The sequence below is a fragment of the Phallusia mammillata genome, chromosome 5 (assembly GCF_965637545.1).
Source record: "Phallusia mammillata chromosome 5, kaPhaMamm4.hap1.1, whole genome shotgun sequence".
Classification (NCBI taxonomy): Eukaryota; Metazoa; Chordata; class Ascidiacea; order Phlebobranchia; family Ascidiidae; genus Phallusia; species Phallusia mammillata.
This window is the reverse complement of record NC_137256.1, coordinates 1-207,517: the sequence shown is the minus strand read 5'-3', so window position 1 is coordinate 207,517 and position 207,517 is coordinate 1. Positions and strand designations below refer to the sequence as shown.

Genomic DNA, 207,517 nt, shown 5'->3' with positions numbered 1-207,517 from the left:
CTCTTCGATATCCAAAATACTGAAAAACAGTGACTGATCATTTTTTAGTGATTTATTTTTTTTAAATGTTAAATGTGCTCAAAAAAAGCATCGTCAGTTTGTGTACCCCTCACATCCATGGAGATCATAACAAAAAGTATATCAGCTTATGTCAATAGACATACTATAACTATTCAAATATCATCAGTAGTGGCTGAAAATGAATGAAATCTTGTAACGTCAGCTGCTGTAATCATGTCTCATGAGTGTAAATTGTCTGCTCCACACTAATTATAACAGTGGAATTATAAATGTAAACCAAATTCAGAAAAGTCTTTGTGATTTAATTTATTTGGTCAAATTCTTGTTTTGTTTTTGTCACTGATTTAAATCACTGGGGCACAAAACCCTGTTTACATGTAATAATAGTTTCTTCCTTATGGTGTTTTTGGAGACTCTTCCTGATTGTGCTGAGTCAGCTGTTTTGTTTCGGTTTCAAATGACGGCAGAGTCAGGATTTGGAAAATCGATGACCAAACATGTGTACGAACCTTATATATTGTGGCTGTTTGTAGGATATATGTATTGGACGATCAATAAGAACATTATATATTGTGGCTGTTTGTAGGATATATGTATTGAACGAGCAATAAGTTAGTTATTAAATATTTGTAGGTTCTGAAACACACAATTCTATTGGAACGTATAAAGAAACACTCCACGGACACTAAAACATCGGTTGAAGCACGTTGCATTTCTGTTCATAATGACGGCAAACACATGCGGTTGGCGACAGGAGTGGGAGTATCCAGCAGTATGTATTCAACATACTTCCTAATTCAATTTGTAGTCATCTTTATGTCTGGGCACATTGGGGAATTCTGCACACAATTTAACACTCTTTATCATAAATATGCATCAGTAATTTCATCGCTGGTTTCTAGGCTGCACCTATTTTAGCTTGTTTTTCCAAGCCACAGTAAATTTGGAATTTGGTTTTAAGTTGTTATTTTTGATTTGTTTTTTTGTAATCCTCACTGCTGTGAAGTTTGCGAACTGAGATTATGAGGTAAACTGTCATGTAGGGAAGTTGAAACTAGTATAAGTAGGTATTTTAGAATAGTTGTTTCGATTCTAGAATATCTAATTCCAGTCTTATATAATTTTTTATTGTGATCTGGACAACAATGTTTCCCGAGGTAAACTGTCACTGGTGTGGCTAATTCGGCCCAGTTGACACAAAATGTAAATTCAATGCACTAAGTATCATTTACACGAACTACAATAAACTGCATTAAAACGCTGAAATTTGAATGATACAAGTTAACAAGGGTAAATTTAGCAAATGCAACACGCACGTTTAAGTGATTTGCCTTTGTTTGAACCAAATGTGTAACATTTAAAAATCTGACTTTTGTACATTGCTTTTTACTTTGCCTAAGCTTTTTTAATTATATATATATATATATATATCAGTCACAGTGAAAGTGTCCAGTTTTCAGCTGCATTTGTTTTTGTACCACTTTTGTGATTTTTGTGTTTTAGTCTCATTATGTTCTTTAACAGAGAGCATAGTTGTTTAATCTTGATGCTGACAATTCTTGGTCTAAATTAGATTTATAATTACAGTTTCGACTAATGAGCTGTGGAACAGACAAGTCTCTCTACTACTACAACTGACATCAGTTGAGAACAACATTACATTGAGAAACACTCGATGGCTGACATGGACATTGTTGAGTAAGCAAATCCACAAAATTTTAAACCCAGCCATTCTAACTGTGGATTTTATTCATCGATGATTCAGTGCTAGTTGCATGCAGCTGCAATTTAACCGAATATGACATCTTTGGTGCAAAAGCTTGTTGCAACCTCGTGTGTTGATAAAAACATCTATGTCCTCCCGTACACCACAGGTCAGTGTTGGTTTGCATTTGATGAGAAAATTGAAAAGCAATTTGCAGTTATGCAGTATTAATAAGTATTTCCACTTAATTCAATCAAACATGTTTTATTCATGTCAAATGACTAAATGTGTGTCTAGCAAATTTACTCAGGGTAGGAATTTCACAATACTGGCCTTTTACAAGTTTGCATTTTTTCTGCATCAGTTTTTCAATTGCTTTAATGTATTTGCAACTGTTTTTCCAATTAACATTTTTAACAAGAATCTTTTGTTTGTCTCGCAGGAGATTGTGTTTGCATGATCAGCCGGCATTCAGAGGTAGCGGTTGGTCTCACTTTCGACCACAACTCTCACTTAATCTCCGCATCTGCCGACAGTTGCATATTTGGGCGGACATTTAGCCATCGGGTGACAGAAGAGCTCAAACAAACCCAGAAAGGTGCCACCTCCATGCCTGGAAGATTTGAATAAAACCTCGTATTTTGCTACAAACGACTAGTTTACAGTAGAAATAATCGATGATTCGACGCATCCTAGTAATGTTGACATCCCGTTCAGTGATGAGTTTGACGACCCTTCAACTTTGACATTTCACAACAATCCAGGTAATGTCCCTTGCTGCGATTTCCAAATGATTTGTCCGTTAGTTGAGGTGTTTGCAGAGTTGCTTTGGTAATGATCCCAGAAAATATCCTGCATTAGGAAAGACATTATTTATGTTTTCCGAAATAATTTTATTTTATCACATATTTAAACTTATAATCTTTTTTTGTATCTTGATTTTTGTTCCTTGATTTAAACAGAATGACCACTGTTTTGGCTGGTTTGATATGTTACTATTATCATATTTATTGACATTCAGAATACACTTTTTTATTTTATTATGATTCCTTTATTGTTTTTCTTATTACACACATCAGCACAAACTTCATTATGCAAATTTAATTTGTAAAGAAGTGTCAACATTTTTATGCATTTTGCTGGTTTGTATTTATTTTGTTTGGCTTTTTAAGAACTTACAATTGCTTTTTCAGATGCTGAGCAACAAAATACTGATGAGTCATTGTTGTCAAAGTGAGTGACTAAGCAGTTGTCCAACGATGAGTCAGGGTTATTAAGCAACAAACCTTTACCTGAACTAGGGAAATGGGAGATAAATTACACAAAGAAAAGGTGGGATGTTGGGATTTAACTTTGCAAATATGTGACAGACTAAAAACTTTGACAAGTCTGAAGTCGTCCACTGTTTTATTTAGACATATATATTTCACCTAAGTAATAGGCAGTGTTAGTTTCTAAAAACAACTAAGTCACATTGCTAAGCTGTTTATGTTTGGCCTGGAAGCCAATTTTCTTAGGCAAGTGTAGGCTGACCCTTGGGGCTAAATATTTTTGACCAGTATATGCTTGGCAAAGCCACATATACATTTTAAACTTTGATTTCATTTCTAAATGTCTTTTTGTATTCTTATTTCAGGCTTGCACAGTAGCAGAAGGACACATACATACCAACATTTGAGTCATAGCTTGGATTTACTGATGGATTATTTTCTTTGTCCCCCCCCCCCCCCCCCCCCCCACACACACACACACACACACTTTTATATGGTATTTTCAAGATTATCCACTAGAGCATTGATGGTTTAATGTGTCGGGTATGCAATTTTTTTTACAGCAAGTGTTTTGTGTAATGGCAAAGTACGGAAACCCCTGGTTTTTGCACCTTTTTCTTCACTGTAGGTTTTTAAAGGTGTTTAATTGAAGCCGGTCATGGAATATACTTTACAAATTTACACTCTTTAAGCCATGTGTGCGTATAGTGGGATTGTGTCTTTCCGTTTTTGATTTTGGGTGTAATGTGTTGGTCTCAGAAGGTAACATAAGATAAGACATGTTACATTGAAATTCCAGCTGTTATTTTTATGTTTTAATTCAAACAGGCTAACTTATGTAGATATAAACCCCTATGTTTTCTGCACCAATTGTTTAAGTTGTTTCTACTTTGTATTTGTAGCCTAATTGCTGTATATGTTCATTAGTGTGTCCCTTGATTTCACAAACCTTCCTGCTTGAAAACATTTGACATTGCATCGCCTCAGACAGTAAGGTTGCTGAAATAGTTTTAATAGAAGATGTGTTTTGTAGAAGGCATGGTTCCAGTAAATGAAATGTCCTATTTTAGTGGATCCTATTATGTATGCTTTCGCTTGTGTTCAAAATCTGGTGCATGTTTTTGGCGTATATAAAGTTTTCTTTTAGATCCGTCCGTGTTGTTTTGCATTGTGTAAAATATCTCCTTATTATGTTTGTGTTGTTACTTGATAAGGCAGACAAAGATTTATTTAAACATAGAATAAAAGGAATCCATAAAATCACATGTAAACGTTGAGATTTGTCAAAAAATGTTTGTTGACAAGCTTTTTGTGGAAATTTGGTCACGCACTAACGACCATGTCATGAAAAGTGATACCATAAAAAAATACTTTGTTATCAATTGCGGCATGAATTTAGGGAAAAAAATGCACTTTTGGAGTTAAAATAAAATTTGGTGTTTTAATTTGCCGCAGTTGTTTAAAAAATTTATTAGTAATGTTTTCTGATTCTAATTAACGTGACGCAATAATTCATGAGTTTGCCAAATATGATTTCAGTGGTTAGTTATGACGTAACATTTTTTCAGAAGTTTCCAGTGCCGAAATTCAGCTATTGCTGGCTATCTCCGGTTTTGTTTTGTGCCAATGAATGGGCAATAAATTCTTTTTCATAAAAATTTGACCGCGTGATTACCTTTTGCCAAATGCAAACTCAAATAAAGAAGTAACGTTTCATTGGTCCAAGAACGATAGTAGATTGCGTTTTTTTGCTGCACAAGTGATTTACAAGTTAAACTTTTACGCCTTGATGGAATTGCAAGTTCAGAAGTTCGTTAATATGCATTTATTTCCGAAAATTATTGAGCGCGAAACATATTTATTGAACAGCTGTGAAAATAAACATTGCGTCATCAGCGATCAGCTGGTTGTAAACAGACGTGGCGAAAAATTTTCATCTTTAAAGTTGAGACTGTTTTTGGTCGTTTTGTCGCAAAATTATGAAGATTAAAGACAAAATCGTGCTTTTGCTTTCGCTGCCTGATAAGAAGTCGTATTTTGGTAAAAGTTAGTTTCAAAATTTTTACATATTTAATGAGAAAAATAACGGCCCAAAGACATAAAAAGCAACTTGCCTCAATATCACTGATGTGGGCATGAGCATTTGCAGAAGCAGTTATAAAATAATAAACCATGTTGCATTTACATCTATTTGAGCTTTTATTTTTATGACTAAATTTATGAACAAATCCATGCATATTGTTTAATATATTTTTACATTAATTATTTTGAACTTACTATTGGATTTTTGCAGAGGTTATGAAGTGCTTGCGATGTCAGTAGATGTCTACAACATGTGGCTGCATCTTGTATTTTCTGATCACTCACTTGTTATAACTGATGTGATGGATTTTGAAAAACCAAATGTCACTTCAGTTTCCAGGTTTCACAGTTTGTCTTTGTAACATACATATATTGAAGTTACATCACTAAAAAAATTATATTTCATCACAAAAGACAATTGTAAACAATAAATGTTATTAATCAGGATACACTGCTCTTCGATATCCAAAATACTGAAAAACAGTGACTGATCATTTTTTAGTGATTTTTTTTTTTAAATGTTAAATGTGCTCAAAAAAAGCATCGTCAGTTTCTGTACCCCTCACATCCATGGAGATCATAACAAAAAGTATATAAGCTTATGTCAATAGACATACTATAACTATTCAAATATCATCAGTAGTGGCTGAAAATGAATGAAATGTTGTAACGTCAGCTGCTGTAATCATGTCTCATGAGTGTAAATTGTCTGCTCCACACTAATTATAACAGTGGAATTATAAATGTAAACCAAATTCAGAAAAGTCGTTCTGATTTAATTTATTTGGTCAAATTCTTGTTTTGTTTTTGTCACTGATTTAAATCACTGGGGCACAAAACCCTGTTTACATGTAATAATAGTTTCTTCCTTATGGTGTTTTTGCAGACTCTTCCTGATTGTGCTGAGTCAGCTGTTTTGTTTCGGTTTCAAATGACGGCAGAGTCAGGATTTGGAAAATCGATGACCAAACATGTGTACGAACCTTATATATTGTGGCTGTTTGTAGGATATATGTATTGGACGATCAATAAGAACATTATATATTGTGGCTGTTTGTAGGATATATGTATTGAACGAGCAATAAGTTAGTTATTAAATATTTGTAGGTTCTGAAACACACAATTCTATTGGAACGTATAAAGAAACACTCCACGGACACTAAAACATCGGTTGAAGCACGTTGCATTTCTGTTCATAATGACGGCAAACACATGCGGTTGGCGACAGGAGTGGGAGTATCCAGCAGTATGTATTCAACATACTTCCTAATTCAATTTGTAGTCATCTTTATGTCTGGGCACATTGGGGAATTCTGCACACAATTTAACACTCTTTATCATAAATATGCATCAGTAATTTCATCGCTGGTTTCTAGGCTGCACCTATTTTAGCTTGTTTTTCCAAGCCACAGTAAATTTGGAATTTGGTTTTAAGTTGTTATTTTTGATTTGTTTTTTTGTAATCCTCACTGCTGTGAAGTTTGCGAACTGAGATTATGAGGTAAACTGTCATGTAGGGAAGTTGAAACTAGTATAAGTAGGTATTTTAGAATAGTTGTTTCGATTCTAGAATATCTAATTCCAGTCTTATATAATTTTTTATTGTGATCTGGACAACAATGTTTCCCGAGGTAAACTGTCACTGGTGTGGCTAATTCGGCCCAGTTGACACAAAATGTAAATTCAATGCACTAAGTATCATTTACACGAACTACAATAAACTGCATTAAAACGCTGAAATTTGAATGATACAAGTTAACAAGGGTAAATTTAGCAAATGCAACACGCACGTTTAAGTGATTTGCCTTTGTTTGAACCAAATGTGTAACATTTAAAAATCTGACTTTTGTACATTGCTTTTTACTTTGCCTAAGCTTTTTTAATTATATATATATATATATATCAGTCACAGTGAAAGTGTCCAGTTTTCAGCTGCATTTGTTTTTGTACCACTTTTGTGATTTTTGTGTTTTAGTCTCATTATGTTCTTTAACAGAGAGCATAGTTGTTTAATCTTGATGCTGACAATTCTTGGTCTAAATTAGATTTATAATTACAGTTTCGACTAATGAGCTGTGGAACAGACAAGTCTCTCTACTACTACAACTGACATCAGTTGAGAACAACATTACATTGAGAAACACTCGATGGCTGACATGGACATTGTTGAGTAAGCAAATCCACAAAATTTTAAACCCAGCCATTCTAACTGTGGATTTTATTCATCGATGATTCAGTGCTAGTTGCATGCAGCTGCAATTTAACCGAATATGACATCTTTGGTGCAAAAGCTTGTTGCAACCTCGTGTGTTGATAAAAACATCTATGTCCTCCCGTACACCACAGGTCAGTGTTGGTTTGCATTTGATGAGAAAATTGAAAAGCAATTTGCAGTTATGCAGTATTAATAAGTATTTCCACTTAATTCAATCAAACATGTTTTATTCATGTCAAATGACTAAATGTGTGTCTAGCAAATTTACTCAGGGTAGGAATTTCACAATACTGGCCTTTTACAAGTTTGCATTTTTTCTGCATTAGTTTTTCAATTGCTTTAATGTATTTGCAACTGTTTTTCCAATTAACATTTTTAACAAGAATCTTTTGTTTGTCTCGCAGGAGATTGTGTTTGCATGATCAGCCGGCATTCAGAGGTAGCGGTTGGTCTCACTTTCGACCACAACTCTCACTTAATCTCCGCATCTGCCGACAGTTGCATATTTGGGCGGACATTTAGCCATCGGGTGACAGAAGAGCTCAAACAAACCCAGAAAGGTGCCACCTCCATGCCTGGAAGATTTGAATAAAACCTCGTATTTTGCTACAAACGACTAGTTTACAGTAGAAATAATCGATGATTCGACGCATCCTAGTAATGTTGACATCCCGTTCAGTGATGAGTTTGACGACCCTTCAACTTTGACATTTCACAACAATCCAGGTAATGTCCCTTGCTGCGATTTCCAAATGATTTGTCCGTTAGTTGAGGTGTTTGCAGAGTTGCTTTGGTAATGATCCCAGAAAATATCCTGCATTAGGAAAGACATTATTTATGTTTTCCGAAATAATTTTATTTTATCACATATTTAAACTTATAATCTTTTTTTGTATCTTGATTTTTGTTCCTTGATTTAAACAGAATGACCACTGTTTTGGCTGGTTTGATATGTTACTATTATCATATTTATTGACATTCAGAATACACTTTTTTATTTTATTATGATTCCTTTATTGTTTTTCTTATTACACACATCAGCACAAACTTCATTATGCAAATTTAATTTGTAAAGAAGTGTCAACATTTTTATGCATTTTGCTGGTTTGTATTTATTTTGTTTGGCTTTTTAAGAACTTACAATTGCTTTTTCAGATGCTGAGCAACAAAATACTGATGAGTCATTGTTGTCAAAGTGAGTGACTAAGCAGTTGTCCAACGATGAGTCAGGGTTATTAAGCAACAAACCTTTACCTGAACTAGGGAAATGGGAGATAAATTACACAAAGAAAAGGTGGGATGTTGGGATTTAACTTTACAAATATGTGACAGACTAAAAACTTTGACAAGTCTGAAGTCGTCCACTGTTTTATTTAGACATATATATTTCACCTAAGTAATAGGCAGTGTTAGTTTCTAAAAACAACTAAGTCACATTGCTAAGCTGTTTATGTTTGGCCTGGAAGCCAATTTTCTTAGGCAAGTGTAGGCTGACCCTTGGGGCTAAATATTTTTGACCAGTATATGCTTGGCAAAGCCACATATACATTTTAAACTTTGATTTCATTTCTAAATGTCTTTTTGTATTCTTATTTCAGGCTTGCACAGTAGCAGAAGGACACATACATACCAACATTTGAGTCATAGCTTGGATTTACTGATGGATTATTTTCTTTGTCCCCCCCCCCCCCCCCACACACACACACACTTTTATATGGTATTTTCAAGATTATCCACTAGAGCATTGATGGTTTAATGTGTCGGGTATGCAATTTTTTTTACAGCAAGTGTTTTGTGTAATGGCAAAGTACGGAAACCCCTGGTTTTTGCACCTTTTTCTTCACTGTAGGTTTTTAAAGCTGTTTAATTGAAGCCGGTCATGGAATATACTTTACAAATTTACACTCTTTAAGCCATGTGTGCGTATAGTGGGATTGTGTCTTTCCGTTTTTGATTTTGGGTGTAATGTGTTGGTCTCAGAAGGTAACATAAGATAAGACATGTTACATTGAAATTCCAGCTGTTATTTTTATGTTTTAATTCAAACAGGCTAACTTATGTAGATATAAACCCCTATGTTTTCTGCACCAATTGTTTAAGTTGTTTCTACTTTGTATTTGTAGCCTAATTGCTGTATATGTTCATTAGTGTGTCCCTTGATTTCACAAACCTTCCTGCTTGAAAACATTTGACATTGCATCGCCTCAGACAGTAAGGTTGCTGAAATAGTTTTAATAGAAGATGTGTTTTGTAGAAGGCATGGTTCCAGTAAATGAAATGTCCTATTTTAGTGGATCCTATTATGTATGCTTTCGCTTGTGTTCAAAATCTGGTGCATGTTTTTGGCGTATATAAAGTTTTCTTTTAGATCCGTCCGTGTTGTTTTGCATTGTGTAAAATATCTCCTTATTATGTTTGTGTTGTTACTTGATAAGGCAGACAAAGATTTATTTAAACATAGAATAAAAGGAATCCATAAAATCACATGTAAACGTTGAGATTTGTCAAAAAATGTTTGTTGACAAGCTTTTTGTGGAAATTTGGTCACGCACTAACGACCATGTCATGAAAAGTGATACCATAAAAAAATACTTTGTTATCAATTGCGGCATGAATTTAGGGAAAAAAATGCACTTTTGGAGTTAAAATAAAATTTGGTGTTTTAATTTACCGCAGTTGTTTAAAAAATTTATTAGTAATGTTTTCTGATTCTAATTAACGTGACGCAATAATTCATGAGTTTGCCAAATATGATTTCAGTGGTTAGTTATGACGTAACATTTTTTCAGAAGTTTCCAGTGCCGAAATTCAGCTATTGCTGGCTATCTCCGGTTTTGTTTTGTGCCAATGAATGGGCAATAAATTCTTTTTCATAAAAATTTGACCGCGTGATTACCTTTTGCCAAATGCAAACTCAAATAAAGAAGTAACGTTTCATTGGTCCAAGAACGATAGTAGATTGCGTTTTTTTGCTGCACAAGTGATTTACAAGTTAAACTTTTACGCCTTGATGGAATTGCAAGTTCAGAAGTTCGTTAATATGCATTTATTTCCGAAAATTATTGAGCGCGAAACATATTTATTGAACAGCTGTGAAAATAAACATTGCGTCATCAGCGATCAGCTGGTTGTAAACAGACGTGGCGAAAAATTTTCATCTTTAAAGTTGAGACTGTTTTTGGTCGTTTTGTCGCAAAATTATGAAGATTAAAGACAAAATCGTGCTTTTGCTTTCGCTGCCTGATAAGAAGTCGTATTTTGGTAAAAGTTAGTTTCAAAATTTTTACATATTTAATGAGAAAAATAACGGCCCAAAGACATAAAAAGCAACTTGCCTCAATATCACTGATGTGGGCATGAGCATTTGCAGAAGCAGTTATAAAATAATAAACCATGTTGCATTTACATCTATTTGAGCTTTTATTTTTATGACTAAATTTATGAACAAATCCATGCATATTGTTTAATATATTTTTACATTAATTATTTTGAACTTACTATTGGATTTTTGCAGAGGTTATGAAGTGCTTGCGATGTCAGTAGATGTCTACAACATGTGGCTGCATCTTGTATTTTCTGATCACTCACTTGTTATAACTGATGTGATGGATTTTGAAAAACCAAATGTCACTTCAGTTTCCAGGTTTCACAGCTCGTGTGTCTAGGAAATCAAGGTTTGTCTTTGTAACATACATATATTGAAGTTACATCACTAAAAAAATTATATTTCATCACAAAAGACAATTGTAAACAATAAATGTTATTAATCAGGATACACTGCTCTTCGATATCCAAAATACTGAAAAACAGTGACTGATCATTTTTTAGTGATTTATTTTTTTTAAATGTTAAATGTGCTCAAAAAAAGCATCGTCAGTTTCTGTACCCCTCACATCCATGGAGATCATAACAAAAAGTATATAAGCTTATGTCAATAGACATACTATAACTATTCAAATATCATCAGTAGTGGCTGAAAATGAATGAAATGTTGTAACGTCAGCTGCTGTAATCATGTCTCATGAGTGTAAATTGTCTGCTCCACACTAATTATAACAGTGGAATTATAAATGTAAACCAAATTCAGAAAAGTCGTTCTGATTTAATTTATTTGGTCAAATTCTTGTTTTGTTTTTGTCACTGATTTAAATCACTGGGGCACAAAACCCTGTTTACATGTAATAATAGTTTCTTCCTTATGGTGTTTTTGCAGACTCTTCCTGATTGTGCTGAGTCAGCTGTTTTGTTTCGGTTTCAAATGACGGCAGAGTCAGGATTTGGAAAATCGATGACCAAACATGTGTACGAACCTTATATATTGTGGCTGTTTGTAGGATATATGTATTGGACGATCAATAAGAACATTATATATTGTGGCTGTTTGTAGGATATATGTATTGAACGAGCAATAAGTTAGTTATTAAATATTTGTAGGTTCTGAAACACACAATTCTATTGGAACGTATAAAGAAACACTCCATGGACACTAAAACATCGGTTGAAGCACGTTGCATTTCTGTTCATAATGACGGCAAACACATGCGGTTGGCGACAGGAGTGGGAGTATCCAGCAGTATGTATTCAACATACTTCCTAATTCAATTTGTAGTCATCTTTATGTCTGGGCACATTGGGGAATTCTGCACACAATTTAACACTCTTTATCATAAATATGCATCAGTAATTTCATCGCTGGTTTCTAGGCTGCACCTATTTTAGCTTGTTTTTCCAAGCCACAGTAAATTTGGAATTTGGTTTAAGTTGTTATTTTTGATTTGTTTTTTTGTAATCCTCAAGACTATATAGTTTTGCGTTTTTTATGACAACCAATCATTTGTTTTTAGTGTGTACGACCTTTACCGTTTAAGAGGATATCATTTATTTCGTCACACGACGGGGATATATTAAGCATGGATTATTCTCACCGTGGTTCGATGCTTGCAAGCGCGAGTAGAGATCGATCGTGTTCACATGTTTACTGATGATTATATTCCGTCCAACACGATAGCTGATCATTCTGCTGCCATCACTGCTGTGAAGTTTGCGAACTGAGATTATGAGGTAAACTGTCATGTAGGGAAGTTGAAACTAGTATAAGTAGGTATTTTAGAATAGTTGTTTCGATTCTAGAATATCTAATTCAAGTCTTATATAATTTTTTATTGTGATCTGGACAACAATGTTTCCCGAGGTAAACTGTCACTGGTGTGGCTAATTCAGGCCAGTTGACACAAAATGTAAATTCAATGCACTAAGTATCATTTACACGAACTACAATAAACTCCATTAAAACGCTGAAATTTGAATGATACAAGTTAACAAGGGTAAATTTGGCAAATGCAACACGCACGTTTAAGTGATTTGCCTTTGTTTGAACCAAATGTGTAACATTTAAAAATCTGACTTTTGTACATTGCTTTTTACTTTGCCTAAGCTTTTTTAATTATATATATATATATATCAGTTACAGTGAAAGTGTCCAGTTTTCAGCTGCATTTGTTTTTGTACCACTTTTGTGATTTTTGTGTTTTAGTCTCATTATGTTCTTTAACAGAGAGCATAGTTGTTTAATCTTGATGCTGACAATTCTTGGTCTAAATCAGATTTATAATTACAGTTTCGACTAATGAGCTGTGGAACAGACAAGTCTCTCTACTACTACAACTGACATCAGTTGAGAACAACATTACATTGAGAAACACTCGATGGCTGACATGGGCATTGTTGAGTAAGCAAATCCACAAAATTTTAAACCCAGCCATTAGGGATGTTCAAAGTAGAATAACGAATCCTTTGGATTCGAATCCAGTTAGATTCGAATCCATTTTTGCCGTTTATATCGGGTAATTGGAACCGATATAAATGTGTGCTCTTGCCGTTGGTAAAAATGTAAACACATGCGTTACGTTTTCACGTCGACGCCCGGTCATTATTCCAGTTGTAAAGACGGCAAGTGACTCGTCGCCGTCAAATCAGGGAGCGCTATACAACCTTATAACGCCAAGCCACGAGTCGCTATAACAACGCCTTAGCGACGGTTATGCGTTGGAGGCATAATTAACGATTAGCGCACTTGTTACGCATCTGATCACGTGATTATGCTTATGCCATTGAATGACATACCGGCGACTTTTTGCAACGTCTTACCAGCATCTAATTGTTTCCGACACAACAAAAAATTAACGGTCATGGCGTTAGGCGGCGATTGGAAGCATGGGATTGTCTGTTAATATCGCAAAAACAGTGACGGAATCCCATAACATATGACATTTGCATCATTTTTTAACCCCATACGAACATAAGAATGCAGTCAGTACACGCTGCAAAGTTCACATTTTGTGTTGCAAAATCGATGGTAGAATTTAAAATCACCCAATGTCCCAGCTTTACATCACCAAATATTTTAACTTTGCTAGGGTGCCTGTTTTTGCAGTTGTTTTAGGTTAACAAACGTTATATATTAGTACACTAGGGAGTGTATGTCAGTCCTCTACCATCAACAAATCAAGGTACCACAGCATGCTTACAACATAGTTACTTCTACTAAAGGCAATAATAATCATTAAATAAAATAAAACCAAATAAAAGTAAAAGTTATTTTTTAACTTTATGCTAATTTTTCTGGCTGAGTGGATTTTGGGTCATTTAGTTTCAATTCAGTTGTGCAACGTTTTTTTCCGTTGTTTTTTTTTGTTTTGTATGGTTCTTTTTTTACATTATAACTGAAAAATACGTTTTATAATGTACTAAACTGGTATAATTTAGTTGTTTTTAAGATTAATGATTGCTCAGTCAAAAATAATATAAGAGTTGGATTCGATATTCTAGATTCGCATCAATTATTCTAGAATACCCAATTATTCTACTTTGAACATCCCTACCAGCCATTCTAACTGTGGATTTTATTCATCGATGATTCAGTGCTAGTTGCATGCAGCTGCAATTTAACCGAATATGACATCTTTGGTGCAAAAGCTTGTTGCAACCTCGTGTGTTGATAAAAACATCTATGTCCTCCCGTACACCACAGGTCAGTGTTGGTTTGCATTTGATGAGAAAATTGAAAAGCAATTTGCAGTTATGCAGTAATAATAAGTATTTCCACTTAATTCAATCAAACATGTTTTATTCATGTCAAATGACTAAATGTGTGTCTAGCAAATTTACTCAGGGTAGGAATTTCACAATACTGGCCTTTTACAAGTTTGCATTTTTTCTGCATCAGTTTTTCAATTGCTTTAATGTATTTGCAACTGTTTTTCCAATTAACATTTTTAACAAGAATCTTTTGTTTGTCTCGCAGGAGATTGTGTTTGCATGATCAGCCGGCATTCAGAGGTAGCGGTTGGTCTCACTTTCGACCACAACTCTCACTTAATCTCCGCATCTGCCGACAGTTGCATATTTGGGCGGACATTTAGCCATCGGGTGACAGAAGAGCTCAAACAAACCCAGAAAGGTGCCACCTCCATGCCTGGAAGATTTGAATAAAACCTCGTATTTTGCTACAAACGACTAGTTTACAGTAGAAATAATCGATGATTCGACGCATCCTAGTAATGTTGACATCCCGTTCAGTGATGAGTTTGACGACCCTTCAACTTTGACATTTCACAACAATCCAGGTAATGTCCCTTGCTGCGATTTCCAAATGATTTGTCCGTTAGTTGAGGTGTTTGCAGAGTTGCTTTGGTAATGATCCCAGAAAATATCCTGCATTAGGAAAGACATTATTTATGTTTTCCGAAATAATTTTATTTTATCACATATTTAAACTTAGAATCTTTTTTTGTATCTTGATTTTTGTTCCTTGATTTAAACAGAATGACCACTGTTTTGGCTGGTTTGATATGTTACTATTATCATATTTATTGACATTCAGAATACACTTTTTTATTTTATTATGATTCCTTTATTGTTTTTCTTATTACACACATCAGCACAAACTTCATTATGCAAATTTAATTTGTAAAGAAGTGTCAACATTTTTATGCATTTTGCTGGTTTGTATTTATTTTGTTTGGCTTTTTAAGAACTTACAATTGCTTTTTCAGATGCTGAGCAACAAAATACTGATGAGTCATTGTTGTCAAAGTGAGTGACTAAGCAGTTGTCCAACGATGAGTCAGGGTTATTAAGCAACAAACCTTTACCTGAACTAGGGAAATGGGAGATAAATTACACAAAGAAAAGGTGGGATGTTGGGATTTAACTTTACAAATATGTGACAGACTAAAAACTTTGACAAGTCTGAAGTCGTCCACTATTTTATTTAGACATATATATTTCACCTAAGTAATAGGCAGTGTTAGTTTCTAAAAACAACTAAGTCACATTGCTAAGCTGTTTATGTTTGGCCTGGAAGCCAATTTTCTTAGGCAAGTGTAGGCTGACCCTTGGGGCTAAATATTTTTGACCAGTATATGCTTGGCAAAGCCACATATACATTTTAAACTTTGATTTCATTTCTAAATGTCTTTTTGTATTCTTATTTCAGGCTTGCACAGTAGCAGAAGGACACATACATACCAACATTTGAGTCATAGCTTGGATTTACTGATGGATTATTTTCTTTGTCCCCCCCCCCACACACACACACACACACTTTTATATGGTATTTTCAAGATTATCCACTAGAGCATTGATGGTTTAATGTGTCGGGTATGCAATTTTTTTTACAGCAAGTGTTTTGTGTAATGGCAAAGTACGGAAACCCCTGGTTTTTGCACCTTTTTCTTCACTGTAGGTTTTTAAAGCTGTTTAATTGAAGCCGGTCATAGAATATACTTTACAAATTTACACTCTTTAAGCCATGTGTGCGTATAGTGGGATTGTGTCTTTCCGTTTTTGATTTTGGGTGTAATGTGTTGGTCTCAGAAGGTAACATAAGATAAGACATGTTACATTGAAATTCCAGCTGTTATTTTTATGTTTTAATTCAAACAGGCTAACTTATGTAGATATAAACCCCTATGTTTTCTGCACCAATTGTTTAAGTTGTTTCTACTTTGTATTTGTAGCCTAATTGCTGTATATGTTCATTAGTGTGTCCCTTGATTTCACAAACCTTCCTGCTTGAAAACATTTGACATTGCATCGCCTCAGACAGTAAGGTTGCTGAAATAGTTTTAATAGAAGATGTGTTTTGTAGAAGGCATGGTTCCAGTAAATGAAATGTCCTATTTTAGTGGATCCTATTATGTATGCTTTCGCTTGTGTTCAAAATCTGGTGCATGTTTTTGGCGTATATAAAGTTTTCTTTTAGATCCGTCCGTGTTGTTTTGCATTGTGTAAAATATCTCCTTATTATGTTTGTGTTGTTACTTGATAAGGCAGACAAAGATTTATTTAAACATAGAATAAAAGGAATCCATAAAATCACATGTAAACGTTGAGATTCAAAAAATGTTTGTTGACAAGCTTTTTGTGGAAATTTGGTCACGCACTAACGACCATGTCATGAAAAGTGATACCATAAAAAAATACTTTGTTATCAATTGCGGCATGAATTTAGGGAAAAAATTGCACTTTTGGAGTTAAAATAAAATTTGGTGTTTTAATTTGCCGCAGTTGTTGAAAAAATTTATTAGTAATGTTTTCTGATTCTAATTAATGTGACGCAATAATTCATGAGTTTGCCAAATATGATTTCAGTGGTTAGTTATGACGTAACATTTTTTCAGAAGTTTCCAGTGCCGAAATTCAGCTCTTGCTGGCTATCTCCGGTTTTGTTTTGTGCCAATGAATGGGCAATAAATTCTTTTTCATAAAAATTTGACCGCGTGATGACCTTTTGCCAAATGCAAACTCAAATAAAGAAGTAACGTTTCATTGGTCCAAGAACGATAGTAGATTGCGTTTTTTTGCTGCACAAGTGATTTACAAGTTAAACTTTTACGCCTTGATGGAATTGCAAGTTCAGAAGTTCGTTAATATGCATTTATTTCCGAAAATTATTGAGCGCGAAACATATTTATTGAACAGCTGTGAAAATAAACATTGCGTCATCAGCGATCAGCTGGTTGTAAACAGACGTGGCGAAAAATTTTCATCTTTAAAGTTGAGACTGTTTTTGGTCGTTTTGTCGCAAAATTATGAAGATTAAAGACAAAATCGTGCTTTTGCTTTCGCTGCCTGATAAGAAGTCGTATTTTGGTAAAAGTTAGTTTCAAAATTTTTACATATTTAATGAGAAAAATAACGGCCCAAAGACATAAAAAGCAACTTGCCTCAATATCACTGATGTGGGCATGAGCATTTGCAGAAGCAGTTATAAAATAATAAACCATGTTGCATTTACATCTATTTGAGCTTTTATTTTTATGACTAAATTTATGAACAAATCCATGCATATTGTTTAATATATTTTTACATTAATTATTTTGAACTTACTATTGGATTTTTGCAGAGGTTATGAAGTGCTTGCAATGTCAGTAGATGTCTACAACATGTGGCTGCATCTTGTATTTTCTGATCACTCACTTGTTATAACTGATGTGATGGATTTTGAAAAACCAAATGTCACTTCAGTTTCCAGGTTTCACAGCTCGTGTGTCTAGGAAATCAAGGTTTGTCTTTGTAACATACATATATTGAAGTTACATCACTAAAAAAATTATATTTCATCACAAAAGACAATTGTAAACAATAAATGTTATTAATCAGGACACACTGCTCTTCGATATCCAAAATACTGAAAAACAGTGACTGATCATTTTTTAGTGATTTTTTTTTTAAATGTTAAATGTGCTCAAAAAAAGCATCGTCAGTTTCTGTACCCCTCACATCCATGGAGATCATAACAAAAAGTATATAAGCTTATGTCAATAGACATACTATAATTATTCAAATATCATCAGTAGTGGCTGAAAATGAATGAAATGTTGTAACGTCAGCTGCTGTAATCATGTCTCATGAGTGTAAATTGTCTGCTCCACACTAATTATAACAGTGGAATTTCATTTATTCCGTCACACGACGGGGATATATTAAGCATGGATTATTCTCACCGTGGTTCGATGCCTGCAAGCGCGAGTAGAGATCGATGTGTTCACATGTTTACTGATGATTATATTCCGTCCAACACGATAGCTGATCATTCTGCTGCCGTTACTGCTGTGAAGTTTGCGAACCGAGATTATGAGGTAAACTGTCATGTAGGGAAGTTGAAACTAGTATAAGTAGGTATTTTAGAGTAGTTGTTTCGATTCTAGAATATCTAATTCAAGTCTTATATAATTTTTTATTGTGATCTGGACAACAATGTTTCCCGAGGTAAACTGTCACTGGTGTGGCTAATTCGACCCAGTTGACACAAAATGTAAATTCAATGCACTAAGTATCATTTACATTGAACTACAATAAACTGCATTAAAACGCTGAAATTTGAATGATACAAGTTAACAAGGGTAAATTTGGCAAATGCAACACGCACGTTTAAGTGATTTGCCTTTGTTTGAACCAAATGTGTAACATTTAAAAATCTGACTTTTGTACATTGCTTTTTACTTTGCCTAAGCTTTTTTAATTATATATATATATATATATCAGTCACAGTGAAAGTGTCCAGTTTTCAGCTGCATTTGTTTTTGTACCACTTTTGTGATTTTTGTGTTTTAGTCTCATTATGTTCTTTAACAGAGAGCATAGTTGTTTAATCTTGATGCTGACAATTCTTGGTCTAAATCAGATTTATAATTACAGTTTCGACTAATGAGCTGTGGAACAGACAAGTCTCTCTACTACTACAACTGACATCAGTTGAGAACAACATTACATTGAGAAACACTCGATGGCTGACATGGGCATTGTTGAGTAAGCAAATCCACAAAATTTTAAACCCAGCCATTCTAACTGTGGATTTTATTCATCGATGATTCAGTGCTAGTTGCGTGCAGCTGCAATTTAACCGAATATGACATCTTTGGTGCAAAAGCTTGTTGCAACCTCGTGTGTTGATAAAAACATCTATGTCCTCCCGTACACCACAGGTCAGTGTTGGTTTGCATTTGATGAGAAAATTGAAAAGCAATTTGCAGTTATGCAGTAATAATAAGTATTTCCACTTAATTCAATCAAACATGTTTTATTCATGTCAAATGACTAAATGTGTGTCTAGCAAATTTACTCAGGGTAGGAATTTCACAATACTGGCCTTTTACAAGTTTGCATTTTTTCTGCATCAGTTTTTCAATTGCTTTAATGTATTTGCAACTGTTTTTCCAATTAACATTTTTAACAAGAATCTTTTGTTTGTCTCGCAGGAGATTGTGTTTGCATGATCAGCCGGCATTCAGAGGTAGCGGTTGGTCTCACTTTCGACCACAACTCTCACTTAATCTCCGCATCTGCCGACAGTTGCATATTTGGGCGGACATTTAGCCATCGGGTGACAGAAGAGCTCAAACAAGCCCAGAAAGGTGCCACCTCCATGCCTGGAAGATTTGAATAAAACCTCGTATTTTGCTACAAACGACTAGTTTACAGTAGAAATAGTCGATGATTCGACGCATCCTAGTAATGTTGACATCCCGTTCAGTGATGAGTTTGACGACCCTTCAACTTTGACATTTCACAACAATCCAGGTAATGTCCCTTGCTGCGATTTCCAAATGATTTGTCCGTTAGTTGAGGTGTTTGCAGAGTTGCTTTGGTAATGATCCCAGAAAATATCCTGCATTAGGAAAGACATTATTTATGTTTTCCGAAATAATTTTATTTTATCACATATTTAAACTTATAATCTTTTTTTGTATCTTGATTTTTGTTCCTTGATTTAAACAGAATGACCACTGTTTTGGCTGGTTTGATATGTTACTATTATCATATTTATTGACATTCAGAATACACTTTTTTATTTTATTATGATTCCTTTATTGTTTTTCTTATTACACACATCAGCACAAACTTCATTATGCAAATTTAATTTGTAAAGAAGTGTCAACATTTTTATGCATTTTGCTGGTTTGTATTTATTTTGTTTGGCTTTTTAAGAACTTACAATTGCTTTTTCAGATGCTGAGCAACAAAATACTGATGAGTCATTGTTGTCAAAGTGAGTGACTAAGCAGTTGTCCAACGATGAGTCAGGGTTATTAAGCAACAAACCTTTACCTGAACTAGGGAAATGGGAGATAAATTACACAAAGAAAAGGTGGGATGTTGGGATTTAACTTTACAAATATGTGACAGACTAAAAACTTTGACAAGTCTGAAGTCGTCCACTATTTTATTTAGACATATATATTTCACCTAAGTAATAGGCAGTGTTAGTTTCTAAAAACAACTAAGTCACATTGCTAAGCTGTTTATGTTTGGCCTGGAAGCCAATTTTCTTAGGCAAGTGTAGGCTGACCCTTGGGGCTAAATATTTTTGACCAGTATATGCTTGGCAAAGCCACATATACATTTTAAACTTTGATTTCATTTCTAAATGTCTTTTTGTATTCTTATTTCAGGCTTGCACAGTAGCAGAAGGACACATACATACCAACATTTGCGTCATAGCTTGGATTTACTGATGGATTATTTTCTTTGTCCCCCCCCCCACACACACACACTTTTATATGGTATTTTCAAGATTATCCACTGGAGCATTGATGGTTTAATGTGTCGGGTATGCAATTTTTTTTACAGCAAGTGTTTTGTGTAATGGCAAAGTACGGAAACCCCTGGTTTTTGCACCTTTTTCTTCACTGTTGGTTTTTAAAGCTGTTTAATTGAAGCCGGTCATAGAATATACTTTACAAATTTACACTCTTTAAGCCATGTGTGCGTATAGTGGGATTGTGTCTTTCCGTTTTTGATTTTGGGTGTAATGTGTTGGTCTCAGAAGGTAACATAAGATAAGACATGTTACATTTAAATTCCAGCTGTTATTTTTATGTTTTAATTCAAACAGGCTAACTTATGTAGATATAAACCCCTATGTTTTCTGCACCAATTGTTTAAGTTGTTTCTACTTTGTATTTGTAGCCTAATTGCTGTATATGTTCATTAGTGTGTCCCTTGATTTCACAAACCTTCCTGCTTGAAAACATTTGACATTGCATCGCCTCAGACAGTAAGGTTGCTGAAATAGTTTTAATAGAAGATGTGTTTTGTAGAAGGCATGGTTCCAGTAAATGAAATGTCCTATTTTAGTGGATCCTATTATGTATGCTTTCGCTTGTGTTCAAAATCTGGTGCATGTTTTTGGCGTATATAAAGTTTTCTTTTAGATCCGTCCGTGTTGTTTTGCATTGTGTAAAATATCTCCTATTTGTTTGTGTTGTTACTTGATAAGGCAGACAAAGATTTATTTAAACATAGAATAAAAGGAATCCATAAAATCACATGTAAACGTTGAGGTTTGTCAAAAAATGTTTGTTGACAAGCTTTTTGTGGAAATTTGGTCACGCACTAACGACCATGTCATGAAAAGTGATACCATAAAAAAAAATACTTTGTTATCAATTGAGGCATGAATTTGGGGAAAAAATTGCACTTTTGGAGTTAAAATAAAATTTGGTGTTTTAATTTAGCACAGTTGTTGAAAAAATTTATTAGTAATGTTTTCTGAATCTAATTAACGTGACGCAATAATTCATGAGTTTGCCAAATATGATTTCAGTGGTTAGTTATGACGTAACATTTTTTCAGAAGTTTCCAGTGCCGAAATTTAGCTCTTGCTGGCTATCTCCAGTTTTGTTTTGTGCCAATGAATGGGCAATAAATTCTTTTTCATAAAAATTTGACCGCGTGATGACCTTTTGCCAAATGCAAACTCAAATAAAGAAGTAACGTTTCATTGGTCCAAGAACGATAGTAGATTGCGTTTTTTTGCTGCACAAGTGATTTACAAGTTAAACTTTTACGCCTTGATGGAATTGCAAGTTCAGAAGTTCGTTAATGTGCATTTATTTCCGAAAATTATTGAGCGCGAAACATATTTATTGAACAGCTGTGAAAATAAACATTGCGTCATCAGCGATCAGCTGTTTGTAAACAGACGTGGCGAAAAATTTTCATCTTTAAAGTTGAGACTGTTTTTGGTCGTTTTGTCGCAAAATTATGAAGATTAAAGACAAAATCGTGCTTTTGCTTTTGCTGCCTGATAAGAAGTCGTATTTTGGTAAAAGTTAGTTTCAAAATTTTTACATATTTAATGAGAAAAATAACGGCTCAAGTAGACATAAAAAGCAACTTGCCTCAATATCACTGATGTGGGCATGAGCATTTGCAGAAGCAGTTATAAAATAATAAACCATGTTGCATTTACATCTATTTGAGCTTTTATTTTTATGACTAAATTTATGAACAGATCCAGGCATATTGTTTAATATATTTTTACATTAATTATTTTGAACTTACTATTGGATTTTTGCAAAGGTTATGAAGTGCTTGCGATGTCAGTAGATCTCTACAACATGTGGCTGCATCTTGTATTTTCTGATCACTCACTTGTTATAACTGATGTGATGGATTTTGAAAAACCAAATGTCACTTCAGTTTCCAGGTTTCACAGCTCGTGTGTCTAGGAAATCAAGGTTTGTCTTTGTAACATACATATATTGAAGTTACATCACTAAAAAAATTATATTTCATCACAAAAGACAATTGTAAACAAAAAATGTTATTAATCGGGACACACTGCTCTTCGATATCCAAAATACTGAAAAACAGTGACTGATCATTTTTTAGTGATTTATTTTTTTTAAATGTTAAATGTGCTCAAAAAAATCATCGTCAGTTTCTGTACCCCTCACATCCATGGAGATCATAACAAAAAGTATATAAGCTTATGTCAATAGACATACTATAACTATTCAAATACCATCAGTAGTGGCTGAAAATGAATGAAATCTTGTAACGTCAGCTGCTGTAATCATGTCTCATGAGTGTAAATTGTCTGCTCCACACTAATTATAACAGTGGAATTATAAATGTAAACCAAATTCAGAAAAGTCGTTCTGATTTAATTTGTTTAGTCAAATTCTTGTTTTGTTTTTGTCACTGATTTAAATCACTGGGGCACAAAACCCTGTTTACATGTAATAATAGTTTCTTCCTTATGGTGTTTTTGCAGACTCTTCCTGATTGTGCTGAGTCAGCTGTTTTGTTTCGGTTTCAAATGACGGCAGAGTCAGGATTTGGAAAATCGATGACCAAACATGTGTATGAACCTTATATATTGTGGCTGTTTGTAGGATATATGTATTGGACGATCAATAAGAACATTATATATTGTGGCTGTTTGTAGGATATATGTATTGGGCGATCAATAAGAACATTATATATTGTGGCTGTTTGTAGGATATATGTATTGAACGAGCAATAAGTTAGTTATTAAATATTTGTAGGTTCTGAAACACACAATTCTATTGGAAAGTATGGAGAAACACTCCATGGACACTAAAACATCGGTTGAAGCACGTTGCATTTCTGTTCATAATGACGGCAAACACATGCGGTTGGCGACAGGAGTGGGAGTATCCAGCAGTATGTATTCAACATACTTCCCAATTCAATTTCTAGTCATCTTTATGTCTGGGCACATTGGGGAATTCTGCACACAATTAAACACTCTTTATCATCAATATGCATCAGTAATTTCATCGCTGGTTTCTAGGCTGCACCTATTTTAGCTTGTTTTTCCAAGCCACAGTAAATTTGGAATTTGGTTTTAAGTTGTTATTTTTGATTTGTTTTTTTTGTAATCCTTAAGACTAAATAGTTTTGCGTTTTTTATGACAACCAATCATTTGTTTTTAGTGTGTACGACCTTATGACGTTTAAGAGGATATCATTTATTCCGTCACACGACGGGGATATATTAAGCATGGATTATTCTCACCGTGGTTCGATGCCTGCAAGCGCGAGTAGATATCGATGTGTTCACATGTTTACTGATGATTATATTCCGTCCAACACGATAGCTGATCATTCTGCTGCCGTCACTGCTGTGAAGTTTGCGAACCGAGATTATGAGGTAAACTGTCATGTAGGGAAGTTGAAACTAGTATAAGTAGGTATTTTAGAGTAGTTGTTTCGATTCTAGAATATCTAATTCAAGTCTTATATAATTTTTTATTGTGATCTGGACAACAATGTTTCCCGAGGTAAACTGTCACTGGTGTGGCTAATTCGACCCAGTTGACACAAAATGTAAATTCAATGCACTAAGTATCATTTACATTGAACTACAATAAACTGCATTAAAACGCTGAAATTTGAATGATACAAGTTAACAAGGGTAAATTTGGCAAATGCAACACGCACGTTTAAGTGATTTGCCTTTGTTTGAACCAAATGTGTAACATTTAAAAATCTGACTTTTGTACATTGCTTTTTACTTTGCCTAAGCTTTTTTAATTATATATATATATATATCAGTCACAGTGAAAGTGTCCAGTTTTCAGCTGCATTTGTTTTTGTACCACTTTTGTGATTTTTGTGTTTTAGTCTCATTATGTTCTTTAACAGAGAGCATAGTTGTTTAATCTTGATGCTGACAATTCTTGGTCTAAATCAGATTTATAATTACAGTTTTGACTAATGAGCTGTGGAACAGACAAGTCTCTCTACTACTACAACTGACATCAGTTGAGAACAACATTACATTGAGAAACACTCGATGGCTGACATGGACATTGTTGAGTAAGCAAATCCAAAAAATTTTAAACCTAGCCATTCTAACTGTGGATTTTATTCATCGATGATTCAGTGCTAGTTGCGTGCATCTGCAATTTAACCGAATATGACATCTTTGGTGCAAAACGCTTGTTGCAACCTCGTGTGTTGATAAAAACATCTATGCCCTCCCGTACACCACAGGTCAGTGTTGGTTTGCATTTGATGAGAAAATTGAAAAGCATTTTGCAGTTATGCAGTATTAATAAGTATTTCCACTTAATTCAATCAAACATGTTTTATTCATGTCAAATGACTAAATGTATGTCTAGCAAATTTACTCAGGGTAGGAATTTCACAATACTGGCCTTTTACAAGTTTGCATTTTTTCTGCATCAGTTTTTCAATTGCTTTAATGTATTTGCAACTGTTTTTCCAATTAACATTTTTAACAAGAATCTTTTGTTTGTCTCGCAGGAGATTGTGTTTGCATGATCAGCCGGCATTCAGAGGTAGCAGTTGGTCTCACTTTCGACCACAACTCTCACTTAATCTCCGCATTTGCCGACAGTTGCATATTTGGGCGGACATTTAGCCATCGGGTGACAGAAGAGCTCAAACAAACCCAGAAAGGTGCCACCTCCATGCCTGGAAGATTTGAATAAAACCTCGTATTTTGCTACAAACGACTAGTTTACAGTAGAAATAATCGATGATTCTACGCATCCTAGTAATGTTGACATCCCGTTCAGTGATGAGTTTGACGACCCTTCAACTTTGACATTTCACAACAATCCAGGTAATGTCCCTTGCTGCGATTTCCAAATGATTTGTCCGTTAGTTGAGGTGTTTGCAGAGTTGCTTTGGTAATGATCCCAGAAAATATCCTGCATTAGGAAAGACATTATTTATGTTTTCCGAAATAATTTTATTTTATCACATATTTAAACTTATAATCTTTTTTTGTATCTTGATTTTTGTTCCTTGATTTAAACAGAATGACCACTGTTTTGGCTGGTTTGATATGTTACTATTATCATATTTATTGACATTCAGAATACACTTTTTTATTTTATTATGATTCCTTTATTGTTTTTCTTATTACACACATCAGCACAAACTTCATTATGCAAATTTAATTTGTAAAGAAGTGTCAACATTTTTATGCATTTTGCTGGTTTGTATTTATTTTGTTTGGCTTTTTAAGAACTTACAATTGCTTTTTCAGATGCTGAGCAACAAAATACTGATGAGTCATTGTTGTCAAAGTGAGTGACTAAGCAGTTGTCCAACGATGAGTCAGGGTTATTAAGCAACAAACCTTTACCTGAACTAGGGAAATGGGAGATAAATTACACAAAGAAAAGGTGGGATGTTGGGATTTAACTTTACAAATATGTGACAGACTAAAAACTTTGACAAGTCTGAAGTCGTCCACTATTTTATTTAGACATATATATTTCACCTAAGTAATAGGCAGTGTTAGTTTCTAAAAACAACTATGTCACATTGCTAAGCTGTTTATGTTTGGCCTGAAAGCCAATTTTCTTAGGCAAGTGTAGGCTGACCCTTGGGGCTAAATATTTTTGACCAGTATATGCTTGGCAAAGCCACATATACATTTTAAACTTTGATTTAATTTCTAAATGCCTTTTTGTATTCTTATTTCAGGCTTGCACAGTAGCAGAAGGACGCATACATACCAACATTTGAGTCATAGCTTGGATTTACTGATGGATTATTTTCTTTGTCCCCCCCCCCCCAACCCCCCCCCCCCCACACACACACACACACTTTTATATGGTATTTTCAAGATTATCCACTAGAGCATTGATGGTTTAATGTGTCGGGTATGCAATTTTTTTACAGCAAGTGTTTTGTGTTATGGCAAAGTACGGAAACCCCTGGTTTTTGCACCTTTTTCTTCACTGTAGGTTTTTAAAGCTGTTTAATTAAAGCCGGTCATAGAATATACTTTACAAATTTACACTCTTTAAACCATGTGTGCGTATAGTGGGATTGTGTCTTTCCGTTTTTGATTTTGGGTGTAATGTGTTGGTCTCAGAAGGTAACATAAGATAAGACATGTTACATTTAAATTCAAGCTGTTATTTTTATGTTTTGATTCAAACAGGCTAACTTATGTAGATATAAACCCCTATGTTTTCTGCACCAATTGTTTAAGTTGTTTCTACTTTGTATTTGTAGCCTAATTGCTGTATATGTTCATTAGTGTGTCCCTTGATTTCACAAACCTTCCTGCTTGAAAACATTTGACATTGCATCGCCTCAGACAGTAAGGTTGCTGAAATAGTTTTAATAGAAGATGTGTTTTGTAGAAGGCATGGTTCCAGTAAATGAAATGTCCTATTTTAGTGGATCCTATTATGTATGCTTTCGCTTGTGTTCAAAATCTGGTGCATGTTTTTGGCGTAAATAAAGTTTTCTTTTAGATCCGTCCGTGTTGTTTTGCATTGTGTAAAATATCTCTTTATTATGTTTGTGTTGTTACTTGATAAGGCAGACAAAGATTTATTTAAACATAGAATAAAAGGAATCCATAAAATCACATGTAAACGTTGAGATTTGTCAAAAAATGTTTGTTGACAAGCTTTTTGTGGAAATTTGGTCACGCACTAACGACCATGTCATGAAAAGTGATACCATAAAAACATACTTTGTTATCAATTGAGGCATGAATTTAGGGAAAAAAATGCACTTTTGGAGTTAAAATAAAATTTGGTGTTTTAATTTACCGCAGTTGTTTAAAAAATTTATTAGTAATGTTTTCTGATTCTAATTAACGTGACGCAATAATTCATGAGTTTGCCAAATATGATTTCAGTGGTTAGTTATGACGTAACATTTTTTCAGAAGTTTCCAGTGCCGAAATTCAGCTATTGCTGGCTATCTCCGGTTTTGTTTTGTGCCAATGAATGGGCAATAAATTCTTTTTCATAAAAATTTGACCGCGTGATGACCTTTTGCCAAATGCAAACTCAAATAAAGAAGTAACGTTTCATTGGTCCAAGAACGATAGTAGATTGCGTTTTTTTGCTGCACAAGTGATTTACAAGTTAAACTTTTACGCCTTGATGGAATTGCAAGTTCAGAAGTTCGTTAATGTGCATTTATTTCCGAAAATTATTGAGCGCGAAACATATTTATTGAACAGCTGTGAAAATAAACATTGCGTCATCAGCGATCAGCTGGTTGTAAACAGACGTGGCGAAAAATTTTCATCTTTAAAGTTGAGACTGTTTTTGGTCGTTTTGTCGCAAAATTATGAAGATTAAAGACAAAATCGTGCTTTTGCTTTCGCTGCCTGATAAGAAGTCGTATTTTGGTAAAAGTTAGTTTCAAAATTTTTACATATTTAATGAGAAAAATAACGGCCCAAAGACATAAAAAGCAACTTGCCTCAATATCACTGATGTGGGCATGAGCATTTGCAGAAGCAGTTATAAAATAATAAACCATGTTGCAGTTACATCTATTTGAGCTTTTATTTTTATGACTAAATTTATGAACAGATCCATGCATATTGTTTAATATATTTTTACATTAATTATTTTGAACTTACTATTGGATTTTTGCAGAGGTTATGAAGTGCTTGCGATGTCAGTAGATGTCTACAACATGTGGCTGCATCTTGTATTTTCTGATCACTCACTTGTTATAACTGATGTGATGGATTTTGAAAAACCAAATGTCACTTCAGTTTCCAGGTTTCACAGCTCGTGTGTCTAGGAAATCAAGGTTTGTCTTTGTAACATACATATATTGAAGTTACATCACTAAAAAAATTATATTTCATCACAAAAGACAATTGTAAACAATAAATGTTATTAATCGGGATACACTGCTCTTCGATATCCAAAATACTGAAAAACAGTGACTGATCATTTTTTAGTGATTTATTTTTTTTAAATGTTAAATGTGCTCAAAAAAGCATCGTCAGTTTCTGTACCCCTCACATCCATGGAGATCATAACAAAAAGTATATAAGCTTATGTCAATAGACATACTATAACTATTCAAATATCATCAGTAGTGGCTGAAAATGAATGAAATGTTGTAACGTCAGCTGCTGTAATCATGTCTCATGAGTGTAAATTGTCTGCTCCACACTAATTATAACAGTGGAATTATAAATGTAAACCAAATTCAGAAAAGTCGTTCTGATTTAATTTGTTTAGTCAAATTCTTGTTTTGTTTTTGTCACTGATTTAAATCACTGGGGCACAAAACCCTGTTTACATGTAATAATAGTTTCTTCCTTATGGTGTTTTTGCAGACTCTTCCTGATTGTGCTGAGTCAGCTGTTTTGTTTCGGTTTCAAATGACGGCAGAGTCAGGATTTGGAAAATCGATGACCAAACATGTGTACGAACCTTATATATTGTGGCTGTTTGTAGGATATATGTATTGGACGATCAATAAGAACATTATATATTGTGGCTGTTTGTAGGATATATGTATTGAACGATCAATAAGTTAGTTATTAAATATTTGTAGGTTCTGAAACACACAATTCTATTGGAACGTATAAAGAAACACTCCACGGACACTAAAACATCGGTTGAAGCACGTTGCATTTCTGTTCATAATGACGGCAAACACATGCGGTTGGCGACAGGAGTGGGAGTATCCAGCAGTATGTATTCAACATACTTCCTAATTCAATTTGTAGTCATCTTTATGTCTGGGCACATTGGGGAATTCTGCACACAATTTAACACTCTTTATCATAAATATGCATCAGTAATTTCATCGCTGGTTTCTAGGCTGCACCTATTTTAGCTTGTTTTTCCAAGCCACAGTAAATTTGGAATTTGGTTTTAAGTTGTTATTTTTGATTTGTTTTTTTGTAATCCTCAAGACTATATAGTTTTGCGTTTTTTATGACAACCAATCATTTGATTTTAGTGTGTACGACCTTTACCGTTTAAGAGGATATCATTTATTTCGTCACACGACGGGGATATATTAAGCATGGATTATTCTCACCGTGGTTCGATGCTTGCAAGCGCGAGTAGAGATCGATCGTGTTCACATGTTTACTGATGATTATATTCCGTCCAACACGATAGCTGATCATTCTGCTGCCGTCACTGCTGTGAAGTTTGCGAACTGAGATTATGAGGTAAACTGTCATGTAGGGAAGTTGAAACTAGTATAAGTAGGTATTTTAGAATAGTTGTTTCGATTCTAGAATATCTAATTCAAGTCTTATATAATTTTTTATTGTGATCTGGACAACAATGTTTCCCGAGGTAAACTGTCACTGGTGTGGCTAATTCGGCCCAGTTGACACAAAATGTAAATTCAATGCACTAAGTATCATTTACACGAACTACAATAAACTGCATTAAAACGCTGAAATTTGAATGATACAAGTTAACAAGGGTAAATTTGGCAAATGCAACACGCACATTTAAGTGATTTGCCTTTGTTTGAACCAAATGTGTAACATTTAAAAATCTGACTTTTGTACATTGCTTTTTACTTTGCCTAAGCTTTTTTAATTATATATATATATATATATCAGTCACAGTGAAAGTGTCCAGTTTTCAGCTGCATTTGTTTTTGTACCACTTTTGTGATTTTTGTGTTTTAGTCTCATTATGTTCTTTAACAGAGAGCATAGTTGTTTAATCTTGATGCTGACAATTCTTGGTCTAAATCAGATTTATAATTACAGTTTTGACTAATGAGCTGTGGAACAGACAAGTCTCTCTACTACTACAACTGACATCAGTTGAGAACAACATTACATTGAGAAACACTCGATGGCTGACATGGACTTTGTTGAGTAAGCAAATCCACAAAATTTTAAACCCAGCCATTCTAACTGTGGATTTTATTCATCGATGATTCAGTGCTAGTTGCATGCAGCTGCAATTTAACCGAATATGACATGTTTGGTGCAAAAGCTTGTTGCAACCTCGTGTGTTGATAAAAACATCTATGTCCTCCCGTACACCACAGGTCAGTGTTGGTTTGCATTTGATGAGAAAATTGAAAAGCAATTTGCAGTTATGCAGTATTAATAAGTATTTCCACTTAATTCAATCAAACATGTTTTATTCATGTCAAATGACTAAATGTGTGTCTAGCAAATTTACTCAGGGTAGGAATTTCACAATACTGGCCTTTTACAAGTTTGCATTTTTTCTGCATCAGTTTTTCAATTGCTTTAATGTATTTGCAACTGTTTTTCCAATTAACATTTTTAACAAGAATCTTTTGTTTGTCTCGCAGGAGATTGTGTTTGCATGATCAGCCGGCATTCAGAGGTAGCGGTTGGTCTCACTTTCGACCACAACTCTCACTTAATCTCCGCATCTGCCGACAGTTGCATATTTGGGCGGACATTTAGCCATCGGGTGACAGAAGAGCTCAAACAAACCCAGAAAGGTGCCACCTCCATGCCTGGAAGATTTGAATAAAACCTCGTATTTTGCTACAAACGACTAGTTTACAGTAGAAATAATCGATGATTCGACGCATCCTAGTAATGTTGACATCCCGTTCAGTGATGAGTTTGACGACCCTTCAACTTTGACATTTCACAACAATCCAGGTAATGTCCCTTGCTGCGATTTCCAAATGATTTGTCCGTTAGTTGAGGTGTTTGCAGAGTTGCTTTGGTAATGATCCCAGAAAATATCCTGCATTAGGAAAGACATTATTTATGTTTTCCGAAATAATTTTATTTTATCACATATTTAAACTTAGAATCTTTTTTTGTATCTTGATTTTTGTTCCTTGATTTAAACAGAATGACCACTGTTTTGGCTGGTTTGATATGTTACTATTATCATATTTATTGACATTCAGAATACACTTTTTTATTTTATTATGATTCCTTTATTGTTTTTCTTATTACACACATCAGCACAAACTTCATTATGCAAATTTAATTTGTAAAGAAGTGTCAACATTTTTATGCATTTTGCTGGTTTGTATTTATTTTGTTTGGCTTTTTAAGAACTTACAATTGCTTTTTCAGATGCTGAGCAACAAAATACTGATGAGTCATTGTTGTCAAAGTGAGTGACTAAGCAGTTGTCCAACGATGAGTCAGGGTTATTAAGCAACAAACCTTTACCTGAACTAGGGAAATGGGAGATAAATTACACAAAGAAAAGGTGGGATGTTGGGATTTAACTTTACAAATATGTGACAGACTAAAAACTTTGACAAGTCTGAAGTCGTCCACTATTTTATTTAGACATATATATTTCACCTAAGTAATAGGCAGTGTTAGTTTCTAAAAACAACTAAGTCACATTGCTAAGCTGTTTATGTTTGGCCTGGAAGCCAATTTTCTTAGGCAAGTGTAGGCTGACCCTTGGGGCTAAATATTTTTGACCAGTATATGCTTGGCAAAGCCACATATACATTTTAAACTTTGATTTCATTTCTAAATGCCGTTTTGTATTCTTATTTCAGGCTTGCACAGTAGCAGAAGGACGCATACATACCAACATTTGAGTCATAGCTTGGATTTACTGATGGATTATTTTCTTTGTCCCCCCCCCACACACACACACTTTTATATGGTATTTTCAAGATTATCCACTAGAGCAGTGGTTCCCAAACTTTATCTACTCGCGTACCATTTTTTTGGTTCATGCAGCGTTCTCGTACCACCTACAATCATTGTTAGAATTTAATGGATAAAAATGTTACTAAACTTTACTAACTAACTTTACCTTAGTAACTTTGGCCTTTAGTGACCAAAGGCTCGTAAATATTAAACAAAAATTAGTCAAACTTTTACCGCCCTCGCTACAGTGCTACTGTCAACACAACTAGTAGCTATTACAAAATCTGACTTTAAGGACTTATTACGTCGTAATAGCAGATTCATTACGTCATAATAAACCTATTTCGTCACAAAGAAACCTTGCTTAACAGTTCAATGCGTCAATACACCAAGGAATTAGAATTTAGTAGGAAATATAGTGTGAAATTTCACGCTCTACGTAACTTGTGTGAATTAAAACTTGTGTGAAATAAAGATCGTTTGGTGTGAACTTAATAAGTTGCTCGCGTACCACCTTGGAGACCTTCGCGTACCACTAGTGGTACGCGTACCATAGTTTGGGAACCACTGCACTAGAGCATTGATGGTTTAATGTGTCGGGTATGCAATTTTTTTACAGCAAGTGTTTTGTGTTATGGCAAAGTACGGAAACCCCTGGTTTTTGCACCTTTTTCTTCACTGTAGGTTTTTAACGCTGTTTAATTAAAGCCGGTCATAGAATATACTTTACAAATTTACACTCTTTAAGCCATGTGTGCGTATAGTGGGATTGTGTCTTTCCGTTTTTGATTTTGGGTGTAATGTGTTGGTCTCAGAAGGTAACATAAGATAAGACATGTTACATTTAAATTCAAGCTGTTGTTTTTATGTTTTGATTCAAACAGGCTAACTTATGTAGATATAAACCCCTATGTTTTCTGCACCAATTGTTTAAGTTGTTTCTACTTTGTATTTGTAGCCTAATTGCTGTATACGTTCATTAGTGTGTCCCTTGATTTCACAAACCTTCCTGCTTGAAAACATTTGACATTGCATCGCCTCAGACAGTAAGGTTGCTGAAATAGTTTTAATAGAAGATGTGTTTTGTAGAAGGCATGGTTCCAATAAATGAAATGTCCTATTTTAGTGGATCCTATTATGTATGCTTTCGCTTGTGTTCAAAATCTGGTGCATGTTTTTGGCGTAAATAAAGTTTTCTTTTAGATCCGTCCGTGTTGTTTTGCATTGTGTAAAATATCTCCTTATTATGTTTGTGTTGTTACTTGATAAGGCAGACAAAGATTTATTTAAACATAGAATAAAAGGAATCCATAAAATCACATGTAAACGTTGAGATTTGTCAAAAAATGTTTGTTGACAAGCTTTTTGTGGAAATTTGGTCACGCACTAACGACCATGTCATGAAAAGTGATACCATAAAAAAATACTTTGTTATCAATTGCGGCATGAATTTAGGGAAAAAATTGCACTTTTGGAGTTAAAATAAAATTTGGTGTTTTAATTTAGCACAGTTGTTGAAAAAATTTATTAGTAATGTTTTCTGAATCTAATTAACGTGACGCAATAATTCATGAGTTTGCCAAATATGATTTCAGTGGTTAGTTATGACGTAACATTTTTCCAGAAGTTTCCAGTGCCGAAATTCAGCTCTTGCTGGCTATCTCCGGTTTTGTTTTGTGCCAATCAATGGGCGATAAATTCTTTTACATAAAAATTTGACCGCGTGATGACCTTTTGCCAAATGCAAACTCAAATAAAGAAGTAACGTTTCATTGGTCCAAGAACGATAGTAGATTGCGTTTTTTTGCTGCACAAGTGATTTACAAGTTAAACTTTTACGCCTTGATGGAATTGCAAGTTCAGAAGTTCGTTAATGTGCATTTATTTCCGAAAATTATTGAGCGCGAAACATATTTATTGAACAGCTGTGAAAATAAACATTGCGTCATCAGCGATCAGCTGGTTGTAAACAGACGTGGTGAAAAATTTTCATCTTTAAAGTTGAAACTGTTTTTGGTCGTTTTGTCGCAAAATTATGAAGATTAAAGACAAAATCGTGCTTTTGCTTTCGCTGCCTGATAAGAAGTCGTATTTTGGTAAAAGTTAGTTTCAAAATTTTTACATATTTAATGAGAAAAATAACGGCCCAAAGACATAAAAAGCAACTTGCCTCAATATCACTGATGTGGGCATGAGCATTTGCAGAAGCAGTTATAAAATAATAAACCATGTTGCAGTTACATCTATTTGAGCTTTTATTTTTATGACTAAATTTATGAACAGATCCATGCATATTGTTTAATATATTTTTACATTAATTATTTTGAACTTACTATTGGATTTTTGCAGAGGTTATGAAGTGCTTGCAATGTCAGTAGATGTCTACAACATGTGGCTGCATCTTGTATTTTCTGATCACTCACATGTTATAACTGATGTGATGGATTTTGAAAAACCAAATGTCACTTCAGTTTCCAGGTTTCACAGCTCGTGTGTCTAGGAAATCAAGGTTTGTCTTTGTAACATACATATATTGAAGTTACATCACTAAAAAAATTATATTTCATTACAAAAGACAATTGTAAACAATAAATGTTATTAATCGGGATACACTGCTCTTCGATATCCAAAATACTGAAAAACAGTGACTGATCATTTTTTAGTGATTTATTTTTTTTTGAAATGTTAAATGTGCTCAAAAAAAGCATCGTCAGTTTCTGTACCCCTCACATCCATGGAGATCATAACAAAAAGTATATAAGCTTATGTCAATAGACATACTATAACTATTCAAATATCATCAGTAGTGGCTGAAAATGAATGAAATGTTGTAACGTCAGCTGCTGTAATCATGTCTCATGAGTGTAAATTGTCTGCTCCACACTAATTATAACAGTGGAATTATAAATGTAAACCAAATTCAGAAAAGTCGTTCTGATTTAATTTATTTAGTCAAATTCTTGTTTTGTTTTTGTCACTGATTTAAATCACTGGGGCACAAAACCCTGTTTACATGTAATAATAGTTTCTTCCTTATGGTGTTTTTGCAGACTCTTCCTGATTGTGCTGAGTCAGCTGTTTTGTTTCGGTTTCAAATGACGGCAGAGTCAGGATTTGGAAATTCGATGACCAAACATGTGTACGAACCTTATATATTGTGGCTGTTTGTAGGATATATGTATTGGACGATCAATAAGAACATTATATATTGTGGCTGTTTGTAGGATATATGTATTGAACGAGCAATAAGTTAGTTATTAAATATTTGTAGGTTCTGAAACACGCAATTCTATTGGAACGTATAAAGAAACACTCCACGGACACTAAAACATCGGTTGAAGCACGTTGCATTTCTGTTCATAATGACGGCAAACACATGCGGTTGGCGACAGGAGTGGGAGTATCCAGCAGTATGTATTCAACATACTTCCTAATTCAATTTGTAGTCATCTTTGTCTGGGCACATTGGGGAATTCTGCACACAATTTAACACTCTTTATCATAAATATGCATCAGTAATTTCATCGCTGGTTTCTAGGCTGCACCTATTTTAGCTTGTTTTTCCAAGCCACAGTAAATTTGGAATTTGGTTTTAAGTTGTTATTTTTGATTTGTTTTTTTGTAATCCTCAAGACTATATAGTTTTGCGTTTTTTATGACAACCAATCATTTGATTTTAGTGTGTACGACCTTTACCGTTTAAGAGGATATCATTTATTTCGTCACACGACGGGGATATATTAAGCATGGATTATTCTCACCGTGGTTCGATGCTTGCAAGCGCGAGTAGAGATCGATCGTGTTCACATGTTTACTGATGATTATATTCCGTCCAACACGATAGCTGATCATTCTGCTGCCGTCACTGCTGTGAAGTTTGCGAACTGAGATTATGAGGTAAACTGTCATGTAGGGAAGTTGAAACTAGTATAAGTAGGTATTTTAGAATAGTTGTTTCGATTCTAGAATATCTAATTCAAGTCTTATATAATTTTTTATTGTGATCTGGACAACAATGTTTCCCGAGGTAAACTGTCACTGGTGTGGCTAATTCGGCCCAGTTGACACAAAATGTAAATTCAATGCACTAAGTATCATTTACACGAACTACAATAAACTGCATTAAAACGCTGAAATTTGAATGATACAAGTTAACAAGGGTAAATTTAGCAAATGCAACACGCACGTTTAAGTGATTTGCCTTTGTTTGAACCAAATGTGTAACATTTAAAAATCTGACTTTTGTACATTGCTTTTTACTTTGCCTAAGCTTTTTTAATTATATATATATATATATATATATCAGTCACAGTGAAAGTGTCCAGTTTTCAGCTGCATTTGTTTTTGTACCACTTTTGTGATTTTTGTGTTTTAGTCTCATTATGTTCTTTAACAGAGAGCATAGTTGTTTAATCTTGATGCTGACAATTCTTGGTCTAAATCAGATTTATAATTACAGTTTCGACTAATGAGCTGTGGAACAGACAAGTCTCTCTACTACTACAACTGACATCAGTTGAGAACAACATTACATTGAGAAACACTCGATGGCTGACATGGACATTGTTGAGTAAGCAAATCCACAAAATTTTAAACCCAGCCATTCTAACTGTGGATTTTATTCATCGATGATTCAGTGCTAGTTGCATGCAGCTGCAATTTAACCGAATATGACATGTTTGGTGCAAAAGCTTGTTGCAACCTCGTGTGTTGATAAAAACATCTATGTCCTCCCGTACACCACAGGTCAGTGTTGGTTTGCATTTGATGAGAAAATTGAAAAGCAATTTGCAGTTATGCAGTATTAATAAGTATTTCCACTTAATTCAATCAAACATGTTTTATTCATGTCAAATGACTAAATGTGTGTCTAGCAAATTTACTCAGGGTAGGAATTTCACAATACTGGCCTTTTACAAGTTTGCATTTTTTCTGCATCAGTTTTTCAATTGCTTTAATGTATTTGCAACTGTTTTTCCAATTAACATTTTTAACAAGAATCTTTTGTTTGTCTCGCAGGAGATTGTGTTTGCATGATCAGCCGGCATTCAGAGGTAGCGGTTGGTCTCACTTTCGACCACAACTCTCACTTAATCTCCGCATCTGCCGACAGTTGCATATTTGGGCGGACATTTAGCCATCGGGTGACAGAAGAGCTCAAACAAACCCAGAAAGGTGCCACCTCCATGCCTGGAAGATTTGAATAAAACCTCGTATTTTGCTACAAACGACTAGTTTACAGTAGAAATAATCGATGATTCGACGCATCCTAGTAATGTTGACATCCCGTTCAGTGATGAGTTTGACGACCCTTCAACTTTGACATTTCACAACAATCCAGGTAATGTCCCTTGCTGCGATTTCCAAATGATTTGTCCGTTAGTTGAGGTGTTTGCAGAGTTGCTTTGGTAATGATCCCAGAAAATATCCTGCATTAGGAAAGACATTATTTATGTTTTCCGAAATAATTTTATTTTATCACATATTTAAACTTATAATCTTTTTTTGTATCTTGATTTTTGTTCCTTGATTTAAACAGAATGACCACTGTTTTGGCTGGTTTGATATGTTACTATTATCATATTTATTGACATTCAGAATACACTTTTTTATTTTATTATGATTCCTTTATTGTTTTTCTTATTACACACATCAGCACAAACTTCATTATGCAAATTTAATTTGTGAAGAAGTGTCAACATTTTTATGCATTTTGCTGGTTTGTATTTATTTTGTTTGGCTTTTTAAGAACTTACAATTGCTTTTTCAGATGCTGAGCAACAAAATACTGATGAGTCATTGTTGTCAAAGTGAGTGACTAAGCAGTTGTCCAACGATGAGTCAGGGTTATTAAGCAACAAACCTTTACCTGAACTAGGGAAATGGGAGATAAATTACACAAAGAAAAGGTGGGATGTTGGGATTTAACTTTACAAATATGTGACAGACTAAAAACTTTGACAAGTCTGAAGTCGTCCACTATTTTATTTAGACATATATATTTCACCTAAGTAATAGGCAGTGTTAGTTTCTAAAAACAACTAAGTCACATTGCTAAGCTGTTTATGTTTGGCCTGGAAGCCAATTTTCTTAGGCAAGTGTAGGCTGACCTTGGGAGACGGGCATGCGAGCGTTTTTTGCACAATGTGCTCGAAAATGTGCAGGTCGAAATGTGCGCACATTTTTCGAAAATGTGCAGGTGCCAAAATGTGCAGGTCAAAATGTGCGCACATTTTTTGAAAATGTGCAGGTGCCAAAATGTGCAGGTCAAAATGTGCGCACATTTTTTGAAAATGTGCAGGTGCCAAAATGTGCAGGTCAAAATGTGCAGGTGCCAAAATGTGCAGGTCAAAATGTGCAGGTGCCGAAATGTGCAAGTCATAATGTGCAGGTGCCAAAATGTGCAGTCGCTCAAATGAAGTATTGATATTTAACGTCAAACTATTGTTGTGGTCATAAATTGTGCCAAAAATATTAGTTATAAGTTATGACCTATAAATTAAAATCGGATTTAAGAGAAACTTGTAAAAATGCGTGTTGTGTTTGTTAGATATGGCAAAGCGTGAAATTATCTAGCATTCAGGAAATAGGAAACACTGTTTTTCAGACTAGATATGTACACGATCGTCACCTCAATCGGTTTGACTTTATTGTTTTTAATTTAAGGCCTGTTAGCTTGTAGCCTGCCCAGCTTCTATAGATTTTACAATTAGACAATAGTATACTCATATGACAGTCCAGCTATTGTTTCCGTCACGCTTGATTAACACTACACGCTTGTCGGATGCTTGCATTGAGTTTGGTGCTTTAAGAGCAAGCAAATGACAAAGCTGGGCTTGTATGGTCAGATTTATGCATCTACCCTGTATAATGTTACTACGTGGTTGTGATTGTGCTGTTGGAGAGTATTTAATGTACGTTTTATCTTTTTAGTACTTCTTTAAACGCTTTCAAGTGATTTTACCTAACATATTAAAGGGTGCATAAAGTTTATTACTAATTGATTTAAAGTCTGGTAAAAATAGAACTTTCCTAACTGGCTGTATCTTTGAACTGATGTTCAACGACTTTGGCCTCGACCAGGAACTCTGGACAGACGAAAGGTCAAGCTTGAACAAAGATCATGTTTTTTTCCAAAGTTACTCATTTTAAACTGTCAACAAAGGGTAATTTGAAGAAAAATTCAAGGCACCAAAACAATTGCTAGACATCATAACCACCAAGGAAACTGGTGCAGAAAACACAAGTCAAATTGCTATGATAAGTAACAAAGAGTTAAACACAACAGAGTATTTATGAGGATATGTTTTTTCAAGGCAAAAAACTAGTTTACGGAAGTTATCAAAATTGTCAGCATGTTGTCAACCATGCGACCACAGGGCCAGCTGATTTCTTTAGTGGAGCCAAAGTCTGGAGGTCTCGCTTATCCTTTTATGAGTTACTGCAACTTTTACAAAGTGCGTAAATGCCTGACAGGATGTTTACGGCCAGCCAACAAGCTAGATTTTTACTGCATTGCAAAAGTTACACTGATCCTCACAGAGTTTCCAAAAAAGACATATGTGAAATTCTAGAAGTTGCTGGACTACCATATGAGTATACTGTTATTAAACTCAAAACCAAGTCAAAGACCCAGCTGTCCAGTGATTTTTATTCAATGAAACAAATGAATTATTAGAAAGTTTTCCATCCTTTGGGTTATACTGCACAATTGACAAAAGGACTATATATGTGTCTTTGGAAGAAACTCAAATGACAACATTCAAAAAGAAAAGGACAACCACACAGTTGCCCAACTTAATGTTTGACATTTTTTATTTGTTTGAGGCTCATTTACATGACATAACTTGGTATATGGGTATTTAATTAGGTTAGTTTTGAAACCCACACAAATACTTGATGTGATGCCCTAATTTTAAGTTTGCTAAAACATTCATGTTATTGCTTCTGACTTGCTATTGTGTGGACCAGATGGCTAAAAAGACCTACTGTAGGAATATCATAATACACCAAAATATCATTAGATGCTTTTGCAAAATTTGTAATTGTTTCCTGACTAATATACAGAAACTAGATGATTGCCATTATGAACGAAAAAGGTGTATGTTTCATGTGGGATTGCAAATAAATAAACAAACTAAATCTGGCGTGAACAATTAGAGAGATAAAGAGACTGAAACAGCCAGAAAGAATATTAGGATAGGGAAAATATTTTTTTGAGACCGCTGTGGGCATTCTGTATTATATTTTTGGTAAAAAATATGTACAATGGTAACAAAACGGGTTTAGAAAAGGATAATACTGAGATGTCATGAAAAAAATGATGGATGTGCAATGCAAAAGTATAAGTTCTCACCATTTATATAGGCATCAGTTATTTACCACTGCATTTGTTTGAAACCACATTGTATTTTCAGTTATTTTTGCCCTGAAGGGTCATATTCTGTTCAGTTAAAAAACTTAATCCACTGCATTTAACAAGAAAAATAACATACCTATATAAGTTAATTGATTTGCACAGAACACTATTTAAAATAAAAATGCAGGGAAAGATATATAATAATTATGTAATTGGGACAAAAAATTGTTTGTGTGAAAGGGACAGAAAGACTTTTTTAGTATGAAAGGGAGAAATTTTGGCACCTGCACATTTTGACCTGCACATTTTGACCTGCACATTTTAACCTACACATTTTGACCTGCACATTTTGGCACCTGCACATTTTTACCTGCACATTTTGACCTGCACATTTTGGCACCTGCACATTTTGACCTGCACATTTTGGCACCTGCACATTTTTACCTGCACATTTTGACCTGCACATTTTGGCACCTGCACATTTTGACCTGCACATTTTGGCACCTGCACATTTTCGAAAAATGTGCGCAAATTTTAACCTGCACATTTTGGCACCTGCACATTTTCGAAAAATGTGCGCACATTTCGACCTGCACATTTTGGCGCACATTGTGCAAATTCTTGCCGTAAGCCCTGTTGGACCTTGGGGCTAAATATTTTTGACCAGTATATGCTTGGCAAAGCCACATATACATTTTAAACTTTGATTTCATTTCTAAATGCCGTTTTGTATTCTTATTTCAGGCTTGCACAGTAGCAGAAGGACGCATACATACCAACATTTGAGTCATAGCTTGGATTTACTGATGGATTATTTTCTTTGTCCCCCCCCCACACACACACACTTTTATATGGTATTTTCAAGATTATCCACTAGAGCATTGATGGTTTGATGTGTCGGGTATGCAATTTTTTTACAGCAAGTGTTTTGTGTTATGGCAAAGTACGGAAACCCCTGGTTTTTGCACCTTTTTCTTCACTGTAGGTTTTTAAAGCTGTTTAATTAAAGCCGGTCATAGAATATACTTTACAAATTTACACTCTTTAAGCCATGTGTGCGTATAGTGGGATTGTGTCTTTCCGTTTTTGATTTTGGGTGTAATGTGTTGGTCTCAGAAGGTAACATAAGATAAGACATGTTACATTTAAATTCAAGCTGTTGTTTTTATGTTTTGATTCAAACAGGCTAACTTATGTAGATATAAACCCCTATGTTTTCTGCACCAATTGTTTAAGTTGTTTCTACTTTGTATTTGTAGCCTAATTGCTGTATACGTTCATTAGTGTGTCCCTTGATTTCACAAACCTTCCTGCTTGAAAACATTTGACATTGCATCGCCTCAGACAGTAAGGTTGCTGAAATAGTTTTAATAGAAGATGTGTTTTGTAGAAGGCATGGTTCCAATAAATGAAATGTCCTATTTTAGTGGATCCTATTATGTATGCTTTCGCTTGTGTTCAAAATCTGGTGCATGTTTTTGGCGTAAATAAAGTTTTCTTTTAGATCCGTCCGTGTTGTTTTGCATTGTGTAAAATATCTCCTTATTATGTTTGTGTTGTTACTTGATAAGGCAGACAAAGATTTATTTAAACATAGAATAAAAGGAATCCATAAAATCACATGTAAACGTTGAGATTTGTCAAAAAATGTTTGTTGACAAGCTTTTTGTGGAAATTTGGTCACGCACTAACGACCATGTCATGAAAAGTGATACCATAAAAAAATACTTTGTTATCAATTGCGGCATGAATTTAGGGAAAAAATTGCACTTTTGGAGTTAAAATAAAATTTGGTGTTTTAATTTGCCACAGTTGTTGAAAAAATTTATTAGTAATGTTTTCTGATTCTAATTAATGTGACGCAATAATTCATGAGTTTGCCAAATATGATTTCAGTGGTTAGTTATGACGTAACATTTTTTCAGAAGTTTCCAGTGCCGAAATTTAGCTCTTGCTGGCTATCTCCGGTTTTGTTTTGTGCCAATGAATGGGCAATAAATTCTTTTTCATAAAAATTTGACCGCGTGATGACCTTTTGCCAAATGCAAACTCAAATAAAGAAGTAACGTTTCATTGGTCCAAGAACGATAGTAGATTGCGTTTTTTTGCTGCACAAGTGATTTACAAGTTAAACTTTTACGCCTTGATGGAATTGCAAGTTCAGAAGTTCGTTAATGTGCATTTATTTCCGAAAATTATTGAGCGCGAAACATATTTATTGAACAGCTGTGAAAATAAACATTGCGTCATCAGCGATCAGCTGGTTGTAAACAGACGTGGCGAAAAATTTTCATCTTTAAAGTTGAGACTGTTTTTGGTCGTTTTGTCGCAAAATTATGAAGATTAAAGACAAAATCGTGCTTTTGCTTTCGCTGCCTGATAAGAAGTCGTATTTTGGTAAAAGTTAGTTTCAAAATTTTTACATATTTAATGAGAAAAATAACGGCCCAAAGACATAAAAAGCAACTTGCCTCAATATCACTGATGTGGGCATGAGCATTTGCAGAAGCAGTTATAAAATAATAAACCATGTTGCAGTTACATCTATTTGAGCTTTTATTTTTATGACTAAATTTATGAACAGATCCATGCATATTGTTTAATATATTTTTACATTAATTATTTTGAACTTACTATTGGATTTTTGCAGAGGTTATGAAGTGCTTGCAATGTCAGTAGATGTCTACAACATGTGGCTGCATCTTGTATTTTCTGATCACTCACATGTTATAACTGATGTGATGGATTTTGAAAAACCAAATGTCACTTCAGTTTCCAGGTTTCACAGCTCGTGTGTCTAGGAAATCAAGGTTTGTCTTTGTAACATACATATATTGAAGTTACATCACTAAAAAAATTATATTTCATTACAAAAGACAATTGTAAACAATAAATGTTATTAATCGGGATACACTGCTCTTCGATATCCAAAACACTGAAAAACAGTGACTGATCATTTTTTAGTGATTTTTTTTTTTGAAATGTTAAATGTGCTCAAAAAAAGCATTGTCAGTTTCTGTACCCCTCACATCCATGGAGATCATAACAAAAAGTATATAAGCTTATGTCAATAGACATACTATAACTATTCAAATATCATCAGTAGTGGCTGAAAATGAATGAAATGTTGTAACGTCAGCTGCTGTAATCATGTCTCATGAGTGTAAATTGTCTGCTCCACACTAATTATAACAGTGGAATTATAAATGTAAACCAAATTCAGAAAAGTCGTTCTGATTTAATTTATTTAGTCAAATTCTTGTTTTGTTTTTGTCACTGATTTAAATCACTGGGGCACAAAACCCTGTTTACATGTAATAATAGTTTCTTCCTTATGGTGTTTTTGCAGACTCTTCCTGATTGTGCTGAGTCAGCTGTTTTGTTTCGGTTTCAAATGACGGCAGAGTCAGGATATGGAAAATCGATGACCAAACATGTGTACGAACCTTATATATTGTGGCTGTTTGTAGGATATATGTATTGGACGATCAATAAGAACATTATATATTGTGGCTGTTTGTAGGATATATGTATTGAACGAGCAATAAGTTAGTTATTAAATATTTGTAGGTTCTGAAACACGCAATTCTATTGGAACGTATAAAGAAACACTCCATGGACACTAAAACATCGGTTGAAGCACGTTGCATTTCTGTTCATAATGACGGCAAACACATGCGGTTGGCGACAGGAGTGGGAGTATCCAGCAGTATGTATTCAACATACTTCCTAATTCAATTTGTAGTCATCTTTATGTCTGGGCACATTGGGGAATTCTGCACACAATTTAACACTCTTTATCATAAATATGCATCAGTAATTTCATCGCTGGTTTCTAGGCTGCACCTATTTTAGCTTGTTTTTCCAAGCCACAGTAAATTTGGAATTTGGTTTTAAGTTGTTATTTTTGATTTGTTTTTTTGTAATCCTCAAGACTATATAGTTTTGCGTTTTTTATGACAACCAATCATTTGATTTTAGTGTGTACGACCTTTACCGTTTAAGAGGATATCATTTATTTCGTCACACGACGGGGATATATTAAGCATGGATTATTCTCACCGTGGTTCGATGCTTGCAAGCGCGAGTAGAGATCGATCGTGTTCACATGTTTACTGATGATTATATTCCGTCCAACACGATAGCTGATCATTCTGCTGCCGTCACTGCTGTGAAGTTTGCGAACTGAGATTATGAGGTAAACTGTCATGTAGGGAAGTTGAAACTAGTATAAGTAGGTATTTTAGAATAGTTGTTTCGATTTTAGAATATCTAATTCAAGTCTTATATAATTTTTTATTGTGATCTGGACAACAATGTTTCCCGAGGTAAACTGTCACTGGTGTGGCTAATTCGGCCCAGTTGACACAAAATGTAAATTCAATGCACTAAGTATCATTTACACGAACTACAATAAACTGCATTAAAACGCTGAAATTTGAATGATACAAGTTAACAAGGGTAAATTTGGCAAATGCAACACGCACGTTTAAGTGATTTGCCTTTGTTTGAACCAAATGTGTAACATTTAAAAATCTGACTTTTGTACATTGCTTTTTACTTTGCCTAAGCTTTTTTAATTATATATATATATATATATATCAGTCACAGTGAAAGTGTCCAGTTTTCAGCTTCATTTGTTTTTGTACCACTTTTGTGATTTTTGTGTTTTAGTCTCATTATGTTCTTTAACAGAGAGCATAGTTGTTTAATCTTGATGCTGACAATTCTTGGTCTAAATCAGATTTATAATTACAGTTTCGACTAATGAGCTGTGGAACAGACAAGTCTCTCTACTACTACAACTGACATCAGTTGAGAACAACATTACATTGAGAAACACTCGATGGCTGACATGGACATTGTTGAGTAAGCAAATCCACAAAATTTTAAACCCAGCCATTCTAACTGTGGATTTTATTCATCGATGATTCAGTGCTAGTTGCATGCAGCTGCAATTTAACCGAATATGACATGTTTGGTGCAAAAGCTTGTTGCAACCTCGTGTGTTGATAAAAACATCTATGTCCTCCCGTACACCACAGGTCAGTGTTGGTTTGCATTTGATGAGAAAATTGAAAAGCAATTTGCAGTTATGCAGTATTAATAAGTATTTCCACTTAATTCAATCAAACATGTTTTATTCATGTCAAATGACTAAATGTGTGTCTAGCAAATTTACTCAGGGTAGGAATTTCACAATACTGGCCTTTTACAAGTTTGCATTTTTTCTGCATCAGTTTTTCAATTGCTTTAATGTATTTGCAACTGTTTTTCCAATTAACATTTTTAACAAGAATCTTTTGTTTGTCTCGCAGGAGATTGTGTTTGCATGATCAGCCGGCATTCAGAGGTAGCGGTTGGTCTCACTTTCGACCACAACTCTCACTTAATCTCCGCATCTGCCGACAGTTGCATATTTGGGCGGACATTTAGCCATCGGGTGACAGAAGAGCTCAAACAAACCCAGAAAGGTGCCACCTCCATGCCTGGAAGATTTGAATAAAACCTCGTATTTTGCTACAAACGACTAGTTTACAGTAGAAATAATCGATGATTCGACGCATCCTAGTAATGTTGACATCCCGTTCAGTGATGAGTTTGACGACCCTTCAACTTTGACATTTCACAACAATCCAGGTAATGTCCCTTGCTGCGATTTCCAAATGATTTGTCCGTTAGTTGAGGTGTTTGCAGAGTTGCTTTGGTAATGATCCCAGAAAATATCCTGCATTAGGAAAGACATTATTTATGTTTTCCGAAATAATTTTATTTTATCACATATTTAAACTTAGAATCTTTTTTTGTATCTTGATTTTTGTTCCTTGATTTAAACAGAATGACTACTGTTTTGGCTGGTTTGATATGTTACTATTATCATATTTATTGACATTCAGAATACACTTTTTTATTTTATTATGATTCCTTTATTGTTTTTCTTATTACACACATCAGCACAAACTTCATTATGCAAATTTAATTTGTAAAGAAGTGTCAACATTTTTATGCATTTTGCTGGTTTGTATTTATTTTGTTTGGCTTTTTAAGAACTTACAATTGCTTTTTCAGATGCTGAGCAACAAAATACTGATGAGTCATTGTTGTCAAAGTGAGTGACTAAGCAGTTGTCCAACGATGAGTCAGGGTTATTAAGCAACAAACCTTTACCTGAACTAGGGAAATGGGAGATAAATTACACAAAGAAAAGGTGGGATGTTGGGATTTAACTTTACAAATATGTGACAGACTAAAAACTTTGACAAGTCTGAAGTCGTCCACTGTTTTATTTAGACATATATATTTCACCTAAGTAATAGGCAGTGTTAGTTTCTAAAAACAACTAAGTCACATTGCTAAGCTGTTTATGTTTGGCCTGGAAGCCAATTTTCTTAGGCAAGTGTAGGCTGACCCTTGGGGCTAAATATTTTTGACCAGTATATGCTTGGCAAAGCCACATATACATTTTAAACTTTGATTTCATTTCTAAATGTCTTTTTGTATTCTTATTTCAGGCTTGCACAGTAGCAGAAGGACACATACATACCAACATTTGAGTCATAGCTTGGATTTACTGATGGATTATTTTCTTTGTCCCCCCCCCCACACACACACACTTTTATATGGTATTTTCAAGATTATCCACTAGAGCATTGATGGTTTAATGTGTCGGGTATGCAATTTTTTTTACAGCAAGTGTTTTGTGTAATGGCAAAGTACGGAAACCCCTGGTTTTTGCACCTTTTTCTTCACTGTAGGTTTTTAAAGCTGTTTAATTGAAGCCGGTCATAGAATATACTTTACAAATTTACACTCTTTAAGCCATGTGTGCGTATAGTGGGATTGTGTCTTTCCGTTTTTGATTTTGGGTGTAATGTGTTGGTCTCAGAAGGTAACATAAGATAAGACATGTTACATTTAAATTCAAGCTGTTATTTTTATGTTTTGATTCAAACAGGCTAACTTATGTAGATATAAACCCCTATGTTTTCTGCACCAATTGTTTAAGTTGTTTCTACTTTGTATTTGTAGCCTAATTGCTGTATATGTTCATTAGTGTGTCCCTTGATTTCACAAACCTTCCTGCTTGAAAACATTTGACATTGCATCGCCTCAGACAGTAAGGTTGCTGAAATAGTTTTAATAGAAGATGTGTTTTGTAGAAGGCATGGTTCCAATAAATGAAATGTCCTATTTTAGTGGATCCTATTATGTATGCTTTCGCTTGTGTTCAAAATCTGGTGCATGTTTTTGGCGTATATAAAGTTTTCTTTTAGATCCGTCCGTGTTGTTTTGCATTGTGTAAAATATCTCTTTATTATGTTTGTGTTGTTACTTGATAAGGCAGACAGAGATTTATTTAAACATAGAATAAAAGGAATCCATAAAATCACATGTAAACGTTGAGGTTTGTCAAAAAATGTTTGTTGACAAGCTTTTTGTGGAAATTTGGTCACGCACTAACGACCATGTCATGAAAAGTGATACCATAAAAAAAATACTTTGTTATCAATTGAGGCATGAATTTGGGAAAAAAGTTGCACTTTTGGAGTTAAAATAAAATTTGGTGTTTTAATTTACCACAGTTGTTGAAAAAATTTATTAGTAATGTTTTCTGAATCTAATTAACGTGACGCAATAATTCATGAGTTTGCCAAATATGATTTCAGTGGTTAGTTATGACGTAACATTTTTTCAGAAGTTTCCAGTGCCGAAATTTAGCTATTGCTGGCTATCTCCGGTTTTGTTTTGTGCCAATGAATGGGCAATAAATTCTTTTTCATAAAAATTTGACCGCGTGATGACCTTTTGCCAAATGCAAACTCAAATAAAGAAGTAACGTTTCATTGGTCCAAGAACGATAGTAGATTGCGTTTTTTTGCTGCACAAGTGATTTACAAGTTAAACTTTTACGCCTTGATGGAATTGCAAGTTCAGAAGTTCGTTAATGTGCATTTATTTCCGAAAATTATTGAGCGCGAAACATATTTATTGAACAGCTGTGAAAATAAACATTGCGTCATCAGCGATCAGCTGTTTGTAAACAGACGTGGCGAAAAATTTTCATCTTTAAAGTTGAGACTGTTTTTGGTCGTTTTGTCGCAAAATTATGAAGATTAAAGACAAAATCGTGCTTTTGCTTTTGCTGCCTGATAAGAAGTCGTATTTTGGTAAAAGTTAGTTTCAAAATTTTTACATATTTAATGAGAAAAATAACGGCCCAAGTAGACATAAAAAGCAACTTGCCTCAATATCACTGATGTGGGCATGAGCATTTGCAGAAGCAGTTATAAAATAATAAACCATGTTGCATTTACATCTATTTGAGCTTTTATTTTTATGACTAAATTTATGAACAGATCCAGGCATATTGTTTAATATATTTTTACATTAATTATTTTGAACTTACAATTGGATTTTTGCAAAGGTTATGAAGTGCTTGCGATGTCAGTAGATCTCTACAACATGTGGCTGCATCTTGTATTTTCTGATCACTCACTTGTTATAACTGATGTGATGGATTTTGAAAAACCAAATGTCACTTCAGTTTCCAGGTTTTACAGCTCGTGTGTCTAGGAAATCAAGGTTTGTCTTTGTAACATACATATATTGAAGTTACATCACTAAAAAAATTATATTTCATCTCAAAAGACAATTGTAAACAATAAATGTTATTAATCGGGACACACTGCTCTTCGATATCCAAAATACTGAAAAACAGTGACTGATCATTTTTTAGTGATTTTTTTTTTTTAAATGTTAAATGTGCTCAAAAAAATCATCGTCAGTTTCTGTACCCCTCACATCCATGGAGATCATAACAAAAAGTATATAAGCTTATGTCAATAGACATACTATAACTATTCAAATACCATCAGTAGTGGCTGAAAATGAATGAAATGTTGTAACGTCAGCTGCTGTAATCATGTCTCATGAGTGTAAATTGTCTGCTCCACACTAATTATAACAGTGGAATTATAAATGTAAACCAAATTCAGAAAAGTCGTTCTGATTTAATTTATTTAGTCAAATTCTTGTTTTGTTTTTGTCACTGATTTAAATCACTGGGGCACAAAACCCTGTTTACATGTAATAATAGTTTCTTCCTTATGGTGTTTTTGCAGACTCTTCCTGATTGTGCTGAGTCAGCTGTTTTGTTTCGGTTTCAAATGACGGCAGAGTCAGGATTTGGAAAATCGATGACCAAACATGTGTATGAACCTTATATATTGTGGCTGTTTGTAGGATATATGTATTGGACGATCAATAAGAACATTATATATTGTGGCTGTTTGTAGGATATATGTATTGAACGAGCAATAAGTTAGTTATTAAATATTTGTAGGTTCTGAAACACGCAATTCTATTGGAACGTATAAAGAAACACTCCACGGACACTAAAACATCGGTTGAAGCACGTTGCATTTCTGTTCATAATGACGGCAAACACATGCGGTTGGCGACAGGAGTGGGAGTATCCAGCAGTATGTATTCAACATACTTCCTAATTCAATTTGTAGTCATCTTTGTCTGGGCACATTGGGGAATTCTGCACACAATTTAACACTCTTTATCATAAATATGCATCAGTAATTTCATCGCTGGTTTCTAGGCTGCACCTATTTTAGCTTGTTTTTCCAAGCCACAGTAAATTTGGAATTTGGTTTTAAGTTGTTATTTTTGATTTGTTTTTTTGTAATCCTCAAGACTATATAGTTTTGCGTTTTTTATGACAACCAATCATTTGATTTTAGTGTGTACGACCTTTACCGTTTAAGAGGATATCATTTATTTCGTCACACGACGGGGATATATTAAGCATGGATTATTCTCACCGTGGTTCGATGCTTGCAAGCGCGAGTAGAGATCGATCGTGTTCACATGTTTACTGATGATTATATTCCGTCCAACACGATAGCTGATCATTCTGCTGCCGTCACTGCTGTGAAGTTTGCGAACTGAGATTATGAGGTAAACTGTCATGTAGGGAAGTTGAAACTAGTATAAGTAGGTATTTTAGAATAGTTGTTTCGATTCTAGAATATCTAATTCAAGTCTTATATAATTTTTTATTGTGATCTGGACAACAATGTTTCCCGAGGTAAACTGTCACTGGTGTGGCTAATTCGGCCCAGTTGACACAAAATGTAAATTCAATGCACTAAGTATCATTTACACGAACTACAATAAACTGCATTAAAACGCTGAAATTTGAATGATACAAGTTAACAAGGGTAAATTTAGCAAATGCAACACGCACGTTTAAGTGATTTGCCTTTGTTTGAACCAAATGTGTAACATTTAAAAATCTGACTTTTGTACATTGCTTTTTACTTTGCCTAAGCTTTTTTAATTATATATATATATATATATATATATCAGTCACAGTGAAAGTGTCCAGTTTTCAGCTGCATTTGTTTTTGTACCACTTTTGTGATTTTTGTGTTTTAGTCTCATTATGTTCTTTAACAGAGAGCATAGTTGTTTAATCTTGATGCTGACAATTCTTGGTCTAAATCAGATTTATAATTACAGTTTCGACTAATGAGCTGTGGAACAGACAAGTCTCTCTACTACTACAACTGACATCAGTTGAGAACAACATTACATTGAGAAACACTCGATGGCTGACATGGACATTGTTGAGTAAGCAAATCCACAAAATTTTAAACCCAGCCATTCTAACTGTGGATTTTATTCATCGATGATTCAGTGCTAGTTGCATGCAGCTGCAATTTAACCGAATATGACATGTTTGGTGCAAAAGCTTGTTGCAACCTCGTGTGTTGATAAAAACATCTATGTCCTCCCGTACACCACAGGTCAGTGTTGGTTTGCATTTGATGAGAAAATTGAAAAGCAATTTGCAGTTATGCAGTATTAATAAGTATTTCCACTTAATTCAATCAAACATGTTTTATTCATGTCAAATGACTAAATGTGTGTCTAGCAAATTTACTCAGGGTAGGAATTTCACAATACTGGCCTTTTACAAGTTTGCATTTTTTCTGCATCAGTTTTTCAATTGCTTTAATGTATTTGCAACTGTTTTTCCAATTAACATTTTTAACAAGAATCTTTTGTTTGTCTCGCAGGAGATTGTGTTTGCATGATCAGCCGGCATTCAGAGGTAGCGGTTGGTCTCACTTTCGACCACAACTCTCACTTAATCTCCGCATCTGCCGACAGTTGCATATTTGGGCGGACATTTAGCCATCGGGTGACAGAAGAGCTCAAACAAACCCAGAAAGGTGCCACCTCCATGCCTGGAAGATTTGAATAAAACCTCGTATTTTGCTACAAACGACTAGTTTACAGTAGAAATAATCGATGATTCGACGCATCCTAGTAATGTTGACATCCCGTTCAGTGATGAGTTTGACGACCCTTCAACTTTGACATTTCACAACAATCCAGGTAATGTCCCTTGCTGCGATTTCCAAATGATTTGTCCGTTAGTTGAGGTGTTTGCAGAGTTGCTTTGGTAATGATCCCAGAAAATATCCTGCATTAGGAAAGACATTATTTATGTTTTCCGAAATAATTTTATTTTATCACATATTTAAACTTATAATCTTTTTTTGTATCTTGATTTTTGTTCCTTGATTTAAACAGAATGACCACTGTTTTGGCTGGTTTGATATGTTACTATTATCATATTTATTGACATTCAGAATACACTTTTTTATTTTATTATGATTCCTTTATTGTTTTTCTTATTACACACATCAGCACAAACTTCATTATGCAAATTTAATTTGTGAAGAAGTGTCAACATTTTTATGCATTTTGCTGGTTTGTATTTATTTTGTTTGGCTTTTTAAGAACTTACAATTGCTTTTTCAGATGCTGAGCAACAAAATACTGATGAGTCATTGTTGTCAAAGTGAGTGACTAAGCAGTTGTCCAACGATGAGTCAGGGTTATTAAGCAACAAACCTTTACCTGAACTAGGGAAATGGGAGATAAATTACACAAAGAAAAGGTGGGATGTTGGGATTTAACTTTACAAATATGTGACAGACTAAAAACTTTGACAAGTCTGAAGTCGTCCACTATTTTATTTAGACATATATATTTCACCTAAGTAATAGGCAGTGTTAGTTTCTAAAAACAACTAAGTCACATTGCTAAGCTGTTTATGTTTGGCCTGGAAGCCAATTTTCTTAGGCAAGTGTAGGCTGACCTTGGGGCTAAATATTTTTGACCAGTATATGCTTGGCAAAGCCACATATACATTTTAAACTTTGATTTCATTTCTAAATGCCGTTTTGTATTCTTATTTCAGGCTTGCACAGTAGCAGAAGGACGCATACATACCAACATTTGAGTCATAGCTTGGATTTACTGATGGATTATTTTCTTTGTCCCCCCCCCACACACACACACTTTTATATGGTATTTTCAAGATTATCCACTAGAGCATTGATGGTTTGATGTGTCGGGTATGCAATTTTTTTACAGCAAGTGTTTTGTGTTATGGCAAAGTACGGAAACCCCTGGTTTTTGCACCTTTTTCTTCACTGTAGGTTTTTAAAGCTGTTTAATTAAAGCCGGTCATAGAATATACTTTACAAATTTACACTCTTTAAGCCATGTGTGCGTATAGTGGGATTGTGTCTTTCCGTTTTTGATTTTGGGTGTAATGTGTTGGTCTCAGAAGGTAACATAAGATAAGACATGTTACATTTAAATTCAAGCTGTTGTTTTTATGTTTTGATTCAAACAGGCTAACTTATGTAGATATAAACCCCTATGTTTTCTGCACCAATTGTTTAAGTTGTTTCTACTTTGTATTTGTAGCCTAATTGCTGTATACGTTCATTAGTGTGTCCCTTGATTTCACAAACCTTCCTGCTTGAAAACATTTGACATTGCATCGCCTCAGACAGTAAGGTTGCTGAAATAGTTTTAATAGAAGATGTGTTTTGTAGAAGGCATGGTTCCAATAAATGAAATGTCCTATTTTAGTGGATCCTATTATGTATGCTTTCGCTTGTGTTCAAAATCTGGTGCATGTTTTTGGCGTAAATAAAGTTTTCTTTTAGATCCGTCCGTGTTGTTTTGCATTGTGTAAAATATCTCCTTATTATGTTTGTGTTGTTACTTGATAAGGCAGACAAAGATTTATTTAAACATAGAATAAAAGGAATCCATAAAATCACATGTAAACGTTGAGGTTTGTCAAAAAATGTTTGTTGACAAGCTTTTTGTGGAAATTTGGTCACGCACTAACGACCATGTCATGAAAAGTGATACCATAAAAAAATACTTTGTTATCAATTGCGGCATGAATTTAGGGAAAAAATTGCACTTTTGGAGTTAAAATAAAATTTGGTGTTTTAATTTGCCACAGTTGTTGAAAAAATTTATTAGTAATGTTTTCTGATTCTAATTAATGTGACGCAATAATTCATGAGTTTGCCAAATATGATTTCAGTGGTTAGTTATGACGTAACATTTTTTCAGAAGTTTCCAGTGCCGAAATTTAGCTCTTGCTGGCTATCTCCGGTTTTGTTTTGTGCCAATGAATGGGCAATAAATTCTTTTTCATAAAAATTTGACCGCGTGATGACCTTTTGCCAAATGCAAACTCAAATAAAGAAGTAACGTTTCATTGGTCCAAGAACGATAGTAGATTGCGTTTTTTTGCTGCACAAGTGATTTACAAGTTAAACTTTTACGCCTTGATGGAATTGCAAGTTCAGAAGTTCGTTAATGTGCATTTATTTCCGAAAATTATTGAGCGCGAAACATATTTATTGAACAGCTGTGAAAATAAACATTGCGTCATCAGCGATCAGCTGGTTGTAAACAGACGTGGCGAAAAATTTTCATCTTTAAAGTTGAGACTGTTTTTGGTCGTTTTGTCGCAAAATTATGAAGATTAAAGACAAAATCGTGCTTTTGCTTTCGCTGCCTGATAAGAAGTCGTATTTTGGTAAAAGTTAGTTTCAAAATTTTTACATATTTAATGAGAAAAATAACGGCCCAAAGACATAAAAAGCAACTTGCCTCAATATCACTGATGTGGGCATGAGCATTTGCAGAAGCAGTTATAAAATAATAAACCATGTTGCAGTTACATCTATTTGAGCTTTTATTTTTATGACTAAATTTATGAACAGATCCATGCATATTGTTTAATATATTTTTACATTAATTATTTTGAACTTACTATTGGATTTTTGCAGAGGTTATGAAGTGCTTGCAATGTCAGTAGATGTCTACAACATGTGGCTGCATCTTGTATTTTCTGATCACTCACATGTTATAACTGATGTGATGGATTTTGAAAAACCAAATGTCACTTCAGTTTCCAGGTTTCACAGCTCGTGTGTCTAGGAAATCAAGGTTTGTCTTTGTAACATACATATATTGAAGTTACATCACTAAAAAAATTATATTTCATTACAAAAGACAATTGTAAACAATAAATGTTATTAATCGGGATACACTGCTCTTCGATATCCAAAACACTGAAAAACAGTGACTGATCATTTTTTATTGATTTTTTTTTTTGAAATGTTAAATGTGCTCAAAAAAAGCATTGTCAGTTTCTGTACCCCTCACATCCATGGAGATCATAACAAAAAGTATATAAGCTTATGTCAATAGACATACTATAACTATTCAAATATCATCAGTAGTGGCTGAAAATGAATGAAATGTTGTAACGTCAGCTGCTGTAATCATGTCTCATGAGTGTAAATTGTCTGCTCCACACTAATTATAACAGTGGAATTATAAATGTAAACCAAATTCAGAAAAGTCGTTCTGATTTAATTTATTTAGTCAAATTCTTGTTTTGTTTTTGTCACTGATTTAAATCACTGGGGCACAAAACCCTGTTTACATGTAATAATAGTTTCTTCCTTATGGTGTTTTTGCAGACTCTTCCTGATTGTGCTGAGTCAGCTGTTTTGTTTCGGTTTCAAATGACGGCAGAGTCAGGATATGGAAAATCGATGACCAAACATGTGTACGAACCTTATATATTGTGGCTGTTTGTAGGATATATGTATTGGACGATCAATAAGAACATTATATATTGTGGCTGTTTGTAGGATATATGTATTGAACGAGCAATAAGTTAGTTATTAAATATTTGTAGGTTCTGAAACACGCAATTCTATTGGAACGTATAAAGAAACACTCCATGGACACTAAAACATCGGTTGAAGCACGTTGCATTTCTGTTCATAATGACGGCAAACACATGCGGTTGGCGACAGGAGTGGGAGTATCCAGCAGTATGTATTCAACATACTTCCTAATTCAATTTGTAGTCATCTTTATGTCTGGGCACATTGGGGAATTCTGCACACAATTTAACACTCTTTATCATAAATATGCATCAGTAATTTCATCGCTGGTTTCTAGGCTGCACCTATTTTAGCTTGTTTTTCCAAGCCACAGTAAATTTGGAATTTGGTTTTAAGTTGTTATTTTTGATTTGTTTTTTTGTAATCCTCAAGACTATATAGTTTTGCGTTTTTTATGACAACCAATCATTTGATTTTAGTGTGTACGACCTTTACCGTTTAAGAGGATATCATTTATTTCGTCACACGACGGGGATATATTAAGCATGGATTATTCTCACCGTGGTTCGATGCTTGCAAGCGCGAGTAGAGATCGATCGTGTTCACATGTTTACTGATGATTATATTCCGTCCAACACGATAGCTGATCATTCTGCTGCCGTCACTGCTGTGAAGTTTGCGAACTGAGATTATGAGGTAAACTGTCATGTAGGGAAGTTGAAACTAGTATAAGTAGGTATTTTAGAATAGTTGTTTCGATTTTAGAATATCTAATTCAAGTCTTATATAATTTTTTATTGTGATCTGGACAACAATGTTTCCCGAGGTAAACTGTCACTGGTGTGGCTAATTCGGCCCAGTTGACACAAAATGTAAATTCAATGCACTAAGTATCATTTACACGAACTACAATAAACTGCATTAAAACGCTGAAATTTGAATGATACAAGTTAACAAGGGTAAATTTGGCAAATGCAACACGCACGTTTAAGTGATTTGCCTTTGTTTGAACCAAATGTGTAACATTTAAAAATCTGACTTTTGTACATTGCTTTTTACTTTGCCTAAGCTTTTTTAATTATATATATATATATATATCAGTCACAGTGAAAGTGTCCAGTTTTCAGCTTCATTTGTTTTTGTACCACTTTTGTGATTTTTGTGTTTTAGTCTCATTATGTTCTTTAACAGAGAGCATAGTTGTTTAATCTTGATGCTGACAATTCTTGGTCTAAATCAGATTTATAATTACAGTTTCGACTAATGAGCTGTGGAACAGACAAGTCTCTCTACTACTACAACTGACATCAGTTGAGAACAACATTACATTGAGAAACACTCGATGGCTGACATGGACATTGTTGAGTAAGCAAATCCACAAAATTTTAAACCCAGCCATTCTAACTGTGGATTTTATTCATCGATGATTCAGTGCTAGTTGCATGCAGCTGCAATTTAACCGAATATGACATGTTTGGTGCAAAAGCTTGTTGCAACCTCGTGTGTTGATAAAAACATCTATGTCCTCCCGTACACCACAGGTCAGTGTTGGTTTGCATTTGATGAGAAAATTGAAAAGCAATTTGCAGTTATGCAGTATTAATAAGTATTTCCACTTAATTCAATCAAACATGTTTTATTCATGTCAAATGACTAAATGTGTGTCTAGCAAATTTACTCAGGGTAGGAATTTCACAATACTGGCCTTTTACAAGTTTGCATTTTTTCTGCATCAGTTTTTCAATTGCTTTAATGTATTTGCAACTGTTTTTCCAATTAACATTTTTAACAAGAATCTTTTGTTTGTCTCGCAGGAGATTGTGTTTGCATGATCAGCCGGCATTCAGAGGTAGCGGTTGGTCTCACTTTCGACCACAACTCTCACTTAATCTCCGCATCTGCCGACAGTTGCATATTTGGGCGGACATTTAGCCATCGGGTGACAGAAGAGCTCAAACAAACCCAGAAAGGTGCCACCTCCATGCCTGGAAGATTTGAATAAAACCTCGTATTTTGCTACAAACGACTAGTTTACAGTAGAAATAATCGATGATTCGACGCATCCTAGTAATGTTGACATCCCGTTCAGTGATGAGTTTGACGACCCTTCAACTTTGACATTTCACAACAATCCAGGTAATGTCCCTTGCTGCGATTTCCAAATGATTTGTCCGTTAGTTGAGGTGTTTGCAGAGTTGCTTTGGTAATGATCCCAGAAAATATCCTGCATTAGGAAAGACATTATTTATGTTTTCCGAAATAATTTTATTTTATCACATATTTAAACTTAGAATCTTTTTTTGTATCTTGATTTTTGTTCCTTGATTTAAACAGAATGACTACTGTTTTGGCTGGTTTGATATGTTACTATTATCATATTTATTGACATTCAGAATACACTTTTTTATTTTATTATGATTCCTTTATTGTTTTTCTTATTACACACATCAGCACAAACTTCATTATGCAAATTTAATTTGTAAAGAAGTGTCAACATTTTTATGCATTTTGCTGGTTTGTATTTATTTTGTTTGGCTTTTTAAGAACTTACAATTGCTTTTTCAGATGCTGAGCAACAAAATACTGATGAGTCATTGTTGTCAAAGTGAGTGACTAAGCAGTTGTCCAACGATGAGTCAGGGTTATTAAGCAACAAACCTTTACCTGAACTAGGGAAATGGGAGATAAATTACACAAAGAAAAGGTGGGATGTTGGGATTTAACTTTACAAATATGTGACAGACTAAAAACTTTGACAAGTCTGAAGTCGTCCACTGTTTTATTTAGACATATATATTTCACCTAAGTAATAGGCAGTGTTAGTTTCTAAAAACAACTAAGTCACATTGCTAAGCTGTTTATGTTTGGCCTGGAAGCCAATTTTCTTAGGCAAGTGTAGGCTGACCCTTGGGGCTAAATATTTTTGACCAGTATATGCTTGGCAAAGCCACATATACATTTTAAACTTTGATTTCATTTCTAAATGTCTTTTTGTATTCTTATTTCAGGCTTGCACAGTAGCAGAAGGACACATACATACCAACATTTGAGTCATAGCTTGGATTTACTGATGGATTATTTTCTTTGTCCCCCCCCCCCCCACACACACACACTTTTATATGGTATTTTCAAGATTATCCACTAGAGCATTGATGGTTTAATGTGTCGGGTATGCAATTTTTTTTACAGCAAGTGTTTTGTGTAATGGCAAAGTACGGAAACCCCTGGTTTTTGCACCTTTTTCTTCACTGTAGGTTTTTAAAGCTGTTTAATTGAAGCCGGTCATAGAATATACTTTACAAATTTACACTCTTTAAGCCATGTGTGCGTATAGTGGGATTGTGTCTTTCCGTTTTTGATTTTGGGTGTAATGTGTTGGTCTCAGAAGGTAACATAAGATAAGACATGTTACATTTAAATTCAAGCTGTTATTTTTATGTTTTGATTCAAACAGGCTAACTTATGTAGATATAAACCCCTATGTTTTCTGCACCAATTGTTTAAGTTGTTTCTACTTTGTATTTGTAGCCTAATTGCTGTATATGTTCATTAGTGTGTCCCTTGATTTCACAAACCTTCCTGCTTGAAAACATTTGACATTGCATCGCCTCAGACAGTAAGGTTGCTGAAATAGTTTTAATAGAAGATGTGTTTTGTAGAAGGCATGGTTCCAATAAATGAAATGTCCTATTTTAGTGGATCCTATTATGTATGCTTTCGCTTGTGTTCAAAATCTGGTGCATGTTTTTGGCGTATATAAAGTTTTCTTTTAGATCCGTCCGTGTTGTTTTGCATTGTGTAAAATATCTCTTTATTATGTTTGTGTTGTTACTTGATAAGGCAGACAGAGATTTATTTAAACATAGAATAAAAGGAATCCATAAAATCACATGTAAACGTTGAGGTTTGTCAAAAAATGTTTGTTGACAAGCTTTTTGTGGAAATTTGGTCACGCACTAACGACCATGTCATGAAAAGTGATACCATAAAAAAAATACTTTGTTATCAATTGAGGCATGAATTTGGGAAAAAAGTTGCACTTTTGGAGTTAAAATAAAATTTGGTGTTTTAATTTACCACAGTTGTTGAAAAAATTTATTAGTAATGTTTTCTGAATCTAATTAACGTGACGCAATAATTCATGAGTTTGCCAAATATGATTTCAGTGGTTAGTTATGACGTAACATTTTTTCAGAAGTTTCCAGTGCCGAAATTCAGCTATTGCTGGCTATCTCCGGTTTTGTTTTGTGCCAATGAATGGGCAATAAATTCTTTTTCATAAAAATTTGACCGCGTGATGACCTTTTGCCAAATGCAAACTCAAATAAAGAAGTAACGTTTCATTGGTCCAAGAACGATAGTAGATTGCGTTTTTTTGCTGCACAAGTGATTTACAAGTTAAACTTTTACGCCTTGATGGAATTGCAAGTTCAGAAGTTCGTTAATGTGCATTTATTTCCGAAAATTATTGAGCGCGAAACATATTTATTGAACAGCTGTGAAAATAAACATTGCGTCATCAGCGATCAGCTGTTTGTAAACAGACGTGGCGAAAAATTTTCATCTTTAAAGTTGAGACTGTTTTTGGTCGTTTTGTCGCAAAATTATGAAGATTAAAGACAAAATCGTGCTTTTGCTTTTGCTGCCTGATAAGAAGTCGTATTTTGGTAAAAGTTAGTTTCAAAATTTTTACATATTTAATGAGAAAAATAACGGCCCAAGTAGACATAAAAAGCAACTTGCCTCAATATCACTGATGTGGGCATGAGCATTTGCAGAAGCAGTTATAAAATAATAAACCATGTTGCATTTACATCTATTTGAGCTTTTATTTTTATGACTAAATTTATGAACAGATCCAGGCATATTGTTTAATATATTTTTACATTAATTATTTTGAACTTACAATTGGATTTTTGCAAAGGTTATGAAGTGCTTGCGATGTCAGTAGATCTCTACAACATGTGGCTGCATCTTGTATTTTCTGATCACTCACTTGTTATAACTGATGTGATGGATTTTGAAAAACCAAATGTCACTTCAGTTTCCAGGTTTTACAGCTCGTGTGTCTAGGAAATCAAGGTTTGTCTTTGTAACATACATATATTGAAGTTACATCACTAAAAAAATTATATTTCATCTCAAAAGACAATTGTAAACAATAAATGTTATTAATCGGGACACACTGCTCTTCGATATCCAAAATACTGAAAAACAGTGACTGATCATTTTTTAGTGATTTTTTTTTTTTAAATGTTAAATGTGCTCAAAAAAATCATCGTCAGTTTCTGTACCCCTCACATCCATGGAGATCATAACAAAAAGTATATAAGCTTATGTCAATAGACATACTATAACTATTCAAATACCATCAGTAGTGGCTGAAAATGAATGAAATGTTGTAACGTCAGCTGCTGTAATCATGTCTCATGAGTGTAAATTGTCTGCTCCACACTAATTATAACAGTGGAATTATAAATGTAAACCAAATTCAGAAAAGTCGTTCTGATTTAATTTATTTAGTCAAATTCTTGTTTTGTTTTTGTCACTGATTTAAATCACTGGGGCACAAAACCCTGTTTACATGTAATAATAGTTTCTTCCTTATGGTGTTTTTGCAGACTCTTCCTGATTGTGCTGAGTCAGCTGTTTTGTTTCGGTTTCAAATGACGGCAGAGTCAGGATTTGGAAAATCGATGACCAAACATGTGTATGAACCTTATATATTGTGGCTGTTTGTAGGATATATGTATTGGACGATCAATAAGAACATTATATATTGTGGCTGTTTGTAGGATATATGTATTGAACGAGCAATAAGTTAGTTATTAAATATTTGTAGGTTCTGAAACACGCAATTCTATTGGAACGTATAAAGAAACACTCCACGGACACTAAAACATCGGTTGAAGCACGTTGCATTTCTGTTCATAATGACGGCAAACACATGCGGTTGGCGACAGGAGTGGGAGTATCCAGCAGTATGTATTCAACATACTTCCTAATTCAATTTGTAGTCATCTTTGTCTGGGCACATTGGGGAATTCTGCACACAATTTAACACTCTTTATCATAAATATGCATCAGTAATTTCATCGCTGGTTTCTAGGCTGCACCTATTTTAGCTTGTTTTTCCAAGCCACAGTAAATTTGGAATTTGGTTTTAAGTTGTTATTTTTGATTTGTTTTTTTGTAATCCTCAAGACTATATAGTTTTGCGTTTTTTATGACAACCAATCATTTGATTTTAGTGTGTACGACCTTTACCGTTTAAGAGGATATCATTTATTTCGTCACACGACGGGGATATATTAAGCATGGATTATTCTCACCGTGGTTCGATGCTTGCAAGCGCGAGTAGAGATCGATCGTGTTCACATGTTTACTGATGATTATATTCCGTCCAACACGATAGCTGATCATTCTGCTGCCGTCACTGCTGTGAAGTTTGCGAACTGAGATTATGAGGTAAACTGTCATGTAGGGAAGTTGAAACTAGTATAAGTAGGTATTTTAGAATAGTTGTTTCGATTCTAGAATATCTAATTCAAGTCTTATATAATTTTTTATTGTGATCTGGACAACAATGTTTCCCGAGGTAAACTGTCACTGGTGTGGCTAATTCGGCCCAGTTGACACAAAATGTAAATTCAATGCACTAAGTATCATTTACACGAACTACAATAAACTGCATTAAAACGCTGAAATTTGAATGATACAAGTTAACAAGGGTAAATTTAGCAAATGCAACACGCACGTTTAAGTGATTTGCCTTTGTTTGAACCAAATGTGTAACATTTAAAAATCTGACTTTTGTACATTGCTTTTTACTTTGCCTAAGCTTTTTTAATTATATATATATATATATATATATCAGTCACAGTGAAAGTGTCCAGTTTTCAGCTGCATTTGTTTTTGTACCACTTTTGTGATTTTTGTGTTTTAGTCTCATTATGTTCTTTAACAGAGAGCATAGTTGTTTAATCTTGATGCTGACAATTCTTGGTCTAAATCAGATTTATAATTACAGTTTCGACTAATGAGCTGTGGAACAGACAAGTCTCTCTACTACTACAACTGACATCAGTTGAGAACAACATTACATTGAGAAACACTCGATGGCTGACATGGACATTGTTGAGTAAGCAAATCCACAAAATTTTAAACCCAGCCATTCTAACTGTGGATTTTATTCATCGATGATTCAGTGCTAGTTGCATGCAGCTGCAATTTAACCGAATATGACATGTTTGGTGCAAAAGCTTGTTGCAACCTCGTGTGTTGATAAAAACATCTATGTCCTCCCGTACACCACAGGTCAGTGTTGGTTTGCATTTGATGAGAAAATTGAAAAGCAATTTGCAGTTATGCAGTATTAATAAGTATTTCCACTTAATTCAATCAAACATGTTTTATTCATGTCAAATGACTAAATGTGTGTCTAGCAAATTTACTCAGGGTAGGAATTTCACAATACTGGCCTTTTACAAGTTTGCATTTTTTCTGCATCAGTTTTTCAATTGCTTTAATGTATTTGCAACTGTTTTTCCAATTAACATTTTTAACAAGAATCTTTTGTTTGTCTCGCAGGAGATTGTGTTTGCATGATCAGCCGGCATTCAGAGGTAGCGGTTGGTCTCACTTTCGACCACAACTCTCACTTAATCTCCGCATCTGCCGACAGTTGCATATTTGGGCGGACATTTAGCCATCGGGTGACAGAAGAGCTCAAACAAACCCAGAAAGGTGCCACCTCCATGCCTGGAAGATTTGAATAAAACCTCGTATTTTGCTACAAACGACTAGTTTACAGTAGAAATAATCGATGATTCGACGCATCCTAGTAATGTTGACATCCCGTTCAGTGATGAGTTTGACGACCCTTCAACTTTGACATTTCACAACAATCCAGGTAATGTCCCTTGCTGCGATTTCCAAATGATTTGTCCGTTAGTTGAGGTGTTTGCAGAGTTGCTTTGGTAATGATCCCAGAAAATATCCTGCATTAGGAAAGACATTATTTATGTTTTCCGAAATAATTTTATTTTATCACATATTTAAACTTATAATCTTTTTTTGTATCTTGATTTTTGTTCCTTGATTTAAACAGAATGACCACTGTTTTGGCTGGTTTGATATGTTACTATTATCATATTTATTGACATTCAGAATACACTTTTTTATTTTATTATGATTCCTTTATTGTTTTTCTTATTACACACATCAGCACAAACTTCATTATGCAAATTTAATTTGTGAAGAAGTGTCAACATTTTTATGCATTTTGCTGGTTTGTATTTATTTTGTTTGGCTTTTTAAGAACTTACAATTGCTTTTTCAGATGCTGAGCAACAAAATACTGATGAGTCATTGTTGTCAAAGTGAGTGACTAAGCAGTTGTCCAACGATGAGTCAGGGTTATTAAGCAACAAACCTTTACCTGAACTAGGGAAATGGGAGATAAATTACACAAAGAAAAGGTGGGATGTTGGGATTTAACTTTACAAATATGTGACAGACTAAAAACTTTGACAAGTCTGAAGTCGTCCACTATTTTATTTAGACATATATATTTCACCTAAGTAATAGGCAGTGTTAGTTTCTAAAAACAACTAAGTCACATTGCTAAGCTGTTTATGTTTGGCCTGGAAGCCAATTTTCTTAGGCAAGTGTAGGCTGACCTTGGGGCTAAATATTTTTGACCAGTATATGCTTGGCAAAGCCACATATACATTTTAAACTTTGATTTCATTTCTAAATGCCGTTTTGTATTCTTATTTCAGGCTTGCACAGTAGCAGAAGGACGCATACATACCAACATTTGAGTCATAGCTTGGATTTACTGATGGATTATTTTCTTTGTCCCCCCCCCACACACACACACTTTTATATGGTATTTTCAAGATTATCCACTAGAGCATTGATGGTTTGATGTGTCGGGTATGCAATTTTTTTACAGCAAGTGTTTTGTGTTATGGCAAAGTACGGAAACCCCTGGTTTTTGCACCTTTTTCTTCACTGTAGGTTTTTAAAGCTGTTTAATTAAAGCCGGTCATAGAATATACTTTACAAATTTACACTCTTTAAGCCATGTGTGCGTATAGTGGGATTGTGTCTTTCCGTTTTTGATTTTGGGTGTAATGTGTTGGTCTCAGAAGGTAACATAAGATAAGACATGTTACATTTAAATTCAAGCTGTTGTTTTTATGTTTTGATTCAAACAGGCTAACTTATGTAGATATAAACCCCTATGTTTTCTGCACCAATTGTTTAAGTTGTTTCTACTTTGTATTTGTAGCCTAATTGCTGTATACGTTCATTAGTGTGTCCCTTGATTTCACAAACCTTCCTGCTTGAAAACATTTGACATTGCATCGCCTCAGACAGTAAGGTTGCTGAAATAGTTTTAATAGAAGATGTGTTTTGTAGAAGGCATGGTTCCAATAAATGAAATGTCCTATTTTAGTGGATCCTATTATGTATGCTTTCGCTTGTGTTCAAAATCTGGTGCATGTTTTTGGCGTAAATAAAGTTTTCTTTTAGATCCGTCCGTGTTGTTTTGCATTGTGTAAAATATCTCCTTATTATGTTTGTGTTGTTACTTGATAAGGCAGACAAAGATTTATTTAAACATAGAATAAAAGGAATCCATAAAATCACATGTAAACGTTGAGATTTGTCAAAAAATGTTTGTTGACAAGCTTTTTGTGGAAATTTGGTCACGCACTAACGACCATGTCATGAAAAGTGATACCATAAAAAAATACTTTGTTATCAATTGCGGCATGAATTTAGGGAAAAAATTGCACTTTTGGAGTTAAAATAAAATTTGGTGTTTTAATTTGCCACAGTTGTTGAAAAAATTTATTAGTAATGTTTTCTGATTCTAATTAATGTGACGCAATAATTCATGAGTTTGCCAAATATGATTTCAGTGGTTAGTTATGACGTAACATTTTTTCAGAAGTTTCCAGTGCCGAAATTTAGCTCTTGCTGGCTATCTCCGGTTTTGTTTTGTGCCAATGAATGGGCAATAAATTCTTTTTCATAAAAATTTGACCGCGTGATGACCTTTTGCCAAATGCAAACTCAAATAAAGAAGTAACGTTTCATTGGTCCAAGAACGATAGTAGATTGCGTTTTTTTGCTGCACAAGTGATTTACAAGTTAAACTTTTACGCCTTGATGGAATTGCAAGTTCAGAAGTTCGTTAATGTGCATTTATTTCCGAAAATTATTGAGCGCGAAACATATTTATTGAACAGCTGTGAAAATAAACATTGCGTCATCAGCGATCAGCTGGTTGTAAACAGACGTGGCGAAAAATTTTCATCTTTAAAGTTGAGACTGTTTTTGGTCGTTTTGTCGCAAAATTATGAAGATTAAAGACAAAATCGTGCTTTTGCTTTCGCTGCCTGATAAGAAGTCGTATTTTGGTAAAAGTTAGTTTCAAAATTTTTACATATTTAATGAGAAAAATAACGGCCCAAAGACATAAAAAGCAACTTGCCTCAATATCACTGATGTGGGCATGAGCATTTGCAGAAGCAGTTATAAAATAATAAACCATGTTGCAGTTACATCTATTTGAGCTTTTATTTTTATGACTAAATTTATGAACAGATCCATGCATATTGTTTAATATATTTTTACATTAATTATTTTGAACTTACTATTGGATTTTTGCAGAGGTTATGAAGTGCTTGCAATGTCAGTAGATGTCTACAACATGTGGCTGCATCTTGTATTTTCTGATCACTCACATGTTATAACTGATGTGATGGATTTTGAAAAACCAAATGTCACTTCAGTTTCCAGGTTTCACAGCTCGTGTGTCTAGGAAATCAAGGTTTGTCTTTGTAACATACATATATTGAAGTTACATCACTAAAAAAATTATATTTCATTACAAAAGACAATTGTAAACAATAAATGTTATTAATCGGGATACACTGCTCTTCGATATCCAAAACACTGAAAAACAGTGACTGATCATTTTTTAGTGATTTTTTTTTTTGAAATGTTAAATGTGCTCAAAAAAAGCATTGTCAGTTTCTGTACCCCTCACATCCATGGAGATCATAACAAAAAGTATATAAGCTTATGTCAATAGACATACTATAACTATTCAAATATCATCAGTAGTGGCTGAAAATGAATGAAATGTTGTAACGTCAGCTGCTGTAATCATGTCTCATGAGTGTAAATTGTCTGCTCCACACTAATTATAACAGTGGAATTATAAATGTAAACCAAATTCAGAAAAGTCGTTCTGATTTAATTTATTTAGTCAAATTCTTGTTTTGTTTTTGTCACTGATTTAAATCACTGGGGCACAAAACCCTGTTTACATGTAATAATAGTTTCTTCCTTATGGTGTTTTTGCAGACTCTTCCTGATTGTGCTGAGTCAGCTGTTTTGTTTCGGTTTCAAATGACGGCAGAGTCAGGATATGGAAAATCGATGACCAAACATGTGTACGAACCTTATATATTGTGGCTGTTTGTAGGATATATGTATTGGATGATCAATAAGAACATTATATATTGTGGCTGTTTGTAGGATATATGTATTGAACGAGCAATAAGTTAGTTATTAAATATTTGTAGGTTCTGAAACACGCAATTCTATTGGAACGTATAAAGAAACACTCCATGGACACTAAAACATCGGTTGAAGCACGTTGCATTTCTGTTCATAATGACGGCAAACACATGCGGTTGGCGACAGGAGTGGGAGTATCCAGCAGTATGTATTCAACATACTTCCTAATTCAATTTGTAGTCATCTTTATGTCTGGGCACATTGGGGAATTCTGCACACAATTTAACACTCTTTATCATAAATATGCATCAGTAATTTCATCGCTGGTTTCTAGGCTGCACCTATTTTAGCTTGTTTTTCCAAGCCACAGTAAATTTGGAATTTGGTTTTAAGTTGTTATTTTTGATTTGTTTTTTTGTAATCCTCAAGACTATATAGTTTTGCGTTTTTTATGACAACCAATCATTTGATTTTAGTGTGTACGACCTTTACCGTTTAAGAGGATATCATTTATTTCGTCACACGACGGGGATATATTAAGCATGGATTATTCTCACCGTGGTTCGATGCTTGCAAGCGCGAGTAGAGATCGATCGTGTTCACATGTTTACTGATGATTATATTCCGTCCAACACGATAGCTGATCATTCTGCTGCCGTCACTGCTGTGAAGTTTGCGAACTGAGATTATGAGGTAAACTGTCATGTAGGGAAGTTGAAACTAGTATAAGTAGGTATTTTAGAATAGTTGTTTCGATTTTAGAATATCTAATTCAAGTCTTATATAATTTTTTATTGTGATCTGGACAACAATGTTTCCCGAGGTAAACTGTCACTGGTGTGGCTAATTCGGCCCAGTTGACACAAAATGTAAATTCAATGCACTAAGTATCATTTACACGAACTACAATAAACTGCATTAAAACGCTGAAATTTGAATGATACAAGTTAACAAGGGTAAATTTGGCAAATGCAACACGCACGTTTAAGTGATTTGCCTTTGTTTGAACCAAATGTGTAACATTTAAAAATCTGACTTTTGTACATTGCTTTTTACTTTGCCTAAGCTTTTTTAATTATATATATATATATATATCAGTCACAGTGAAAGTGTCCAGTTTTCAGCTTCATTTGTTTTTGTACCACTTTTGTGATTTTTGTGTTTTAGTCTCATTATGTTCTTTAACAGAGAGCATAGTTGTTTAATCTTGATGCTGACAATTCTTGGTCTAAATCAGATTTATAATTACAGTTTCGACTAATGAGCTGTGGAACAGACAAGTCTCTCTACTACTACAACTGACATCAGTTGAGAACAACATTACATTGAGAAACACTCGATGGCTGACATGGACATTGTTGAGTAAGCAAATCCACAAAATTTTAAACCCAGCCATTCTAACTGTGGATTTTATTCATCGATGATTCAGTGCTAGTTGCATGCAGCTGCAATTTAACCGAATATGACATGTTTGGTGCAAAAGCTTGTTGCAACCTCGTGTGTTGATAAAAACATCTATGTCCTCCCGTACACCACAGGTCAGTGTTGGTTTGCATTTGATGAGAAAATTGAAAAGCAATTTGCAGTTATGCAGTATTAATAAGTATTTCCACTTAATTCAATCAAACATGTTTTATTCATGTCAAATGACTAAATGTGTGTCTAGCAAATTTACTCAGGGTAGGAATTTCACAATACTGGCCTTTTACAAGTTTGCATTTTTTCTGCATCAGTTTTTCAATTGCTTTAATGTATTTGCAACTGTTTTTCCAATTAACATTTTTAACAAGAATCTTTTGTTTGTCTCGCAGGAGATTGTGTTTGCATGATCAGCCGGCATTCAGAGGTAGCGGTTGGTCTCACTTTCGACCACAACTCTCACTTAATCTCCGCATCTGCCGACAGTTGCATATTTGGGCGGACATTTAGCCATCGGGTGACAGAAGAGCTCAAACAAACCCAGAAAGGTGCCACCTCCATGCCTGGAAGATTTGAATAAAACCTCGTATTTTGCTACAAACGACTAGTTTACAGTAGAAATAATCGATGATTCGACGCATCCTAGTAATGTTGACATCCCGTTCAGTGATGAGTTTGACGACCCTTCAACTTTGACATTTCACAACAATCCAGGTAATGTCCCTTGCTGCGATTTCCAAATGATTTGTCCGTTAGTTGAGGTGTTTGCAGAGTTGCTTTGGTAATGATCCCAGAAAATATCCTGCATTAGGAAAGACATTATTTATGTTTTCCGAAATAATTTTATTTTATCACATATTTAAACTTAGAATCTTTTTTTGTATCTTGATTTTTGTTCCTTGATTTAAACAGAATGACTACTGTTTTGGCTGGTTTGATATGTTACTATTATCATATTTATTGACATTCAGAATACACTTTTTTATTTTATTATGATTCCTTTATTGTTTTTCTTATTACACACATCAGCACAAACTTCATTATGCAAATTTAATTTGTAAAGAAGTGTCAACATTTTTATGCATTTTGCTGGTTTGTATTTATTTTGTTTGGCTTTTTAAGAACTTACAATTGCTTTTTCAGATGCTGAGCAACAAAATACTGATGAGTCATTGTTGTCAAAGTGAGTGACTAAGCAGTTGTCCAACGATGAGTCAGGGTTATTAAGCAACAAACCTTTACCTGAACTAGGGAAATGGGAGATAAATTACACAAAGAAAAGGTGGGATGTTGGGATTTAACTTTACAAATATGTGACAGACTAAAAACTTTGACAAGTCTGAAGTCGTCCACTGTTTTATTTAGACATATATATTTCACCTAAGTAATAGGCAGTGTTAGTTTCTAAAAACAACTAAGTCACATTGCTAAGCTGTTTATGTTTGGCCTGGAAGCCAATTTTCTTAGGCAAGTGTAGGCTGACCCTTGGGGCTAAATATTTTTGACCAGTATATGCTTGGCAAAGCCACATATACATTTTAAACTTTGATTTCATTTCTAAATGTCTTTTTGTATTCTTATTTCAGGCTTGCACAGTAGCAGAAGGACACATACATACCAACATTTGAGTCATAGCTTGGATTTACTGATGGATTATTTTCTTTGTCCCCCCCCCCCCACACACACACACTTTTATATGGTATTTTCAAGATTATCCACTAGAGCATTGATGGTTTAATGTGTCGGGTATGCAATTTTTTTTACAGCAAGTGTTTTGTGTAATGGCAAAGTACGGAAACCCCTGGTTTTTGCACCTTTTTCTTCACTGTAGGTTTTTAAAGCTGTTTAATTGAAGCCGGTCATAGAATATACTTTACAAATTTACACTCTTTAAGCCATGTGTGCGTATAGTGGGATTGTGTCTTTCCGTTTTTGATTTTGGGTGTAATGTGTTGGTCTCAGAAGGTAACATAAGATAAGACATGTTACATTTAAATTCAAGCTGTTATTTTTATGTTTTGATTCAAACAGGCTAACTTATGTAGATATAAACCCCTATGTTTTCTGCACCAATTGTTTAAGTTGTTTCTACTTTGTATTTGTAGCCTAATTGCTGTATATGTTCATTAGTGTGTCCCTTGATTTCACAAACCTTCCTGCTTGAAAACATTTGACATTGCATCGCCTCAGACAGTAAGGTTGCTGAAATAGTTTTAATAGAAGATGTGTTTTGTAGAAGGCATGGTTCCAATAAATGAAATGTCCTATTTTAGTGGATCCTATTATGTATGCTTTCGCTTGTGTTCAAAATCTGGTGCATGTTTTTGGCGTAAATAAAGTTTTCTTTTAGATCCGTCCGTGTTGTTTTGCATTGTGTAAAATATCTCTTTATTATGTTTGTGTTGTTACTTGATAAGGCAGACAGAGATTTATTTAAACATAGAATAAAAGGAATCCATAAAATCACATGTAAACGTTGAGGTTTGTCAAAAAATGTTTGTTGACAAGCTTTTTGTGGAAATTTGGTCACGCACTAACGACCATGTCATGAAAAGTGATACCATAAAAAAAATACTTTGTTATCAATTGAGGCATGAATTTGGGAAAAAAGTTGCACTTTTGGAGTTAAAATAAAATTTGGTGTTTTAATTTACCACAGTTGTTGAAAAAATTTATTAGTAATGTTTTCTGAATCTAATTAACGTGACGCAATAATTCATGAGTTTGCCAAATATGATTTCAGTGGTTAGTTATGACGTAACATTTTTTCAGAAGTTTCCAGTGCCGAAATTCAGCTATTGCTGGCTATCTCCGGTTTTGTTTTGTGCCAATGAATGGGCGATAAATTCTTTTTCATAAAAATTTGACCGCGTGATGACCTTTTGCCAAATGCAAACTCAAATAAAGAAGTAACGTTTCATTGGTCCAAGAACGATAGTAGATTGCGTTTTTTTGCTGCACAAGTGATTTACAAGTTAAACTTTTACGCCTTGATGGAATTGCAAGTTCAGAAGTTCGTTAATGTGCATTTATTTCCGAAAATTATTGAGCGCGAAACATATTTATTGAACAGCTGTGAAAATAAACATTGCGTCATCAGCGATCAGCTGGTTGTAAACAGACGTGGCGAAAAATTTTCATCTTTAAAGTTGAGACTGTTTTTGGTCGTTTTGTCGCAAAATTATGAAGATTAAAGACAAAATCGTGCTTTTGCTTTTGCTGCCTGATAAGAAGTCGTATTTTGGTAAAAGTTAGTTTCAAAATTTTTACATATTTAATGAGAAAAATAACGGCCCAAGTAGACATAAAAAGCAACTTGCCTCAATATCACTGATGTGGGCATGAGCATTTGCAGAAGCAGTTATAAAATAATAAACCATGTTGCATTTACATCTATTTGAGCTTTTATTTTTATGACTAAATTTATGAACAGATCCAGGCATATTGTTTAATATATTTTTACATTAATTATTTTGAACTTACAATTGGATTTTTGCAAAGGTTATGAAGTGCTTGCGATGTCAGTAGATCTCTACAACATGTGGCTGCATCTTGTATTTTCTGATCACTCACTTGTTATAACTGATGTGATGGATTTTGAAAAACCAAATGTCACTTCAGTTTCCAGGTTTTACAGCTCGTGTGTCTAGGAAATCAAGGTTTGTCTTTGTAACATACATATATTGAAGTTACATCACTAAAAAAATTATATTTCATCTCAAAAGACAATTGTAAACAATAAATGTTATTAATCGGGACACACTGCTCTTCGATATCCAAAATACTGAAAAACAGTGACTGATCATTTTTTAGTGATTTTTTTTTTTTAAATGTTAAATGTGCTCAAAAAAATCATCGTCAGTTTCTGTACCCCTCACATCCATGGAGATCATAACAAAAAGTATATAAGCTTATGTCAATAGACATACTATAACTATTCAAATACCATCAGTAGTGGCTGAAAATGAATGAAATGTTGTAACGTCAGCTGCTGTAATCATGTCTCATGAGTGTAAATTGTCTGCTCCACACTAATTATAACAGTGGAATTATAAATGTAAACCAAATTCAGAAAAGTCGTTCTGATTTAATTTATTTAGTCAAATTCTTGTTTTGTTTTTGTCACTGATTTAAATCACTGGGGCACAAAACCCTGTTTACATGTAATAATAGTTTCTTCCTTATGGTGTTTTTGCAGACTCTTCCTGATTGTGCTGAGTCAGCTGTTTTGTTTCGGTTTCAAATGACGGCAGAGTCAGGATTTGGAAAATCGATGACCAAACATGTGTATGAACCTTATATATTGTGGCTGTTTGTAGGATATATGTATTGGACGATCAATAAGAACATTATATATTGTGGCTGTTTGTAGGATATATGTATTGAACGAGCAATAAGTTAGTTATTAAATATTTGTAGGTTCTGAAACACACAATTCTATTGGAACGTATAAAGAAACACTCCACGGACACTAAAACATCGGTTGAAGCACGTTGCATTTCTGTTCATAATGACGGCAAACACATGCGGTTGGCGACAGGAGTGGGAGTATCCAGCAGTATGTATTCAACATACTTCCTAATTCAATTTGTAGTCATCTTTATGTCTGGGCACATTGGGGAATTCTGCACACAATTTAACACTCTTTATCATAAATATGCATCAGTAATTTCATCGCTGGTTTCTAGGCTGCACCTATTTTAGCTTGTTTTTCCAAGCCACAGTAAATTTGGAATTTGGTTTTAAGTTGTTATTTTTGATTTGTTTTTTTGTAATCCTCAAGACTATATAGTTTTGCGTTTTTTATGACAACCAATCATTTGTTTTTAGTGTGTACGACCTTTACCGTTTAAGAGGATATCATTTATTTCGTCACACGACGGGGATATATTAAGCATGGATTATTCTCACCGTGGTTCGATGCTTGCAAGCGCGAGTAGAGATCGATCGTGTTCACATGTTTACTGATGATTATATTCCATCCAACACGATAGCTGATCATTCTGCTGCCGTCACTGCTGTGAAGTTTGCGAACTGAGATTATGAGGTAAACTGTCATGTAGGGAAGTTGAAACTAGTATAAGTAGGTATTTTAGAATAGCTGTTTCGATTCTAGAATATCTAATTCAAGTCTTATATAATTTTTTATTGTGATCTGGACAACAATGTTTCCCGAGGTAAACTGTCACTGGTGTGGCTAATTCGGCCCAGTTGACACAAAATGTAAATTCAATGCACTAAGTATCATTTACACGAACTACAATAAACTGCATTAAAACGCTGAAATTTGAATGATACAAGTTAACAAGGGTAAATTTAGCAAATGCAACACGCACGTTTAAGTGATTTGCCTTTGTTTGAACCAAATGTGTAACATTTAAAAATCTGACTTTTGTACATTGCTTTTTACTTTGCCTAAGCTTTTTTAATTATATATATATATATATATATATATCAGTCACAGTGAAAGTGTCCAGTTTTCAGCTGCATTTGTTTTTGTACCACTTTTGTGATTTTTGTGTTTTAGTCTCATTATGTTCTTTAACAGAGAGCATAGTTGTTTAATCTTGATGCTGACAATTCTTGGTCTAAATCAGATTTATAATTACAGTTTCGACTAATGAGGTGTGGAACAGACAAGTCTCTCTACTACTACAACTGACATCAGTTGAGAACAACATTACATTGAGAAACACTCGATGGCTGACATGGACATTGTTGAGTAAGCAAATCCACAAAATTTTAAACCCAGCCATTCTAACTGTGGATTTTATTCATCGATGATTCAGTGCTAGTTGCATGCAGCTGCAATTTAACCGAATATGACATCTTTGGTGCAAAAGCTTGTTGCAACCTCGTGTGTTGATAAAAACATCTATGTCCTCCCGTACACCACAGGTCAGTGTTGGTTTGCATTTGATGAGAAAATTGAAAAGCAATTTGCAGTTATGCAGTATTAATAAGTATTTCCACTTAATTCAATCAAACATGTTTTATTCATGTCAAATGACTAAATGTGTGTCTAGCAAATTTACTCAGGGTAGGAATTTCACAATACTGGCCTTTTACAAGTTTGCATTTTTTCTGCATCAGTTTTTCAATTGCTTTAATGTATTTGCAACTGTTTTTCCAATTAACATTTTTAACAAGAATCTTTTGTTTGTCTCGCAGGAGATTGTGTTTGCATGATCAGCCGGCATTCAGAGGTAGCAGTTGGTCTCACTTTCGACCACAACTCTCACTTAATCTCCGCATCTGCCGACAGTTGCATATTTGGGCGGACATTTAGCCATCGGGTGACAGAAGAGCTCAAACAAACCCAGAAAGGTGCCACCTCCATGCCTGGAAGATTTGAATAAAACCTCGTATTTTGCTACAAACGACTAGTTTACAGTAGAAATAATCGATGATTCGACGCATCCTAGTAATGTTGACATCCCGTTCAGTGATGAGTTTGACGACCCTTCAACTTTGACATTTCACAACAATCCAGGTAATGTCCCTTGCTGCGATTTCCAAATGATTTGTCCGTTAGTTGAGGTGTTTGCAGAGTTGCTTTGGTAATGATCCCAGAAAATATCCTGCATTAGGAAAGACATTATTTATGTTTTCCGAAATAATTTTATTTTATCACATATTTAAACTTAGAATCTTTTTTTGTATCTTGATTTTTGTTCCTTGATTTAAACAGAATGACTACTGTTTTGGCTGGTTTGATATGTTACTATTATCATATTTATTGACATTCAGAATACACTTTTTTATTTTATTATGATTCCTTTATTGTTTTTCTTATTACACACATCAGCACAAACTTCATTATGCAAATTTAATTTGTAAAGAAGTGTCAACATTTTTATGCATTTTGCTGGTTTGTATTTATTTTGTTTGGCTTTTTAAGAACTTACAATTGCTTTTTCAGATGCTGAGCAACAAAATACTGATGAGTCATTGTTGTCAAAGTGAGTGACTAAGCAGTTGTCCAACGATGAGTCAGGGTTATTAAGCAACAAACCTTTACCTGAACTAGGGAAATGGGAGATAAATTACACAAAGAAAAGGTGGGATGTTGGGATTTAACTTTACAAATATGTGACAGACTAAAAACTTTGACAAGTCTGAAGTCGTCCACTGTTTTATTTAGACATATATATTTCACCTAAGTAATAGGCAGTGTTAGTTTCTAAAAACAACTAAGTCACATTGCTAAGCTGTTTATGTTTGGCCTGGAAGCCAATTTTCTTAGGCAAGTGTAGGCTGACCCTTGGGGCTAAATATTTTTGACCAGTATATGCTTGGCAAAGCCACATATACATTTTAAACTTTGATTTCATTTCTAAATGTCTTTTTGTATTCTTATTTCAGGCTTGCACAGTAGCAGAAGGACACATACATACCAACATTTGAGTCATAGCTTGGATTTACTGATGGATTATTTTCTTTGTCCCCCCCCCCCCACACACACACACTTTTATATGGTATTTTCAAGATTATCCACTAGAGCATTGATGGTTTAATGTGTCGGGTATGCAATTTTTTTTACAGCAAGTGTTTTGTGTAATGGCAAAGTACGGAAACCCCTGGTTTTTGCACCTTTTTCTTCACTGTAGGTTTTTAAAGCTGTTTAATTGAAGCCGGTCATAGAATATACTTTACAAATTTACACTCTTTAAGCCATGTGTGCGTATAGTGGGATTGTGTCTTTCCGTTTTTGATTTTGGGTGTAATGTGTTGGTCTCAGAAGGTAACATAAGATAAGACATGTTACATTTAAATTCAAGCTGTTATTTTTATGTTTTGATTCAAACAGGCTAACTTATGTAGATATAAACCCCTATGTTTTCTGCACCAATTGTTTAAGTTGTTTCTACTTTGTATTTGTAGCCTAATTGCTGTATATGTTCATTAGTGTGTCCCTTGATTTCACAAACCTTCCTGCTTGAAAACATTTGACATTGCATCGCCTCAGACAGTAAGGTTGCTGAAATAGTTTTAATAGAAGATGTGTTTTGTAGAAGGCATGGTTCCAATAAATGAAATGTCCTATTTTAGTGGATCCTATTATGTATGCTTTCGCTTGTGTTCAAAATCTGGTGCATGTTTTTGGCGTAAATAAAGTTTTCTTTTAGATCCGTCCGTGTTGTTTTGCATTGTGTAAAATATCTCCTTATTATGTTTGTGTTGTTACTTGATAAGGCAGACAGAGATTTATTTAAACATAGAATAAAAGGAATCCATAAAATCACATGTAAACGTTGAGGTTTGTCAAAAAATGTTTGTTGACAAGCTTTTTGTGGAAATTTGGTCACGCACTAACGACCATGTCATGAAAAGTGATACCATAAAAAAAATACTTTGTTATCAATTGAGGCATGAATTTGGGAAAAAAGTTGCACTTTTGGAGTTAAAATAAAATTTGGTGTTTTAATTTACCACAGTTGTTTAAAAAATTTATTAGTAATGTTTTCTGAATCTAATTAACGTGACGCAATAATTCATGAGTTTGCCAAATATGATTTCAGTGGTTAGTTATGACGTAACATTTTTTCAGAAGTTTCCAGTGCCGAAATTCAGCTATTGCTGGCTATCTCCGGTTTTGTTTTGTGCCAATGAATGGGCAATAAATTCTTTTTCATAAAAATTTGACCGCGTGATGACCTTTTGCCAAATGCAAACTCAAATAAAGAAGTAACGTTTCATTGGTCCAAGAACGATAGTAGATTGCGTTTTTTTGCTGCACAAGTGATTTACAAGTTAAACTTTTACGCCTTGATGGAATTGCAAGTTCAGAAGTTCGTTAATGTGCATTTATTTCCGAAAATTATTGAGCGCGAAACATATTTATTGAACAGCTGTGAAAATAAACATTGCGTCATCAGCGATCAGCTGTTTGTAAACAGACGTGGCGAAAAATTTTCATCTTTAAAGTTGAGACTGTTTTTGGTCGTTTTGTCGCAAAATTATGAAGATTAAAGACAAAATCGTGCTTTTGCTTTTGCTGCCTGATAAGAAGTCGTATTTTGGTAAAAGTTAGTTTCAAAATTTTTACATATTTAATGAGAAAAATGACGGCTCAAGTAGACATAAAAAGCAACTTGCCTCAATATCACTGATGTGGGCATGAGCATTTGCAGAAGCAGTTATAAAATAATAAACCATGTTGCATTTACATCTATTTGAGCTTTTATTTTTATGACTAAATTTATGAACAGATCCAGGCATATTGTTTAATATATTTTTACATTAATTATTTTGAACTCACAATTGGATTTTTGCAAAGGTTATGAAGTGCTTGCGATGTCAGTAGATCTCTACAACATGTGGCTGCATCTTGTATTTTCTGATCACTCACTTGTTATAACTGATGTGATGGATTTTGAAAAACCAAATGTCACTTCAGTTTCCAGGTTTTACAGCTCGTGTGTCTAGGAAATCAAGGTTTGTCTTTGTAACATACATATATTGAAGTTACATCACTAAAAAAATTATATTTCATCTCAAAAGACAATTGTAAACAATAAATGTTATTAATCGGGACACACTGCTCTTCGATATCCAAAATACTGAAAAACAGTGACTGATCATTTTTTAGTGATTTTTTTTTTAAATGTTAAATGTGCTCAAAAAAATCATCGTCAGTTTCTGTACCCCTCACATCCATGGAGATCATAACAAAAAGTATATAAGCTTATGTCAATAGACATACTATAACTATTCAAATACCATCAGTAGTGGCTGAAAATGAATGAAATGTTGTAACGTCAGCTGCTGTAATCATGTCTCATGAGTGTAAATTGTCTGCTCCACACTAATTATAACAGTGGAATTATAAATGTAAACCAAATTCAGAAAAGTCGTTCTGATTTAATTTGTTTAGTCAAATTCTTGTTTTGTTTTTGTCACTGATTTAAATCACTGGGGCACAAAACCCTGTTTACATGTAATAATAGTTTCTTCCTTATGGTGTTTTTGCAGACTCTTCCTGATTGTGCTGAGTCAGCTGTTTTGTTTCGGTTTCAAATGACGGCAGAGTCAGGATTTGGAAAATCGATGACCAAACATGTGTATGAACCTTATATATTGTGGCTGTTTGTAGGATATATGTATTGGACGATCAATAAGAACATTATATATTGTGGCTGTTTGTAGGATATATGTATTGGGCGATCAATAAGAACATTATATATTGTGGCTGTTTGTAGGATATATGTATTGAACGAGCAATAAGTTAGTTATTAAATATTTGTAGGTTCTGAAACACACAATTCTATTGGAAAGTATGGAGAAACACTCCATGGACACTAAAACATCGGTTCAAGCAAGTTGCATTTCTGTTCATAATGACGGCAAACACATGCGGTTGGCGACAGGAGTGGGAGTATCCAGCAGTATGTATTCAACATACTTCCCAATTCAATTTGTAGTCATCTTTATGTCTGGGCACATTGGGGAATTCTGCACACAATTTAACACTCTTTATCATCAATATGCATCAGTAATTTCATTGCTGGTTTCTAGGCTGCACCTATTTTAGCTTGTTTTTCCAAGCCACAGTAAATTTGGAATTTGGTTTTAAGTTGTTATTTTTGATTTTTTTTTTTTTGTAATCCTTAAGACTAAATAGTTTTGCGTTTTTTATGACAACCAATCATTTGTTTTTAGTGTGTACGACCTTATGACGTTTAAGAGGATATCATTTATTCCGTCACACGACGGGGATATATTAAGCATGGATTATTCTCACCGTGGTTCGATGCCTGCAAGCGCGAGTAGAGATCGATGTGTTCACATGTTTACTGATGATTATATTCCGTCCAACACGATAGCTGATCATTCTGCTGCCGTCACTGCTGTGAAGTTTGCGAACCGAGATTATGAGGTAAACTGTCATGTAGGGAAGTTGAAACTAGTATAAGTAGGTATTTTAGAATAGTTGTTTCGATTCTAGAATATCTAATTCAAGTCTTATATAATTTTTTATTGTGATCTGGACAACAATGTTTCCCGAGGTAAACTGTCACTGGTGTGGCTAATTCGACCCAGTTGACACAAAATGTAAATTCAATGCACTAAGTATCATTTACACGAACTACAATAAACTGCATTAAAACGCTGAAATTTGAATGATACAAGTTAACAAGGGTAAATTTGGCAAATGCAACACGCACGTTTAAGTGATTTGCCTTTGTTTGAACCAAATGTGTAACATTTAAAAATCTGACTTTTGTACATTGCTTTTTACTTTGCCTAAGCTTTTTTAATTATATATATATATATATCAGTCACAGTGAAAGTGTCCAGTTTTCAGCTGCATTTGTTTTTGTACCACTTTTGTGATTTTTGTGTTTTAGTCTCATTATGTTCTTTAACAGAGAGCATAGTTGTTTAATCTTGATGCTGACAATTCTTGGTCTAAATCAGATTTATAATTACAGTTTCGACTAATGAGCTGTGGAACAGACAAGTCTCTCTACTACTACAACTGACATCAGTTGAGAACAACATTACATTGAGAAACACTCGATGGCTGACATGGACATTGTTGAGTAAGCAAATCCACAAAATTTTAAACCCAGCCATTCTAACTGTGGATTTTATTCATTGATGATTCAGTGCTAGTTGCGTGCAGCTGCAATTTAACCGAATATGACATCTTTGGTGCAAAACGCTTGTTGCAACCTCGTGTGTTGATAAAAACATCTATGTCCTCCCGTACACCACAGGTCAGTGTTGGTTTGCATTTGATGAGAAAATTGAAAAGCATTTTGCAGTTATGCAGTATTAATAAGTATTTCCACTTAATTCAATCAAACATGTTTTATTCATGTCAAATGACTAAATGTATGTCTAGCAAATTTACTCAGGGTAGGAATTTCACAATACTGGCCTTTTACAAGTTTGCATTTTTTCTGCATCAGTTTTTAAATTGCTTTAATGTATTTGCAACTGTTTTTCCAATTAACATTTTTAACAAGAATCTTTTGTTTGTCTCGCAGGAGATTGTGTTTGCATGATCAGCCGGCATTCAGAGGTAGCAGTTGGTCTCACTTTCGACCACAACTCTCACTTAATCTCCGCATCTGCCGACAGTTGCATATTTGGGCGGACATTTAGCCATCGGGTGACAGAAGAGCTCAAACAAACCCAGAAAGGTGCCACCTCTATGCCTGGAAGATTTGAATAAAACCTCGTATTTTGCTACAAACGACTAGTTTACAGTAGAAATAATCGATGATTCGACGCATCCTAGTAATGTTGACATCCCGTTCAGTGATGAGTTTGACGACCCTTCAACTTTGACATTTCACAACAATCCAGGTAATGTCCCTTGCTGCGATTTCCAAATGATTTGTCTGTTAGTTGAGGTGTTTGCAGAGTTGCTTTGGTAATGATCCCAGAAAATATCCTGCATTAGGAAAGACATTATTTATGTTTTCCGAAATAATTTTATTTTATCACATATTTAAACTTAGAATCTTTTTTTGTATCTTGATTTTTGTTCCTTGATTTAAACAGAATGACCACTGTTTTGGCTGGTTTGATATGTTACTATTATCATATTTATTGACATTCAGAATACACTTTTTTATTTTATTATGATTCCTTTATTGTTTTTCTTATTACACACATCAGCACAAACTTCATTATGCAAATTTAATTTGTAAAGAAGTGTCAACATTTTTATGCATTTTGCTGGTTTGTATTTATTTTGTTTGGCTTTTTAAGAACTTACAATTGCTTTTTCAGATGCTGAGCAACAAAATACTGATGAGTCATTGTTGTCAAAGTGAGTGACTAAGCAGTTGTCCAACGATGAGTCAGGGTTATTAAGCAACAAACCTTTACCTGAACTAGGGAAATGGGAGATAAATTACACAAAGAAAAGGTGGGATGTTGGGATTTAACTTTACAAATATGTGACAGACTAAAAACTTTGACAAGTCTGAAGTCGTCCACTGTTTTATTTAGACATATATATTTCACCTAAGTAATAGGCAGTGTTAGTTTCTAAAAACAACTAAGTCACATTGCTAAGCTGTTTATGTTTGGCCTGGAAGCCAATTTTCTTAGGCAAGTGTAGGCTGACCCTTGGGGCTAAATATTTTTGACCAGTATATGCTTGGCAAAGCCACATATACATTTTAAACTTTGATTTCATTTCTAAATGTCTTTTTGTATTCTTATTTCAGGCTTACACAGTAGCAGAAGGACACATACATACCAACATTTGAGTCATAGCTTGGATTTACTGATGGATTATTTTCTTTGTCCCCCCCCCCCCCCCCCCCACACACACACACACACACACTTTTATATGGTATTTTCAAGATTATCCACTAGAGCATTGATGGTTTAATGTGTCGGGTATGCAATTTTTTTACAGCAAGTGTTTTGTGTTATGGCAAAGTACGGAAACCCCTGGTTTTTGCACCTTTTTCTTCACTGTAGGTTTTTAAAGCTGTTTAATTAAAGCCGGTCATAGAATATACTTTACAAATTTACACTCTTTAAGCCATGTGTGCGTATAGTGGGATTGTGTCTTTCCGTTTTTTGATTTTGGGTGTAATGTGTTGGTCTCAGAAGGTAACATAAGATAAGACATGTTACATTTAAATTCAAGCTGTTATTTTTATGTTTTGATTCAAACAGGCTAACTTATGTAGATAAACCCCTATGTTTTTTGCACCAATTGTTTAAGTTGTTTCTACTTTGTATTTGTAGCCTAATTGCTGTATATGTTCATTAGTGTGTCCCTTGATTTCACAAACCTTCCTGCTTGAAAACATTTGACATTGCATCGCCTCAGACAGTAAGGTTGCTGAAATAGTTTTAATAGAAGATGTGTTTTGTAGATGGCATGGTTCCAGTAAATGAAATGTCCTATTTTAGTGGATCCTATTATGTATGCTTTCGCTTGTGTTCAAAATCTGGTGCATATTTTTGGCGTAAATAAAGTTTTCTTTTAGATCCGTCCGTGTTGTTTTGCATTGTGTAAAATATCTCTTTATTATGTTTGTGTTGTTACTTGATAAGGCAGACAAAGATTTATTTAAACATAGAATAAAATGAATCCATAAAATCACATGTAAACGTTGAGATTTGTCAAAAAATGTTTGTTGACAAGCTTTTTGTGGAAATTTGGTCACGCACTAACGACCATGTCATGAAAAGTGATACCATAAAAAAATACTTTGTTATGAATTGCGGCATGAATTTAGGGAAAAAATTGCACTTTTAGAGTTAAAATAAAATTTGGTGTTTTAATTTGCCGCAGTTGTTTAAAAAATTTATTAGTAATGTTTTCTGAATCTAATTAACGTGACGCAATAATTCATGAGTTTGCCAAATATGATTTCAGTGGTTAGTTATGACGTAACATTTTTTCAGAAGTTTCCAGTGCCGAAATTCAGCTCTTGCTGGCTATCTCCGGTTTTGTTTTGTGCCAATGAATGGGCAATAAATTCTTTTTCATAAAAATTTGACCGCGTGATGACCTTTTGCCAAATGCAAACTCAAATAAAGAAGTAACGTTTCATTGGTCCAAGAACGATAGTAGATTGCGTTTTTTTGCTGCACAAGTGATTTACAAGTTAAACTTTTACGCCTTGATGGAATTGCAAGTTCAGAAGTTCGTTAATGTGCATTTATTTCCGAAAATTATTGAGCGCGAAACATATTTATTGAACAGCTGTGAAAATAAACATTGCGTCATCAGCGATCAGCTGTTTGTAAACAGACGTGGCGAAAAATTTTCATCTTTAAAGTTGAGACTGTTTTTGGTCGTTTTGTCGCAAAATTATGAAGATTAAAGACAAAATCGTGCTTTTGCTTTCGCTGCCTGATAAGAAGTCGTATTTTGGTAAAAGTTAGTTTCAAAATTTTTACATATTTTATGAGAAAAATAACGGCCCAAGTAGACATAAAAAGCAACTTGCCTCAATATCACTGATGTGGGCATGAGCATTTGCAGAAGCAGTTATAAAATAATAAACCATGTTGCATTTACATCTATTTAAGCTTTTATTTTTATGACTAAATTTATGAACACATCCATGCATATTGTTTAATATATTTTTACATTAATTATTTTGAACTTACAATTGGATTTTTGCAGAGGTTATGAAGTGCTTGCGATGTCAGTAGATGTCTACAACATGTGGCTGCATCTTGTATTTTCTGATCACTCACTTGTTATAACTGATGTGATGGATTTTGAAAAACCAAATGTCACTTCAGTTTCCAGGTTTCACAGCTCGTGTGTCTAGGAAATCAAGGTTTGTCTTTGTAACATACATATATTGAGGTTACATCACTAAAAAAATTATATTTCATCACAAAAGACAATTGTAAACAATAAATGTTATTAATCGGGATACACTGCTCTTCGATATCCAAAATACTGAAAAACAGTGACTGATCATTTTTTAGTGATTTTTTTTTTTAAATGTTAAATGTGCTCAAAAAAAGCATCGTCAGTTTCTGTACCCCTCACATCCATGGAGATCATAACAAAAAGTATATAAGCTTATGTCAATAGACATACTATAACTATTCAAATATCATCAGTAGTGGCTGAAAATGAATGAAATGTTGTAACGTCAGCTGCTGTAATCATGTCTCATGAGTGTAAATTGTCTGCTCCACACTAATTATAACAGTGGAATTATAAAGGTAAACCAAATTCAGAAAAGTCGTTCTGATTTAATTTATTTAGTCAAATTCTTGTTTTGTTTTTGTCACTGATTTAAATCACTGGGGCACAAAACCCTGTTTACATGTAATAATAGTTTCTTCCTTATGGTGTTTTTGCAGACTCTTCTTGATTGTGCTGAGTCAGCTGTTTTGTTTCGGTTTCAAATGACGGCAGAGTCAGGATTTGGAAAATCGATGACCAAACATGTGTACGAACCTTATATATTGTGGCTGTTTGTAGGATATATGTATTGGACGATCAATAAGAACATTATATATTGTGGCTGTTTGTAGGATATATGTATTGAACGAGCAATAAGTTAGTTATTAAATATTTGTAGGTTCTGAAACACACAATTCTATTGGAAATTATGGAGAAACACTCCACGGACACTAAAACATCGGTTGAAGCACGTTGCATTTCTGTTCATAATGACGGCAAACACATGCGGTTGGCGACAGGAGTGGGAGTATCTAGCAGTATGTATTCAACATACTTCCTAATTCAATTTGTAGTCATCTTTATGTTTGGGCACATTGGGGAATTCTGCACACAATTTAACACTCTTTATCATAAATATGCATCAGTAATTTCATCGCTGGTTTCTAGGCTGCACCTATTTTAGCTTGTTTTTCCAAGCCACAGTAAATTTGGAATTTGGTTTTAAGTTGTTATTTTTGATTTGTTTTTTTGTAATCCTCAAGACTAATTGCAAGTTCAGAAGTAACGTTTCATTGGTCCAAGAATTCGACAAAACTTGGCTACACGCCATTAACGGGTGCTATTGGCCATGCCTTTGCACTCCGGGCTGCGCCGTCGTTGTCTAATATTTGCGAACCTCTTGCCTCTGGACGCCCGACACAGCGTGCGTCTTGGTGAGATGGTCAGTATACTCGTTTTTTATGACAACCAATCATTTGTTTTTAGTGTGTACGACCTTATGACGTTTAGGAGGATATCATTTATTTTGTCACACGACAGGGATATATTAAGCATGGATTATTCTTACCGTGGTTTGATGCTTGCAAGCGCGAGTAGAGATCGATCGTGTTCACATGTTTACTGATGATTATATTCTGTCCAATACGATAGCTGATCATTCTGCTTCGTCACTGCTGTGAAGTTTGCGAACTGAGATTATGAGGTAAACTGTCATGTAGGGAAGTTGAAACTAGTATAAGTAGGTATTTTAGAATAGTTGTTTCGATTCTAGAATATCTAATTCAAGTCTTATATAATTTTTTATTGTGATCTGGACAACAATGTTTCCCGAGGTAAACTGTCACTGGTGTGGCTAATTCGGCCCAGTTGACACAAAATGTAAATTCAATGCACTAAGTATCATTTACACGAACTACAATAAACTGCATTAAAACGCTGAAATTTGAATGATACAAGTTAACAAGGGTAAATTTGGCAAATGCAACACGCACGTTTAAGTGATTTGCCTTTGTTTGAACCAAATGTGTAACATTTAAAAATCTGACTTTTGTACATTGCTTTTTACTTTGCCTAAGCTTTTTTAATTATATATATATATATATATATCAGTCACAGTGAAAGTGTCCAGTTTTCAGCTGCATTTGTTTTTGTACCACTTTTGTGATTTTTGTGTTTTAGTCTCATTATGTTCTTTAACAGAGAGCATAGTTGTTTAATCTGGATGCTGACAATTCTTGGTCTAAATCAGATTTATAATTACAGTTTCGACTAATGAGCTGTGGAACAGACAAGTCTCTCTACTACTACAACTGACATCAGTTGAGAACAACATTACATTGAGAAACACTCGATGGCTGACATGGACATTGTTGAGTAAGCAAATCCACAAAATTTTAAACCCAGCCATTCTAACTGTGGATTTTATTCATCGATGATTCAGTGCTAGTTGCATGCAGCTGCAATTTAACCGAATATGACATCATTGGTGCAAAAGCTTGTTGCAACCTCGTGTGTTGATAAAAACATCTATGTCCTCCCGTACACCACAGGTCAGTGTTGGTTTGCATTTGATGAGAAAATTGAAAAGCAATTTGCAGTGATGCAGTAATAATAAGTATTTCCACTTAATTCAATCAAACATGTTTTATTCATGTCAAATGACTAAATGTATGTCTAGCAAATTTACTCATGGTAGAAATTTCACAATACTGGCCTTTTACAAGTTTGCATTTTTTCTGCATCAGTTTTTCAATTGCTTTAATGTATTTGCAACTGTTTTTCCAATTAACATTTTTAACAAGAATCTTTTGTTTGTCTCGCAGGAGATTGTGTTTGCATGATCAGCCGGCATTCAGAGGTAGCGGTTGGTCTCACTTTCGACCACAACTCTCACTTAATCTCCGCATCTGCCGACAGTTGCATATTTGGGCGGACATTTAGCCATCGGGTGACAGAAGAGCTCAAACAAACCCAGAAAGGTGCCACCTCCATGCCTGGAAGTCCAGATTTGAACAAAACCTCATATTTTGCTACAAACGACTAGTTTACAGTAGAAATAATCGATGATTTGACGCATCCTAGTAATGTTGACATCCCGTTCAGTGATGAGTTTGACGACCCTTCAACTTTGACATTTCACAACAATCCAGGTAATGTCCCTTGCTGCGATTTCCAAATGATTTGTCCGTTAGTTGAGGTGTTTGCAGAGTTGCTTTGGTAATGATCCCAGAAAATATCCTGCATTAGGAAAGACATTATTTATGTTTTCCGAAATAATTTTATTTTATCACATATTTAAACTTAGAATCTTTTTTTGTATCTTGATTTTTGTTCCTTGATTTAAACAGAATGACTACTGTTTTGGCTGGTTTGATATGTTACTATTATCATATTTATTGACATTCAGAATACACTTTTTTATTTTATTATGATTCCTTTATTGTTTTTCTTATTACACACATCAGCACAAACTTCATTATGCAAATTTAATTTGTAAAGAAGTGTCAACATTTTTATGCATTTTGCTGGTTTGTATTTATTTTGTTTGGCTTTTTAAGAACTTACAATTGCTTTTTCAGATGCTGAGCAACAAAATACTGATGAGTCATTGTTGTCAAAGTGAGTGACTAAGCAGTTGTCCAACGATGAGTCAGGGTTATTAAGCAACAAACCTTTACCTGAACTAGGGAAATGGGAGATAAATTACACAAAGAAAAGGTGGGATGTTGGGATTTAACTTTACAAATATGTGACAGACTAAAAACTTTGACAAGTCTGAAGTCGTCCACTGTTTTATTTAGACATATATATTTCACCTAAGTAATAGGCAGTGTTAGTTTCTAAAAACAACTAAGTCACATTGCTAAGCTGTTTATGTTTGGCCTGGAAGCCAATTTTCTTAGGCAAGTGTAGGCTGACCCTTGGGGCTAAATATTTTTGACCAGTATATGCTTGGCAAAGCCACATATACATTTTAAACTTTGATTTCATTTCTAAATGTCTTTTTGTATTCTTATTTCAGGCTTGCACAGTAGCAGAAGGACACATACATACCAACATTTGAGTCATAGCTTGGATTTACTGATGGATTATTTTCTTTGTCCCCCCCCCACACACACACACACTTTTATATGGTATTTTCAAGATTATCCACTAGAGCATTGATGGTTTAATGTGTCGGGTATGCAATTTTTTTTACAGCAAGTGTTTTGTGTAATGGCAAAGTACGGAAACCCCTGGTTTTTGCACCTTTTTCTTCACTGTAGGTTTTTAAAGCTGTTTAATTGAAGCCGGTCATAGAATATACTTTACAAATTTACACTCTTTAAGCCATGTGTGCGTATAGTGGGATTGTGTCTTTCCGTTTTTGATTTTGGGTGTAATGTGTTGGTCTCAGAAGGTAACATAAGATAAGACATGTTACATTTAAATTCAAGCTGTTATTTTTATGTTTTGATTCAAACAGGCTAACTTATGTAGATATAAACCCCTATGTTTTCTGCACCAATTGTTTAAGTTGTTTCTACTTTGTATTTGTAGCCTAATTGCTGTATATGTTCATTAGTGTGTCCCTTGATTTCACAAACCTTCCTGCTTGAAAACATTTGACATTGCATCGCCTCAGACAGTAAGGTTGCTGAAATAGTTTTAATAGAAGATGTGTTTTGTAGAAGGCATGGTTCCAATAAATGAAATGTCCTATTTTAGTGGATCCTATTATGTATGCTTTCGCTTGTGTTCAAAATCTGGTGCATGTTTTTGGCGTAAATAAAGTTTTCTTTTAGATCCGTCCGTGTTGTTTTGCATTGTGTAAAATATCTCTTTATTATGTTTGTGTTGTTACTTGATAAGGCAGACAGAGATTTATTTAAACATAGAATAAAAGGAATCCATAAAATCACATGTAAACGTTGAGGTTTGTCAAAAAATGTTTGTTGACAAGCTTTTTGTGGAAATTTGGTCACGCACTAACGACCATGTCATGAAAAGTGATACCATAAAAAAAATACTTTGTTATCAATTGAGGCATGAATTTGGGAAAAAAGTTGCACTTTTGGAGTTAAAATAAAATTTGGTGTTTTAATTTACCACAGTTGTTGAAAAAATTTATTAGTAATGTTTTCTGAATCTAATTAACGTGACGCAATAATTCATGAGTTTGCCAAATATGATTTCAGTGGTTAGTTATGACGTAACATTTTTTCAGAAGTTTCCAGTGCCGAAATTCAGCTATTGCTGGCTATCTCCGGTTTTGTTTTGTGCCAATGAATGGGCAATAAATTCTTTTTCATAAAAATTTGACCGCGTGATGACCTTTTGCCAAATGCAAACTCAAATAAAGAAGTAACGTTTCATTGGTCCAAGAACGATAGTAGATTGCGTTTTTTTGCTGCACAAGTGATTTACAAGTTAAACTTTTACGCCTTGATGGAATTGCAAGTTCAGAAGTTCGTTAATGTGCATTTATTTCCGAAAATTATTGAGCGCGAAACATATTTATTGAACAGCTGTGAAAATAAACATTGCGTCATCAGCGATCAGCTGTTTGTAAACAGACGTGGCGAAAAATTTTCATCTTTAAAGTTGAGACTGTTTTTGGTCGTTTTGTCGCAAAATTATGAAGATTAAAGACAAAATCGTGCTTTTGCTTTTGCTGCCTGATAAGAAGTCGTATTTTGGTAAAAGTTAGTTTCAAAATTTTTACATATTTAATGAGAAAAATAACGGCCCAAGTAGACATAAAAAGCAACTTGCCTCAATATCACTGATGTGGGCATGAGCATTTGCAGAAGCAGTTATAAAATAATAAACCATGTTGCATTTACATCTGCATCTTGTATTTTCTGATCACTCACTTGTTATAACTGATGTGATGGATTTTGAAAAACCAAATGTCACTTCAGTTTCCAGGTTTTACAGCTCGTGTGTCTAGGAAATCAAGGTTTGTCTTTGTAACATACATATATTGAAGTTACATCACTAAAAAAATTATATTTCATCTCAAAAGACAATTGTAAACAATAAATGTTATTAATCGGGACACACTGCTCTTCGATATCCAAAATACTGAAAAACAGTGACTGATCATTTTTTAGTGATTTTTTTTTTTTTAATGTTAAATGTGCTCAAAAAAATCATCGTCAGTTTCTGTACCCCTCACATCCATGGAGATCATAACAAAAAGTATATAAGCTTATGTCAATAGACATACTATAACTATTCAAATACCATCAGTAGTGGCTGAAAATGAATGAAATGTTGTAACGTCAGCTGCTGTAATCATGTCTCATGAGTGTAAATTGTCTGCTCCACACTAATTATAACAGTGGAATTATAAATGTAAACCAAATTCAGAAAAGTCGTTCTGATTTAATTTATTTAGTCAAATTCTTGTTTTGTTTTTGTCACTGATTTAAATCACTGGGGCACAAAACCCTGTTTACATGTAATAATAGTTTCTTCCTTATGGTGTTTTTGCAGACTCTTCCTGATTGTGCTGAGTCAGCTGTTTTGTTTCGGTTTCAAATGACGGCAGAGTCAGGGTTTGGAAAATCGATGACCAAACATGTGTATGAACCTTATATATTGTGGCTGTTTGTAGGATATATGTATTGGACGATCAATAAGAACATTATATATTGTGGCTGTTTGTAGGATATATGTATTGAACGATCAATAAGTTAGTTATTAAATATTTGTAGGTTCTGAAACACACAATTCTATTGGAACGTATAAAGAAACACTCCACGGACACTAAAACATCGGTTGAAGCACGTTGCATTTCTGTTCATAATGACGGCAAACACATGCGGTTGGCGACAGGAGTGGGAGTATCCAGCAGTATGTATTCAACATACTTCCTAATTCAATTTGTAGTCATCTTTATGTCTGGGCACATTGGGGAATTCTGCACACAATTTAACACTCTTTATCATAAATATGCATCAGTAATTTCATCGCTGGTTTCTAGGCTGCACCTATTTTAGCTTGTTTTTCCAAGCCACAGTAAATTTGGAATTTGGTTTTAAGTTGTTATTTTTGATTTGTTTTTTTGTAATCCTCAAGACTATATAGTTTTGCGTTTTTTATGACAACCAATCATTTGTTTTTAGTGTGTACGACCTTTACCGTTTAAGAGGATATCATTTATTTCGTCACACGACGGGGATATATTAAGCATGGATTATTCTCACCGTGGTTCGATGCTTGCAAGCGCGAGTAGAGATCGATCGTGTTCACATGTTTACTGATGATTATATTCCATCCAACACGATAGCTGATCATTCTGCTGCCGTCACTGCTGTGAAGTTTGCGAACTGAGATTATGAGGTAAACTGTCATGTAGGGAAGTTGAAACTAGTATAAGTAGGTATTTTAGAATAGCTGTTTCGATTCTAGAATATCTAATTCAAGTCTTATATAATTTTTTATTGTGATCTGGACAACAATGTTTCCCGAGGTAAACTGTCACTGGTGTGGCTAATTCGGCCCAGTTGACACAAAATGTAAATTCAATGCACTAAGTATCATTTACACGAACTACAATAAACTGCATTAAAACGCTGAAATTTGAATGATACAAGTTAACAAGGGTAAATTTAGCAAATGCAACACGCACGTTTAAGTGATTTGCCTTTGTTTGAACCAAATGTGTAACATTTAAAAATCTGACTTTTGTACATTGCTTTTTACTTTGCCTAAGCTTTTTTAATTATATATATATATATATATATATATATATATCAGTCACAGTGAAAGTGTCCAGTTTTCAGCTGCATTTGTTTTTGTACCACTTTTGTGATTTTTGTGTTTTAGTCTCATTATGTTCTTTAACAGAGAGCATAGTTGTTTAATCTTGATGCTGACAATTCTTGGTCTAAATCAGATTTATAATTACAGTTTCGACTAATGAGCTGTGGAACAGACAAGTCTCTCTACTACTACAACTGACATCAGTTGAGAACAACATTACATTGAGAAACACTCGATGGCTGACATGGACATTGTTGAGTAAGCAAATCCACAAAATTTTAAACCCAGCCATTCTAACTGTGGATTTTATTCATCGATGATTCAGTGCTAGTTGCATGCAGCTGCAATTTAACCGAATATGACATCTTTGGTGCAAAAGCTTGTTGCAACCTCGTGTGTTGATAAAAACATCTATGTCCTCCCGTACACCACAGGTCAGTGTTGGTTTGCATTTGATGAGAAAATTGAAAAGCAATTTGCAGTTATGCAGTATTAATAAGTATTTCCACTTAATTCAATCAAACATGTTTTATTCATGTCAAATGACTAAATGTGTGTCTAGCAAATTTACTCAGGGTAGGAATTTCACAATACTGGCCTTTTACAAGTTTGCATTTTTTCTGCATCAGTTTTTCAATTGCTTTAATGTATTTGCAACTGTTTTTCCAATTAACATTTTTAACAAGAATCTTTTGTTTGTCTCGCAGGAGATTGTGTTTGCATGATCAGCCGGCATTCAGAGGTAGCGGTTGGTCTCACTTTCGACCACAACTCTCACTTAATCTCCGCATCTGCCGACAGTTGCATATTTGGGCGGACATTTAGCCATCGGGTGACAGAAGAGCTCAAACAAACCCAGAAAGGTGCCACCTCCATGCCTGGAAGATTTGAATAAAACCTCGTATTTTGCTACAAACGACTAGTTTACAGTAGAAATAATCGATGATTCGACGCATCCTAGTAATGTTGACATCCCGTTCAGTGATGAGTTTGACGACCCTTCAACTTTGACATTTCACAACAATCCAGGTAATGTCCCTTGCTGCGATTTCCAAATGATTTGTCCGTTAGTTGAGGTGTTTGCAGAGTTGCTTTGGTAATGATCCCAGAAAATATCCTGCATTAGGAAAGACATTATTTATGTTTTCCGAAATAATTTTATTTTATCACATATTTAAACTTAGAATCTTTTTTTGTATCTTGATTTTTGTTCCTTGATTTAAACAGAATGACTACTGTTTTGGCTGGTTTGATATGTTACTATTATCATATTTATTGACATTCAGAATACACTTTTTTATTTTATTATGATTCCTTTATTGTTTTTCTTATTACACACATCAGCACAAACTTCATTATGCAAATTTAATTTGTAAAGAAGTGTCAACATTTTTATGCATTTTGCTGGTTTGTATTTATTTTGTTTGGCTTTTTAAGAACTTACAATTGCTTTTTCAGATGCTGAGCAACAAAATACTGATGAGTCATTGTTGTCAAAGTGAGTGACTAAGCAGTTGTCCAACGATGAGTCAGGGTTATTAAGCAACAAACCTTTACCTGAACTAGGGAAATGGGAGATAAATTACACAAAGAAAAGGTGGGATGTTGGGATTTAACTTTACAAATATGTGACAGACTAAAAACTTTGACAAGTCTGAAGTCGTCCACTGTTTTATTTAGACATATATATTTCACCTAAGTAATAGGCAGTGTTAGTTTCTAAAAACAACTAAGTCACATTGCTAAGCTGTTTATGTTTGGCCTGGAAGCCAATTTTCTTAGGCAAGTGTAGGCTGACCCTTGGGGCTAAATATTTTTGACCAGTATATGCTTGGCAAAGCCACATATACATTTTAAACTTTGATTTCATTTCTAAATGTCTTTTTGTATTCTTATTTCAGGCTTGCACAGTAGCAGAAGGACACATACATACCAACATTTGAGTCATAGCTTGGATTTACTGATGGATTATTTTCTTTGTCCCCCCCCCACACACACACACTTTTATATGGTATTTTCAAGATTATCCACTAGAGCATTGATGGTTTAATGTGTCGGGTATGCAATTTTTTTTACAGCAAGTGTTTTGTGTAATGGCAAAGTACGGAAACCCCTGGTTTTTGCACCTTTTTCTTCACTGTAGGTTTTTAAAGCTGTTTAATTGAAGCCGGTCATAGAATATACTTTACAAATTTACACTCTTTAAGCCATGTGTGCGTATAGTGGGATTGTGTCTTTCCGTTTTTGATTTTGGGTGTAATGTGTTGGTCTCAGAAGGTAACATAAGATAAGACATGTTACATTTAAATTCAAGCTGTTATTTTTATGTTTTGATTCAAACAGGCTAACTTATGTAGATATAAACCCCTATGTTTTCTGCACCAATTGTTTAAGTTGTTTCTACTTTGTATTTGTAGCCTAATTGCTGTATATGTTCATTAGTGTGTCCCTTGATTTCACAAACCTTCCTGCTTGAAAACATTTGACATTGCATCGCCTCAGACAGTAAGGTTGCTGAAATAGTTTTAATAGAAGATGTGTTTTGTAGAAGGCATGGTTCCAATAAATGAAATGTCCTATTTTAGTGGATCCTATTATGTATGCTTTCGCTTGTGTTCAAAATCTGGTGCATGTTTTTGGCGTAAATAAAGTTTTCTTTTAGATCCGTCCGTGTTGTTTTGCATTGTGTAAAATATCTCTTTATTATGTTTGTGTTGTTACTTGATAAGGCAGACAGAGATTTATTTAAACATAGAATAAAAGGAATCCATAAAATCACATGTAAACGTTGAGGTTTGTCAAAAAATGTTTGTTGACAAGCTTTTTGTGGAAATTTGGTCACGCACTAACGACCATGTCATGAAAAGTGATACCATAAAAAAAATACTTTGTTATCAATTGAGGCATGAATTTGGGAAAAAAGTTGCACTTTTGGAGTTAAAATAAAATTTGGTGTTTTAATTTACCACAGTTGTTGAAAAAATTTATTAGTAATGTTTTCTGAATCTAATTAACGTGACGCAATAATTCATGAGTTTGCCAAATATGATTTCAGTGGTTAGTTATGACGTAACATTTTTTCAGAAGTTTCCAGTGCCGAAATTCAGCTATTGCTGGCTATCTCCGGTTTTGTTTTGTGCCAATGAATGGGCAATAAATTCTTTTTCATAAAAATTTGACCGCGTGATGACCTTTTGCCAAATGCAAACTCAAATAAAGAAGTAACGTTTCATTGGTCCAAGAACGATAGTAGATTGCGTTTTTTTGCTGCACAAGTGATTTACAAGTTAAACTTTTACGCCTTGATGGAATTGCAAGTTCAGAAGTTCGTTAATGTGCATTTATTTCCGAAAATTATTGAGCGCGAAACATATTTATTGAACAGCTGTGAAAATAAACATTGCGTCATCAGCGATCAGCTGTTTGTAAACAGACGTGGCGAAAAATTTTCATCTTTAAAGTTGAGACTGTTTTTGGTCGTTTTGTCGCAAAATTATGAAGATTAAAGACAAAATCGTGCTTTTGCTTTTGCTGCCTGATAAGAAGTCGTATTTTGGTAAAAGTTAGTTTCAAAATTTTTACATATTTAATGAGAAAAATAACGGCCCAAGTAGACATAAAAAGCAACTTGCCTCAATATCACTGATGTGGGCATGAGCATTTGCAGAAGCAGTTATAAAATAATAAACCATGTTGCATTTACATCTATTTGAGCTTTTATTTTTATGACTAAATTTATGAACAGATCCAGGCATATTGTTTAATATATTTTTACATTAATTATTTTGAACTTACAATTGGATTTTTGCAAAGGTTATGAAGTGCTTGCGATGTCAGTAGATCTCTACAACATGTGGCTGCATCTTGTATTTTCTGATCACTCACTTGTTATAACTGATGTGATGGATTTTGAAAAACCAAATGTCACTTCAGTTTCCAGGTTTTACAGCTCGTGTGTCTAGGAAATCAAGGTTTGTCTTTGTAACATACATATATTGAAGTTACATCACTAAAAAAATTATATTTCATCTCAAAAGACAATTGTAAACAATAAATGTTATTAATCGGGACACACTGCTCTTCGATATCCAAAATACTGAAAAACAGTGACTGATCATTTTTTAGTGATTTTTTTTTTTAAATGTTAAATGTGCTCAAAAAAATCATCGTCAGTTTCTGTACCCCTCACATCCATGGAGATCATAACAAAAAGTATATAAGCTTATGTCAATAGACATACTATAACTATTCAAATACCATCAGTAGTGGCTGAAAATGAATGAAATGTTGTAACGTCAGCTGCTGTAATCATGTCTCATGAGTGTAAATTGTCTGCTCCACACTAATTATAACAGTGGAATTATAAATGTAAACCAAATTCAGAAAAGTCGTTCTGATTTAATTTATTTAGTCAAATTCTTGTTTTGTTTTTGTCACTGATTTAAATCACTGGGGCACAAAACCCTGTTTACATGTAATAATAGTTTCTTCCTTATGGTGTTTTTGCAGACTCTTCCTGATTGTGCTGAGTCAGCTGTTTTGTTTCGGTTTCAAATGACGGCAGAGTCAGGATTTGGAAAATCGATGACCAAACATGTGTATGAACCTTATATATTGTGGCTGTTTGTAGGATATATGTATTGGACGATCAATAAGAACATTATATATTGTGGCTGTTTGTAGGATATATGTATTGAACGATCAATAAGTTAGTTATTAAATATTTGTAGGTTCTGAAACACACAATTCTATTGGAACGTATAAAGAAACACTCCACGGACACTAAAACATCGGTTGAAGCACGTTGCATTTCTGTTCATAATGACGGCAAACACATGCGGTTGGCGACAGGAGTGGGAGTATCCAGCAGTATGTATTCAACATACTTCCTAATTCAATTTGTAGTCATCTTTATGTCTGGGCACATTGGGGAATTCTGCACACAATTTAACACTCTTTATCATAAATATGCATCAGTAATTTCATCGCTGGTTTCTAGGCTGCACCTATTTTAGCTTGTTTTTCCAAGCCACAGTAAATTTGGAATTTGGTTTTAAGTTGTTATTTTTGATTTGTTTTTTTGTAATCCTCAAGACTATATAGTTTTGCGTTTTTTATGACAACCAATCATTTGTTTTTAGTGTGTACGACCTTTACCGTTTAAGAGGATATCATTTATTTCGTCACACGACGGGGATATATTAAGCATGGATTATTCTCACCGTGGTTCGATGCTTGCAAGCGCGAGTAGAGATCGATCGTGTTCACATGTTTACTGATGATTATATTCCATCCAACACGATAGCTGATCATTCTGCTGCCGTCACTGCTGTGAAGTTTGCGAACTGAGATTATGAGGTAAACTGTCATGTAGGGAAGTTGAAACTAGTATAAGTAGGTATTTTAGAATAGTTGTTTCGATTTTAGAATATCTAATTCAAGTCTTATATAATTTTTTATTGTGATCTGGACAACAATGTTTCCCGAGGTAAACTGTCACTGGTGTGGCTAATTCGGCCCAGTTGACACAAAATGTAAATTCAATGCACTAAGTATCATTTACACGAACTACAATAAACTGCATTAAAACGCTGAAATTTGAATGATACAAGTTAACAAGGGTAAATTTAGCAAATGCAACACGCACGTTTAAGTGATTTGCCTTTGTTTGAACCAAATGTGTAACATTTAAAAATCTGACTTTTGTACATTGCTTTTTACTTTGCCTAAGCTTTTTTAATTATATATATATATATATATATATATCAGTCACAGTGAAAGTGTCCAGTTTTCAGCTGCATTTGTTTTTGTACCACTTTTGTGATTTTTGTGTTTTAGTCTCATTATGTTCTTTAACAGAGAGCATAGTTGTTTAATCTTGATGCTGACAATTCTTGGTCTAAATCAGATTTATAATTACAGTTTCGACTAATGAGCTGTGGAACAGACAAGTCTCTCTACTACTACAACTGACATCAGTTGAGAACAACATTACATTGAGAAACACTCGATGGCTGACATGGACATTGTTGAGTAAGCAAATCCACAAAATTTTAAACCCAGCCATTCTAACTGTGGATTTTATTCATCGATGATTCAGTGCTAGTTGCATGCAGCTGCAATTTAACCGAATATGACATCTTTGGTGCAAAAGCTTGTTGCAACCTCGTGTGTTGATAAAAACATCTATGTCCTCCCGTACACCACAGGTCAGTGTTGGTTTGCATTTGATGAGAAAATTGAAAAGCAATTTGCAGTTATGCAGTATTAATAAGTATTTCCACTTAATTCAATCAAACATGTTTTATTCATGTCAAATGACTAAATGTGTGTCTAGCAAATTTACTCAGGGTAGGAATTTCACAATACTGGCCTTTTACAAGTTTGCATTTTTTCTGCATCAGTTTTTCAATTGCTTTAATGTATTTGCAACTGTTTTTCCAATTAACATTTTTAACAAGAATCTTTTGTTTGTCTCGCAGGAGATTGTGTTTGCATGATCAGCCGGCATTCAGAGGTAGCAGTTGGTCTCACTTTCGACCACAACTCTCACTTAATCTCCGCATCTGCCGACAGTTGCATATTTGGGCGGACATTTAGCCATCGGGTGACAGAAGAGCTCAAACAAACCCAGAAAGGTGCCACCTCCATGCCTGGAAGATTTGAATAAAACCTCGTATTTTGCTACAAACGACTAGTTTACAGTAGAAATAATCGATGATTCGACGCATCCTAGTAATGTTGACATCCCGTTCAGTGATGAGTTTGACGACCCTTCAACTTTGACATTTCACAACAATCCAGGTAATGTCCCTTGCTGCGATTTCCAAATGATTTGTCCGTTAGTTGAGGTGTTTGCAGAGTTGCTTTGGTAATGATCCCAGAAAATATCCTGCATTAGGAAAGACATTATTTATGTTTTCCGAAATAATTTTATTTTATCACATATTTAAACTTAGAATCTTTTTTTGTATCTTGATTTTTGTTCCTTGATTTAAACAGAATGACTACTGTTTTGGCTGGTTTGATATGTTACTATTATCATATTTATTGACATTCAGAATACACTTTTTTATTTTATTATGATTCCTTTATTGTTTTTCTTATTACACACATCAGCACAAACTTCATTATGCAAATTTAATTTGTAAAGAAGTGTCAACATTTTTATGCATTTTGCTGGTTTGTATTTATTTTGTTTGGCTTTTTAAGAACTTACAATTGCTTTTTCAGATGCTGAGCAACAAAATACTGATGAGTCATTGTTGTCAAAGTGAGTGACTAAGCAGTTGTCCAACGATGAGTCAGGGTTATTAAGCAACAAACCTTTACCTGAACTAGGGAAATGGGAGATAAATTACACAAAGAAAAGGTGGGATGTTGGGATTTAACTTTACAAATATGTGACAGACTAAAAACTTTGACAAGTCTGAAGTCGTCCACTGTTTTATTTAGACATATATATTTCACCTAAGTAATAGGCAGTGTTAGTTTCTAAAAACAACTAAGTCACATTGCTAAGCTGTTTATGTTTGGCCTGGAAGCCAATTTTCTTAGGCAAGTGTAGGCTGACCCTTGGGGCTAAATATTTTTGACCAGTATATGCTTGGCAAAGCCACATATACATTTTAAACTTTGATTTCATTTCTAAATGTCTTTTTGTATTCTTATTTCAGGCTTGCACAGTAGCAGAAGGACACATACATACCAACATTTGAGTCATAGCTTGGATTTACTGATGGATTATTTTCTTTGTCCCCCCCCCACACACACACACTTTTATATGGTATTTTCAAGATTATCCACTAGAGCATTGATGGTTTAATGTGTCGGGTATGCAATTTTTTTTACAGCAAGTGTTTTGTGTAATGGCAAAGTACGGAAACCCCTGGTTTTTGCACCTTTTTCTTCACTGTAGGTTTTTAAAGCTGTTTAATTGAAGCCGGTCATAGAATATACTTTACAAATTTACACTCTTTAAGCCATGTGTGCGTATAGTGGGATTGTGTCTTTCCGTTTTTGATTTTGGGTGTAATGTGTTGGTCTCAGAAGGTAACATAAGATAAGACATGTTACATTTAAATTCAAGCTGTTATTTTTATGTTTTGATTCAAACAGGCTAACTTATGTAGATATAAACCCCTATGTTTTCTGCACCAATTGTTTAAGTTGTTTCTACTTTGTATTTGTAGCCTAATTGCTGTATATGTTCATTAGTGTGTCCCTTGATTTCACAAACCTTCCTGCTTGAAAACATTTGACATTGCATCGCCTCAGACAGTAAGGTTGCTGAAATAGTTTTAATAGAAGATGTGTTTTGTAGAAGGCATGGTTCCAATAAATGAAATGTCCTATTTTAGTGGATCCTATTATGTATGCTTTCGCTTGTGTTCAAAATCTGGTGCATGTTTTTGGCGTAAATAAAGTTTTCTTTTAGATCCGTCCGTGTTGTTTTGCATTGTGTAAAATATCTCTTTATTATGTTTGTGTTGTTACTTGATAAGGCAGACAGAGATTTATTTAAACATAGAATAAAAGGAATCCATAAAATCACATGTAAACGTTGAGGTTTGTCAAAAAATGTTTGTTGACAAGCTTTTTGTGGAAATTTGGTCACGCACTAACGACCATGTCATGAAAAGTGATACCATAAAAAAAATACTTTGTTATCAATTGAGGCATGAATTTGGGAAAAAAGTTGCACTTTTGGAGTTAAAATAAAATTTGGTGTTTTAATTTACCACAGTTGTTTAAAAAATTTATTAGTAATGTTTTCTGAATCTAATTAACGTGACGCAATAATTCATGAGTTTGCCAAATATGATTTCAGTGGTTAGTTATGACGTAACATTTTTTCAGAAGTTTCCAGTGCCGAAATTTAGCTCTTGCTGGCTATCTCCGGTTTTGTTTTGTGCCAATGAATGGGCAATAAATTCTTTTTCATAAAAATTTGACCGCGTGATGACCTTTTGCCAAATGCAAACTCAAATAAAGAAGTAACGTTTCATTGGTCCAAGAACGATAGTAGATTGCGTTTTTTTGCTGCACAAGTGATTTACAAGTTAAACTTTTACGCCTTGATGGAATTGCAAGTTCAGAAGTTCGTTAATGTGCATTTATTTCCGAAAATTATTGAGCGCGAAACATATTTATTGAACAGCTGTGAAAATAAACATTGCGTCATCAGCGATCAGCTGTTTGTAAACAGACGTGGCGAAAAATTTTCATCTTTAAAGTTGAGACTGTTTTTGGTCGTTTTGTCGCAAAATTATGAAGATTAAAGACAAAATCGTGCTTTTGCTTTTGCTGCCTGATAAGAAGTCGTATTTTGGTAAAAGTTAGTTTCAAAATTTTTACATATTTAATGAGAAAAATGACGGCTCAAGTAGACATAAAAAGCAACTTGCCTCAATATCACTGATGTGGGCATGAGCATTTGCAGAAGCAGTTATAAAATAATAAACCATGTTGCATTTACATCTATTTGAGCTTTTATTTTTATGACTAAATTTATGAACAGATCCAGGCATATTGTTTAATATATTTTTACATTAATTATTTTGAACTCACAATTGGATTTTTGCAAAGGTTATGAAGTGCTTGCGATGTCAGTAGATCTCTACAACATGTGGCTGCATCTTGTATTTTCTGATCACTCACTTGTTATAACTGATGTGATGGATTTTGAAAAACCAAATGTCACTTCAGTTTCCAGGTTTTACAGCTCGTGTGTCTAGGAAATCAAGGTTTGTCTTTGTAACATACATATATTGAAGTTACATCACTAAAAAAATTATATTTCATCTCAAAAGACAATTGTAAACAATAAATGTTATTAATCGGGACACACTGCTCTTCGATATCCAAAATACTGAAAAACAGTGACTGATCATTTTTTAGTGATTTTTTTTTTAAATGTTAAATGTGCTCAAAAAAATCATCGTCAGTTTCTGTACCCCTCACATCCATGGAGATCATAACAAAAAGTATATAAGCTTATGTCAATAGACATACTATAACTATTCAAATACCATCAGTAGTGGCTGAAAATGAATGAAATGTTGTAACGTCAGCTGCTGTAATCATGTCTCATGAGTGTAAATTGTCTGCTCCACACTAATTATAACAGTGGAATTATAAATGTAAACCAAATTCAGAAAAGTCGTTCTGATTTAATTTGTTTAGTCAAATTCTTGTTTTGTTTTTGTCACTGATTTAAATCACTGGGGCACAAAACCCTGTTTACATGTAATAATAGTTTCTTTCTTATGGTGTTTTTGCAGACTCTTCCTGATTGTGCTGAGTCAGCTGTTTTGTTTCGGTTTCAAATGACGGCAGAGTCAGGATTTGGAAAATCGATGACCAAACATGTGTATGAACCTTATATATTGTGGCTGTTTGTAGGATATATGTATTGGACGATCAATAAGAACATTATATATTGTGGCTGTTTGTAGGATATATGTATTGGGCGATCAATAAGAACATTATATATTGTGGCTGTTTGTAGGATATATGTATTGAACGAGCAATAAGTTAGTTATTAAATATTTGTAGGTTCTGAAACACACAATTCTATTGGAAAGTATGGAGAAACACTCCATGGACACTAAAACATCGGTTCAAGCAAGTTGCATTTCTGTTCATAATGACGGCAAACACATGCGGTTGGCGACAGGAGTGGGAGTATCCAGCAGTATGTATTCAACATACTTCCCAATTCAATTTGTAGTCATCTTTATGTCTGGGCACATTGGGGAATTCTGCACACAATTTAACACTCTTTATCATCAATATGCATCAGTAATTTCATTGCTGGTTTCTAGGCTGCACCTATTTTAGCTTGTTTTTCCAAGCCACAGTAAATTTGGAATTTGGTTTTAAGTTGTTATTTTTGATTTTTTTTTTTTTGTAATCCTTAAGACTAAATAGTTTTGCGTTTTTTATGACAACCAATCATTTGTTTTTAGTGTGTACGACCTTATGACGTTTAAGAGGATATCATTTATTCCGTCACACGACGGGGATATATTAAGCATGGATTATTCTCACCGTGGTTCGATGCCTGCAAGCGCGAGTAGAGATCGATGTGTTCACATGTTTACTGATGATTATATTCCGTCCAACACGATAGCTGATCATTCTGCTGCCGTCACTGCTGTGAAGTTTGCGAACCGAGATTATGAGGTAAACTGTCATGTAGGGAAGTTGAAACTAGTATAAGTAGGTATTTTAGAATAGTTGTTTCGATTCTAGAATATCTAATTCAAGTCTTATATAATTTTTTATTGTGATCTGGACAACAATGTTTCCCGAGGTAAACTGTCACTGGTGTGGCTAATTCGACCCAGTTGACACAAAATGTAAATTCAATGCACTAAGTATCATTTACACGAACTACAATAAACTGCATTAAAACGCTGAAATTTGAATGATACAAGTTAACAAGGGTAAATTTGGCAAATGCAACACGCACGTTTAAGTGATTTGCCTTTGTTTGAACCAAATGTGTAACATTTAAAAATCTGACTTTTGTACATTGCTTTTTACTTTGCCTAAGCTTTTTTAATTATATATATATATATATCAGTCACAGTGAAAGTGTCCAGTTTTCAGCTGCATTTGTTTTTGTACCACTTTTGTGATTTTTGTGTTTTAGTCTCATTATGTTCTTTAACAGAGAGCATAGTTGTTTAATCTTGATGCTGACAATTCTTGGTCTAAATCAGATTTATAATTACAGTTTCGACTAATGAGCTGTGGAACAGACAAGTCTCTCTACTACTACAACTGACATCAGTTGAGAACAACATTACATTGAGAAACACTCGATGGCTGACATGGACATTGTTGAGTAAGCAAATCCACAAAATTTTAAACCCAGCCATTCTAACTGTGGATTTTATTCATTGATGATTCAGTGCTAGTTGCGTGCAGCTGCAATTTAACCGAATATGACATCTTTGGTGCAAAACGCTTGTTGCAACCTCGTGTGTTGATAAAAACATCTATGTCCTCCCGTACACCACAGGTCAGTGTTGGTTTGCATTTGATGAGAAAATTGAAAAGCATTTTGCAGTTATGCAGTATTAATAAGTATTTCCACTTAATTCAATCAAACATGTTTTATTCATGTCAAATGACTAAATGTATGTCTAGCAAATTTACTCAGGGTAGGAATTTCACAATACTGGCCTTTTACAAGTTTGCATTTTTTCTGCATCAGTTTTTAAATTGCTTTAATGTATTTGCAACTGTTTTTCCAATTAACATTTTTAACAAGAATCTTTTGTTTGTCTCGCAGGAGATTGTGTTTGCATGATCAGCCGGCATTCAGAGGTAGCAGTTGGTCTCACTTTCGACCACAACTCTCACTTAATCTCCGCATCTGCCGACAGTTGCATATTTGGGCGGACATTTAGCCATCGGGTGACAGAAGAGCTCAAACAAACCCAGAAAGGTGCCACCTCTATGCCTGGAAGATTTGAATAAAACCTCGTATTTTGCTACAAACGACTAGTTTACAGTAGAAATAATCGATGATTCGACGCATCCTAGTAATGTTGACATCCCGTTCAGTGATGAGTTTGACGACCCTTCAACTTTGACATTTCACAACAATCCAGGTAATGTCCCTTGCTGCGATTTCCAAATGATTTGTCTGTTAGTTGAGGTGTTTGCAGAGTTGCTTTGGTAATGATCCCAGAAAATATCCTGCATTAGGAAAGACATTATTTATGTTTTCCGAAATAATTTTATTTTATCACATATTTAAACTTAGAATCTTTTTTTGTATCTTGATTTTTGTTCCTTGATTTAAACAGAATGACCACTGTTTTGGCTGGTTTGATATGTTACTATTATCATATTTATTGACATTCAGAATACACTTTTTTATTTTATTATGATTCCTTTATTGTTTTTCTTATTACACACATCAGCACAAACTTCATTATGCAAATTTAATTTGTAAAGAAGTGTCAACATTTTTATGCATTTTGCTGGTTTGTATTTATTTTGTTTGGCTTTTTAAGAACTTACAATTGCTTTTTCAGATGCTGAGCAACAAAATACTGATGAGTCATTGTTGTCAAAGTGAGTGACTAAGCAGTTGTCCAACGATGAGTCAGGGTTATTAAGCAACAAACCTTTACCTGAACTAGGGAAATGGGAGATAAATTACACAAAGAAAAGGTGGGATGTTGGGATTTAACTTTACAAATATGTGACAGACTAAAAACTTTGACAAGTCTGAAGTCGTCCACTGTTTTATTTAGACATATATATTTCACCTAAGTAATAGGCAGTGTTAGTTTCTAAAAACAACTAAGTCACATTGCTAAGCTGTTTATGTTTGGCCTGGAAGCCAATTTTCTTAGGCAAGTGTAGGCTGACCCTTGGGGCTAAATATTTTTGACCAGTATATGCTTGGCAAAGCCACATATACATTTTAAACTTTGATTTCATTTCTAAATGTCTTTTTGTATTCTTATTTCAGGCTTACACAGTAGCAGAAGGACACATACATACCAACATTTGAGTCATAGCTTGGATTTACTGATGGATTATTTTCTTTGTCCCCCCCCCCACACACACACACACACTTTTATATGGTATTTTCAAGATTATCCACTAGAGCATTGATGGTTTAATGTGTCGGGTATGCAATTTTTTTACAGCAAGTGTTTTGTGTTATGGCAAAGTACGGAAACCCCTGGTTTTTGCACCTTTTTCTTCACTGTAGGTTTTTAAAGCTGTTTAATTAAAGCCGGTCATAGAATATACTTTACAAATTTACACTCTTTAAGCCATGTGTGCGTATAGTGGGATTGTGTCTTTCCGTTTTTTGATTTTGGGTGTAATGTGTTGGTCTCAGAAGGTAACATAAGATAAGACATGTTACATTTAAATTCAAGCTGTTATTTTTATGTTTTGATTCAAACAGGCTAACTTATGTAGATAAACCCCTATGTTTTTTGCACCAATTGTTTAAGTTGTTTCTACTTTGTATTTGTAGCCTAATTGCTGTATATGTTCATTAGTGTGTCCCTTGATTTCACAAACCTTCCTGCTTGAAAACATTTGACATTGCATCGCCTCAGACAGTAAGGTTGCTGAAATAGTTTTAATAGAAGATGTGTTTTGTAGATGGCATGGTTCCAGTAAATGAAATGTCCTATTTTAGTGGATCCTATTATGTATGCTTTCGCTTGTGTTCAAAATCTGGTGCATATTTTTGGCGTAAATAAAGTTTTCTTTTAGATCCGTCCGTGTTGTTTTGCATTGTGTAAAATATCTCTTTATTATGTTTGTGTTGTTACTTGATAAGGCAGACAAAGATTTATTTAAACATAGAATAAAATGAATCCATAAAATCACATGTAAACGTTGAGATTTGTCAAAAAATGTTTGTTGACAAGCTTTTTGTGGAAATTTGGTCACGCACTAACGACCATGTCATGAAAAGTGATACCATAAAAAAATACTTTGTTATCAATTGCGGCATGAATTTAGGGAAAAAATTGCACTTTTGGAGTTAAAATAAAATTTGGTGTTTTAATTTGCCGCAGTTGTTTAAAAAATTTATTAGTAATGTTTTCTGAATCTAATTAACGTGACGCAATAATTCATGAGTTTGCCAAATATGATTTCAGTGGTTAGTTATGACGTAACATTTTTTCAGAAGTTTCCAGTGCCGAAATTCAGCTCTTGCTGGCTATCTCCGGTTTTGTTTTGTGCCAATGAATGGGCAATAAATTCTTTTTCATAAAAATTTGACCGCGTGATGACCTTTTGCCAAATGCAAACTCAAATAAAGAAGTAACGTTTCATTGGTCCAAGAACGATAGTAGATTGCGTTTTTTTGCTGCACAAGTGATTTACAAGTTAAACTTTTACGCCTTGATGGAATTGCAAGTTCAGAAGTTCGTTAATGTGCATTTATTTCCGAAAATTATTGAGCGCGAAACATATTTATTGAACAGCTGTGAAAATAAACATTGCGTCATCAGCGATCAGCTGTTTGTAAACAGACGTGGCGAAAAATTTTCATCTTTAAAGTTGAGACTGTTTTTGGTCGTTTTGTCGCAAAATTATGAAGATTAAAGACAAAATCGTGCTTTTGCTTTCGCTGCCTGATAAGAAGTCGTATTTTGGTAAAAGTTAGTTTCAAAATTTTTACATATTTTATGAGAAAAATAACGGCCCAAGTAGACATAAAAAGCAACTTGCCTCAATATCACTGATGTGGGCATGAGCATTTGCAGAAGCAGTTATAAAATAATAAACCATGTTGCATTTACATCTATTTAAGCTTTTATTTTTATGACTAAATTTATGAACACATCCATGCATATTGTTTAATATATTTTTACATTAATTATTTTGAACTTACAATTGGATTTTTGCAGAGGTTATGAAGTGCTTGCGATGTCAGTAGATGTCTACAACATGTGGCTGCATCTTGTATTTTCTGATCACTCACTTGTTATAACTGATGTGATGGATTTTGAAAAACCAAATGTCACTTCAGTTTCCAGGTTTCACAGCTCGTGTGTCTAGGAAATCAAGGTTTGTCTTTGTAACATACATATATTGAGGTTACATCACTAAAAAAATTATATTTCATCACAAAAGACAATTGTAAACAATAAATGTTATTAATCGGGATACACTGCTCTTCGATATCCAAAATACTGAAAAACAGTGACTGATCATTTTTTAGTGATTTTTTTTTTAAATGTTAAATGTGCTCAAAAAAAGCATCGTCAGTTTCTGTACCCCTCACATCCATGGAGATCATAACAAAAAGTATATAAGCTTATGTCAATAGACATACTATAACTATTCAAATATCATCAGTAGTGGCTGAAAATGAATGAAATGTTGTAACGTCAGCTGCTGTAATCATGTCTCATGAGTGTAAATTGTCTGCTCCACACTAATTATAACAGTGGAATTATAAAGGTAAACCAAATTCAGAAAAGTCGTTCTGATTTAATTTATTTAGTCAAATTCTTGTTTTGTTTTTGTCACTGATTTAAATCACTGGGGCACAAAACCCTGTTTACATGTAATAATAGTTTCTTCCTTATGGTGTTTTTGCAGACTCTTCTTGATTGTGCTGAGTCAGCTGTTTTGTTTCGGTTTCAAATGACGGCAGAGTCAGGATTTGGAAAATCGATGACCAAACATGTGTACGAACCTTATATATTGTGGCTGTTTGTAGGATATATGTATTGGACGATCAGTAAGAACATTATATATTGTGGCTGTTTGTAGGATATATGTATTGAACGAGCAATAAGTTAGTTATTAAATATTTGTAGGTTCTGAAACACACAATTCTATTGGAAATTATGGAGAAACACTCCACGGACACTAAAACATCGGTTGAAGCACGTTGCATTTCTGTTCATAATGACGGCAAACACATGCGGTTGGCGACAGGAGTGGGAGTATCTAGCAGTATGTATTCAACATACTTCCTAATTCAATTTGTAGTCATCTTTATGTTTGGGCACATTGGGGAATTCTGCACACAATTTAACACTCTTTATCATAAATATGCATCAGTAATTTCATCGCTGGTTTCTAGGCTGCACCTATTTTAGCTTGTTTTTCCAAGCCACAGTAAATTTGGAATTTGGTTTTAAGTTGTTATTTTTGATTTGTTTTTTTGTAATCCTCAAGACTAATTGCAAGTTCAGAAGTAACGTTTCATTGGTCCAAGAATTCGACAAAACTTGGCTACACGCCATTAACGGGTGCTATTGGCCTTGCCTTTGCACTCCGGGCTGCGCCGTCGTTGTCTAATATTTGCGAACCTCTTGCCTCTGGACGCCCGACACAGCGTGCGTCTTGGTGAGATGGTCAGTATACTCGTTTTTTATGACAACCAATCATTTGTTTTTAGTGTGTACGACCTTATGACGTTTAGGAGGATATCATTTATTTTGTCACACGACAGGGATATATTAAGCATGGATTATTCTTACCGTGGTTCGATGCTTGCAAGCGCGAGTAGAGATCGATCGTGTTCACATGTTTACTGATGATTATATTCTGTCCAATACGATAGCTGATCATTCTGCTTCGTCACTGCTGTGAAGTTTGCGAACTGAGATTATGAGGTAAACTGTCATGTAGGGAAGTTGAAACTAGTATAAGTAGGTATTTTAGAATAGTTGTTTCGATTCTAGAATATCTAATTCAAGTCTTATATAATTTTTTATTGTGATCTGGACAACAATGTTTCCCGAGGTAAACTGTCACTGGTGTGGCTAATTCGGCCCAGTTGACACAAAATGTAAATTCAATGCACTAAGTATCATTTACACGAACTACAATAAACTGCATTAAAACGCTGAAATTTGAATGATACAAGTTAACAAGGGTAAATTTGGCAAATGCAACACGCACGTTTAAGTGATTTGCCTTTGTTTGAACCAAATGTGTAACATTTAAAAATCTGACTTTTGTACATTGCTTTTTACTTTGCCTAAGCTTTTTTAATTATATATATATATATATATCAGTCACAGTGAAAGTGTCCAGTTTTCAGCTGCATTTGTTTTTGTACCACTTTTGTGATTTTTGTGTTTTAGTCTCATTATGTTCTTTAACAGAGAGCATAGTTGTTTAATCTGGATGCTGACAATTCTTGGTCTAAATCAGATTTATAATTACAGTTTCGACTAATGAGCTGTGGAACAGACAAGTCTCTCTACTACTACAACTGACATCAGTTGAGAACAACATTACATTGAGAAACACTCGATGGCTGACATGGACATTGTTGAGTAAGCAAATCCACAAAATTTTAAACCCAGCCATTCTAACTGTGGATTTTATTCATCGATGATTCAGTGCTAGTTGCATGCAGCTGCAATTTAACCGAATATGACATCATTGGTGCAAAAGCTTGTTGCAACCTCGTGTGTTGATAAAAACATCTATGTCCTCCCGTACACCACAGGTCAGTGTTGGTTTGCATTTGATGAGAAAATTGAAAAGCAATTTGCAGTGATGCAGTAATAATAAGTATTTCCACTTAATTCAATCAAACATGTTTTATTCATGTCAAATGACTAAATGTATGTCTAGCAAATTTACTCATGGTAGAAATTTCACAATACTGGCCTTTTACAAGTTTGCATTTTTTCTGCATCAGTTTTTCAATTGCTTTAATGTATTTGCAACTGTTTTTCCAATTAACATTTTTAACAAGAATCTTTTGTTTGTCTCGCAGGAGATTGTGTTTGCATGATCAGCCGGCATTCAGAGGTAGCGGTTGGTCTCACTTTCGACCACAACTCTCACTTAATCTCCGCATCTGCCGACAGTTGCATATTTGGGCGGACATTTAGCCATCGGGTGACAGAAGAGCTCAAACAAACCCAGAAAGGTGCCACCTCCATGCCTGGAAGTCCAGATTTGAACAAAACCTCATATTTTGCTACAAACGACTAGTTTACAGTAGAAATAATCGATGATTTGACGCATCCTAGTAATGTTGACATCCCGTTCAGTGATGAGTTTGACGACCCTTCAACTTTGACATTTCACAACAATCCAGGTAATGTCTGTTGCTGCGGTTTCCAAATGATTTGTCCGTTAGTTGAGGTGTTTGCAGAGTTGTTTTGGTAATGATCCCAGAAAATATCCTGCATTATGAAAGACATTATTTATGTTTTCCGAAATAATTTTATTTTATCACATATTTAAACTTATTATCTTTTTTTGTATCTTGATTTTTGTTCCTTGATTTAAACAGAATGACCACTGTTTTGGCTGGTTTGATATGTTACTGTTATCATATTTATTGACAATTTAATTTGTAAAGAAGTGTCAACATTTTTATGCATTTTGCTGGTTTGTATTTATTTTGTTTGGCTTTTTAAGAACTTACAATTGCTTTTTCAGATGTTGAGCAACAAAATACTGATGAGTCATTGTTGCCAAAGTGGGTGACTAAGCATTTGTCCAACGATGAGTCAGGGTTATTAAGCAACAAACCTTTACCTGAACTGGGGAAATGGGAGATAAATTACACAAAGAAAAGGTGGGATGTTGGGATTTAACTTTACAAATATGTGACAGACTGAAAACTTTGACAAGTCTGATGTCATCCACTGTTTTATTTAGACATATATATTTCACCTAAGTTATAGGCAGTGTCATAATCTAAAAACAAACAGCGCCAAAAAGTCGTATGCAAGTTAAACCGTAAAGCACAAACAAACAGTCTTTTATTAAAATATAATATATTATGTGATTGTTGTCTCAATCTCTCACACTGAGTCTCTGGTGACATGTGATTTATAATATACTACACACAGTTTATACAAATATGTAATGTTTAATTTTGATGTTGCGTTTTTGAACTAAACATATTTTTGTTAGATTTGCGAGGAAATTGAAAACTTGGCTCTGTTTGGGGATTTAATTTCTATTGTGAGTTTGTGCGACGACGAAAGTTTTGAAACAGAAAAACTTCAACTGGGTGAGAAGATTTATTGGTTGATTATGTTTTAGAACAAAATAAGCCAAGCAAGTTGGGAAAATGCTGGTTAATAAATTATAGAGCTTGGTTTGTTCATGGGAAATCGTGAACGTAGTGTTCGAAGTTGCAGTTCCTAAAAAAATCCTGGCTTATTTGTAAAATTTTTGTAGCCACTGATAGAAGGGAATGTTTAGCAAAAATTAGTAAAGACCTTTAAAGTTTGGTTGTTTATCTAATTCAGGGGTGCACAACCTTTCGCTAAGATGGCCACATTGCAGATCATTATTTAATCAAAGGTGGCCAGGTGTATTCTTGTTGTTTGTGAATGAAAGAATATGTGTATTACATATATGTATATAAAGGCCAGCGTCTGAAACGCCCAGAATATTATTTAACTTGTTTCAAAGTTCTGAACAAACTGGCGGTCAATTATCTATGACGTCACCATCTATATTGTGATTCTTGTGGTGCCTGTTTTTTTTCTCATTATTTGTCCATAATAGGCTTGAAAAAAGTCTGATGACAATAAAGATTACTAGGCTGGTAATATCTTTTACAGTGTCACTATAACTATTTAGACCAGTTTTGAAATTCATATATCTAGCAAATGAGTTTTATTTACATTACCACAGCCAGTCCATGTATTTCAATCCACATATTCACAGCCGCACAAACTGATATCTGCGGCCGCAGGTTTTGCACCCCTGATCTAATTTGTTGTGTCATGTGTAGAGAACCTGCAAAATATTGGGACAAATTTTTCCCATTGCTGATGACTTTTCAATGACCTCTGAAAGTCTGGATGAAGACCACCAACATTTAAACGCGACTTTTTTTACAAGATTTTCAAAACAAGCATGATGTCATGAAAAAAATTCAGAATGATTCACAAAATCCAGGTAGGGGAACTACCATGTGGTGCTTTTGATGATTTGGATGATGACAAATATGTTTCAGAAAATAAGTTTGCCATGGTTCCAGGATTTTAAAAGAAAACGCGGCTTTGTGCAAAAAAGCCAAGCACCGTTTACAACCTGTCGCCATAGAAACAGAGGAAAATAACTCTCACTCAAGTGAAGTGCAATCGAGCTTCGAACACGTGGATATTCCAGGCTCTGAATCCAAATATCAAAACAACACTACTTAGAAAAGTCAAAATTATTAAAGGAAAAGTTACTTTTGTTGCCAAATAAAATATTTGCACACCTCTCATCCAGTCAACTTATAAAGTGCTCCGTCTAGTGTCGGTACATTTTCTTTTCAGGGTTTTGCCATATTAATAAATCTGGCTTTTCTGCCTCCCAGTGCCTTCGTGTATAAGTTCATAAAATTATTTCGCAGTTTGATGCAGTGTTGTGTTAAAGCGGGTTTTAAACAAGCTTTGTGCAGTCATCCATAACCAACCCAGCTACAAGATATTTTCTCGTGTATTTCAAAACATCAGCACGCTTGAATGTACGAAGCTCGCTTGCAAACCCGCTTCATGCTGACCATGTATAAGTAACATGTTTTGTTTTTCGTGCAACCGGTTTTGGGAGACTTAATAAATTTCCATCCACTGTTTCTATATAACCTACTTCGTCTTTGCAGACGTGTTTGTATCGTTCATGGTGAAATGTTGCAAATATATTTGACACTTTGTTTCCGAGCTGAGTAGTTGGTTCCGCAAAAAGGTTGTAAACAAGAAGACGCAGTTTCAAATGGCATAACAATGCGAACGATAGTTAGGCAGCCAGTTGAAACTGTTGTTGCTTTTATATTTAGTTGAAAACGCAGCTGGTTGAAAACGACGAGATTGTTCATGCAAATTGCTGCTAGTGACAATGTTCCGTGGATCTATGTAGTCTCCCTCCTTATCAGTGGGTCACCTGTATAAAGGCGTTTTTCTACACTTTGAGCCAAGGTGTGAAGATTTGGTGAAAATGACGTAGGGGGTGAATGTTCGAAAATGCACTGAGGGGGTGAATGTTCGGTAAAAACGCGCCGTAAAGTGATTAACTAATCGTTGCCCGAAAACTCCACAAGCAAAAAGATTGGGACTACAGGTGTTTGTAGGATTTTTTTCCGAGGCGATGATTGGTCGGTCAAAACATGTGACATTAAGCAATCAAGGCCTGAAAACTCCACAGGCAATTTGTGCGCAGAATTGGGGACTCCAAAGCTGACTTGCAGGGGCGCTGAGGTTGATATAAAAGGCAAACAGCTGATTTGTAGCGTTAAAAGCACGTTTTGCTGGAAGCGGATGGAGGAAGCCAAGCTATACAGGTTCGTCGTTGTTACTGGATTTTGTTGTTATCAAAACACGGTTTAAAGTTTAGGAACCCACCCAGAACCTTGGTTTACTATTTTTATTTACTTCACTTCTCTTTCATTCTTTTTATTTCTATCGTATTTTTTTCGCCGCACTATACAATATAGAGGGTTTGGCCAGACTCTCTATATTGTTTTTGCGGATTTTACCAAACAAGGTTCTGGGTTTTTGCGCATAAAATATTTGTTTGTTTGTATCGCGATAAAATCAAAATATTTAGTAATAAGTTTTATTTTGTTTTCACGCATGTGACGCAACCATTGATGATGTCATCTAATGGGAATCGCAACATGATCCAATGGAACCGAAGCACCAGTGAGAACTAAAACGCGGTCACTATGCGATGACGTCACACGACGGAGCAGTACGACTTCAAAACCCGTATGACACTCGCCATGTTTGTTGCACGATGTGTGTATAAGCATCGTTGATTTGTCTGCAGCTGAGTGGAGACGACGGGATAACAGCGACGATGATCCGATCCATGGAGCGGTTGGATTCTGAAAGTAAGATGACTCGGCAAACCAGCGACACAACAATATCATGATAGGAACGAGGTAACTGTTATTAGTTGTTTAAATAACTTTTTAGCAACTACCGAAGGTTATATCACTTTATATCACAGTTAAACATTTTATTACTGTGTTTTAAGCATTGTTGATTTGTCTGCAGCTGAGTGGAGACGACGGGATAACGAAGCGACGATGATCGGATCCATGGAGCGGTTGGATTCTGAAAGTAAGATGACTCGGCAAACCAGCGACACAACAATATCATGATAGGAACGAGGTAACTGTTATTAGTTGTTTAAATAACTTTTTAGCAACTACCGAAGGTTATATCACTTTATATCACAGTTAAACATTTTATTACTGTGTTTTAAGCATTGTTGATTTGTCTGCAGCTGAGTGGAGACGACGGGATAACGAAGCGACGATGATCGGATCCACGGAACGGTTGGATTCCTGAAAGTAATATGACTCGGCAAACCAGCGACACAACAATATCATGACAGGAACGAGGTAACTGTTATTAGTTGTTTAAATAACTTTTTAGCAACTACCGAAGGTTATATCACTTTACATCACAGTTAAACATTTTATTAATGTGTTTTTAAGCATTGTTGATTTGTCTGCAACTGTTTAAATGAATGTTTAATGATTCCACTTTATATAAATTTTATTCCGTTCACATTTTGTGAAATGTGTTTGTAAATTCTTATACACAAAGGCATATTGGTGGTAGTAGGAAATATTCTTAGCAAACAACAACAAATAGTTTATTTCTTAACAGGCATCCAACCTCCTTCTCTGCGATCCCGCCAAACTCCACCTCTCCATCGAACAAGCAACTTTCCTCCTGATAAGTTTTGTTACAAGTCTGTCGTGTGATTCACCCTGGTCGCCCAACCAAATCATAACAACTACATATTTAATTTTACTAACTCCCTTAATAGATTTGTAATCAATTAATAATTTATTTTTTTGCATTTCCCGTAACTGGTGTTTGCTTTTTTATATTTGGACGACGAAAATGCACGACAGACTCGCTATATGAATTTTGTAAGCTAGCTTAGTTGAATAGATAGATATAAATATGGTTAGGCTAGCTGTGTTAGATATCTTAAAACTTAATTTTACTCGGTTAGTTTACCAAACCTCTAGCTTAACGTTGAACAATATCCAACTTAAAAACTCGCAATATTCGATCCTATATATTACTCTCGTATTAATTATTAACTGCACTACGTCAAACTAAATTTTATTTTAACCTAAATCGCGTAATAATGAAGACCTGAAGTGTTTTACTGAACTATAACTAAACCAACGACCTGTCTAAAATAACTGATGTCAAAATAATCCCAACATGTTAACTTAATCATACCTGACCAGTTTGCTGACATTTACATGTATCACATGTAGATGATTATTATTCACTTAACCGTCATACTGACCACTTTTCCTTTGTTTTAATGCGCTTGGTTAACCATCCTGCAACACCCGCATTATCTGATACAAATGAATAATCCCAACATGCCCAGTTTGCCATTCAACCAATTTGTCCCCCGATAATTTATAACACGCATAATATCTTGAACGGTTTGTTAGCAATGAACCTGTTTTAATTGTTTAGTTACCTATCTGACAATCCTTACATAAATAATACTTATTTGACCCTAAACTGTGGCATACAAATTAATAACCCCTGTACCCCGATCTTAGAATCAATAAGTAATACATATTTTCTCAGCTACAAGTTACAAACATATTTAAACATTTCTATAATAGCTAAAATCTCAATAAATCTGCGAAATAAAGTTTGTAGGAATACTCGGAACCTTGTTTTGTTTTCATTTTTTTTTTCGTTTCTTGTGTTTTATTTTTATTTTCTCTTTTTTTCATTTTTATTATATATTTTTATTTACATTTTTTATTCTTCTCGTTTTTTATGTTTTATATTTTTTTGCCGCATTATATAATATCGAGGGTGTGCACGGCCCTTTATATTATTTGTGCGGATTTTTTAAACAAGGTTCTGGGTTAAAAATTAGTTTCAAAATGTAAAAAATTAAACAAATTTTTGCGTTCATGGTTTCATTACGTCCCCAACATGTTGCGTCATAGTAGGGGAATTCCCATGCGCCCTCAACGCGTTACGTCATAGTGGGGGAATTCCCATGCGCCCCCAACGCGTTACGTCATAGTAGGGGAAATCCCATATGGACCCCCCAACATGTTACGTCATAGTAGGGGAATCCCATATGCGCCTATAACACGTTACGTAATATTTACTTGAGGTTTTGTAATCTACCCTATGGACTGCCATCGTTAATATTACGTATAATTGTTTGTAGATTTGTAAATATAGTTTGTCACCGTAATAATTTATGCAATTAATTTTAATGGTAAGCAAATAGCCTGTATTTTTGTAGCTGTATTAGCGTACATATTACATATTACTCATTTGTTATTAACGTTAGTTTTGGGCGGTCAGCCGCAAATTTAGGGGTATGTTATTATTTGTTATTGACATTATCGCTTTTTATTACCATGTTTTCAGCTTGCGCTTTTCGTGCGCCAGTCTGTTTTCCTCTATTCGGTTGTAGTTCTGCACCGAACGAGGGTTTCTCTACTGCCTTAGACGAAACCCATTGCGTGGGTTGACACCTTGACGCGGTGCAGTGGCTTTTAAACCAAGATCAACCCGCAGAACCGTTTTTGCGAAAGTTGTTTAAAAATGCTTTTCTTGTTTCAGAATACCTTGGATTATCGGATGAGCAGAACTTTTTTGTCCCATTTGTTTGTTTATTTTATTTTTATTGATTTTTTACTTGTTGCTGTTCGTAAAATTTGGACAAACAAAACAGTGCAATTTTGCGATGTAATCGTTCCTCAGTAGAAAAGTTCTTTTGTATTATTTAATATAGATAACAGTATTAAGTTTTACAGTTTTAAGAGTATACTTGTCCTTCGGAACACTACATAACTGCCAAAGCATTTGTGTAAATGGAATAGATTATGTAGACGTTTCAACAACCTGTACTGATGATGACAACCGTGATTGTTGAAACGTGTGTACGATGTATTTTATTATACACCGGTACTCTGGCAGTTGTGTTTAGGATTAAAATACCTGTCCTAATACCAGTAATTCATTAGCAAGCTGGCAACCATGCCTATAGCACCACTGTTTGCGTGGTAGAGAAACTTGGTGCTGGTACGACTTCGCAAATTCGGTTGGATTGGGCGAATTTAAGTTAAAGCCGATTCGGTTCATCTCGAGTTATTTCCAACATATCGGTATTGTATAATTCATTGGCAACACGGACAGTCAGGAATACCAAGCCTTCGGGCAAAATACGACGTTTTTACTATACCAGGAGCAGCAAATTTTTATCCGTAAGTTTAATGTTCGTATAAATTGTTTTCTCTTATTACATGTTGTGGCGCGAAATCCAAGTATATCAAGTACAGATAGCGTAGTTTTAAAGATATTTTGTTTAGATCAAGTGGTTATGGCGATGAGCTGGTTTTGGCCGCGATTTAGCTTCATAAAGCAACTTATAAGCAATCTTATTTGGGTGATGCCGTTGCAAAATATCAGGAATTCGGTCTTGACAAGATTAACACCGATAAAGGATTTACCTACGACAACAAAATATTGGCTGTACAGGTCGGTTCTATTACGTTAAATGTCAATAGCTAACAGATTGCATAGTGCACAAAAACATTTTAATATTTAAATTTAAATCATGATTTTGTTGAAAATTTGTGTTTCTTTCATTCAGCTTTTATTATCTGAGCTAACAGGAGATTACGATTTGTACATCACTCCTGTTCTAAACTTTTGCGATACATGGAGTGCTCAAAATGCCCCCAAAACTCCGGATGGTCTACTGTCAATGCCAAAAATCAAAAACAAAATGTTATTTGTGGGCAAAAGTCACTATTGTTTTTATTGAATAACTGAGGTAATTGGAAAAAAGGCTCATTAACATTCCTGTGATTTGGTTACCAATGCCACTATATTTAAAACAATGCTTTAAGAGAAGTGAAAAACATTGAAATGCCACTCACTTCATACAAGTGATCATTTATTTAAATAGTCTATTACTTTTAACGTTCTTTTAATGCAGGTTTTCTAAAACAGTTCTTTGGTCTTCGACAAATTACTTTGCATTGTCTTTCATGCACCACAGGGTGTTGTGGGTTATTAATGCAGATAAATGCAGTTACTTACATAATTTCTCTACAGTGGAAATAATTTTGCAAACAAACGGCTTTGGTTGGAATAGCATTTCCACTGTAGAGAATTTCCACTGTAGAGAAATGCTATTCCAACCAAAGTCGTTTGTTTGCAAAATTATCTGGTTAATAGCATAAAAAAGTTTTACAAATTGGTTGAGCAAAAACCGCATTTGTTTGTAGCCCGATATATTTCGGGCATCAAAAATTGTCATGTTCTGTTTTGTGCTTTACAAAATAAACCTGAACTAGCATAGCTAAAATATAGATCAATTATATATACTTTAGTGGCGTATCCATGGGGTTGGGGGGTTTGGGGGTTTTGCAATCCTACTGTTAAGTGACTTTGCGCAACTTAACAGTAGGATTACCGCTTCAGCAAGTGATTTAGTTCTTTAGAAATTGGACCCTGTTTTTTTTAAGCAACGATTTTGATTACCTGACAGTCACGCTTATTTTGCAGTTGCAGTTTGGCTGAGTAAGCTAGATAGCAGCGGCAAAATCAGAAAACTACAAAGCTTTTGCTAAAATTACCTGTTCTTCCTGTCAATTAGATGGGTAGAGAAACCGCCAATTTGGAAAAAGTGCTTTGCCGCATAACGCGTCGTTTTGAAAAAAGTGTGACGTCATAATGACGTTATTAGGGATTCCCCCCCCCCTTTAAAAATTTCTGAATACACCCCTGTATATACTTATATATTTTTTCAGCGAACACAGCATTTTTGTGCACACTAGCAGCAGAAGAAACATTAGATCTCAATTAAGCATCAAGCTACCAGACCATGGTAAAACAACATATATCAGAAGTGCTTGGGAAAGACAGCGGAGTTAGTTATATGGTTGGGTACTGAACGGATTTCCCCAAGAAGTTGCACGACAAAGATAGGTCATGCCAGGTCCCTTTTCTATCAGCGTTATTGCATATAACGGCTCTCGTACAGCGCCGAAAACATGTTCGTTCGCATCAAAGCTAAAAATAACTTTCAAATGACAGGACAAGGCGCCGGTACAGCAGTAAATCACTTCATCGGCATGTATTGCGATGGTAAAAACAAAGTTTCTGCGATGTATTTATACAACAACCTAAATAACCGCCGTACAATCCAAGGACGAATCCCAGTTTTTTTTTAGATTATTAGTGGAAAAGCGCGTCTGACCATTCAACCAATCTATGATACGCACTTAGCAATAAAATCGTTTTTGGGAAAGTTGGTAGTTCGTTGTCTGCCCCCTCAATTTTTCGCTTATTGCGGCACTGAATGTAATATATTTAAATAAAACCTATTCATAGGAACACTATACACAGACTTGAAAAGTAGTTTATTCATAAACATTACTGCCAAGATACCGGTGTATATAGAATACATCGTTCAGAAGTTTCGACAATCTCTGTTCTTAAAAACTGTTTAATAAAATAAACATGTTTTTTGCATTGCTGGCAATTTGTTTTTTATTAAAGCCATTAAGGCTTTGTTTACATGTTTTGATTAAAGAAGTATTTTGGTTTTAAGACAACTAGCAGTCAGTTAATAAAACTAACAACTAACAATCGCTTTATTGTTTACTTGGATTTTTTACTTTGCCTCTTATCTTGCAGGAAAGATTTTGTTGGCAACCAACCTCACATTCTTCACAACTTCGCTTCAATCGGCAGCAGCGGGGATTCTTTACATAGAAAGCATAAATTCAGGGCAATCTCTGGTTGCGCTCGACCCACAAGAAATTGCACGAGTTTTTGCAATTAACACAGCTTCTCAACTTAATGGTAAACTGATTAACATGAAGTTGACTTTTTCCATTACTTTGTATGAATGTATGATTTGTACATTATTGGATGTGTGTATTTGTTAACTGTTTGACCACACAGCATCACCAATAACTTGCTTAACTTGTAAACGACATAATTGGTGCCTTTTTGATTTACTGGGCTATAATTTGTGCAAACTTAAAAAAATACTGCTTAAAATTTTTTTTATTCCTAACATTGTCTGTAGAAAATAACTAATATGGGTCTTCTAAATAGCTTTGTGTGGATACTTTAAACTCATCCAAGTGATGAAAGTGTAATTTATTGGAGTTTTCTTTTGTCAACAATTCATCTTATTTTTTAAATTGCAGCTTGCTCATCATCACCGTGTGAGAACAACGATCAGTGCACCAGTGTGGAAGGGTTCAACTATCTTTGCACTTGTCCTGATAATGTTTTTGGTATTAACTGTGAACATTGTAAGTTGATGAGTTTATTTCATTCAACCTACTACCTGTTTTAATCTTTGTACTTTTTTGTTTTACTTATGTGTAATAGTGCAGCTTGTCATCTAACTAGTTTGATTATGTTCATTGAAGTAGGTTGCATGAATTGTGCTAATAAACATTTATGTTGAGGAACGTTCAATTTAGAACATTGGATTTTGAACTGTTGGCAATGAACAGTGTAGCCTGAGATTGAAATAGTTTGATTATGTCCAGCCCTTCAGTGAACAAGGTTGTATGCACTGCTCTAATAAACATTTTTTATGTTTGAAGGTATGACCCCCATCTTAAAGTTCACCAATACTTGGGCGCATAGGCGCCCACTTGCTAAAATCGGCGGGGAGGCAGAATTGTATAACTCGGTAAAGACGGAAATATTCAGCCCGGACGTCACCTAACGTCGCAAGTTACACCCTTTGCAGTGTTTCGGTACTAGTATACATAACATTAGCAGCCGATGCCGACCCAACTATACAGTAATACATTTTTTCATCCCCGCAACAATTATTACAAAGCATGTTTTATTTTTACGCAACAAGGCGCACATGCGTCTAAAAAGCCATTATAATAATCGTTTCTAGGTCGTTTGGTTGGTTTCAACCATGTTTTCTATTTACACAGGAAATTGCATGTAACGCATTTAAGTTTAGTTTATTTTAAATCAGAAATTACCAAAGTAAAGCCCGCGAAGGTTTTTGTTCTAAATATATATCTTCGAAAATAACGAGTCAACCGTTGAAAGTTAATTTGCCACCAAAGAGTTCCCACAACAACATGTGGTCTTAAGTTTACCTAGTTTTACACTTCACAGGACCCATAAAAATGATCCAAAAACAGTTTGTTACATCACAGACAAGACTTAAAGTATCAATGCTTTCGTTACTGTGCGTATACAGGTGCCTTTCTTTGTTAATTGTGATGACATAAATGAGAAGTTAGTAATTTATGTCACATAATTTTATAGTTCGACACTAGCGCTATCTCTTAATAATATTGTATAGCTCCTGCTGGTCCCACAAAAGCGCTTTGTAGACCACAATTGCGGAACGGCGCTGCGTTTGTGCTTGTAAGCGATGTGGCCGTCTAATGTCACAAACAAATTGGACTTTCGTGTCGAAACAAACGTTTTTGAATCTTTGCATTTATACGAGCCTTGACATATCACATGTCATATTTCTTTTTGCCAGGAACAATCTGTTCCAACTCCTTGTAGAAAACACGTAGTGCATCTCACGACACCCCAGGTCTAGGTTTACTTTTAGCAGGGTTTTGACTTGTAATTGTTAAAAATAAGACAAAATAAGGACTCAAGTCAAAATAAGGATAAATCCTAGAAATAAGGACAGTATGGCAACCCTGCATATAACACTTCAAGTACGTTTGTGACGTAACAATATGCGTTGTTTGATTTTTCAGAAAGGTTTGTCTGTTCAAACTAGGCAGTTGTTGACTGTGCAGTAGTACAGAGTTACTACAAAACTGTGTGTGCATAAATTAGCGCAAAACTTGTTTATGACGTAGTCAGCGACGCAGATACCCGGGGAGGCGGCGCCTCCCCGCCTCCCCATAAGTGGGCGCCAGTGCTTGGGCGATAGGAGCTGAGATAAAACTTGAACTCCCCGATCTACAACCCACTGGGGCTTGGCAACTTAAAATGGGGTTTCCCCACGATTGCCCCCTTACAGAACTTGATGTAAGTAAAAATATGAGCTATTGCTGCCAGAAGAGCTCGATTGACTTGATGTAAGTAAAGCGTATAATAGTTGTCTGGAGGACAAAAAGTGAAAATCTGAGAATGTGCTCAACAATCTTGTTATCATCACATTATTTATCTCACAATAATAAAGTATTATTTCAATATGGTGGAAAGTGTTCTCCCATTTATTCCAACTATGCCATTTGTTTAAACATTATTTTGTGGCTGTAAACCAAGTGTCATGGTCAGCAGCTTATTTCTTACCTAACATGTGAAAAATTTGTTTTTAGATTACATATCATATAAATTAATTTTTTTGTTGTTTTTTGGGATTCTTAGATAACTTTGAAGGGTGAACCAGTTAAGAAGCACTGAAGTAGAAGTTTATTTGCTGTTAACTTTAAATGTAAAATATTTTGCAGTAAGCCGTTTCCGAGTGAAGTCTTCATCCAATGATTCTGTGATGCTTGCTTGGGGAAGAATTCCAACATTTGTTGACAATATTGAGGTAAAATAATTTATTTCGTTGCACTGAGATGTCACACTTAGTCTAGTGGTTTCCAACCTGGGAGGAATTTAAAAACTTTAAGGGAGGAATTTAATTTTTTTACAAGTGGTTTGTAAATATACACTGCAGGCTTATGTCTGGTAAAGTTGATAAAATTCCCCTTTTTAAATGTTTTGTATGGTTTAACATCTACAATATAGTCTATTAGGGAGGAATGAAAATGTTTTGAATTGCTAAGTGAGGACTTTGTTTAAAAAATCGGTAAGCGTTTAATATTGACATAGCTAGAACTGGGAGTGGATAAAAGTAAAGTAACCAAGTTTTGGCATTCCATAAGAGTTGATAAGGAATTTACCCAATGTGGTCAATATTGCTTTAACACTGTCACCCATGCAAACAACATGTTGTTAGCAAACATTAATCTAGAAAGGTTTTTGCCATTTTTTTTACATCCCAATTTACCCAGCAAAATGACTTCAGTGACCATGTCAGAAAATGTATCATTAAAAGGGGTACAGTAACAGCAAATGATAACCTCAAATTTTTTTGTAGATTGTTTACCAACCAGCGCCATCTAATGGTGAAAGTTTAACAGCAAAGTTAGAGGAAATCTCAGTGAAAAAATCTGGTAGCTCAGTGATGGCAGGCATCGACACAAAAGTTGAACTGGCACGAAGTTTTACGTCGGTCCAACTCAGCAGCTTGTTACCGGGAATGCGATACCAATTCACAGCAAGACTTCATGCTGGAAAAACTGTTGGATCTCTTGCACGAATCTTTGTCACAACCAGTAAGTTGTGGATGTTGTTTCAACAAAAGAGTAAATGACCAACTTAGTGTAAAAGCATCAAGCCAGTAAATGACCATCTAACAGCACTCCAGTTCATTGGGAGTAACAGACTGAAAAACCAAGCCTCACCTATAGGCATAAACGACACAGGAAACTAGTTCACAATGGCCGAATCCTTAATATGATTTAGATCCGGGCATCTCAGTCATTTTACCTCACAAATGTAATCTGATGTTTTATTCAAACCACCAAACTAATTTTATTAAATAGCCAGAGAAGTCTACTGCTAACTTGAAAAAGATTTGAAACAATTTGAAAGTATTAAAAACTCCCCACAGACACAAATTTATCAGGTTATGTACAGAAAAACCACACCTACATGTGTTCAACACAATATTTCATAAACAAACTGTTGCTGCCAGGCATAATGTATAAATAAAGACTGCTGGAAGAGCTAAATTTGTTGAGCACAATATTTTTACTTCAGACCCGCTTGATCCTGTCCAACTTTCAGTCTGTGAATTCCCGCTGCTTGTCTGCTTGACTCGATCAGCTTTTGGAAAATTTGCACGACTGAAAGTTTGTCCGACCCTTACAATGGTGTTGTTGTGTTCGAACAGGTAAATAACTTAACGTAACTGTGAAAAATTAGATATGTTTAGGTAAAAAGCTTAGTTTTTCTCCTCAGTGCATTAAGTCAGTGGTACCCAACTTTTTTAACGTATTCCTTACTAAACAATTCAAAACATTTTTATTCCTCCCTAATCAACTACATAGTAGATGCTAAACCATACAAAGATAATTTAAAATTTGGTCTTTTATCAACTTTACAGGTTATAAGTGTATGTTCACATGTATAAATAAAAGTAAATTACCCCCTGCAGTTTTTTAATTCCGCCCTTGTCGATAACCACTGATTTAGAGCATAATATTGACAAATTACATTTTCTGTGAGAAGACTTTAGTTGTTGATTGTTAAATACGGGTCACGGTGTAACTAAATGTTTATGTTTAGATAAGCTGGCAAATCCACAAAGCCTTCATTGGATTTATGACATATTTTCTGTGAGAGGCTGTAAGGTTGAATTTATGTTTAGATAAGCTGGCAAATACACAAAATCTTCATTGGATTTATGGCAGGTTTCCATGTTTCAAACGCACAAACTTCAAACAGCTGCTTGCAACCTGCACTTTACACTTTCACTTACCAAGGTGGGTTGAAACAAGTTGGTAAACATACTATATGTAATTAGTATGTTTACCAACTAGTTCAAACTGTTTGATATGTATTTTTTTATAGCATGTTGTCAAGTGTTTTGTGTTGTTGCAATATTAGTATGTTTTGATTCAAGGAAGGCCAACCCATGTTGATATAACCCACTATGTTTTCAGCACCATTTAATGATGTTTATGCTATTTCTACTTTGTATTTGTAGCCTATTTGGTGTACAAGTTCTTGATTGGACAAACTTGATTGGACAAACATTTGTTAAAATGCTATAATTGTAATTGTTTCAAAATAACCAAGCATTTAAACAAGCACATTTTTTGCTAATAAATTCCTTGCGCCAACATTAAACAATGCGAGCCGCTTTTAGTATCCATCTTTAGGTGTTGTGCGGGTGTGTGTTAACGATTCTGAAGCGGGGGGGCTGTACTTGAAAACTTGAATCGCTTTTACTTTTATCGAACGAAGAGTGTCAAGTGACAGTTTGCATAATTACATGGCAGAAACAACAGACTAAAGCATGTAAAAATATATGTGTTTAGTTCCTTAGTATGGTACGGGTACAGATACTGCCGATGGTATAGGTATCGTCATATGATATAGGTATCGGCAAGTCGCACCCTCGGTATTTTTTATTATTTTTTAAAACTCTGTGCTTATAATACTATTCAGCGTTGCTCGGTAACTTTATCTTTAAAATTTACTAACATTTGGCGGGCCGCATGAACTCATTTGCTGGGCCGCATGGGGGCCCGCAGGCCGTAGTTTGCCCACCCCTGGCGTAGATTATGTTGTTTACTAATTGAGTCAAACCTGACAATCTGTTTATATTTCCAAAGAATATTGTCTTAGCAAATACTTTAAAAATGCCATTATTTTCTTATTTTGTTTTTGCTTGGGAATATTTTCTATATTGGCATTATTCGACTATATTTGATTAAAAGACATATTGTTTTTATCACATAAAACCACGGTTGTAAGGTTCAAAGGTTGATTTTGTCGTGTAGATTTAACATAAGTTTTGCTTATTTTAAAATGTGGACTCCTCGTATTTGTTAATGTAAGTATAGCAAACCAAAGATAGTCTTTGTGCAACCCGAGCAATTGTACCCTGTTATTTACTATATGCCTGGCGTGTTCTTGTAAAGGACGCTTACGGCAATCAAAGCAGTAGAAAGAAACATTGCAAGGTTTCCTAAGATTCCCAAAACTTTGTATTTCAATCTTCTCCAGCAATTCAATCAGTTCGTTCGGCAAATCTGCTGCCATGAAAGCCTTCACTGCAACAGATATTTCATCCGGGTCTTGGGCTTCACCGAGGGCTGTCTGCACAACCTGGTCAATAAGTTGCCTTTGATAATATTTGATAATAGCTAGTTTGATTAGGAAGGATAAATTTTAGCATTTGATCATGAACTTATGTATAGGTCATTTAGTAATAGTTGCATAAACACAATTGTGAGTAACAGTGATATTTTTTTTTATTTTTTCTCGGTATAACTCTGGTTTGTAAAACGTGTTTGGTCCAGAAAGAGTGCTTCAGATTTATTCAAATTTTCAGCGATGTTAGTTAATAATCCAAATTTGATCCTTCTGAAGTTTGACCCCGATTGACCGAGCGGTTCAACCACAGGCCCCCAAAACGTAATTTTTTAAAGCGGTGTTACTGACTAAAGTACAGCATTTTGGAGTTTCATGCTTTGTTGTATGGTGCAATGTAAGGTTTTTTAAAGAATTTTGTATCTTTTTTCGGATTCACCCATTTTCACCCTTTAAACCCCAAACTAATCAGTTTTAGTTTTAGGCCAGAAATACAAGTCATATGGTGCAGAAATATTTAAAAATTTTAACAATTGTTTAAGCAGGCTATTCCTTTAGTATTTAAAATTTTGCCAGTTACCGTTACAACCCATAATATGTGTATCAGTCAGATATAAGTCCCAAGGGATCAATTCACTGGTTCACGATTAAGGCAACAGAGCGGGAGTGCTCAGCCTGACATCTGGACAGACGTTTTACGAGACAGTCGTTTGGGTGATTAGAACTCAGCTGTTTTTTTGTGCAGCAATGCTGTGTCGTTTTATTAAGTTATCACACGCTTTTTCAGTTTTGGCGAAGGTTTTACACCTAAGATGTAATTTCAACTCGATAAACGTGCTTCAGTTTTGTTTGTGTCGGGCAAAACGTTGTTGATCGACATAAAGGTGAAAAAATAAAGTTAAATATTTCGAAAGTCGCGATAAATGGTCTTTAAATTCTTGTTGTCAGCTTGGCCGCCGCATAACCACGGTCAACTTGTAGGCATTATAACTCAGTTAAGAATTTTTCGTCATAACGGATCTTCTTTATTTTTGACAAATCAATTCAAGAATCAGTACTTAAGTCATGTATAAATTAGGCTAAACGGTATTGTTGAACACTATAGGCTGCATGCTATTAAAAACGATGTCAAAAGGTTATTAAACGGTCGTTTTTGCAAAATGAAGTTAGATGAAAAACAAGTTGTTATCTATACCTTTGTAGCAAACGACTTTTCAAATTAAAGTGCCTAATACAACAGTTAAGGCTTTCAAGGAAAATTTGTGTTTGAAAACTGACCTTAAACGACAATATCAAGGTCAAAGCAAGGGATTGAATTGGAAGTATTTTTCCCGTTCTTTTTATTCTGATGTTTTGTAATTATATGACAATAATGATGAAAAAAGAATATGGACAAAAAACAAGTTAAGTTAATGCTTGATGAAAATTTTGTCCTTAAGAATCTAAAAATAACCGCAACATTTGTTTTGGGGACCCATTCGTTTTTTGTTGTTGTACAAAAACAATCATATGTGTAGATCAAATGATCTGTATAGTAAACTGGTAAATAGGATATAGAATATATTAAATCGAAGTATATCAGAAAGCCACTTCTAGTTCGTTGTGTTTTTGTCATTCTTTTTGTCATAGTCTTGCAGGAGTTACATACAAATTGCATGAACCATTTAATCCACTTGTAAATCAAAAATTCATTAATTCATGCAAATCTGCATCGCAGTCAAGTTGAAATTCCGTGCAAAATCTGTTCGATTATTTTAACCTAAAGAATTTACTGAAAGCATTTCAAAATTACAATTGTTTGGTGCTTGGGAATCTATTGCCACTCATGAGTCAAAAATGACAGAGACATAGATGTATTAGGTCATTTCATAGGCAATAAATGCTGTCGTCTATGGTTAAGTGTAGTAAATAACAGTCATGTTCTGTTTCTTATTCCCACAGCATGACAATGGGTTGTGGCACACATTTTGTCATCTTATGCTGTAAAGTACACAAAACAAATATAGGATCAAATGCATAGATTTGCTATGATTTGATTATAATTATAATTTGCTATTTATTCTTTAGGTTTAAGTTATTAGCTGACCCGCAGATGAGACACTTGTAATTCCAATCAAAAAACTAAACTGCTGGACATTATTTTTGGCAGAAGACAACACAGCAGCTTTTAATTAAATGCAAGGTTATATGTTAACTTTTATTTTTTGTGATTTTAATGTATACACTACATAGCTGGTAGTAGCATGCTCTTTTTTAATACACAGCTGTTTAAATCAGACATAATACATACAACTTTTGGGCTTTTCTTTGGCATATTTAATGCTCGGTGCTCAGCGAGCACGCTCGGTGCTTTGTGTTGTCACAAACATTTTTAATTCCACACTAGTTTTGTGAGTTTCAAAGGTCCTTTTGTCACCTGCTTGTATTAAGCTGCACAGGCCCCAGAAATACGCGTTTTTCCACCATATAAACATTTAATAAAACATTGATTTTTGATTTTTGATATGCTTTCGAACACTGGTTTTATATACATTGGTATATGTATGCAAATTTAATGCTCAGGTGAGTTTGTGCAACTGCTTGGCTGAATACCAAACACCAAAAAAAAACAGTTCTTGGTACCAAGTACTCTGGTTCTGGCTCAGCGCGACCAATCCCTAATATTTACTTTGGTCTATAAGGACAATAGTGAGTTTTTTTTGATAATAGTGAGTTTTTGTCATAATGAAATGTTTGGACCCAGGGAGGATAGACTAGAATGGCATACATAATTTGTTGCTATGACTAGCCCACATTGCTGTACTGTTTATGTTTGATCTGGTTACAAATTTTCATGGACAAGTGTTTTTCTGACCCTTGCTGTTAAATATTTTTGACAAGTATATGCTTGGCAAAGCCACATATACATTTTGCACTTTGATTTCACTTCTAAATGTCTTTTTGTATTCTTATTTCAGGCTTGCAAAGTAGCAGAAGGACACATACATACCAACGTTTGAGTCATAGCTTGGATTTACTGATGGATTATTTTCTTTGTGCCCCCCCTCCCACACACACACACTTTTTTACACTTTTGGTATTTAGTTTTTTTATGGTATTTTCAAGATTATTCACCAGAGCATTGATGGTTTAATGTGTCGGGTTCGGGTATGCAATTTTTTACAGCAAGTGTTTTGTGTTATGGCAAATTACTGGAACCCCTGGTTTTTGCACCTTTTTTTGTTGCAAGTTTTTGAACCTGTTTGATTGAAGCCCATCATAAAATATACTTTACAAATTTACACTCTTTAAGCCACATGTGTGTATTGTACTGGGATTGTGTCTTTCTGTTTTTCATTTCTGGGTCAATGTGATGGTCTCCGAAGTTAACATTTGATAAGACATGTTACATTTAAATTCAAGCTGTTATTTTTATGTTTTGATTCAAACAGGCTAACTTATGTAGATATAAACCCCTATGTTTTCTGCACCAATTGTTTAAGTTGTTTCTACTTTGTATTTGTAGTCTAATTGCTGTATATGTTCATTAGTATGTCCCTTGATTTCACAAACCTGCCTGCTTGAAAATATTTGACATTGCATCGCCTCAGACAGTAAGGTTGCTGAAATAGTCTTTAATAGAAGATGTGTTTTGTAGAAGGCATGCTTCCAGTAAATGAAAGGTCCTATTTTCGTCGATCCTATTTTGTATGTTTTCGCTTGTGTTCAAATTCTGTTGCATGTTTTTGGCGTGAATAAAGTTTTCTTCTAGATCCGTCAGTGTTGTTTTGCATTGTGTAAAATATCTCTTTATTATGTTTGTGTTGTTACTTGGCAGATAGAGATTGATTTAAACATGGAACAAAAGGAACCCGTAAAATCACATGCAAACGTTGAGATTTGTCAAAAATGTTTGTTTACAAGCTTTTTGTGGAAATTTGGTCACGCACTAACGACCATGTCATGAAAAGTGATACCATTAAAAAAAGCTCTTGTTATCAAATGTGGCTTGAACTAGGGCAAAAATTGCATCTTACGAGTAATAATAATATTTCATGTTTTAATTAAACGCAGTTGTTTAAAAACTTTTTTTGTAGAGTTTATAGAATCTAATTAACGTGACGTAATAATTCATAAGTTTGGCAAATATGATTTCAGTTTTTAGTTATGACGTAACATTTTTTCAGAAGTTTCAAGTGCCGAAATTGAGCTATTGCTGGCTTTGTCCTGTTTTGTTTGATCCCAATCAATTGGTAATAAACTATTTTATTATAGTTTATTACAAATTGACCGCGCGATGGCCGTTTGCCGAATGCAAACTCAAATAGAGAAGTAACGGTCCTTGGCGTAAGAACGATAGTAGGATGCGTCTTTTTGATACAAAATTGATTTAAAAGTTATACTTTTTCGCCTTGATGGAACCCACAAAAGGAGTTCGTTAATGTGCTTTTATTTTCGAAAAATATTGAGCGCGAAACATCTTTATTGAACAGCTGTGAAAATAAACATTGCGTCATTAATCAGCAGTTTGTAAACAGACATGGCGAAATTTTTTATCTTAAAAGTTGAGACTGTTTTTGGTCGTTTTGTCGCAGATTTATGAAGCTTAAAGACAAAATCGTTTGGTAACTTGGTTTTGAAATAATAGTCCAAAAGTTTGAGTTTTAATTTAAGTTCGAAACGTTGTCTTTCGATGACCCAGTTTCACAGTTTACTAAGAAACTTTCCCGCCTTGTACGAATTTTAACTTGTACCTTATGTTTTGTCAGGTTTCTAGAGGATTAATATTCATTTCATTGTCAAGATTTGAATTGCAACAGAGAGAATGAAATCCAAAACATGTCTTCTACTCCAGCCCAAATTATGACAAGACTGGGTCGGTGTTATTTTTCTTTTGCATGTCACCTACCTCATATCACTGTCGTGCCAAGATGGAGGTGATGGGCTTAAAAGGCTGAGGCAGTTTTTCTTTTTCATTTAAGGCTTTGAAACAACATTCAGCATCTGAAAGGTAGGTCTGTGTGCAGAAGTTTTCTGCTGCTTTAGCTGTTAGCCTTGGAACAGTACCACACAGATGAATTATATATCCAATTTGTGTCTGGTTAGTGCCAGATTGGAAAGAATGGCGTAAAGCAGGGGTGGGGAACCTGGGTTTTTTAGCGTGGCCCCGGTCACAATTTTGTTCAAGAACAGTATACAACATAGCATAAAAAAACAATGAAATGTTTATGTACAAATGTTCCGTTGAAACGACTTCGACATTATTGCTAATCTTCCCATTCCACTTTATGACGCCAAACTTATTAAAATTGCCATACATTCAACCACTTGCTCTATTTGTGACATAACAGTCACTCAATTGCCTCTCAGTAACAAATTATTTGCCATGTGATGTTAGTTTCAAATTCATTTTAGAGCTATTACTGTGGATCCCTATATTGTTATTTCAAATATCTCTCGGAAAAAATGACAGATCGGGATAATCGTGCTAGGGTGTTCAAGAAAGAATGGTCAAACTCCTAATTTTTAGTCAAAATAAGTGATAAACCTGTATGTCTTTATTCGAACGTGTAGCAGCAAAGAAGGTATCAAATCTGTATCGATGAAATGTGAAACCACTTGTGTGCTTTGGGTATTTTACACAGGATTTGAAATTAAAAAAAGTATTTGGCCCACCCGAAAATGTTGTGCAATTCATGCGGCCCGCGACTCTAAGTAGGTTTCCAACCCCTGCCCTAAAGGATAAATCCTCCGCGCAATATTTTGGATTTTTTTTTGGATTTAGGCTTTTGACATGTAATCCGCGCAAAAAAGTGGTCTGCGCAGCTTAGCACAGCTTCCATAGATAACTTTAATAAACTTTCGATAAAATTTTAAAATTTATGTTGCACAATGAAGTTCTATGTCGTCACAAACCTTATTTCGCAAATAATCCATGTAAATCAGTCAAGCGCATCATAACTTACCAATCGTCACGCTTGCAATAACATCTATAATTCCCTAACGTAGTCTTTAAAAGTACATTTATCAGTATTTTTAGGACGTAGTTATGACATTAAAGTGACTGCCGGCTAGGCAAGTTACATAAAATAATGTTTTCTGTGTGACAAATAATAATTTAGGGCAGTTTTGCATTCTCAAATTACTTCATAAGAAAGAAATGTAACAGCACAAAAATGTTTGAATCATTATGAAAATGATAATTTGTAGAGTTTAGCGAAACGCTGCATGTGCAATAGAGCAAAACTGAAGTTTTGTAGTGTTTATCTTGTGTTCTTTTTGTCAGATAGTGTTGCAAGCGCTACATGCAAAGTGTGTTAATCGTTAAATCCACCTGTCAATCAAAAGTCTATCAATCCGCGCAGAAAATTTGTATTCCGCGCAAAAATCCACGCAATTATTTTGACGAAAAAAATATCCTCCGCTCAAAAAAAAAACTTTCCAATCTGGGGCATGTGCAATTTTTGATTTTTTCTTGTCTCCATTCAAATATGCTGTCCTTGCAATATTGAACAGCTCCCTAAGACAACTCCAGTAAATTTTCTGAGAAACTTTATGTTAATGTAGAACAATAAACTGCTTGGTTGTAACAAGCTTAATTTCATTAATAGAGTCAATGAAAAGAGGTATAGCAAAACTGATGACAATTTGTTGTGGTTTTTGTCATTCTTTTTGTCATAGTCTTGCAGGAATTACATACAAATTGCATGAACCATTTAATCCACTTGTAAATCAAAAATTCATTAATTTATGCAAATGTGCACGGCAGTCAAGTTGAAATTCCATGCAAAATCTGTGCAATTATTTGAACCTAAAGAATTCACTGAAAGCATTTCAAAATTACAATTGTTTGGTGCATGGGAATTTATTGCCACTCATGAGTCAAAAAAGACACAGACATAGATGTATTGGGTTATTTTATGGGCTGTCATCTATGGTTAAGTGTAGTAAATGACAGTCATGTTCTGTTTCTTATTCCCACAGCCTGACAATGGGTTGTGGCACACATTTTGTCATCTTATGCTGTAAAGTACACAAAACAAATATGAGATCAAATGCATAGATTTGCTATGATTTGATTATAATTATAATTTGCTATTTATCTTTTAGGTTTAAGTTATTGGCTGACCCGCAGATGAGACACTTGTAATTCCAATCAGAAAACTAAATTGCTGGACATTATTTTTTGCAGAAGACAACACAGCAGCTTTTAATGAGGTATTTAAATGCAAGGTTATATGTTAACTTTTATTATGGGTCCCCTTCTATGAAGGGGACACATATTGTTTTTGTCCGTATTTTTTTCCTTTTTTTTGTCTAACGCTGGTTTGTTAAACGCGTTTGTTCAAGAAAGAGTGCTCCAAATTTATTAACATTTTGACAGATGTTACATATTAATCCAAATTTGATCCTCCTGAAGTTTAACCCCGAATGATTCGCCCGCAGGCCCCCAAAATGTAAAAATTTTAAAACGGCTGTACTGACTAAAGTACATCATCTAGGAGTTATGTGCTCTGTTGGTTGGTGCAGTGTGAGGTTTTCTAAAAAATTTTCTAACTTTTAACAGGATTTACCCATTTTTACCCCTTAAACCCCGAAATATTCATTTCTGTCTGATGCTGGTTTGTCAAACGCATTTGGGCAAGAAAGAGTGCTTTAAATTTATTCAAATTTAGCTATTGTTTAAAACTTGATTCTCTTAAAGTTTGACCCCCAAATGACCCAGCCGTTCACCCACAAGCCCCCAAAATGTAAAATTTTGAAAACGGCTGTACTGACTAAAGTACATGATCTAAGAGTTTCATGCTTTGTTGGTTGGAAAGTAGATGATCTAAGAGTTTCATGCTTTGTTGGTTGGTGCAATGTAAGGTTTTCTAAATAATTTTCTATTTTTTTATTGGATTTACCCATTTTTTACCTCTTTAACCCCGAAGTAATCATCACCCCTTAAATCCCGAAATAATCTTTTTTGGTTTTAGGCCAGAAATACAAGCCCTAATGCGCTGAAATTTCAAACAATTGTTTGCAGTAGTTTACTCATTTAGTATTCAAAAATTTGCCTTAACCGGCCAAATAATGACTTTCACAGCTATTTGAAGAAGCATAGGAAACAGATTTGGGATAGACGATTTGATATTTCTGATGAATTATTTTACGGTACATGACCTGCTTGTTTTTGTCTTAGGACCTTAAACTTGAAAGCATTTTGCCATAAAAGTTATTTTTTACTGATTCGTAATCATGACAATGAGTTAATCAACTTTTTTTTGCCATGAAATCATTCCAATTATTTTTGATTGTGCTTAAAGGGTACACATTTTTTGTTTCTTGCAACTAGCATATAATACTGTGTTGTTTATGTTTGACCTGGTAACAAATCTTCATGAACAAGTGTATGCATAAAATAGTTTGGACAAGTTACATTTGTAAGCTGCAACTTTAGTCATTTAAATTTCTTAAACCTATCTGTTGTGTGGTTTTGACAGATAGAAATATTGCTAAAATAGTGTTAATACAAGTTGTGTTCTGCAGAACGAAGAGAAGACATGTGTTTGAACTGAACATTATCGGACCCTTCAACAGTTCCTGTTCAACAGACAATCACCATTCATGTAGAGACAATCACCATTCATGTACAGACAATCATCATTCATGTACAGACAATCACCATTCATGTACAGACAATCACCATTCATGTACAGACAATCACCATTCATGTACAGACAATCACCATTCACCATTCATGTTCTTAAATAACTGAGAATGGAAAATATTTTTCATTTCCATTCTTAGTTTCAGCAACTCATAGAAGATATACTGGACAATACCGGTATTTCCAAGTGAATATTTTCTAAAAAAATGTAATTTTGCACTGGACAATTGTTTGTGTGTTTTGTGCACAAAATCAGTTGCATGTCTTGAATAATGTTTTTTTTTTACCTTGGTCAGTGTTGTTTTGTGTTGTTTGTTTGTTTCAAGTGTGTTTACGTTTTAACTTGATAGTCAGGTAGAGATTGATTCCAACATTAGATCAATCGAATCCGGAAAACACATGTTGATGGCTAACAAAATGTTTTATTTGTCAAGATCCTAATTGTGAATTTTGTCGATTTTGTTTGGAAATTCGGTCACGCTTCAAATTCATGCAAAGTGGTACCAACAAAAATCTGTTATTTTTAAATGCAGCATGAACTTGAGCAATAATTGCATATTTAGAGTTTTGAACATATGTGTGAAAATTTGTTTGTGAAGATTTCTGAATCTAACTAATGTGACGTAATATTTCATGAGTTTGGCAAATCAGATATCAGTGTTTAGCTTTAAACATTTTGCCAATTTTCAAACCATGATATGAAAGTAACGTTCCATTGGCACAAGAATGAAAATATGATGCAACCTTTTGTTGCCAAAGTGATTTAAAAAACTAATTTTATGCCTCAGTGAAACCTAAAATTTAGTTAATATTCGATCACAGAAAATAGTAAGCGAAACAATTTAATTATACCATTGTGAAAATATATCCTTGCGCCATCAATCATCTGTTTATAAACAAACTTGCGAAAAAATGACCAGTGTCATTCTGGCAGAATAATTTCCCCAATTACAAAAACTTTACCACGATATTTCAGTTACTATGTAAAATTGCAAATTAATGCAAGACACAGTTCCAAAACAAAACAACAATTGAAAAATTTTAATTATAACGTATAGAGCATTTTAATGAAATTTAGCCAAAAAAAAATGAAATTTAGCCCAAAAAAAGCTGTGCAGAGTATTGTCCTTCTACTGTAAGATCTCTTTTTTTACATATTTTGATCATTAGCAGAAATCATAACTGTCAGCGTTATAACACGCAAAAATTAGGCTAAAACGGTTGTGATCACCAACTGTCCAGGAGGTAAGCTTTTTACTAGAAGGATTCAATGTTGAGCCTAGAACTTTTTTTGTCCCGTTGACTTTACGACACACCCTTTACGCGTTTTTACAGCAGAACGCTTTTAGTAAGGCCCCTTTTTCAATTTTTATGTACAAATTTTCTCATGTAGAAAAATTAGCTGCAAACAACCTCAATTTTGAATGCAGAACAACTTTATTTTTAAAACTGTTGCAGAGTTTTTTTTTAACCAGCAGGGTACCATGTTGGATCCAAGAGCTAACTCTTTTCTGTCCCGTTAACTCCACGACGCACCCTTTGCGCGTTTACAGCAGAACGCATTTTGCGAGACACCTTTTAAATTTTGTTAAAATATATGTCAAATATTTCATATGAGGAAAAATTGCCTGCAAACAACCTCAATTTTGAACGTAGAACAACATTAGGTTTGACCAATGACAGACAGGTTTAAGCGAACCGTCTGAGTGACTTATAGGCTACACATATTGCACATTTAGACATTTCGTAACATATGAAAGAATTAACAAAATGCCGGGGTTCAAATTTGGTCTTGTGATATCGGTATAGCTGGTGGATTACTGGGAACAAAATAATTGTCTCCTATGTTCAACACAATGTTTCAGGTAACATTTATTTATCGAGCACAATGACGTTTTAAGCACCGAGCTGCTAAACAGAACGAGACACTTCTTTTGAAACTAAGCAGTTGTGAAGCACGCCGTTTGTCGATTGAATGCCAAATATGAAGCCAGGCAACAAAACACATTGTTTCACGTATGATGAAAATGATCATTGCACTACTATTGAGTGGTAATAGCGATATTGTCAGTAGTTCTGGATTACCCATTAGGCAAAGTAGGCACGTGCCCACAGGCCGGTCAAAAATCCAGGCCACTTTTTTGATTTGGCAACACTGATAATTCTATTTTTTTTAGTTGGGAACCCTGATTTTCGGGCCACTTATAACATGTGCCTACAGGCCAGTAGACCCTTAATCCCGCACTGATTGTCAGTAATACATTGATGCTATTAATTTTGTGTACGTCTTTGTAATGGTTTGACAATGGTTTGGTTTGGCTACATACTTTTGTTTGTAAACCGAGTAATCTGGTCTTGTTGAAACACTAATGGTGGTTCCTAATTTCGCACAAAATAGGGTATAATTGGATTATGTGGGTGTCGATACACGTCTTTCATTAACTCTTTTATTTCTTATTTCTTTTCGTTGTTATTTATTTCTTCTTTTTAGCCGTAAAAACGCTGTACCATGTTTCACACGAGAACACGACGGAAACTGTTTTGTGGAGCATTACCCACTTTCCAATGACGCATATGAGAAACTTTTGAGAAGTCGAACTCGTTAATTTCTACTTGAAAATGAAAAGATTCAAATGGACATCGCACAAAAGGAAGCACACTGGGCGCTAAGCAGGAAAATACAAAAGTATTAAAGACAAAGGTGACAATCACGCAAACGAAACAAAACCAACTCGCAATACAGAGGTTTCAAAACATCATAGCTTTTGTTTTATGGGGTGAGGTTTGGGGCGCGAAAAAGGTTAGTGGTGTAAGCGAACGGTATGAGTGACTTATACACATATAATTTCAAATTTTCATGCATTTTGGAATATGCTGAAAAATTATCAAAATTGCGAAAGTATGGAAATTAGGGAAACAAAAGTGCAAAGTTACTAAAATTAGATGAATAATTAAAAACATGTAAATTTGGTCTTGTGCTATCGGAATAGCTAAAATACATTGTCGGGTATGATGAAGAGTTGAAGACATTATTGTTATGGGTAACATTTATTTATCGATTGCATTTCTTTAGGTTATGAAGGTTTCAAGCAATCATCATCAGCGTTTGCAAACCGAGCTGCTTATGAAGGAGAAGCACGCCGTTTGTCGATTGAATTCAAACTTTGGAGCCAGACCGCAAAACACATTGTACCACAGGTATAATGAAAATGTTGACATACTGAAGAGTGGTACAGCGATATTATTAGAAAAACATTGATGCTATTTATTTTGTGTACGTCCTTACAATGGCTTGACAGTAAACTCTTGTCCTAAATTTTCAAACTGTTGTGTGTACACACTTTTGTTTGTAAACAATCCCAATTGATTTGTTTTGCGTGTTGATGCACGTGTTTCACTGCCTCATTTCTTCAAAGCATGTTGTTATTTTGTCATTTCGTTCCAGCAGTTAGAACGCTGTACGACGACAGAATCTGCTTTGTGGATCATCATTCATTTACCAGTGACGCATACGAAGTGAAACTCGGAAATTTCAACTGGAAAATGAAAAGATTTACATGAATGCCGAACAAAAGGAAGCACACTTCAAACAGGAAAATAAAAAAGTAAGTAAAAAATAAAGGTGACAACTGACGGAAACGAAACAAAAGCATCTCGCCAAACAGAGGTTTAAAACATCATATTTTTTATGGGTTTAGGTGGGGGTTCGTGTGCAACGCACGTACATTTTTTCCAAGTTATAGTCTAAAGCAGTGGTTCTCAACCTTCCGTGGACCATGCACAGCCCCCTAAAGGTAACTTTTTGGCCTAGGCCCCATTCAAGTAAAGCTGTATGACCTTTGCCACCCTTAAAAATGTAAATGGCAATCTCGTGTTGGAATTCGTTACAAATTTCGGCTTTAAACAGGTCGGATAGATTAAACAAGAATTTGTAATCGTGACAAAGCTCAATATAAACAAATAGTATGTGAAATAGTCGATTGAATTAGTGAATGAAGTTAAAAAGAAAATGGCTTTTAGTGGGTGTTTCAGGTAAATCTACACCCAACCTGAGCTGCTTAGGAAAGAGAAACACACTATTTGTCGGTTGAATGCAAACTATGGAGTCGAACACAAAGCACATTAAATCAGGTTAGGTTCAATATGTTGATTGCCATACTGACGAGTGGTACAGCGATATTGTCAGTACTACATTGATGCTATTCATTTTGTGTACATTCTTGTAAAAATATGACAGTTAACTCTTGTCTAGCATTTTCAAACTGTCGTCGTATGTGCATACTTTGGTTGGAAACCATTTAATCTGCAAGTCATGTTATTATAATACACTATTAGCGGCACCTAACCGCGAACAAATTAGGGTTCTGTTGTATTACACGTGTGTGGATAGAAGTCTCTCATTGACTTATTTCTTTCAAGTCCGTTGACATTTTGTTATTTCTTTTCAGCTGTAAGAGCGCTGTACGATGTTTCCTACTGGGGCATGACAGAATCTGTTTTGTCGAGCATCATCCATTTACTAACGACGCATATCAGAAACCTGTGGGAAGCCGAACTCGATAATGTCTACCCGAAAACGAAAAGATTCGTATAAACACCGCACTTGAAGCAATGCACATGGTGCAGAACAAAAAATGAAGAAGTAAGTCAATAATAATAGTGACAATTGGTTTTAACGAAACAAAGCCATCTCGACAAACAGGGGTTTTGAAGTATCTTATTTTTTTGGGTGGGTCGTATTTAAGTAACGCTTGTACCTCGTTTCCAAGTTATAGTCCAAAGCGATGGTTTAATGGGCAGAGTTGTATATTTAACTGGACTGGGCGATTTTGTTACTATCTTAAACTTTCTTCTTTAAGCAGAAATTTGGGATTGCGAGGGTTTTGTAAGCAAATAATTCTTGGGGGAATTAGAAAGTCTCAAGGGATAGAGGTTTGGGATAAATGACATCTGCTTGAGTAACTTATACACATTTCGGAACATACGGAAAAATGATGGAAATTGCGGAAAATTTAATGAGTAATTAAAAAAAGGAAATTAGGTCTTGTGACATCGGGATAGCTACTGTTCTGACAACCATGATTGTCTGATCTGTTCAAAACATTGTTTTAGGGAACATTTATTTATCAATTCGATTTGTTTAGGTGATGAAGGCTTCAAGCAATCATCGGCAGCGTTAGCAACCTGAGCTTCTTAGGAAAGAGAAACACACTGTTCGACGGTTGAGTGCAAACTATGGAGCCAGAACACAAAGCACAATAAATCAGGTTAGGTTCAATATGTTGATTGCCATACTAACGAGTGGTACAGCGATATTGTCTGTAATACTTTGATGCTATTTATTTTGTGTACATCCTTGTAATGATATGACAGTAAACACTTGTCTAGCATTTTCAAACTGCCGTCATGTGTGCATACTTTGATTGCAAGCGATTCAATCTGCAAGTCATGTTATTGCATTCTTAGCGGCACCTAATTGCGTACAAATTAGGGTTCAGTTGTATTACATGTGTGTGGATAGAAGTCTCTCATTGACTTATTTCTTTCAAGTCCGTTGACATTTTGTTATTTGTTTTTAGCTGTAAGAGCACTGTACGATGTTTCCCACTAGGACACGACAGAATCTGTTTTGTCGAGCATCATCCATTTACTAACGACGCATATCAGAAACCTGTGGGAAGCCGAATTCGATAATGTCTACCCAAAAACGAAAAGATTCGAATAAACACCGCACTTGAAGGAATACACATGGTGTAGAATAGAAAAATAAAAAAGTAATTCAAAGTTATTGGTGACAATTGGTGTTAACGAAACGAAGCCATCTCGACAAACAGAGGATTTTAAATATCTAAGTTTTTTGGGTGGTTCGTGCTTAAGCAGCTTGTTTCCAAATCATGGGCCAAAGCGATGGTTTGATGGGCAGAGTTGTATATTTAACTGGACTGGGCGATCTTGTTACTACTTTAAACTTACTTCTTTAAGCAGAAATTTGGGATTGCGAGGGTTTTGTGAGCAAATAATTCTTGGTGGAATTAGAAAGTGTCAAGGGATAGAGGTTTGGGATAAATGACATCTACTTGAGTAACTTATACACACATAATTGTACGTTTTACGACATTTCGGAACATACGGAAAAATTATCGAAATTGCGGAAAATTAAATGTGTAATTAAAAAACATGTAAATTTAAACTTGTGGCATCGGGATAGCTAGTGTTCTGACAACCATGAGTGTCTGGTATGTTAAAAACATTGTTTTAGGGAACATTTATTTATCAATTTAATTTGTTTAGGTTATGAAGGCTTCAAGCAATCATCGGCAGCGTTAGCAAGCTGAGCTTCTTAGGAAAGAGAAACACACTGTTCGACGGTTGAGTGCAAACTATGGAGCCAGAACACGAAGCACAATAAATCAGGTTATGTTCAATATGTTGATTGCCATACTAACGAGTGGTACATCGATATTGTCATTACTACATTGATATTATTTATTTTGTGTACATCCTTGTAATGATATGACAGTAAACTCTTGTCTAGCATTTTCAAACTGTCGTCGTGTGTGCATACTTTGGTTGCAAACCATTTAATCTGCAAGTCATGTTATTATAATACACTATTAGCGGCACCTAATTGCGTACAAATTAGGGTTCAGTTGTGTTACATGTGTGTGGATAGAAGTCTCTCATTGACTTATTTCTTTCAAGTCCGTTGACATTTTGTTATTTCTTTTCAGCTGTAAGAGCGCTGTACGATGTTTCCCACTAGGACATGACAGAATCTGTTTTGTCGAGCATCATCCATTTAGTAACGACGCATATCAGAAACCTTGTGGGAAGCCGAACTCGATAATGTCTACCCGAAAACGAAAAGATTCGTATGAACACCGCACTTGAAGCAATACACATGGTGCAGAACAAAAAATAAAAAAGTGAGTGAAAGATAATGGTGACAATCGGTTTTAACGAAACAAAGCCATCTCGACAAACAGGGGTTTTGATATATCTAAGTTTTATGAGGGTGGGTCGTGTTTAAGTAACGCTTGTACCTCGTTTCCAAGTTATAGTCCAAAGCGATGGTTTAATGGGCAGAGTTGTATATTTAACTGGAGTGGTCGATCTTGATACTACTTTAAACTTAGTTCTTCAAGCAGAAATTTGGGATTGCGAGGGTTTTGCAAGCAAATAATTCTTGGGGGAATTAGAAAAGAGTCACGGGATAGAGGTTTGGGATAAATGACATCTACTTGAGTAACTTATACACACATAATTGTACGTTTTACGACATTTCGAAACATACGGAAATATTATCGAAATTGCGGAAAATTGAAGAAGTAATTAAGAAACATGTAAATTTAAACTTGTGGCAACAGAATAGCTAGTGTTCTGACAAGCATGATTATCTGGTATGTTCAAAACATTGTTTCAGGGAACATTTATTTATCAATTCGATTTGTTTAGGTTATGAAGGCTTCAAGCAATCATCGGCAGCGTTAACAAGCTGAGCTTCTTAGAAAGAGAAACACACTATTTGTCGGTTGAATGCAAACTATGGAGCCGAACACAAAGCACAATAAATCAGGTTAGGTTCAATATGTTGATTGCCATACTAACGAGTGGTACAGCGATATTGTCTATAATACTTTGATGCTATTTATTTTGTGTACATCCTTGTAATGATATGACAGTAAACTCTTGTCTGGCATTTTCAAACTGTCGTCGTATGTGCATACTTTGGTTGGAAACCATTTAATCTGCAAGTCATGTTATTATAATACACTATTAGCGGCACCTAATTGCGCACAAATTAGGGTTCAGTTGTATTACGTGTGTTTTGACACAAGTCTCTCATCGATTTATTTCTTTCAAGCCTGTTGACATTTTGTTATTTGTTTTCAGCAGTAAGAGCACTGTACGATGTTTCCCACTAGGACACGACAGAATCTGTTTTGTCAAGCATCATCCATTTACTAACGACGCATATCAGAAACCTTGTGGGAAGCCGAACTCGATAATGTCTACCCGAAAACGAAAAGATTCGTATGAACACCGCACTTGAAGCAATACACATGGTGCAGAACAAAAAATAAAAAAGTGAGTGAAAGATAATGGTGACAATCGGTTTTAACGAAACAAAGCCATCTCGACAAACAGGGGTTTTGAAGTATCTAAGTTTTATGAGGGTGGGTCGTGTTTAAGTAACGCTTGTACCTCGTTTCCAAGTTATAGTCCAAAGCGATGGTTTAATGGGCAGAGTTGTATATTTAACTGGATTGGGCGATCTTGATACTACTTTAAACTTAGTTCTTCAAACAGAAATTTGGGATTGCGAGGGTTTTGTGAGCAAATAATTCTTGGGGGAATTAGAAAGTGTCAAGGGATAGAGGTTTGGGATAAATGACATCTACTTGAGTAACTTATACACACATAATTGTACGTTTTACGACATTTCGGAACATACGGAAATATTATCGAAATTGCGAAAAATTAAATGAGTAATTAAAAAAAGGAAATTTGATCTTGTGGCATCGGGATAGCTAGTGTTCTGACAACCATGATTGTCTGGTATGTTCGAAACATTGTTTCAGGAAACATTTATTTATCAATTTAATTTGTTTAGGTGATGAAGGCTTCAAGCAATAATCGGCAGCGTTAGCAACCTGAGCTTCTTAGGAAAGAGAAACACACTGTTCGACGGTTGAGTGCAAACTATGGAGCCAGAACACGAAGCACAATAAATCAGGTTAGGTTCAATATGTTGATTGCCATACTAACGAGTGGTACAGCGATATTGTCTGTAATACTTTGATGCTATTTATTTTGTGTACATCCTTGTAATGATATGACAGTAAACACTTGTCTAGCATTTTCAAACTGCCGTCATGTGTGCATACTTTGATTGCAAGCGATTCAATCTGCAAGTCATGTTATTGCATTCTTAGCGGCACCTAATTGCGTACAAATTAGGGTTCAGTTGTATTACATGTGTGTGGATAGAAGTCTCTCATTGACTTATTTCTTTCAAGTCCGTTGACATTTTGTTATTTGTTTTTAGCTGTAAGAGCACTGTACGATGTTTCCCACTAGGACACGACAGAATCTGTTTTGTCGAGCATCATCCATTTACTAACGACGCATATCAGAAACCTGTGGGAAGCCGAATTCGATAATGTCTACCCAAAAACGAAAAGATTCGAATAAACACCGCACTTGAAGGAATACACATGGTGTAGAATAGAAAAATAAAAAAGTAAGTCAAAGTTATTGGTGACAATTGGTGTTAACGAAACGAAGCCATCTCGACAAACAGAGGATTTTAAATATCTAAGTTTTTTGGGTGGTTCGTGCTTAAGCAGCTTGTTTCCAAATCATGGGCCAAAGCGATGGTTTGATGGGCAGAGTTGTATATTTAACTGGACTGGGCGATCTTGTTACTACTTTAAACTTACTTCTTTAAGCAGAAATTTGGGATTGCGAGGGTTTTGTGAGCAAATAATTCTTGGTGGAATTAGAAAGTGTCAAGGGATAGAGGTTTGGGATAAATGACATCTACTTGAGTAACTTATACACACATAATTGTACGTTTTACGACATTTCGGAACATACGGAAAAATTATCGAAATTGCGGAAAATTAAATGTGTAATTAAAAAACATGTAAATTTAAACTTGTGGCATCGGGATAGCTAGTGTTCTGACAAGCATGATTATCTGGTATGTTCAAAACATTGTTTCAGGGAACATTTATTTATCAATTCGATTTGTTTAGGTTATGAAGGCTTCAAGCAATCATCGGCAGCGTTAACAAGCTGAGCTTCTTAGAAAGAGAAACACACTATTTGTCGGTTGAATGCAAACTATGGAGCCGAACACAAAGCACAATAAATCAGGTTAGGTTCAATATGTTGATTGCCATACTAACGAGTGGTACAGCGATATTGTCTATAATACTTTGATGCTATTTATTTTGTGTACATCCTTGTAATGATATGACAGTAAACTCTTGTCTGGCATTTTCAAACTGTCGTCGTATGTGCATACTTTGGTTGGAAACCATTTAATCTGCAAGTCATGTTATTATAATACACTATTAGCGGCACCTAATTGCGCACAAATTAGGGTTCAGTTGTATTACGTGTGTTTTGACACAAGTCTCTCATCGATTTATTTCTTTCAAGCCTGTTGACATTTTGTTATTTGTTTTCAGCAGTAAGAGCACTGTACGATGTTTCCCACTAGGACACGACAGAATCTGTTTTGTCAAGCATCATCCATTTACTAACGACGCATATCAGAAACCTTGTGGGAAGCCGAACTCGATAATGTCTACCCGAAAACGAAAAGATTCGTATGAACACCGCACTTGAAGCAATACACATGGTGCAGAACAAAAAATAAAAAAGTGAGTGAAAGATAATGGTGACAATCGGTTTTAACGAAACAAAGCCATCTCGACAAACAGGGGTTTTGAAGTATCTAAGTTTTATGAGGGTGGGTCGTGTTTAAGTAACGCTTGTACCTCGTTTCCAAGTTATAGTCCAAAGCGATGGTTTAATGGGCAGAGTTGTATATTTAACTGGATTGGGCGATCTTGATACTACTTTAAACTTAGTTCTTCAAGCAGAAATTTGGGATTGCGAGGGTTTTGTGAGCAAATAATTCTTGGGGGAATTAGAAAGTGTCAAGGGATAGAGGTTTGGGATAAATGACATCTACTTGAGTAACTTATACACACATAATTGTACGTTTTACGACATTTCGGAACATACGGAAATATTATCGAAATTGCGGAAAATTAAATGTGTAATTAAAAAACATGTAAATTTAAACTTGTGGCATCGGGATAGCTAGTGTTCTGACAAGCATGATTATCTGGTATGTTCAAAACATTGTTTCAGGGAACATTTATTTATCAATTCGATTTGTTTAGGTTATGAAGGCTTCAAGCAATCATCGGCAGCGTTAACAAGCTGAGCTTCTTAGAAAGAGAAACACACTATTTGTCGGTTGAATGCAAACTATGGAGCCGAACACAAAGCACAATAAATCAGGTTAGGTTCAATATGTTGATTGCCATACTAACGAGTGGTACAGCGATATTGTCTATAATACTTTGATGCTATTTATTTTGTGTACATCCTTGTAATGATATGACAGTAAACTCTTGTCTGGCATTTTCAAACTGTCGTCGTATGTGCATACTTTGGTTGGAAACCATTTAATCTGCAAGTCATGTTATTATAATACACTATTAGCGGCACCTAATTGCGCACAAATTAGGGTTCAGTTGTATTACGTGTGTTTTGACACAAGTCTCTCATCGATTTATTTCTTTCAAGCCTGTTGACATTTTGTTATTTGTTTTCAGCAGTAAGAGCACTGTACGATGTTTCCCACTAGGACACGACAGAATCTGTTTTGTCAAGCATCATCCATTTACTAACGACGCATATCAGAAACCTTGTGGGAAGCCGAACTCGATAATCTCTACCCGAAAACGAAAAGATTCGTATGAACACCGCACTTGAAGCAATACACATGGTGCAGAACAAAAAATAAAAAAGTGAGTGAAAGATAATGGTGACAATCGGTTTTAACGAAACAAAGCCATCTCGACAAACAGGGGTTTTGAAGTATCTAAGTTTTATGAGGGTGGGTCGTGTTTAAGTAACGCTTGTACCTCGTTTCCAAGTTATAGTCCAAAGCGATGGTTTAATGGGCAGAGTTGTATATTTAACTGGATTGGGCGATCTTGATACTACTTTAAACTTAGTTCTTCAAGCAGAAATTTGGGATTGCGAGGGTTTTGTGAGCAAATAATTCTTGGGGGAATTAGAAAGTGTCAAGGGATAGAGGTTTGGGATAAATGACATCTACTTGAGTAACTTATACACACATAATTGTACGTTTTACGACATTTCGGAACATACGGAAATATTATCGAAATTGCGAAAAATTAAATGAGTAATTAAAAAAAGGAAATTTGATCTTGTGGCATCGGGATAGCTAGTGTTCTGACAACCATGATTGTCTGGTATGTTCGAAACATTGTTTCAGGAAACATTTATTTATCAATTTAATTTGTTTAGGTGATGAAGGCTTCAAGCAATAATCGGCAGCGTTAGCAACCTGAGCTTCTTAGGAAAGAGAAACACACTGTTCGACGGTTGAGTGCAAACTATGGAGCCAGAACACGAAGCACAATAAATCAGGTTAGGTTCAATATGTTGATTGCCATACTAACGAGTGGTACAGCGATATTGTCTGTAATACTTTGATGCTATTTATTTTGTGTACATCCTTGTAATGATATGACAGTAAACACTTGTCTAGCATTTTCAAACTGCCGTCATGTGTGCATACTTTGATTGCAAGCGATTCAATCTGCAAGTCATGTTATTGCATTCTTAGCGGCACCTAATTGCGTACAAATTAGGGTTCAGTTGTATTACATGTGTGTGGATAGAAGTCTCTCATTGACTTATTTCTTTCAAGTCCGTTGACATTTTGTTATTTGTTTTTAGCTGTAAGAGCACTGTACGATGTTTCCCACTAGGACACGACAGAATCTGTTTTGTCGAGCATCATCCATTTACTAACGACGCATATCAGAAACCTGTGGGAAGCCGAATTCGATAATGTCTACCCAAAAACGAAAAGATTCGAATAAACACCGCACTTGAAGGAATACACATGGTGTAGAATAGAAAAATAAAAAAGTAAGTCAAAGTTATTGGTGACAATTGGTGTTAACGAAACGAAGCCATCTCGACAAACAGAGGATTTTAAATATCTAAGTTTTTTGGGTGGTTCGTGCTTAAGCAGCTTGTTTCCAAATCATGGGCCAAAGCGATGGTTTGATGGGCAGAGTTGTATATTTAACTGGACTGGGCGATCTTGTTACTACTTTAAACTTACTTCTTTAAGCAGAAATTTGGGATTGCGAGGGTTTTGTGAGCAAATAATTCTTGGTGGAATTAGAAAGTGTCAAGGGATAGAGGTTTGGGATAAATGACATCTACTTGAGTAACTTATACACACATAATTGTACGTTTTACGACATTTCGGAACATACGGAAAAATTATCGAAATTGCGGAAAATTAAATGTGTAATTAAAAAACATGTAAATTTAAACTTGTGGCATCGGGATAGCTAGTGTTCTGACAACCATGAGTGTCTGGTATGTTAAAAACATTGTTTTAGGGAACATTTATTTATCAATTTAATTTGTTTAGGTTATGAAGGCTTCAAGCAATCATCGGCAGCGTTAGCAAGCTGAGCTTCTTAGGAAAGAGAAACACACTGTTCGACGGTTGAGTGCAAACTATGGAGCCAGAACACGAAGCACAATAAATCAGGTTATGTTCAATATGTTGATTGCCATACTAACGAGTGGTACATCGATATTGTCATTACTACATTGATATTATTTATTTTGTGTACATCCTTGTAATGATATGACAGTAAACTCTTGTCTGGCATTTTCAAACTGTCGTCGTGTGTGCATACTTTGGTTGCAAACCATTTAATCTGCAAGTCATGTTATTATAATACACTATTAGCGGCACCTAATTGCGTACAAATTAGGGTTCAGTTGTGTTACATGTGTGTGGATAGAAGTCTCTCATTGACTTATTTCTTTCAAGTCCGTTGACATTTTGTTATTTCTTTTCAGCTGTAAGAGCGCTGTACGATGTTTCCCACTAGGACATGACAGAATCTGTTTTGTCGAGCATCATCCATTTAGTAACGACGCATATCAGAAACCTTGTGGGAAGCCGAACTCGATAATGTCTACCCGAAAACGAAAAGATTCGTATGAACACCGCACTTGAAGCAATACACATGGTGCAGAACAAAAAATAAAAAAGTGAGTGAAAGATAATGGTGACAATCGGTTTTAACGAAACAAAGCCATCTCGACAAACAGGGGTTTTGATATATCTAAGTTTTATGAGGGTGGGTCGTGTTTAAGTAACGCTTGTACCTCGTTTCCAAGTTATAGTCCAAAGCGATGGTTTAATGGGCAGAGTTGTATATTTAACTGGAGTGGTCGATCTTGATACTACTTTAAACTTAGTTCTTCAAGCAGAAATTTGGGATTGCGAGGGTTTTGCAAGCAAATAATTCTTGGGGGAATTAGAAAAGAGTCACGGGATAGAGGTTTGAAATAAATGACATCTGTCTGAGTAACTTATACACACATAATTGTACGTTTTACGACATTTCGAAACATACGGAAATATTATCGAAATTGCGGAAAATTGAAGAAGTAATTAAGAAACATGTAAATTTAAACTTGTGGCAACAGAATAGCTAGTGTTCTGACAAGCATGATTATCTGGTATGTTCAAAACATTGTTTCAGGGAACATTTATTTATCAATTCGATTTGTTTAGGTTATGAAGGCTTCAAGCAATCATCGGCAGCGTTAACAAGCTGAGCTTCTTAGAAAGAGAAACACACTATTTGTCGGTTGAATGCAAACTATGGAGCCGAACACAAAGCACAATAAATCAGGTTAGGTTCAATATGTTGATTGCCATACTAACGAGTGGTACAGCGATATTGTCTATAATACTTTGATGCTATTTATTTTGTGTACATCCTTGTAATGATATGACAGTAAACTCTTGTCTGGCATTTTCAAACTGTCGTCGTATGTGCATACTTTGGTTGGAAACCATTTAATCTGCAAGTCATGTTATTATAATACACTATTAGCGGCACCTAATTGCGCACAAATTAGGGTTCAGTTGTATTACGTGTGTTTTGACACAAGTCTCTCATCGATTTATTTCTTTCAAGCCTGTTGACATTTTGTTATTTGTTTTCAGCAGTAAGAGCACTGTACGATGTTTCCCACTAGGACACGACAGAATCTGTTTTGTCAAGCATCATCCATTTACTAACGACGCATATCAGAAACCTTGTGGGAAGCCGAACTCGATAATCTCTACCCGAAAACGAAAAGATTCGTATGAACACCGCACTTGAAGCAATACACATGGTGCAGAACAAAAAATAAAAAAGTGAGTGAAAGATAATGGTGACAATCGGTTTTAACGAAACAAAGCCATCTCGACAAACAGGGGTTTTGAAGTATCTAAGTTTTATGAGGGTGGGTCGTGTTTAAGTAACGCTTGTACCTCGTTTCCAAGTTATAGTCCAAAGCGATGGTTTAATGGGCAGAGTTGTATATTTAACTGGATTGGGCGATCTTGATACTACTTTAAACTTAGTTCTTCAAGCAGAAATTTGGGATTGCGAGGGTTTTGTGAGCAAATAATTCTTGGGGGAATTAGAAAGTGTCAAGGGATAGAGGTTTGGGATAAATGACATCTACTTGAGTAACTTATACACACATAATTGTACGTTTTACGACATTTCGGAACATACGGAAATATTATCGAAATTGCGAAAAATTAAATGAGTAATTAAAAAAAGGAAATTTGATCTTGTGGCATCGGGATAGCTAGTGTTCTGACAACCATGATTGTCTGGTATGTTCGAAACATTGTTTCAGGAAACATTTATTTATCAATTTAATTTGTTTAGGTGATGAAGGCTTCAAGCAATAATCGGCAGCGTTAGCAACCTGAGCTTCTTAGGAAAGAGAAACACACTGTTCGACGGTTGAGTGCAAACTATGGAGCCAGAACACGAAGCACAATAAATCAGGTTAGGTTCAATATGTTGATTGCCATACTAACGAGTGGTACAGCGATATTGTCAGTACTACATTGATATTATTTATTTTGTGTACATCCTTGTAATGATATGACAGTAAACTCTTGTCTAGCATTTTGAAACTGTCGTCGTGTGTGCATACTTTGGTTGCAAACCATTTAATCTGCAAGTCATGTTATTATAATACACTATTAGCGGCACCTAATTGCGTACATATTAGGGTTCAGTTGTATTACATATGTGTGGATAGAAGTCTCTCATTGACTTATTTCTTTCAAGTCCGTTGACATTTTGTTATTTCTTTTCAGCTGTAAGAGCGCTGTACGATGTTTCCTACTAGGACATGACAGAATCTGTTTTGTCGAGCATCATCCATTTACTAACGACGCATATCAGAAACCTTGTGGGAAGCCGAACTCGATAATGTCTACCCGAAAACGAAAAGATTCGTATGAACACCGCACTTGAAGCAATACACATGGTGCAGAACAAAAAATAAAAAAGTGAGTGAAAGATAATGGTGACAATCGGTTTTAACGAAACAAAGCCATCTCGACAAACAGGGGTTTTGATATATCTAAGTTTTATGAGGGTGGGTCGTGTTTAAGTAACGCTTGTACCTCGTTTCCAAGTTATAGTCCAAAGCGATGGTTTAATGGGCAGAGTTGTATATTTAACTGGAGTGGTCGATCTTGATACTACTTTAAACTTAGTTCTTCAAGCAGAAATTTGGGATTGCGAGGGTTTTGCAAGCAAATAATTCTTGGGGGAATTAGAAAAGAGTCACGGGATAGAGGTTTGAAATAAATGACATCTGTCTGAGTAACTTATACACACATAATTGTACGTTTTACGACATTTCGAAACATACGGAAATATTATCGAAATTGCGGAAAATTGAAGAAGTAATTAAGAAACATGTAAATTTAAACTTGTGGCAACAGAATAGCTAGTGTTCTGACAAGCATGATTATCTGGTATGTTCAAAACATTGTTTCAGGGAACATTTATTTATCAATTCGATTTGTTTAGGTTATGAAGGCTTCAAGCAATCATCGGCAGCGTTAACAAGCTGAGCTTCTTAGAAAGAGAAACACACTATTTGTCGGTTGAATGCAAACTATGGAGCCGAACACAAAGCACAATAAATCAGGTTAGGTTCAATATGTTGATTGCCATACTAACGAGTGGTACAGCGATATTGTCTATAATACTTTGATGCTATTTATTTTGTGTACATCCTTGTAATGATATGACAGTAAACTCTTGTCTGGCATTTTCAAACTGTCGTCGTATGTGCATACTTTGGTTGGAAACCATTTAATCTGCAAGTCATGTTATTATAATACACTATTAGCGGCACCTAATTGCGCACAAATTAGGGTTCAGTTGTATTACGTGTGTTTTGACACAAGTCTCTCATCGATTTATTTCTTTCAAGCCTGTTGACATTTTGTTATTTGTTTTCAGCAGTAAGAGCACTGTACGATGTTTCCCACTAGGACACGACAGAATCTGTTTTGTCAAGCATCATCCATTTACTAACGACGCATATCAGAAACCTTGTGGGAAGCCGAACTCGATAATGTCTACCCGAAAACGAAAAGATTCGTATGAACACCGCACTTGAAGCAATACACATGGTGCAGAACAAAAAATAAAAAAGTGAGTGAAAGATAATGGTGACAATCGGTTTTAACGAAACAAAGCCATCTCGACAAACAGGGGTTTTGAAGTATCTAAGTTTTATGAGGGTGGGTCGTGTTTAAGTAACGCTTGTACCTCGTTTCCAAGTTATAGTCCAAAGCGATGGTTTAATGGGCAGAGTTGTATATTTAACTGGAGTGGGCGATCTTGATACTACTTTAAACTTAGTTCTTCAAGCAGAAATTTGGGATTGCGAGGGTTTTGTGAGCAAATAATTCTTGGGGGAATTAGAAAGTGTCAAGGGATAGAGGTTTGGGATAAATGACATCTACTTGAGTAACTTATACACACATAATTGTACGTTTTACGACATTTCGGAACATACGGAAATATTATCGAAATTGCGAAAAATTAAATGAGTAATTAAAAAAAGGAAATTTGATCTTGTGGCATCGGGATAGCTAGTGTTCTGACAACCATGATTGTCTGGTATGTTCGAAACATTGTTTCAGGAAACATTTATTTATCAATTTAATTTGTTTAGGTGATGAAGGCTTCAAGCAATAATCGGCAGCGTTAGCAACCTGAGCTTCTTAGGAAAGAGAAACACACTGTTCGACGGTTGAGTGCAAACTATGGAGCCAGAACACGAAGCACAATAAATCAGGTTAGGTTCAATATGTTGATTGCCATACTAACGAGTGGTACAGCGATATTGTCAGTACTACATTGATATTATTTATTTTGTGTACATCCTTGTAATGATATGACAGTAAACTCTTGTCTAGCATTTTGAAACTGTCGTCGTGTGTGCATACTTTGGTTGCAAACCATTTAATCTGCAAGTCATGTTATTATAATACACTATTAGCGGCACCTAATTGCGTACATATTAGGGTTCAGTTGTATTACATATGTGTGGATAGAAGTCTCTCATTGACTTATTTCTTTCAAGTCCGTTGACATTTTGTTATTTCTTTTCAGCTGTAAGAGCGCTGTACGATGTTTCCTACTAGGACATGACAGAATCTGTTTTGTCGAGCATCATCCATTTACTAACGACGCATATCAGAAACCTTGTGGGAAGCCGAACTCGATAATGTCTACCCGAAAACGAAAAGATTCGTATGAACACCGCACTTGAAGCAATACACATGGTGCAGAACAAAAAATAAAAAAGTGAGTGAAAGATAATGGTGACAATCGGTTTTAACGAAACAAAGCCATCTCGACAAACAGGGGTTTTGATATATCTAAGTTTTATGAGGGTGGGTCGTGTTTAAGTAACGCTTGTACCTCGTTTCCAAGTTATAGTCCAAAGCGATGGTTTAATGGGCAGAGTTGTATATTTAACTGGAGTGGTCGATCTTGATACTACTTTAAACTTAGTTCTTCAAGCAGAAATTTGGGATTGCGAGGGTTTTGCAAGCAAATAATTCTTGGGGGAATTAGAAAAGAGTCACGGGATAGAGGTTTGAAATAAATGACATCTGTCTGAGTAACTTATACACACATAATTGTACGTTTTACGACATTTCGAAACATACGGAAATATTATCGAAATTGCGGAAAATTGAAGAAGTAATTAAGAAACATGTAAATTTAAACTTGTGGCAACAGAATAGCTAGTGTTCTGACAAGCATGATTATCTGGTATGTTCAAAACATTGTTTCAGGGAACATTTATTTATCAATTCGATTTGTTTAGGTTATGAAGGCTTCAAGCAATCATCGGCAGCGTTAACAAGCTGAGCTTCTTAGAAAGAGAAACACACTATTTGTCGGTTGAATGCAAACTATGGAGCCGAACACAAAGCACAATAAATCAGGTTAGGTTCAATATGTTGATTGCCATACTAACGAGTGGTACAGCGATATTGTCTATAATACTTTGATGCTATTTATTTTGTGTACATCCTTGTAATGATATGACAGTAAACTCTTGTCTGGCATTTTCAAACTGTCGTCGTATGTGCATACTTTGGTTGGAAACCATTTAATCTGCAAGTCATGTTATTATAATACACTATTAGCGGCACCTAATTGCGCACAAATTAGGGTTCAGTTGTATTACGTGTGTTTTGACACAAGTCTCTCATCGATTTATTTCTTTCAAGCCTGTTGACATTTTGTTATTTGTTTTCAGCAGTAAGAGCACTGTACGATGTTTCCCACTAGGACACGACAGAATCTGTTTTGTCAAGCATCATCCATTTACTAACGACGCATATCAGAAACCTTGTGGGAAGCCGAACTCGATAATGTCTACCCGAAAACGAAAAGATTCGTATGAACACCGCACTTGAAGCAATACACATGGTGCAGAACAAAAAATAAAAAAGTGAGTGAAAGATAATGGTGACAATCGGTTTTAACGAAACAAAGCCATCTCGACAAACAGGGGTTTTGAAGTATCTAAGTTTTATGAGGGTGGGTCGTGTTTAAGTAACGCTTGTACCTCGTTTCCAAGTTATAGTCCAAAGCGATGGTTTAATGGGCAGAGTTGTATATTTAACTGGAGTGGGCGATCTTGATACTACTTTAAACTTAGTTCTTCAAGCAGAAATTTGGGATTGCGAGGGTTTTGTGAGCAAATAATTCTTGGGGGAATTAGAAAGTGTCAAGGGATAGAGGTTTGGGATAAATGACATCTACTTGAGTAACTTATACACACATAATTGTACGTTTTACGACATTTCGGAACATACGGAAATATTATCGAAATTGCGAAAAATTAAATGAGTAATTAAAAAAAGGAAATTTGATCTTGTGGCATCGGGATAGCTAGTGTTCTGACAACCATGATTGTCTGGTATGTTCGAAACATTGTTTCAGGAAACATTTATTTATCAATTTAATTTGTTTAGGTTATGAAGGCTTCAAGCAATCATCGGCAGCGTTAGCAACCTGAGCTTCTTAGGAAAGAGAAACACACTGTTCGACGGTTGAGTGCAAACTATGGAGCCAGAACACGAAGCACAATAAATCAGGTTAGGTTCAATATGTTGATTGCCATACTAACGAGTGGTACAGCGATATTGTCAGTACTACATTGATATTATTTATTTTGTGTACATCCTTGTAATGATATGACAGTAAACTCTTGTCTAGCATTTTGAAACTGTCGTCGTGTGTGCATACTTTGGTTGCAAACCATTTAATCTGCAAGTCATGTTATTATAATACACTATTAGCGGCACCTAATTGCGTACATATTAGGGTTCAGTTGTATTACATATGTGTGGATAGAAGTCTCTCATGGACTTATTTCTTTCAAGTCCGTTGACATTTTGTTATTTCTTTTCAGCTGTAAGAGCGCTGTACGATGTTTCCTACTAGGACATGACAGAATCTGTTTTGTCGAGCATCATCCATTTACTAACGACGCATATCAGAAACCTTGTGGGAAGCCGAACTCGATAATGTCTACCCGAAAACGAAAAGATTCGTATGAACACCGCACTTGAAGCAATACACATGGTGCAGAACAAAAAATAAAAAAGTGAGTGAAAGATAATGGTGACAATCGGTTTTAACGAAACAAAGCCATCTCGACAAACAGGGGTTTTGAAGTATCTAAGTTTTATGAGGGTGGGTCGTGTTTAAGTAACGCTTGTACCTCGTTTCCAAGTTATAGTCCAAAGCGATGGTTTAATGGGCAGAGTTGTATATTTAACTGGAGTGGGCGATCTTGATACTACTTTAAACTTAGTTCTTCAAGCAGAAATTTGGGATTGCGAGGGTTTTGTGTGCAAATAATTCTTGGGGGAATTAGAAAGTGTCAAGGGATAGAGGTTTGGGATAAATGACATCTACTTGAGTAACTTATACACACATAATTGTACGTTTTACGACATTTCGGAACATACGGAAATATTATCGAAATTGCGAAAAATTAAATGAGTAATTAAAAAACATGTAAATTTAAACTTGTGGCATCGGAATAGCTAGTGTTCTGACAACCATGATTATCTGGTATGTTCAAAACATTGTTTTAGGGAACATTTATTTATCAATTCGATTTGTTTAGGTTATGAAGGCTTCAAGCAATCATCGGCAACGTTAGCAAGCTGGGCTTCTTAGGAAAGAGAAGCACACTATTTGTCGGTTGAATGCAAACTATGGAGCCGAACACAAAGCACAATAAATCAGGTTAGGTTCAATATGTTGATTGCCATACTGACGAGTGTTACAGCGATATTGTCAGTACTACATTGATGCTATTTATTTTGTGTACATTCTTGCAATGGTATGACAGTAAACCCCTGTCTAGAATTTTCAAACTGCCGTCGTGTGTGCATACTTTGGTTGGAAACCATTTAATCTGCAAGTCATGTTATTTCATTCTTAGCGGCACCTAACTGCGCACAAATTAGGGTTCAGTTGTATTACATGTGTTTTGATAGAAGTCTCCCATTGACTTACCTCGTTTCCAAGTTATAGTCCAAAGCGATGGTTTAATGGGCAGAGTTGTATATTTAACCGGACTGGGCGATCTTGTTACTACTTTAAACTTAGTTCTTTAAGCAGAAATTTGTGATTGCGAGGGTTTTGTGAGCAAATATATCTGGGGGGAATTAAAAAGTGTCAAGGGATAGAGGTTTGGCATGACTGACATCTGCTTGAGTAACTTATACACACATAATTGTACGTTTTACGACATTTCGGAACATACGGAAATATCATCGAAATTGCGGAAAATTAAATGAGTAATTAAAAAAAGGAAATTTAAACTTGTGGCATCGGAAAAGCTAGTGTTCTGACAACCATGTTTGTCTGGTATGTTCAAAACATTGTTTCAGGGAACATTTATTTATCAATTCGTTTTCTTTAGGTCAGGGGTGTCCAAACTGCGGCCCGCGGGCCAAATGCGGCCCCCAACGGCATTTTAAGTGGCCCGCGGCTGTTTTTTTTAAATTGTGTTGCGTATGGCCCGCCATAGTTTGGAACTTTGGATTAAGTTTTTGGGTTTTGGCGACGCTACTTCACGCAAAAGCTTTCCATAAAACTTCATTTACCGGTAAAAAGGAAGGTGCTGATTTAACAAAATCACAAAATTTCCTTAAATCCCGTAAATTTTTGTCTTAATTCTAAAAAAACGTTGGCCCGCGGGCGTCTTTACCTGGTAAAATTTGGCCCCCGTTAAAAAAAGTTTGGACACCCCTGCTTTAGGTTATGAAGGCTTCAAGCAATCATCATCAGCGTTAGCAAGCTGAGCTCCTTAGGAAAGAGAAACACACTATTTGTCGGTTGAATGCAAACTATGGAACCGAACACAAAGCACAATAAATCAGGTTAGGTTCAATATGTTGATTGCCATACTAACGAGTGTTACAGCGATATTGTCAGTACTACATTGATGCTATTTATTTTGTGTACATTCTTGCAATGTTATGACAGTAAACACCTGTCTAGCATTTTCAAACTGCCGTCGTGTGTGCACACCTTGGTTGCAAACCATTTAATCTGCAAGTCATGTTATTGCATTCTTAGCGGCACCTAACTGCTCACAAATTAGGGTTCAGTTGTATTACATGTGTTTTAATACAGGTCTCTCATTGATTTAATTCTTTCAAGCCTGCTGTCAGTTTGTTATTTCTTTTCAGCTGTAAGAGCGCTTTACGAGGTTTCCCACTAGGACACGACAGAATCTGTTTTGTCGAGCATCATCCATTTACTAACGACGCATATCAGAAACCTGTGGGAAGCCGAACTCGATAATATCTACCCGAAAACGAAAAAATTCGAATGTACACCTTACATCAAGCAATACACATCGTGCAGAACAAAAAAATAAAAAAGTATGTCAAAGATAATAGTGACAATTGGTGTTCATGAAACAAAGCCATCTCGACAAACAGAGAATTTGAAATATCTAAGTTTTATGGGGTATGTCGTGTTTAAGTAACGCTTGTACCTCGTTTCCAAGTTATGGTCCAAAGCGATGGTTTAATGGGCAGAGTTGTATATATAACTTGGCTGGGCGATCTTGTTACTACTTTAAGTTTATTTCTTTAAGCAGAAGTTTGGGATTGCGAGGGTTTTGCAAGCAAATAATTCTGGGGGAATTAGAAAAGGGTCACGGGATAGAGGTTTGGAATAAATGACATCTGTCTGAGTAACTTATAAACACATAATTTTGAGTTTTATGACATTTCGGAACATACGGAAATGTTATCGTAATTGCGGAAAATTGAATGAGTAATTAAAAAACATGTAAATTTAAACTTGTGGCATCGGAATAGCTAGTGTTCTGACAACCATGATTATCTGGTATGTTCAAAACATTGTTTTTATTTATTTATCAATTTAATTTGTTTAGGTTATGAAGGCTTCAAGCAATCATCGGCAGCGTTAGCAAGCTGAGCTTCTTCGGAAAGAGAAACACACTGTTCGACGGTTAAGTGCAAAGTATGGAGCCAGAACACGAAGCACAATAAATCAGGTTAGGTTCAATATGTTGATTGCCATACTAACGAGTGGTACAGCGATATTGTCTGTAATACTTTGATGCTATTTATTTTGTGTACATCCTTGTAATGATGTGACAGTAGCTCTTGTCTAGCATTTTCATACTGTCGTCGTGTGTGCATACTTTGGTTGCAAACCTTTTTATCTGCAAGTCATGTTATTATAATACACTATTAGCGGCACCTAATTGCGCACAAATTAGGGTTCAGATGTATTACATGTGTTTTAACACAAGTCTCTCATCGATTTATTTCTTTCAAGTCCGTTGACATTTTGTTATTTGTTTTCAGCTGTAAGAGCACTGTACGATGTTTCCCACTAGGAAACGACAGAATCTCTTTTGTCGAGCATCATCCATTTACTAACGACGCATATCAGAAACCTGTGGGAAGCCGAACTCGATAATGTCTACCCGAAAACAAAAAGATTCGTATGAACACCGCACTTGAAGGAATACACATGGTGCGAAACACAAAATTAAGAAAGTAAGTCAAAGATAACGGTGGCAATTGGTGTTAATGAAACAAAGCCATCTCGACAAACAGAGAATTTGAAATATCTAAGTTTTATGGGGTGGGTCGTGTTTAAGTAACACTTGTACCTCGTTTCCAAGTTATAGTCCAAAGCTATGGTTTAATAGGCAGAGTTGTATATATAACTTAGCTGGGCGATCTTGTTACTACTTTCAGTTTATTTCTTTAAGCAGAAGTTTGTGATTGCAGGGGTTTTGCAAGCAAATAATTCTGGAGGAATTAGAAAAGGGTTACGGGATAGAGGTTTGGAATAAATGACATCTGTCTGAGTAACTTCTACACGCATAATTGTACGTTTTACGACATTTCGGAACATACGGAAATATTATCGAAATTGCGGAAAATTGAATGAGTAATTAAAAAACATGTAATATTAAGCTTGTGGCATCGGAATAGCTAGTGTTCTGACAAGCATGATTATCTGGTATGTTCAAAACATTGTTTTAGGGAACATTTATTTATCAATTCGATTTGTTTAGGTTATGAAGGCTTCAAGCAATCATCGGCAGCGTTAGCAAGCTGAGCTTCTTAGGAAAGAGAAACACACTGTTCGACGGTTAAGTGCAAAGTATGGAGCCAGAACACGAAGCACAATAAATCAGGTTAGGTTCAATATGTTGATTGCCATACTAACGAGTGGTACAGCGATATTGTCTGTAATACTTTGATGCTATTTATTTTGTGTACATCCTTGTAATGATGTGACAGTAGCTCTTGTCTAGCATTTTCATACTGTCGTCGTGTGTGCATACTTTGGTTGCAAACCTTTTTATCTGCAAGTCATGTTATTATAATACACTATTAGCGGCACCTAATTGCGCACAAATTAGGGTTCAGTTGTATTACATGTGTTTTAACACAAGTCTCTCATCGATTTATTTCTTTCAAGTCCGTTGACATTTTGTTATTTCTTTTCAGCTGTAAGAGCACTGTACGATGTTTCCCACTAGGAAACGACAGAATCTCTTTTGTCGAGCATCATCCATTTACTAACGACGCATATCAGAAACCTTGTGGGAAGCCGAACTCGATAATGTCTACCCGAAAACAAAAAGATTCGTATGAACACCGCACTTGAAGGAATACACATGGTGCGAAACAAAAAAATAAGAAAGTAAGTCAAAGATAACGGTTGCAATTGGTGTTAATGAAACAAAGCCATCTCGACAAACAGAGAATTTGAAATATCTAAGTTTTATGGGGTATGTCGTGTTTAAGTAACGCTTGTACCTCGTTTCCAAGTTATGGTCCAAAGCGATGGTTTAATGGGCAGAGTTGTATATATAACTTGGCTGGGCGATCTTGTTACTACTTTAAGTTGATTTCTTTAAGCAGAAGTTTGGGATTGCGAGGGTTTTGCAAGCAAATAATTCTTGGGGGAATTAGAAAAGGGTCACGGGATAGAGGTTTGGAATAAATGACATCTGTCTGAGTAACTTATAAACACATAATTTTGAGTTTTATGACATTTCGGAACATACGGAAATGTTATCGTAATTGCGGAAAATTGAATGAGTAATTAAAAAACATGTAAATTTAAACTTGTGGCATCGGAATAGCTAGTGTTCTGACAACCATGATTATCTGGTATGTTAAAAACATTGTTTTTATTTATTTATCCATTTAATTTGTTTAGGTTATGAAGGCTTCAAGCAATAATCGGCAGCGTTAGCAAGCTGAGCTTCTTAGGAAAGAGAAACACACTGTTCGACGGTTAAGTGCAAAGTATGGAGCCAGAACACGAAGCACAATAAATCAGGTTAGGTTCAATATGTTGATTGCCATACTAACGAGTGGTACAGCGATATTGTCTGTAATACTTTGATGCTATTTATTTTGTGTACATCCTTGTAATGATGTGACAGTAGCTCTTGTCTAGCATTTTCATACTGTCGTCGTATGTGCATACTTTGGTTGCAAACCTTTTTATCTGCAAGTCATGTTATTATAATACACTATTAGCGGCACCTAATTGCGCACAAATTAGGGTTCAGTTGTATTACATGTGTTTTAACACAAGTCTCTCATCGATTTATTTCTTTCAAGTCCGTTGACATTTTGTTATTTGTTTTCAGCTGTAAGAGCACTGTACGATGTTTCCCACTAGGAAACGACAGAATCTCTTTTGTCGAGCATCATCCATTTACTAACGACGCATATCAGAAACCTGTGGGAAGCCGAACTCGATAATGTCTACCCGAAAACAAAAAGATTCGTATGAACACCGCACTTGAAGGAATACACATGGTGCGAAACAAAAAAATAAGAAAGTAAGTCAAAGATAACGGTTGCAATTGGTGTTAATGAAACAAAGCCATCTCGACAAACAGAGAATTTGAAATATCTAAGTTTTATGGGGTGGGTCGTGTTTAAGTAACACTTGTACCTCGTTTCCAAGTTCTAGTCCAAAGCTATGGTTTAATAGGCAGAGTTGTATATATAACTTAGCTGGGCGATCTTGTTACTACTTTCAGTTTATTTCTTTAAGCAGAAGTTTGTGATTGCAGGGGTTTTGCAAGCAAATAATTCTGGAGGAATTAGAAAAGGGTTACGGGATAGAGGTTTGGAATAAATGACATCTGTCTGAGTAACTTCTACGCGCATAATTGTACGTTTTGCGACATTTCGGAACATACGGAAATATGATCGAAATTGCGGAAAATTGAATGAGTAATTAAAAAACATGTAATATTAAGCTTGTGGCATCGGAATAGCTAGTGTTCTGACAACCATGATTATCTGGTATGTTCAAAACATTGTTTTAGGGAACATTTATTTATCAATTCGATTTGTTTAGGTTATGAAGGCTTCAAGCAATCATCGGCAGCGTTAGCAACCTGAGCTTCTTAGGAAAGAGAAGCACAATATTTGTCGGTTGAATGCAAACTATGGAGCCGAACACAAAGCACAATAAATCAGGTTAGGTTCAATATGTTGATTGCCATACTGACGAGTGTTACAGCGATATTGTCAGTACTACATTGATGCTATTCATTTTGTGTACATTCTTGCAATGGTATGACAGTAAACCCCTGTCTAGAATTTTCAAACTGCCGTCGTGTGTGCATACTTTGGTTGGAAACCATTTAATCTGCAAGTCATGTTATTTCATTCTTAGCGGCACCTAACTGCCCACAAATTAGGGTTCGGTTGTATTACATGTGTGTGGATAGAAGTCTCCCAATGACTTATTTCTTTCAAGTCCGTTGACGACGCATACCAGAAACATGTGGGAAGCCGAACTCGATAATGTCTACCCGAAAACGAAAACGACGCATATCAGAAACCTGTGGGAAGCCGAACTCGATGATGTCTACCTGAAAACGAAAAGATTCGAATGAACACCGCACTTGAAGGAATACACATGGTGCAGAATAAAAAAATAAAACAAGTAAGTCAAAGATAATGGTGGCAATTGGTGTTAATGAAACAGAGCCATCTCGACAAACAGGGGTTTTGAAACATCTAAGTTTTATGTGGTGGGTCGTGTTTAAGTAACGCTTGTACCTCGTTTCCAAGTTATAGTCCAAAGCGATGGTTTAATGGGCAGAGTTGTATATTTAACTGGACTGGGCGATATTGATACTACTTTAAACTTAGTTCTTCAAGCAGAAATTTGGGATTGCGAGGGTTTTGCAAGCAAATAATTCTTGGGGGAATTAGAAAGTCTCAAGGGATAGAGGTTTGGGATAAATGACATCTACTTGAGTAACTTATACACACATAATTGTAATTTTTACGACATTTCGGAACATACGGAAATATTATCGAAATTGCGGAACATTAAATGAGTAATTAAAAAAAGGTAATTTGGTCTTGTGGCATCGGGATAGCTTGTGTTCTGACAACCATGATTATCTGGTATGTTCAAAACATTGTTTCAGGAAACATTTATTTATCAATTTAATTTGTTTAGGTGATGAAGGCTTCAAGCAATAATCGGCAGCGTTAGCAACCTGAGCTTCTTAGGAAAGAGAAACACACTGTTCGACGGTTGAGTGCAAACTATGGAGCCAGAACACAAAGCACAATAAATCTGGTTAGGTTCAATATGTTGATTGCCATACTAACGAGTGGTACAGCGATATTGTCTGTAATACTTTGATGCTATTTATTTTGTGTACATCCTTGTAATGATATGACAGTAAACTCTTGTCTAGCATTTCCAAACTGTCGTCGTGTGTGCATACTTTGGTTGCAAACCATTTAATCTGCAAGTCATGTTATTATAATATACTATTAGCGGCACCTAATTGCGCACAAATTAGGGTTCAGTTGTATTACGTGTGTTTTAACACAAGTCTCTCATCGATTTATTTCTTTCAAGCCTGTTGATATTTTGTTATTTGTTTTCAGCTGTAAGAGCACTGTACGATGTTTCCCACTAGGAAACGACAGAATCTGTTTTGTCGAGCATCATCCATTTACTAACGACGCATATCAGAAACCTGTGGGAAGCCGAATTCGATAATGTCTACCCGAAAACGAAAAGATTCGTATGAACACCGCACTTGAAGGAATACACATGGTGCGAAACAAAAAATTAAGAAAGTAAGTCAAAGATAACGGTGGCAATTGGTGTTAATGAAACAAAGCCATCTCGACAAACAGAGAATTTGAAATATCTAAGTTTTATGGGGTGGGTCGTGTTTAAGTAACACTTGTACCTCGTTTCCAAGTTATAGTCCAAAGCTATGGTTTAATAGGCAGAGTTGTATATATAACTTAGCTGGGCGATCTTGTTACTACTTTCAGTTTATTTCATTAAGCAGAAGTTTGTGATTGCAGGGGTTTTGCAAGCAAATAATTCTGGAGGAATTAGAAAAGGGTTACGGGATAGAGGTTTGGAATAAATGACATCTGTCTGAGTAACTTCTACACGCATAATTGTACGTTTTACGACATTTCGGAACATACGGAAATATTATCGAAATTGCGGAAAATTGAATGAGTAATTAAAAAACATGTAATATTAAGCTTGTGGCATCGGAATAGCTAGTGTTCTGACAACCATGATTATCTGGTATGTTCAAAACATTGTTTTAGGGAACATTTATTTATCAATTCGATTTGTTTAGGTTATGAAGGCTTCAAGCAATCATCTGCAGCGTTAGCAACCTGAGCTTCTTAGGAAAGAGAAGCACAATATTTGTCGGTTGAATGCAAACTATGGAGCCGAACACAAAGCACAATAAATCAGGTTAGGTTCAATATGTTGATTGCCATACTGACGAGTGTTACAGCGATATTGTCTGTACTACATTGATGCTATTCATTTTGTGTACATTCTTGCAATGGTATGACAGTAAACCCCTGTCTAGAATTTTCAAACTGCCGTCGTGTGTGCATACTTTGGTTGCAAACCATTTAATCTGCAAGTCATGTTATTTCATTCTTAGCGGCACCTAACTGCCCACAAATTAGGGTTCGGTTGTATTACATGTGTGTGGATAGAAGTCTCCCAATGACTTATTTCTTTCAAGTCCGTTGACGACGCATACCAGAAACATGTGGGAAGCCGAACTCGATAATGTCTTCCCGAAAACGAAAACGACGCATATCAGAAACCTGTGGGAAGCCGAACTCGATGATGTCTACCTGAAAACGAAAAGATTCGAATGAACACCGCACTTGAAGGAATACACATGGTGCAGAATAAAAAAATAAAACAAGTAAGTCAAAGATAATTGTGGCAATTGGTGTTAATGAAACAGAGCCATCTCGACAAACAGTGGTTTTGAAACATCTAAGTTTTATGTGGTGGGTCGTGTTTAAGTAACGCTTGTACCTCGTTTCCAAGTTACAGTCCAAAGCGATGGTTTAATGGGCAGAGTTGTATATTTAACTGGACTGGGCGATATTGATACTACTTTAAACTTAGTTCTTCAAGCAGAAATTTGGGATTGCGAGGGTTTTGTGTGCAAATAATTCTTGGAGGAATTAGAAAGTCTCAAGGGATAGAGGTTTGGGATAAATGACATCTACTTGAGTAACTTATACACACATAATTGTAATTTTTACGACATTTCGGAACATACGGAAATATTATCGAAATTGCGGAACATTAAATGAGTAATTAAAAAAAGGTAATTTGGTCTTGTGGCATCGGGATAGCTAGTGTTCTGACAACCATGATTATCTGGTATGTTCAAAACATTGTTACAGGAAACATTTATTTATCAATTTAATTTGTTTAGGTGATGAAGGCTTCAAGCAATAATCGGCAGCGTTAGCAACCTGAGCTTCTTAGGAAAGAGAAACACACTGTTCGACGGTTGAGTGCAAACTATGGAGCCAGAACACAAAGCACAATAAATCTGGTTAGGTTCAATATGTTGATTGCCATACTAACGAGTGGTACAGCGATATTGTCTGTAATACTTTGATGCTATTTATTTTGTGTACATCCTTGTAATGATATGACAGTAAACTCTTGTCTAGCATTTCCAAACTGTCGTCGTATATGCATACTTTTGTTGCAAACCATTTAATCTGCAAGTCATGTTATTATAATATACTATTAGCGGCACCTAATTGCGCACAAATTAGGGTTCAGTTGTATTACATGTGTTTTGACACAAGTCTCTCATCGATTTATTTCTTTCAAGCCTGTTGATATTTTGTTATTTGTTTTTAGCTGTAAGAGCACTGTACGATGTTTCCCACTAGGACACGACAGAATCTGTTTTGTCGAGCATCATCCATTTACTAACGACGCATATCAGAAACCTGTCGGAAGCCGAATTCGATAATGTCTACCCGAAAACGAAAAGATTCGAATGATTACCGCACTTGAAGGAATACACATGGTGTAGAATAGAAAAATAAAAAGGGAAGTCAATAATAATGGTGACAATTGGTGTTAACGAAACGAAGCCATCTCGACAAACAGAGGATTTTAAATATCTAAGTTTTTTGGGTGGTTCGTGCTTAAGCAGCTTGTTTCCAAATCATGGGCCCAAGCGATGGTTTGATGGGCAGAGTTGTATATTTAACTGGACTGGGCGATCTTGTTACCACTTTAAACTTAGTTCTTTAAGCAGAAATTTGTGACTGCGAGGGTTTGGTAAGCAAATAATTCTTGGAGGAATTAGAAAGTCTCAAGGGATAGGGGATAGAGGTTTGGGATAAATGACATCTACTTGAGTAACTTGTACACACATAATTGTACGTTTTACGACATTTCGGAACATACGGAAAAATTATCGTAATTGCGGAAAATTAAATGTGTAATTGAAAAACATGTAAATTTAAACTTGTGGCATCGGGATAGCTAGTGTTCTGACAACAATGATTGTCTGGTATGTTAAAAACATTGTTTTAGGGAACATTTATTTATCAATTTAATTTGTTTAGGTTATGAAGGCTTCAAGCAATCATCTGCAGCGTTAGCAAGCTGAGCTTCTTAGGAAAGAGAAACACACTGTTCGACGGTTGAGTGCAAACTATGGAGCCAGAACACGAAGCACAATAAATCTGGTTAGGTTCAATATGTTGATTGCCATACTAACGAGGGGTATACCGATATTGTCAGTATTACTTTGATATTATTTATTTTGTGTACATCCTTGTAATGATGTGACAGTAAACTCTTGTCTAGCATTTTCATACTGTCGTCGTGTGTGCATACTTTGGTTGCAAACCATTTAATCTGCAAGTCATGTTATTATAATACACTATTAGCGGCACCAAATTGCGCACAAATTAGGGTTCAGTTGTATTACATGTGTTTTGACACAAGTCTCTCATCGATTTATTTCTTTCAAGTCCGTTGACATTTTGTTGTTTGTTTTCAGCTGTAAGAGCACTGTACGATGTTTCCCACTAAGAAACGACAGAATCTGTTTTGTTGAGCATCATCCATTTACTAACGACGCATATCAGAAACCAGTGGGAAGCCGAACTCGATAATGTCTACCCGAAAACAAAAAGATTCGTATGAACACCGCACTTGAAGGAATACACATGGTGCAAAACAAAAAAATAAGAAAGTAAGTCCAAGATAACGGTGGCAATTGGTGTTAATGAAACAAAGCCATCTCGACAAACAGAGAATTTGAAATATCTAAGTTTTATGGGGTGGGTCGTGTTTAAGTAACGCTTGTACCTCGTTTCCAAGTTATAGTCCAAAGCGATGGTTTAATATGCAGAGGTGTATATATAACTTAGCTGGGCGATCTTGTTACTACTTTAAGTTTATTTTTTTAAGCAGAAGTTTGTGATTGCAGGGGTTTTGCAAGCAAATAATTCTGGAGGAATTAGAAAAGAGTCACGGGATAGAGGTTTGGAATAAATGACATCTGTCTGAGTAACTTCTACACGCATAATTGTACGTTTTACGACATTTCGGAACATACGGAAATATGATCGAAATTGCGGAAAATTGAATGAGTAATTAAAAAACATGTAATATTAAGCTTGTGGCATCGGAACAGCTAGTGTTCTGACAACCATGATTATCTGGTATGTTCAAAACATTGTTTTAGGGAACATTTATTTATCAATTCGATTTGTTTAGGTTATAAAGGCTTCAAGCAATCATCTGCAGCGTTAGCAAGCTGAGCTTCTTAGGAAAGAGAAACACACTGTTCGACGGTTGAGTGCAAACTATGGAGCCAGAACACAAAGCACAATAAATCAGGTTAGGTTCAATATGTTGATTGCCATACTAACGAGTGGTACAGCGATATTGTCTGTAATACTTTGATGCTATTTATTTTGTGTACATCCTTGTAATGATATGACAGTAAACTCTTGTCTAGCATTTCCAAACTGTCGTCGTGTGTGCATACTTTGGTTGCAAACCATTTAATCTGCAAGTCATGTTATTATAATACACTATTAGCGGCACCTAATTGCGCACAAATTAGGGTTCAGTTGTATTACATGTGTTTTGACACAAGTCTCTCATCGATTTATTTCTTTCAAGCCTGTTGATATTTTGTTATTTGTTTTCAGCTGTAAGAGCACTGTACGATGTTTCCCACTAGGACACGACAGAATCTGTTTTGTCGAGCATCATCCATTTACTAACGACGCATATCAGAAACCTGTCGGAAGCCGAATTCGATAATGTCTACCCGAAAACGAAAAGATTCGAATGATTACCGCACTTGAAGGAATACACATGGTGTAGAATAGAAAAATAAAAAGGGAAGTCAATAATAATGGTGACAATTGGTGTTAACGAAACGAAGCCATCTCGACAAACAGAGGATTTTAAATATCTAAGTTTTTTGGGTGGTTCGTGCTTAAGCAGCTTGTTTCCAAATCATGGGCCCAAGCGATGGTTTGATGGGCAGAGTTGTATATTTAACTGGACTGGGCGATCTTGTTACCACTTTAAACTTAGTTCTTTAAGCAGAAATTTGTGACTGCGAGGGTTTGGTAAGCAAATAATTCTTGGAGGAATTAGAAAGTCTCAAGGGATAGGGGATAGAGGTTTGGGATAAATGACATCTACTTGAGTAACTTGTACACACATAATTGTACGTTTTACGACATTTCGGAACATACGGAAAAATTATCGTAATTGCGGAAAATTAAATGTGTAATTGAAAAACATGTAAATTTAAACTTGTGGCATCGGGATAGCTAGTGTTCTGACAACAATGATTGTCTGGTATGTTAAAAACATTGTTTTAGGGAACATTTATTTATCAATTTAATTTCTTTAGGTTATGAAGGCTTCAAGCAATCATCTGCAGCGTTAGCAAGCTGAGCTTCTTAGGAAAGAGAAACACACTGTTCGACGGTTGAGTGCAAACTATGGAGCCAGAACACGAAGCACAATAAATCTGGTTAGGTTCAATATGTTGATTGCCATACTAACGAGGGGTATACCGATATTGTCAGTATTACTTTGATATTATTTATTTTGTGTACATCCTTGTAATGATGTGACAGTAAACTCTTGTCTAGCATTTTCATACTGTCGTCGTGTGTGCATACTTTGGTTGCAAACCATTTAATCTGCAAGTCATGTTATTATAATACACTATTAGCGGCACCTAATTGCGCACAAATTAGGGTTCAGTTGTATTACATGTGTTTTGACACAAGTCTCTCATCGATTTATTTCTTTCAAGTCCGTTGACATTTTGTTGTTTGTTTTCAGCTGTAAGAGCACTGTACGATGTTTCCCACTAAGAAACGACAGAATCTGTTTTGTTGAGCATCATCCATTTACTAACGACGCATATCAGAAACCAGTGGGAAGCCGAACTCGATAATGTCTACCCGAAAACAAAAAGATTCGTATGAACACCGCACTTGAAGGAATACACATGGTGCAAAACAAAAAAATAAGAAAGTAAGTCCAAGATAACGGTGGCAATTGGTGTTAATGAAACAAAGCCATCTCGACAAACAGAGAATTTGAAATATCTAAGTTTTATGGGGTGGGTCGTGTTTAAGTAACGCTTGTACCTCGTTTCCAAGTTATAGTCCAAAGCGATGGTTTAATATGCAGAGGTGTATATATAACTTAGCTGGGCGATCTTGTTACTACTTTAAGTTTATTTTTTTAAGCAGAAGTTTGTGATTGCAGGGGTTTTGCAAGCAAATAATTCTGGAGGAATTAGAAAAGAGTCACGGGATAGAGGTTTGGAATAAATGACATCTGTCTGAGTAACTTCTACACGCATAATTGTACGTTTTACGACATTTCGGAACATACGGAAATATGATCGAAATTGCGGAAAATTGAATGAGTAATTAAAAAACATGTAATATTAAGCTTGTGGCATCGGAACAGCTAGTGTTCTGACAACCATGATTATCTGGTATGTTCAAAACATTGTTTTAGGGAACATTTATTTATCAATTCGATTTGTTTAGGTTATAAAGGCTTCAAGCAATCATCTGCAGCGTTAGCAAGCTGAGCTTCTTAGGAAAGAGAAACACACTGTTCGACGGTTGAGTGCAAACTATGGAGCCAGAACACAAAGCACAATAAATCAGGTTAGGTTCAATATGTTGATTGCCATACTAACGAGTGGTACAGCGATATTGTCTGTAATACTTTGATGCTATTTATTTTGTGTACATCCTTGTAATGATATGACAGTAAACTCTTGTCTAGCATTTCCAAACTGTCGTCGTGTGTGCATACTTTGGTTGCAAACCATTTAATCTGCAAGTCATGTTATTATAATACACTATTAGCGGCACCTAATTGCGCACAAATTAGGGTTCAGTTGTATTACATGTGTTTTGACACAAGTCTCTCATCGATTTATTTCTTTCAAGCCTGTTGATATTTTGTTATTTGTTTTCAGCTGTAAGAGCACTGTACGATGTTTCCCACTAGGACACGACAGAATCTGTTTTGTCGAGCATCATCCATTTACTAACGACGCATATCAGAAACCTGTCGGAAGCCGAATTCGATAATGTCTACCCGAAAACGAAAAGATTCGAATGATTACCGCACTTGAAGGAATACACATGGTGTAGAATAGAAAAATAAAAAGGGAAGTCAATAATAATGGTGACAATTGGTGTTAACGAAACGAAGCCATCTCGACAAACAGAGGATTTTAAATATCTAAGTTTTTTGGGTGGTTCGTGCTTAAGCAGCTTGTTTCCAAATCATGGGCCCAAGCGATGGTTTGATGGGCAGAGTTGTATATTTAACTGGACTGGGCGATCTTGTTACCACTTTAAACTTAGTTCTTTAAGCAGAAATTTGTGACTGCGAGGGTTTGGTAAGCAAATAATTCTTGGAGGAATTAGAAAGTCTCAAGGGATAGGGGATAGAGGTTTGGGATAAATGACATCTACTTGAGTAACTTGTACACACATAATTGTACGTTTTACGACATTTCGGAACATACGGAAAAATTATCGTAATTGCGGAAAATTAAATGTGTAATTGAAAAACATGTAAATTTAAACTTGTGGCATCGGGATAGCTAGTGTTCTGACAACAATGATTGTCTGGTATGTTAAAAACATTGTTTTAGGGAACATTTATTTATCAATTTAATTTCTTTAGGTTATGAAGGCTTCAAGCAATCATCTGCAGCGTTAGCAAGCTGAGCTTCTTAGGAAAGAGAAACACACTGTTCGACGGTTGAGTGCAAACTATGGAGCCAGAACACGAAGCACAATAAATCTGGTTAGGTTCAATATGTTGATTGCCATACTAACGAGGGGTATACCGATATTGTCAGTATTACTTTGATATTATTTATTTTGTGTACATCCTTGTAATGATGTGACAGTAAACTCTTGTCTAGCATTTTCATACTGTCGTCGTGTGTGCATACTTTGGTTGCAAACCATTTAATCTGCAAGTCATGTTATTATAATACACTATTAGCGGCACCTAATTGCGCACAAATTAGGGTTCAGTTGTATTACATGTGTTTTGACACAAGTCTCTCATCGATTTATTTCTTTCAAGTCCGTTGACATTTTGTTGTTTGTTTTCAGCTGTAAGAGCACTGTACGATGTTTCCCACTAAGAAACGACAGAATCTGTTTTGTTGAGCATCATCCATTTACTAACGACGCATATCAGAAACCAGTGGGAAGCCGAACTCGATAATGTCTACCCGAAAACAAAAAGATTCGTATGAACACCGCACTTGAAGGAATACACATGGTGCAAAACAAAAAAATAAGAAAGTAAGTCCAAGATAACGGTGGCAATTGGTGTTAATGAAACAAAGCCATCTCGACAAACAGAGAATTTGAAATATCTAAGTTTTATGGGGTGGGTCGTGTTTAAGTAACGCTTGTACCTCGTTTCCAAGTTATAGTCCAAAGCGATGGTTTAATATGCAGAGGTGTATATATAACTTAGCTGGGCGATCTTGTTACTACTTTAAGTTTATTTTTTTAAGCAGAAGTTTGTGATTGCAGGGGTTTTGCAAGCAAATAATTCTGGAGGAATTAGAAAAGAGTCACGGGATAGAGGTTTGGAATAAATGACATCTGTCTGAGTAACTTCTACACGCATAATTGTACGTTTTACGACATTTCGGAACATACGGAAATATGATCGAAATTGCGGAAAATTGAATGAGTAATTAAAAAACATGTAATATTAAGCTTGTGGCATCGGAACAGCTTGTGTTCTGACAACCATGATTATCTGGTATGTTCAAAACATTGTTTTAGGGAACATTTATTTATCAATTCGATTTGTTTAGGTTATAAAGGCTTCAAGCAATCATCTGCAGCGTTAGCAAGCTGAGCTTCTTAGGAAAGAGAAACACACTGTTCGACGGTTGAGTGCAAACTATGGAGCCAGAACACAAAGCACAATAAATCAGGTTAGGTTCAATATGTTGATTGCCATACTAACGAGTGGTACAGCGATATTGTCTGTAATACTTTGATGCTATTTATTTTGTGTACATCCTTGTAATGATATGACAGTAAACTCTTGTCTAGCATTTCCAAACTGTCGTCGTGTGTGCATACTTTGGTTGCAAACCATTTAATCTGCAAGTCATGTTATTATAATACACTATTAGCGGCACCTAATTGCGCACAAATTAGGGTTCAGTTGTATTACATGTGTTTTGACACAATTCTCTCATCGATTTATTTCTTTCAAGCCTGTTGATATTTTGTTATTTGTTTTCAGCTGTAAGAGCACTGTACGATGTTTCCCACTAGGACACGACAGAATCTGTTTTGTCGAGCATCATCCATTTACTAACGACGCATATCAGAAACCTGTGGGAAGCCGAATTCGATAATGTCTACCCGAAAACGAAAAGATTCGAATGAACACTGCACTTGAAGGAATAACATGGTGTAGAATAGAAAAATAAAAAGGGAAGTCAATAATAATGGTGACAATTGGTGTTAACGAAACGAAGCCATCTCGACAAACAGAGGATTTTAAATATCTAAGTTTTTTGGGTGGTTCGTGCTTAAGCAGCTTGTTTCCAAATCATGGGCCAAAGCGATGGTTTGATGGGCAGAGTTGTATATTTAACTGGACTGGGCGATCTTGTTACCACTTTAAACTTACTTCTTTAAGCAGAAATTTGTGATTGCGAGGGTTTTGTAAGCAAATAATTCTTGGAGGAATTAGAAAGTCTCAAGGGATAGAGGTTTGGGATAAATGACATCTACTTGAGTAACTTGTGCACACGTAATTGTACGTTTTACGACATTTCGGAACATACGGAAAAATTATCGTAATTGCGGAAAATTAAATGTGTAATTGAAAAACATGTAAATTTAAACTTGTGGCATCGGGATAGCTAGTGTTCTGACAACAATGATTGTCTGGTATGTTAAAAACATTGTTTTAGGGAACATTTATTTATCAATTTAATTTGTTTAGGTTATGAAGGCTTCAAGCAATCATCGGCAGCGTTAGCAAGCTGAGCTTCTTAGGAAAGAGAAACACACTGTTCGACGGTTGAGTGCAAACTATGGAGCCAGAACACAAAGCACAATAAATCAGGTTAGGTTCAATATGTTGATTGTCATACTAACGAGGGGTATACCGATATTGTCAGTAATACTTTGATGTTATTTATTTTGTGTACATCCTTGTAATGATGTGACAGTAAACTCTTGTCTAGCATTTTCATACTGTCGTCGTGTGTGCATACTTTGGTTGCAAACCATTTAATCTGCAAGTCATGTTATTATAATACACTATTAGCGGCACCTAATTGCGCACAAATTAGGGTTCAGTTGTATTACATGTGTTTTAACACAAGTCTCTCGTCGATTTATTTCTTTCAAGTCCGTTGACATTTTGTTGTTTGTTTTCAGCTGTAAGAGCACTGTACGATGTTTCCCACTAGGAAACGACAGAATCTGTTTTGTTGAGCATCATCCATTTACTAACGACGCATATCAGAAACCTGTGGGAAGCCGAACTCGATAATGTCTACCCGAAAACAAAAAGATTCGTATGAACACCGCACTTGAAGGAATACACATGGTGCAGAACAAAAAAATAAAAAAGTAAGTCAAAGATAATGGTGGCAATTGGTGTTAATGAAGCAAAGCCATCTCGACAAACAGAGAATTTGAAATATCTAAGTTTTATGGGGTGGGTCGTGTTTAAGTAACGCTTGTACCTCGTTTCCAAGTTATAGTCCAAAGCGATGGTTTAATAGGCAGAGTTGTATATATAACTTAGCTGGGCGATCTTGTTACTACTTTAAGTTTATTTCTTTAAACAGAAGTTTGTGATTGCAGGGGTTTTGCAAGCAAATAATTCTGGAGGAATTAGAAAAGAGTCACGGGATAGCGGTTTGGAATAAATGACATCTGTTTAAGTAACTTCTACACGCATAATTGTACGTTTTACGACATTTCGGAACATACGGAAATATTATCGAAATTGCGGAAAATTGAATGAGTAATTAAAAAACATGTAATATTAAGCTTGTGGCATCGGAACAGCTAGTGTTCTGACAACCATGATTATCTGGTATGTTCAAAACATTGTTTCAGGGAACATTTATTTATCAATTCGATTTGTTTAGGTTATAAAGGCTTCAAGCAATCATCTGCAGCGTTAGCAAGCTGAGCTTCTTAGGAAAGAGAAACACACTATTTGTCGGTTTAATGCAAACTATGGAACCGAACACAAAGCACAATCAATCAGGTTAGGTTCAATATGTTGATTGCCATACTGACGAGTGTTACAGCGATATTGTCAGTACTACATTGATGCTATTTATTTTGTGTACATTCTTGCAATGTTATGACAGTAAACTCTTGTCTAGCATTTTCAAACTGCCGTCGTGTGTGCACACCTTGGTTGCAAACCATTTAATCTGCAAGTCATGTTATTGCATTCTTAGCGGCACCTAACTGCGCACAAATTAGGGTTCAGTTGTATTACATGTGTTTTGACACAAGTCTCTCATCGATTTCTTTCTTTCAAGCCTGTTGATATTTTGTTATTTGTTTTCAGCTGTAAGAGCACTGTACGATGTTTCCCACTAGGACACGACAGAATCTGTTTTGTCGAGCATCATCCATTTACTAACGACGCATATCAGAAACCTGTGGGAAGCCGAATTCGTTAATGTCTACCCGAAAACGAAAAGATTCGAATGATCACTGCACTTGAAGGAATACACATGGTGTAGAATAGAAAAATAAAAAGGGAAGTCAATAATAATGGTGACAATTGGTGTTAACGAAACGAAGCCATCTCGACAAACAGAGGATTTTAAATATCTAAGTTTTTTGGGTGGTTCGTGCTTAAGCAGCTTGTTTCCAAATCATGGGCCAAAGCGATGGTTTGATGGGCAGAGTTGTATATTTAACTGGACTGGGCGATCTTGTTACCACATTAAACTTACTTCTTTAAGCAGAAATTTGTGATTGCGAGGGTTTTGTAAGCAAATAATTCTTGGAGGAATTAGAAAGTCTCAAGGGATAGAGGTTTGGAATAAATGACATCTGTCTGAGTAACTTCTACACGCATAATTGTACGTTTTACGACATTTCGGAACATACGGAAATATTATCGAAATTGCGGAAAATTGAATGAGTAATTAAAAAAACATGTAATATTAAGCTTGTGGCATCGGAACAGCTTGTGTTCTGACAACCATGATTATCTGGTATGTTCAAAACATTGTTTCAGGGAACATTTATTTATCAATTCGATTTGTTTAGGTTATAAAGGCTTCAAGCAATCATCTGCAGCGTTAGCAAGCTGAGCTTCTTAGGAAAGAGAAACACACTGTTCGACGGTTGAGTGCAAACTATGGAGCCAGAACACAAAGCACAATAAATCAGGTTAGGTTCAATATGTTGATTGCCATACTAACGAGTGGTACAGCGATATTGTCTGTAATACTTTGATGCTATTTATTTTGTGTACATCCTTGTAATGATATGACAGTAAACTCTTGTCTAGCATTTTCAAACTGTCGTCGTATGTGCATACTTTGGTTGCAAACCATTTAATCTGCAAGTCATGTTATTATAATACACTATTAGCGGCACCTAATTGCGCACAAATTAGGGTTCAGTTGTATTACATGTGTTTTGACACAAGTCTCTCATCGATTTCTTTCTTTCAAGCCTGTTGATATTTTGTTATTTGTTTTCAGCTGTAAGAGCACTGTACGATGTTTCCCACTAGGACACGACAGAATCTGTTTTGTCGAGCATCATCCATTTACTAACGACGCATATCAGAAACCTGTGGGAAGCCGAATTCGTTAATGTCTACCCGAAAACGAAAAGATTCGAATGAACACTGCACTTGAAGGAATACACATGGTGTAGAATAGAAAAATAAAAAGGGAAGTCAATAATAATGGTGACAATTGGTGTTAACGAAACGAAGCCATCTCGACAAACAGAGGATTTTAAATATCTAAGTTTTTTGGGTGGTTCGTGCTTAAGCAGCTTGTTTCCAAATCATGGGCCAAAGCGATGGTTTGATGGGCAGAGTTGTATATTTAACTGGACTGGGCGATCTTGTTACCACATTAAACTTACTTCTTTAAGCAGAAATTTGTGATTGCGAGGGTTTTGTAAGCAAATAATTCTTGGAGGAATTAGAAAGTCTCAAGGGATAGAGGTTTGGGATAAATGACATCTACTTGAGTAACTTATACACACGTAATTGTACGTTTTACGACATTTCGGAACATACGGAAAAATTATCGTAATTGCGGAAAATTAAATGTGTAATTGAAAAACATGTAAATTTAAACTTGTGGCATCGGGATAGCTAGTGTTCTGACAACAATGATTGTCTGGTATGTTAAAAACATTGTTTTAGGGAACATTTATTTATCAATTTAATTTGTTTAGGTTATGAAGGCTTCAAGCAATCATCTGCAGCGTTAGCAAGCTGAGCTTCTTAGGAAAGAGAAACACACTGTTCGACGGTTGAGTGCAAACTATGGAGCCAGAACACGAAGCACAATAAATCTGGTTAGGTTCAATATGTTGATTGCCATACTAACGAGGGGTATACCGATATTGTCAGTATTACTTTGATATTATTTATTTTGTGTACATCCTTGTAATGATGTGACAGTAAACTCTTGTCTAGCATTTTCATACTGTCGTCGTGTGTGCATACTTTGGTTGCAAACCATTTAATCTGCAAGTCATGTTATTATAATACACTATTAGCGGCACCTAATTGCGCACAAATTAGGGTTCAGTTGTATTACATGTGTTTTGACACAAGTCTCTCATCGATTTATTTCTTTCAAGTCCGTTGACATTTTGTTGTTTGTTTTCAGCTGTAAGAGCACTGTACGATGTTTCCCACTAAGAAACGACAGAATCTGTTTTGTTGAGCATCATCCATTTACTAACGACGCATATCAGAAACCAGTGGGAAGCCGAACTCGATAATGTCTACCCGAAAACAAAAAGTTTCGTATGAACACCGCACTTGAAGGAATACACATGGTGCAAAACAAAAAAATAAGAAAGTAAGTCCAAGATAACGGTGGCAATTGGTGTTAATGAAACAAAGCCATCTCGACAAACAGAGAATTTGAAATATCTAAGTTTTATGGGGTGGGTCGTGTTTAAGTAACGCTTGTACCTCGTTTCCAAGTTATAGTCCAAAGCGATGGTTTAATATGCAGAGGTGTATATATAACTTAGCTGGGCGATCTTGTTACTACTTTAAGTTTATTTTTTTAAGCAGAAGTTTGTGATTGCAGGGGTTTTGCAAGCAAATAATTCTGGAGGAATTAGAAAAGAGTCACGGGATAGAGGTTTGGAATAAATGACATCTGTCTGAGTAACTTCTACACGCATAATTGTACGTTTTACGACATTTCGGAACATACGGAAATATGATCGAAATTGCGGAAAATTGAATGAGTAATTAAAAAACATGTAATATTAAGCTTGTGGCATCGGAACAGCTTGTGTTCTGACAACCATGATTATCTGGTATGTTCAAAACATTGTTTTAGGGAACATTTATTTATCAATTCGATTTGTTTAGGTTATAAAGGCTTCAAGCAATCATCTGCAGCGTTAGCAAGCTGAGCTTCTTAGGAAAGAGAAACACACTGTTCGACGGTTGAGTGCAAACTATGGAGCCAGAACACAAAGCACAATAAATCAGGTTAGGTTCAATATGTTGATTGCCATACTAACGAGTGGTACAGCGATATTGTCTGTAATACTTTGATGCTATTTATTTTGTGTACATCCTTGTAATGATATGACAGTAAACTCTTGTCTAGCATTTCCAAACTGTCGTCGTGTGTGCATACTTTGGTTGCAAACCATTTAATCTGCAAGTCATGTTATTATAATACACTATTAGCGGCACCTAATTGCGCACAAATTAGGGTTCAGTTGTATTACATGTGTTTTGACACAAGTCTCTCATCGATTTATTTCTTTCAAGCCTGTTGATATTTTGTTATTTGTTTTCAGCTGTAAGAGCACTGTACGATGTTTCCCACTAGGACACGACAGAATCTGTTTTGTCGAGCATCATCCATTTACTAACGACGCATATCAGAAACCTGTCGGAAGCCGAATTCGATAATGTCTACCCGAAAACGAAAAGATTCGAATGATTACCGCACTTGAAGGAATACACATGGTGTAGAATAGAAAAATAAAAAGGGAAGTCAATAATAATGGTGACAATTGGTGTTAACGAAACGAAGCCATCTCGACAAACAGAGGATTTTAAATATCTAAGTTTTTTGGGTGGTTCGTGCTTAAGCAGCTTGTTTCCAAATCATGGGCCCAAGCGATGGTTTGATGGGCAGAGTTGTATATTTAACTGGACTGGGCGATCTTGTTACCACTTTAAACTTAGTTCTTTAAGCAGAAATTTGTGACTGCGAGGGTTTGGTAAGCAAATAATTCTTGGAGGAATTAGAAAGTCTCAAGGGATAGGGGATAGAGGTTTGGGATAAATGACATCTACTTGAGTAACTTGTACACACATAATTGTACGTTTTACGACATTTCGGAACATACGGAAAAATTATCGTAATTGCGGAAAATTAAATGTGTAATTGAAAAACATGTAAATTTAAACTTGTGGCATCGGGATAGCTAGTGTTCTGACAACAATGATTGTCTGGTATGTTCAAAACATTGTTTTAGGGAACATTTATTTATCAATTTAATTTCTTTAGGTTATGAAGGCTTCAAGCAATCATCTGCAGCGTTAGCAAGCTGAGCTTCTTAGGAAAGAGAAACACACTGTTCGACGGTTGAGTGCAAACTATGGAGCCAGAACACGAAGCACAATAAATCTGGTTAGGTTCAATATGTTGATTGCCATACTAACGAGGGGTATACCGATATTGTCAGTATTACTTTGATATTATTTATTTTGTGTACATCCTTGTAATGATGTGACAGTAAACTCTTGTCTAGCATTTTCATACTGTCGTCGTGTGTGCATACTTTGGTTGCAAACCATTTAATCTGCAAGTCATGTTATTATAATACACTATTAGCGGCACCTAATTGCGCACAAATTAGGGTTCAGTTGTATTACATGTGTTTTGACACAAGTCTCTCATCGATTTATTTCTTTCAAGTCCGTTGACATTTTGTTGTTTGTTTTCAGCTGTAAGAGCACTGTACGATGTTTCCCACTAAGAAACGACAGAATCTGTTTTGTTGAGCATCATCCATTTACTAACGACGCATATCAGAAACCAGTGGGAAGCCGAACTCGATAATGTCTACCCGAAAACAAAAAGATTCGTATGAACACCGCACTTGAAGGAATACACATGGTGCAAAACAAAAAAATAAGAAAGTAAGTCCAAGATAACGGTGGCAATTGGTGTTAATGAAACAAAGCCATCTCGACAAACAGAGAATTTGAAATATCTAAGTTTTATGGGGTGGGTCGTGTTTAAGTAACGCTTGTACCTCGTTTCCAAGTTATAGTCCAAAGCGATGGTTTAATATGCAGAGGTGTATATATAACTTAGCTGGGCGATCTTGTTACTACTTTAAGTTTATTTTTTTAAGCAGAAGTTTGTGATTGCAGGGGTTTTGCAAGCAAATAATTCTGGAGGAATTAGAAAAGAGTCACGGGATAGAGGTTTGGAATAAATGACATCTGTCTGAGTAACTTCTACACGCATAATTGTACGTTTTACGACATTTCGGAACATACGGAAATATTATCGAAATTGCGGAAAATTGAATGAGTAATTAAAAAACATGTAATATTAAGCTTGTGGCATCGGAACAGCTTGTGTTCTGACAACCATGATTATCTGGTATGTTCAAAACATTGTTTTAGGGAACATTTATTTATCAATTCGATTTGTTTAGGTTATAAAGGCTTCAAGCAATCATCTGCAGCGTTAGCAAGCTGAGCTTCTTAGGAAAGAGAAACACACTGTTCGACGGTTGAGTGCAAACTATGGAGCCAGAACACAAAGCACAATAAATCAGGTTAGGTTCAATATGTTGATTGCCATACTAACGAGTGGTACAGCGATATTGTCTGTAATACTTTGATGCTATTTATTTTGTGTACATCCTTGTAATGATATGACAGTAAACTCTTGTCTAGCATTTTCATACTGTCGTCGTATGTGCATACTTTGGTTGCAAACCATTTAATCTGCAAGTCATGTTATTATAATACACTATTAGCGGCACCTAATTGCGCACAAATTAGGGTTCAGTTGTATTACATGTGTTTTGACACAAGTCTCTCATCGATTTCTTTCTTTCAAGCCTGTTGATATTTTGTTATTTGTTTTCAGCTGTAAGAGCACTGTACGATGTTTCCCACTAGGACACGACAGAATCTGTTTTGTCGAGCATCATCCATTTACTAACGACGCATATCAGAAACCTGTGGGAAGCCGAATTCGATAATGTCTACCCGAAAACGAAAAGATTCGAATGAACACTGCACTTGAAGGAATACACATGGTGTAGAATAGAAAAATAAAAAGGGAAGTCAATAATAATGGTGACAATTGGTGTTAACGAAACGAAGCCATCTCGACAAACAGAGGATTTTAAATATCTAAGTTTTTTGGGTGGTTCGTGCTTAAGCAGCTTGTTTCCAAATCATGGGCCAAAGCGATGGTTTGATGGGCAGAGTTGTATATTTAACTGGACTGGGCGATCTTGTTACCACTTTAAACTTACTTCTTTAAGCAGAAATTTGTGATTGCGAGGGTTTTGTAAGCAAATAATTCTTGGAGGAATTAGAAAGTCTCAAGGGATAGAGGTTTGGGATAAATGACATCTACTTGAGTAACTTGTGCACACGTAATTGTACGTTTTACGACATTTCGGAACATACGGAAAAATTATCGTAATTGCGGAAAATTAAATGTGTAATTGAAAAACATGTAAATTTAAACTTGTGGCATCGGGATAGCTAGTGTTCTGACAACAATGATTGTCTGGTATGTTAAAAACATTGTTTTAGGGAACATTTATTTATCAATTTAATTTGTTTAGGTTATGAAGGCTTCAAGCAATCATCGGCAGCGTTAGCAAGCTGAGCTTCTTAGGAAAGAGAAACACACTGTTCGACGGTTGAGTGCAAACTATGGAGCCAGAACACAAAGCACAATAAATCAGGTTAGGTTCAATATGTTGATTGTCATACTAACGAGGGGTATACCGATATTGTCAGTAATACTTTGATGTTATTTATTTTGTGTACGTCCTTGTAATGATGTGACAGTAAACTCTTGTCTAGCATTTTCATACTGTCGTCGTGTGTGCATACTTTGGTTGCAAACCATTTAATCTGCAAGTCATGTTATTATAATACACTATTAGCGGCACCTAATTGCGCACAAATTAGGGTTCAGTTGTATTACATGTGTTTTAACACAAGTCTCTCATCGATTTATTTCTTTCAAGTCCGTTGACATTTTGTTGTTTGTTTTCAGCTGTAAGAGCACTGTACGATGTTTCCCACTAGGAAACGACAGAATCTGTTTTGTTGAGCATCATCCATTTACTAACGACGCATATCAGAAACCTGTGGGAAGCCGAACTCGATAATGTCTACCCGAAAACGAAAAGATTCGTATGAACACCGGACTTGAAGGAATACACATGGTGCAGAACAAAAAAATAAAAAAGTAAGTCAAAGATAATGGTGGCAATTGGTGTTAATGAAGCAAAGCCATCTCGACAAACAGAGAATTTGAAATATCTAAGTTTTATGGGGTGGGTCGTGTTTAAGTAACGCTTGTACCTCGTTTCCAAGTTATAGTCCAAAGCGATGGTTTAATAGGCAGAGTTGTATATATAACTTAGCTGGGCGATCTTGTTACTACTTTAAGTTTATTTCTTTAAACAGAAGTTTGTGATTGCAGGGGTTTTGCAAGCAAATAATTCTGGAGGAATTAGAAAAGAGTCACGGGATAGCGGTTTGGAATAAATGACATCTGTTTAAGTAACTTCTACACGCATAATTGTACGTTTTACGACATTTCGGAACATACGGAAATATTATCGAAATTGCGGAAAATTGAATGAGTAATTAAAAAACATGTAATATTAAGCTTGTGGCATCGGAACAGCTAGTGTTCTGACAACCATGATTATCTGGTATGTTCAAAACATTGTTTCAGGGAACATTTATTTATCAATTCGATTTGTTTAGGTTATAAAGGCTTCAAGCAATCATCTGCAGCGTTAGCAAGCTGAGCTTCTTAGGAAAGAGAAACACACTATTTGTCGGTTTAATGCAAACTATGGAACCGAACACAAAGCACAATCAATCAGGTTAGGTTCAATATGTTGATTGCCATACTGACGAGTGTTACAGCGATATTGTCAGTACTACATTGATGCTATTTATTTTGTGTACATTCTTGCAATGTTATGACAGTAAACTCTTGTCTAGCATTTTCAAACTGCCGTCGTGTGTGCACACCTTGGTTGCAAACCATTTAATCTGCAAGTCATGTTATTGCATTCTTAGCGGCACCTAACTGCTCACAAATTAGGGTTCAGTTGTATTACATGTGTTTTGACACAAGTCTCTCATCGATTTCTTTCTTTCAAGCCTGTTGATATTTTGTTATTTGTTTTCAGCTGTAAGAGCACTGTACGATGTTTCCCACTAGGACACGACAGAATCTGTTTTGTCGAGCATCATCCATTTACTAACGACGCATATCAGAAACCTGTGGGAAGCCGAATTCGTTAATGTCTACCCGAAAACGAAAAGATTCGAATGAACACTGCACTTGAAGGAATACACATGGTGTAGAATAGAAAAATAAAAAGGGAAGTCAATAATAATGGTGACAATTGGTGTTAACGAAACGAAGCCATCTCGACAAACAGAGGATTTTAAATATCTAAGTTTTTTGGGTGGTTCGTGCTTAAGCAGCTTGTTTCCAAATCATGGGCCAAAGCGATGGTTTGATGGGCAGAGTTGTATATTTAACTGGACTGGGCGATCTTGTTACCACATTAAACTTACTTCTTTAAGCAGAAATTTGTGATTGCGAGGGTTTTGTAAGCAAATAATTCTTGGAGGAATTAGAAAGTCTCAAGGGATAGAGGTTTGGAATAAATGACATCTGTCTGAGTAACTTCTACACGCATAATTGTACGTTTTACGACATTTCGGAACATACGGAAATATTATCGAAATTGCGGAAAATTGAATGAGTAATTAAAAAAACATGTAATATTAAGCTTGTGGCATCGGAACAGCTTGTGTTCTGACAACCATGATTATCTGGTATGTTCAAAACATTGTTTCAGGGAACATTTATTTATCAATTCGATTTGTTTAGGTTATAAAGGCTTCAAGCAATCATCTGCAGCGTTAGCAAGCTGAGCTTCTTAGGAAAGAGAAACACACTGTTCGACGGTTGAGTGCAAACTATGGAGCCAGAACACAAAGCACAATAAATCAGGTTAGGTTCAATATGTTGATTGCCATACTAACGAGTGGTACAGCGATATCGTCTGTAATACTTTGATGCTATTTATTTTGTGTACATCCTTGTAATGATATGACAGTAAACTCTTGTCTAGCATTTTCAAACTGTCGTCGTATGTGCATACTTTGGTTGCAAACCATTTAATCTGCAAGTCATGTTATTATAATACACTATTAGCGGCACCTAATTGCGCACAAATTAGGGTTCAGTTGTATTACATGTGTTTTGACACAAGTCTCTCATCGATTTCTTTCTTTCAAGCCTGTTGATATTTTGTTATTTGTTTTCAGCTGTAAGAGCACTGTACGATGTTTCCCACTAGGACACGACAGAATCTGTTTTGTCGAGCATCATCCATTTACTAACGACGCATATCAGAAACCTGTGGGAAGCCGAATTCGTTAATGTCTACCCGAAAACGAAAAGATTCGAATGAACACTGCACTTGAAGGAATACACATGGTGTAGAATAGAAAAATAAAAAGGGAAGTCAATAATAATGGTGACAATTGGTGTTAACGAAACGAAGCCATCTCGACAAACAGAGGATTTTAAATATCTAAGTTTTTTGGGTGGTTCGTGCTTAAGCAGCTTGTTTCCAAATCATGGGCCAAAGCGATGGTTTGATGGGCAGAGTTGTATATTTAACTGGACTGGGCGATCTTGTTACCACATTAAACTTACTTCTTTAAGCAGAAATTTGTGATTGCGAGGGTTTTGTAAGCAAATAATTCTTGGAGGAATTAGAAAGTCTCAAGGGATAGAGGTTTGGGATAAATGACATCTACTTGAGTAACTTATACACACGTAATTGTACGTTTTACGACATTTCGGAACATACGGAAAAATTATCGTAATTGCGGAAAATTAAATGTGTAATTGAAAAACATGTAAATTTAAACTTGTGGCATCGGGATAGCTTGTGTTCTGACAACAATGATTGTCTGGTATGTTCAAAACATTGTTTTAGGGAACATTTATTTATCAATTTAATTTGTTTAGGTTATGAAGGCTTCAAGCAATCATCGGCAGCGTTAGCAAGCTGAGCTTCTTAGGGAAGAGAAACACACTGTTCGACGGTTGAGTGCAAACTATGGAGCCAGAACACAAAGCACAATAAATCAGGTTAGGTTCAATATGTTGATTGCCATACTAACGAGCGGTACAGCGATATTGTCTGTAATACTTTGATGCTATTTATTTTGTGTACATCCTTGTAATGATATGACAGTAAACTCTTGTCTAGCATTTTCAAACTGTCGTCGTATGTGCATACTTTGGTTGCAAACCATTTAATCTGCAAGTCATGTTATTATAATACACTATTAGCGGCACCTAATTGCGCACAAATTAGGGTTCAGTTGTATTACATGTGTTTTAACACAAGTCTCTCATCGATTTATTTCTTTCAAGTCCGTTGACATTTTGTTATTTCTTTTCAGCTGTAAGAGCACTGTACGATGTTTCCCACTAGGAAACGACAGAATCTCTTTTGTCGAGCATCATCCATTTACTAACGACGCATATCAGAAACCTTTTGGGAAGCCGAACTCGATAATGTCTACCCGAAAACAAAAAGATTCGTATGAACACCGCACTTGAAGGAATACACATGGTGCGAAACAAAAAAATAAGAAAGTAAGTCAAAGATAACGGTTGCAATTGGTGTTAATGAAACAAAGCCATCTCGACAAACAGAGAATTTGAAATATCTAAGTTTTATGGGGTATGTCGTGTTTAAGTAACGCTTGTACCTCGTTTCCAAGTTATGGTCCAAAGCGATGGTTTAATGGGCAGAGTTGTATATATAACTTGGCTGGGCGATCTTGTTACTACTTTAAGTTGATTTCTTTAAGCAGAAGTTTGGGATTGCGAGGGTTTTGCAAGCAAATAATTCTTGGGGGAATTAGAAAAGGGTCACGGGATAGAGGTTTGGAATAAATGACATCTGTCTGAGTAACTTCTACACGCATAATTGTACGTTTTACGACATTTCGGAACATACGGAAATATTATCGAAATTGCGGAAAATTGAATGAGTAATTAAAAAAACATGTAATATTAAGCTTGTGGCATCGGAACAGCTTGTGTTCTGACAACCATGATTATCTGGTATGTTCAAAACATTGTTTCAGGGAACATTTATTTATCAATTCGATTTGTTTAGGTTATAAAGGCTTCAAGCAATCATCTGCAGCGTTAGCAAGCTGAGCTTCTTAGGAAAGAGAAACACACTGTTCGACGGTTGAGTGCAAACTATGGAGCCAGAACACAAAGCACAATAAATCAGGTTAGGTTCAATATGTTGATTGCCATACTAACGAGTGGTACAGCGATATTGTCTGTAATACTTTGATGCTATTTATTTTGTGTACATCCTTGTAATGATATGACAGTAAACTCTTGTCTAGCATTTTCAAACTGTCGTCGTATGTGCATACTTTGGTTGCAAACCATTTAATCTGCAAGTCATGTTATTATAATACACTATTAGCGGCACCTAATTGCGCACAAATTAGGGTTCAGTTGTATTACATGTGTTTTGACACAAGTCTCTCATCGATTTCTTTCTTTCAAGCCTGTTGATATTTTGTTATTTGTTTTCAGCTGTAAGAGCACTGTACGATGTTTCCCACTAGGACACGACAGAATCTGTTTTGTCGAGCATCATCCATTTACTAACGACGCATATCAGAAACCTGTGGGAAGCCGAATTCGTTAATGTCTACCCGAAAACGAAAAGATTCGAATGAACACTGCACTTGAAGGAATACACATGGTGTAGAATAGAAAAATAAAAAGGGAAGTCAATAATAATGGTGACAATTGGTGTTAACGAAACGAAGCCATCTCGACAAACAGAGGATTTTAAATATCTAAGTTTTTTGGGTGGTTCGTGCTTAAGCAGCTTGTTTCCAAATCATGGGCCAAAGCGATGGTTTGATGGGCAGAGTTGTATATTTAACTGGACTGGGCGATCTTGTTACCACATTAAACTTACTTCTTTAAGCAGAAATTTGTGATTGCGAGGGTTTTGTAAGCAAATAATTCTTGGAGGAATTAGAAAGTCTCAAGGGATAGAGGTTTGGGATAAATGACATCTACTTGAGTAACTTATACACACGTAATTGTACGTTTTACGACATTTCGGAACATACGGAAAAATTATCGTAATTGCGGAAAATTAAATGTGTAATTGAAAAACATGTAAATTTAAACTTGTGGCATCGGGATAGCTTGTGTTCTGACAACAATGATTGTCTGGTATGTTCAAAACATTGTTTTAGGGAACATTTATTTATCAATTTAATTTGTTTAGGTTATGAAGGCTTCAAGCAATCATCGGCAGCGTTAGCAAGCTGAGCTTCTTAGGGAAGAGAAACACACTGTTCGACGGTTGAGTGCAAACTATGGAGCCAGAACACAAAGCACAATAAATCAGGTTAGGTTCAATATGTTGATTGCCATACTAACGAGCGGTACAGCGATATTGTCTGTAATACTTTGATGCTATTTATTTTGTGTACATCCTTGTAATGATATGACAGTAAACTCTTGTCTAGCATTTTCAAACTGTCGTCGTATGTGCATACTTTGGTTGCAAACCATTTAATCTGCAAGTCATGTTATTATAATACACTATTAGCGGCACCTAATTGCGCACAAATTAGGGTTCAGTTGTATTACATGTGTTTTAACACAAGTCTCTCATCGATTTATTTCTTTCAAGTCCGTTGACATTTTGTTATTTCTTTTCAGCTGTAAGAGCACTGTACGATGTTTCCCACTAGGAAACGACAGAATCTCTTTTGTCGAGCATCATCCATTTACTAACGACGCATATCAGAAACCTTTTGGGAAGCCGAACTCGATAATGTCTACCCGAAAACAAAAAGATTCGTATGAACACCGCACTTGAAGGAATACACATGGTGCGAAACAAAAAAATAAGAAAGTAAGTCAAAGATAACGGTTGCAATTGGTGTTAATGAAACAAAGCCATCTCGACAAACAGAGAATTTGAAATATCTAAGTTTTATGGGGTATGTCGTGTTTAAGTAACGCTTGTACCTCGTTTCAAAGTTATGGTCCAAAGCGATGGTTTAATGGGCAGAGTTGTATATATAACTTGGCTGGGCGATCTTGTTACTACTTTAAGTTGATTTCTTTAAGCAGAAGTTTGGGATTGCGAGGGTTTTGCAAGCAAATAATTCTTGGGGGAATTAGAAAAGGGTCACGGGATAGAGGTTTGGAATAAATGACATCTGTCTGAGTAACTTATAAACACATAATTTTGAGTTTTATGACATTTCGGAACATACGGAAATGTTATCGTAATTGCGGAAAATTGAATGAGTAATTAAAAAACATGTAAATTTAAACTTGTGGCATCGGAATAGCTAGTGTTCTGACAACCATGATTATCTGGTATGTCAAAAACATTGTTTTTATTTATTTATCCATTTAATTTGTTTAGGTTATGAAGGCTTCAAGCAATCATCGGCAGCGTTAGCAAGCTGAGCTTCTTAGGGAAGAGAAACACACTGTTCGACGGTTGAGTGCAAACCATGGAGCCAGAACACGAAGCACAATAAATCAGGTTAGGTTCAATATGTTGATTGCCATACTAACGAGTGGTACAGCGATATTGTCAGTACTACATTGATGCTATTTATTTTGTGTACATCCTTGTAATGATGTGACAGTAAACTCTTGTCTAGCATTTTCATACTGTCGTCGTGTGTGCATACTTTGGTTGCAAACCATTTATTCTGCAAGTCATGTTATTATAATACACTATTAGCGGCACCTAATTGCGCACAAATTAGGGTTCAGTTGTATTACATGTGTTTTAACACAAGTCTCTCATCGATTTATTTCTTTCAAGTCCGTTGACATTTTGTTATTTGTTTTCAGCAGTAAGAGCACTGTACGATGTTTCCCACTAGGAAACGACAGAATCTGTTTTGTTGAGCATCATCCATTTACTAACGACGCATATCAGAAACCAGTGGGAAGCCGAACTCGATAATGTCTACCCGAAAACAAAAAGATTCGTATGAACACCGCACTTGAAGGAATACACATGGTGCAAAACAAAAAAAATAAGAAAGTAAGTCAAAGATAACGGTGGCAATTGCTGTTAATGAAGCAAAGCCATCTCGACAAACAGAGAATTTGAAATATCTAAGTTTTATGGGGTGGGTCGTGTTTAAGTAACGCTTGTACCTCGTTTCCAAGTTATAGTCCAAAGCGATGGTTTAATAGGCAGAGTTGTATATATAACTTAGCTGGGCGATCTTGTTACTACTTTAAGTTTATTTCTTTAAACAGAAGTTTGTGATTGCAGGGGTTTTGCAAGCAAATAATTCTGGAGGAATTAGAAAAGAGTCAATGGGATAGCGGTTTGGAATAAATGACATCTGTCTAAGTAACTTCTACACGCATAATTGTACGTTTTACGACATTTCGGAACATACGGAAATATTATCGAAATTGCGGAAAATTGAATGAGTAATTAAAAAACATGTAATATTAAGCTTCTGGCATCGGAACAGCTTGTGTTCTGACAACCATGATTATCTGGTATGTTCAAAACATTGTTTCAGGGAACTTTTATTTATCAATTCGATTTGTTTAGGTTATAAAGGCTTCAAGCAATCATCTGCAGCGTTAGCAAGCTGAGCTTCTTAGGAAAGAGAAACACACTATTTGTCGGTTTAATGCAAACTATGGAACCGAACACAAAGCACAATAAATCAGGTTAGGTTCAATATGTTGATTGCCATACTGACGAGTGTTACAGCGATATTGTCAGTACTACATTGATGCTATTTATTTTGTGTACATTCTTGCAATGTTATGACAGTAAACCCCTGTCTAGCATTTTCAAACTGCCGTCGTGTGTGCACACCTTGGTTGCAAACATTTAATCTGCAAGTCATGTTATTGCATTCTTAGCGGCACCTAACTGCGCACAAATTAGGGTTCAGTTGTATTACATGTGTGTGGAAAGAAGTCTCCTATTGACTTATTTGTTTCAAGTCCGTTGACATTTTGTTATTTCTTTTCAGCTGTAAGAGCACTGTACGATGTTTCCCACTAAGAGACGACAGAATCTGTTTTGTCAAGCATCATCCATTTACTAACGACGCATATCAGAAACCTGTGGGAAGCCAAATTCGATAACGCCTACCCGAAAACGAAAAGATTCGTATAAACACCGCACTTGAAGCAATACACATGGTGCAGAACAAAAAATAAAAAAGTAAGTCAATAATAATGGTGACAATTGGTTTTAACAAAATAAAGCCATCTCGACAAACAGTGGTTTTGAAATATCTTATTTTTTTTGGTGGGTCGTATTTAAGTAACGCTTGTACCTTGTTTCCAAGTTATAGTCCAAAGCGATGAAGAGTTCTATAGTTAACTGGACTGGGCGATCTTGTTACTACTTTAAGTTTGGTTCTTTAAGCAGAAGTTTGGGATTGCGAGGGTTTTGCAAGTAAATAATTCTGGGGGAATTAGAAAAGGGTCACGGGATAGAGGTTTGGGATAAATGACATCTGTCTGAGTAACTTATACACACATAATTGTTCGTTTTACGACATTTCGGAACATACGGAAATGTTATCGAAATTGCGAAAAATTAAATGAGTAATTAAAAAAAGGAAATTTGGTCTTGTGGCATCGGGATAGCTAGTGTTCTGACAACCATGTTTGTCTGGTATGTTCAAAACATTGTTTCAGGGAACATTTATTTATCAATTTAATTTGTTTAGGTGATGAACGCATCAAGCAATCATCTGCAGCGTTAGCAACCTGGGCTTCTTAGGAAATAGAAACACAGTGTTCGACGGTTGAGTGCAAACTATGGAGCCAGAACACAAAGCACAATAAATCAGGTTAGGTTCAATATGTTGATTGCCATACTAACGAGTGGTACAGCGATATTGTCTGTAATACTTTGATGCTATTTATTTTGTGTACATCCTTGTAATGATATGACAGTAAACTCTTGTCTAGCATTTTCAAACTGTCGTCGTATGTGCATACTTTGGTTGCAAACCATTTAATCTGCAAGTCATGTTATTATAATACACTATTAGCGGCACCTAATTGCGCACAAATTAGGGTTCAGTTGTATTACATGTGTTTTGACACAAGTCTCTCATCGATTTATTTCTTTCAAGCCTGTTGATATTTTGTTATTTGTTTTCAGCTGTAAGAGCACTGTACGATGTTTCCCACTAGGACACGACAGAATCTGTTTTGTCGAGCATCATCCATTTACTAACGACGCATATCAGAAACCTGTGGGAAGCCGAATTCGATAATGTCTACCCGAAAACGAAAAGATTCGAATGAACACTGCACTTGAAGGAATACACATGGTGTAGAATAGAAAATTAAAAAGGGAAGTCAATAATAATGGTGACAATTGGTGTTAACGAAACGAAGCCATCTCGACAAACAGAGGATTTTAAATATCTAAGTTTTTTGGGTGGTTCGTGCTTAAGCAGCTTGTTTCCAAATCATGGGCCAAAGCGATGGTTTGATGGGCAGAGTTGTATATTTAACTGGACTGGGCGATCTTGTTACCACTTTAAACTTACTTCTTTAAGCAGAAATTTGTGATTGCGAGGGTTTTGTAAGCAAATAATTCTTGGAGGAATTAGAAAGTCTCAAGGGATAGAGGTTTGGGATAAATGACATCTACTTGAGTAACTTGTGCACACGTAATTGTACGTTTTACGACATTTCGGAACATACGGAAAAATTATCGTAATTGCGGAAAATTAAATGTGTAATTGAAAAACATGTAAATTTAAACTTGTGGCATCGGGATAGCTAGTGTTCTGACAACAATGATTGTCTGGTATGTTAAAAACATTGTTTTAGCGAACATTTGTTTATCAATTTAATTTGTTTAGGTTATGAAGGGTTCAAGCAATCATCGGCAGCGTTAGCAAGCTGAGCTTCTTAGGAAAGAGAAACACACTGTTCGACGGTTGAGTGCAAACTATGGAGCCAGAACACGAAGCACAATAAATCAGGTTAGGTTCAATATGTTGATTGCCATACTAACGAGGGGTATACCGATATTGTCAGTAATACTTTGATATTATTTATTTTGTGTACATCCTTGTAATGATGTGACAGTAAACTCATGTCTAGCATTTTCATACTGTCGTCGTGTGTGCATACTTTGGTTGCAAACCATTTAATCTGCAAGTTATGTTATTATAATACACTATTAGCGGCACCTAATTGCGCACAAATTAGGGTTCAGTTGTATTACATGTGTTTTAACACAAGTCTCTCATCGATTTATTTCTTTCAAGTCCGTTGACATTTTGTTATTTGTTTTCAGCTGTAAGAGCACTGTACGATGTTTCCCACTAGGAAACGACAGAATCTGTTTTGTTGAGCATCATCCATTTACTAACGACGCATATCAGAAACCAGTGGGAAGCCGAACTCGATAATATCTACCCGAAAACGAAAAGATTCGAATGAACACCGTACATCAAGCAATACACATGGTGCAGAACAAAAAAATAAAAAAGTATGTCAAAGATAATGGTGACAATTGGTGTTAATGAAACAAAGCAATCTCGACAAACAGAGAATTTGAAATATCTCAGTTTTTCTGAGGGTGGGTCGTGTTCAAGTAACGCTTGTACCTCGTTTCCAAGTTATAGTCCAAAGCGATGGTTTAATGGGCAGAGTTGTATATATAACTTGGCTGGGCGATCTTGTTACTACTTTAAGTTTTTTTTTTTAAGCAGAAGTTTGGGATTGCAGGGGTTTTGCAAGTAAATAATTCTGCAGGAATTAGAAAAGGGTCACGGGATAGAGGTTTGGAATAAATGACATTTGTCTGAGTAACTTATACACACATAATTGTACGCTTTATGACATTTCGGAACATACGGAAATGTTATCGAAATTGCGGAAAATTGAATGAGTAATTAAAAAACATGTAAATTTAAACTTGTGGCATCGGGATAGCTAGTGTTCTGACAACCATAATTATCTGGTATGTTCAAAACATTGTTTTAGGCAACATTTATTTATCAATTCGATTTTTTTAGGTTATAAAGGCTTCAAGCAATCATCTGCAGCGTTAGCAAGCTGAGCTCCTTAGGAAAGAGAAACACACTATTTGTCGGTTGAATGCAAGCTATGGAGCCGAACACAAAGCACAATAAATCAAGTTAGGTTCAATATGTTGATTGCCATACTGACGAGTGTTACAGCGATATTGTCAGTACTACATTGATGCTATTTATTTTGTGTACATTCTTGCAATGGTATGACAGTAAACCCCTGTCTAGAATTTTCAAACTGCCGTTGTGTGTGCATACTTTGGTTGCAAACCATTTAATCTGCAAGTCATGTTATTTCATTCTTAGCGGCACTTAACTGCCCACAAATTAGGGTTCGGTTGTATTACATGTGTGTGGATAGAAGTCTCCCATTGACTTATTTGCTTCAAGTCAGTTGACGACGCATATCAGAAACCTGTGGGAAGCCGAACTCGATAATGTCTACCCGAAAACGAAAACGACGCATATCAGAAACCTGTGGGAAGCCGAACTCGATAATGTCTACCCGAAAACGAAAAGATTCGAATGAATACCGCACTTGAAAGAATACACATGGTGCAGAACAAAAAAATAAAAAAGTAAGTCAAAGATAATGGTGGCAATTGGTGTTAATGAAACAGAGCCATCTCGACAAACAGGGGTTTTGAAACATCTAAGCATTATGTGGTGGGTCGTGTTGAAGTAACGCTTGTACATCGTTTCCAAGTTATAGTCCAAAGCGATGGTTTAATGGGCAGAGTTGTATATTTAACTGGACTGGGCGATCTTGTTACTACTTTAAACTTAGTTCTTTAAGCAGAAATTTGTGATTGCGAGGGTTTTGTAAGCAAATAATTCTTGGGGAAATTAGAAAGTGCCATGGGATAGAAGTTTGGGATAAATGACATCTACTTGAGAAACTTATACAGACATAATTGTACGTTTTACGACATTTCGGAACATACGCAATAATTATCGAAATTGCGAAAAATTGAATGAGTAATTAAAAAAAGGAAATTTGGTCTTGTGGCATCGGGACAGCTAGTGTTCTGACAACAATGATTGTCTGGTATGTTCGAAACATTGTTTCAGGGAACATTTATTTATCAATTCGATTTGTTTAGGTTATAAAGGCTTCAAGCAATCATCGGCAGCGTTAGCAAGCTGAGCTTCTTAGGAAAAAGAAACACACTATTTGTCGGTTGAATGCAAACTATGGAGCCGAACACAAAGCACATTAAATCAGGTTAGGTTCAATATGTTGATTGCCATACTGACGAGTGGTACAGCGATACTGTCAGTACTACATTGATGCTATTTATTTTGTGTACATTCTTGCAATGGCATGATAGTAAACCCCTGTCTAGAATTTTCAAACTGCCGTCATGTGTGCATACTTTGGTTGCAAACCATGTAATCTGCAAGTCATGTTATTGCATTCTTAGCGGCACCTAACTGCGCACAAATTGGGGTTCAGTTGTATTACATGTGTGTGGATAGAAGTCTCTCATTGACTCATTTCTTTCAAGTCCGTTGATATTTTGTTATTTGTTTTCAGTTGTATAAGCGCTGTACGATGTTTCCCACTAGGACATGAGAGAATCTGTTTTGTCAAGCATCATCCATTTACTAACGACGCATATCTGAAACGTGTGGTAAGCCGAACTCGATAATGTCTACCCGAAAATGAAAACATTCGTATGAACACCGCTCTTGAAGCAATACACATGGTGCAGAACAACAAAAAAAAGTAAGTCAAAGATAATGGTGACAATTGGAGTTAACGAAACAAAACCATCTCGACAAACAGAGGATTTGAAATATCTAAGTTTTATGGGGGGTTCTTGCTTAAGCAGCTTGTCTCCAAGTTATAGTCCAAAGCGATGGTTTCATGGGCAGAGTTGTATATTTAACTGGACTGGGCGATCTTGTTACTACTTTAAACTTGGTTTTTGAAGCAGAAATTTGGAATTGCGAGGGTTTTGCAAGTAAATAATTCTGGGGAAATTAGAAAAGGGTCACGGGATAGAGGTTTGGAATAAATGACATCTGTCTGTGTAACTTATACACACATAATTGTACGTTTTACGACATTTCGGAACATACGAAAAATTATCGAAATTGCGGAAAATTAAATGTGTAATTAAAAAACATATCAATTTAAATTTGTTGCATCAGGATAGCTAGTGTTCTGACTACAATGATTGTCTGTTATATTCAAAACATTGTTTTAGGTAATATTTATTTATAGATGACATTTGTTTAGGTTATGAAGGCTTCAACCAATCATCGGCAGCGTTAGCAACCTGAGCTTCTTAGGAAAGAGAAACACACTGTTCGACGGTTGAGTGCAAACTATGGAGCCGAACACAAAGCACAATAAATCAGGTTAGGTTCAACATGTTGATTGCCATACTGACGAGTGGTACAGCGATATTGTCAGTACTACATTGATGCTATTTATTTTGTGTACATTCTTGAAATGGTATGACAGTAAACCCCTGTCTAGAATTTTCAAACTGTCGTCGTGTGTGCATACTTTGGTTGCAAACCATTTAATCTGCAAGTCATGTTATTGCATTCTTAGCGGCACCTAACTGCGCACAAATTGGGGTTCAGTTGTATTACATGTGTGTGGATAGAAGTCTCTCATTGACTCATTTCTTTCAAGCCTGTTGATATTTTGTTATTTGTTTTCAGTTGTATAAGCGCTGTACGATGTTTCCCACTAGGACATGAGAGAATCTGTTTTGTCAAGCATCATCCATTTAGCAACGACGCATATCTGAAACCTGTGGGAAGCCGAACTCGATATTGACCCGAAAACGAAAAGATTCGTATGAACACCGCACTTGAAGCAATACACATGCTGCAGAACAACAAAAAAAAGTAAGTCAATGATAATGGTGACAATTGGTGTTAATGAAACGAAGCCATCTCGACAAACAGAGGATTTAAAATATCTAAGTTTTATGGGCCGTTCGTGCTTAAGAAGCTTGTCTCCAAAATTTGGGCCAAAGCGATGGTTTAATGGGCAGAGTTGTATATTTAACTGGGCTGGGCGATCTTGTTACTACTTTAAACTTGGTTTTTGAAGCAGAAATTTGGAATTGCGAGGGTTTTGCAAGCAAATAATTCTTGGGGGAATTAGAAAAGAGTCACGGGATAGAGGTTTGGAATAAATGACATCTGTCTGAGTAACTTCTACACACATAATTGTACGTTTTACGACATTTCGGAACATACGGAAAAATTATCGAAATTGCGGAAAATTAAATGTGTAATTAAAAAACATATCAATTTAAACTTGTGGCATCGGGATAGCTAGTGTTCTGACAACAATGATTGTCTGTTATGTTCGAAACATTGTTTTAGGTAATATTTATTTATAGATGACATTTGTTTAGGTTATTAAGGCTTCAAGCAATCATCGGCAGCGTTAGCAACCTGAGCTTCTTAGGAAAGAGAAACACACTGTTCGACGGTTGAGTGCAAACTATGGAGCCAGAACACAAAGCACAATACATCAGGTTAGGTTCAATATGTTGATTGCCATACTAACGAGTGGTACAGCGATATTGTCAGTAATACTTTGATACTATTTATTTTGTGTACATCCTTGTAATGATATGACAGTAAACTCTTTTCTGGCATTTTCAAACTCTCGTCATGTGTGCATACTTTGGTTGCAAACCATTTAATCTGCAAGTCATGTTATTATAATACACTATTAGCGGCACCTAATTGCGCACAAAATAAGGTACAGTGGTATTACATGTGTTTTGACACAAGTCTCTCATCGATTTATTTCTTTCAAGCCTGTTGACATTTTGTTATTTGTTTTCAGCTGTAAGAGCGCTGTACGATGTTTCCCACTAGGACACGACAGAATCTGTTTTGTCGAGCATCATCCATTTACTAATGACGCATATCAGAAACCTGTGGGAAGCCGAACTCGATAATGTCTACCCGAAAACGAAAAGATTCGAATGAACACCGTACATCAAGCAATACACATGGTGCAGAACAAAAAGTAAGTCAAAGATAATGGTGGCAATTGGTGTTAACGAAACAAAGCCATCTCGACAAACAGGGGTTTTGAAATATCTTATTTTTTGGGAGTGGGTCGTGTTTAGGTAACGCTTGTACGTCGTTTCCAAGTTACAGTCCAAAGCGATGGTTTAATGGGCAGAGTTGTATATTTAACTGGACTGGGCGATATTGATACTACTTTAAACTTAGTTCTTCAAGCAGAAATTTGTGATTGCGAGGGTTTTGTAAGCAAATAATTCTTGGGGGAATTAGAAAGTCTCAGGGGATAGAGGTTTGGGATAAATGACATCTACTTGAGTAGCTTATACACACGTAATTGTACGTTTTACGACATTTCGGAACATACGGAAAAATTATCGAAATTGCGGAAAATTTAATGAGTAATTAAAAAAAGAAAATTGGGTCTTGTGGCATCGGGAAAGCTAGTGTTCTGACAACAATGATTGTCTGGTATGTTCAAAACATTGTTTTAGGGAACATTTATTTATCAATTTAATTTGTTTAGGTTATGAAGGCTTCAAGCAATCATCGGCAGCGTTAGCAAGCTGAGCTTCTTAGGAAAGAGAAACACACTATTTGTCGGTTGAATGCAAACTGTGGAGCCAGAACACAAAGCACAATAAATCAGGTTAGGTTCATTATGTTGATTGCCATACTAACGAGTGGATATATGACAGTGAACCCCGGTCTAGCATTTTCAAATTGTCGTCCTGTGTGCATACTTTGGTTGCAAACCACTTAATCTGCAAGTCATGTTATTACATTCTTAGCGGCACCTAACCGCGCACAAATTGGGGTTCAGTTATATTAAATGTGTTGATACAAGTCTCTCATTGACTTTGGTTGTTTCTTTTCAGCTGTAAGAGCGCTGTACGATGTTTCCCACTAGGACAGGGGTTCTTAACCAGGGGTGCACGCACCCCCAAGGGGTGCGGGAACTGTTCCTAGGGGGTGCGGGGATGCTGAATCATTAAGGTTGGTTAGGTCTATTCTATTTAAGCAATTACAGAAGGGGGAGCGAAAATTGGTTGGTGATTTGAAAGGGGGTGCGAAAATTGGTTGGTGATTTGAAAGGGGTGCAGCAAGGAAAATAGTTTTAGAACCACTGCACTAGGACATGACAGAATCTGTTTTGTCAAGCATCATCCATTTACTAACGACACATATCTGAAACCTATGGGAAGCCGAACTCGATAATGTCTACCCAAAACCAAAAAAAATTGAATGAACACCGTACATCAAGCAATACACATGGTGCAGAACAAAAAATAAAAAAGTAAGTCAAAGATAATGGTGGCAATTGGTGTTAATGAAACGAAGCCATCTCGACAATCAGAGAATTTGAAATATCTAAGTTGTATGGGGTGGGTCGTGTTTAAGTAACGCTTGTGGTTTTGCAAGCAAATAATTCTGGGGGAATTGGAAAAGAGTCACGCTATAGAGATTTGGAATAAATGACATCTGTCTGAGTTTCTTATACACACATAATTGTACGTTTTACGACATTTCGGAACATACGGAAATATTATCGAAATTGCGGAAAATTGAATGAGTAATTAAAAAACATGTAAATTTAAACTTGTGGCATCGGAATAGCTAGTGTTCTGACAACAATGATTGTCTGGTATGTTCAAAACATTACATGAAGCAATACACGGAACAAAAAAAAAGTCAAAGATGATGGTGACAATTGGTGTTAAAGAAACAAAGCCATCTCGACAAACTGGGGTTTTGAAATATCTTTTTTTTGGGGGGGATTTCGTGTTTATGTAACGCTGGTACCCTGTTTCCAAAGTTACTCAAGCAGACGTCATTTATCCCAAACCTCTATCACTTGACACTTTTCTAATTCCCCCCTGAATTATTTGCTTATAAAACCCTCGCAATCCCAAATTTCTGCTTAGGAACTAAGTTTAAAGTAGTAACAAGATCGCCCAGTCCAGGTAAATATACAACTCTGCCCAAAAGGGTTAAAGAGTTTACACTGTCGGTTTTACTAAATTACATCTTATGATCCTAAAGGGGGCTTCGGTGGAATATATGGGTACATTTATGGGATACACGTCTTTCATTGACATATTTTTTTTGACCCTATTCTCATTTTAGTGCTTCTTTTCAGCTGTAAGAACGGTGTACGACGGCGACTCTTTAGTGGAAGATTATCCATTTACCAATGCCGCATATCAGAAACCTGCAGGAAGGTTTGTGTGAAGTCAAACTCGTGCATTTCCGCATGAAGATGAAAAGTTTCAACTCAACACAACATTTAAAAGGATACGGTTGGCGCTGAACAGAAAAATAGGAAAACGTAAGTCAAAAGTAAGTGTGACAACTGACATTACCGAAACAAAACCATGTCCACAAACTGAGGTGTCGAAATAGCACAGTTTTTTGAGCGTTTAAAGGTGTGGGGAGTCGTGTTTAAGTGACACATGCACATTTGTTACTAGATATAGTCCAAAGCAATGGTTTTATGGGCAGAGTTGTGTATTTACGTGGACTGGGTGAATTTGTCACCCGTATAACCATAGTTCATTGAACAGAAAATTAAGTTTCACATACTCGTACCAGCAGAAAATGCTGGGTGGAATTAGAAAAGGGTCAAAGCATAGAGGCTTGGGATGTAAGCAAACCGTCTGACTGACTTATACACATATAATTGCACGTTCTGTGACATTTCGGAATAGACGGAAAAATGATCAAAATTGCGGAAGTTTGGAAATTAGGGAAAGCAAGTTGCAAAATTTCGGAATATGGGACAAACAATTACAAAACATGTAAATTTAGTCGTGTAGCGTCGGAATAGTTAAAATAGATGGTCTGTTATGTTTAAGACATTGTTTTGGGTAACATTTATTTATCGATTACATTTTTAAGGTTATAAAGGTATGAAGCAATCAACATCTGCGTTTGCAAACCGAGCTGCTTAGTAACGAAAAGCACGCTGTTCGTCGATGGCATGCAAACTATAAAGTCAGACCGCAAAAACACATTGTATCAGGTATGATGAAAGGGACTACTGCATGGCTAATCAGTGGGAACTGCAATATTGCAAGTAAAATATTGAGGCTTTGTATTTTGTGTGCATCCTTGCATTTGCATAACAGCAAACTCTTGTCTTGTATTTTCAAACTATAGTGTGCAAGTTACCGGTTTTGCTGGAAACTTTATAAACTACAACCTCGTCCAAACGCACAATTTTGAAAAACGAATCGACTGAGCGAATTTGTTACTACTATAAGCTTAGTTCATTGAGCAGAAAACTTGGTTTGAGGTACTTGTAAAAGCAAAGAACGCTGGGTGGAATTAGAAAAGGGGTGAAGAGATGGAGGTTTAAGATGTAAGCTACCCGTCTGAGTAACTTTTGCACATAAAATTGCATATTTTAAAACATTTTGAAATATCCGGGAAAATTGACAAAGCTGCGGAAGATTGGAGATTAGGAGAAACAAAATGTGAAATAACAATTAAATTTGATCTTGTCGGTACGGAATAGCTAGTGTTTTGATGGAAAAGAAAGGTTTGTCTGTTATGTTCAAGACATCGTTTTGGGTAACGTTGAATTGTCTATTGCATGTTTTCAGGTGATGAAGGTTTGAAGCAATTATCGACAGCGTCTCCAAACCGAGCTGCTTAGGAAAGAGAACACGCCGGTCGTCGATTTAATGCAAACAAAGGAACCAGACCGCAAAGCACATTGTATGAGGTATGATAAAAATGTTTATTGCCATACTAAGGAGTGGTAACAACGATATTGTTAGTAATACAATGATGTCATTTATTTTGTGTATGCTCCCTGTAATGGTTTGAGAGTAAACTATTGTCTATTTTCAAACCGTCGCATGTGCATACGTTTGTTTGCAAATCGTTCAATCAGCACTATTGGTGGATTGCACCCTAAAGTGGGTTCAATTGGATTATATGTGCGTTGATGCACCTGTTTCATTGACTCATTTCTTTCAAGCTTTTTGTCATTTTATAATTTCTTTAGAGCTGTAAGAATGCTGTACGATGTTTCACACAAGAGCACGACGGCGACTGTTTTGTGCAGCATCATTTATTTACCAATGACACATATCAGAAACCTGCAGGAAGGTTTGAGTGAAGTCAAACTCATGCATTACCGCATGAAGATGAAATAATTGAAATGAACACAGCACTTAAAAGGATACGCTTGGCGCTGAACAGAAAAAATAAAAAAGTAAGTGAAAAGTAAATGTAACAACTGACATTAACGAAACAAAGCCATGTCCACAAACTGAGGTTTCGAAATAACATAGTTTTTTGGGCGTTGTGAGGGGTGGGGAATCGTGTTTAAGTAAAAAATGCCCATTTATTCCTAAATAATGTCCAAAGCGGTGGTTTAATGGGCAGAATTGTATATTAGCCGAGACTGGGTGAATTTGTTAATCTGTTAACCTTAGTTCATTGTGCAGAAAATTAACTATGAGGTACTTGTATCAGCAGAAAATGCTGGGTGGAATTAGAAAAGGGTAAAAGGATAGACATTTGGGTTGTAAGCAAACCGCCTGTTTACCAATGACGCATATCAAACACCTACAGGAAGGTTTGAGTGAAGTCAAATCGTGCATTACCACCTGTAGATGAAAAGATTCAAATGAACAATGCACGTAAAGGGATACGTTTGGCGCTGAACAGAAAAATTAAAAGTTAAGTCAAAGGTAAATGTGACAACTGACATTAACGAAATAAAGCATGTTCGCAAACGAAGTTTCGAAATAACATAGTTTTTTTGTGTGTTGAGAGGGGGTGGCTATACACAGGATCCGTTTCGGTCCGTTTTCGTCCGTCATGCGTACACACGCGTAAATTTCGGTCCTTCGCCTTCCGTCGACGTGTATATACAGAATGCGAACCATGCGTTTTTTCCGAAAACGGACGTTAACGCAAGGCCATCCTAACAAATAAAACATGTTCTATTTTTTCGGACGAATGCATGCGATTTTTGGTGTAGTGATAGTGCAAAACTAAGGGATATTTCTAGATTGGTTGATTAGTATAAACTATTTTGAAAAAATCACTAGACTTGAAGCCCTCCTTTTTTAATAATAAATAGAAGTGAAGTAATATGCAAGGTTTTATTTTTAAATCGGCAAAAAGACTTCGAACTCGACTGAAATGCAGAACAACAGCGGGATACAAAACAAACTAATAATGTAAGTAACAATAGCTTTCCGGGAAACAAAGGGGTCAGAAAAGAGTCAATTCATATTAACTTAGTTTGGGCAGTAAATGTCATTGATGCAAAATTTCTAAAAAAGAAAACTGCAAATATGCCATAAGGGTTTAGAAATTTGGAACTATGTTGTATTAGTATTTTGGATGTTGCTTACGAAATACATATGTCCATGGATGTTGTTTACATACACTTAAGTACTGGTTGATGTTTCTGCAACAATCTGTGAATTATGCACTTTAAACTATCATGATTGTATAATCCTTTGATTGACCAATATCAACTAAAGAAATCAAGTTTAACAAGAAAATCTAGTTGGAGAGAAACTTGCTTTGGAGAGAAATTTACCGATACCTATATAAAAAGAACACTAAATATCCAATGGATTTATACACAACACCACAGCCCACAGGTATGTAAATGAAATGATTTATGCTCCATATTTGTAATAAACCTACTGTGTGTGTGTTATGTTTGTAAGGCTTGGACTCAAACAATATGCTGTCAGAGTACTGCAGAGAAAGAATTCTGATCAAAACTAGCATTTATTTTCACATCTTTAGAAGATTGCACTTGTGGATTAAACAAAAGTACTTCTAAACTACTTTGTCCGCACTTTTGTATTTATGTTTTTGTTATTTGTAGGAGACCTGCAGGCAACAACCAGCACAATGCCAAATTATAAGAAGCGACCTACTGATGCTATGATTGCCTTTCATTTTTCCGAAAGTAGAAAATGCTTGAGGCAATCGAAAGAGGCTACAGGAGATTTTTAAAAGCAAATGAATTCTTTAGATGTATGAAGCATTGTGTATAAATACACAATAAAATCCGTTCAGTCTTTGTTTATCCCTGATTTTACCATTTAAACATATTGTTAATGTGCACTGTGTGTTTGTACTTTTTTATTTTGTCTGCTTTATTAGTGTCTTTTACAAAAAATAAGAAACAACATTTGTGCGACATCTGTTTTCCAATAGCGATGTTATTGTGCTGCTATCTTATTTCAGCTAGGTTTGACAACAGAAAATGGGAAAAGTAAGTTGGGTAATGTCGATTGTAAACATTTTAAATTACATTTTTGGTCGGTGTGTTCGAGTTCAACAATATTAAAATTTGTTGGGGCAGGTCTAAGCAAGCCTGGACAGGTCTGGGCACGTACGAGCAGACCTGGGCAGGACTGGGGCCGCCGGGACAGGGCTGAACAGGGCATGGGACAGCTGATGCAGACATTTCGGAACAGAGCGGAAAATGATCAAAAGTGCGGAATTTTGGAAAATGGGGAAACCAAGTAGCAAAATTACGGAATATGAGACGAATGATTGAAAAACATGTAAAGTTAGTCTCGTGACATCGGAATTGCTAAAAGTAATGGGGAGAGCGGAGACAGCTTGCACAGTGTTGGGGCAGGGCTGGGCAGGACTTGGCAAGTCTGGGCAGGGCTGGGCAGGACTTGGGAAGTCTGGGCAGGGCTGAGGCCGCCTTGGCAGCTAGTGCAGACATTTCGGAATTGACGGAAAAAAGATCAAAATTGCGGAATTTTGGAAGTTGGGGAAACTAAGTTGCGAAATTCCGGAATAAGCAACGAAAGATTGAAAAACATGTAAATTTCGTCTCGTGACATCGGAAATGCCAAAAGTAATAGGCAGAGCGGAGACAGCTTGCACAGTGTTTGGGCAGAGCTGTGCAAGTCCGGGCTGGTCTGGGCAGATCTGGACAGGTGTAGGAAAGTCTGGGCAGGTGTAGGAAAGTCTGGGAACGGCTGAGGCTGCCGGGATAGGGCCGGGGCAGCTGGTGCAGACATTTCGGAACTAACGGAAAAAAGATCAAAATTGCGGAATTTTGGAAATTGGGGAAACCAAGTTGCGAAATTGCGGAATGAGAGTCGAATGATTAAAAAGCATGAAAATTTCGTCTCGTGACATCGAAATAGCTAAAAGTAATAGGCAGAGCGGAGACAGCTTGCACAATGTTGGGCAGGGCTGTGCAAATCCGGGATGGTCTGGGCAGATCCGTACATAATCGGGCAGGTCTGGGCAGGTGTAGGAAAGCCTGGGCACGGCTGAGGCTGTCGGGACACGGCCGGGGCAGCTGGTGCGGACATTTCGGAACTAACGGAAAAAGATAAAAATTGCGCAATTTTGGAAATTGGGGAAACCAAATTGCGGAATTGCGGAATGAGAGTCGAATGATTAAAAAGCATGTAAATTTCGTCTCGTGACATCGAAATAGCTAAAAGTAATAGGCAGAGCGGAGACAGCTTGCACAATGTTGGGCAGGGCTGTGCAAATCCGGGATGGTCTGGGCAGATCCGTACATAATCGGGCAGGTCTGGGCAGGTGTAGGAAAGCCTGGGCACGGCTGAGGCTGTCGGGACACGGCCGGGGCAGCTGGTGCGGACATTTCGGAACTAACGGAAAAAGATAAAAATTGCGCAATTTTGGAAATTGGGGAAACCAAATTGCGGAATTGCGGAATGAGAGTCGAATGATTAAAAAGCATGTAAATTTCGTCTCGTGACATCGAAATAGCTAAAAGTAATAGGCAGAGCGGAGACAGCTTGCACAATGTTGGGCAGGGCTGTGCAAATCCGGGATGGTCTGGGCAGATCCGTACATAATCGGGCAGGTCTGGGCAGGTGTAGGAAAGCCTGGGCACGGCTGAGGCTGTCGGGACACGGCCGGGGCAGCTGGTGCGGACATTTCGGAACTAACGGAAAAAGATAAAAATTGCGCAATTTTGGAAATTGGGGAAACCAAATTGCGGAATTGCGGAATGAGAGTCGAATGATTAAAAAGCATGTAAATTTCGTCTCGTGACATCGAAATAGATAAAATTAATAGGCAGAGCGGAGACAGCTTGCACAGTGTTGGGGGCAGGGCTGTGCAGGTCCGGGTTGGTCTGAGTAGGTGTGGGAAAGCCTGGGCACGGCTGAGGCTGTCGGGATAGGTCCGGGGCAGCTCGTGCAGACATTTCGGAACTAACGGAAAAAAGATCAAAATTACGAAATTTGGGGAAACTAAATTGCGGAATTAGAGTCGAATGATTAAAAAGTATGGGGTTAGGGTTAGGGTTAGGGTTAGGGTTAGGGTTAGGGTTAGGGTTAGGGTTAGGGTTAGGGTTAGGGTTAGGGTTAGGGTTAGGGTTAGGGTTAGGGTTAGGGTTAGGGTTAGGGTTAGGGTTAGGGTTAGGGTTAGGGTTAGGGTTAGGGTTAGGGTTAGGGTTAGGGTTAGGGTTAGGGTTAGGGTTAGGGTTAGGGTTAGGGTTAGGGTTAGGGTTAGGGTTAGGGTTAGGGTTAGGGTTAGGGTTAGGGTTAGGGTTAGGGTTAGGGTTAGGGTTAGGGTTAGGGTTAGGGTTAGGGTTAGGGTTAGGGTTAGGGTTAGGGTTAGGGTTAGGGTTAGGGTTAGGGTTAGGGTTAGGGTTAGGGTTAGGGTTAGGGTTAGGGTTAGGGTTAGGGTTAGGGTTAGGGTTAGGGTTAGGGTTAGGGTTAGGGTTAGGGTTAGGGTTAGGGTTAGGGTTAGGGTTAGGGTTAGGGTTAGGGTTAGGGTTAGGGTTAGGGTTAGGGTTAGGGTTAGGGTTAGGGTTAGGGTTAGGGTTAGGGTTAGGGTTAGGGTTAGGGTTAGGGTTAGGGTTAGGGTTAGGGTTAGGGTTAGGGTTAGGGTTAGGGTTAGGGTTAGGGTTAGGGTTAGGGTTAGGGTTAGGGTTAGGGTTAGGGTTAGGGTTAGGGTTAGGGTTAGGGTTAGGGTTAGGGTTAGGGTTAGGGTTAGGGTTAGGGTTAGGGTTAGGGTTAGGGTTAGGGTTAGGGTTAGGGTTAGGGTTAGGGTTAGGGTTAGGGTTAGGGTTAGGGTTAGGGTTAGGGTTAGGGTTAGGGTTAGGGTTAGGGTTAGGGTTAGGGTTAGGGTTAGGGTTAGGGTTAGGGTTAGGGTTAGGGTTAGGGTTAGGGTTAGGGTTAGGGTTAGGGTTAGGGTTAGGGTTAGGGTTAGGGTTAGGGTTAGGGTTAGGGTTAGGGTTAGGGTTAGGGTTAGGGTTAGGGTTAGGGTTAGGGTTAGGGTTAGGGTTAGGGTTAGGGTTAGGGTTAGGGTTAGGGTTAGGGTTAGGGTTAGGGTTAGGGTTAGGGTTAGGGTTAGGGTTAGGGTTAGGGTTAGGGTTAGGGTTAGGGTTAGGGTTAGGGTTAGGGTTAGGGTTAGGGTTAGGGTTAGGGTTAGGGTTAGGGTTAGGGTTAGGGTTAGGGTTAGGGTTAGGGTTAGGGTTAGGGTTAGGGTTAGGGTTAGGGTTAGGGTTAGGGTTAGGGTTAGGGTTAGGGTTAGGGTTAGGGTTAGGGTTAGGGTTAGGGTTAGGGTTAGGGTTAGGGTTAGGGTTAGGGTTAGGGTTAGGGTTAGGGTTAGGGTTAGGGTTAGGGTTAGGGTTAGGGTTAGGGTTAGGGTTAGGGTTAGGGTTAGGGTTAGGGTTAGGGTTAGGGTTAGGGTTAGGGTTAGGGTTAGGGTTAGGGTTAGGGTTAGGGTTAGGGTTAGGGTTAGGGTTAGGGTTAGGGTTAGGGTTAGGGTTAGGGTTAGGGTTAGGGTTAGGGTTAGGGTTAGGGTTAGGGTTAGGGTTAGGGTTAGGGTTAGGGTTAGGGTTAGGGTTAGGGTTAGGGTTAGGGTTAGGGTTAGGGTTAGGGTTAGGGTTAGGGTTAGGGTTAGGGTTAGGGTTAGGGTTAGGGTTAGGGTTAGGGTTAGGGTTAGGGTTAGGGTTAGGGTTAGGGTTAGGGTTAGGGTTAGGGTTAGGGTTAGGGTTAGGGTTAGGGTTAGGGTTAGGGTTAGGGTTAGGGTTAGGGTTAGGGTTAGGGTTAGGGTTAGGGTTAGGGTTAGGGTTAGGGTTAGGGTTAGGGTTAGGGTTAGGGTTAGGGTTAGGGTTAGGGTTAGGGTTAGGGTTAGGGTTAGGGTTAGGGTTAGGGTTAGGGTTAGGGTTAGGGTTAGGGTTAGGGTTAGGGTTAGGGTTAGGGTTAGGGTTAGGGTTAGGGTTAGGGTTAGGGTTAGGGTTAGGGTTAGGGTTAGGGTTAGGGTTAGGGTTAGGGTTAGGGTTAGGGTTAGGGTTAGGGTTAGGGTTAGGGTTAGGGTTAGGGTTAGGGTTAGGGTTAGGGTTAGGGTTAGGGTTAGGGTTAGGGTTAGGGTTAGGGTTAGGGTTAGGGTTAGGGTTAGGGTTAGGGTTAGGGTTAGGGTTAGGGTAGGGTTAGGGTTAGGGTTAGGGTTAGGGTTAGGGTTAGGGGTTGGTTAGGGTTAGGTTAGGGTTAGGTTAG

At 35.6% G+C, this 207,517-nt stretch overlaps 17 protein-coding genes and 15 long non-coding RNA genes across 63 annotated transcripts; all 32 read left to right on the top strand.

Annotated features, from left to right (window-relative positions):
* The first annotated feature begins 400 nt into the window (after window positions 1–400).
* LOC145230336 (WD repeat-containing protein 62-like) lies at window positions 401–3,066 on the top strand. Its single transcript, XM_080095732.1, has 5 exons — window positions 401–522; window positions 655–1,048; window positions 1,609–1,895; window positions 2,169–2,490; window positions 2,920–3,066. The coding sequence occupies exons 3-4, from the start codon at window positions 1,820–1,822 to the stop codon at window positions 2,354–2,356; spliced, it is 264 nt and encodes an 87-aa protein (XP_079951858.1). The 5' UTR covers window positions 401–522; window positions 655–1,048; window positions 1,609–1,819; the 3' UTR covers window positions 2,357–2,490; window positions 2,920–3,066.
* Window positions 3,067–5,905: 2,839 nt separating this feature from the next.
* On the top strand, window positions 5,906–16,675 carry LOC145229165 (WD repeat-containing protein 62-like). Its single transcript, XM_080094455.1, has 13 exons — window positions 5,906–6,054; window positions 6,187–6,580; window positions 7,139–7,425; window positions 7,699–8,020; window positions 8,450–10,555; window positions 10,809–10,968; window positions 11,508–11,596; window positions 11,729–11,867; window positions 12,139–12,355; window positions 12,912–13,022; window positions 14,123–14,324; window positions 14,598–14,919; window positions 15,349–16,675. Exons 3-4 carry the CDS (start codon window positions 7,350–7,352, stop codon window positions 7,884–7,886), a joined length of 264 nt encoding a protein of 87 aa, XP_079950581.1. The 5' UTR covers window positions 5,906–6,054; window positions 6,187–6,580; window positions 7,139–7,349; the 3' UTR covers window positions 7,887–8,020; window positions 8,450–10,555; window positions 10,809–10,968; window positions 11,508–11,596; window positions 11,729–11,867; window positions 12,139–12,355; window positions 12,912–13,022; window positions 14,123–14,324; window positions 14,598–14,919; window positions 15,349–16,675.
* A 1,834-nt stretch (window positions 16,676–18,509) lies between these two features.
* Window positions 18,510–21,627, top strand: LOC145230535 (WD repeat-containing protein 62-like). The gene is made up of 3 exons (XM_080095977.1): window positions 18,510–19,284; window positions 19,558–19,879; window positions 20,309–21,627. The coding sequence occupies exons 1-2, from the start codon at window positions 19,209–19,211 to the stop codon at window positions 19,743–19,745; spliced, it is 264 nt and encodes an 87-aa protein (XP_079952103.1). The 5' UTR covers window positions 18,510–19,208; the 3' UTR covers window positions 19,746–19,879; window positions 20,309–21,627.
* A 358-nt stretch (window positions 21,628–21,985) lies between these two features.
* Window positions 21,986–27,358, top strand: LOC145230299 (uncharacterized). 2 transcript variants are annotated; one of them, XR_013860625.1, is made up of 9 exons: window positions 21,988–22,406; window positions 22,664–22,821; window positions 23,361–23,449; window positions 23,635–23,773; window positions 24,047–24,263; window positions 24,821–25,108; window positions 25,382–25,703; window positions 26,133–26,271; window positions 26,576–27,358. It is a non-coding gene; the product is annotated as an uncharacterized LOC145230299 (long non-coding RNA). The 2 variants fall into 2 exon arrangements; XR_013860624.1 differs by having other exon boundaries at window positions 21,986–22,406; window positions 23,361–23,773.
* Window positions 27,359–27,699: 341 nt separating this feature from the next.
* LOC145230125 (uncharacterized) lies at window positions 27,700–30,085 on the top strand. 2 transcript variants are annotated; one of them, XR_013860564.1, is made up of 5 exons: window positions 27,700–28,250; window positions 28,504–28,663; window positions 29,202–29,290; window positions 29,423–29,561; window positions 29,834–30,084. It is a non-coding gene; the product is annotated as an uncharacterized LOC145230125 (long non-coding RNA). The 2 variants fall into 2 exon arrangements; XR_013860563.1 differs by lacking the exon at window positions 27,700–28,250 and having other exon boundaries at window positions 28,259–28,663; window positions 29,834–30,085.
* Window positions 30,086–30,582: 497 nt separating this feature from the next.
* On the top strand, window positions 30,583–33,663 carry LOC145230123 (WD repeat-containing protein 62-like). Its single transcript, XM_080095499.1, has 4 exons — window positions 30,583–30,895; window positions 31,169–31,490; window positions 31,920–32,058; window positions 32,363–33,663. The coding sequence occupies exons 1-2, from the start codon at window positions 30,820–30,822 to the stop codon at window positions 31,354–31,356; spliced, it is 264 nt and encodes an 87-aa protein (XP_079951625.1). The 5' UTR covers window positions 30,583–30,819; the 3' UTR covers window positions 31,357–31,490; window positions 31,920–32,058; window positions 32,363–33,663.
* An 808-nt stretch (window positions 33,664–34,471) lies between these two features.
* Window positions 34,472–40,601, top strand: LOC145229832 (WD repeat-containing protein 62-like). Of its 3 annotated transcripts, none has more exons than XR_013860493.1 (7): window positions 34,472–34,555; window positions 34,809–34,968; window positions 35,510–35,869; window positions 36,140–36,356; window positions 36,919–37,205; window positions 37,479–37,800; window positions 38,230–40,601. XR_013860493.1 is itself a non-coding variant. In XM_080095161.1 (6 exons), the coding sequence occupies exons 4-5, from the start codon at window positions 37,130–37,132 to the stop codon at window positions 37,664–37,666; spliced, it is 264 nt and encodes an 87-aa protein (XP_079951287.1). In that variant the 5' UTR covers window positions 34,794–34,968; window positions 35,510–35,869; window positions 36,140–36,356; window positions 36,919–37,129; the 3' UTR covers window positions 37,667–37,800; window positions 38,230–40,601. The 3 variants fall into 3 exon arrangements, 1 of the variants encoding a protein (XP_079951287.1); XR_013860494.1 differs by lacking the exon at window positions 34,472–34,555 and having other exon boundaries at window positions 34,785–34,968; window positions 35,510–35,598; window positions 35,731–35,869; XM_080095161.1 differs by lacking the exon at window positions 34,472–34,555 and having other exon boundaries at window positions 34,794–34,968.
* Window positions 40,602–42,786: 2,185 nt separating this feature from the next.
* LOC145229255 (WD repeat-containing protein 62-like) lies at window positions 42,787–48,210 on the top strand. 3 transcript variants are annotated; one of them, XR_013860401.1, is made up of 7 exons: window positions 42,787–43,215; window positions 43,469–43,628; window positions 44,168–44,527; window positions 44,800–45,016; window positions 45,577–45,863; window positions 46,137–46,458; window positions 46,888–48,210. XR_013860401.1 is itself a non-coding variant. In XM_080094557.1 (6 exons), exons 4-5 carry the CDS (start codon window positions 45,788–45,790, stop codon window positions 46,322–46,324), a joined length of 264 nt encoding a protein of 87 aa, XP_079950683.1. In that variant the 5' UTR covers window positions 43,453–43,628; window positions 44,168–44,527; window positions 44,800–45,016; window positions 45,577–45,787; the 3' UTR covers window positions 46,325–46,458; window positions 46,888–48,210. The 3 variants fall into 3 exon arrangements, 1 of the variants encoding a protein (XP_079950683.1); XR_013860402.1 differs by lacking the exon at window positions 42,787–43,215 and having other exon boundaries at window positions 43,441–43,628; window positions 44,168–44,256; window positions 44,389–44,527; XM_080094557.1 differs by lacking the exon at window positions 42,787–43,215 and having other exon boundaries at window positions 43,453–43,628.
* A 1,470-nt stretch (window positions 48,211–49,680) lies between these two features.
* LOC145229254 (WD repeat-containing protein 62-like) lies at window positions 49,681–53,865 on the top strand. Its single transcript, XM_080094556.1, has 7 exons — window positions 49,681–50,029; window positions 50,162–50,300; window positions 50,571–50,787; window positions 51,352–51,638; window positions 51,912–52,233; window positions 52,663–52,801; window positions 53,105–53,865. The coding sequence occupies exons 4-5, from the start codon at window positions 51,563–51,565 to the stop codon at window positions 52,097–52,099; spliced, it is 264 nt and encodes an 87-aa protein (XP_079950682.1). The 5' UTR covers window positions 49,681–50,029; window positions 50,162–50,300; window positions 50,571–50,787; window positions 51,352–51,562; the 3' UTR covers window positions 52,100–52,233; window positions 52,663–52,801; window positions 53,105–53,865.
* Window positions 53,866–54,328: 463 nt separating this feature from the next.
* Window positions 54,329–59,753, top strand: LOC145229243 (WD repeat-containing protein 62-like). Of its 3 annotated transcripts, none has more exons than XR_013860397.1 (7): window positions 54,329–54,757; window positions 55,011–55,170; window positions 55,710–56,069; window positions 56,342–56,558; window positions 57,117–57,403; window positions 57,677–57,998; window positions 58,428–59,753. XR_013860397.1 is itself a non-coding variant. In XM_080094544.1 (6 exons), exons 4-5 carry the CDS (start codon window positions 57,328–57,330, stop codon window positions 57,862–57,864), a joined length of 264 nt encoding a protein of 87 aa, XP_079950670.1. In that variant the 5' UTR covers window positions 54,995–55,170; window positions 55,710–56,069; window positions 56,342–56,558; window positions 57,117–57,327; the 3' UTR covers window positions 57,865–57,998; window positions 58,428–59,753. The 3 variants fall into 3 exon arrangements, 1 of the variants encoding a protein (XP_079950670.1); XR_013860398.1 differs by lacking the exon at window positions 54,329–54,757 and having other exon boundaries at window positions 54,983–55,170; window positions 55,710–55,798; window positions 55,931–56,069; XM_080094544.1 differs by lacking the exon at window positions 54,329–54,757 and having other exon boundaries at window positions 54,995–55,170.
* A 1,470-nt stretch (window positions 59,754–61,223) lies between these two features.
* On the top strand, window positions 61,224–65,406 carry LOC145229242 (WD repeat-containing protein 62-like). The gene is made up of 7 exons (XM_080094543.1): window positions 61,224–61,572; window positions 61,705–61,843; window positions 62,114–62,330; window positions 62,893–63,179; window positions 63,453–63,774; window positions 64,204–64,342; window positions 64,646–65,406. The coding sequence occupies exons 4-5, from the start codon at window positions 63,104–63,106 to the stop codon at window positions 63,638–63,640; spliced, it is 264 nt and encodes an 87-aa protein (XP_079950669.1). The 5' UTR covers window positions 61,224–61,572; window positions 61,705–61,843; window positions 62,114–62,330; window positions 62,893–63,103; the 3' UTR covers window positions 63,641–63,774; window positions 64,204–64,342; window positions 64,646–65,406.
* Window positions 65,407–65,871: 465 nt separating this feature from the next.
* On the top strand, window positions 65,872–71,176 carry LOC145229246 (WD repeat-containing protein 62-like). Of its 2 annotated transcripts, XR_013860400.1 has the most exons (8): window positions 65,872–66,298; window positions 66,552–66,711; window positions 67,251–67,339; window positions 67,472–67,610; window positions 67,883–68,099; window positions 68,658–68,944; window positions 69,218–69,539; window positions 69,969–71,176. XR_013860400.1 is itself a non-coding variant. In XM_080094548.1 (7 exons), the coding sequence occupies exons 5-6, from the start codon at window positions 68,869–68,871 to the stop codon at window positions 69,403–69,405; spliced, it is 264 nt and encodes an 87-aa protein (XP_079950674.1). In that variant the 5' UTR covers window positions 66,536–66,711; window positions 67,251–67,339; window positions 67,472–67,610; window positions 67,883–68,099; window positions 68,658–68,868; the 3' UTR covers window positions 69,406–69,539; window positions 69,969–71,176. The 2 variants fall into 2 exon arrangements, 1 of the variants encoding a protein (XP_079950674.1); XM_080094548.1 differs by lacking the exon at window positions 65,872–66,298 and having other exon boundaries at window positions 66,536–66,711.
* A 1,586-nt stretch (window positions 71,177–72,762) lies between these two features.
* LOC145229247 (WD repeat-containing protein 62-like) lies at window positions 72,763–76,955 on the top strand. The gene is made up of 6 exons (XM_080094549.1): window positions 72,763–73,112; window positions 73,245–73,383; window positions 73,656–73,872; window positions 74,437–74,723; window positions 74,997–75,318; window positions 75,748–76,955. The coding sequence occupies exons 4-5, from the start codon at window positions 74,648–74,650 to the stop codon at window positions 75,182–75,184; spliced, it is 264 nt and encodes an 87-aa protein (XP_079950675.1). The 5' UTR covers window positions 72,763–73,112; window positions 73,245–73,383; window positions 73,656–73,872; window positions 74,437–74,647; the 3' UTR covers window positions 75,185–75,318; window positions 75,748–76,955.
* A 322-nt stretch (window positions 76,956–77,277) lies between these two features.
* On the top strand, window positions 77,278–82,797 carry LOC145230242 (uncharacterized). Of its 4 annotated transcripts, none has more exons than XR_013860615.1 (4): window positions 77,278–77,848; window positions 78,106–81,143; window positions 81,573–81,711; window positions 82,016–82,797. It is a non-coding gene; the product is annotated as an uncharacterized LOC145230242 (long non-coding RNA). The 4 variants fall into 4 exon arrangements; XR_013860614.1 differs by lacking the exon at window positions 82,016–82,797 and having other exon boundaries at window positions 78,106–78,889; window positions 79,075–81,143; window positions 81,573–82,008; XR_013860616.1 differs by lacking the exon at window positions 82,016–82,797 and having other exon boundaries at window positions 78,106–79,213; window positions 79,488–81,143; window positions 81,573–82,008.
* Window positions 82,798–83,261: 464 nt separating this feature from the next.
* LOC145229142 (WD repeat-containing protein 62-like) lies at window positions 83,262–88,746 on the top strand. Of its 5 annotated transcripts, none has more exons than XM_080094421.1 (8): window positions 83,262–83,685; window positions 83,941–84,100; window positions 84,639–84,727; window positions 84,860–84,998; window positions 85,224–85,663; window positions 86,224–86,510; window positions 86,784–87,110; window positions 87,540–88,746. In XM_080094421.1, exons 6-7 carry the CDS (start codon window positions 86,435–86,437, stop codon window positions 87,002–87,004), a joined length of 297 nt encoding a protein of 98 aa, XP_079950547.1. In that variant the 5' UTR covers window positions 83,262–83,685; window positions 83,941–84,100; window positions 84,639–84,727; window positions 84,860–84,998; window positions 85,224–85,663; window positions 86,224–86,434; the 3' UTR covers window positions 87,005–87,110; window positions 87,540–88,746. The 5 variants fall into 5 exon arrangements, with proteins under 5 accessions (XP_079950547.1, XP_079950551.1, XP_079950550.1 ...); XM_080094425.1 differs by lacking the exon at window positions 83,262–83,685 and having other exon boundaries at window positions 83,868–84,100; window positions 85,224–85,402; window positions 85,501–85,663; XM_080094424.1 differs by lacking the exon at window positions 83,262–83,685 and having other exon boundaries at window positions 83,868–84,100; window positions 85,501–85,663.
* A 329-nt stretch (window positions 88,747–89,075) lies between these two features.
* Window positions 89,076–94,376, top strand: LOC145229143 (WD repeat-containing protein 62-like). 2 transcript variants are annotated; one of them, XR_013860370.1, is made up of 7 exons: window positions 89,076–89,902; window positions 90,442–90,530; window positions 90,663–90,801; window positions 91,074–91,290; window positions 91,861–92,147; window positions 92,421–92,742; window positions 93,172–94,376. XR_013860370.1 is itself a non-coding variant. In XM_080094426.1 (6 exons), the coding sequence occupies exons 4-5, from the start codon at window positions 92,072–92,074 to the stop codon at window positions 92,606–92,608; spliced, it is 264 nt and encodes an 87-aa protein (XP_079950552.1). In that variant the 5' UTR covers window positions 90,182–90,530; window positions 90,663–90,801; window positions 91,074–91,290; window positions 91,861–92,071; the 3' UTR covers window positions 92,609–92,742; window positions 93,172–94,376. The 2 variants fall into 2 exon arrangements, 1 of the variants encoding a protein (XP_079950552.1); XM_080094426.1 differs by lacking the exon at window positions 89,076–89,902 and having other exon boundaries at window positions 90,182–90,530.
* A 1,585-nt stretch (window positions 94,377–95,961) lies between these two features.
* On the top strand, window positions 95,962–100,151 carry LOC145230367 (WD repeat-containing protein 62-like). Its single transcript, XM_080095792.1, has 6 exons — window positions 95,962–96,311; window positions 96,444–96,582; window positions 96,855–97,071; window positions 97,636–97,922; window positions 98,196–98,517; window positions 98,947–100,151. The coding sequence occupies exons 4-5, from the start codon at window positions 97,847–97,849 to the stop codon at window positions 98,381–98,383; spliced, it is 264 nt and encodes an 87-aa protein (XP_079951918.1). The 5' UTR covers window positions 95,962–96,311; window positions 96,444–96,582; window positions 96,855–97,071; window positions 97,636–97,846; the 3' UTR covers window positions 98,384–98,517; window positions 98,947–100,151.
* A 1,839-nt stretch (window positions 100,152–101,990) lies between these two features.
* On the top strand, window positions 101,991–112,858 carry LOC145227758 (uncharacterized). Of its 8 annotated transcripts, none has more exons than XR_013859969.1 (13): window positions 101,991–102,085; window positions 102,271–104,339; window positions 104,769–104,907; window positions 105,212–106,868; window positions 107,124–107,283; window positions 107,821–107,909; window positions 108,042–108,180; window positions 108,406–108,845; window positions 109,404–109,690; window positions 109,964–110,290; window positions 110,638–110,776; window positions 111,118–111,217; window positions 111,950–112,858. XR_013859969.1 is itself a non-coding variant. In XM_080092672.1 (6 exons), exons 4-6 carry the CDS (start codon window positions 110,750–110,752, stop codon window positions 111,988–111,990), a joined length of 168 nt encoding a protein of 55 aa, XP_079948798.1. In that variant the 5' UTR covers window positions 108,406–108,845; window positions 109,404–109,690; window positions 109,964–110,290; window positions 110,638–110,749; the 3' UTR covers window positions 111,991–112,858. The 8 variants fall into 8 exon arrangements, 1 of the variants encoding a protein (XP_079948798.1); XR_013859973.1 differs by lacking the exon at window positions 101,991–102,085 and having other exon boundaries at window positions 102,963–104,339; window positions 111,950–112,116; window positions 112,199–112,858; XR_013859971.1 differs by lacking the exon at window positions 101,991–102,085 and having other exon boundaries at window positions 102,963–104,339; window positions 111,950–112,116; window positions 112,175–112,858.
* A 466-nt stretch (window positions 112,859–113,324) lies between these two features.
* On the top strand, window positions 113,325–116,360 carry LOC145227759 (uncharacterized). 2 transcript variants are annotated; one of them, XR_013859975.1, is made up of 5 exons: window positions 113,325–113,909; window positions 113,971–114,085; window positions 114,201–114,317; window positions 114,433–114,550; window positions 114,822–116,360. It is a non-coding gene; the product is annotated as an uncharacterized LOC145227759 (long non-coding RNA). The 2 variants fall into 2 exon arrangements; XR_013859974.1 differs by lacking the exon at window positions 113,971–114,085 and having other exon boundaries at window positions 113,329–113,909.
* A 282-nt stretch (window positions 116,361–116,642) lies between these two features.
* On the top strand, window positions 116,643–121,030 carry LOC145227756 (uncharacterized). The gene is made up of 6 exons (XM_080092669.1): window positions 116,643–117,427; window positions 117,533–117,701; window positions 118,982–119,058; window positions 119,871–120,038; window positions 120,392–120,499; window positions 120,800–121,030. The coding sequence occupies exons 2-6, from the start codon at window positions 117,544–117,546 to the stop codon at window positions 120,922–120,924; spliced, it is 636 nt and encodes a 211-aa protein (XP_079948795.1). The 5' UTR covers window positions 116,643–117,427; window positions 117,533–117,543; the 3' UTR covers window positions 120,925–121,030.
* LOC145227757 (uncharacterized) lies at window positions 120,890–129,820 on the top strand. 6 transcript variants are annotated; one of them, XR_013859965.1, is made up of 7 exons: window positions 120,890–120,955; window positions 122,645–122,730; window positions 123,283–123,520; window positions 124,008–124,140; window positions 124,618–124,732; window positions 128,136–128,250; window positions 129,026–129,820. XR_013859965.1 is itself a non-coding variant. In XM_080092670.1 (4 exons), exons 1-4 carry the CDS (start codon window positions 122,686–122,688, stop codon window positions 124,537–124,539), a joined length of 420 nt encoding a protein of 139 aa, XP_079948796.1. In that variant the 5' UTR covers window positions 121,091–122,685; the 3' UTR covers window positions 124,540–124,609. The 6 variants fall into 6 exon arrangements, 1 of the variants encoding a protein (XP_079948796.1); XR_013859962.1 differs by lacking the exon at window positions 120,890–120,955 and adding an exon at window positions 121,091–122,219; XR_013859963.1 differs by lacking the exon at window positions 120,890–120,955 and adding an exon at window positions 121,091–122,269.
* Window positions 129,821–130,571: 751 nt separating this feature from the next.
* LOC145229989 (uncharacterized) lies at window positions 130,572–139,967 on the top strand. 2 transcript variants are annotated; one of them, XR_013860528.1, is made up of 9 exons: window positions 130,572–131,058; window positions 133,158–133,265; window positions 134,580–137,401; window positions 137,774–137,898; window positions 138,146–138,305; window positions 138,399–138,494; window positions 138,733–138,831; window positions 139,149–139,342; window positions 139,845–139,967. It is a non-coding gene; the product is annotated as an uncharacterized LOC145229989 (long non-coding RNA). The 2 variants fall into 2 exon arrangements; XR_013860527.1 differs by having other exon boundaries at window positions 138,721–138,831.
* Window positions 139,968–140,285: 318 nt separating this feature from the next.
* LOC145229856 (uncharacterized) lies at window positions 140,286–163,093 on the top strand. Its single transcript, XR_013860497.1, has 38 exons — window positions 140,286–140,474; window positions 140,992–141,114; window positions 141,432–141,626; window positions 142,156–142,276; window positions 142,594–142,788; window positions 143,315–143,437; window positions 143,750–143,944; window positions 144,462–144,582; window positions 144,900–145,094; window positions 145,623–145,743; window positions 146,061–146,255; window positions 146,782–146,904; window positions 147,217–147,411; window positions 147,929–148,051; window positions 148,369–148,563; window positions 149,093–149,213; window positions 149,531–149,725; window positions 150,252–150,374; window positions 150,692–150,886; window positions 151,416–151,536; window positions 151,854–152,048; window positions 152,575–152,697; window positions 153,015–153,209; window positions 153,739–153,859; window positions 154,177–154,371; window positions 154,898–155,020; window positions 155,338–155,532; window positions 156,061–157,324; window positions 157,637–157,831; window positions 158,353–158,475; window positions 158,792–158,986; window positions 159,514–159,636; window positions 159,953–160,148; window positions 160,671–160,793; window positions 161,110–161,304; window positions 161,832–161,953; window positions 162,237–162,425; window positions 162,951–163,093. It is a non-coding gene; the product is annotated as an uncharacterized LOC145229856 (long non-coding RNA).
* Window positions 163,094–163,392: 299 nt separating this feature from the next.
* On the top strand, window positions 163,393–165,451 carry LOC145230327 (uncharacterized). Its single transcript, XR_013860630.1, has 4 exons — window positions 163,393–163,585; window positions 164,113–164,234; window positions 164,518–164,706; window positions 165,232–165,451. It is a non-coding gene; the product is annotated as an uncharacterized LOC145230327 (long non-coding RNA).
* A 3,702-nt stretch (window positions 165,452–169,153) lies between these two features.
* On the top strand, window positions 169,154–169,996 carry LOC145229948 (uncharacterized). Its single transcript, XR_013860522.1, has 3 exons — window positions 169,154–169,346; window positions 169,584–169,637; window positions 169,874–169,996. It is a non-coding gene; the product is annotated as an uncharacterized LOC145229948 (long non-coding RNA).
* Window positions 169,997–171,474: 1,478 nt separating this feature from the next.
* On the top strand, window positions 171,475–172,317 carry LOC145230395 (uncharacterized). Its single transcript, XR_013860642.1, has 3 exons — window positions 171,475–171,667; window positions 171,905–171,958; window positions 172,195–172,317. It is a non-coding gene; the product is annotated as an uncharacterized LOC145230395 (long non-coding RNA).
* A 313-nt stretch (window positions 172,318–172,630) lies between these two features.
* Window positions 172,631–175,012, top strand: LOC145229350 (uncharacterized). Its single transcript, XR_013860423.1, has 4 exons — window positions 172,631–173,468; window positions 173,786–173,980; window positions 174,508–174,629; window positions 174,942–175,012. It is a non-coding gene; the product is annotated as an uncharacterized LOC145229350 (long non-coding RNA).
* Window positions 175,013–177,248: 2,236 nt separating this feature from the next.
* Window positions 177,249–178,091, top strand: LOC145229928 (uncharacterized). The gene is made up of 3 exons (XR_013860516.1): window positions 177,249–177,441; window positions 177,679–177,732; window positions 177,969–178,091. It is a non-coding gene; the product is annotated as an uncharacterized LOC145229928 (long non-coding RNA).
* Window positions 178,092–179,569: 1,478 nt separating this feature from the next.
* Window positions 179,570–180,412, top strand: LOC145230417 (uncharacterized). Its single transcript, XR_013860645.1, has 3 exons — window positions 179,570–179,762; window positions 180,000–180,053; window positions 180,290–180,412. It is a non-coding gene; the product is annotated as an uncharacterized LOC145230417 (long non-coding RNA).
* Window positions 180,413–180,560: 148 nt separating this feature from the next.
* LOC145229317 (uncharacterized) lies at window positions 180,561–183,108 on the top strand. The gene is made up of 4 exons (XR_013860419.1): window positions 180,561–181,564; window positions 181,882–182,076; window positions 182,604–182,725; window positions 183,038–183,108. It is a non-coding gene; the product is annotated as an uncharacterized LOC145229317 (long non-coding RNA).
* A 3,112-nt stretch (window positions 183,109–186,220) lies between these two features.
* On the top strand, window positions 186,221–191,193 carry LOC145229882 (uncharacterized). Its single transcript, XR_013860501.1, has 8 exons — window positions 186,221–187,342; window positions 187,660–187,855; window positions 188,378–188,500; window positions 188,818–189,013; window positions 189,542–189,663; window positions 189,975–190,168; window positions 190,683–190,805; window positions 191,123–191,193. It is a non-coding gene; the product is annotated as an uncharacterized LOC145229882 (long non-coding RNA).
* A 647-nt stretch (window positions 191,194–191,840) lies between these two features.
* LOC145229881 (uncharacterized) lies at window positions 191,841–203,199 on the top strand. The gene is made up of 20 exons (XR_013860500.1): window positions 191,841–191,957; window positions 192,275–192,469; window positions 192,999–193,120; window positions 193,404–193,591; window positions 194,117–194,238; window positions 194,551–194,742; window positions 195,259–195,380; window positions 195,693–195,881; window positions 196,400–196,522; window positions 196,840–197,025; window positions 197,551–197,673; window positions 197,903–198,020; window positions 199,165–199,353; window positions 199,923–200,100; window positions 200,184–200,385; window positions 200,630–200,751; window positions 201,037–201,246; window positions 201,609–201,727; window positions 202,167–202,654; window positions 202,888–203,199. It is a non-coding gene; the product is annotated as an uncharacterized LOC145229881 (long non-coding RNA).
* Window positions 203,200–207,517: the final 4,318 nt, after the last annotated feature.

Coding starts and splice junctions, on each gene's coding strand:
- LOC145227758 (XM_080092672.1), top strand. CDS start 110,750: ATGGGAGATAAATTACACAAAGAAAAG. Junction 110,777..111,117: donor ATAAATTACACAAAGAAAAG/GTGGGATGTTGG, acceptor TATTTTTGTTAG/ATTTGCGAGGAAATTGAAAA. Junction 111,218..111,949: donor AACAGAAAAACTTCAACTGG/GTGAGAAGATTT, acceptor TGTCATGTGTAG/AGAACCTGCAAAATATTGGG.
- LOC145229143 (XM_080094426.1), top strand. CDS start 92,072: ATGACATCTTTGGTGCAAAAGCTTGTTGCAACCTCGTGTGTTGATAAA. Junction 92,148..92,420: donor TGTCCTCCCGTACACCACAG/GTCAGTGTTGGT, acceptor TTTGTCTCGCAG/GAGATTGTGTTTGCATGATC.
- LOC145229243 (XM_080094544.1), top strand. CDS start 57,328: ATGACATGTTTGGTGCAAAAGCTTGTTGCAACCTCGTGTGTTGATAAA. Junction 57,404..57,676: donor TGTCCTCCCGTACACCACAG/GTCAGTGTTGGT, acceptor TTTGTCTCGCAG/GAGATTGTGTTTGCATGATC.
- LOC145229165 (XM_080094455.1), top strand. CDS start 7,350: ATGACATCTTTGGTGCAAAAGCTTGTTGCAACCTCGTGTGTTGATAAA. Junction 7,426..7,698: donor TGTCCTCCCGTACACCACAG/GTCAGTGTTGGT, acceptor TTTGTCTCGCAG/GAGATTGTGTTTGCATGATC.
- LOC145230535 (XM_080095977.1), top strand. CDS start 19,209: ATGACATCTTTGGTGCAAAAGCTTGTTGCAACCTCGTGTGTTGATAAA. Junction 19,285..19,557: donor TGTCCTCCCGTACACCACAG/GTCAGTGTTGGT, acceptor TTTGTCTCGCAG/GAGATTGTGTTTGCATGATC.
- LOC145229254 (XM_080094556.1), top strand. CDS start 51,563: ATGACATGTTTGGTGCAAAAGCTTGTTGCAACCTCGTGTGTTGATAAA. Junction 51,639..51,911: donor TGTCCTCCCGTACACCACAG/GTCAGTGTTGGT, acceptor TTTGTCTCGCAG/GAGATTGTGTTTGCATGATC.
- LOC145227756 (XM_080092669.1), top strand. CDS start 117,544: ATGGCGATGAGCTGGTTTTGGCCGCGATTTAGCTTCATAAAGCAACTT. Junction 119,059..119,870: donor CATCAAGCTACCAGACCATG/GTAAAACAACAT, acceptor CTTATCTTGCAG/GAAAGATTTTGTTGGCAACC. Junction 120,500..120,799: donor TGGTATTAACTGTGAACATT/GTAAGTTGATGA, acceptor TTATGTTTGAAG/GTATGACCCCCATCTTAAAG.
- LOC145229255 (XM_080094557.1), top strand. CDS start 45,788: ATGACATGTTTGGTGCAAAAGCTTGTTGCAACCTCGTGTGTTGATAAA. Junction 45,864..46,136: donor TGTCCTCCCGTACACCACAG/GTCAGTGTTGGT, acceptor TTTGTCTCGCAG/GAGATTGTGTTTGCATGATC.
- LOC145227757 (XM_080092670.1), top strand. CDS start 122,686: ATGCTTGCTTGGGGAAGAATTCCAACATTTGTTGACAATATTGAG. Junction 122,731..123,282: donor CATTTGTTGACAATATTGAG/GTAAAATAATTT, acceptor ATTTTTTTGTAG/ATTGTTTACCAACCAGCGCC. Junction 123,521..124,007: donor ACGAATCTTTGTCACAACCA/GTAAGTTGTGGA, acceptor TTTTTACTTCAG/ACCCGCTTGATCCTGTCCAA.
- LOC145229246 (XM_080094548.1), top strand. CDS start 68,869: ATGACATGTTTGGTGCAAAAGCTTGTTGCAACCTCGTGTGTTGATAAA. Junction 68,945..69,217: donor TGTCCTCCCGTACACCACAG/GTCAGTGTTGGT, acceptor TTTGTCTCGCAG/GAGATTGTGTTTGCATGATC.
- LOC145230123 (XM_080095499.1), top strand. CDS start 30,820: ATGACATGTTTGGTGCAAAAGCTTGTTGCAACCTCGTGTGTTGATAAA. Junction 30,896..31,168: donor TGTCCTCCCGTACACCACAG/GTCAGTGTTGGT, acceptor TTTGTCTCGCAG/GAGATTGTGTTTGCATGATC.
- LOC145229247 (XM_080094549.1), top strand. CDS start 74,648: ATGACATCTTTGGTGCAAAAGCTTGTTGCAACCTCGTGTGTTGATAAA. Junction 74,724..74,996: donor TGTCCTCCCGTACACCACAG/GTCAGTGTTGGT, acceptor TTTGTCTCGCAG/GAGATTGTGTTTGCATGATC.
- LOC145229832 (XM_080095161.1), top strand. CDS start 37,130: ATGACATGTTTGGTGCAAAAGCTTGTTGCAACCTCGTGTGTTGATAAA. Junction 37,206..37,478: donor TGTCCTCCCGTACACCACAG/GTCAGTGTTGGT, acceptor TTTGTCTCGCAG/GAGATTGTGTTTGCATGATC.
- LOC145230336 (XM_080095732.1), top strand. CDS start 1,820: ATGACATCTTTGGTGCAAAAGCTTGTTGCAACCTCGTGTGTTGATAAA. Junction 1,896..2,168: donor TGTCCTCCCGTACACCACAG/GTCAGTGTTGGT, acceptor TTTGTCTCGCAG/GAGATTGTGTTTGCATGATC.
- LOC145230367 (XM_080095792.1), top strand. CDS start 97,847: ATGACATCTTTGGTGCAAAAGCTTGTTGCAACCTCGTGTGTTGATAAA. Junction 97,923..98,195: donor TGTCCTCCCGTACACCACAG/GTCAGTGTTGGT, acceptor TTTGTCTCGCAG/GAGATTGTGTTTGCATGATC.
- LOC145229142 (XM_080094421.1), top strand. CDS start 86,435: ATGACATCATTGGTGCAAAAGCTTGTTGCAACCTCGTGTGTTGATAAA. Junction 86,511..86,783: donor TGTCCTCCCGTACACCACAG/GTCAGTGTTGGT, acceptor TTTGTCTCGCAG/GAGATTGTGTTTGCATGATC.
- LOC145229242 (XM_080094543.1), top strand. CDS start 63,104: ATGACATGTTTGGTGCAAAAGCTTGTTGCAACCTCGTGTGTTGATAAA. Junction 63,180..63,452: donor TGTCCTCCCGTACACCACAG/GTCAGTGTTGGT, acceptor TTTGTCTCGCAG/GAGATTGTGTTTGCATGATC.